This window comes from Hyperoodon ampullatus (genome assembly GCF_949752795.1).
Source record: "Hyperoodon ampullatus genome assembly, chromosome: 7".
Lineage (NCBI taxonomy): Eukaryota > Metazoa > Chordata > Mammalia > Artiodactyla > Ziphiidae > Hyperoodon > Hyperoodon ampullatus.
This window is the reverse complement of record NC_136920.1, coordinates 89856522-90143954: the sequence shown is the minus strand read 5'-3', so window position 1 is coordinate 90143954 and position 287433 is coordinate 89856522. Positions and strand designations below refer to the sequence as shown.

The following is a 287433-nucleotide window of genomic DNA, read 5'->3' as shown; positions in this document are numbered from 1 at the left end:
CACTGTGCCATTTAGGGAGTGGTCTGTGGGAAGAGGAGAAGCAGCATCCCTTTGGGGAGGATTCAGGTTGGGCTCAGCCTAGAAAGTCTCTATCCAGGCTGCTCACCCACTCCCAGCTCCACCAACCTGACTTAGCATCTCTGGGCCTGGTGGGACGACTTGGCAAAGACCAGTCCCCCGCACAGAGCTGTCATGGCTGCAGCCTAGGGAGAGGATGTGTTAGCAGCCAAATACTCTAGGGTCCTTCTGGAAACAGAGTTCGACTCCTCCACCTGTGTTGGCAGGGAGGAAGGGGTCCTCAGGGCCTCACCAGATGGGGTGGTCACTCCCTCCCCGCTCCCTCCAAAGCCTTGGAATCTTTAGGCAGACAGCAACACGTGGCGTTGGGCTAGTTCCCAGCTAAGTGGGTGGGGTAAGGACAGGGGCTAGAAATTCCTGAAGACTCAGTCTTCTGGGGAACAAACAAATCTCCTTCCTCTTGGGTCTTCTCGACAGCTGCTGAGCTGCAGAATTTATCGAAGGCCTTCACGCTTTGTGACAGACTGCCAGGGCTTCTGCATCTGCCTTCTTTGGTTTCTAATTTGCCCGGGATTCTGCCCCCAAGAGGGGACAAGTGACTTGGAAGCCAGGAGGGCCCCACAGAGCCCTGTGGCCTGTCAGCAGGGCTTGGCTTGAAAAGCCCCTGCCGAGGGCCACCCAGGGGGCTGCTCCCAGCTCCAAGTACCTGCCGGGGATGTGAAACATGCCCTGGGATTAATGGGAACCATATGGGCAGGACAACCCCTCCACCTGGCCTCCACCAGAGAATGCTCAGATTTCTGGCATTGTGGTGAAGCTTTTCTAAGGATTTCTCTAATACTGTTTTTTTTTTTTGCTCCAGGCCATATGCCCAGGAACAGAAGCTGGGAGTCCTGGTGCTTTCTGTCCAAATGTAAAGATGAGGAGGTTAGGAAGGACCTTTGAGGTCACCCAGTGCAATGGTCTCCACCCAGGCTGCCCCTTAGAATCACCGGGGAGCTTTTTAAAACGACCTGGGCCTGAGCCTTACCCCAGACCACTATATAAAAACCTCTAGGGAAGGATTCCAGGTGTTGTTTTATTTTAAAAGCTCTCCAGATGTTCTAATGTGCTGCTCAGGTTGGGAACCGATGAGCTTTCCCTTTGCAGAGGAGGAAAATGAGGCCCAGATTGAGGTAGCCAGCAGCCCGCGGTCCCCCGGTCGGGACTGGTTACTCTGCCTCCAGTCCCAGCCGGGTGTGTGTTCTACCAGGCCACGAGGAGCCCTATTCTGTGTCCCCGTAATCCCTCGGCCCCCAGAATCTCTACTGAAGTTGGCTGTAGCCATTTTCCTTCTGTCTTGCCTGTGTCCCTCCCCTCCTGGGAACAGGGCATCAGTGCATCTCCTCCAGGAAGCTGATCACCCGAGCTCCTCTGGCCTGTCAGAATATGGACCATCCAAAGCCTTGCTACTCAAAGTGTGGCCTGAGGACCAGCATCACCAGTGTCATCTGGGAGGTTGTTAGAAATGCCTCCGCCAGTCTCAGCTCCCAGCCCAGACCCACTGAATCTGCATTTTATGGAGATCCCCAGGTGATTCATGAGAATCATAAAGGTGGAGAAGCGCTGGTGTTTGTTCTTTAACAGGCATCCTCTATCAGTCATTTGAGATTTTTGTCTCAACAAAGTTGCCTTCTTCTTGAGAAAGGGGACCATGGCTATTGTCTCACACAGAACATGGAACACATAGCACAGTACCAGGCACACAGCAGGTGCTTTTTACCTTTTTGCTGACCCGAAACAATCTCTCCCAGTGGCCCAGGGTGTGAACATCTCAGGAGAATGGACACGGATTTGGGAATGCTCAGCTCTTCAAGCCATGTCCATAGCCACCAGGGGCCCTGTTGACCAGGGAAGTCATCACAGCTGCCAGCTGGGAGACCCCCGCAGTGGAGCAAGCCCACGCCAGGGAAGCAGGGAAGGAAAGACCATCTCCTCTTCGCCAGCTTTCTGCCCACCTCGGCCACCAGCCCACCATGTGATCTGGGCAGATACCACAACTTGGTCCTTCAGCTTCCTTTTCTCTGAAACGGGGGTGATAATATCTGTCCCACACACCTGCTGGGGTCACCTCGAATTTAGGGCACCTGGTAGGCAGCCAGTAAATACTTTGATTGAGAATTAAGTGAGATAATGGGCATGCAAGCCCTTTGCTTCCTCCGATCTTAGTTACGTATAAGGCCACTTTCTTATTCTTCCCTTTCCCATCTTCTGGGTGAGCAAACTGAGACTCCATTCTCAGCTCCGAGCTTTGGGTTCTGGGTCAGATTTGAGCAGAAACTTTTGCCCGTGGTGCTGCAGTCGGAGGCTCTGTGGGAGAAGGGGGTACTCATAAAGAAACAAAACAAGGGTCACCCCAGCCAGAGCACGGAGTTCGCCTGACCAGGTCCTAATGGGAGAGGAGATGAAGGTGGGATGGAAGACTAAGACCTTAAATCACTTTAAAAAATTGCTGCTTACCACTAGCGTGCCATGCGGTGCTCATTAAATGTGTCAGCACCTTCACCGGAGGCCTGTGCCGTCTGGAGGCTTTATCCTTTGCCCAATAACCATTAATCAGCCCACAGCAGCAGTACAAGCCCTGCGAGGGCTGGGTCTTGCCTGGCAACCACAATCTGTCCCTATTTCATCTAAAAAATAAAATGGGACTCCCCTGGTGGTGCAGTGGTTAAGAAATCTGCCTGCCAATGCAGGGGGCATGGGTTCGAGCCCTGGTCTGGGAAGATCCCACATGCCACGGACCAAGCCCGTGCGCCACAACTACTGAGCCTGCGCTCTAAAGCCTGTGAGCCACAACTACTGAAGCCCGTGTGCCTACAGCCCGTGCTCCGCAACAAGAGAAGCCACCGCAGTGAGAAGCCTGCGCACCGCAAAGAAAAGTAGCCCCTGCTCGCCACAACTAGGGAAAGCCCGCACGCACCAACGAAGACCCAATGCAGCCAAAAATAAACAAAATAAATAAATTTATTTTAAAAATAAATAAATAAAATAAAATAAAATAAAATGGATAGGATGTTGTGTTTCTCCCCCACCCCTTGATGAAAAATTAACCAGCTGTGCCGTGCAAATGAATCCCTAAAGGGGAATGAGGCCTCTGATGTGAGCTGGGCTGGGTTCTGGGAGCTCCAAAAATCCTCCTGGTCGTTCATTCTCCGGCCCCTGCATCCCCAGCAGAGCAGGGGATGTGAGCAGCGCGGACAGGTGTGCAGCGTGCTAATCGCCCCTGCCGCAGGCAGCTGTGCCAGCAACTGGTGGAGCCAAGAAGGCCCCGATCTGGTTTCTGATATGATGGAAGTCCTTGTGTGCTTTGGGGGACGTGGAGTTGCTTGAAGCTCACTGCTTGTTTACCCTGGTCTCCTTCTACTCTTCTGTGGGCTTCCTGCTGACCGAGGCTGAGCATTATTTGCATGTGAACCCCAGTACCTACTAGAGTCTGTCACTTAGCAGTGATCGGAATAAATGAATGAATACATGAGTGAGGGCTTGGCTGTGAGCCAAGGGTCTGCTCCACAGGCGCACTCAGTCCTGGGATATCATCCATTCATCTGCTCACTCAGTCAGTAAACATTCCTCGGGCAGTATGGTTACAAAGAGCATGCAGTTCATTCATTTATTTACTTTCATTCATTCATTCATTCAGCAAACACTAGGCACCAGACCTTGTTTGTCCTAGGGATGCACAGATAAAATGCTCCTTCTCTGCCCCCAACATGCTCACAGGACGATGGAGGAGACACATCAGTAAGCTGAAAACATCAGTGAGTGTGTGATGACAGCCTTGACAGTGAATTTCTGAGGTGCCGAGAAGCCCGGAGGAGGGTACCCAGCTCCACCAAGGAGATGGGGGCTTCACTGGGGGTGGTAACACCTGAGCCGAGCCTAGAAGGGCACACAGGAGTTAACCAGGCAGCACCGCTGGGAGAAGGTGTCTCTGAGAGGGAGCGGAGCTGGACCCAGGACCCAGGACTAAGACCCAAGACCCCGGCCCGGCACTGGCAGCTGGTACAGCAGGAAGAGTCAGGTGCACTCAGGTCAGGTGTTGGCATCTCTCTGGGCCTCACTTTCTCAATGTAGAGCAGGAGGCAGGTGGGACCCTAAGATTCCCTGCCCCCGACACTGGCGGGTTACAGTGGGCCCTCCCCTAGGAACTGGCTGGGCACCCGGGGTGTGGCTTGGAGGGCCAGGCTGACCAGGCGCTGCTCTGAAGCCTCGCAGCTCTGTACTCTTCTCCTTCTTCTCACCCTGGCCAGGCCTGAGAGGACTGTGCGGTCACCTAGGACCGAGGTACTCAGAACGCCACCTCCTAGAGCAGGCCCGAGTCATCCTCCCATGTCTTAGGCTAGCCACTGTGAAAACCAATATGGCAGTTCCTCAAAAAGCTCAACGTAGAGTGGCTACATGTCCCAGCAATCCCACTTCTAGGGGATTGGCCACTGAGAGTCTTAACACAGTTTGTAGACCCATATTCACAGCAGCGTTATTCACAATGACCAGAAGGTGGAAGCAACCCAGTGGCCATCAACAGATGAATGTGCAAACAAGATGCAACATGTACATACAGGGTACAGGGGAATAGTATTCAGCCACAGAAACGAAGTTCTGATTCTGCTACAACATGGATGAACCTTGAAATCATTATGCCAAGTGAAAAAAGCCAGACACAAAAGGACAAACGTTAAATGAATCCAATTTTATGAATTATCTAGAATAGGCAAATTTGTAAAGGCAGAAAGCAGATTAGAGGTGACCAGGGGCTGAGGGGTCATGGGGCTGGGGAGTTATTGCTTAAAAAACAGTACAGAGTTTCTGTCTGGAATGATGGAAAAGTATTGGTAACAGATACTGGTGATGGTTGCACAACAGTGTGAATATAATTAATGCCACTGAATTGTACATCTAAAACTGGCTAATATTTTATGTTGTATATGTGACCACAATTTTTAAAAGAGAATCCTAGGCTGGCTTTTGCAGAAGGCTAACCAATCAATACTTGATCTGATAGCTCCTCTCCAGCCCGCCTCCCCGGCAGGCTTTTCTCCCCCCTAGGATTTCTCTCAGCATTGCATTCTGCCAGGCTGGTGTGTTTCATTTTTGTTTTTATTTCCTACATCTGCATCTGCTACTGCCAGAATCTATTATTGCTCTCCGGGGCTCTGTGCCCCTGACAGCGATTATTTGTACATGTAAATCAGAGAGCCCGGGACAAAGCTTTAATGACAGTCTCTTTGGTGGAGGCGGTGGCGATTGCATGAGATGAGTGAGTGCCAACTCCCACCAGGTCCTCTTTGGTGCGTGTTCAGGAATGGGTGGGGGTGAGAGGCTGACCCCAGCTGGTTCAGTTTCAAGGAACCCTTTCTGGTAGTAACGTTCATTCTGGATCCTGCGGGCACTGCCGGGGTATCCTCCCAAGGCACGCTTCATTTTCGAATCCCCAGATCCTTCTACAAGGCTGGGCACGTAGTAGCCCTCAGTTTAAGACCGTTGGGACTTAGAGCATCTAGTCGTGCTGGGAAGGTGGCTTCCATCCCTGACGCTGGCTTCAGTCACCCCTTCCTTTCCTCCTTCCCTTCTATCTGTCAGTGACTTTGCAGTCCCAGAAGGCAGGCAGGGGGTTCTCTCAGACCTAAGTCCAGGCGACTTTATACCGAAGAAGTGCTTGCCCTGAAAGAGAGGAAATGCAGCAGGTCGAGACTGAGGACAGTTATCAACTCTTGATGTGCGTGTGAACTGTGGAAGCAGGGAAGAGGTCCAGGCTGAACCAGAACCCAGAGAGCGGGGCAAACCGAGGGTGTTACCAGGCTTGCTTTGGGGACGGGGGGGCAGTCACCGTGGACCACCTAAGCTATTTACAGGCCAACACCGAAGGGAACAAGCAAGGTGCAGAGCAGCAGTGTAGAGCACCCTGCTATTTACGTCAAAAAGGTACATGTTGGCGTGTGCACAGAACACACCTGGGAGGGAGGCGTAAAAATTGTGACAGTAGGGCTTCCCTGGTGGCGCAGTGGTTGAGAGTCCGCCTACCGACGCAGGGGACACGGGTTTGTGCCCCGGTCCGGGAAGATCCACATGCCGTGGAGCGGCTGGGTCCGTGAGCCTTGGCCGCTGAGCCTGCGCGTCCGGAGCCTGTGCTCCGCAACGGGAGAGGCCACAACAGTGAGAGGCCCGCGTACCGCAAAAAAAAAAAAAAAATTGTGACAGTAATTTCCTCTGGCCGTGGGGTGGCAGAACCGGGATCCAGGGTCAGAAGTAGGAGAAATACTTAGCTTTTCAAACTTAACATTTTATGCTGCTTAAATTCGTTACCTTCTTTGCCATATGCTTTTGAGTGCCTAATTACAAAAACAAATTTTAATTTTTTTTTAGGCCAGCGCCATGTGTTGTAAGTGGGCAGGTGGCTATCGGGGCAAGTGAAGGGAATGTTGCTGTCCCTCCCTGTGTGTCCTCATTGTGAGCGCTCTTCCGGGGAGGGTGGAGAGGGGCCGTCTGTCCCTGGGGAGCTCACCCAGGTGTTAGGTGTTCCTTGAATTTCTTTCTGGGGAAGATAAATTCCTTTTTCAAAAGTTCATTTTGTAAGATACATGCACCCCAATGTTCATTGCAGCACTATTTACAGTAGCCAGATCATGGAAGCAATCTAAATACCCATCAATAGATGAATGGATAAAGAAGATGTGGTACATATATACAACGGAATATTACTCAGCCATAAAAAGGAACAAAATTGGGTCATCTGTTGAGACATGGATGGATCTAGAGACTGTCATACAGAGTGAAATAAGTCAGAAAGAGAAAAACAAATATCGTATATTAACATATGTATGTGGAACCTAGAAAAATGGTACAGGTGAACCAGTTTGCAGGGCAGAAGTTGAGACACAGATGTAGAGAACAAATGTATGGACACCAAAGGGGGAAAGCCGCAGGGGGGTGGGGACGGTGGTGTGCTGAATTGGGTGATTGGGATTGACATGTATACACTGATGTGTATAAAACTGATGACTAATAAGAACCTGCTGTATAAAAAAATAAATAAAATAAAATTTAAAAAAAGAAGAAATCTATAGACAAAGACATCGAGACCTGTTGGGTTCCCAGCAGATTCTTAATCTTAAAATAAACATAGTTCTAATAATAATAAACCATAGAAAAATACCGAAAATGTTTCATTTTATGAAGTCAGAATAACAGTACCAAATCTAATAGTATGTAGCACACAAAACACCATAAACCAATTTCACTTAGAAGTTATACGTAAAAATTCAAAGGAAAAAAGAATCAAATCAGACAGTAGAGTCTAGCCACAAAAAAAAAAAAAAAAAAAAAAGTTCATTTTGTTGCTCTTTGTCCAGCCTCGTGGAGGAGCACCTCCGGCCTTGTGTCTGAAAGACCCTGCCTCTCACCCTGTGGGGCCTTTTGTCTTCTGCAAACCTTTTCTCTTTAAATTTTGGGAAGAATCAGGCCTTACCAATGATCAGCCTCATGTGGAAGTTAGTTTTTGTCAGAGTAGTTTTACTACACACACACGCACGCATGCACACATACACACATTCACACAATACACACACGCACACACATGCACACCCGCACGCACATACACACACACATGCACACACATACATACACACACATACACACATATACTCATATACACACACATACACACACATACATACACATACACACACATACACACATGCACACACACACATACACACACATATACACACTATCCCTGGGGAAATACAACATCTCCCTTCTCCCTCTAACCTTCTTACTGAAATGTCTTCAAAATGGCTGAGGATATTACTGTTAATCTCATTTCCCCAGACATTGATAGAGGGAGGAAAAAACTCAGAATGTTACAGAATATTTTGAGCAGTGGAAACTGTTTGTTAAGGGAGGAAATTGTCTCCTGAGCTGAACTCTGTAGTTCACTGCCATTAATGTTGTAATAATATTTTTCTTAAATAACAAAGCTTCCTAACATTACTATCCCACTTAACTTGTCATTTCAGACAATAATTCCCATGTTAATTGGAGGAAATTAAGACGTTAAACTGAAATACATATGATTCTTGCTTGAAGTTGTTTTGAATATCCCTGTTAAGGAACTAGTTGTTATTGTATTTTGATTATTTTCATTTCCACAAATATTTATGGACCATCTCCTTTGGGCCCTAACAGAACTGTGGGATATTCAGAAGTCTGAGATAAGCGCCCTCCCCCTCATATGAGCTGACTGTCACCTTGGAGACATTCTCTACCCAGGTGGCCAGAGGAGAAGTCCAGAAAAGAACCAATGTAGGCATGAAAAGGAAGGAGAAATCCGAGCTGAGTAGAGAGGCTGGGAGATGTGGAACTGGATGGAGAAAGAGCCTGGGGAGCTGGGCCACCAGGATGAAGGATAAAGGGGAGGGGAAAGGGTGGGTGGAGAGGTGGCATGGCCAGGCACTGTGAGTGAGCAGGGAAACAAGAACCCACCCTCCTCATGGAAAGATTAGTGCTTGTCTAGGACACAGTGTGGTTAGGGTGGAAAAGGTGTGAGCTTTAAAGTAAAAAGGCCTGAGCACCAATCCTGCGTCTGCTACTCACCAGCTCTGTGGCTTCCAGGATGTCTCTCTTACTAAGAATACATTTCTTCATCCGCAAGTGAATACGGTGAGGGAATATCATGCAAGGCTGTCGTGAGATTCCATGAGCACATGAGTGGAGTCGCTGACTTCTTCCACCACCTGCCGCAGGTGGAGTACTGGGGCCCAGTAAGAGGTAGGAGGGAGCTGTGATTACAGGGAGAAGTGAACACCAGGCTGAGGAACTGGAGCTCTGTCTTGCCAGGCATGAGAGCCCAGAGAAGTGGAATAGTAAGGGTCATGCTTTAGTTGGATCCATCAGGTAGTGGCCTCTGGGAGAACTGACCAGGCAGGGAAGCTAGAAGCAGGGCCACAATATTGCAGGAATTCAGTCATGGGATATAAGGGCACGTCTCCGAGAACATAGGGATGGGGCTTAATGACTTAATGGATAAAAGGATGGGTGGAGGAACAAGACAATGATGAATCTAGGCCTTGGAGCCAGAGTGTTGGGACAACCATGATGCCCCTGGCAGAAAGGAGCAAGGCTGCATGAAAAACTGATGGAAGGTGGGCACTGAGCACAGCTTGGCATGGGGTGACAACCGGACCTCCAAAGGAAACATCCAGCTGAGAGGAAAGTCCTAGGGGGAGTGGTCAGCTCTAGAGGGAGATTTGAGAGTCGATCCCTCTTATGGATCATGCACAGGTGTGCACGCACACGTGTGCGTGTGCTTGTGTATGCATGCGTGTGTGTGTGTGCAAACATTCGTGTGTGCATGAGCATGTGTGTGCCCCTCTCGGAGCCAGAGAGTATTGTGAAGGTTCGGAGTGGCCTTTGGTGGACACCCGTGTTCACAGTGAACTGGAGCAGCGGGGGAGGGGCCGCACTGAATAGGGTGGATCGTGGGGTCAGACGGGACACCGAGTTAAAAGGAAATGAGGTCAAGGCAAGGTCACTGGATTCCGTGCGAAGGTGGCTTTCAAAGAGTGCAGTTTCAGAGCCTAAGCCAACACAATTGCCCCCCTTCCTGGCCAGCCATAACCTTTCTTGTCTGGGCTGTGCTAGCATTTGGCTTCATTTGGTTTATTCTTTCATAGATTGCTGTGTCCTGTTCCACGTGTAATTCTCGCCCTGCCCGATGTGTGCACGAGCATTTTGAGAACGTGCTTTTGCTGTCTCCACCTCTGCACACCTAGCATGTGGGAGGCACCTTCTCCACCCACTGCAGGACGAATCCGTGCTCCCAGGTGCTCAGGAAAGCTACCTTGAGGTCATCCTGGCCCCTCTCTTTCTCTCACGCTCGACATCCACGAATTCAGAAACCTCGTCGGGCCAACCTTGCTTGTCACCACCGTGCCCACCCTGGTCCGAGTCTCCATTGTCTCTTGCCTGGATTATAGTAAAAGCCTCCTAACCCATTGCCCTGCTTCTCCACCCTTTTCCTTTTCAGTCTGTTGTCAACCCCTCAGCCAGGAACTCCATCTAAAATGATAGGCAGATCCCACCCCCCTGCTGCTCAGAGGCCTCCAACGGCTTCCCATTCTGTTCAGAATGAAAATCCTAGTGTTGCCCAGCCCTACCTGACCAGGTTCCTGCCAGCTGTGCCACGTCTCCCGGCATGCTCTGCTCCAGCCACGCTGGCCTCTTCGCTCTTCCTCCAGTCCCCCCTCCCTCCTCGAACACTGTTTGGCTGCTTCCAGTCTCTGCTGTGCTGTCATCTAACCAATGAGGTTTCCTGACCACCTCATAGAAAAGAGCAACCCCCTCCCCGACTCCAGATACCCCATCCTTTTTATTCTGCCTTCTTTTTCTCCGGGGCTCTTATGTCCGTCTGGAATACTATGCGTTTGCTTGTTTATTTATTATCTATCTCACCCAATTAGAAGTGTATTCTGTGAAGATAGGGAGTTTGTTTTCCTTATTGCTGTGAACCCAGTGCCTAGAACAGCCCCTGGCACATAGCAGGTGATGAATAAATATGAGCTGAATGAAAGAGAAGGGAAACTAACATTTGCAGGGTGCTTACCATGTACTGAGCTGTGTCTTAAAGCACTTTCACTGATATCGTTTACTCCTTGCAACTCCTTGCAGAGTACTATTATTCCCATTATATAGATGAGAAAATAGATAAATACAGATAGAAATCAACATTTATTATTTAAACTGAGGATTCAGAATAGAGGCAGAGAGCAGGGTAGAGGGAATGAGGAGATCATTTGACTTTAATTTGCTCTCATTCATTCATCCATAAAATATTGAAGAAGCACCTAAGTATGTCAGGTCCTCTGCCAGTTTCTGGGGATCTGAAATGGAATAGAAAACTATTCTCAGTGTCCAGCCTGGTGGTGGAAACAGCCGTTTAAACAAAAACTTACTGCAATGTGGTAAATGCTGTAAGAGAGGTAGAAACTCATCATTCAGAAAGCATGGGCAGGAAAATGGTTCATCTGGAGAAGTCAGAGAAGGCTCCCTGGAGAAGGTGACGTTGGAGGTGAATCTCTGTGAATGAGTGCTATGCATTCAAGAAAACTGGCTATTCCTGGAAGGATTCAGGCCAAGCTCTTGAACCTGGCATGTGAGGGCATAGCCCAGCTTCCACCCGCCTCACCAGCCTTGTCTCCTACGCAAAGTTCTTATTAGTTCCTGCATCACGATGCTATTTCCTACACTTGCAAATGCCACTTCCTCTGTCTGGAACACCCTCCTACCCACCCCTCAGTGTCACCTCCGCCCCAGGATGGACCTGTGCCCTTCTTTGAGCCCCGTATTACTCTCCGGATAGACGAGATCATTGTCACACTTGTGTCTTCCGAACCAGAACCCCTCTGAGGACAAACAGTCTTAAACACGTTGTTCTTGCTACTGTGTGACACTATGGGACCTTTCACAGGGTGGACATTCAACATATGATTTTTTTTTTTTTTTTTGGTCGAGCTGCGCGGCTTGGGGGATCGTAGTTCCCTGAACGTGGATGGAACCTGTGCCCCCTGCAGGGGAAATACAGAGTCCTAATGACTGAACTGCCAAGGAATTCCCTCAACATATGATTTTTGGACTGAGCTGAGCCTGGGCTAGAAGGGAAAAGTGGGCTTTTGAGGCTTGGGAAGACCCACGTGAATGAGGGCAGCTGGGGAGCAGCGGCTGAGCAGGCCTGGTGGAATGAGCTGCAGAGAGTGAGGTCAGGTTCCTCAGGAGGTGGCGTCAGGGAAACAGGAGCTCCTGGGTTGTGGAGTGTGGATGGAGCACGCAAAGGGCCCTGCCCAGGGCACCCTTCCAGCTGCCTGTGAAGAAAAGCCAAGCCTGCTGAGAGACAGAAGCCTTGGGGGCCATCTGTGCACATGAGGGTCTGGCTGAAGACCCACGTGGGGTGCCTTGGAGCCAGTGGATTGGTCACAGGGCTGCGGGAATGTTACTTCCTGCTCGCTGCACACCTGGGTTGCTGACCCCTCAGCTTGGCCACCTACCTGAGTGGCGGGAACTTTCTAAAACTGGAATGAAGCACAGAAGCAGTAGCTGGGGGGGCTCTGGGGTGGATAAGAGCAGAATCAGTGCCTCCTTCCTGTGCTCCTACAGTTCTGGGGGCATTTAGCCTTGGCTGTGTGCATGAAGGTCTCCCAAGCACCCAGTTCTGAGCTCCTGAGAGGGCAGCTGTTAGCACAGCATCAGGTACCGAGTAAACACTTGGAATGAATAAAGGAGTGAATGCATGCATGAATGAATAAATGCATGAATGCAAGCTAAGCTGCAGGGCTAAGTCAGAAGTGGGCAAACCTGGCGCTCAGATTGGGGCTCCTGACCTTCAACTTATTCCCTGGGTCGCCCCATTCTTCCCTTTTCTCAGTCCTTACCTGACGGCTGATTATCATGTCAGAAGTCCAAGAAACACCTGTCAGGTTTCCCCAGGTCAGGTTCTAATCCCAGCTACAGTCTGAGTGGGTAAGTCGAGTTGCTTACCTCCCTCCCTGGGTGTGGGATGGGGATCAGTTACTGAGCCCCTCAGCTGCCTCCCTGGGGAAGTGGAGAACTGACCACTTGGCCCAGGGGCAGGGCAGCGTGGTGGAGGGCAAGTGTGCTTGACTAGGAGTCAGCACTGGTGGATTTGAATCCTGGCAGCACCACTTACTCATGACCTTGGGCAAGCTATTTAGCATCTCTGAGCCTCAACATATTTATCTATTAAATGGGGTTAATTATGTCTGCCACATTTATTTCCAAGGATCTCTGGGGAGATGAAAGTCTCTGTAAGTGTTTCACAAATAGCACTGGTAGAAGTCTGAGGCTATTGTCCTGAGGGTCTCCTTCTCACCCCCCACCCCCCAATCTCGAGAGAGCAAGAGTGAGGAGCCTCGGAGAGGGGGGCAGTGCTGGTCCCCTCGCGTCCTCCTGCCTGCTGTCCTCCCGGCTTTCCTGAGCTCAGGCTCTGGGCCAGAAGTGACCTTGATGCTCCCTCGAAGCCGCAGAGCAAACCCAGAGGGACCCAGAGCAGCCTGGTCTCTTCCTGGGTCTCTATTTGTTTCTGAGACTCCATCCCCCGCCTTCCCCTCAAGGCTGTGCTGGGGTTGCGAGAGGTGGGCCTTGCCTGGGAGACGGAGGACTCTCCTTCTCTGTAAGTGACTGATGCTCAGTCATCCCTGGGCTGACTGTCCAGGGCCAGGGTCACTGTCCTCTGCTTTTTGTCCTGAACTCTCTCCAGGGGAGGGAGAGAAAGAAGCCTGCAACTGCGCTTTGAAGCTGTCGTGTGGCTTGGGGGCATGTGGGGATAAGAAGGGGGCAGAAAGGAGTGGCTCCCACCCTGATTTTGGAATCGCGTCTTTGGAACAAAGCTGGCCAAGGCTAGGGCTGGAGATTTCTCTATTCTCACGCCCCATGAGCCCTCTTTGGGTCACTCCCTATCAGACTGATAATAATAAAAATAAAATAATAATAGCAGCAAGAGGTTTTTGAACACTATGTACTAGGCACTGTGCTAAACACTTTGCATGTGTATCCTATTCAGTCCTATCTAGGGGATTATTAGTATCATCCCCATCTTACACATGCGGTCACTGAGGCACAGAGGGTCCCCCAGCTGGCAGTAGCAGAACCAAGATTCAAACCCCGGCATTTAGAATTACATGGAAAAGAGGGGAAGGTCCAATAATGTAGCAGAGCTGCCTTTGGGTGCTCAGTGTGCTTGAGGGTGGCTGGCTGGAGTGCGGGTGAGTGAGTGTGTGTGTGTGTGTCTATGTGTGTATGTGGTTAAAAGAGAGAGAGGTATGTGCAGGAGGGGGGAGGGGAGTTGTAGTGCCCGCTGATGTCAGGTATTATTTGTCCTGACAGAACATACCCAGGTCCAAACAGGCAGAGTCCCACATTTCGTCTCTGTGGGGAAACCTGAAAACAAAGCCTCCAGACTCAGGGAAAGCTTCCTGGGATCTGAACACATGCCTGGCACATGGCGGGCATTTAATATTTGTTCGGTGACTCAAAGGATGGATGGACCCCCAAAAATAAATTTCTGACCTAGGGGTCGGAAGATGAGATTTCAAGTTCTAGCAGATGTGGCGTGTGGCCCTGGGCAAGTCTTGTCCTCTCTCTAGTCTCCGGGCCCCCTTCTCCGGGAAATGAAGGTGCTGGTAATAGATGCTTATTTCAGCCCCAGGCTGAAACACGCTGCACAAGTGGAGAATCTGAGCTCAAAGGCATCAGCTTGCTCTGCTCACCTCCAGGGCCCTGGCCTGGCTCTGGCTCAGGAAGCTTTTGTTTGGAGTCAGATCAGATGCTGCCAGTCCGCTGGGGGGACTGGGAAAGGACTGCAGGCAGTGTGGACAGAGGCCAGAGAGAAAATGTCTCAGCTCATCCCCGACACCTCAGGGGTGCAAGAGTCTCCAGCCCATATCCCCTGGGGAGAGGGGCCACCAGGCCGTCCTTCCCCTTGGATTGATCAGACAAAAGGTCCTAAACTCTCACTGCCTAAGACCCTTGGGAAAGGACAGGGCGCCCAGAGCGGGACTGACTTCTGCATGCAGGAAGGAATGTGGCATCCGATTTCACTTCCCACAGCTGCCAGCATAAAGTCGATATTTTTTTTGTGGTGCAGACAGTAAAGAGAGAATACAGTGTTGAATTGTTTGGCATTATCAAGGATTTCAGCTCCCCAGGACTTCTGCATAAAGAGATGGAAATAGAGCTGTCGGAGCCAAGAAAAACATAGAAGTATATGAATTTATTACATATTATCTTTCCTCCTTCCAAACAGCCCTGGAAATGTCAAAAGATCATCTATTGTTTCATTGTTGATAAAAAAAAAAAAAACAGTTTGGGTTTGGTGGGCTGTGGGCTTGGGCATGAGGCTGAAAGTAGGAGAGGAAGACACAAATGTTTCTCCAGGGCAAGCTTCAGGAGGCCCAGCCATCTTTCTAATTCTTCCTTTCTGGGTGTGAGTTTCACAGATCTATTTAGGCCAGGGCAAGCATGTGACTGCACAGTTGCTCGCTTGTAAATGTGTAAGTGCCTACTGTGTGCAAGGTTCTGTGCGTGGTCCTGCTGGAGATCCCTGGGTCAAGCTCATCGCTGCAAGGGGTTCAGGGCCTGGTGCTGACTGTGCACTGTGTGGTCATGGTATCTCCGACACAACTAGCTGTCTGCCCGGAGAATCCAGAGAGGGGCTGGCTGTGCCACGTGGAGGAGATCCAGGAAGGCTTCTCAGAGAAGGTGACATCCGAGCTGGACCTTGAAGGATGGGTAGGCTTTCTTCTGGCACAGGAGGGGAGCAAAGGCATTGCTGGCAAAGAGGAGAAAGCATGATGACACAAGCTGAAAGGCCGCACTCAGCCATCAGATCTAGAAGTTGGGCCTGAGGGCAGGGAGTACCCGAGCCAACTCTCCGGCCCTGAGCTGGCCCAGCCCCTGGCAACCCACTGAGTAACTGAGGCCTTGTCTGATTCCAGATCTGCTTTTCTCACTCTCCTCTGATGCTGACATGGGTGTAATTCTCCACCTGTGACGCTCCCACTGACCACCCCGCCCCACTGCCTTCAGCAGGCTGGCCTGGCAGCTGGGCTCGGGGCCCTCTGGGGAGGAAGCTGGCCCCTGGCTTACCTCCTAGCTGCCCTCCTCAGGCTAGAGAGAAGCTGACTGTTGAGGAGCTCTTGGCCACCCCATGTACCGGGGGTACCACAGGGCCAAGGGGATTGGGTCAGGCCCTCCAGGGTCAAGACTGTCAAGGCTCCCAGTGCCAGGAGCCTTCAATCTCGTGTACAGATGGTGCCTGTTGAGAAAGCAGGGCAGACAGATAGGCCGGGAGCCTCCACGGCTTCTCCTCTTCTGGCCGGACACCCCCTCAACGGCAGGCTCGGTATCCCGTCCTCCCTGCCCTCTGCACCACTCTTTTCCCAGGAGGTCACAGATGTCAGGGGATTTCTGAGTCGTGAGAAACCTTGGGGACCCAGAAGCCTCTGGAGCAGTGTGGTTGTTCAGCTCCAACCTGAACCCCCAGCTCAAACCCTGGCTTCCCAGCCCACAAGATGCTCCTTTCACAGCTGGTCAGCTCTTCCTTTTGTTAACCTAAAGCCTTCCTCCTAAACAAGGAGATATGTTGAGAGGCCGCTTGCTCAGAGGTCTGGCCTCTGTCAGCTCCAGGCTCTAGAAGGGACACAGGCTGAGTGGGCCCAAGCCTCTGCTTGGTTTCCCCAGCACCTCATCTCAGTGCTGCTATGCTGGGTGCAAAGAACCAGGCAGAAGATTCCTTTCATACAGATGGCTGTGTCTCCGCATCTTCCAAAACCTTAACCCCCAAGTAGGTAAGAGAAACCCCAAGCCCGGGAGAAAAGCATAACCTCAATCCCGTACTTCTGAATTCTGCTTTTCAGTTTTCATATTCTTCTTGCGCTTCTTTCTCTTGTTACCCTCAAACTACCCTGAGGGGTAAACAGAGCAAGCATTGCATTACTCTCACTTTTATAGATGAGCAAACGGGGGTCCAGACCAAGTGACATGGCTGAGCTCATAGAGCTCGTTTGTGGAGAGCTGGCACTGGGCCCCCCATCTCCAAGCTTCTGTTCACAGCCCAGACACCCCGCCACGTCCCCAGGCAGGCCCCAGGCCCGGGAAGGATGCAGGTGCAGCGGTGGGCCCTTCCCTGCCCAGAGCCAGCGCTGATCTGGACCTGTGGGCAGTGCGACGCCACGCCTGGCCTCGGCCTCCTCCACCCCGAATCAGAAGTCCAGCGTCAGGGCCTCTAAGATTCCTCGAATCCTCAGGGCTCCTGCTTTATGAGAAAACTGCCACTTAAACATTTCTCTTTCTGCTTTGGGGAAACGTTGACAGAAATGGAGGGCAGAGCTGAATCAGCATCGCAGCGCCGTGGGCGGAATTGAGTGTCCGTGTAGGGACAGGCGCTAGGAAGATGACACAGAAAAAGACCCCATCTATGCCCCTTACCACTGGAGCACAAGGAGGCTGGTGGGCGAGAGCAAGCACAGGGGTGTTTACGGTAACGTGTCCACTGCCTAACCCACTACCCGCCCTTCATCCCCGCTCCCTTCCTGCTGCCCCAAGACAGACGTGTGCTGCCTGTCTGAACTAGCAGCTTAATACAGACCAATCCCCATAGGCTTCTTGAAGAATGCAGGGAGGTTGCCAGGCTCTGGAAATGGCAAGGAGCACGGCTGGAGGGGACCCTCCACACACATAGGGAGCTTGGCAGCCTGATGGATCCAGAAAATGGTTCTGGGCCTCCATGGGGAAGGCTACTCAGGTGGGGCTGCTCAGAAGTAGCTTTGCTTGGGTAGAGACCGAGAAGAGCTGATAATGCCCTGGACTGCAGCCCCAGCCCCAGCTCCAGCTCCAGGGACCTGTCTCACCCAGCTCTGGCCCTGAAAGGAAGATGTTCTGTTCCCCTTCCCTGGAAACCCCCTCAATTACAGGAAGCTGAGTGTTATCTTAAGGTCTGTAAACGGCCTGCCTGCTTTTCCAGCTGGAGCTGTTCATTCAGAACAATTAGCACACAGTTTAGAGCTGGAATGGAACATATGGCAGGGGGTCCCCAGGAGCGAGCGTGTGGCAGCCCGAGAAGGAGGCAAGCGGCCTGGGGAGGGGCGTGGGGGTGGAGTTGGAAAGGGGGTGCTCCAGGCAGGTACACCTGCTCTCTGTGTTGGAGGGAACAGAAGTGTGGGCTTGTGCAGACGCCTTCTGCATCCCAGGTCGTGAGTGCATCCAATGTCCCTTAAACTGACATTTTACGTCAAGAGACTTGAGAAGCCCCAGAAGCCTGGGGAGCATCCTCCTCTGAGGAGCTTTAGGGCAGATGCCCAGGGTCTGTCCTGGGGTGAGGGTGGGAATCCTGCGGAGCTCGTATTTACCCAGACACCCTTTGACGTTCGTTCGTTCCCTAAACAGTGACGGGGACCTACTCTGTGCCAAGAACCATCCTAGGCATTAGAGAGACATCTGTGAAGAAGACAAACTAAGATCCCTCCCCTCGTGGAGTTTTCACTCAGACACGGCACAGCGGTCAACTGCTGAGCAGGTTAGAAGGCAGGTTAGCCTTCCCAGCCGACACAGTCAGCCCCGTGACGGCCTTTTTACATGCAAGGAAACGAAAAGTCAGAGTTTGTGAAAACCTGTTCAAGTTCTCTGAGCTAGGAAGTGGTGAGGTCTGGATTTAAACCCATCTGGCCCAATGCCTGTGGCACTCACCTTGCCTCAGAGACAGACAAGACGCCCCAGCCCATACAGGCAACCTCCAGGTGGTCTGCGAGGCCACAGAATCACCGACTCCTGCGCAGGGAGATGTACAAATTGCTCGGGCCCTCAGCCTTTCCCGGAGGAAGGGTAGCTCCTGGAGATTTAGTGTCCTACCTAAGGTCACATCCGGTCACACTGTCGTAGAACAGGAGCCTGGAGGTTCTTTCTATGGAACCATGACAACTTGTCAGGTCTTCGCAGCAAGCCCGCAGCTGTGCTCTTAACAAGAGCCAGCCTCCCGCGACTCCAGAGACCATGCACTGCCCGCCAGGCCCACCTGCCCCGCCTGTCCCAGGTCAGAGGGACCCACGGGCTGGACGGGGCTGACTCATGGAGCCTCCCTCGGGCCGGGATGTGGCACCACCGGGGAGGGGGCCACCGAGCAGCGTGGCCACGCCACCCCCAGCCTGAGTTTCACTGTGCTCGAAGGAATGGCTGTAAACAGACATCTTGCCGGGTCAGGAGCTAAACAGCACTCTGTCTGGAAGAAAAATGGCAGTAACAGCATCGGGGGCAACTGCGAAGGTGAAAGGGAGGGGAGAGAAGAGGCAAACTGACCATAATACGGTGTTTATGAGACTTAAATTGGAGCCCAGGGCAGGTAAAGAACAGAGCTATAAATCCAGCCTCCTGAAAGAATATTCTGGAGGTAGGAGACACAAGCTCACTTACAATATGTCTGAGATGAGAACCTAAGATCGTTATTTTTGAGTAAGGATATAAAATGCTAAACAGTGCCTTTATTAGTGCTTTCTAAAAGCCGGGTGTACAATACTGCCATTCCCAAGGTTGGGTTTTTCCTTTTTTGTCTTTTAATGGCAGAAGTTAAAATCTCCTTAAGCCATTAGCCATCCGTCCCCAAGGTGAGCCCCCAAAGCGGTTCTGCCAGGGACCCCCTCCCCTTACCCAGGGGGCAGGATGGCCGCCCCGCTAAGCCTTGCACACCCCTCCCCAGCCCTCCCTCGGCCCCCACTAGCTCCTAGTGCCCGCCTGGCAGCAGGTGGCTGAAAAGGCTGAGAAGTTTTATGGGTCTGCCCCAGTAGACCCTGTCTCCCACCATTTGCAAGTTTGGCCGGTTGCTTCCCACTCACAGATACCTAATGCTGAAGATACTCGTCCACTGGAGCACTGCAGGCAGGCCTGCCCCGGGGTGAGTGGCGCTCACTAGCTCAGCCCGGGGTGCTCTCAAGTGGCATTTCTTCTCCCCGAGCCGGCTCTCTTCCTTCCTTCCTTCCCGCTCTTCCTTTCTTTCTTTCTTTCTTCCTTCCTTCCTTCCTTTCCGTTTCTTTTCTTTCTTTTTTTCTTTTCTCTCCATCAAAGGCTGATGCTACCAGAGAAAAAAGTTCATAAAAATGTTATGTCCACCATAAAAGCCCTAATGTGGCATTCTGCATGATCCATGCATTAACATTAACATTTCCCAGACAGTTATTGTGAGATAATGGTCCCAGCCATAATTCAGCGGCAACGTTCCTTCGAGCAAATGTTATGGAGGAATAAATGACTTGCCGAGTGTGCTGCTGCAATGGGGTGGGGAGAGGTGAGCGGCTTGAAAATGCAGACTCTGGATCTTGGAGACCCCAGCACGGCTGTGGAGGGGGCTGGGGCTTATTCTAGGTCTGACCACAGACTCTCTATGGACCCTGAGGCCAGGCCCTCGACATTCTGTCTCTGTTTCACACAAATCCCATGTTTCTTCTCAGTGCTATATTGGGAGAATTGGCCAAGAAAAAGGATTCAAGGCATCAGGCCCACAGGCAGGGCTGAGAGGGTGATGAGTGGCTTTGGTATCTTGACCCTCAGCATCCTCCTCCCCATCACTCCCCCTGTGGTCCCAGCACACTTCACCCTCACCTCTGGTACAGCACTTATCGCCTTGGATTTTCATTACAGTAAGTCCCCTACGTACAAACCTCCACGTTGTGAACTTTCAAAGATGTGAACATGCGTTCCATCGACATCAGGCGTGAGTGACATTGCAGCTTGCCCTCCGCCTCCTATTGCTGATGATCCTTCAGCTCTACCGTCTCCCACCTCCTCTCCCTCCTCCAGTCAGTAACTCTTCTTGACTGTTCACTCGATGCCAGCCCCTGGATGCCAGCTGTTGTACTGGACTACTGTACTTTTCAAGGTACTGTACTGTAAGATTAAAAGTGTTTATTTTATTTTTTGTGTTTGTTTTTTATGTATTATTTGTGCAAAAGGTATTATAAACCTCTTACAGTACAGTACCACATAGCCGATTGTTCGTTGGGTACCTAGGCTAACTTTGTTGGACTTACGAACAAATTGGACTTATGAATGCACTCTCAGAACGGAACTCGTTCGTGTGTAGGGGACTTACTGTATTTGTTTACATGGCTGTGTCCCCTGCTATAACCGTGCCCTCCATATGAGCAGCAGACAGACCTTAGTCTTTTTGGTGACCTAGCACAAAGCAGATGTTCATTACGTGTTGGTTGAAAGTGAGGATGCATGGATGGATGGATGGATGATGGATAGATGGGTGGATGGATAGTTGGATGAGTGACAGCAACAGAAAAAGATCCAGAAATGAAAGCAGACCAAAAGATGAACAGGATTTGACCTTAGGGATAAAGGGGGAAATACCTAAAACAACCTTTATTGAACAAAATCATAAGGGTGTGGGCTTGAATGGAACTTAGGGATCTGCCTCTGTGCTCATTTTACTTTTCGGGAACATGATACCTAGAGAGCTGGGGTCGAGGCCAGGACTAGAACTGTGGACACAAGTTCAATGCTCTACCAGCTACCATCTTGCTGCTGACATGCAGGCTAATAATATGCAAAAGAACTTTTTTCTACTCTCAAGGAGTTGCTTCCCAGTGGAGGGGACACATTAGGCACAAAATCAACTTACCACAATTCATGAGGACTGCTGCAGTGGGAAACGTCTTCAACTGGGAGACTAAAAGTCACGACAAAGGATATGGGCCTTGGAGGATGAACAGAACCAGAAAAGGCAAACTGGCAGGGGAGGGAGACCATTTGAGAAGAGGGAACAGTGTGGGCAAAGGCACAGAGATGGCTGGAAATAAGAATCCCTCACAGATACTTAATTTGTATCAGCGGGTGTTGAGTGCACGATCCTGGGAGACCACTTGGCTCTTGGGTTGAACTTCCTTAGACCGTGTGCCCCTTTACGGCTCCTTGCTACTCCTCCTGACAAGTTATCAGCTTGTGGTGACACTCTTGGCCACGTGGCCAGCTCTCTGGCTTGTGCCTGGCTGGGCCTTGCCAGCTCCACTGGCCCTCCCAGCTCCAGGGATGGCAGCCACATCCTGGTCTTCTTTCCTACCTCTGCCCAGTCCTGCTCAGGCCCCAGGGGAAGATTCATCAGGAGCCACCTTCCTCCCAGAAGTGTTAGGAGGGGGGGATCTCTGTGAGAAGCACAAGGGAACATGTGGGCACTTTTCCAAATGCCACATGTCATGACCACTATGATCTCTCCCAAGAAGAGTTGCCCAGAATGCGGGACCAGATTTATTATACCGGCGAAGGAAATGGGGACCTCTACAATGCATTCGAAGGACCCTGGGGGGGCTTGGCCCCCATCAGAAGCATCTTCCTCACTCAGGGGTCTCATCATGTCCTAGAGCTGGCAGGGGCCTTGGAGGTCGACTGGTTCAACCTGCTGAGCTGTGAAGGCATCTCCAGTAGCAGACTTTCGTTCTCTTCCTAATAAGTCCTGGTGAGGGCACCTCTTCCTGCTGGGGCAGCTCTCACTGGTAGAACTCCCTCACATGAAGGGGAATTTGTCTCTATCACTTCCACCTTTCTGTCCCAGTTCTGCTCTCCAGGCGTGCAGTGTAAGACCAATGCCTCCTCTGCAGAGCAGCTCTTTAAACACTGAAGACAATACGCACGTCCCTCCCTAAGTCTTCTGTTCTGTGGGTATATACCTTTCTGCAGCGTCCTAGCCTTCCTCCCCAGATGCACTCCAGATGATCTGTGCTCCTCTTCAGAAGCAAACACAATCCTCCAGAGTAGTCTGAGCCATTGCCTCCTTCACCTGGACTTGTAGGAATGCAGCCTCCGATTGCAGTTACCTTTTTTTTTTTTTAATTTATTTAATTTTTTTTTGGCGGTGTTGGGTCTTCGTTGCTGTGTGGGCTTTCTCTAGTTGCGGCGAGCGGGGGCTACTCTTTTTTTTTTTTTTTTTGCGATACGCGGGCCTCTCACTGTTGTGGCCTCTCCCGTTGCGGAGCACAGGCTCCAGACGTGCAGGCTCAGCAGCCATGGCTCACGGGCCCAGCCACTCCCCGGCATGTGGGATCTTCCCGGACCAGGGCACGAACCCATGTCCCCTGCATCGGCAGGCGGACTCTCAACCACTGTGCCACCAGGGAAGCCCGGGGGCTACTCTTTGTTGCGGTGCGCGGGCTTCTCATTGCTTTGGCTTCTCTTGTTGCGGAGCACGGGCTCTAGACGCGCGGGCTTCAGTAGTTGTGGCACGTGGGCTCAGTAGTTGTGGCTCGCGGGCTCTAGAATGCAGGCTCAGTAGTTGTGGCGCACGGGCTTAGCTGCTCCGCGGCATGTGGGATCTTCCCGGACCAGGGCTCGAACCTGTGTCCCCTGCATTGGCAGGCGAATTCTTAACCACTGTGCCACCAGGGAAGCCTGCAATTACCTTTTTGTTGTTTTGGGCAGCCACATCATAACACTGGTACCTATTGAATTTTCAGTCAAACGTCCCTATTTTTTCATATGTGATGCGTTTAAGCTCCATCTCTCTCACTTATAGTCTGCATTTCACTCTAACAGTATAAATGTATACTTCTCTCTAGTCGACATCATCGCCTTGCTTTCAGCCTGTGTTTCTTGCCTCACGAGCTCTTTCTCAATCTTAATTCTGTCTTTAAACACAGTAAGTATCCCTTCAGTGAGTGGAATGATAAGCACACCTTCTATAATGTTATGCAAACTGTTGGTAACAATGCTGAACAGCCCAAGCTGTTTATTTCAATGTGAAAGACCTCCCTCCACACTGATATCAGCTAATCAATACTAACTGGGGACAATCACAGCCCAGCTAAAAGTTCACCTACCACTCTTCCCATCCAGCTTACTCTTTTTAATTGAAATATAGTTGACAATATGCTGAAGGATATCATGGAAGATGTTGTTGCATATCTTACTGAAATCAAGATACTTCTCAGAATTTCTTTATCTACCAACCTAGGAATTCTATGGATTTTTAAGGGCAGTAGAGTTAGTTTGACATGACTGGTTTTTAATGAAGCTATTCTGGTTTTTGGTCACCACTTCTTTCTTTCATAAATAATCCAATTTAGAATTTTTGTTAGCAATTAATATCAAACCTACTATCATGTAGCTCCCAGAATCTGATGTTTACCACTTTACGAAAATACAACTTTTGCATGTTTCCACCTCTAAAAACGATTTCTTTTCATCAGTTCATAAACAGCTAACAGTGGTTCTCCAATCCTATCTTGAACTATCTTGAAGTTCTTTCTGTACTCTAAGATGTGATTTGCTGGTGTCCGCAGCCTTGATTTTATTTAAAGCTATAAGAGGCTCATTTACCATCTCCTCACCTATCGCAAACTTGAAACCTTTATAAATCATTTTTCTAGTTTGACGATCGTTGTCCTTGAAGAAAACAAAGCAAAGTGGGAGTTAAATCATTTACTTTCCTTCTGTCATCTGTAACCTCCTAAGTCTGACCCGGGCTGTAGCTGTCTCCATCCCTTATTTTTGTCTCTTTCTGTTTTGCTTCAAGTATTGCTTTTTAAGAGAGAAGAGAGGGAGAGTATGTGGCGGGGTTGGGGGGGCACTATAGCCCCTTGAGGGCAGAGACCATGGGTCTTACTCACCTTTGTACCTGGTGCTGGGATGCAGCACGAGCTGTCCATGGTTGCACACCATTTCTTTACCTTCTCTGCCTGAGTTTCTTCACGCACTTGATAACGCCTCAAAGGCAGCACAGGAAAAGCAGACACACCCGCTGAGTCCTGGCCATGCCCCTACCAGCTGCGTGGTATGGAGTGTGCTGCTTGACCCTGGAGTCTGTGCTGTCTTGTTTGGTAGCCACCAGACACACGTGTCTATTTAAATTAAAATTAAATTAAATTACAAATTCAGTTACTCAGTCGCACCAGCCACAATCCAAGTGCTTACTAGCCATGTGGTGTCTACGGTCCTGGATGCTGCAAACAGAGGACACCTCACTGCAGAGAGTTCCGTTGTGCAGTCCATAGGGCATCACCTCACATGGTTGGCAAGGGTCAACTAGATCACGTGCGTAAATGTGGGCGCCACGGCTGGCACACCGGAAACTTCAGTAAACATCGGCGGTGCAGTGGTTAGGACTCCGCGCTTCCACTGCAGTGGGCACGGGTTCGATCCCTTGCTGGGGAACTAAGATCCCACATGCCGCTGTTGGTATTCATAATGAACTGGGAGACAGAGCCCAGGGCGCAGAGCCACACGTTCCTGGGGCCAAGACGACAGTCCCTGTCCTTGGGGAGAATGAACAGTCGCGTTGGGGAGAGCTGAAGGGCCTCAACGTGCATTTTGAGAATCTGGGGTTGATGTGAGAGGCAGCTCCTCGGGAACCTCCAGAGAGAGGCGTTTGGAGAACTTCGGATGATCTCGGGAAAACAGAGGGGTGGTGCCCACTGTGACATCACTTCCTTGTGGATCTGGGGGTGGGTCTAGCTCTGGGTCCTGGGCTGCAGCAGATGGGCTGGGACCTGGGGGTGGGAGGGGAGTGGGAATCCTGGCTTAGAAGTCCATCTGTGTTGTAATAGCGGGAAAGGCACAGAGCTGGCGTCCAGATGGCCCGGCGATGTCTCTTCCTGAGCACATGCTGCGTCTCTGCAGGCTTTTGCCCCTCTTTTGTGCCCTGCATGTCTGGGGCCAAGTGGCCAGGTCCATTAATGACCTGCAGTCAGCAGGGAGAGGGGGCAGGTTGTTGCAGGAGGCAGTGATGCGGGGAGGCTCCGTCACAGAAAGCCTCACCTTCCATCCCTGCGCTGGGAACCAGCCTGGACCAGAAGGCAGAGATTTCCTGATGAGGATGCCCCTTGGTCCCCCAGCCCAGCGGACAGCCCCAGCTGAGGGCCTCGGATGGAACAGACGGATGGACGGTGGCTTATCCCTGATGAGCTGCCTCCCTGGAGGGAAAAGCAAAATATTCACTTTGGCTGGGCAGGGGAAGACGGGGAGGGGATTCCGGTGCAGTGAGAAAGCCCCAGGCCGCGGGGCTCTGGCCTGGGCATGCACTCTCACAGATCCTCCGTGTGGCCACAGAGTCACGCCCCTCTGGTCGGCTCTCTGACGAAGGGGCTGGACGGGTCATCTCGAAGTCCCGTCCAGCCCTCTGATCTACCACAGTGTGTGGAGGTGGTGGGGGGAGGGTGTGAGTGGGCTGCAACCTGCTCAGAGATCAGAGGCTCTGTCTTCTCATCGAGCGTCTCTCTGCAGCCCTCCCGTCCCACCACCTCCCTCCCGTCCTCCCTAGGAGGATGGATCGAGGCAGTGTGGAGAAATCCGAATAACTAATCAGAGCCCTCATTAACCCCCTGCAAGGATGCTCAAACATTCACTTTGCTGTTTGTGAAGCAGAAAGAAAACCCCTCTCCCTACATTAAAATTGATGCCTTATTAATCCCTGTGCTCCCGACCTGGGGGCCTGCTCGCCCCATCCTGCCTGAGGCCCAGCAGCTCCGTCGCTACCCTGGGCCACTTGCACTTTCTATTATTTATTGGCCCAGCGCAGAGATGCCTCTCTTCACAGGAGCGGGCTTGGTGCCAGCTCAGAGGCAGCTGCTTTGTTTTCTCCTTGGCGGGGCTGGACCCCACCCTAGGGTGCAGTTGCCAGGCTGCCGCAAGGCTGCTGTGATGGGTTGGGTGAGTGAACGGCGGTGTGGACGTGTCTTTCTCCGGCCTGAGAGGGCACGGTGAGCCGCTCTGCTCTTCAGATGAGCCAGCCCAGGGAGCGAGCGGCAGCCTCTTAGTCCAGTGGGGGGCTGGGCTGTGAAGACCTGAGCTTTTGCCTGGCCCTTTCTGCACACCTGGGCCCACAGTGCCCCATGGCCTCCCTGGCACTACCCCACACCAGGCCTTAAAGCTGTTCTCTGGCCCTCCACCCAGGCAGGCAGACCGCATTGCCCACCCTCCACGTCAGAACAGAAACCCACAAATAGGGGTCACGTGCTGGACCTTGAACCAGGAGCTCTGGGGGATCCAAAGCCATTCGAGGCGCAGTCCCTACCCTCAGGGAGATTGACATGCCCACACGCACAAAGGATCCTGGTGAAGGGAGGGAGGGAGGAAGGAGGAGACCTGAGCAGTGGAAAAGACTCCTCTGGGTTCTCTGAGCCTAAGATGCTGTGGAGGAAATAAGACCTGCTAGGAGACCCTCATTCCTTCCTTCTGCTTGGTACTGGCTCAGGCCTCTTACTGGCTGCGGATCTGCCCTGTGAGGGTCTGTCCACATCTCTTGCCTGTCTTGACCTATGAGCTCACAGCCAGTGTCTAGCCCTGGGTAAACTCTGTTTTGTGGCCCTCTGTATAATAGGTCCCTAAAGACAGCTTTGTGAGGAGAAGGAGGAAGAGCTGAAAGTGGAGAATGAGAAGAGAGAGGAATTTAACCCCCAGCTCTTATTTCCAACCACTTTAATTTCCGACATTGAGCGATGGCCAGAGGTCACCTTCCTGATCTTTGACTCAGGCTGGTGAGGATGATCATTCAACCGATACCTGCAAGTGCTGCTGTGTGTTAGGGATTCAAGGTGGGCCGAGCAAACCTGGGTCCCTGCCCACATGGCGCTTATAGCTTAGTGGAGAAAACAGGCATTACCCAACTCATCACAAATGAATATATAATTATAAACCAAGTTAAGTGCTCAAATTGAATCCTGAAATGCAATATACAAAGGAGGCCTCCCTGGTCTGAGTGGTCAGTGTAGCTCCCCTGAGGAAGTGGCTCTGGCTGAGATGTGAAAGTAAAGCAGACTTACTAGTCAAAGGTGGATGAGGAAAAAGCATCTTCCAGGAGGATGGGATGGCTGTGCAAAGGCCCTGTGGTGGGAAGAAGCATGTCCTCTTCGAGGGACCCGTGCCTGGGTGGCTGGAAGGCTAAGAGCCAACTAGATGAAGCAGAAGAGCTGGACAGGGCCAGACCACCCTGACCTTCTAGGCCAAGGTAATGATTTTGGTCTTGATCTCAAGAGGAATGGGAAGCCAACAACTGTTTGAAACCAGGGAGAAGAGGGGGAGGGGGTAGAATGGAATTTTCACTTCAAAGAGGTCTCCCGGCCGTTTAGTAGAGAACAGATGGTGAGCATCTATATGTTCAATGGGTCATCTTATTCCCTTGCTCTTTGTTTCCTATCTCCCACTTGGGTGAGCTGAAGTCTGTAGAATGTGCTGGAGCTTTATGAAGGGAGATGTATATCTAATTTCTGATCATCCAGCATTCAGCCTCAGTTCAGAACCTGCCAAAATAAACTATCACCCTTGAAGTGGGGCCTCTCCTTTCCTAACTTGCAGAGACTCAGGCAGTTGTGACCACTCTGACCATTGCAAGTCCCCCTGAGAGGTGTCAGGAGGGGAAGCAACCTCCATGAGCTGCAAGCACCTCCTCCCCATTTGGCTAATGGCTCCTCTGTCTGGGTTATTCCAGCTGCTGCTCCTACAGAAACTGCTTTTGTTTAGGACAGAGCCCTTCCTTCTTTTATTTCAATGAACATTGATTGATCTTAGCCTATACATAAGGATACTCTGAGGGTCAAACCCCACACTGCTCTTGCCCTGGAGCATCCTGCCTATTGTGGGAGCCGGGTACGTGAACAGTCGCCCCATAGGAGGCAGAAGGAACTAAGCACCAAGGGTAGAGCCACCGGATGACCCGGTCTGCCTGGGATGGTCTCAGCTGAAGCCTGTAGTGTCTGTGTAATTATTAATCTCCTCCCCTCTCAAAACTGTTCGAGTTTGGGTGGTACCTTATGTGGTCACCCTAACAGTGGGCCATGGCTGTACAGAAGTGCGCGCCATTCTTTGCAGGAATTCAGAAGACATCCCGGGGTGAATAACGTTTCACCTGAGCCCTTGAAGGATGAGCCGTATTTCAGCTACTAGAGCAGGGAAATGGAGCATGTCGGTCCTGGAGAGCAAAACCAGCGGCAGGCCTAGCGGAGGGTGTGAGGAGTGTCTGTGCAGGAGAGGATGTGCACAGCTTACCTGCAATCTAGACCAGCTCAGCAAACTTTTTATGGAATGTTTTAGACAGTACATATTTCAGGTTTTATGTTGTGTTGCAGCTACTCAGCTCTGCCACTGTTGTGGAAAGCAGCCACAACATAGGCCATAGTGAAGGAAGGGTGGGGCCGTGTGCCAATAAAACTTTATTTACAAAAACAGGCAGCCTTGGGATTTGACTTGGGTATCATTTGCCAGCCCCTGACCTAGAGGTTGTGAAGGAGAGTTATGAGACATAGGCCTGGAATGTTCGGTAGGGGCCATATCTTGAGAGGTCTCAAATCCCTGACTTATTTATGGTCATCTAAGGTCCTAGGGTTTGGAGGGCACTGGAGAGAAGCAGGGAGCAGTGAAGAAAGCAGACTGGCTGGGGCCCGGTGCCTCCCTTTGAAGCAGGTCTGTGGAGCTGGAGTGCTGATGTGCCCGGACACTGGCCGCCTCCTGTAGAACCTTCCCTTTTGTTCTGGACATGCGCCCCCCCAACCCCACTCCCTATCCTCAGGGGGCTCATACTCTCTTGGGCAGACACTGTGACAAGGTGCTACCCTCTCCTTTCCCAGGGAGCAAAGGCAATTAGAGACCGTCCTCCCCTCCCCTTCCGACTGCACTGGGCTACTGGTCAGGGTCTCATCCCGGCAGGGCCCAGGGGCTGCCCAGCAGCTCCGCCCCCAGAACTCCCGATGGATGGACTCCGGTGGCTTCTCGGTTTAATTATCACGGCGGACCCTTGGCTGCAGAGCTGGAAGAGGGAGCAGTTAGCCATCTGCCACCACCCATGTGTCCCCCAAGCCCACCTTTCCTGTGACTATCCCTAAAGAACAACTGGAGATCTCCTCCCATGTTGCAGAAGGTCCAGCCTCCCAGGAGTCCCAGAGAGGAAGGCTGTTTAGGTTCTCCTGCTCTTGTCTTGCTTCAGGGTCCTGCCAGGGAGCAACTGCCCCCCTTCCTGCCTCCATCCTGGGCGTGCGGCCTCCTTGGCCCTCCCTGCCCAACTCTCCCCGCTGTGGGTGGGGCCCCTTCTCTTTCTTTCCCATAACAAAGCTGCTGCGTGGGCACATTTTTACTACTGTGGTGGCTAGGCCTGCCAGGCTCACTCACCCCAGCCATAACATTTAAGGGGGCACCCCAAAACTCAGCAATCAAGAGAAATAATATTTTAATGCAGTATTTTTTAGACATGAAAATTAATGACAAAAATGCATGATAAACAAAACATCAACATTTTAAACGCTGGGAGGGTCAGTATTACTGATTCTTCCTTTCTCATTGAATTCTGGTCTGTCTAGTCTGGGCACAGTTACGGGTCCTGTTTTCATCCCCATTACTGACGTTTGGGGTGCCCCCTAAAACTCTGTGGCCAAGGCAAGTGCCACTGGTCCCAGCCCCAGGAGATGCCAGAGGGGGGTATGGCTCTAGGACAGGGAGCAGAACACGTTAAACTTGACATAGGAGATAACGAGATAGGTCTTCAAATCCCTCTCCTATCCCCGCAGAAGGAATTTCTCACTGTCTGTTTTCTCCTACACAGACTGGCCTGCCCCCATTTTACCTGTTCTCCCAACCAACACCTTCTTTCTTCTCCCTTCTGCTCTGAGTTTTATGCTTCTCCATCTTCGTAAGACTCTGGCCTAGATTCGCGAGGAAGTTAGTGGGGGAACTTTCAAGTCCTCATACTCTGCTTCCTTTCATTTACCTTTTCTCCTTTGCCCTTATTATCTGACCCTGTATATTTTCCTTACTATCTTGTTATTGTGTGTCCACTGCTCCCATCTCCACCCAGACCAGAATGTAAACCCATTGAATGCTGAGATTTTTATCTTTTTTTTAACAATTGTGAACAGTTCCTGGCACATAGCAGACACTCAATAAACATTTTTTTGAATGAGTGGATAACAACTGAGTTCCCTTTTCTTTCATCTTTCCCCTCCCAGAGTAGGCCTGGCCTCCTCTTTAATAGCCAGAAGACGTTAAATCTTTTTCCTAAATGAAAGAGCATCTGCCCTTGGCCTCCACCCTATGCCATGCAAAAAGGCAGCAGAAGCTTTGAAATCACAGTTATTATTATACTTAACAAGTCCAACCTAGAGAATAGAAACAAATATTTTCCAGAGCAAACTTAAGCGTTTCCAAGGTATGCTGTACATTTTTTCCCTTTTAATAGGAAGTAATGTCCAAGGGAAGATTTGAATTTCATGTAATCTGAATGAATACTGATTCTTTTTGTGACCTTGGCCAAGACACTTTAAGTCTCAGTTTTGATTATTCCATCTGTAAAATGTGTATGTTGATTCCAGTACTACCACCTTTACAAAGTTACTGTCAAGGTCAAGCAAAATGTTAACGGCTGTGGCTGGACATGCTTTGGGATGTATAACCATTGTGCGTACGTATAGGTGTGCAAAGTCTAGTTAGCACCTGGCCAAGGCAGAGAAAGGGGTCTCCTAATGAGACCACAGCAGAAGTGAGCATCCAGTCCTAACCTTCATACTTTACAGATGGAGGAACTGAGGCCCAGGCGGTGATGTGCCCAGGGTCACACCCTGAGCTCATACAGGAGGGTTATGGACAGAAGCCAAGTGTCTGGCTCCCAGTGCGGTTCCTGGCCTCTCTGAGTTTCTCAGTTGCTGATCCCACAAGAACAGGGATCCTGGGTGCTGCTCTCAGCTCTCAGCCATGGGTCAAAATCACCGTGGCTGGAGGGGAATTCCTGACTTTCAGGTATCCTTTCGAATCCCAGCCCTTCACAGGCAGCCTAGGGAGGAAGATATTTTAAATAAAACCCCTTTCCCATCCTTGCCATATCTGAGATTCATTTCTGAGAGACATCTGAATGAGAATTTTACAGACCTTTCATTTCCTGGCCTTGTTCTGGTTCCTTTGCTGTCTTCCAGGTGCTGGTTATGACTGAAACCTCGGTGAGGCAGGCGGTGTGAATCCGGAGTGGGGAACTTGTGCCTGGGGCGCAGGTCATCCGGTTGGCAGCCTCTCCAGATGCAGTGTGATCATATCGGGAGGGAACAGGGCCCTGAGAAGGGCAGGGAGGCACGGAGAGATTAATTTCTTCAATGTCATGCTTCCTGTGCGTTCCTTAATGACTGAAATTTACACGTGTGGGGGAACATCGCAATTTCCCTGGAAGACATGAGGGGAAGTCACAGTCATCAGGCTGCTTTGCAAGTGGGCGTGTACACAGGGCTCTGAACTGACCACAGTAGCAATCTTTTGGTGTTTTACGAGGTGTGTGGCCATGGTCGTGACCGAGAACTGGAATTTATGCCTTTGCTTGTCTGTAACAGTGTCTCTGGGGTTTTGTGTGTGTGTGTGTGTGTGTGTGTGTGTGTGTGTGTGTGTGTGTGTGTGTGTGTGTTGTCATCACTTCTGTCTTTGTGACCATGTATAGATCAATGTATGTTTCTTTAAAAAAATTGTTTCTCATTTCCCGCATAAATTACTCCATGTAAAAGGCCATCTGGAGCTCAGTTCCTAGCATCCTTTTTCAATAAAGCAATATTATCACAGCCTAGTCCCAAAACTGGTCCCAGGAGAGACTTTTCCTAGATTCTTTGTCAAACGAAATGTCACCGACTCACCAAATGATGAGAAGAAGAATTCTTCTTGTTTATTTCCCAAGTGAGGCAGAGCAGGCGCAGCTCAGCCTCTTCGTATCGCCTCCCTGGCTGGGAAGCAGGTGGGCAGGTGGGCAGGGGAGCGGAGGAGGCCACCCTTGAACTCTGCCTTTTCACTTCACACCTTAACCAGCTTTATGACTTTGGGCAAGTCGCTTTTCTAACCTCAGTTCCCCCCTTGTTTTTTTTTTTTTTTTTTGTGGTACGCAGGCCTCTCACTGTTGTGGCCTCTCCTGCTGCGGAGCACAGGCTCCGGATGCGCAGGCTCAGCGGCCATGGCTCACGGGCCCAGCCACTCCGCGGCATGTGGGATCTTCCCGGACCGGGGCACGAACCCGCGTCCCCTGCATCGGCAGGCGGACTCTCAACCACTGCGCCACCAGGGAAGCCCAGTTCCCCCTTTTAAAAGTAGGACTAGGGACTTCCCTGGTGGTCCAGTGGTTGGGACTTCACACTTCCATGGCAGCAGGCTCGGGTTCAATCCCTGGTCGGGGAACTAAGATCCCGAATGCTGCACGGTGTGGCCAAAAAGTATTAAAAACAAAAAAAGAGGAAGAAGAAGAAGGAGTAAGACTAATAACACCTCCTTTATAAGGCTGTGGCAAGGATTAATAAAAAGCCAGGCAATAGAATTCTTTGTAAGAGACATTAGCATGTTGCGTGCCATACATTCCACATCTCCTCTGCTGAACGGATACAAGTATTTACTCCTTTCTTCAACCGATATTTATTGAACACCTAATATGTACAAAATGCACATTAAGCTCTAAACACAGTCAGTTTAGGATGATCTGATCTAGTGGGGAAGGCAAAGAGATAATCACAGTTTCGCAGGATAAGTGCTAAGAGAATTGTGCATAGGATGCTCTAAGCTGCTGGAAACATCCTGTGGCAGTGGAGGATGGGGTAGGCCTCAGGGAGACTGATTAGGAGGCTGTTGCTGAGCTGAGGTGTGGCAGAGGAGACAGAAAGGAGGAAAATGTAGCTCACTCTGCCTGGGGGCAAAAAAGAATGATTAGCTTGTATCCTGATGCACTGACCTTCTCCTGCTTCTGGATTGGGAAGGCTGTCCTAGAACCCAGGGTCTTGCAGCAGCCCGGTCGGGTGAGGGAGCAGGGGCTTCGAAGCTGGAGGGTCTGACCGCTGGGGAAAGGAATGGCGGGGAACAGCCGGGGAAGGACTGAGCCCAGCTGAGGGGAAGGAGGGGTGGACAGGCAGGGCTTTGCAGAGATGTTCAAAGGGCTTCTGACAGGGCTGATGGTTTCCCCAAGGAAGTTAATCCAGCTGGAAAAGTTAAGCAACTTTAAATTGGGGGCTGGTCTTAGTTGAATTTAAAGGGACACTTGCTTTCCATGACGGATTCCCTATCACCAGGCTTTAATTTGTGTCCCGTCAAATTCTGCCCAGGTCTCTTGACTGCTCTTGGCCTTCCTGCTCATCTGTTCATTTCTCTCATTTAATAAACACACATGGAGCCTGATGCTAGGCCAGAGCTGGAAGCATAAAGGTGAGGATCTCCTTGCTCAGGAAGCTCAGAGCTGAATGGGAGGGACACCTATAGGAATACATAATAATAATTTGGTGAGATACAGCCTGAAGTTCATGGCTAAGCACTTCGGACTTTATCTTATAAGACAGCGGTCCCCAACCTTTTTGTCACCAGGGACCGGTTTCGTGGAAGACAATTTTTCCATGGACTGGGGTGCAGGGGGGATGGTTCAGGCGGTAATGGGAGTGATGGGGAGCGACGGAGAGCGATGGGGAGCGAGGGGGAGTGATGGGGAAGTGATGGGGAGCGAGGGGGAGCGAGGGGGAGCAATGGGGAAGTGATGGGGAGCGAGGGGGAGCGACGGGGAGCGAGGGGGAGCGACGGGGAGCGACGGGGAAGCGACGGGGGAGCGAGGGGGAGCGATGGGGAAGCGAGGGGGAGCGACGGGGAGCGAGGGGGAGCGAGGGGGAGCGACGGGGAGCGAGGGGGAGCGATGGGGAAGCGATGGGGAGCGACGGGGAGCGAGGGGGAGCGACGGGGAGCGACGGGGAGCGAGGGGGAGCGAGGGGGAGCAAGGAGGGAGCGATGGGGAGCGAGGGGGAGCGACGGGGAGCGAGGGGGAGCGAGGGGGAGCGAGGGGGAGCGAGGGGGAGCGAGGGGGAAGCGATGGGGAGCGACGGGGAGCGAGGGGGAGCGAGGGGGAGCGAGGGGGAGCGACGGGGAGCGAGGGGGAGCGAGGGGGAGCGAGGGGGAGCAAGGAGGGAGCGATGGGGAGCGATGGGGAGCGAGGGGGAGCGAGGGGGAGCGACGGGGAGCGAGGGGGAGCGAGGGGGAGCGAGGGTGAGCGAGGGGGAGCGACGGGGAGCGAGGGGGAGCGAGGGGGAGCGACGGGGAGCGAGGGGGAGCGAGGGGGAGCGACGGGGAGCGAGGGGGAGCGAGGGGGAGCGACGGGGAGCGAGGGGGAGCGAGGGGGAGCGAGGGGGAGCGAGGGGGAGCGATGGGGAAGCGATGGGGAGCGAGGGGGAGCGAGGGGGAGCGAGGGGGAGCAAGGAGGGAGCGATGGGGAGCGAGGGGGAGCGAGGGGGAGCGACGGGGAGCGAGGGGGAGCGACGGGGAGCGAGGGGGAGCGAGGGGGAGCGACGGGGAGCGAGGGGGAGCGAGGGGGAGCGACGGGGAGCGAGGGGGAGCAAGGAGGGAGCGAGGGGGAGCGACGGGGAGCGACAGGGAGCTGCGGATGAAGCTTTGCTTGCTCGCCTGCCGCTCACCTCCTGCTGTGTGGCCCGGTTCCTAACAGGCTGTGGACTGGTATCGGTTGGGGACCCCTATTATAAGAGAGACGTTCCCAGTTATCAGGGGAGCAGAAAGGAGGGAATGACTTGCCTTGTGCGGGGTAGGGCAGTATTGAGAGAAAACTTTACAGAGCTGACTCTTGAAGGATGAGTATGATTTTGCCAAACAAGATCTAAACAAACTATTCTTACTGTCATTGTCTTAACAATGATAGTCACCATTTATTACAGGCTTTGTCTGTGTCAGTGCTGAGTCCTTTATTATCCGCTGAGCACATCCTATGTCTCATGTAATACCACTAAATCCCTATAAACACCCTGTGAGTTGGGTGGTCACACAGCTAGGAAGAGGGGATCTAAGATTTGAATCCAGGGTTGTCTGACTTCAAAGTTTTTCCCACTGTACTATGTCTTCCACATTCACTTATTAATATTAGTGTAAGAGGCATATGAAATAACCCATGGTTTGGTCAAATCTTTCAATTCAGAGACACACTGAAGTATAGAGAATGGTAATGCCTTTGACAATGAGTAATAATGACTAAATAGGCAAAGCCTAGCTGAACTGGTCAAGCATTGATCTGGGTTAGTATTTTCCAGTAGTGGTTGCTCTTCATGTGACAAGACTAATCCTGTCGATGATCTACATGGGCACACTACTAACCTCGGTAAATATGGAGGCATAAGAGAAACTGAAGACACCAGTCTTGTCTTCAAACACTTATGATGCCATTGAGGAGATTTAGACTAACACGGAAGGCAGAAGTTCACAAAACTGAGTAAGATTCAGGGCCAATCAATCATAGGATGGGGGAGCAAGAATTTGACTTCATTCCACTGCAGAAGTTCAGAGAAAGGTAGGACTTGAGGGTTGGTTAGGACCTGGGTAGCAGAGAAGAAGTGGGGGCACAAGGCCCACCAGGGGGGCATGATGGCCTGAGCAAGGGCGGCAGAGGACCCAGACATGGTGTGGGCTGGGTTGTGAGACAGGGCAGCCTAGCACGGCTGGAGAAAAGGCTCAGGTTTGAAAGACCAGGGGATTAAGTAAGAGAGTTAGGTTGAGGCTGATTACGAAGGACAAAAAAGGAGGCTAAGAAATTTGGATTTTGTCTCTGTGGGCCTTGGCAAGTCATTACAGACTTTTGAGCAGGAGAGAAACAGTATAAACAAGCCTGTAAACTATTTTAGCCTCCAAGGAGGCCCTCTCTTCCTAGAGGATTGGAATCTGGCCTCTTTGAGATGGGTCTCATTGCTCTGGTGAAATCTGAGGCTTTTGCTGGGACAATTGAGTTCAATTAGCTGATCAAGAGCAGTCAGAGAACAGGGTCACATTGTCAGGTCCGGCCTCTTGCTTTACAGACAGCAATGACGAAGATTGATGATGATGGCAGTGGACCAGAATTCAGAGGTGAAGGGTTTTGTGCAACATCACAGAGCAAACCTGTGGCAGAGCTGGAACCAGCCACCCCAGCAGGGAGGTGGGAAGAGCCTATATCCTTGGGGAAATGCCTGAGGGTCCTGGGAGGCAAACCACACATCCATCGCTGCACTTATGCAAGAATAGGGCCTGGGAGGGTCTCCAGAGTGAGGATGGACTCTTTCAAGGTTCTGTGGCCAATGAGGACAAAGACTTTGATGTTTTTTGCTCCTGGGATGGATACCAGGCTGGGGCAACTCCCCCAAAGTGGCCAGGGGGCAGGCCTTTGGTTTGGGCCTCTGGCCAGAGATTCCAGAGGCTCATTCCTCAGTGCTGTCCTATTCATCTGCAAAGTGTAAGTCAGGTTGGCTAAACAAGCAGAGGTGTTCTCTAGGGAAGCCTGCCCACCCATCAGAGGTCAGAGGGTGCCCCAGTAAAATGACCTTGAGGAGGCAGGGAAGGGCCTGATCAGAGCTAAAGAGCAGAGGTGGGAACACTCCATTTCTTGGGGATCTTGTGGGGACAGAGCGACTTTATCTTCAAGATGAAGGTCCTGCTTCCTCCTTTGTCCCTGAAGCATCTAGGCTATCGGTCACACAGGGCCCACGTCTTCCCATGCATCTCTCTCCCTGTCTCTCTGTCCACCTCCCTGCCTGTCCAGCTGCTTGTTAATTGGGCCCCAGCCCAGCCTCAAGCTTAGGGCAGCGGTGTCACAGGCTGCCTGCCAGCCTCTGTATGGCCACAAAACAGAGGGGGCTGGGTTTTCTCTGGCAAGATCTAAAAAGGCGCATTCAGGACCCTCCTTGGGGCAAGGTGGGCGAGCGTGGGGGAGGGTGGCCGTGACCGTGGGCAGTCTCCTTGTCCCCCAGCCCAGACTGTCTTTCATTCTCCCCAGGGCCTTCTGTCCTGTGAGTTGCCTTCGTTATGCTCAGAGGAATAGCTGGCCGTGACAGAAAGAGATTACAGGCTATATTTCTGCCTTGGAGCTTTCTCCAGGCTGGTGGGAACCAGGCAGTTGTCAGTTCTGGGAAAGGGGAAATGTATGTAGATTGCAGCCCTGAAGCGGTGCCCTGCGCAGGGCACACTGGCATTGCCGGGACCATCCTTCCTCTCTTGACTGCGTATTTATTGGTCTCTGAGTGGCGGGGGGGAGGTCGGCTTCTCTCCCCTAAACGGGTGTGATTTCCCTCTGAGGTGCTGCACTCCTCAGTGCCATCTAAGGGTGAGGGCAGGGGGCAGAGGTACAGCTGGAGCAGAAAGGCAGACAGAACAGCAGGCACTGCAGCAGGTCATGGGGACGGAGCTCCGGCCCCCTCAGCTCGAGAAAGGACACAGTTAGAAGGAGGGGCTGCAGGACACAGCAGGCAGGCAGGGCTGCCTCCTTCCACAGCCCTGACCTGGGCCCTGTCCCCCGCCCCTGGCACCGTGGGCTTTGGCAGAGGAGGGGTGGTAGGGCCAACAGCCAGAAGCAGCGTTGTCACACGTGACAGGGTACAGTTATGTCCCTATCATTAGACCGTGAGCACCTCAAAGGCAGGGAGAGCTTGTGTGTGTGTGTGTTTTTCATCTTTGCATGCCCAGGCCCCAGCACATGGTAGGTTCTTAACACATGGAGTCTAAATTGAAGCAATTTGCATCTGCCCAGAAGAAGGGAGGAGGGAATAGTAAAAAGCTACCCAAGAACAGAGCTGTCATCTGCCAAAATAAGTCTCAGACACCCGGGACACGAAGCTCGGCAGAGGCCCCAGGAGTGGCCCACCCCAGAGCTGAGGGCACATCACCTCTGCCTCGTCCTTCGGGAAGCCCAGCATTTACTTAGCACTTATACTGCAGCCTCTCCCTTTGGATTGTAAGAAATATAAGAGCAAAGAGAAGTGGGGAGGTTGGAAGAGTGAAATGTCTGGAGTCAGAAGACATGCTGCTCGCTGGCTGTTTTCTTAGGCAAGCCCGGTGCTTGACTTTCCTAAGCCTTGTTATCAACCTCGATAAAACGGGGTCAATTACCTGGCAGGGAAAAAGGCATCTCTCATAAACTGCAGATGCGATGTAAATCGGTGTGACCTTCTGCAAGTACTTTGTTAAAATTCTTTAAAATGAATAGACCTTTGGATTTGGCAACGCCATATCTAGAAACTTATCCTAAAACAATGATCAAGTCTGGAGCAAAGCTCAGCTACAAGAATGAGCATTATTTGTTTATAACAGCAAAAACTGGAAATAATCTAAACAACAAATAATAGACATTTATAACTGTAGTACATCCGTAAATGGAATGCCACATAGTCACTAGGATTATAGTGTATATTTCCCTTATATGCAAAGGTATTTATGGTATGTTGCTAAATATAAAATGCTGCTTCCGGAGCAAACAGAATGATACTGTTTTGAAGAAAGAAGAGTTTTACTCTGCATATTATCTGTGGTTATCTTTGTATAGTAGGATCACAACTAACTTGAAAATTTCTGGGAATTCCCTGGCGGTCCAGTGGTTAGGACTAGGCGCTTTCACTGCCAGGGCCCGGGTTCAATCCCTCATCAGGGAACTAAGATCCAGCAAGCCACACCACGTAGCCAAAAAAAAAAAAAAATTTTTTTTCTCCCTCTTCTTTATTTTGTGCAATAAACATATATATTTTTGTAAAAGTAATAAAAATTATTATATTGAAATATCGCCCTCTAAAGATTGTTTTAAGAGTTAAAGAAGTATGAAAGTACTTTGTAAACTAAAAAATGATGCAGATAGAAGACAGGGACTCTGCCCAAGAGGAGCCTCCAGTTTGGAAAGAGACAAGAGATCTGTAAGATAACCATAGCATGAGACGGAACGTGGAGAGAGCTTTCACAGGATGACAGACAGGGTGCTACTTGGAAACACAGAGGAGGTAAAATTACATCTGGCTGTAGAGGCAAAAGCCAGAATGTTCAGGTTGAACACTGAAGAATGGTGAGGGCAGGGCTTCCCTGGTGGCGCAGTGGTTGAGAATATGCCTGCCAATGCGGGGGACACCAGTTCGAGCCCTGGTCCGGGAAGATCCCACATGCCGCAGAGCAACTAGGCCCGTGAGCCACAACTACTGAGCCTGTGCGTCTGGAGCCTGTGCTCCGCAACAAGAAAGGCCGCGATAGTGAGAGGCCCGCGCACTGCGATGAAGAGTGGCCCCCGCTTGCCGCAACTAGAGAAAGCCCTCGCACAGAAACAAAGACCCAACACAGCCAAAAATAAATAAATAAATAAATAAATAAGTTTAAAAAAAAAAAAAAAAAAAAAAAAAAAAAAAAAGAATGGTGAGGGTCTTGCCTGGTAGACATGTAGAATTGTGCCAGTGAGAGCGGTGGGAGGTTATGGGGCAGGTCTGGGGCTGCGTTTGGATGGAGGGAAGAGAGCCTATGGGTAAAGGGTAGAAGCTGTGCCCTGAAGGCAGTTAGGACAGTGCCGGGTCAGACTGAGCACCCATAGGTGCCTGTAAGGAGGGAGTCCCTGAAAATTCTGGAGTAGGAGGTGACAGCTGTGCACCCATCCTGAGCACTGTCTGGCACGCACAAGGCCCTGGGTGGATGCAGGGTGAAGCCGGCTGACTGGGAAGCTCAGTCTGGGGGCGGCTAACAAGCTGGAGGGGCTTGGCCGGCGTCGCCAGGGATGACAGCCCTCTCTAGGTGTGTCCCAGGGAGTGAAAAGGCGGAAGACCACCTTCCGCCTGGACTGGACTGGAAAGGGCGGGAGGTGGGGACGTGATGGGGGAGGGAGTGAGGTGGGCTCGGGGAGGGAGGAAGCGGACTCTCCCTCAGGTTTGCTGCCTGGGGCGGGCAGAGAACAGGGAGGCACTCACAGAAGTCACAGGCAAGGCCAGTGGAGAAGGAGCAGGCTGTTGCGGGAGTACCTTGGTGCTCACAGCATCCTCTCCGGGCAATGGCCAGGGGGGCCTGAGCCTCCTGCCGCTTTGAATGTGTCTCATATCCGTCATCTCCTCTTGGAGGAGGAACCTGGGCCCAGGGTGGTGAAGGGGGTTTTGTTTCAACCCAGAGAGATTTTGTTCATGGAAATTCATGAACTGCCCTGCCTGCTCTTGGAGCCCCTCTCAGCTCATCCCATCTCCGGGCTCCCCCACTTCCTCTGCCCTGCGGCCAGGAATTCACACACTCAGGATCCTGGATGTTGTGTCTCTGCCACCTTTGCCTCCCAGCAGTGCAGGTGTGTGCGCCCGGGAAGCGGGAAGGTCTTGTTCAAGCAAATGTCTGAATTTCCATTTCCCACTGCAGCTCCCAGCCTGGCCACTGTTTAGCTCGTCCAGTTGCCATGTCACTAATTACATTCTTTACTGAGGTGCGAGTTGTTTTTACAGGGAGACTAAGATGGTGTTAACTAGGAAGGAATTGTGAATGTTGAAGATGCATTTACCTCTGGTTGTAGGGCTGGGGCTCTGGGCTGGAGGTACTCCCTGGGGCAGCCCTGCAAACGCAACCCAGGTATCAGCAGCCCCCCTCCACCCCCATCCCACGACCCCGTCATCCTGGCCCCAAGCACACAGCCTCATTGGAGTCAAATTAGCAACTCGATCCAGAAGGAGAAATTGACATGTTTGGGAAGTGTCAGGCCAGACCTTATACCGGCGCTGACCACTAACCTCACTTCTGGATACCTTGGTCCATTTCAAATATTGAGAAACAAAATTACTCCCCTTTAATCGAAAAGTAAATAGTTCAGTCATGCAGCTGAAGCCCCCTTTAGGCCAAGGCTGTTTTCCACGGCTTTGGGTCCACCACCCTCCTGACCGTTCCTCCCTCCCCGCACCCCATCAGTGTCCGGACTCCCAGCCGAAGCCTCCCTCACCCCTGGGAAAGCATCTGAAACTCATCCACACACCTGAGCAGGTGGCAACTGCTGCCCTTTCTCTGAGTTCCCTACACTTTAAAGCAAGAAGCCAGCTGTGGCTTCCCGGGACCCAGGATCACTCAGGGACCTGCCCACCCTTGCGGGAGAGGGAGCTGCCTGTGTGCCTGGTGCCAGGAGACCAGACGGCGACCACAGGGCACTTCCCGCCGAGACAAGGGTTAGGCTCTAACACAGCTCCGGTGGGTCTGAGCAGCCAGTGAGGAGAGGGGCGTGGTAGGAATTCTGTAGAGCACAAGGAGTATCCTTTACCACCAGCCTGGGAGAAGCGGGGCACAGAGCGCGTCCCCTCGCTCCCTGCGCCTCGAGCCTCCCCTCCTGAGCGCTGCTCTGCCCTTTCTCCCAGGTGCACTGGCTCCAGCCAACAAGGAAGAATTGCTGGCCCAGCTGGAAGTGAGAAGAGGGGAGTGAGTCTCCTGAGGGCCATCCCAGAGGCCACCGGGATCACCCCAACAGTAAGAAACATTTCTCCGTCCTTTAACACAAAGTTAAACCCTCCAGGCAGGTTATCTTTTCTTCCGAAGACCTCGAGAACCAGCCCATAGCATTAGCTGACAGCGCACATACGACCTCAGAAAGCACAGCGCTGTGTTGTTTCTGCTCGGCTGCTGGAGGATGGGGTGAGGGCTATGCCTCGTCCCTGTATACCTCTCTTTTCTTCTATGTATTCCATGAACGATAAACTGTTGTTGCTACATATGGATGGGCTATTGCTTACGCACATGACGACAACGATGACGACGATGGTAACACTTGTACAACCCTCTGGAGCAAGTGTTATCACCAGGGGGTGTTTGTAAAAAACTCAGTTCCTGGACCTCACACCAGAGATCCTGATTTGTGAGTCCAGGTTTAGACCGAGAATCTGTACCCCAAGTGTTTTTCATGAACACGGAGGAAACTGTATCCCAAGTATGTGTGATGAACTATGAGAAATAGTTCCTTAGAGTGTATAAAGCATTTTGAATAGAGAATCTCACTTAATCCTCTTATCAGATAGGGTTTTTTAAATCCCCTTAAGTAACGTCATGATCTCACAGACCTAAGTATCAGTATAGGCAGGGATTTAGAAATCCAGTTATCCAAAACAAGCCTTTTTTCTCTTCAGTATACCATGATAAGGGCTGGATCTGTTATGGTGAGATGGGGCCCCAGCTCCAAAGGACCCTACCCGGGATTTTATAAGTTTCCCTGATGTCTTAGGGCCACCATGACCTTCTAGTTCCCCGGTCTTCGTTTGGGGGGGGGCAGTAATCATTGCCAAATTCCTCACAAAAGCTGGTTTCTCTCAAGAGAAGGAGAGGGACAGAGGCAGGTAGTTAGGAAAGCCATGGATATTGAAGAGGACCACCTGTCTGACAGTGGCAGATCTGGCCAGACATGACCATCTGCTTCCTGTGCCCTCTGGCTGTTTGGGGAGCTCTGTTTTAGGTGTGTTACTGGGTGGGGAGCACGCTGGGGCTCCTAGAGGTGAAAGCCAGAGAAGAGGGCATATCCCAGGGGTCAGGGCTTCCCCCCAAGTGTGGGTGGAGTGATGCCCACTTGGGGGACATTCTTTTCAACGATCTTCAGAGCCTGTGCACACAGTGATGTGGAAAGGAATTCACTGCAGACAGTGGCTGTGGTGAGGGCTTGGCGGAGATGGGGTGGATGGTAAAAGAGAAAAAGGAGGTTAAGGGTTAGAGACTCCTGGTGAAACAGCGTGGACAGGTGTTGTTGCCCAAGTCCAGTTATTTCTCTGGGCCTGGCAAGAGCTTCCTCCTGCCGAAGTACCTATTCCAGAGGTAGTTCAATAGGCAGAGTCCTGTTTCTCTCCAGGCTGATGCTGCGGATGCTGGAGTCTAGATGCCTGGGAGAATGGAGGTTCCCCCGGCCCTCCCTACGTGGAGGAGAATATGTAGAATCTGGGGAAGGATGGACGTGGGTTGACGGACTGCTAAGTCCTGCTGTGGGTTGTGTCTTTCCATAGAATGGAAGACTTCTATGGATGAGATGGAGGCAACCTCAAACATCACCCTGATCTTCCCCCTCACTCCCCAGCACACACACACACACACACACACACAGACCACTGAGCCATCTTGCCAAGGGAGTGCCAGTCTGATCTGTTCCGGGGACTCAGTACAGTTGACACTGTTGCTTGGGTGGGTACAATCGACAAGGACAATTTTTGCAGCTAAGCTGGAAGTGTGGCAATCAGGGAGCCGCCAGCTGTCTCACTTAAATTCTTAGCTCTCTCGCTCTCTTTTTTTAAAATCATTTTGCTTACATAATCCACCCCCTTTTTATTTTCTAATTCTCTCCTTGCAAAGCTGGCACCAGAGGGGAAAGGCTGGGGTGGAGTGGGTAGCAATTACACATCAGTTTGGGGAGCATTTACATTTTGCAATTACAATTTAAAAATAAGCCTCGTTAATGATCTCCACGTGTCAACGACAACCCCGAACTGACATACATACTCTCCTGGGCCTGCCTGCCTCCCCCCTGAAGTCAGAGGCTCAATGGGGGTGGAGGTGCCTAGGGAGATGGGACAGCATCTGAAGGGGGGCGAGAGCGATGAGGGTGCCCTTGGGGTTGGCGGAGGGCAAGGACAGAGCTGAGCGCCAGAGACCAAGGATCCAGGCGTCCGGCTTCTCTCCTCCCACCCCGTGCTCGTGGTCCGTCCCAGCCCATCTCCCTCCACGCCCGACATAGCAGGCTCCGTGTCCTCGGAGGCGACGTCAGGGCTCGGAGCTGGGAGAAGTCGAGCCCCAATCCTGTTCCCCTCCGAGGTGGGCATTTTCAGGGTCCTGTTGGGCCAGTAAACCCTAGTCCCCCAGAGCCAGCAGATGTGCTTGGATATTCTTGGATTGGGTAGAGGGGCTGAGTCCATACGCAGGATTCTGGAAGGAAAAAGGATTAGCTGTATCCCGGTTTGGGAAAGACACTTGTCACATCAATTGGTTACCATATATTTATCGACGCCCTCTGATTCCTTGAGCAGGGACTTTGGAACAGACCAGCCCAGGCTCAGATTCTAGCTCTGCCATTTGCTGGCTGTGGGATTTGGGGCAAGTTACATGACTTAAGTTTTCTAACCGTCACTGTCTTGATAACTGGGATAATCACGTTTACCTCACAGGGCTTGTGTGAGGGTGAAAGGCTGTAACTGCTGGACGGCACCTCACGTGAGTCTGGCACCTGGTGGACGCTCAGGAAACCTCAGCTCCGCTCCCAGCCCCTCCCCAGTGTGCTCCCTCCTGCCCACAGTGAAGCTGCTTCTTTCCAGCTTCCGTGACACTAAGGAAGGATGATCCAGTCCAAGCCATCTGCTCCCTGAGCAGCTCCTGAAGTGGACCCCAGCCCTACACACCCCTGCCACCTCTCGGTGGGCTTCTCTGCGGGGCCCTGGCATCAGGCCTCCACTCCAGCCTTCAGCATCTCACAGGCTCCCTTCCTGCCTCTGGCTCTTAGCAAGCCCTCTTCTGGGCGCTAATTCAATGGAGCGACCTTCCATCAGGCCCCACGTATGTTTATCTGTGAGTGAGGGAGGTGGACCAGAGCTCTGTGAGGTGCCTTTTAGCCTCGGCATCTGTAATTTTCAGATTTTCCTTCCCCACTTGGCTTTCCCCCCACCAGTTACTTGTGTGTGAAGCTTTCCTCTCCTGGGCAGCTTCATACAGGCCAGTCTTTGGACTGATGACTTGTAGTCAAGAACGTGCATTCGTGACTTGAAACATACAGAAAACAGCTCTCCCCTAGGACAGAAAGAGATCTGCATCTTGCAATAATCTGAGTGAGGGAGACGATCCAGAAGCGGGCCACTTGGTGTAGGGCAGAGGACACAGAGAGGGGCTGCAGATGGGGGTTCCTTGAGGACAGGGACTGCATCTTATTGGTTTGTGTGTTTAGTTGAACACAGTTAAATATTATGTTTTCAATACTGTTCTAAAAACTTGCTTTGTTAACCTAGGCTATATAACGGAGAGTTTTCCAGGTCAAAATAAATAGATCTACTCCATTATTTTTGACTGCTGCATAGTATTCTAAAAAGCCTCCCTTCTTTCCCACACCTCTACCCACTAGGTTCACCATCCAAAGTCAACCCCTGACGAACAGTTTCTGATTTAGCTGATTTTGTGGCCGGTTATTATGTCATATAATATGCGTCAGTCCTTCTTTTTTTTTATAATATATTTCATTTTATTTATTAATTTTTTTGGCCGCTCCACACGGCACATGGGATCTTAGTTCCCCGTCCAGGGATCGAACCCTCTCCCTCTGCAGTGGAAGCACAGAGTCTTAACCACTGGACCACCAGGGAAGTCCCTCAGTCCCTCTTTTTTAATGTATGTGTTTATTTATGAACTCCCCCCTGTGGAAGCTGGGGAGATGAGCACATGTTCTTCTCCTTCCAATTTGTATTAGTTTGATCACACTATATTTGATATTATTTATTTTTAGTCTATAGTATTACATATAATACAATGCATATATAGTACATAGTGTTATACTATTTAGTATAATCGACTCTAGGTTGATTATAAGGTGGAAATGTTATTCAGCCACAAAACTACATCGTGTGATTTGACCACAGAAAAGGGAATGGAATCTTGTCATCACCACTTGACTGTGGCCTGGAATCTCCTGGGCCCCCAGGTTGACAGCCACCCCTCATTCCCTCCAGCTGCCTTCCCTCCCATTGGGCTGCTGCTCTATCTTGTTTTCTGTGGTCTTCTTCCTCCGACTTCTTTGTTTTGCCGGAATACCACCTCTAGTTATTTTTATATTGATGGGAGGGAAGTAAACTCTGAGTCTTCATGTGTCCAAAATGGACTTTATCTTGTCTTCGACCTTGACTGATAGAACACAGATCAGGTCCCAAGTTCAACACCTTTTTCTCATAGATCTTGATGGTGCTACTCCACCACCTTCTTATTTCCAGTCTTGCAGTGAGAATCTACTTTTAGCTTTCTTTTCTTTTTAAAGTTCTGAAATTTCACCACTACGTGCTGAGGCTTGAGATTTTTTTGTTTGCTCCTTTTTTATTTCTCTTCCTTAGCCCTTGGGATCCCTTTAAATCTGAAGTCACCTATCTTGCTTCATTTCATATCTTTATTTATTCCACTCAGTTGTCTCTGTTTTCTTCTTCTGGAATGTCCACTGCCCAGCGCAGAGCCTGGCACGTAGTAGGTGCTCAGTAAATGACTATTGGGTTCTGGTTAGGACGCCGGCTCAACTTGCTGCATGGACTTGGATGGGATCTCTCCTCTGTATGGGGCAGCGGTCAGACCCGTGATGCTCCGCCAGCCCTCCGGCAATCTGCTCTGGAGCCTTGGGTCCAACACTGCTCCTGGGCTTGGGGAAGAAGCTAAGAATGAGGAGTGAGGGGAAAGCTGAGGTCGAGCTGTAGGGCAGCCATAGCGGCCAGCCTCCCAAGACAGTTCCCTGAAACCTCAAATTTCTTCAGCATCCCCTGAATGTCCCCCCTGGGGACCTCTCTCCTTGACCTTCCAGATCATTCTTACATGGGCCTTTTTCCCTCTTCATCTCCCTCTGCCCATCTTCTCTACTCTCCACCTTCTCAGCTCACATGCACACACAGCTCCTGTTCCATGAAATGATCCCTCACCATGGCAAGGGCCTCATTAGGTGAGATCCTTTTTTTCACTTTTATGAATTCCAGAACAAAGAGACAGCAGACTTCTCGTCCCAATGCTGCAGAGCAGATGCTCTGACCTGAGACAGCCAGGCCCTAAAAAAGAGATCAGAGAGGCCTGCTGTTAGCAGGGATCTGCCTCAGCCTGAGACCACCTGTGCCCTTGGGGAGGCACCTTGGACAAGAATTCCCATTTATTCTTCCTCCCCTCCCCCAGAGATGGGCTCTGGGAGCAGATGCCTCATGTGCAGCTCCCCTGCCTACCCAGATCCATCTGCTCTGGACAGAATCTCTAGATCTGGGAGTTGAGATGCTGCACTCCTTCTCCCTGAACCGGCCAGATACTGGAAGACCCAGATCAACAAGCGCTCAGATCCCAGAAGGTCATTCTCTGTTCTAAGTCAGAGCACCCTCATTGGTCCCCCAGGGCCAGAGTCCACTGTGTGAAATTGTCTCCTCCCCACTGCACCCCCCTCCTGTCCTTGTCCTGCCCTGAGAGTTGGGGTCTGTCTTACTGGCACAAGTAGAGGCACAATCTTGAACTTCAAGTCCACAAAGATTCTATACTGAAGGCAGGACTCTTTCTTTCCACTGAGACCATGATGAGAGGGAATGGGTTCTCACTGCAAAGGGCAGAATTAAGGTTTGATGCGCGTGATAATTTTCAGACAAGCTGCTAGTACTCAGAGGTTCTGCGCTAATCTGAAACACTTCTCCTTGGTTGAGTGCAGTGGAAAGGGCCAGCATATGACTAAGTTTTCCCTGTTAGAAACCCGAGAACTATAGACCCTTTTCCAAGGCTGGAGGTTGAAGGGGATAGAGCTTGGCAGGGGACAGCCAGAAGCCAGTGGGAGGTAGAACACAGCTCTGGTCCTCGCTCTGGTCCTCTGCACTTCCGTTTAATTGCTTCCTGCTTCGGAGAGTGTGGGTAAAAACCCCACTACTGGCCTGCGAAGATGTCTTTACTGGTTGCCCTTTCAGAATGCTGCCTGGAACCTCTGGGCTGAGAGAGGAAGGAAGTGACTCTGAAAAGAAGGTTTGCAGGAAAGGGCTTCTGCAGAGGGATAAAGTCAGGACCCAGGTAAATATGACAAGGACTGGATGCTCCCTAAGGATGGGGTGCCCGCAACCTGAAAAAAAGCCAGTGCTGACCAATTGGACAGGCTTTCCAAAGATAGAGCCAGGTGCCCCTTAACCTGTGAGTCACGGCGTATTTCTCTCCAGAACAGGGACTTCTTTTCAGCTGTGGGTGGTCCCCGGAAAACCATGGGTGGGGTGGGGAGAAAAGGCCAAGCAGAGACAGTCACAGGGAGCCGGCTGACTGCATGCCCCCTTCCACGCGGCCCCGCCCCACCTGGGCCGCAGCTCGGGAAGGAGACACTGCCTGAATCCCAGCCAGTGTGAGTCAGAGGCCTGGCCCGGAGCTGCCTGTGGCGTGTGGTGTCAGGGCACAGACAGCCCCGCCTCCACCCAGCTCCAGCTCCAGCGTCCTGCTCCCACAGCTGAGACACTTGATCAAATTCCCCATTACACACTGCCTTTTTTTTTTTTTTTTTTTTGCTGTACGTGGGCCTCTCACTGCTGTGGCCTCTCCCGTTGCGGAGCACAGGCTCCGGACGTGCAGGCTCAGCGGCCATGGCTCATGGGCCCAGCCGCTCCGCAGCATGTGGGATCTTCCCGGACTGGGGCACGAACCCGTGTCCCCTGCATCGGCAGGCGGACTCTCAACCACTGCGCCACCAGGGAAGCCCTACACACTGCCTTTTACATGCAGTCTTCAACCATGTGTTCCATCATTTCACGTTCGTTCTCGAATTTTGTTCTTTCCCTTCATAATTGAACCCACAGTCCAGTGAGTCCACGATGGAAGCTCAGACCTGCCTCTCTCAGCGATGATGGAAGCATCCCTGTCTTGGTTGCAGCGAGTTTATGAGGCCCTGACTTCTTATCGCTGCTATCAGCACTTTGTTTTCCATCTTCCACTCATTTTTATGCAATAATAAGAGCAAATGCAATACAGTATTTAAATAAATTTGCACACACCCTGCTGTCCAAAGAAGACAGGGCTGAAGGAAATGCACGGTGGCTGTTAGGAGGCCTCACCATCTGCAGGCACAAAGTGCGTGCTCGTTAGTGAGGTACAAAAGCCCGAATTTGGCAAACGGGGGACGTTTAGGTGTGTCGATACAATGCGACTCTTGGAAATTCGGGGCATGTAGAAGTGACGGACAGGGACTTCCCTGGTGGCGCAGTGCTTGGGACTCCACGCTCCCAGTGCGGGGGGGCCCGGGATCGATTCCTGGTCGAGGGGCTGGATCCCACATGTGTGCTGCAACTGGGAGTTCGAATGCCACAGCTGAGGAGCCCGCGGGCTGCAACTGGGGGGCCAGCGAGGCGCAACCAAATAAATAAATATTAAAAAAAAAAAGCAGTGAGGAGCAGCCCATGTTGGGTGTCCTGACTGCAGATGGTAGTATTTCCACAGTCAGCCTTGTCCTTCTCCTGCTGCATTTCCAGGGCTCTGCCCCTCCGCTGGTGTTCCCCACCTCCGCCCCAAGACCTCTAGGTTAACCGTTTAGACTCTGAAATCAGGCCATGTGTCACATTTGGAAACTCTCAATGTCTCCAAGCCTCAGTGTTCCCATCCTTGAAAGGAGACAACAATCACACCTACACCATATGGTTGTTGGGAAAAATAAACAAGGTTATCTGTGAAAGAAGCTTAGCATAATGCCTGGTGCATGGTGAGGGCTCAGTAAATGGCAGTCGTTAATAATTCTGGGTATCATCTCGCCCTGAGCAAAACTGGCTCCAGGGAAACAAACTCATTCTCACTGAGGTGTAAGTGATTGCTGGGGCTTAAAGATTTATCCGTCCCAGATTTGTTTGTTTTGATATTTTAACAGTAAACCAAAGACATCTAATTGTAATTGTATATCTATCCAGGCTCTGTAAGGAGGTAGACCTTGTGAAATCATATTGCACAGACTTTTTTCCCCCAGAATGAAATGCAAGGCAAAGCCATGATCTTGTCTGCTGGGGAGCAGAGGGTTCCACGGGCAAGATGGGACGTGGCCGGGAAGTAGTTTTTCCATAACATAGAAACACGCATCGTGCTAAATCGTGCTACGTGCCCTCCTTCTGCCCAGCAGCAGGGCTCCCAGTGAGAGCACGGTCCAGGAGAGGAAAGTAAAGAAGACTTCGTGGAGGGCTTCCCTGGTGGCGCAGTGGTTGAGAGTCCGCCTGCCGATGCAGGGGACATGGGTTCGTGCCCCGGTCCGGGAAGATCCCACCTGCCGCGGAGCGGCTGGGCCCGTGAGCCATGGCCGCTGAGCCTGCGCGTCCGGAGCCTGTGCTCCTCAATGGGAGAGGCCGCAACAGTGAGAGGCCCGCATACCGCAAAAAAAAAAAAAAAAAAAAAAAAAAAAGAAGGCTTCGTGGAGTAGGCTTCTGAGCAAAGTTTTGATGAAGGAAAGGGTGCAGTAGTGTAATATACAGGGCCTTGCCAGCAGAGAAGCACAGCAAGAGGCGTGGAGGAAACATTTCGCAGGAGGTAGACAGGGCTTGCCTGCTCAGCTGGGGCTTGGGTGGTGATGCCCAGGAATGGACTCGCTGCCCGGCATCACCACCTCTCAGTGGCAGCCTCCATCCTCCCCTTCTCCCCCTCCCCACCGGGGCTGCCTTTCTGAGGGGTCAGGAACACAGAGCCAGCGTGCCTGCTCTCGTTCCAAACAGCAGTGAGGACCAAGGGTTGAAGCAGCCCAGCTGGCGTCCTTTCGTCCCACAAGTTGACCTCATTACTGTGGACTCTACCTGGTCCCCCTACCTTTTTCTCACGAGCTCACCTGGGTCCCCACAGAGACCCAGGGGGAGGACAGCTGTTGGCTGAGTCAGGGAGTATCAGGGATGAGTGGCTTTTCAATGATAAACTGAGCCCAAAGGGCCACTTTGCTTCCACAGCCCTGATTCTTGACCTTTTTTTTTTTTTTTTCTGGAGGCAATTTAAAAAAATGGAACCAGATATCATCCAGCCAGAGGACGTGGTGCAGTCCTTCTCAGAGAGAAAAGGGGCCTGGCTGACCCTTTTAGCATCCTCTGCTTCCAGGAGAATCTGAGAGCATTGGGGGTGACACACCCGATAGGCACCAGGGTCCCTTACCTCTGTGGACTCCCCCCCGACCCAGACCCCTCCCTCCCCTTCTTGGTCCCTCACTTCTCCTGCTCTCCTTCCTCTTCCTGGCCTGGCGCCCAGGGAGTGGCAGCCTCCAAGGCAACTGCCTCCAAGAAGAGAAAGACTGATGGGAGGGAGCAGGCAGGTGGGGCAGCAGAAGCAGAAGCTCTCCTTCCAACTGGGGTCCCCAGCGTCTGAGCTGTTTGTCTGTCTCTGTTGTATTGCGAGCCTCAGGGACCCAGCCCAAGTTGTTTTCTCAGCTCAGTTGCCGTCAGCTCTCGACAAATAATAATAAACCTGGGAATCAGGTTTGTCGAGGGGGATTTCAGTCCCTGGGTTCATTTTTAGATTTGTTTCTCTACACATGTGTGCAGACACGGAGCACGTGACGGGGCCCCAGGGGAGAAGCCCGGGGCTCCCAGCTGCCCTGGCAATCCACTTGCACCGCTCCCACGGCAGAGCTGCAGGGCCCTCCTCTGCCCCGGACCACTAGGGCTGCCTGGATGTTTGAAAGAGAAGAAAAATAACTGAATGAAAGGCCTCAAGCTCTCTCCTTTCTCTGTTCCTCCCCACCTCTCCCACTCATACTGTTTGGATAGAGATGAAGGGGGCTGGAGATGAAAAAGAGAGGGCAGAGTCCTATCTCCAGGTTCGAGAGTTGCCTGAGGGATGGGCGGGAAGCTGGTCATGGGAGTGGGGAGAGGCTTCAGTGACTGGAACCAGCGATGGCCTCCCGACCCCCATTCTTGGGATGCAGTGACAGGGGAGGGGGTTCCTGGAAAGGGAAAATACGTTCTAAGTCGAGCATCACTGGCCAAAGCAGAACCCAACTGTGGGTGAGTGTGAAATTTAGGACCAGACTGATGGTGCCTCTGGGGCAGAGTAGCACTTGCTTTAAGGCAGATTTGAGGTGACCGTTAGAGGTCATTGCTGTCATCCCCCTGCCTCCCAGCAGGAGAGGCTGCAAACCACTTCTCTGTGAGAAGAATGCAGGGCTGTGCTTACCCTTATAGCTAGCATGCTTTTTTTTTCTCCCTTTCTGTTTTTTTGTTTTATTTTGTTTAAAGGAACCAAAGGGGGAAAAATTGCCAAGTTGTAAAGTGCTTAAAGAGGAGATGAGAATCTTCATCAGAATGCTAAAAGCTGGGGAGGGAGAGTAATGTGAAAACTCTTGCCTGCTATTTATGGGATTGATTCTCAGATCAAGAAGAAGCAAGCAGTCAGATGAAAGGAATTATTGTTAAGCTCCTCGGTAGGAAGATCTAATGGACAATTGCCGCTATCAGGGGGAATTAAATTGCTGTTTCAGTTTGTAAAATATATCAGTGGCTTTTTGAAGCCAGAAAAGGTGTGACAGCCAAGGCAGGGAGGAAAGCGGGAGACTCTGTCACTTTCTGGTCTTCGTGTGAGAAGCAAGAGCAGGCAGGAGAGATGCCAGGGCCAGAGTGAGGGCTGCTATCCTAACTCTGACCCTGGTCCATTATTTTTTTATTATTATTATTATTTTTTTGCGGTACGCGGGCTTCTCACTGTTGTGGCCTCTCCCGTTGCGGAGCACAGGCTCCGGACGCGCAGGCTCAGCGGCCATGGCTCACGGGCCCAGCCGCTCCGCAGCATGTGGGATCTTCCCGGACCGGGGCATGAACCCGCATCCCCTGCATCGGCAGGCGGACTCCCAACCACTGCGCCACCAGGGAAGCCCCTGGTCCATTATTTTTTTGAAGCCAAAATGAAAACGAGCTGCACTGGGGGAGTAAAGGAGAGAAAGCTACAGCCCTGACTCTGGGCCCTGATGTGCCGGGGGGCCCCCATGAATCAGAGGCAGTGGGCCAGGACGGGGCTTCTCCCTGGGAAACCCAGTCAGGGGTGTGGAGGGTGACTGACATGGGTCTGAGATTCCCAACAGCTCCACCCCACGCAGGGAATGTCACCATGAAGCTCCCCCCACTACACTGTGGACACACTGGGATCCAAGGTGGAGTATAATCCCCTTCCTCCCAGAACTGGGTCTCCCAGTGAGCTCATCCCCAGGTCCGTGAGCGCATAAATGACCCCGTTGACCCGCCCCCACGGGGGATATATTGTTATGCCAGATAAAGAGCAAAGAGCAAAATGGCCTTGGGCACGGGGAGGGGGAGGAGGGGGAGGCCCTTGGACAGGCTGAGGAGGGGGCCTCGCTGCTGGGGCGGTTCACAGTCGGCTCCCACCCCTTCCAAAGACCACGTGGTGGCTCAGGGCTGAAGGAGGAGAGAGGTGGGGAGAGAGGGCGATTTCCCATCTCGCAGGGAGGCGGAAGCCGGCAGACCTGGTCAAACTCATGCTGGCCCCTGCTGGCTCCTCTGTTTCCTAGAGACCAGCGCCATCACGAGAGGGCGTGACCTGGACCACCTCCCAAGTGGGCTTCTCAGAAAAGTAGTGAAGCACAATCAGAGCAGAGGGCTGTGGGTGGCCAAGGGGCCTGAGTCACCTACTGTCTTGGTTGTCATCTCTGCTGCTTCTCGAGTCAGCAGAGAATTATTTCCCGCTGAGAGTTCCAAGCAGGAACCGGAGGGGCACCAGGGAAGTGGCCCTTCTGACTGGGACGTTCTGTCAGGACTTGGGCTCTGTGCCTGGTGCAGTGGCCCCCGGAACCCGGGTAATGGGGGAGGTGTGACCTCTTAGCCAGCCAGCCTGCAGCACAGCGAGTGAGCCGGGGATCTGATCCTGAGTGCAAATCCTGCTCAGCTCTTCCCCACCGTCCTTCCTTCAGTGTAGACACAGTTACCCTCCTGGCTCCCACGCCCCTACTGTAAGCCTGGGCTTTTCAGACTAGAGGATTCTCTTTGCCCCCAACACCCCGAGGTCAGAAAGATGGGGCGGGGGAACAGCATCCGCTAGGCCACGGCATTCCTGTCACCTCGGGCCCTGAGCTTCCACCCAGCTCCCAGAACACTTGCGGTGAAAAGGCCCAGGTCCAGCGCTTGCTGTGCTGTGAGGGCGTGGCTCCTGGGGGGCTGGCCCTTTCCCATTCCACAGGACCCTTCACTTCTCCCTCACTTTGAAACACTTCCACCAGACCTCCTCACATTTTGAAGCTTCCCACCCACAGGTGTGTACCCTCTCTCTCCCCTCCATCCTCCCCTCCATCCCCACACTGGCCTCGCCCTTGTCACTTCGATACTGACTCCACGCACCAAGTCTCAGAGACCATCGAGTTCCTTTAGCCACTCAGCTCTCAGCTGCGGTTTCTAACCCTTACTGGGTTTTGGGAAGAGACCTGGCGTGTGTGTGTGCGTGTGTGTGTGTGTGTGTGCGCGCGCGTGCGTGTGTGCGCACGCCTGCGTTTCTTTGGATAAATCCACAGAGTCACATGAAATCAGTGACAGGTTGACACCGTTATTTCAAGATTCATCGCTCTGAGTTGCCAGCAGAGGAGCCGTAGCCAACTCCTTCCCACCACCAACACTTTTTTTTTTCCAGGCATAATTTATAGCAGTGGGGTGAATTTGTTTCCAAAAGATGAATATCACACTATCAGCAACAGCTGCCTCTCGTTCTTATTTGTTTTTAAATTTGACTCAAAGTCCAATCCTCTGTACACATCCGAAGCTGTAAATCCTAAAGCGACTGATTACATGATTTAGTAAACAGGTTATATTATATAATGCAATTAAAGCGGGGCTCCGCGGCGCCACCTACAGGCAGCTTCTGAGAAGGGAGCTGGGCCAGAGACTCATTTTGGACCAGGCTCTCCGCGGAAGGAAAATAAACGGCATTGCGCCAGACTTGAGGCGGCTGCTCCGGGGGAGAAGCTGAAGCCAGCCAGGTTACTAATGCAGCTTTTTGGTCCCTCCTGCTGAGTTCACGGTGTTATTTCAGCCTCCTGCAAATCTGTCTAGACGTCAGAACCCAGGCCTGGGCAGCTGCTCAGAGGGGCGGACCTGGGGTTGGGGGAGGGGGTGGTAGCCACCTGGGGGCTCCTGGGCTGGGGGTACTCGGAGGAGGGCTCCTGGCTCTCTTGGCCTCAGGGGCCTCCTTCCCTCACTCTCAAATGAGGGAGCCTTTGGAGTGGAGCTTCAGATATTTCCATTCTACTCAGCAGAGCTTGTGTTCAGTGCTAACCATGGGCAAAGACTTTCAGAATATTCTGGTGAATTCCCTCATTTTGCAGACCTAGAGAGAAAGTGACTTGTGCAGGTCGCACAGAGAAATGGCAGAGCTGCCTGTGGAATCCAGACTTTTTTGACCCTAAGCGCAGGCTCTGTCTGATCATGGGAGTTTACAGATGAGGCCCAGACTTCCACAGCCTCTTCTTGCAGCAAGGGAAGGCAAATGATAAAATACTGCTAGTGTGTGTCCAGAAGGGCTCCTAGGGGGCCTCACTGCTGCCTCTTAACTGCCCTGATGTGGAAGAAAGAAGGGAAGGAGGGAGGGAGGGAGGGAAGGAAGGAGAGCAGACCCAGTGCTCCTTCCCCGACTCCTCTGCCCTGACTTACAGCACTCTTCAGATGAATTAGGCTCTGGGCCCTCAAGGATTCTAACTTCTCCAAAGAGGCTCTGTAAGAGTGGGAAACATTTTTGAAAACCTATCCAGGAGAGGAGAGGAGACTTACTTCCCGGGGCTAAGAGAGAAACTGGACCAGAAGCGGGGTGTGGAGAGGGGGAGGGGAAGGGAGGGGTGGATGAAGAAAACGAGACCATCAGAGTGCAAGAGGGTGGAAACGTCCCCCCACCCTATCCTGTGCCAGCCACCCGCCCAGTCTCCAGGCGATGGGCTGGGACAGTGCGGAGCCACAGGGAAGTTGGTCCCTTCATCCCCTCTCCTACCTCAGGCCCTACAGTGGAGGCTCAGCCAGGGTCAGGGAGCAAGAACAGATGCTGTGGGGCTGGCTGGTCCAAGAGTTCCCAATTAGACTTTGTTTCTCATCCGTAAGGCCCTGAGCCCCCAACCCGGCACCCCAGCCCAATTACTTCGGGGCACCGTTAACCCCTGGGTGCCCCAGGCCGTTAATGGAATGTTAATTGGTCTAATGGGTTTCATGTCAACAAGTCCTAATGAGCTCCTTCCTAACGAGCTTGGATCTTTTTTCTAAGCCTGTTTGTCAACACGCTGGCATTTGGGCTCCAGGTGGGGGGCCTCACCTGGCTGGGGAGCTGGAGTTGAGGAAACAAGAGGGAGTGGGTGCTCCCGGGGTGCCCCTCCCCTCTTCCTGAGGGGTGTCCTTCAGGCCCCCTCAGCCACCACCAGACTGTGCACACTGCCTTCCTCGGCTCCTAAGCTCTGGAAAATGGCAGTTTTAGCTCCTTTTGAAGATAATGTCAGTGACAAATTACTTTTTCTTTGATATCATTCTGGGGTTGAGTGTTGCATTAGGGTTTTGGTTTTTTTTTTTTTTCCCTCCTAGCTGCCATATAAGAAAGGTTTTCAACGTTAAAAACAATCTTTTGACGTGGGAAATTTCTCGGTGGTAAATCATTCCTCGTGTGTCCTCCATTTGCGTCTTGGCTGTGCTCCCTCCAGTGCCCTGGTGTCTGGTGACACAGGGCTGGGGCCCCTGGACAGGGCGGAGCAGCCTCCGGCCGCAGACAAATGCTCGGAGGCCCTGGACAGGCCTGCTGTGCCCTCCACGCTCCCAAAGAAAGCGCAAACACGGCAGGTTTCCCCAGAGGCCCGGGTGCCCAGCGATGGCTCAAGGAGTTCCCCGCATCCCAGCTGTGGAGCCTCAGCTCAGAGAAGTCAGATTCCCACGCTCCTCTCGGGGATGGTCCCACGTGGACCCTCAGCCCCCCAAGCCCAGCTGGAGGGAGGAAGGAGCGCATGTGCGGGTGAGGGGGCGTGTGAAGAAAAGGGCGAGCTTCCGGAGATGGGCACGGCGTCTCCCCCAGCATCAGGTTACCAGACGCTTCTGGGCCTGAGCAAGCAGGGAAGGAAACTTAAGCCCCTGATGAAAAGGCCTCCTGTTTTCTTGCAGGAGAAGCCCCCAGAGGGCAATGGGGCAGTGGCCTAGTGGCCTGTGGTGACCCCACAGGGGAAGAGGGGGAGGGGCCAGGGCCATCTGGGTCCTCAGAAAATCGTTCCCGTGGCCTCTGGCCCCTGCTCCACAGTCCAGCAGGCTGCAGACTGACAAATCTCTTCTCAGCCTGGACGGTGGTTGTTTCTGGGTGCAGACTACTCTTAGCCATCTCTCTTTACCCCCAGGTAGGGCAGCTATCCAGCTGTTGCAAGTATTTCTAGGGACAGAGACTCTAAAACGACCCTACCTCCCATTGATTGGACAGTGAACAAAAGAATGCAGCCTAAAGAGTCCTCTTTTTACCCCACATCCTCCTCATTAAGCTTCCTGTGCTTTGCCTTCGTGAATGACTTTCTCATCCGTGGAATGAGGTACCAAAAGACCCAAACCCAAGGTGGAAGGGAACCAGTTGCCCCTAAAAGGGGAGAAAATCTGCCTCCAGACTCTGCCCCCAGGCTCCCCCTTCTGGAGGCTGCTGGCACTGCAGCCCCTCAGAAGTTCGCTTTTTCCGGCCAAGGAGCATCTAAGATTGATGCTCCCCGGAAGGGATCCTGCCTCAGTACCCGTAGGCCTCATCCAAAGTTACCTCATCTACCAGAGTCACAGGAAAGGCTGAGCCTAGCACACCCCTGAAATACCCCTTTTTCCTTTATTCCCTCCGAGTCCAAAAGAGAGAGATTCCACGCCCAATTTAATATCTCAGAAGTCTTCATTCTGGAAGTTCTTTCTGATGTCTCAAGGAGTCTATATCCTCTTCCCTCCCCCCCGAACCCTCTTCACTCCGCTCTTTCCTTCCTTGGGTGTTTTCCACCTCCCAGACAAGACCCAGCCATGAAAATAGGCAGTGGTTCCCCGCCTGTGGAGTTTGGCTTCCCCAGGGCTCCCTTCCGAGCCTCTTTGCAGAAGAAAGCCTGGATCTCGGTACCTAGTGTGTGTGAGACGGGGTGACCCTGGGTGCTTCTGCTGCAAAGACGTCCTGGCGGCCCATCTTCTGAAGTGAGGCCAGGGTGGGCGAGGTAGGGGTAGCGGTGGGGCAAAGAGGAATTACCTGCAGTCTCGGCGTTTCAGCACAGGAAAAGGCGTCCCCCCTGTGCCTTCTCCATGGAAACCTCTGTTCACTTTCTTCTCTCCCGCTGGACCATCACCTCCCTCCCTGGGGGGAAGGCCTTGCCTCCTCTCATCTGTCTCCCCACCCCAGCACAGTTCTTAAACATTCGTTGAGTGAATGTCTGGATTTCCAGTGCTTTCACATGTGCACTTCAGGTCAAAGCACACCTGGTACTTCGGAGACTTGGGTCAGCCAGAGCTGATCTGTCCACCTTTTCCTGAAAAAGAACCAACACAAGACACACACACACACACTCCACATAGGGTCCTGGAGACCCTCCCTTTGACTCCCTCAAACTCCCACAGAATTCAGGTATGTGAACATTTTGGAAGACCCTGGGGAGGGTGTGGTGGGAGGACATCAGGTGGGAAGAGGACGGAGCCCCAAGGTGCCCAGGGAGAGGAAGGAAGGAGAGGGATGGTCTGACTGTCATACTCTCAAATGTTGCCCGCTCATCAGCACCCTCCTGTATCAGGCAATTAGCCGTGGTTTCCAGCTCTAAATATTTCAGGGCATCTCCTGCAGCTAAACAGCTCTCTCAGCATTCTGTTTCCTTGGGTGGCACTGCCAGGCTGTCTCCACTTACGCACCACCTTGCGATTCAAGAAGAGACCTTGAGGCCAATGGGGGCAGCTCGCTTACGGGTGATGGGGTGGGGTGGGGGTTGGTACAGTAGAGCAGACGGAACGGGGAGTCTGGAGAGCTTGGGTCCATCCCGGCTTCCCCGGCACTCCCCTCCCCCCCAAACACACACACTTCTCTCCTCTTGGCCTCTGTCTCCGCCTCTGTAAGAGGACCATTTGCTTCGGGCGGCTCTTCTGGCCCCATGTGTGGTTGAACTCTGGGTTGAACCAAGGCCAAGGAAAGTCTTCCAAGAGAATGTGCAGGCACGTCTGTGTGGCCGTGGTCCCTGTTCCCGACCTCCTTCCCTTCCTGGAACACCTCCCGGTGGTCGCCCTAGGGTACTTGCTCCACCCTCGAGTCTGAGGAGGAACCAGCGCCCCCACGTCCCTCTCCACCACTAGGGGGCGTCGTGAGCACACCTGGGGGGTTAGTGTGGTGCTGGCAGACCCTGGGGACAGGGAGGGGGGATCTGGAACCGTGAGGGCTGAGGCTTCCGCCCCGAGGGTGCAGGTGGCGGCTCCGGGAGGCCTGGGGAAGGGAAAGCACCCTTGACCGTGGGGTGCCCTCATGGCCGCCAACCCCCCTGAGCTGCCACCAGCCAAGTCCCGCCACCCCCCCAGGCCAGAGCTGGTACTGAACAAAGCAGGGGTGCGGGTGCACAGGTTGTTTTACATGTGATGTGAATAGTGTTTCTTGCAAGTCAGCGGAGCGCAGCAAGCCTCACCCCACCCAGGCTTCTCCCCTTAACTCTCGTTCGTCCCCCACAAAGGGCTTCCAGCCCTTGCTGTATCCAGTCAGTCCTGGTGGCCCAGCCTGGGAGCACGTCCAGCCGCTGGTCCCTGGGGCTCCCTGCGCTCAGCTATTAACGGTGCGGCCCCGTTTCTCCCGCCACAGATCCTCCATGTGAATCCATCCCATGATGCAACATGCCTCCCCAGCCCCCGCTCTGACGATGATGGCCACGCAGAATGTCCCTCCCCCTCCCTACCAGGACAGCCCACAGGTGAGTGCGACTGACCGCCGGGAGGGGTGTGGTGGCCTTCCGGGGGCGGAGGGCAGGGCCAGGCCTCCCTCAGCTCTTCCCCTGCCCGGCCTGGGGCGCCTCTCTGAGAGAGCCTGGCGAAGCCAGACCCCTGAAGGGAGTCACGCACTTGGCAAAGCCCTGGGTTCAGATCCCACCTGAGGAGCCGTCACCGGCATGGAGGACCGTGGCACCCCAGGGTGCACCTAGTCATGGTCCTGTGCCACCCACTCCCACCCCCGCTCACTGCTCAGAGCAGACGTCAGACAGACACACTGAACCCCTCACTCGGGGAGACCCAGGTACAGGTAAATCAAGTCTGCCTCTGAGCGTTTGGGGAAAACTCTTGATCAGAGGTTTCCTCTGCCAGATCGCCCTCGTCACTGGTCTCTGCCTGCCTATTGGAGGAATCTCCCTTCTCTTCAGGACTCTGTCAGCTTCTATCCAGAAAAAGGCCAGGACTGTTTCTCTACACTCTCCCATCCTTTCCTTGGGTTCCCAGTTTCCATCCCTCAGCTCAGACACGGCAGACCCCGCCCGAGCTCTTCCGAGACTCCCAGGCTGGCTGCACCTCCTGCAGGCCACCCTGTCTTCCTGTTCTCTCCTCTCCTCCTCTGGAAGCCTGGCCCAGCTTCTGTGGGTCGCTCTCTGGAAGTCCTTGAGACCGGTCACTTCTGATCTTTGGTCCCACGTGCGTGCCTTCCCTCCACGCTTGGTTCTTTGGGACTCAGAGCTCATCCTGAGTCTGTGCGTTCACAGAAGCCTCCACCTTCGCACTTCCCTATTTTCTCAATTATTATTAATTGAGGACCTATAATGTGAAATGTAGCCAGCTAGAATATTCCTTGATTCATTTCACAAATGTGCAGTGAGCCCCTACTGTGTGCCAGGCCGTCATTCTCATTCTTTCTCCATCGCCGGTCTTCGCCCTGCTCTGCTATCCCTCACTCTTTAGGGTTTCAGACACAGCCCTTCTCCTGACAACAGGGAAGCTCTGTGCCGTATGGAAAGGACACGAAGACGCAGACCCAGGGTGCATCACTTTAGGTCCTGTGGCCCTGACCCCCGCGGCCTGGTGTGAGCATACGGTGCTGCCCTATCCATCCCGTTATCCACCCGTGAAATGACCGCTTTATGGGGTGCCCGGCACGCGGACCCCCACTGCCTCCGACCCCTGTATAAGTGCAGAAGCACTGACCTTTGAGCACATGTCCTTTTGTCCCACCCCCGACCCCGCTCCCACGTTTCAACTCCGTGCTCCTTCCTGGGCCCTCCCCACCCTGACCTCAGCTTCAGCAGACCCTCTGTTCACGTCAGGAGCTCTCCACAAACGACGTTGGGTTGGACTTGGCATTTGTACAGTTCCTCTGTTTGAAAGCTTCCAGGTGTGCAGCTGTGTCAGGGCCTTGCCCTCTGTAATCAGCACCAAGTCGGCTGGGACCAGTGGAGACCTAGGAACGTAAGGGCCATAATGGGGGACAAGCACCATCCTTGCTCAGTGGACCAGACCCATCTGTCTGCTCACGCAGTGTTGGGGAACCTGGGATATTGATGAAGAGGCTGGAACATCAGCTCCAGTTCTTCTGCAGCTGGATGCTGCTCCCCGAGCTCCACAGTGGGACTGGGGGATGGCAACCGGGACACTGCCTGTGTTTAGCAGGTGGTAGGTGCCAAGGCCCACACTCCCATCCCCAAGGCTCAGGGACAGACCAGGGTAGGGCCAAGAGGTCAGAGAGCACTGGATTGGCACAGCTGGTGGCGGCTGCCTCTCTGCCTCCGGCCCCACCCCCTGTTTTGCCTTCCTGGACAGCTGGGAGAAGTTTGGGGTTGGTGGGCATTAGCAGGAGAGCTGCAGCGAGGGCCTGTGTTGTCCAAAAATGCTGATCCGGGTGCAGTGAAGTAGAGAAACCTAATTTAACTCTCAGCGTACAGCTGAGGAGTCATCCATCCCAGCTGCCGAGGGAGGTGGGGAGGTGGGATTGCAGCCCTAAGGCGCTCAGCACCCCCGGAAGCCACCACTGAGGTGCTCTAGCCTTTTGGGGGAGGAAGGAAGGCTCCAGTCCCCCATCCAAGACCTCAGAGCAGAAGCCCAACGCAGGGGCTGTCCCAAGGCTCTCTTCCCTGAGGAGCCACCAGAACCTCCCCATCGAAAATACTCACATATACAGCCAAGGAATAATTTGTTCCAGGGATGCCACACATCTCCCTGTAACCCCAGCGGTCCAGGAATGAAGTCTCAGTGTCCATGGTAAAGTGACCAGGCCAAGGCCTGGGGTCTTTATGGCCTCGGCTAGTCCGCTAAGCTGTGGCTAGATTCCCATGGGCCTTCCTTGAGCCAAACTGGTTCCCAAGGAAACTGACCAGGATGGGGGGGGATCATGGGGAGAACTGAGGGCATGGACGGGATGGGCGGGGCGGAGGACGTGGGAGAGGTCTGCAGGGCAGAGTCTTCTGACTCACGGGGAAGGGCTGTTCTCTCCAGAGTGCTAGACTTGGAGGCCAGCTGGCTTTCGGGGCACCCTTCTCCCCACTCTTCAGGGCTTCTAGGAGTGGCTGCCACATGGGAATGTCTTCCGTGCGAGTTTTCTTCTGGGGAACTTGCTCTTCCTCCTGCCTTCCTCCCTTTGTGCTGTCAGAGGCTGAGCCCCGCTTCTCAGGCGAAGCTCATCGTCCTGGCGAATCAGCTGCTCTTTGACACTCAGTGTTCTCAGGAAAGCGGGGCCCAGTAGGAGTGTGGGCCAGGCACACAGGGGAATCACTTCGTAAACAGGGCTCTCTGGAGGGGATCCCCCGCTTCCTCTTCATTCCTTCAGGTCTAATCTCATTACTTTTGGACCCAGTATGACTTGCTTCATCAAGGTCTGGACTGCTGAGCACATCTCTTTATCACCTCCTCAGAAACCCAGTTTCTGCCACGGGTAGAAATGGACAGTCTCTGCTACAAAGTCCCCAAAATGAAAAAGGAAGGGAGAAGCAGGGCCCTTCCTCTGAGACCCATGCAGTCGTTTTAATAATGTTCCCGTTGTGCTAAGGGCTAGCAATACCGAGCATAATCTATTCAAATGCACAGGAGAATCTCACTTTGGAAAATTAGGAATCTGCATTAAAAAATTCCCAAGCCCCGGACCTTCTTTATAATAAATTAGAATTTTTTTTCAAGGCAAGTTCTTAACTTGGCAATTTCATTTTTGAAGTTTGGGGAATAAAGTTATTAAAAATGAAGGAGGCTTTTTCTTCTTCCCATTTTAGTCCAGAAGCATTAATGGTTAGGGCCCCGTGCTATTTGGGCACAAGCCAAGTGGTATGACAGCTAAGCAGCTTCTGGCCCCTCAGTTCTGTTCCAGTCCGTCCCTGGGGACACTCCATGATTACTTGTAAGGATGTCACTCTGTGTTTATTGTACACTAAAGGCAGATCGTAAGTTTAGAAAATACAGAAGCAACAACCCACTGGAGTCCTTCCTGTGGCCTGCTTCCTCCTTCCGGTGGCTCCCTGTTAAATACTATCAGTCACAGCGCCCTCTGCTGTCCACCTCCTGTACCTCAATTCCGGCATGATGCACCTGAGTCCTTGATCCAGACCCTCACTTTATGCCCCAAGAGGTAGGGCAAGTCGCGGGGACTATGGGAATTCTACGATGATAGTTTAATGAAAACATTGTCTCCAGGGAGACCTGGATATGAGCTAGGCGTGTGGTCCCTCCATTCAGTGCCTACATCACTCTTCCGTTCCTCTGCCTCTCTGCCTCAGCCTGGCCATCGGTCACCTGGATTTTCCCAATCCCTCCTCTCACCTCCCCAGCACCTCCCCTGATCCTGATGGGATCCTCTGCTATTGTCCCCCCCTCCCGGCAAGGGCCAGTCCAGTCTCCCTCCCAGAATTTTCGTGGTAACACCACCCCCCTCTCACGTCGTCCATGCACTCTCTCCACGTCTGAAATGTCATTCAGGTTCTCCCATTTCCTGTAACACTCCATGGGCAACACCACCCACCAAACAGAGTTCTCCCTCTGTAGCTCCACCAGCAATTTTAGGAAACTGTTAGGTTTACTGGAGAAGGCAGCTTCCCTACCCTCACCTTAAACACCCCCCTCCGCACAACATGCACAAACTGCTATCAGTAACCTCCCCCTACTCTTCCACACACACAGACACATACCTGCTGTTCCACAAATACCTTTGCCCTTGGCTTATAGGCAAGACAAACATTTTATCTGGTCTCTACGTGTATGTATTCAGCGCTTAGTGTTCCTCTGTCTGCGTGTCCCCAGCATGTTGGCCGCGTGAGCATTTGACTAGAAAGCAGAAATCCTAGTGGGATCCAGTCTGAGCCACTAGGCACAGCCCCCTGTGAATGTGGGCACTCAGTTCGCAGTTTGGATTAGGAACCAACTGCTAGGCAAGTAGCTGGGTGCTTACATAGCATGGCTTAATGATAGGTGATATTAAAAGGGTTCTGGCAATTCACCAAGGATGCAGCCTCCTTATTGACCAGAGGGAGGCAAGAAAGGCAAAACTCTCAGTCCAGGACCAGTATGGGAAGCTCACTTCAGAAGGAAGTCAAGCACTTGCTTGGGACCCTCCGTCCCCCTGCATCCTCCTGCACCCCTCAGAGCCAGGAGGACGGTGTTCAGGACCGCAGGACGCTGTGCTTGGAGATACCCATCTTGTACCAGGAAGGCTAAGGCTGGGCCAGCTGTATCGGGGGGAGGTCAGACCCGTCTCTCTTGCCCTCTGAGTACCTTCTTTCCCTCCCTGTCCCGGCATCATTCCCCCTCTGCACGGAGCCAGGGGAGCAGACATCTGGGGAAGCTGGATGGGCTTTGATCAGTTATTAGGATCCCCATGCTGGTTTCATTAACCGGAGGGGGAGGGGGAGGGGGAGGGGAGGGGGCTGGGGCCCCTGGCTGTGAATCCCGCCCCCCTTTCCAGGCCATGCAGCTGGGACGGGCAGAAGCGGGTTCAGATGTTTTCACACTTTACATTCCTCTCATCCCTTTAAGGGCTGGAGCCCCCTGCCTCGCAGGGCCTCCTGCTCAGCTGCTGGTGAGACGCATTGGCTCTGCAGCAATAGAGTTAATTCCACAGCTTTGAGAGTCCCCCTAAGCCTTTTCTGTGGCTGTGATTGACGGCTCCCTCTGCCCCTGGGGCCAACACCCCAGGGACGCTATGGGTGACCTGCCTTCCCTCACTTTGACTCATCAAAACGGACTCTTCTCTTTCTTTTTTATTTTCTGCTGGGCCTTTCTTCTCTCTGTGCACAGTGACCTCTCTCTCTGGCCTGCTTGGGCCACCCATGTGTTTAAACTGGACGTGTCCCTCAACTCCAGCTCACTCCAGACCTGGATTCTTCGGCGTGGCAAAGGCAAAAATAGCCTTTGGGTCTGACTGTGGGGCCTTATGCCTCATTTAGGAGACAGTGGACTAGGAACAGGACTTTGCTAGAAGAAACACTCGCTCTCATGGCCTTGTTTAGGGTTTTTATTTGATGAACTTCCTACCTGAATTCTTATATTTACCAAAAAAAACCACAGACATTTTACTGTCTATCTTCTTGCCTCCAAGCAGGATGAGTGCTTTAAACAGCTACAAAAATAGTTAATGGCCCAAGTAGACAAAGCTTAAAATAAATCAGGAACAGGTGATCCATCAGCAGCAGGCCTAGGGAGCTGGAACCCGCTTTGCCCCCCTTTCCGGTTGATCTCCTAGGAGATCTGGTGCCTGCGTAGCCGGGCAGGAGGGGGATGGGTGAGCACGGCCCTCGGTGCGGTGCGTGTTGTCTTTGGAGTCTGTGGTCTGGAGGAGGAAGCGTGGGCTGACTCAACTCAGTGCGGTAGAAATTCAGGAATCCAGGCCTATCCCACTGCACTGCTGATGAATTATACAAATTTGGACAAGTAATTACAGCACTACTTCTTTCATTCACTCAGCCATTTCGTAAACATCAGGTGCTTTCTGTGGGTCTTGCAGACCCTGTGCCACGTGCCGGGGACACAGAATTAATAGTTCCCGCCCTAAGGGAGCTTATTTGGGGCCATTCTGCATCGGTAAAATGGGAATCACTTCTGCCCTCCCTGCCTCACCGGGTTGTTGAGAGTGTGGGTATGAAAAGTACAATGGTGTTTTCCAGCTTTCTTTCACCCATGACCCTGACATTGATTTTTTCACTCTATCTTCTGTACGTCTCCAGTAGCCAAGATTGGATTGAACTTTAATTACTGTCCTTTGTATTGGGAACACAATAGGCATATCAAGTATGTTTCTAGCTGTAAACACACTCCCTTACACGCTTACACAAACATACTGGAACTCACTGGTGTGGGACTATTATACAAGCGAGGGGTCCTCCAGAGATGGATGGGAAAGATGGGGGGCAGACCGTGCCCAGGAAAGTGCACGAAGCTGGGAGGTGAAAGACTTGGATCCCAGTCCACAGCCTTCGTCCCTTTAGCCACGGGTCAGCAACCCCCAGAAGTGCAGGCAGGGCGGCAAACATTTTCAAGCCTCATTTTGTAAACCACCGCCTACAAACCCTTTTAAGTTAATTGATTGCTTAAGACCCCCATTTTACACCACGAAGTAACTTTCCTGTGGTTTGTTCTATCTGGTCGGTCCTGGGATGAGAATGTAGGTGACCCGGGCCTGCTGTTCCAGGAGCTCTTTCAGCGAAATCGGGCCGCCCGTCTCTGCCTCCAGCCCTTCCTGTCCCTGGGCTGACTGGGTTGGGGGGTGTTTGGAGGAGCCATGGTTGACTCCTCTCCATTCTGGGTCCCTGAGCCTTTTAACACACCACTCTCTCATTTCCTCATCCAGTCGTTCATTCAGTCATTTAACAAACGTGCTGGGACCCCATGGGAGCCAGGCATGATGACGGGAGCTGGGAATCCAGTCCACTCAGGGAGACAGACAAATGAGGGCCCGAAGTGTTACGGGGTTTAAGGTTTGACTCACAGGCAGATAAGGCAGGGGTCCAGGCTATCTGGGCGGGAGGTGTGGAGGATTGGGAAAGGCTTCCTGGGAGAGCTGATGCTCCCTCCAGCTGAGTCTTGAAAGAGGGGTAGGTTTGCATGTGATGGGGGTTTTGGGGGGGGCAGGGTGGGGGGAGGCAGGGACAGGTCCTGCTGAGGCAGCCCCGGATGCAAAGGCATAAAGATGTAAAGCATCGGGCGGGTTCAGGCACCCACACGCAGGAGGGTCTGCTGGGGTGCAGGCAAGGGTTGGGGTGCTATACCAGAGACAAGGCTGAGCCCGTGAGCAGGTCCCGGCCTGTGGTGCCCTGTGGGCTGTGCCCTCCCCCAAAAACCATCCGTTGTGGCCCCCACCTGTTCAGGCCAAACCTGATATTTACTAAATAGCTTCAAACCCTGACCTCATCCCAGGTCCTTGGACTCTGTCCTGGTTGCGAGGAAACCAGATCTGGCCCTACTGGCTTGCCCTGGCCCTGCAGGGAGCGTCAGCCCCCCGGCAGGCCCAGCCCAGCCCAGCCCTGTTGGAGCCTCAGCGGCCCCTAGTGGGCTGGGCCTCTGCAGCCCCCCACGTTCTCAGAACACAAGGCTTCCCTGGCCTGGTGGGCCGGCTCTAGGGATGGGCAACCCGCACCCTGCCAGGTCATAAGAGGGGGTGTCCCCTTAGGAGGGGTGTCTGTGCTGAGTCATGCTGGCAAGGTGCAGACCTAGGTTGCCCAGGGTTTGCAGAAAGGACCCGTGGGAGGTGCATGGATGTACGCATCGTAAAGAGCAGGGCTGCTGCAGGGGGACAGGTGTACGCAGGGGGACATGGGAGGTGTAGGTGCCAGAGTGTCTGGGGCCGGGTGTGGACAGGCAGTGGGGTTTGGATTCAGAGGACAGGGCTAGCAAAAAGAAGCATTAAAAATGCTTAGAAACCAAGACTCACTGAGCCTCCAGGGTGCGCAATAATGTACCCTCACATATAGTCACTGTAGGCCTGGCAAGAGGTATTATTAGCTCCATTTTTACCTGAGAGGGAAACTGAGGCTCAGAGGAACTGAACCATTTGTCCGAGGTGACATCGCTAGCGATGGGTAATGTCTCCTTCCACGATACCACGGCCCCTCTCCCTATGCCGGGGCCCACGCCTCGCCCACTTCTCTGGGTGCTTATGGGAGAGAGGGTTCCTTCAGCAGGGTCAGGACTCCCAGGGCAGCGCAGGTAGTGGAAGCAAAAGTGGCCAACTGGAGTGTGGGCCGCAGGCTGCTGGCTGCAGGGATTATGTTAACGGTACCCACCATAGCTGAGTACCTATGAAGGCCCGCTGCTCTGCATACAGTATCTCATTTAATGCGAACTACCCTGCACCTTATGTATGACTACTCCCAATGTATAGATGAGGACCCTGGATCAGAAAGATTGACCAGCTCTGGGCTGGATGCCCACCACTCCCAATAAATATGCGGTCGGGGACTGTGACTTCTCTGTTGTGGCCTGAGGCATGCAGGGTCAAGAAGGTCAATCTGCAGCTGAAAAGGTATCAATGGATGGGAAGGCCCACCCACGCCACACCAGTCATCCGTGCATCCCGTAGGTGCTGTGGACACTCTGTCTCAGACTCTGGGGCTGCAACTGGGGCTACAACAGATGTGGTCCCTGCCCTCCAGGATCCCACAATCTAGTGGGGGGAGAGGCAAGTGGGCAGATGTGGCTGAATGGTGTCCTCAGGGCCTGGAAGCCCAGAGCAGAGGGCCCTGACCCGTAGCTGATGCTCAGCCACATCCACTGAAGGAGACAGCCATCCTCACGACAGTGGTGAGAGGTTGGGAGCGTCAGTGCCATTTCACAGATGAGCAAACTGAAACCCGGAAAGGCAAGGTTGCATGTCCAAGGTCGGCTAGCAGCGAGTGGCAAAGGCGGGAATCCGTTCTATCTGATGCCAGTGTCTCGTGCACACTCCCTCCCTGGGGCGCTAGAAAGACCCTGGCAGTGTCCCCCATCTGAGCCACCTGCTCCCACCTCCCAGGAGCAGAAGGGAGGAGCTCTCCGTGGCAGCTGGCGGAAGGCGGCCGCTGCAGGTCCGTGCGCCCTGAAGCTTGAAGCCCTGCGCGGTCAGGGAGGTGAACACAGTAGCACTGAGCCACCGTCAATTAACAAACCACCCTGCTCTTCCTACTTGGGTTCCACCGGAAGCACCGTTTCTGGCACGGCCAGTGTTTGGGGAGCTGATCTGTGAGGTCTGTTGGGGGCTGGGGAGATGGGGGCTGGCAACAGGATGGGTGGGCTGGAGGGAGACCCAGAGCGTGATGCTGGGGAGTGACACTCCATCTGACGCCAGCGCCCTTCCTCTCCTGCCCCTTTCCACCCAGGGGAAAAGTCTTCCTATTCTCCTCTTCAAAGAAAAGTTAATTAAATACGATCACTCCCGCAGTGTGATTTAGTCAGAAAGCCCTTGGTTCCGGTCTCAACCTCGGCAGAAACTGTCTGTGGTCTCCAGCAATTTCTCTGCTGCAGTGGCTGCTGTTTTCTTATGTGTAAAATGGGAGTGCCCCCAACCCATTGCACGGGATCCCTGTTGGACGTGAACCCCCAGGGAGAGACTTCATTAGCTTGTTGGAACACAACATGCCACTCTCCCCTACAGCTGGGAAAGGGCAATCCTTAGCAGGGAGGAAAGCATCCGTGGGGCATTCCAGTGTCAGCGAGGGCGACTAGGTAGGCAGGTGAGCACCTTGTAAACCACACCACACAGCATCCCCTGCTCATATTCATGGCCAGACTAGACCGTCGGAGAGGCTGGATCTCTCAGCCCCTGCAGGGCATCAGAAACTTTCATCTCAAGGTGTCACAAACTGAGAATCTGGACAGGGCCCTTCTGCTCCCAGCTGAATGCAGGGCTGGTTCCAGCTGGATGATAGAGAAGAGCCCAGTAGTTAGAGCACCTATGGGAGGCAGGAGGACGGCAAGGACCCTGTGTAGGTTCTGGACCCAGCACCGCAGCTCCCAGCGGGCAGGCCCTCCCGGGGAATGCTGCCACCCTTCCCCACCTGCTAGTCATCATCCTGTTCTCTTAATCAAGCCTCACAGCCTGCCTGGGTAGGATGTCCAGTGCCGTCCTTGGAGGAAGGCTCCGGGTCTGGGACCAGCTGTGGGCACACCGACTGGCCTCATAGAGTGTAGTTTCTTCATGTGCCAGATCGAGGAGAATAGGAGAAAGTTACTTGGAGAGAAACTCTGACACTAGTGGTGTGCTGATAAATGTTTAACAACCAGCTCTCTGGTTGGGGGTTAGAAAGAGGACTTGATTTGCAGCATTTGACAGTTTCTGTGGTGTAATTACTCCCACTATGGTCAGCTTCAAGCTACCGATATCATATCAACCGGCTTGCAAAATTCCTGAAAATTTCTCAGTTGGCTTTCCTAGGCCAGAGCAAGGGATCTCTGCCCTCCGTCTGTCCAGCCTCTCCCCCCGCTTCTATTCTTTAGGCCAAGAACCTTCCCCCCAAACCTCACCACCCGACACCCTCATCCCCCCGCTCCCGGGCCCTGGGACAGCTGCGGGCCTCTCCGAGCTCCAGTTCTTGAGAAATGGGTGTCTCTGGCTAGAAGAAGAAATCTATTTGAAGATAAACATTCTCCAAACCTGGAGGAAATGCAGAGTTTGCTGAATTGGCCCCCAGGAGCTAAATAAATTTGAATCATCGTCCTCCTCAGGCCAGCTCTGCTCACTGCCCCCCTGTCCCGGCTCTCTGAGCCCCAATAACAGCCTCTCAGTTGGGGCCTCTTGGGATGCTGACAAGTGACTGCCTTTTTTTTTTTTTTAACATCTTTATTGGAGTATAACTGCTTCACAATGGTGTGTTAGTTTCTGCTTTATAACAAAGTGAACCAGTCATACATATACATATGTTCCCATATCTCTTCCCTCTTGTGTCTCCCTCCCTCCCACCCTCCCTATCCCACCCCTCTAGGTGGTCACAAAGCACCGAGCTGATCTCCCTGTGCTATGCGGCTGCTTCCCACTAACTATTTATTTTACATTTGGTAGTGTATATATGTCCACGCCACTCTCTCACTTTGTCACAGCTTACCCTTCCCCCTCCCCATATCCTCAAGTCCATTCTCTAGTAGGTCTGTGTCTTTATTCTCATCTTACCCCTAGGTTCTTCATGACCTTTTTTTTTGTTTCTTAGATTCCATATATATGTGTTAGCATACGGTATTTGTCTTTCTCTTTCTGACTTACTTCACTCTGTATGACAGACTGTACACTTTCCTCTGGGCCCCAGCCAGGCTTTTGGCCACACCTTCCCCCAAAGTCCTGCCTAGAAAGGGGAGGTGAGAGGAAAAGGAGCCCCTCCCCTCAGTCCTCCCACTCCTAGAAGCTCATCTGTATAGAAACCCCTTGTGGATTCCTTCAAGGACACAAGGAAATTCACCCTTAGTGGACTGATCAGAGCAGAGCACACCAGCCTACCCTGTATTTTACCCTTAAACGAGCCATGCACGTAGCTGTGCATTGCTTTATGAAAGATGCACGTGCTGGAAATCTCGTATTGAAGAACTACAACCACCCCTCCATATGGGGAGTTTCCAAAGCACTTTTACACACCGTACGTCATCTAATCTGAGCCCCACACCAACCCTGGGGGTGGGCAGTGGTCATGAAAGTACCCTCACGGCGTCCGAGCCTGTCACTGTTAGAAGGGACTTCAGATGTCACCTACGCCAGCCCACCCAGCTAGAGAGCGTCCATCGCCTCCGCAGGAGTCTCTGCTTGGTCCCTGCACCAGTGAAAACTCACCACTTCCGGGAGGCAGCCCATCTCAGCCTTGGAGAGCTCAGAGGCTTGGAAACTGACTATTTGGGTTGAGCCCAAATCTGTCTCTGCATTTTACAGATTTAATGCATCGGTTGTAGTTTGACGCTTTAGGGCATACAGAACAGAACTGACACAATCTAATCCCTCATTCATATATTCAAAGGGTGCTCTCACATCCCTCCATCTCCCTCCCATCCCCCAGATCTTTCTTAACATTGCAGATTCCTGCAAATATTCCTCAGAATCCCTTGAGCAGCTTGGTCCACTCTCCTCTGAGTGTACTTTCCTGCACCTGTCTCAGCTTAGTAGGTGGGGCTGGAAGCTCTGTGTGAGCTCTGCCTCTGCTGATGGGTCCTCACAGAGCATCAGTTTGGGGTTTTTGTTTGTTTGACAGACACAGTACACCGTGGACATACTGAGCCTTCCATCAACTAAAACGTGCTGCTAAACGATGTCTCTCCTCTTCTACACTTATATTATCGATTTTTTTTTTTTTGGCCGAAGTGTTGGAAGTGTTAAATTCCAACTTATTAGACAAGAATTAATCTTATTAGACTTAGCACGCTGCCAAAATCTGTGAAGATCGTTTGGATCCTGGTTTCATGTCACCCAAAAGTTTGTTGAGCATTTCTTCAGACATCCTCTAAATCACTGATAAAAAATATTGAAGAAGAGAGTTGAGGAGAAAGCAGGTGGCATCTCCTAGAAGCCCTCCTCCCTCTTACATCTCTCCTTTAATTTTCTTCCTTTGGGTGTAGCTTCCTAACCCACACAATTGTCCACCAGACCACGTCGCTCCATGTTTTCCACGAGGATATCATGGGAGGCACCTTGCTGAGGTCCTTTACACCATGTAAATGAAAATGTCTACCATTTTCCTGATCTGCCAGTTCAGTAGTCATGTTAAACCCAGAACTGGGCTCCATCATAGCAGGCATTCATCCTAGTCACCCCAGTGCCTAGTACATGGTGGCGACTTGAGAAGTATTGGGAAAAATAATCAGTTGCATTGGTGAATGAAAGAAACTAGCCCAGGTCAATGTGAAGATGAGAAGTATACTTAGTTTGTCTGATTCCACCTTATTTCTGTATTTTGAAAATTAGAACAGCATTTGTTTCTACTTTCTTCCTTATAGTACCTCTTTAATACTCATGAATCCTAAAAGGGCACCAGTTTGCTTACTGATGAAAAGGAGGAACTTAGGGAAGTTGAGGGATTTGCTCAAAGTCAAAAAGCTATTAACAGGAGACAGTAAGAGTCAAGCATGGTACCTTCCTGGCCTCCAGGTACCATGATGCTCTGTCTAGCACTGAGTTTGGGAAAGTTCCCCCAGCTCAGCTAACAGTGACAAGGATATTTCTTCCTAACAAAAAATGCTGGGGATATAGTATATTTCTTTTATAGTCTCAATTTTATTTACCATCCATCACTCGTTAATTCATTCATTTAACAAATATTTGTTGAGCATTGACTAGTGCCAGGCTATTCTAGACCCTAGGAACACAACTGTTAACCAGCCCTCTTTGAGCTTACATTTGAGTTGGAGGTGGGAGAGAAAATAACTTAGCAAGCAGATATATAGTATCTGGTCATGATAAGGGCTATGAAATATATAGTCATAATAAGGGCTGTGAAATAAGGCAGAGTAAGGGGATAGCAGGGGCAGAGGGACTCTATTTTACTGTGAAGATGTGGCCCGTGAACAGAGATCTAATGAAGAAAATGAGACAGCAAGTGTTTTGTGCTGGTATTCGTGGAAGGACAGTACTCTTCCTTCCAGAAAGCAGGGACCTAGATGATATGATAAACTTTCCAGCTGTAAAATATACGATTCTTTCAAGGTGTGTTCACTTGTTTATTCCCTCATTCATTTTCTAAGCAAACACTAAGCATCCAGTCTGTGTCAGTTGGGTGCCGGGGATGAAGGTGTGAACAATGTATTAGCTCGGGAGGTAGACAAGGGTGTCAAGTCCAAGAACACAGTGGGTGAGACCTGTCAGGCTGTGTGGGCCGGTTGGAGGAAAGCAATAGTTGAGGCATGTCACCCCACGTGACATTTCAGGGATCCATTTAAGGAAAATAAAATATAAAAGCATTAAGTTCTGTTACGATGGTTACCCAAAATGTAAAAGCCATTTAACCATTTCTTTAAATGAAATCTTATACGGAAAGTCCAATGTAGAATATATTTTTAAAAGGGGCTCTGATGGGCACAAACTTGGGGCCCCCGGGGCACCTTCAAAAACATGTAACATAGGAGGAGAACTACTACCCTAAATATTTGTTACGGCTAAGAACAGAAATCTGTTCATTGTCCACTACAGCCTGCTTATCTTCAAGGGCCCAGGTAAACCAAATTTGCAGAACACTGAGTTGTCAGTCAAAACCATTAGAAGTTACCTCTGGCTTGTGTTAAATGGGATAAACCGCTGCCCAGCTGAGAACTGACTCAGCTGTTTTTTTCCTGTTCTCCAAAGTCATCAAATCAAACCTAACACTGCCCAGTACAGCCCAAGGGACTCATAAGCACAATTTAAAGGGTTCATCATTCTGTTTTTTTCTGCTTCTGGCCAGAGGCCACCACCTTAATTTGCATTAAGAACCATCACTTTTATTTTATTTTTTTACATCTTTACTGGAGTATAATTGCTTTACAATGTTGTGTTAGTTTCTGCTGTACAACAAAGTGAACCAGCTGAATGTATACATACATCCCCATATCCCCTCCCTCTCGAGCCTCCCTCCCACCCTCCCCATCTAGGCCCCTAGCCCCTCTAGGTCGCTTTTAAAGTGAGCTCACTTCCGCACCACCTGATTTTGGATGGTCCTAAATCGTTCCCCAGAATTTTCTCATTTGAGGAAACACCAGCTTTCTTCCCACTGCAGCATATGTGCAAATGGACGCTCATTATACCCTCACATTTCTCTCATACACGTTCTCTTATCACCCCACAGGACGAGGTGGACCTCACAGTTCCAGCCGGGGAACCAGCGGTCCTGGCCCTACTAACCCACGCCTCCTCTCTGTCTCTGCAGATGACGGCGACCGCTCAGGCCCCCTCTAAGGCCCAGGCTGTCCACATCTCCGCACCCTCGGCTGCTGCCAGCACACCTGTGCCCAGTGCCCCCATCGACCCCCAGGCCCAGCTGGAGGCTGACAAGCGAGCTGTGTACAGGTAGGAGACACTTCAGCCGGGCTGCGTGCAGGAGCCCCCAAGCGGCCTCAGGCCTAGCTCAGCCATGAGAGATGTGAGTGCAGGCCAGCAGGTGGGCTCATGGAAGCCAGTAGCCAGGGCCAGGTCCCTTCTCTATGAAGTCACTCCAGAGAGCCCTCAGCTGGCCATGCAGGGGTTGGCTCCCACTTCCTGGAATTGTCCAGGGAGGGAGATGAGGCCTGGGCTGTGTCTTCCAGGAGGGCCTCTTCTTCAGCCCAGCTGGGGAGATGAGGCCTGACGAGCATCAGAGCCCGCCACTCAGCAAACGGGCAGCTGCCTCAGGAGTGTCCTGGCCCACGTGCCCCATCGTCGCCCTCATTCCAGCCCTTGCCGTCCAGGACTCTGTTGTGAGCAAAGCTTTAGTACGCCTGGAAACCACCGGGAGTGCTCGTCAGAACACATGTATCTGGCCTCCGTGCTCCGAAATGCTAAATCAGTAGGTCAAGCTGTAGGAGGGTATGAATGTTTAACAAGCATTCCAGGCGACTGTAATGCAGCTGGTGCTTGGACCACACTGTGATTCATGGTAGTCTTTGGTTTTTAGCAATAGAGGTTGTACACGACTGTGTAGGTTCTGGCTCCCTCCCCAAGATGGGCAGTTTGCTGAGAGCAGGTGGCTGGTCTCGTTTTACTCTGCGTCAGCCCCTTGTACCCAGGGCTGGGCCCTGAATGTAGCAGAGGGTGGGAAGGGCTCAGGGAAATTCCAGTCTGTCTTGTGTACGTTGTTGGGGTGAAGAAACGGTCCTCTGAGGGCAGACCTGAGCGAGGTCTCAGCAGGGGTTTCGGTCATCCTTTATCCATGGGGAGCCCACATCACTAAGAAAAGATGCCCAAGTCAGGGCTCAGTCTTGAGGTTGGACCCTTGCTCACGTTCACTCGTGTGACCACATACATTCGCGTGCATCAGCAGCGGGGCTGACCCCTGGCTGAGCGGGCGCTGCAGCGGGCGCTGACTCCTGTCACACGTGGACTGGCCCACCCAGCCCCGCCCATGACAGTGGCTTTATGGCAATGGTGGTAATTATTGCCGTCATGATCATTATCACTGGCATTACTTTTAGTTACTCAGATGAGCTGAATGCCTCTAATGCCAACAGTTGAGAGTCCAAAGCAGTGGGCCCCGGTCCCTAGATCCCGACACAAGGTCCTTCCCAGGCCTGGATAACACAGCTCCCGGGCCCCAGCCTGCCCAGCGCACAGGCCAAGCCCAGCTCCTGTGGGTAGAGACCTCTGCCTTGGGCCCCAAAGAATGCCAGGATCTGGTCACAGGACCTGTCAGAGACCCTGAGGAGGACCCCAGCTCCCCTGCTCCCAGCACGGGACCTACACTCCTGTCCTTCCTTCACACTTGCCTTGAGCCCTTGCTATTACTACGTGGAGGCATTGCGCTGGGCTCCGGGGGAAAGAGGTAAATCATAAAGGTTATGCATGGGCTCTTCCCTGCCTCTCGAGGAACGGAGACATAATGCAAACAAGAAACCAACACAGAGTGGTCAGAGCTTTGACAGAGAAGGCTTCACGGGGGAGGCAGTAGAGTTTGATCTTCAAGGCTGAGTAAGAGAGCCCAGCAGGAGGAGACATGGGTGGGGGGCAGGGTCTTCCGGCAGAGGAGAGCCTGGTGTGTTCCCAGGACGGCCAGTGGCCAGAGCAGCTGGGCGTGGGAAGATGAGGCTGCACAGGGCCTGTAGCCTCCCCTTGTGCCTGGTGGGGGAACAGAAGCAGGGAGCGAGAGTGGCCTGGCCTCTGAAAACTGCCCCGTGGTCTGATGACTTTGGGTACAGTCATCACACCCCCTTTAAATCCCTGCTGCTCCAAGTGCGGTCCATGGGCCAGAAGCATCGCGTCACCTGGGAGCTCATTGGAGATGCAGAATCTCAGGCCCCACTCGACCTGAGGATTCCTGATCTGCACTTTGACAAGATCCTAGGTGATTCATATTCGCACTGGAGACGGATCCCAGACACCTTCTCGGCCCCCCGGGGGCAGGGACCTGTAGTGAGCACAGATCTTAGTCTAGAAAGACCCCAAAGTAGTGGCCTAACATGAAGTTTCTGGAAACCTAGGCTTGAGCCCTACCTCCTCCTTGTACTCGTCTCTCTGAGCGTTGGTTTCAGGACACAACCTAATCAGCGGTTCGGCAAGAATTACGAGACAGCCCATGTCAGCACCTGGCTCCATGTCTGGCACAAAGCAGACCATTCCCTTGTTCCCACCAATGGGCCCCACGTGCTCCATAGCCCTTCCCAAGATCCCAGGCTCAGACCCCCCCCAGGCCCAGCCAGGAGGTGGGCCGCCTCCCCAAGGGAGCTGTCCACCATGATGTCACCTGAAGTACAAAGGCCCAGATCTTCCCTCAGCTGACATGCCTCACCTCCACACCTGAGATTCACCCTCTCCCACGGGGCTGCCACCTCACAGCCCATGGCATTTGAGCAAATTATCTCTGCAGCTGTCTGACCATGAAGAAGAAATCCCAGGCTGGAAGCCACCAACAGTCCAGCCAAACAAGGCTGCCCGGCATCTCAGGACGACGGAGCAGAGGGACATCAGCACCCTTGCCCAGTTCTTTCTTCTGCAGCCCTGCTTGCCCCAGGGCCCCCAGGGTGTCTCCCATGACCACCGCTCTCCCATTAACGCCAGCTGCCCTCTCCACCGCCCTTGCGGGCTGAGGGGAGGCACTCCACCTCCCATAGGGTCGGGTCATTCTAAGTAGATTTGCCCGCCTGGAGGCGGCCTGGCTGCTCAAAGCACATCAGGCAGTTGGCATTTCACGTCCATAAATGTAAGCAGCCCCTCTCCGTGGAGATTAGTGCCCCGTGCTGACTTTTGGGTGTCCCCGCCGAGGCCCCTCCCTGAACTACTTCGAAGAACGAAGGTGGGGGAGGCCCCTCCCTGGCCAGGCCCGCAGGGCGGCAGCCGGCAGTGTGACAAGAGGGAGGGAGCCTCCCGGTGCCCTGAGGTTTTATTTGTGTAGGAGGATGTGTTGATGAAATGTATTGGTTCCTTCTGATGTGGAAACTCTGCATGGGGGGTGGGAGGACAGGGGGGACGGGAGGCAGAGTCCGTCTTTAACTGGATCATACCAGAGCATCATCTGGGCTAATCAGCAAGGCAGCCGGGAGCTCCCGCTCAGATTAATGATTGCAGTCTAATCCGAGCAGACCCCATGATTGGATGCGCATCGTGGGTAATTGTGTTTGTGGCCCAGGGGCAATGCTGAGAGGGGTCTGCCGAGGGGAGGCCCCATGGAGCGGGGACCACAGGCTTGGACCCAGCTCAGATCCTCCTTCCCCAGGTGCACCTCACCCCTGGGGTTTTCCCCCCAAGAAGTTAAAATTTAGCTTGGACCACACCTCCCCACCTCTCCACCGGTGGGCTGTGGGCTGGACGGTGTTAGGTGGCCGGGAGCTTGGAGGTTAGGTTGCCAGCAGCACAGAGACGGGGCCAAGAGGGTGAGGTTGATCCAGCTTTCACTATCCCTCCTCCCCTCCAGTCTCCGTCGTTCCCCTTTGAAGTGAGTGGGTTCCCATGGAAACCGCGATGTCCTGGGGAGCAGAACAGTGGCAGGAGCTGGGCCTGGCCAGGTGCAGTGGGGGAGGAGGGGGCTCTGCTGAGACGGCTCCGCCCATGCTGGGTTCCGCCCCTGAGGCTGAAATACTGTCTGGGGACCCAGGAAATGGCCCGCCGGGCGCTGCAGAAGTTACCTGTTAGTGACAGGAAGTGCTGGCCTGGAGGCAGGATCAGCTAGAAAAGGGTGGGGACAGCTGCGCTTTGCTTCTCCAGGAAAAATGCCAGAGAATTGAGCTGCGAATCAGGTGCGGAGGGTGAGGTGACTGCAGGACCCTGTGTCTCTCCTTTGTGGCGTTAACTCACAATTGAACGGATTGTGTTAATATTAGTTCTGTTTCCACCGCTAGATCGTTACCTCCATGAAGTCAGGGTCTACGCGTTTTCATTGATTTATCCCCAGCGCCTTACACAATACCTTAGACCCAGCAGCTTGGATGAGCATGTACTAAATCAGGGCCTGTTGAGCGGATTCCTTAAATAGGCGAGGCAGGACCCGTCCATATTCCATGGTTCCAGGCTGGTGTGCTGGCTAACTGGCTCTGGGGGGAGAAGGGAGGGGAGAGCCCTCATGTAGCATCTGTCATTTCCGTGGTGTAACTGCATCCACCATGGCCCGTTTCAAGCTACCCGTGTGCTGCTGAACAGAGGTGGGAAGAGGTGCACACGGTTGGCTCTCTCCACCCTCAAGCACAAACCCCTGCAGGTAGCTGAGTTACAGGTGCCCAGTTTTACCAGCACTTTTATAACCGACTCTGTGGAATGCTTTAATTCATAGCATTAGCCACAATTCTACACTCCTGGGCCCTCACTGACCTGTCTGGCCCACTCCCCGGTTCTAAATTTGAAATGTTCCCGCTTAACGAATTAACGCTTAGAACTTGGCCCAGAATAAGTGCTATGTAAGTGTTTGCAGTTGTGATTTCTCACCCGAACCCCAAGGCAGTGAATTTTCTCCTTCCTAGATTCTACCCAGCGCCGTCCAACTCTTAACATCTGCTTGAGCAAAGCCTCGAGGCCTCCACATTCTCCAGGTAGATTCCAAGGCTTCCCTGTTTCATCCGTTAATGAGTTCCTTCCCAGCAGCTCCAGAAACCCCACATCAAACCAGTCTTTAGTTTCTCAGCTGTCAGAGTCTCGGCCTTTCCGTGTAGTGTTTGTAATTCTTCCTGTCAGTCTCATCTCTCTGTAAACCGCACTCAGAACTTCTGCCCATGTGGGACACAGCCCTAGACAGTTCAAGCTGAAGTCCACTTCTAGTTCAACGAAAGCGGTGCACATTGCTAATGCCTTGTTTATAATACATTTGCCCCTGTTGCATTCAGACTGGATCCCTCTAGAATCCGCACTTGTTTAGGGAAAGATCAGAACGGGGCAGTGGGCAATGTTCAGATCGCTCCCTTGAGACTATCCCTTTAAAGGTCACTGAAGTTCGGGCTCAGTCCTAATGGTCCAATAGCTAGAGGGACAAAGGCCATAGAGCAGCTGTACTGAGCTGTGGGACAAGGTCTAAAAATAGATGTGGTGATAACCAGCTTGGTCACCTTGGGAAAGTTAGTCCCTCTGAATCTGTTTTCTCAACTGTAAAAAAGGAAATAGTCATAGCTAGACTAAAATGAGATGATATATGATAATATCTAACACACAGATCAGTGTTTGCTGCCTGGGGTGGGATGGGATGGGGGTGTTTTAAACAAAGGGGCCAGCATGGTCCCCGTGGCCTTTTCAGCATGTGAGGCATCTGGTGCATTCAGGGAGGTGAAATTCAGGCTGCAGAATAGGGCCTGTGGACCTCGATCGCCTGGGTTTCCATTCTGGGTCCGCCACTGGGCACTAAACCTTTCTGGGCCTCTGTTTCCTCATCTGTAAAATAGGACTGAAAATAGTGCCATCTCTTCATTAGGTTGGTCATGAGGATTAAATGAGATAATACCATGAAGTGCTGGATAAAGAATCTGGCATGTGGAGAGGACTCTGCAGCCGTTAGCTGCTATGAGATGTTTGGGGGAATGGAAACAGGGGTTGGTCGGGCTAGAAGGTAAATGCTGAGATGCGATCCAGCAAGAGGCAACACAGGAAAGGGCTCCCAGCTGAGTGGCCCTGCACTGCGGTTCAATTAAACATTTACTGAGCTCTGCTACGCGCAAGCATCGTGTCAAGTTCCAAGAAGGGTTCTGAATTAAAAAGAATCAGTCCAGGGAGTGGCAAGAAGACAGGCATAGGAAGTAGCTATAATATAAAACTGGCACATCTTATGGGCTCAAAAAACTATATGTGGGATTGACTGCAAGGCCTCTGGCCCACAGTGCAGTGTAGGAGATTAGCACTGCTTTTCCCAAGGGAGGTGAAGCCCAAGGGAAATGATAGCCAAGCGGCCTCTCCTGGGGCCGGGCTGGTGAATGGGGAGGCGGGAGCCCCCTGGGCTTGGGGCTGGGCAGAAGGGGCTGGCTGCTGTGTGACTGTCTTCTTTAGCAGCTGCCTGGCCAGGACCCTGGGAACTGGCACTTCCTAATGAATTGTCTTTGAGGGAACTCTTCCACCTTGTGACCAAGGGGTGTTCTGTCTCCAGGGAGCTGACCCCGGGGCTTAACCCTGTGCCTTCCCTGGCATAGAGCTTGGTCATTGCTGGGATGTGCTGGGCGAGGTGGCCTGAGAAGGGTGTGGGAGAAGTTTAGCCATTCCAAGCAGAAGAGTCAGGACCATGCTTCTGGACTAGGTGCTGGGAGCAGATGTTTCAGGCTGCATTCTGAGCTGGGTTTTATGGGCTGGGGCTCCAGCAGACACTCCTTGCGTTTGGAAGCAGTTGGATTGACTGACATCTGAGAAAACATAACTGTAGCTGTTGACTGCAGTCAGGGGAGCGATCCTGCTGGAGCCTTAATCTGAAAGTCAAACCGTGCTCAATTCTCCCCGGCACCAGGCAAAGCCTGTTCCCTGCCTTTCCTGCCGGCATCTCGAAGGCCCCCGCCCTGGACCCAGCCTCTGCACATGCCGCTGGCAGGCCCAGAGGCTGCGGCTGCCTGGCCCAGAGAGCAGGCGTGTTCAGAGGCAGCGGGTCCTGATGCTTCCACAGCTCACCACCTGGCCGAGGCAGAGCTGAGAAGTCCAGGTACCCCGCTAAGACAAGGCACACGGATAAGAGATCCAGGAGCCTGGAATCCCAATGACTTTTATCCTCACAAGGTTATGTTAGGATTAAAGGAGATAACCAGTGCTAACAGCTGACAGTGCTTGGCACAGACAAGGCTGACAATGAATGGTGACCACAGTTGTGAGGAGTTACTGCGACAAGTACTAGACTGGATCGGTCCCCCTTACTAGAGGGAAGACACCAGCCATTGGGCCTCCCGCTGGTGCGAATGGGAGGGGGGGCGTCCGGTGGGAGGGGCGGGGAGCCAGCAAGCTGGGCCTTTGAGGGTTCAAGTGGCCCATGGCTTCTCCCCAGGGCTGGACTAAGCCAGTCTAGCCCTTCTAAGCCCCACTCTCTGCTTTTCCCAAGCACTGGACCATTTTGTGGTCAAGTGGAAAGAACATAAGACTAAGACTTCAGCCTGAGTTCCGATTCTATCACTGAGCAACTCATGTAACCTCTTTAGATAAGCTTTCCCACAGAGTAGGCATAAGATGAGAAAATGAGAGATCTATAAAAACGTCAAAGCCTTCTCCAACACACAGAAGTATTATTATGAGAGAACGTTCTTTTGGAAACCTGTTTGGTGAGGTAGAGACTGTCTTGTGCTGCACGGGTCCTGATGCTCAAAGGGTAAACGTGGCAGTCAGTTCTGTGACCCCAGGACACATAGGACTCAAGGCCAGTAGAGAAAAAAAGGGGGAGGAGGATGAAGTGATTCTAATAATGGTTCAAAAACAGTACCTGGGAAAGGGGGAAGAACACAAAATTTGGAGTCTGGATACCCAGGTTTAAATCTCAACTCAGTCACTTATTAGCCTGATGTAATTATTTAACCACATGGCCCCTCAGTTTGCTAATCAGTAAAATGGGAATAATAAAAATATTGGGTGTTTCAATGCAATAAGCACATGAAATGTAAGTTACAAAGTGCCACCAAATGTGTGTGGGTGTGTCACTGTCATTTTGCCATGACAAAATGGATGGAGCTCCCCTTCCCACACCAAACCTTCCCCCCGTGCTTTCTTGTTGGGGACTGGCTGGCTCTCTGGTGACTTGGATAGAAACTGCCTCTCACTAGCTGCCTAAGTGCAGGAAAGATACTTCTATTTTCTCTTCCTGAGTTACCTCCCCTTAAAATGAAGAGGCTGATCATGAAAAAGACAGGAGATAAGTGATAGTAAAGACGTGGAGAAGAGGGAACTCTTGTGCACTGTTGTTGGGATTGTATATTGGTGCAGCCACTCTAGAATACAGTATGGAGGATCCTTAAAAAATTAAAAATAGAACTATCCTACGATCCAGCAGTCCCACTTTGGGGATCCAAAGGAAATGAAAACACTAACTCGAAAAGACATCTGCACCCCCATGTTCATAGCAGAATTATTTATAATAGCCAAGGCACAGAAACAACCTAAATGTCCACTGATGGATGAATGGATAAAGAAGTTGTGGCATATATATACAGTGTGATATTATTCAGACATTAAAAAAAAACAAACAAGGAAATCCTGCCATTTCTGACAACATGGAGGGACCTTAAAATCACTATGCTAAGTAAAATACATCATAGAGGAAGACAAATCCTGTAGGATCTCACTTATACGTGGAATCTAAAAAAAAACTTAGAGCAAAAGAGATTGGATTTGTGGTTATCAGAGGTGAAGGGTAGAAGGAGGGGGTCACGGAGGAGGGCAGTCAAAAGGTACAAACTTCCAGTTATACAAGAAATACGTACTAGGGATGTAATGTACAACGTGATGACTGTAGCTAACACTGCTCTATCATATATAGGTAAGTTAAGACAGTAAATACTAAGAGTTCTCATCACAAGGAGAAAAATTTTCTTTTCCTTTTTCTCTTTTATCTGAGAAGATGGATGTTAGCTGAACCTATTGTGGTAATCATTTCATAGTATATATAAATCAAACCATCATGCTACATGCCTTAAACTTATACAGTGATGCATGTCAATTATTTCTTAGTAAAACTGGGGAGAAAATGAAGGGGCTGGAGATGAGATCCTACCAGGTCTCAAGTTTTAGGTTCTTTATATTCTCGCCCTTGTAGACCAGCCTTAACAACCAGTTTGTTGAGATTTCACATTTATTACTTTTTTTTTAATGTGCCAGGAGGGAAGGGTGTGAGTGTGTGTGTGTGTGTGTGTGTGTGTGTGTGTGTGAAGGATTGGGGACAAAGCAGACTGTGGCCTCCCCTGAGCCCCACACTCACCAGGGATGGACCTGTCCGCCCACCTGGGGGAGGAGAGCTGGTTGGAGCCCAGGAACCCAGAAGATGCAATTCCAATTTAGCAACAAGAAGAAGTCCTCTCCAAGGCAACCCAGGCGAACACACCGCCCACTGGGCAGGACTAAAAATACACCCGCATGGTTTCAACGTCACACCTGAAGTAAAAATACATCCAACCAGGAGTGGCTGGCTTGGTCTCCCCCACCCCACTCTGCTGTCTCCATCTGGTGCCTTTGAGGGGAGGAGAGGAGGGCTGGCCAAGCGCTTCCTTCACATTCACTCCTCTGCCCCTGAGACCCTGCCAGCCCTCACCCCACACACCCAGCAGAGCCCAGAGGAGACGGGGCCCTTTGTAGTAACTGTGGCTAGAAGCTGCCAGATGGCTGTAGCTGACCTGGGTACCACAGGGGAGTGGATTCCGGGCCCGAAAGAACTTTAGGCTTGTGTCTCAGAATCTCCACTTGCTGTCAGTGCTCGCTTCGTTCATTCATTTGTCCCCATTCATTGATCCTCCAAATATTTATTCATCTTCTGCTCTGTGCCAGGCACTGTGCTGGGAATTCAGAGGTTAGACGAGTTCGTGGACCAGAGAAGCTCCCCATGTAGTGAGGAAGACAGATCTGTGCACAAACAACTGTAGCCAATAGAATTTAATAATTGTCCTATGGGAAATAAAAATAAATTCTTACTGGCAGTGTTTTTTGGTTTCAAAAATGGGGTTCCGAGTTCCAGTAAGTTGTACTTTGCTTCTCCTCCTCCTCCTCTTTCTGTGCCTCTATTTGAATTGGCATGTGGGCTTGTTTCCCTGCCAAATGAGTCGGTAGAGATGGGATTATACGTTTATTGGAGCGGATAGTGTCGATGTTGCTCTGAATAAAAAAAGGTGCCCCCATGCCATTCCAGGGAAATGGAACAAGCGTTAATTGACAGCTTACTAAGTGCCAGACACTCTACATGTTCCTTCATATAATTCTTAACAATAACCTCTGTGGTAGGTGGCATTATCCCTATTTTATAAAAGAGGAAACTGAGGCTCAGAGAAATTCAGTAACTTGCCCCAGAGTCACACAATTAATTATCTGTCTCCAAAGTCTATCCTTGGGGGGTGGTGAAGGTGCAAGGAGCCCGGGGCCACCTGCTGTCTGTTCAACTACCATGTTCTCCACTGAGTCTATCCAGGAGAAGCACTGACAAGTAAGCTGAGACCATACTGTGAAGCACCGTGGGTGTGCTCTGATGATGCTGACTCTATTTTATCAGCATCCAGGAGAGATTTCACTGGAGTTCTCAGAATGACTCCTTGCAATGGGCCTTCTGGCCATGAAAAGATGCCCAGGAAAGGGACAGGAGTCGTCCTGAAAGGTGCCTCCAGGGTATCGTCTCTGATTCTGTGATCTCAGTGACCTGACCTGGGGCACTAGAAATAAAGGGTAGGGTTTCCAGGGTGGTGGGCCTTTGACAACTTGAGGCCTCCGCTGTGTGTGTCCGTGGAGACCAGGTTGGGTCGCTGCTTGCCCCCTTCACCCCCACCTCACTGGCCAGTGGCTAATGTCCTCTGCAGAGGTCTGACCCTGACCAGGCTCTGGTCCCACTGCCTCATCACCAAAAACCTCCATCCAGAAATTTTCCTTTCCTACTATACATTCCCTCCTCTGGACCGTCCACTCTCATCCCAGCTAGGAAAGGCCAAAGGCTCTGACACCCCACCCCGTCCCCATCGGAGGAAGCAGCCAAGCCTCAGGTGGTTGTGAGTGCTGACACTGGCCTGTGAAGGGAGGTACAGGACAGGCCTGGGGGCTCCAAGGTCAGTCACAGGGAGAGGCGGTGGACAGCCAGGCAGGCTGCCACACACTTGGCTGGACCCATAATTGAGGTCTGCAGTTCTGGCCAAGGTCACAAAGGGAAGGATGGCTGAGAGGCTCAGAAGTGACAGAGTGGCATGACTGTGAATCACAAGGTTTATCACCCAGAAAGGGAGCTCAACACTAATGTCCCCCACTGCGTGTGACTGTCATCGCCACCCCCCAACCCCAGTCTGTGGGGCTCTGTTTCTCTCTGCATATCTGTTCCCTGTTTCTTGTGTTCTTTGCATTATAGCCTCTCTGAAGCGCTATTTTTAAAAAAAGGTTTTTTTTAATTGAAGTATAGTTGATTTACAATGTTGTGTTAGTTTCAGGTGTACAGCACAGTGATTAAGTTTTATATATATATATGTTTATATATATATATAAGTTTTATATATTCTTTTTCAGATTATTTTCCTTATAGGTTATTACAAAATATTGAGTATAGTTCCCTATGCTGTACTGTAGGTCCTTGTTTGTTATCTGTTGAAGCTCTATATTTTGGCATCCTTTCTTTTTCCTATCTCTGCTTCTCTGTTTATGGCCCTATGAGCAGAAAGAAATGTTTTTCTTAACCCAGGTTGTCCAAGGAGGAACGAAGGGAAACAGAACAAAGTCCACTTGTCTTCTTTTGAGTCCTTTTAGCAAAAGGAAATGAGCTTCAGCCTTATAGGGGAACTTGCAGTTAGATACGAGTGTAAAAATTACCAAGGAAGTTATGGTCTCCATCCCAAGAGGTCTTCGAAAATGTTAGGGAAACCTATTGGGCCATCTGTAGTAAGAACATCTGTCTTGAAAGAGGGAGGAGTAAAATGGAAGGCGCTGAAGCTCGCCTGCCTGAGGATGCTCTCAGAAGCCTCACCAGAAATATGTGTGTGGGTGGGGGGATGAGGGGGGCCCAGATCGCTTTGCCCTCGAGAAAATCTGGGGCTTCAGCGAGGGGTCTCAGCCTCGCTGCTGCTGGAGAGAGGGTGACATTCAACTCTGCAAAGGGCTTCAGCCAAAATCCTGCCCTGTTTAGGCCCAGGCTCTTTGGGGTGCTCCCAGAGGCAGCCCTACGCACCCTGGCCCCAGACTGGGCATTTTAGGCCTGAGAATTTGGCTGATGCAGAAAACAACGAAGGCAGAAATGTCAGAAGTAATTAAACCAAATGATAGCTTAAACCCCTGTAGAAATCAACACATCCGGTTTAATCACTTTCTTAAGCTAGCACAAGACTGCAATTCTGTGGAGAGGGGTTCTTTATTTCTCGGGATCGTTAACAAGAACTGCATATCTTGAGCTTGCTTTTGGTTCAGATGCTCCTGGGGAGAGGTGATGAGGGTGGGGCTGGGGGTGGGGACTCCGAAAAGAAAACAAGATATAATAAAATCTTATTTGAGGTCCTCTCTCGTCCCCCGCTCCTGGCACTGTCCGCACTCGGGGCAGCCCGCCCTCCCAGCAGCCAGGCAGAGGCACAGTGCTGAATGTGATAAATGAGGCCATTAGAGAAATTCATTTCTCTTTATTAGTCTGTGTCAGATCCTTTCTATTAGTGGCTGGAAATGACCTCTCTTCTGCAGTAAAATGTCATGCCAGTTCACTCCTTTTATTTGTTCTGCACCAACGAGGCTCAAACTCTCCCTGAATTAGTGCAGTGAGATTTATTTTCTCCAAATTTTGAACGGCTTATGAGAGATTGGGGGGGAAAGTGGCAGGGGGGTCGGTGGTGGGATGAACTGGGAGATTGGGATTGACATATATACCCTAAGATGTATAAAATAGATAACTAATAACCTGCTATATAAAAAAATAAATTAAATAAAATTCAAAAAAATAAAAATAAAAAAAAGAGAGAGATTGGGCTGGAGGGGGCGGCCAGGTAGGAGGCGACACAGGGAAAAGCATGGAGAAAGGTCGGGGAGGGAGAAGGCAAGCTCTTCTGGAGGTCAGACCTCCTCGGCTCTCTGGAAATAAAGGCTAATGGCCATCTTTCACATCTCGTTCATCATCGTCCAGGCACTGGGGACTTAGTTTCCACGTTTCTGCTTCCAGCCTCTGAAGGGTACTGGTCCACGGTGGGAGAGATCTGGACAGTGGGAAGAGGAACTCCTTAAAACTCATTTTCTAGTTGGACAGACTGAAGCTCAGGGAAGGTCAAGAATGACAGGACCAGTATCCCACGCATGACCTAAATCCCCCTTCCGATCCCCTGCCTGGCTCAGACAAGGGCATTCATGTCCCGGGAGGGTTAAGTGCCCAGCCCTCCTGGTCCCTGCCCTAGTCACCCCACCCCACCCAGGCCCGCAGTGGAGGCTGCTGGAAAGGACTCCTTGAAGGTGGCTTCCAGCCTCTTCCCCAGTCTTATGGGGTGATGTTGGAGGATAGCTTAAAATATAGGTCAACGCTTAGGCAGGTGTAGGATGGGCAACTGGGGAAGGGGCTGGGAACTGGGCCAGGAACAGCCTTAAAGATGGCCATAGCATCACTGTAGCCACAGAACCCAGCTGAGTCACTGGGAAACTGAGCCTGTTTCTCAGGGGTGGTACAGAGCATCTCAGCAGTCCCCACACTTAAGGTATCAGGTAGCGGTCAGGGTGGTGGAGAGATGCAGGTGGATAGAGCACGGGAGCCACAGGCAGCCCTACCAACCCTGGCTGTGGTTCATATGAAAAGCTGTGGGTGAGCGCAGATGTCATCCGAACTCCTGGGCTCAGGGATCCAGAGATCAGGGTGGGTGGAACCAGAGGCAGGAGGCTGGGGAGGATGGGGTATGAAGGGAGGATTTTGGAACTGATAGTGCAGCTCAGGCAGGGAGGGGCTGGGGAGAGGGGCCATGGCAGCAACCAGGAGGCCTGTTCTGTGCTCCATGGGTCCTTGCTTAACTTGGGGGAGAGGATGTAAAGCACGTTTTCTTCTACTGAGAGATGGCAGAAGCCATAGAAAACACCCGCAGATATGCCCTCGTCACACACACACACACACACACACACACACACACACACACACACACACGGGAGATCTGACACCTGCAGGGGGGAGGTTTATAAAATGGACCAATGCTAGAGCTCTGCCTGGAAGGTTCACGCTGTCCCCAGTGGAGGGGACAGTGCCTCCACCCCCAGTTCCCCAAAGCCCAGCTCTGTGTGAGACCTCGGATCTGACTGCTGCTCACCTCTTCGACTTCATCCCCCTCCGTTCGCCTACCTTGCTCCAGCCACAAGCACCTGGATTTTGTTCCAGAAACATGCCAAGCTCATTTCTCTCTGAAGTGCTTTGCGTTTTCCCCTGCTTGGCATGCCCCTCCCTCAGACCTTTGCCTGACTGCCTCCTCGTCCTTCCAGGCTTAACTCAAATGTCACCTCCTCAGAGGGGCCCTCCCTGATCACTCTCCTCCCTGCAGAGGCCAGGACAGTGGCAGACGAGCTCACCCTCTCCCCCCAGCCCAACTCCAGGGCTGGTAGCTGGGAGACACAGTCACCGGCAGCTCCCTCCTCACCACCCCACATGCCACGCACGCTGTGTACACAAAACACGTGATGCTCACACACTCATTGCATACAGATAACACGTAGCCCTGCACACACACTGCATACAATAGAGGGCATAGGCACCCTGTATTCACAGCACACAAACTCTGCACCCCAGCTCCATGCACACAACCCATATGTGCATAGTACAGCAGAGACGTAACACCGTGTGTGCACACGCAATAAAAACACCTAGGACAACCCACTTACACAACGCTCACACTTGCTCTCATTGACAGCCTACATTCAACCCAGGTGCACACATGTGCACCGGCACACCCACACACCATCAGCAGCTGCCCACCCTGCCTCCAGCCGGTGAGGAAGGAACGTGCAGTGACCGCGGCCGCCGTGGGGATGGGGCAGGGGCTGCGCCCCCCACCACCTGGCACGATGCTGCGGATTATTAGTTCCTGGTAATTTAGTGCCCTTGTACAGAGTCGATTTGTGCCTTTCACTCCTAATTGATCTAGTGGCTGTTTAAATGGCAGCAGGCATCTGTTGAGAGTAGGAAGGTTCATAAGGCGCAATAATTCATAACACCGTCTGGAATTTGCCTTTCACGTCCCTCAGCTAAACCACTGCAGGTCTCTGCTTAAATCACAGCCATGAAGGCTTCCTTTGGTATTCCACTCAGGGCCAGGAGAATCTTGCATTAAACTGGGATCAGGTTAGATTAGACTATAATATGCTGCGGTATTAGTGGCTGCAAATGAAGACTTATACTGGAGTTTAACCCCTTCACCTGGTTTTCTCTTTGTCTTCAGCGGATGGCTGAGCGAACCCATTGTTTTCCCACCAGCTTCCTGAGGGGGCCGAATAGCTCTTCTAGCAATTTGGGGCTGCAGATGGGCTACCCTCAGATATTGACCCTTTTTTCCTCCAAACTGTGACCCAGCCTGCAGCCTTGGAGCCCAGCTATTTACGCATCAGCTCCCAAAACAAGGGTCAGGGAGACAGTGTCTAGAGACAGCTTTGCCAAGACACGCAGCTCATCGGTGGCGGGAGTTCATCTCCCCTCAGCCCCCGCTGCCCCCAAGCTTGAGTAGAATGACCAGTAGGTATAGGTTTGAGTGTGGATGGGTCTCAGCACCTTCTGCCTTTCTGCCCAGAATTATTAGAATCCCAGGATGGGACAGGCTCACAGGGGTCCCCCATCAGCCTACAAACACTATGTAGGCTGAATGTTCAGTCCTTCTCGGCATGTTTAATCATAGCGTGCTAGAGGGAAGAAGCATGATCTGTTTTCATTTTCAGGACTTACTGTGCTTTCCAATATGGTAGCCACTAGCCACATGTTGCTATCTAAATTAAAATTAGTTAAAATTAGACAAAATAAAAAATTCAGTGTCCTAGACACAAGAGCCATATTTAATTTATTTTTTTAATAGATCTTTATTGCAGTGTAATTGCTTCACAATACTGAGTTGGTTTCTGTTGTACAACAAAGTGAATCAGCCATATGCATGCATATATCCCCATATCCCCTCCCTCTTGAGCCTCCCTCCCACCCTCCCTATCCCACCCCTCTAGGTCGTCGCAAAGCACTGAGCTGATCTCCCTGTGCTATGCTGCTGCTTCCCACTAGCTGTCTGTTTTACATTTGGTAGCGTATATATGTCGATGCTACTCTCACATCGCCCCAGCTTTGCCCTCCCCCACCATGTCTTCAAGTCCATTCTCTATGTCTGCGTCTTTATTCCTGCCCTGCCACTAGGGTCATCAGTACCATTGTTTTTTTTTTTTTTTTTTTTAGATTCCATATGTTTGCGTTAGCATATGGTATTTGTTTTTCTCTTTCTGACTTACTTCACTCTGTATGATAGACTCTAGGTCCATCCACCATGGAGGTTCCTTAAAAAACTAAAAATAGAATTACCGTATGACCCAGCAATTCCACTACTGGGCATATACACTGAGAAAACCATAATTCAAAAACAGCCATATTTTAAATGTCCATTGGCCTCATGAAGTTAGTGGCTACCATATTGGACAGCAGAGATTGTAGAATGTCTTCATCACCTCAAGAAGTTCTGTTGGGCAGTGCTGCCTACAACATCCCCATCGGCAGAAGCCTGGGGACCAGACCCAACATACATACTTTCTCCTCTCCCAGCTCACAGAGCTTACTCAAAAAGAAAGGAGCTAGATGTTGTGGTTCCAGGGCACTGAGGTGAGCAACCAGAGAGGGATGTGCCGTTGCTTTTTGGGAACCATGGTGAGAGGGAATGGGGCTCCAGAGTCCAGTGTCAATACCCATGTAAACACATGTGCACGTGCTGGGTGTGAAGACATAGCTGTTCACTCATGCTGCAGAGAAATGAGAACGAGATGCACTTATATATGCAAATAGGGTCACACACCTAACATATATATATTTAACAAAGATTTATTAGGATCCACATGCTGCTGCTAGACTCTGGGAAGACAGTGAGGAATAAGGTGGGCTTGCTTCTTGCCCTCATGTAGCTGAGAGTCTAGTGAGGAAGGCAGGTGGTAAAGCAAACAACCCAGGGAGTCGTTGGCATAGGTTGAGGGGAGGGGCAGTCAGGGAACCTTCCCAGGTGGGTGATGTCGAAGCCAAGACCCATAGAGTAGCCAGGTAAGCACTTCAGCTTACATCCATCCATCATAGAACCGTCACACACATGTGCACACTCACACTCACATATTCATCATTCACTGGTTCATTGTCAGTCACCGGATATTTATGAAGTGCCTGCTGTCAGCATCAGGGCAAGATCCTAAGGATACAATGATCATTGAGACAAAGACAGTCTTGGAGGAAAACACTGGACAAATAATGATGCAAATAATTATTTAATTACAGTTGTGCTAAGTGTGTGATGATAGAAACGTGTAGGGAGGTGTTACATGTGTGACTGGGGTGTCTGACCTAAACTGAGTCTGCCAACAGATGCAGGACAGGTGGAGACTTCTGCCCACCACGTGTGACGAGTACTCAGGTCCACACCACTCCACGTACACTTGCAAACACACAGGTGCTGCCCTCGGCTGGCTCCACTCAGCCAAGGGCGGGTGTGTGACCAACCACGAATGTTCACATCCAGGACTTTTCTGGACACTTCCCATATTTCCTTCCCAGATTGACATTGAGCCAGAAATGGACACCTACTTCTGTGAAGGGTTATACCCAGCATCCCTCATCAAATATCTGTGCAATTTCTCTGGACAAAGAGAAAAGTTAGGCCCCTGGTGGGGAGGAACAGAAGCCTCTGAGGCCCCAGGAATCAGGAGACTGAATTCTCTGTGCCAGGGTGTGAAATGCTGCCGTCTAGGCTGACCATGGGGACTGGGGCCTTTCTCAGGGAGTGGGACCCTGGGAGAAGAAGTGACGGCAATGTGGGAAGGGACCCTGGTGGCTTCTGAGCCCCGACGGCAGCAAGTCTCTGAGTGCGCATGTGTGAGCTCTTGATGTCCCCGCAGGCACCCTCTTTTCCCGCTCCTGACGCTGCTGTTTGAGAAATGTGAACAGGCCACGCAGGGCTCGGAGTGCATCACCTCCGCCAGCTTTGACGTGGACATCGAGAACTTTGTCCACCAGCAAGAGCAGGAGCACAAACCCTTCTTCAGCGACGACCCAGAACTGGACAACCTGGTAAAGACCCTGCAACCCCACCCTGGCTAGGCTCTCCCTACCTTCTGATGCCCTAGAAGCGACCCTTTCATTCATGCATTCAACAAAGAAATTTGCGTGCCCCCTGTGGGCAGGCACTAGGTGTACCCTTCCAGCGTCTGAGAACCTTAAACCAAGAGTTGCATGCAAAGGTGTTGCTGCCAAAGCTCTCCCCTCCTCCGCCGCTGCGAGACCAGCATCACCTACAACCCCCTTGCAGTGCAGACGGGAGGAAAGGAGGGTCATAGCGCCCAGAATATCTGATGTAGCTGTTCCAAGAGCTAGAGTCCTGGCCCGCTGGTAAATCTGTCTTGGGCTGCCCAGAGAGGAGCTGATAGCCATGTGCTACAGTGTGCAGGGTGGGGATGACAGGCACAGTCAAGCAGATCAGTGGATAGGAAGACCCGAGACATAGTCACACTGAGAAGATCAGCAGATGTCCTGCCCATTTAGGGGGATGCAGTAGATCAGGCTCCCAAACCTAGCTTGTCATCCACATCATCACTACAGCTTTCAAAAGCACACGGTCCTGGGTCCCACCACCTGGAAACCGTGATTCAGTAAGTTTGGTGGGACCTGTGAAGGTACATTTTTAAAGGTTTCCCAGACAGCCGCAATCTTCAATAAGGCTTGGTAACCGCTAGATTAGATGATACCTGAAAGTCTCATCTATCCCTGGGAATCCTGTTGAGAAAGAGAGCTGGAGAGAGGCTGCTCTGTTTGTTCATCATGACAGCGGTCATCCTGGGATTATTAACCCCAATTCTTGATTTTTCTGTGGGTGGATTACCCAGATGATGCACGGTGAATTTGGAAACTCTGAAAAACTCTCTTCCACAAATTGATTGATTATAGCACTGACCTCTTGCAGTCAGAGTTTAGTTAGTACCTACTCCCCAAAGGGAAACAGAATTAGAAAAGCAAATGTGACTCCAAAAAGGAAGGAAGAAAAACACACATACACAGCGCACCGGCAGAACAGATTTAAATGACTTGGGTATTATTCTGTGTTGTGAATTATCCACCCCACTGCTTCCCTCAAGAGTTGATTATGCTACTTTATGGAGGCCAGAAGAGCTACTAGGAGAGCCCCCCAGCCTGGCCTGGAAATTTGTGAAGTACTATGATGCGTTTAGAGGACAGAGGATAAGCACCTGACCGGGGTCAGGAGCCTTAGTGCAGGTTTCTGGGAGCCGCAAATCCACCTCTGCTTGTGCCTGGCCCTCCCTCTCCCCTGGCTGGGATTGAGCAGACATCCTTCCTGGGAGCCCAGACCACTGTCTCTCAGGTCCCCTAGGAGAGCTGTCCCCGTGCAGGTTCTCCAGTTGGTCCAGCAGTAAGTGCAGGCTGGCCTGGCCCTGCCCTGCTGTTCGGTTGCTCAGGATCTCAGAACCGCAATTGTGAATCAGGTCTTTAGAAGCTACACCCGCAGCAGCCGTGGAACCAGGAAGTGAGGCAGCCGTTTCTGCAGGAGCGGGAATGGGCACCCCTCTCCCTTGACCCCAAAAGAAACTGAGGCGTAAATTGGTAGGAAATACCTAAAATAGGCTGAGTAATATGAAAGAATGTAAACCTTCAGAGGTAGGAGTCCTGGGGAAACAAACCTCACAGACCTTGCCCACTACCACCTGCCAGGTGAGCTATAGAAGACGCCCCAAGGACAGCCTCTTATTCTAGCACAGCCTGGAAAATACCAAAAAGTGTGGCCGCCTCCCTGTTCTCCCCTGGTCCACACTACCTGGGTCTCTCAGAGTTCTGTTCACTCAAAGATTCAGATTTCTTCATTAATCCAACAAAACTTGGTTAGTGTCTGCTACGTGCCACGCCTGACCTAGGCACGCGGATGTTGTAGGAGCTGCCCCAATGGCCCCAGACCCCCAGTGCTCCTTGGGTCTCTATCTCAGGGGACTGGGCTGGGAGTGGTCCACTGGTGGAGCAGGCCTTGGGCAGCCCACCTCCTCATGTGGACCTGATTTACCCAGAGCAGTTAGCCACAGTCAATGACTGAAGGATGGATCGATTATTTAAATGGAGACCATTGAAGGAGCCAAGGACCTCAGCCCAGCTACACAGCTTACCCTCTGGGTGACTTTGATGACAACTCCTTTGAAGCTCAGTTTCCTCACCTATAGAGCCAATACGCCTGTCTCCTGTGACAGTCATAAAATAGTCACGAGATGGCTTGTGGAACTAAATGCATGGCATCCAGAAGGTTAAGGTCAAATGCATTATCACTAAAGCCAGGCATTCCAGCCACCTCACCTCACCTCCAGGCCATCAGAGAGACTGTGTAGCCGGAAGCCTGAAACTTTACAGGGGGTTGGGGGAGGGTGTCAGGCAGCGCCCTTTGCCACCCCACTTGTAGTCCTGTGTCGGGAGGGGAGAGATGAAGAGGCCCATCACAGGAGCCATCATTAGAACAAGAATCATGCAGCCAGCACAGCCGAGATGCACATAATTAGAAATTAGAAAAAGGTCAGATCACGTCATTATCAGCTCAATCAGCTGCCGAGTGCCACAGCCGGTTAATTTGGCATCTGTATTTTTTACAACCCCACACACGTAGCCCAACGGACTGTAACTCTTTATCCGGACAGATATACTGCGCAGAGGAGCAGGGACATAAAATGAGACCCCAAGCAAATGAGCTGAGATAATTGAGAGATTTATTTTATATATATGTGTGTGTGTCAGGGCGGCTTTCCTTTGTCCTTGAATGTTGACTTTCACAGATGGGACTGTCGGGAGGACGCTAGGATCCCCCGAACTCTGTCCTGCGCTGGGCGCTCGGGTCCTGCCTCCTCCCCAGCTCCCCCAGGCCCACCACGGGCACGCGGGTCCTCCCCCTCCAGCTGGTCCCCTCCTCTCGTCCATGCAAATCTCTGTGTTTACCTGCCCCGCTCCACGGTCTCTTAGATGAGTTCCCTTGGGCACTGCTTACTAAGCTCTGCCAGAGCTGCTCAGAGACCAGAGAAGTTCCCAGAGTATAGGTTTCTGAGGGAACCTCCCTTCCTGGTTAGCCAGCTGCCCGAAAAGAAACTTAGAATCACAGAACACTGGTAGGGAAACCACAAGTGTGGAAAGCAGCACGCCCATTTTATAGATGGGGACACTGGAGTCTGGAGAAAGAAAGGCAGTGACTTGTCAGCATCCAGGTCTGCTGGCTCCTTGCACGCCATCACCCACCTCTCTGCTTCCCGGGGGTAACAGAGGCCTCATTTATACAGAGTGCCACCAGCATCTCTTCCCCTGGTGCCCACGCTCTCTGACCCTCTCCACCTCCCCATTTCAGTGCCATGCGGGTGGCTTTCCACCCCCATGGTGGCTAAGCTGGAATGCTCCCCCGGGGATACCCTCACTCCAATTCCCACATCCACCCAGCGTTCACCAGGCCTCTGGTACCTGGCCCTCGGATCCCCTGCTTGGGCCCAGCAGCCTCTGACTGGCAGTTGGTTCAGTCTGTAAAATTTGCAAGTTCCCCAAACCCCTTTGAAAGGTAAAAGCTTTTTGTTTTATAAAATCTGATTTACGGGCCCCCAGTGCAGGATCGAGGTTTTATATATTATGCAAGATTTCAAACCGAAGCTGTAAAACGTACGGTTTCAGTTTCATGCATGGAATTTTTCTATGTGTGACTTTTTTAGCACTTATGGGGCACGTTTTAATGAGACCCTGGTGTGGCTTAAGGGACAGATTATAGCTGCCTGACCGCAAAGCCAGCTCCAAAATGGGGCCCCTCAGGCCCCTGGGCCCACTCTGAAGAGGCAGGGCCAGAGGCCAGAAGCTTTGAATAAGGAGGCCAGGCAGAGCCCTGGGCCCACCGAGCCCGCGGGCGGCCCCCTTCAGACAGCCATTCCCTTCAGCCTCCCGCCCACACTCTCTTCGCCTCGATGGGAGCAGAGAAATCCCACAAGACACCAGAACAGGGAAAGGAAATAATAATCAAAGCCAGTAATAATTAACATTTATAGTGCACTTACTGGGTGCCAGGTGCCGTTCTGAACACTTCACCTGTATTATCTTATTTAATCCTCTCCTCAGACCCACAAGGCACAGATGATTATTATCCTCGTTTTAAGATGAGGAGATTGAGACACGAGGTGAAATCACCAGCTCAAGACCACACAGCACATACGCGGGTCAAATACAGGCGTGGAGCCCGGGCCCACACTCAGCAGTGACGCAGCCCTAGAGCCAGTCTTTTCTTAGTGCTTCCTCTGCACTTGTCTTTAGTTCTTTTCTGGCCAGATCTCATTTCGTTCTCAGTACAACTCTGAGGGGATTGCTGCCGCTATCCTATTTTACAGATGGGGACACTAAAGTACAGAGATCACGTGAATTGTCCAGAGCGTCCAAGTAAGTGGAGGACCCCAGACCTAGCCTCCAAAACCCGCTGTTCTCTAGCACCCAGCTCTGCTATTTAATGCTCACCATAGCCCTATGAGAGGGTTATCATTATACCCATTTTACAGAAGGGGGAATCCAAGACCGAGAACCCATAGTCAATAAGTTACAGAGCTGGGGTTTGCACCAGGTGGGTGTAACTCCTGAAGCCCACCTCTTTCCCTGAACCACAATGCTTCTCCAAACTCTGGGGACGTGGGAAAGGAAGTGCCACATTGTGACTTGAAAGCATTTGACTTGTCCTGAGTGGTGGCCTCCCTAAGCAGTCTTCACGCTCTGGACTTCACCTTTCTTCCATGTCCCAGGCCTTGTTCCAGTGACCCCACCCTTCCAACTGCTCAGGCCAGATCCGGCTGGTCTGATCTGGTCTGGAAAAATTCCTGAATAGATTTTAGCTTTGGCTGCCCTAGTGACATGCAGGAAATGTCAGAGCACTTCAAGGAATGTCTGTTTCCCAATTTCTTCATCCGTAAATGAGGGAGAATATTCCAGCTTCCCAAATTGCAGGAGAAGGAGAGGGTAAACGGAATCTGCCCTCCAGGGCAAAGCTACCTCCCTCCCTAATTGCTGCCTGGAATCTCGCTGGTTACCTAATCTCTGAGCCTTGATCTCCTCATCTCTAGCAGAGTGATAGCAGTGCCTGTGTGTCCCCATGTTTCTGAGACTCAAATGAGGTGATGGAGAGAGAAGCATTTTGCAAATTGTAAAGTGCTACGTATATACATGTTTTGAAAGGCAAGGACATTACTATCAAATGAAGAGGCCGCAATCCTACAAGAGAGGCCACTTTTCAGAAAAGTACTTGATGGTGGGGGGGAGGGGCGTGTTGGCGTAAAGAATCCACATATAACACACAGCTCCTGTGTGCCCAGGACATATGTGTACATGATCTTATTCAGTGTTCACCACAACTCTACAGTGTAAGTATTACCTATCAGCTTACATTTTACAGATGAAGTTAAATGACTTGTCCAAAAATACCCGGGCAGGAAATAGTAGATTCAGGATATCATGCCATGCGACTTCCCAGAAAATGAGAGACCGCGGTCCTGCGGGCTTTCCTGAGACTTGTGAGGTTCGTGCGCTGTGAGATGAGACTGAAATGCAAGGGTGCATCTTGTTTTGCTTTTGTGAAGCCCTCTGCTCAGAAGAAGAGGGCTGTTTTTATATTTTGAAAGAGAAGGGAGGGAGAGAAGCTGAAAGATGAAGCAAAACTGAGAGAAAAGGAATGAAGGATCCACTCCTCACATTTGATGACGATATTAAATGGAATTGTTATCGCACTGGAAGATTTGGAATAACTTTTTACATGACACTGATCACTTAGGAAAAATAGTTTAATATGTCAGAGTTTTATTCTGATTTAGAGGCAAAAACCCAAAATTGCATAAAAATAAGATAGAGGATGATTTACTAAACATAAATATAGAAGAAAAAACTGAGGATGATTATTCTTCCACTATCTGAAAATGGAACAGCAATAGAAGAGCCAACAGGATATTAGAAATCATTAAAAGAGGTTGCAAAAGTTTATATGCATTTGATTCCCTGTGGTTTATAAAGCACTTTCACATTATTATCTCTTTTAGCCGTTATCAAATCTTGTGAGACAGGGATGAGGAAAACTGAGGCTCAGGGAAGTCGTGGAATTAGCCCAATGTCACCCAGTTTGTAAACAGTAGGTCTGGACTCAAATCCAAGCTGTCTGATGGTAAATCCCACAGGCTTTGCGCCAGGCCAGGCAGCTGCCCCACATTAATGGCATTGCCCATTTTTTCCTCTAATACTGAATAGGTCCTACATATGCATTGCCTTGGAATACCATTATGATTTACTCTATGTTCTTAAATCTTTAAACCAAGTCTATTACCTCATAAAAAAGTAATCCTTCACCTGTGCTTTATTAGACCAAAATGTAGGTCCACTTTTGGCCACCATGCACCAAATCTGATTTAAACACATTGCATGCGTATTTCATTTGAGCAAAGCTATTTTGGGTAGATTTTACTTTTTATTTTGTTCTACTTAATTGTATTTTCCAATTCTTTTTACCTAATAAGGATTTATTGGCTATAAATAGATAGGTGCACTTTTCTGTGTGTATGGATGTGTATGTGTGTGTATTCACGAAAAGATTTTAAAATGAATAAATAAAATGTTGATTGAAAATGAAGGATAGTCCAGTAAAGGAAAGCTCAGAGAAAGAAGAAAGAAGCAATGAAAGGAAGGAAGGAAGGGAGGGAAAAAGAAGAAAGGTTTAAGGAATTAGGATTATTTTGTCTGGGGAAGACAAAGCTAACTGGGCAACTTATTTAAGTCAGAGGTCTTGTCCAGTGTTTGGCATATAATGAGACTCAATATTTGTTGAATGTATCACATTAAATTAAGGGAGCTTGTATTGATGGAAGCCCTGGATGTTCTCGGTGCCTACAGAAGGCTGAGTCAGCACTTTATATTAAGGCAGCAGAGATTGCAGTAAATGTTTGGAAGAACTCAGCAGATTGAGAGAACATGGAGGTGGTGTGAGGTGGTAAGAGAGCCTCAGGAGAGAAGATGCAGCCATATGTCCGGGAGGGTTTGGACCATCCGGTCACCTAGAGACTGGCCTAGATCATCTCACGTGGTCCCTTCCAGGACCATCAGAAGTCCCTGTAATGTTCAGAGAATCAGAAAACAGAAGGCACCTGACAGTCCAGCCCCCTCTTTTTACACATGGGGAAGCACGGTGAGGTACTCTGGCTCCTGTGGGCCAGGCCAGAGCAGCCGAATGCGGGAACATTGCCAGGGAGGGATCTGGAAATCCTAAACTTTAGTTTCCTGGATGCCCCGACTTCCTGTCACTAAGCCACTTTCTCCCTAAACCATGCACCCTATCAACTGCCATTTTCTCTGTGTAAATCCTGAGACCCCTAGTTGCCGGTGAAGCAACACAGGCAACCTGGCTTCATGTCCCAGCTCTGTCACTTACCGACTGTGTGACGTTAAGCCAGTAAACTTCTACCTCTGGCCTTCATTGCCTTCAACTGTAAAATATGGGCAATAATGGTACCTACTTGCAGAGGTGGTTATGTGTAATCAATCAGGCGTGTGATGGGTTTAACACAGTCCCTGAGACGTAGTAAGAGTAAGAAATGTTTGGGTATTGTTATCCATCGATCAGTCAATGAGTATTTATTAAACACCATATACTGTCAAGTAGAAAATTTAGGCAAGAGCAAATAATTTATTCAGTGCCCGACTCCATCTTTTGGTCCAAATAATCCAGACTAAAGTCACTCTTCTCCTCTTTGCCTGGGATGGCACAGTCTCCTTTAGTCTCAGCCCCACGGAGGGGGCATCCCCTGAGGACAAGGCCCTGTGACTGAGCCCTGCTTGAAAACACACAATTGTTGGTTTCTGTCTTTGAGTGACACTTAGTCTAATTCAGTACTCAGAGCCTTTAATTAGTGAAGCACAATCCCTACCCATCAGACAATCCAAATGCCAACCTGGGGGCGCCTCAGTTGCTCTCCACTTGAAATGCAGATGAAGCTCAGAGCGGGTGTGGCCCTGGCTTCTAGCCACGCAGCACGACACACCTGATAGGATTCTCTGGGAGCGATGCCCATCCTTGTTTTCCTGGGCATCAAAATGCTGGCCAAAAGCTAAGAGGGATGCTTATATATTGCTTATGTCAACATAAATGGTCTCCAAGGCGAGCCCCACTTTTTTAATTTTTACTTTGTGTTTTGATAGAACTGTAGATTCACATGCAGTTGTAAGAATTAATACAGAGAAGTCCTGATCCCCTTCTTGCATGACTAGAGTACAGTTTGACAACCAGGAAATGACAATGGTATGATCCACCAACCTTATTCAGATTTCACCAGTTTTACATGCAGCCGTGTGTGTGTGTGTGTGTGTGTGTGTGTGTGTGTGTACTTCTGTGCCATTTTATCATATGTGTAGATTCATGGAAACACTATGGTAGTCAAGTTACAGAGCAGTTCCTCCCTCTCTCCCCCACCACATCCCTTGGCAACCACTAATCTGTTCTCCATCTCTAAAATTTAGTCATTTCAAGAATGTTATATAAATGGCATCATACACTATGTAACCTTCTGAGACTGGCTTTTTCTTTTCTGCTCAGCATAATTCCCTTTAAATCCATCCAAGTAGCTGAGTGTATCAGTAGTTTGTTTCTTTTTATTGCCTAGTACTATTTCGTGATATGGATGTACCATAGTTTCTTTATCCATTCACCTGTTGACTTGTATTTTGGTTGTTTCCAGTTTGGGGCTATTAGAATAAGGTTGTTTGGAATATTCACATACAGGTTTTGGGTGAGAAGATGTTTTTATTTTTCTGGGATAAATGCCCAAGAGTGCAATTGCTGAGCTGCATGGTATATTCAGTTTCATAAGAAACTGTTCTGCTGTTTTTCAGAGTGGCTGGACCATTTTTCATACCCACCAGCAACATATGAGTGGTCCCATTTCTAATTCCTTGCCAGCATCTGGTGTTACCTCTATTTTTAATGTTAACCATTCTGATAGGTGTGTAGTGATATCTCATTGTCATTTTAATTTGCATTTCCCTGATGGCTAATGACATTGAACATCTTTTCATATGCTTATTTGCCATGTATATATATACTCTTCAGTGAAATGTCTGATGTTGTCTTTTGCCCAAGTTCTAATTGGATTGCTTGTCATTTCACTGGCTAGTTTTGAGAGCTCTTTATATATTCTAGACATAAGTCCTTTGTCAGATATGTGGTTTGCAGATATTTTCTCCCAGTCTGTAGTTTATCTTTACATCTTCTTCACAGGGTCTTTTGAAGAGCAAACATTTTACATTTTGATGAGGTCCAATTCATCAAGTTTTCCTTTTCTGGGTCATGTTTTTGGTGTCAAGTCTAAGACCTCTTTGCCTAGCCCTAGGTCCTGATGATTTTCTCCTGGGTTTTTTTTTTTTTTACTAAAAATTTTATAGCTGTATGTCTTACATTTCAGTCTTTGATCCATTTGAGTTAATTTTTGTATAAGATGTGAGATTTAAATCAAGGTTCACTGTTTTGCTTGTGGATATCCAATTGCTCCAACACCTTTTTTGAAAAGCAATTTGGCCATATTTATCATGAGCCAAAAGTATGTCCATAGCTTTTTTTCTGTCACTTCTGGGACCTTGTCCTAAGGAAATAATGCAGAAACACGAATAAGCTATAAGGTTGGAAGATAAGTCACTGTAACATGTTTTTTAATAAAATTAAAAAATTGGAATTAACCTAAATGCCCAACCATAAGGAATTGGCTAAGTGTGGCACACACATGGAATGATATGCAGCAATTTAAAATGTATTTACTCAATAACTTTCACCCGTTCAACAAATACTCAGTATCCACTTGTGTTAGGAACGAGGATAATGGGGTGAGCAAATTAGCCACCACCCCTCTCTTCTAGAAGCTTGCAGTCTAGAAGGGAGAATAGAGGAAACATTCCTGCCACTTAGAAAAATACATCTGGTAAACTAAGGGGAAAAACAGGAAGGAAAATTGTATATACAAGGTGATTGAAGCTATGTTGAAATACACGCATGCGAAAAAGAACAAAAAAAATCGTCATTCTTTTTAGGGTGATTAGATCAAGGGCAGTCTTTTTCATCCTCTGTTTTCCATACCTGCCATAGCACCTTCTTTTTATAATAATAACAACGATAAAGGGAGAAGCCTCGATTGAGAAATAGCTTCTTGCCTTGAAAAGGTTAGGAACATCCACTTGAAGAGGCGGCAGACACACATAACAAAGGGTACGGAAAAGGCCACCGCAGACAGTTGGGTGTCCCAGCATCCAGCTAAGTCATGCTGGATGATGCAGTCAGTCAACATGTATTGATGGGGTGTCTGCTAGGTGACTGGCATCACATGAGGTGCTCAGAATACGTGTTTAAGGATAGCCAGTCCCTGACCTCTTGGGGCTCTTGCAAAGAGCTCTGATCTCGGTCTTCCTCGTGCCTGTTCAAGGCCTCACACTTTGCAGCTCACGCCTTCCCTCAGTTGCTCCTCTCCACAAAACTGTGCAGTTGTCAGGGAGCGCATAATGGTCCCCATCTGTCAGACAATGAGGCGCAGAGAGCTTAAGGACTTGGCCAAGGCCACACAGACTGTAAATGGCAGGCAGGGGGCTTGAGACCTGGTCTTCTAACCTCTAAGGACAGTGCTGTTCTCAGAATACCACACCTGCCTCAAGAACAGCAGTGATAACAGTGAACTCAAAGCAAGGAAACAATCGGCAGCTACCCACAAGGAGAATTTAAATCCTGCGGGTGGAAGCGTACGTCCCTAGGGCGAGCATGGGCTCCTCTCTGTCCGTGTGCTTGGGACTTGGTGGGGGTCAAGGAAGTGAGGGGACTGGGATCCAGGCACCTGGGCTCACCTCTCCTCCCCCTCCACAGATGGTGAAGGCAATCCAGGTCCTGAGAATCCACCTGCTGGAGCTGGAGAAAGTCAATGAACTCTGCAAGGACTTTTGTAACCGTTACATCACCTGCCTCAAAACCAAGATGCACAGTGATAACCTGCTCAGGAATGACCTCGGGGGGCCCTACTCCCCCAACCAGCCCTCCATAAACCTTCACTCACAGGTAACACACAGGGCTGGGTCCTGTCTCCTAGCCAGGCTCCTAAGCGAGGTGTCAGAACGTCTGAAGGTCCCATGGAGACCTAGGAAAATGGTTTAGACTCACTGTATCCTTTCACCATGAGGTGAAAGGATCCTCTGATCCACTCCTCCTGCTCTTTTCAGGCAGCTCAGTCCCTTTTTCACCCAGAGCTCAGCATGCCAGGGCATCAGTATTCCCTAGAAGATGACCAGATCTGAGAGGGACAATGTCCAAAGTGATTCCTGGCTTCCTGGTCCAAGATATCCCAAAAAAATGAGCACGAGAGTTAAGGAGATGGAGAGCTTTGCAGGAGGATGAGGCGGGGATGGAGCTGGGAGTGGACCCAGACATCCCAGCCTCACAGGCTTCTCAAGGGGGCTGGGGCTTGATGAGCTCTCTGTGTTTTGGGAAGCAGAGTGTGGGGAAAGTGGGCCTTCCCTGAATCCTGCCCACCTAATAGGAGACAACAGCTTCTCACGGGACAGCTTTCCCCCGATCATTCTCTAGTTGCTCACCCCTGCCCTGGCACGTCTGTCTCACCGTGGTCCAGGGCCACTGTGTAAGTCACCTAAAGTCACCCATCACAAGATTCACCTGCCACCTTCATCCTGGGAACTGGGAACTGTGGAAATGGCAGAGAATGGGCTCTCTCTCCAGGAAAGAATATTTTCCCAAAACCTATATACTAAGAAAGCTTCCTGGTGATACCTTCCCAACTCACTGGTGTCTATGTAAGCCCTAGACTCACCACTTTCTTCTTCTCCCACTGAGCTCTTGAGTCCAGGACAGACACATGGAGGGTCCCCCAGGAGGTTTGCACTAGCCTCTGCCCACGAGACAATCAGGCTTGGGGATACTGGTAAACTTTCTAAGAATGCTTGGTGAGAGGTGCTGGAAAGAACGCCAGAGAAAAGTGGTGCCATTTTTATCCTTAAGTTTTAAGGATCGATACGTATAATCTGTCTCTATAGGTTGGTGGAGGCAGGGGAAAGGACATGGTGACCCCTAGAAGGCCAGCCATGCCTTGTACATTTTGATAGCAGGAATCACATCTCACATCGAACCCACCCCAGTGGGGTCTCTGTGGGACTCGGTAGTGAGTACTGTATGGGACGCGAGGCCGGAAGTTTACTTCCTCTTCCCATTGCTTGAAATCACCAAATCACTTTATTACAGATCCAAACTCAGCCGCCCAGGCTTCTGCTTGCTAATATTCTCTTGAAATAGACTCATTCCTTCAGAGTCTTATTGTACTTTCCCTTATGATCAAAATTAGCAAAAAACTTGCATAAAAGAGGACAGTAATTGCTCAACGAGCATCTCGTTTGTAATTTATTAGTTTCTATTATTGTGGGTTACCATGGCGATGCTGCGCAGCCCCGGTGATGGGAGAGATGCAAGATAGGAGCCAAGGAGGCTGTGGGGCCTCACCAAATGGAGATGCACATTTTTATCAGTAATTTTCATGAAAATAATAAGTGAGGAGTTAATGAGATGGAAAGCCATCCTGTGGCTATTGTGAATTTGTTTTAAGTGTTGATCTAATTAGAATGCATCGGTCAGGAAAAGTAATGAGGATTTAGTGCCTCACAGAGATGTGAGGATCATATCAGAAAATTAGCACAAGTCTTTGGAAATAATCAGGTCCTTGGAGAGGCACTGGGTTTCCCCTCCTGGGCCCTCCAACCCCAGCTCGAGCTCTGGCATCGGGGGTGTACCAGGGCAGTGGGAGAAGAAAGGAGGGCCCGAGGGCTTTGCAGCCACAGTGGCCCCCTCAGGCTTGGGGTCCCCGGGCCGACACCTTCGTGTGCAGAAAGCAGGGTCACTGGAGACGCGGGTTAGCGGAGAAGGATAGCGTGGGCTCTGGGTGAGCCAGGCCTCGGAGATGCTATCTGCAAAACTCAGTCCTCCTGGGGAATCCCTGCATTCAGTGCCTCTGAGCTTAGAGGAAAGAGGAAGGAACTTTGATTCCTATCACTGTAAGCATCGCATCTGTGCCTGACAGTGAAGCTGGCCCTGGGGTGACCACTGCAGAAAGGCCTCTGATCCGCTTAGAAAGAGGAACTCAGACAATCAGACAAAAACAAAGACACCAAGAAAGAGAGGAGAAGACACTTAGCGAGGTGGTCCCATTTGCTGCTTCTCAGATTTGTCTCTTCATTTCCTCTCGCCCCACCTACTTGTTCAGGCTTCAGTGGGCAAATAAGGTAATTACACACGAGCTGCTGTCATAGCTTCCTAACCTGCTCTTCTGTTTCCTCTGGCTACCTCGAAGCCCCCCGTGCCCCCCCCACAAATTCACATATGCACACCTCTTAGCCTTCTGCTGCTAGCTTTATCTTCTAAAGCTCCATTCAAGCCATTCTCCTGCTTGAAAACCCCAATTGCCCCCCAGAGTTTTCACATCCTTTCACTTGACATTTGATGCCCTCGTAGGTCACTATTCTTCCACGCCTGTATGTTTGGGTGAGGACTGCACACCTCTGCAGGACCAAACCCAGCCTCTTCCCCAACGGCAATAATAACGCTGCTCTCTCCATGGAGGCCTCCCTGACACCCCACCCCAAAGCATGGACTTTTCTTTCTCTCAACTAACTCCTGGGCACAGTGGGCCATTTATATGGTAAATATCCCATGTGACTTTACGTTTTCCTCTCCTGGTGAATGCTAGGCAGCCAGTAAATATCTGTTGAAAGAAGTCATATGATGAGAAAGATAGAGAGAAATCAAGGGAAGCAAGAGGAAGGCAAAGGAGGAAAGGGGAAGTAGGGAGAAAGACAAAGGGAAAGAAAGACAAATATCAGTGGTCACGTTTGAGAGGGAGGTACGGAGAGGCTGAAGAACTAGAGGAAAAGAACAACAGAGACAAAGAGACACAGACCGAGGAAGCGGAGAGTGAGGCTGGAGACAGGCAGAGGCAGAAAGGAGTTGGAAAGAGAGATGGCGGCCGTCATGGGGGGAGGGGGAAGGGTGGGGTCAGTGCAGCGTCCCAGGTGTGTGTCCGTGAGAAGGTGAGCAGGATGTGCCCTGCGCTGCCCCGTCCACATCCCCAGGTCAGGCTCCCATCTGTGCCTCGCCAAGGTGGGCGCGGGCTGGCCTGGGCCTTCCCAGGAAGGAGAGACCCTCGGGGCCAAGAGACTCAGTGCAGGAGGCAGGCCTGCCTGGGGTCCGGGCGTGGGAGCCAGCTCGGCAGAGGAGAGAGGAGGAGCGTGTGTGTGTGCGTGTGCGTGTGTGTCTGTGCACACATTCGTCATGGTTCGACCTTAATCCCCCCAGCCTGAAATAGCCGCGCCAAGCGCCAGCCTGGCCTGGGGAGGGGTGTCTCCCCTCTGGAACAGGATCCTCAGGATCAACATTCCAGCCGCCTGCCAGCTTTGTTGCAAACTGCTGGCTCATGGTTTTGCCTGTGTGCTAATCATTCAGCCTTGTGTTGCAGAGTGGGAGATGTTTTTTTATTCAAATGGGTCCCCTTCTCTCAGATGCCATACTGTGTCCCCATCCAGCTCTGTGAGGTCCGGGCATACCCTCCGCTTGGCCTCCCGTTTCTGTGTGTGAGCTTTCTGCTAGCGGGTGGAAGGGGGTTCGGAGCGGGGGAGACTGCTTTCAGCAAGCAGGAAAGCTAAACCGGGGTTTCCAAGGACTTGGGCCACAGCCTGTCCTTTCCCCTCGGGAGGAGGCCACCCTGCCCTGCCTGCACCTAATGACACCCAGGATTCTTACTCGGCAGAAGCCAGGCTTCCTGTGGGGGCAGATCCTCAGTGAAGAAGCCCTTCCTTGATGGCACCAAATAAACCATTCCACTGGAGAGACCCTCATGCCCGCCCCCCTCAAGCATTAGTTTGACCTGAAATCCATCCCTCTTTCCCCGTGGAGATTAAACCTCAGCTCTGTTCCAGTGCAAATCAGGCGGAGCCACAGTTCTCATTCATTTGCCCGGAGCCACAGTTCTCATTCATTTGCCGAGCATTTAGGGGAAGCTTACTGTATGCACCCTGCTAGATCCTGGGAGAACACAGGGAATTGTCCATGATGACTGCCCAATCTCAGTGGGAGGGAGCTTGAGTCACACCCAAGGATCTAGATAAATTATGTGAGCACAGAGTGCTCAGGGACATGGGGGCCCTGAGGAAGGGCAGGAAGGCAGCCGCCGGAAGGGGTCTGGATTGAGCAAAGCACGTGTATGGCCTGAGGTTGCCCAGTCACCACTCAGCATCCTTCTTCCTCCCAAGGGAAAGCCCAGGCCCCAGCCTGCACGCCCTCATGGCCAGGGTCTGTTCCTGCCCAGAGACAGGACGAGCAAACCTCTGTAAGGATCAGATAGGCCAGCAGGAGGACTTTCAAATCCTATTGTGATTGGAGAAGCTGTAGATTCATTGGCCTTGGGAGGACTTCCTAGAGGAGGGGGCATTTCAGGCAAGCTTGGGGGAGTGGAGGGTGGTTAGCAGACTACCTGGGAGCTCTCAGTGTGAATGTTCCCAGGGTAGAGAGAAATCTGGAGAAGGTAAGGAACAGAGAGAGCCTTTCACAGTCCCTGCAGAGAAGGGGCCGGGGTATGGGGGGAACATCACTCACTCATGCCATGTGCATCTGTTCAAGGACCTACTGAGCTTGCTGGGTTCCAAGGGCATGAAAACCACTGTGACCCAATCTCTAACTGCGAATGTAATGATGGAGTATCTTGCAGCCAAATTTGTGGGACGTTATGCTTTGAGTCTGATCACCACAGCCAATTGCCAAAGACTTTAAAGGCAGTGGAGAATGTAGGCGATGGGGTAAGGATTGGAGATGCGCTGGAGACAAATGAACCGACTGGCCACCTCTTGAGCTGCTCAAGGAAGAACTGGCAGAGAAAGGGGAGAACGTCCACGTTTATTGAGCTCCCTGGTCCCAAGCACTCTGTGTACCAGGAGCTTGACATAGATTATCTTGCTTATGCCTCACAACCAGCCTGCAAGGTGCACATTATTTTCTCCATTTTACACCCAAGGAAAGGGAAGCTCAGAGCAGTTAAGTCACTGGTACAAGGTCACACACCTAATAAGCAGCAGAGTCAGGGATGAGTCTATTTTCATTTACTAGATCCTTTTACTTTTTCTGTGACACGTAGGAAGGAGAACCAAGGGTCCTGGGCCCTGGGTGGGGAGGCATGACCCTACCTAGCTGTAGATCAGGGATTCAGAGACCAGCGAGTAAGAAACCAATTGCTGGAAAGCAAGAATTTGGATTTGCTAATAGATTGAAAGTAGGGAAAGGAGAGGCCACAGAGTAAGCCTGTGGTTCTGAGATTCCGGGCTCAGCCGACCAGATGTAACTCTGCAGCTGTGCTACTCTCCAGAAAAACAGGAAGGGCACTAATCAGTACATCCTCACCTGGGGAAGGGGAAACTTACCTATTGACCCACAGAGTTTGCATTTTCAACATTAGCCGGAGGCCAAGGGGGTGGGAAGCCAGCACCTCAGCCCAGCCCCTGGAAGTTCTGCCCCGTGGCCGAGCTGGGGGTGGTGACCCACCCTGCAAGGTCACTGCTGAGATGAAAAGGGGACACCCCCAGACCCAAGTGACAGGAAGCTGAGTTCCGGGAGTTCCACTGCCTTCCTCCTTTATGGGCGTTAAGGCTGTCCCTTCTGGGTTCCTAGCCCCCTGGCCTCCGTTCAGGGGCCAGGACCCCAAGGGGGCGGCCCTGCCAGGCTCAGAAACCTGAGCGGCTCCCTCTTTCTGAGGGAATGTCCCTTAAGAGCTGCAGCAGCTGCTGTTCCCTTGAGACGAAAGCTCCCAACTGCAGTGGAACAGGAACAGGATTAGGTGGCTTGTTTACATGTGCTTGGCTTCCCCGGGTTTGGGAAATCAGCTTTTCCCAGCCTGAGACAGCACGCTGGCTCTGCCAGAACTGGAGGGACGTGGCCAAGAACACGGTGTCTGGGGACAGCGGCAACGTCCCTGCCCCCCAAAGGAACACGCTCACCCCGTTCCAGGCTGAAGCCCACTCAGGCCACCCATCTACTGAGCGTCTATCCTGCACCCAACGCCGTGCCAGGCAGTTTGGGGGAATTCAAAGAAAGACCCCTCTTTCCCTCAAAAACCCTGCAACCAAGCAGGGGGAGGTGACACGCGCATGAGAGGGAACCCTTGTGCTGCCTGCCCAGCATATCAGGCTGTCAGGGAGCATTAAAGGAGTCAGGAGGATGGGCCGAGGGCTTGCCCGGGTGGGTCAAGACAAGCTCTCCAGCAGACCAGCTCCCCACCCCCAGTCTAGGCAAGTTAGCAACAAATCCGTCCTCCTGGGAGGCTTGGGAGGCTTTGGGGAGGATGGGCTGGGCTGGTGGATCAGCAGAGACCCCTAGTGGCCTGGCGGGGGATGGCAGACAGCCGGGGCGCCCACTCCCGCTGCCCCCCACTCCCTCCACCCACTCACAGTACATCCCAGGGAATGGCGTTGGTTTTTCTAAAATCCCCAACTGGAAGGGCCTTCGCAAGGTCATCCAGTTCACTCTCCTGTTTCACAGGCATCCTAGTACAATAAAAATTACAGCTCTTTCAAAATAACTTAAAGGAAAACTTTTCTAATCAGTCCTTTCCTTCACGCCTTCATTTCTTCTCACCACCGTGGTTTCTTCCAGGAGTTTCTTCCTTGAGTGGAAATTAAGTCTTCCCACGCAGCATAAGCCCTTTCGCTATTAACAGTGAAGAAAGATGGCTCGAGGGGCTGACACAGCTCCTCCTGGGCTGACATCAGACCATCGTGTCAGAGTCCACAGTCATTGCCAGTTCATTTGTTCCCTGCCGTCTCCACCCTCCGCTTCCAAAAGTAACTGCAGAGCCTTTCACTTTTTCTTAGTAAGGGCTTCCTTTTGAACAAGTCATCTTTTTTTTTTGTTCCAAAAATGAAATGTGGAGTAAAACTCACCCAGTGACCACTGTGGTTCAGAAAGAATGAGTGATGACCCCAGGACGCGAGGGCCTGGAAGCTGCCCACGGGTGGCGTCCAGGAGTGCAAGCTCTCAGCCATCCTAAAGCTGCTCCCCTGCCTCGCTGTGCCCCTCCCGAGAGGCTCTTGGCCTCTCTTTGTCTCTGGGGAACAGCACACAAGGAACAAGAGTGGGATGAGGTCTGTGGAGGCCAGCTCGTTGATTTCCATCTGACTTCTTGGTCACCTGGTCCATGCCCTAAAAGACGTCATTGCTGGGGAACTCTAAGTTTTCAGCTTTTTGGCCCATTTCCTACTGGAAAGTAAGAGACTGCATGCTCCCCAGCCCGATGGAACGGCTCCACCAGAAGAGCCAGGAAAGTGTCCATGATTCCCAGCCTTCTGGCAGTTTCCAGAGGCTTGCGGACACCACTCATAGCAAAGAATTCCTGGACTGGATAACCAGCTTTCAGCCCCTGGTTCCTGGACAACTCAAGCAGGGATGTGAGTCTCCGGATGTTGAAATGTCACTGAAACTACCAAATGTGCTTCTAGCCTCTTCATGAGGCCAAGGAGCCTGGCAGGAAACAGCTCTGTGTGAGTCTAGGCAGAGCACCATCTACCTGGTTTGGAGTCTGTTGAGACCCAGGAGGAAGCTGTAGAGAAGACAATAACACTGTGTGCTTAGCCAACATCTTCTCCCCAGGGGGCTCCCACTGCCGCTGTAGTAGATCCTTCCTCAGAAAAGACCGGTACACGGTCTCCAGAGACGCAGCCCCATTGTCTCCGCAGAGACATGGTTCTAGCAGGCTGGAAACTAAGGCGTGACCAGAAATAGTTGCAAAGTCAAGTCACGGAGCTCGTCTGGGACAGAGACCGCAGCTTCGACTTCTGGGGCTTGGCCTTGGCCCAGGAACACCGAAGGCAGGGAGGCAGGAACGAAGGGGCATGTGTCAAGGCGTGACCACCACTGCTAGGCGTGCAGCCTCGGATGAACCTCTGCTGTTGCTAAGTAAGGAACCCACGAGGCCCTACGTGTCTAGGACAGGCTTTAAACCCTGGTTGTGCCATTCCCTAGTGGCGTGACCTTAGCCAAAGGAAGTGGGAAATGATTTATTGGGTGCCTAAATGTGCCAGACACTGTGCTTACCTTGGAGCCTGGCTGTCTGACTCCAAAGCTCATCTCTCCATGGGAGCATCGGTGCTCCACTTGGAGCCAGAAGACCTGGGTTCGAGGCAGAGCTATGTGACTCAAGAAGGTCACTTCCATTCTCTGGACTTCAATTCCTCTTCAGGCAAATAGAATAATCTCTCCTCTGCTGACCCCATAGGTAGTGGTGAGATTAAAATGAAATAGCACAGTGAAAGAATGCTCTCTGATATTCAGTGTGTATGATAAATAGGTAGTTTTCAGACCCATCTGATCTTTGGGACCACGTGAGGGAGGTTTTTAAAAAACACAGATTGCTGATGGTCTAATTCAATGGTCCTAAGAATCTGTGTCTTAAAAAACACCCCAGTGGGGACTTCCCTGGTGGTCCAGTGGTAAAGAATCCGCTTTGCAATGCAGGGGACACGGGTTCGATCCCTGGGCAGGGAACTAAGATCCCACGTGCCTCGGGGCAACTAAGCCTGTACGCCGTAAGTATTGAGCTTGCGCGCCTCAACTAGAGAGCCCACGTGCCACAAACTACAGAGCCCACACGCCCTGGAGCCCGCACTCCACAACTAGAGAGAAGCCACCTCAGTGAAGAGCTCGCGCGCTGCAACGAAAGATCCCGCATGCATCAACTAAGACCCGATGTAGCCAATAAGAAATAAAAACAAAAGAACACAAAACAAAAAACCACCCCAGTTCTCAGGCAGATTTGTGAAACAGCTCATATTTACAAATGTAAGAGATGAATATCATTTCCCCTGACGTCAGGGATGCCAAGTTTTTGCTTCCTTTCTTTGTCCCAGCTAAGATGGGGCCAGCCCAGGCCCTGCCCACGGTCTCTACCCATGAAGTTCTCCGTCCCATTCCTTTACTAATGTAACTTTGCCTCTTAGCACCTCCCAGCAAAGACCCAGAGTAGGAGGAGAGGGTAGGAAAGAGAAGGGTCTGAGCCAATGTATAAATTGCCTTTAGTTACCCAAACTGGGGAAGCTGGCATGGAGGCTAGCCAAGCCACAAGTCTGAGAACCAGCCAGAGTTTGCATAAGCGGGTGAAGTATCCAGGTGATAGCTCACCCTTTTGCCACTGGCTAGGAAAAATATGTTGGTTGAATCCCAAGACATATATCTTATATTTATTTTACTGGCTTTGCTTGTGTTTTTCTAACCTTGCTGGATATTTTTTCTGAGGGGCAGGGGGTGGGGTTGGGGGAGAAAGTCTGGGACAACTTTTCACGTTTGAAATTTCCAAATATCCTTATTCAATGACAAGCACTGTGGCATGGGTGATTCCAAACCAGAGATTGTTGAAAAGTCACTGCCATTAGTTTTAGGGTGAGTGGCATGGAGTGGATCCCCCGCCCCCCATTAAATTTACCTTCCACGTTTGCCTCAGCCTCACGTCATCTCAGTATTGCTTTACACCCTGGGAGAATGGTTGGCTGGGAGTTTGGGACAAGGGGAGCTCAAGCTTGGAGCAGACTCACAGCTGAAGAGTCAGGCTTTGAGGATTCCCGGGTGTCAGCACCGAGCCAGACACATCTTATAAGTGAGGAGACTGAGGCATGAGGTGCTAATTCCCAATCCACCTTCATTCCTTGGGTGCCCACGCTGTCTCTGTACTTCCAGGTTTGGGCTGTTTTTATCTGCTCACTTGCCTTCAACAGCTATTGAACCCACAGGAGCACCTTGCAGCCCAGGTCTTGGCACAGGGTGTGGGTCCAGTGTTGGTGGAGAATGGAGGACTGTGTTCTAGCCCTGTTGCTGCTACCCAGCTGGGGGACCGTGGGCAAGTCGCTTGGATGTCTAAGCCTCAGTTCCTTATTTGTACCTCAGGGAGCTGAAATACTCAGATTGTAAGGGCCCTTCCAGTCTCTAGGCTCCTGCAGGTCAGACTCAGCGTTACCCCGGAGCTGTACAAATGAGAAGGCCAAGAGTTCTGCTCAAAGAATAAACCTCGCTGGTGGGGAGGCCCTCACCGATCCCAGAAAGGAAAAGTCGAGGCAGGAGCCGCTCCCTCCCTTCCCCAAGGTCACAGCTGCAGAGGTGAGCCGAGTATGGGCGCGAGGCCTCCTCCCAGGAGCCAGATGGGAGGCCCGGGCGTGGAGGAGGAGAAGCCAGACTCCCGCCCCGCTGCTGCATATTTATAGCCCTGAGCCGGACAGTACGGGAGGGTAGAAGAGGCAGCTCCGAGGAGATGCCAAGGGGGGTTAAGCAGCTGAATCGAATGAGATGAGACGCGTAAGTCAGTACCGACTGCCTCTTTCTGTGAGAGGCTTGGCCAGCTTCCCGGGTGCCAGGGTCTGGGAGGTGACGCGCCCTGGCTGTCCCCTGGCCTTTGATGCTTCTCCTTTGTCTGTCGCTCCCTGTGTGCCGTCACTGGCTCCGGGTTTCCTCCAAGTACACGTTTCTCCTCACTCCACACTCTAGACCTTCCTGCAGCCCGAAGGCCCAAGCTCCTCTGGTCCTAAAACGAAAGCTAGGAAGCCAGGGGCCTCCTTTTCCCCCTATTTGCTTGGCCGTTTTCCTGCCTAATTCCTTCCAGCTGGCCTTTTGGGCAGGTTACCTGGTTCAAGCCCTGTTTTTACATGTGGGCCTGTGGTCGGGGGCACCGGAGGCTGGGCGCTAAGCGACCCTGGTGGGTCTCCTCGGGCTCCGGGCACTACACCTCGTTCGCGCCTGCCTTGCTGTCTCCAGATGAAGCCTGGAGACCCCGACCTCTCATACCCAATTGCTTCCTCACAAACCCTCCCGAGCAGAGCGGAGCGCCCCGCCGCCAAGCAGGGAGGCCTTGCTGCCCTTGTTGGAGACCCACGGCCGAGCCTCCCTCCCGTCCCTCTACATCAAGTCTAAGCGGTCCTAGCCCAGCTCTTAGGTGGCAATGCTGAAGGTACCGGGGGGAAAATGGTTTTCTTAGCTGCTTTGGATTGTCTGGGGGAAACGGGCAGGCAGTGACAGTGTGGGGCGGAGGGGACCTCCGTGGTGGGCTCTGTGTTGGGGGCCAAGGGAGAGGAAGCAGCCGATGAAATGTGCCCGAGGCTGGCTGAGGGGAGGCTCATGTGAGATTCCTGGAAGACAGGTTATGAAGAGGCCAGGCGGCTATTTTTTATTATTATTTAGCAAATATTTTAGCAGCCGTGATGTGTCAGGCCCTAAACTACGTGCTAAGGATACAAAGAGAACATGTCGGAGGCCACTTTGTGTGGATCTTGGTGTAATAAGTGCTGCGATACAGGTACAGGGAAGCGAGGCCCTGGGGTGGGAGTGGGGCATCTGGAGACAACTGAGTGCGAAGGATGAGGAGGTTCCGAGCAGGTGAAGCCGTGGCCTCGGGTTGGAATCACCTGGGGAGCTTTCAACACCCGCCCACGGCCAAAAGCCCTGGCCACACCCCTGACCAATTAAATTAGAATCACCGGGGATGGAACCTAGCTACCGATACTGGAACTTGCAAAGTGAAGCCAAGGTGGGGACCACTGGTTTCTGGGATAATTTATGTCTCAGGTTTGCAGGGGAACGGAATGGCTAAATGCTTGACTATTGTTGGTTGGTTTTTTTTCAGACTGAGCCTTCTTCTTCACACTTTCTAGGGAGCATGAGAATTGCTTTCTGGATTTGGGTCTGGGAGGAGCAGGAAAAGGGAGGAGGGAAGGCAGGAAGGGGGAGGGGAGAGGAGAAATTTGGGGCTGTGGCACCTAAGCTCTTAGTGGCATTGTCACAAACCACGCCTCCCTTACTGCCAGGACCTCCTGCAGAATTCCCCCAGTTCCATGTCTGGAGTCTCCAATAATCCCCAGGGGATTGTGGTCCCAGCCTCAGCGCTCCAGCAGGGCAACATCGCCATGACAACTGTCAACTCACAAGTGGTGTCAGGTCTGTGCAGCGGATTGTGGGGAACACCCCTGGGAGGAGGCCGGGTGGCCCTGAGGGAATTCCAGGGTTGGGGGGCAGGGCCCTGAACAAAACGTCCTAGGAAATGGGAGAGGCGCCCCCTGCCGAGGGAGGGGCTTCCAGCTGCGTTTCTTCTTCTTCTTTTTTTTTTTTTGCGGTACGCGGGCCTCTCACTGCTGTGGCCTCTCCCGTTGCGGAGCACAGGCTCCGGACGCGCAGGCGCAGCGGCCATGGCTCACGGGCCCAGCCGCTCCGCGGCATGTGGGATCTTCCTGGACCGGGGCACGAACCCGTGTCCCCTTCATCGGCAGACGGACTCTCAACCATTGCGCCCAGGGAAGCCCCTAGCAGCTGCGTTTCTTGACTAAAGTGTTCTGTAAGCTTATAGATGGTTAGCAAGACCTGATGATGGTGGTTTGGAACAAATTTGGGTCAAAGTCTCATAAGCCCGTCAGAGACCCTTCCGCCAAACACACAGAGAGACTCTATTCTCTGGACCCCATCCCCATCCCACCCCTCCTCCACAGGGGCTGAATGCCTCCGGAGTAGAGGGTGTTTACACGTGAGTGCCAAGGGCATTGGGAACCCTGCTTGCCCTCACTCCTACCCACCCCTATGGCAGGGGATTCCAAAAGTGGTTGTCTCCTCAGGTGGAGCCTTATACCAGCCGGTTACCATGGTAACCTCCCAGGGTCAGGTGGTCACCCAAGCAATCCCCCAGGGAGCCATCCAGATCCAGAACACACAGGTGAGTGTGTGTGTACAGTGTAGGTGTGTGCATATGTGCATGGGTTTGGGGGAGGGCAACCGTAACGCCTTACTGCCTGCTCGGCACTTTACACCAGGATCTCCTTACATCCTCATTAGTCCTCTAAGGGGTATCATTACCCCCACTTGACAGAAAAGAAGGTGGGTGTTGGAAAGGTTTTATCAACTGGGATTTTGCTGCCTCTCGGGGTTACAGCGAGGGATCCTGCACTTCCTATTCCTGGTCTGCACTCGGAGCCACTCTGTAGCTCAGTGGGGTAGCGCATACACAAGGGGGCCAGGGTGGGAGTGAGAAGATCTGAAGTCAGAGGCCCGAGGTCTGACATTAACTCTGCCATCTCAGATAAGTCACCTAACTTCTCTGAGCCTCTGAGTTTTTATCCATAGACGAGGGATTAACACCAGCTGCACACTAGCCCCACCAGCCTACAGAGCTGATGTGAGGGCTGACCATGGTAATGGATAGGAAAGCGCTGTGCAGACTCTACTGTACCCCAGGAATGCTAATAACTGTGGGATGGTGTACGGCAAATCTCTCTCTCCTGTGCCCTTTGCATGACCCCGTTTCCTCTGTCTCCTCTCTCATCCCCTCTCCTCCCTCTTCACCGCCTTCCCTTTTCCCATCCTCTGAGAGGCTGGCGCTGGGTGACAGGAAAGGTAACCTCCCCCGGGCCCTCAGAATGAGTTGGGAAAGGGGATTGGCAGCGAGAGGCTGCCGTCTCTATGGCAACAGGTCCCTAGCCGCTGGCCCGCCAGGCTGCTGATGCTGATTTTTTCTCCACGTGCCCTGAAGGTTAACCTTGACCTCACCTCCCTCCTGGACAATGAGGATAAGAAGTCCAAGAACAAACGAGGAGTCTTGCCCAAGCATGCCACCAATATAATGCGTTCTTGGCTCTTCCAGCATCTCATGGTGAGTGAGTGTGTGTGTGTTGGGGTGTGGAGTTGCAGCGTGGGGTATGAAGAAGCCCTTGGGCACCAGACCATCATCCCTAGATCTGCAGAGGGTGTGGCCTCAAAGAGAGGCCCTCTGATAGGGATACCATCGTCCAGAGGCCACGGCAGAGGGAGGCTTAAATGGGACCTACAGCTGGGAGTTCCAGTGCTTGCGGCTGCCGCCTCAAAAAAGTGTGACATCGATGAGGGAATGGGGACAGACACATTCTGGAGAGAATGCAGTACTGGGCAAGTGGACAGGGTGGTTTCAGGGACAGGGTGAGATTCCGTGGGAGCCGGGGCTGTGCTTACTGGTTCAGAACCTCCTCCCGCGGTCAACCATGCTCACCCCTGCCCTCTCCCGTGGAAGAAAATGCTGATTCTCCATCAGGACTCTTCTGCTTCCCGAGTCCTCAGTGCGGGGAGAAGCAGAGGGTGTGCGTCCGTTTCCCTCTGATCAGGGCAGCCAGAGGAGGCACAGACTGGGGAGCCGTGGCTGAGCCCACCCCTGGGAGGAGCCGCCCAGGCAGAAATCCTGGCCTCACGTAACCAGCCGAGCTCAGAAAGGCAGAGCAGTTGCTTTCATGAGCCTCTTTCGTAAAATGATGGCTCAGCCTCAGATTTAAGTATAATGTTTATAAAGCACCTGCCCTGTGCACCTACCATGACGGTAGCTGTGTTTGTGTGCAGTGTAAGTTGCAGCAGACAGGCCTTGAATATCAGGAGTGACTTCAACACTGCAACCTCCTAGTATCATTCAAGGGCTGGAGCAATGAAGAAAGCCAGTGACTCTGTCTGGGCTGAGTGTGTGTGTGTGTGTCTGTGTCTGGGGTGGGGAGGTAGATTCTTTGAGCACAGGCGGGCTCCCAGTGGACTGCAAGCTCTTGGCCTGGCATGAGTAATAGACACACAGACAGAAGACAAATACCAAGCTTGGGGCTGTAGATATATTGGTGGGAAAAGTGTGGGGAAGAATCAGCAGTTAGGGGGACTCTTTCTTCAGAGACGAGGAGAGAAAGCCAGCGGATCGTGGGAACTAATTAATCAGTCAATCATCAGCCCTTTATTTGAAATGGAAGTGCCTCCAAGAGCCAGGGCGCCCAGGCCCAGGTGGTCCTAGGATCTGGGGATCTTAGGATCTCCTGCCCCCCGGCAGATGGCCAGAACTGCTCTGAGGTGCTGGATGTGGCCTGAGCTCTGCGCCCCCCACCGGTATGTACACCCTCCCCGCCAACTCTGGGGAATGAGGACTCGGGGCCGCCCCAGCGTTTGCTGAGGAAGCACATCTTGAAGGCACCACCTTGGGAGCAAACAATAACCAAATTTGGAGAGAAAGCGCTGGAAGGCTGAGGCTTAAAGCCAGGAGAGGAGGTTGGAGAGACTCCCGGAGCCTAGTGATGAAGCCAGGCCCAGCCTTGGCTTCTTGCTCTGACTCAGTATCTGGAGCTCGTGGTGGGGATGCCCAGGTCTCCTGCCTGTTCTCTCTTCCATGTTGTTAGAGAGCCAGAGGGCTCAGATGGACTTGGTGGCCCTGAGAGCCCAGTGTCTGTGCGAAGCTCCCAGCCCCAGCGCCGGGAAGAGGGCCTCTGTAGGGGAGGTTCTGTCTCTGTGCACTGAGCTGTAACACCCAAGTTGGGGGCACCCAGGCTACCTCCCCGGCCATGGACCTAGAGGAGGCCATGTGTTACATTGTGTTGCTGTGTAACTGTAGGGCTGTGGGTTTGGTGGAAAGCTCATGGGCTTTTGAGGCAACCAAACCCAGCTTCACATCTAGGCTTTCCCTCTTCTTCTGTGATCTGGCCACACTCACCGCTTGTGGCGATCATGACGGAGCAGTGAAATGAGTGCAAAGACCCTAGCACACTGGGTCTTATTAAATGTTCGTTCCCTCGCTTCTCTTCCTTTCCCTACCCCCATCCTGTGCATGTTTGAAGACTGATGTGAACACACCTACAGCCTTACTTCTGAGGGGAGAAAAGGCAAGTATAGGAGGGAGAGGAGCCTGATGTCCAGGCCAGTGCCCCTCGCCTGACTCCTGTCACTTCCGGTGCCTCCCGAACCCGATGGCAACTCACCCCTGAGTTAAGTCTTCAGCCTGAGACGGAGGGTCACACTCTCCATCCCTCCTCTGACCTTGGACTCAGTTCATGTCCTGCCTCTCGCCCTGCCCTTTGCCTCCCTCCTGCTGAGCCCCCTCAAAGGCTCAGGGTCTTTCCCTTCCACTCCATGGCCACCTCCAGCCGGACGTGGGAAGGCAGAGGAAAGTAGAGGCAGGGAAGAGAGGGTGTAGCGGCTGAGCACAAAGCAGAGGGGAAAGAAGGAGCCAGGTCAGAGCTGCAGAAGGGACCCGGAACGATGGCGGGGACTTGCTGAACTGTCTGAGTGAGGCTGTAGCCCGCCCCCGGCCCGCTGCAGCTTAGAGTGCACGCAGTGTGGATACTGTTGATAAAGCACTTGACATTGGCTAGTCCTCCCCCACTTAATGCCTTCCCCACAGAGGCCATGGAGAGAGGACAAGAGAGTGACCCGTGGGCCTTTAAAGTCTGAACTCAGAACTTCTGGAAGAGGGGGAGGAAGAAGATGGGGAGAAGTCCAGGCTCTAGGGACTTAGCATGACTCAGTTGTCCCCTGCAGGCCAAGGCTGGCTCCCCAGATACAGATGGGCACACAATTCCCCTAAACCCCAGCTCAGGAAAAAGCCTGTGAAGGCTCTTGGTAACAGGGCACAGTGGAAAGAAGACAGGCTTTCAAGCCAGACAGACAGGAATATGAATTGAGGCCCTTCTACTAGCTGGGCAATCACTTTATTTCTTTGAAAAAGGAGATAATACCCATTTTCCATGGTTGAGAAAACTAAATGAGATAACTTATGTAAAGAGCCATGCCTGATACACAATCACACTCAAGAAATGTGAACTTTCTAGAACAGCAGACCAAGAGCAAGTTTTTGAGGCCAAGGCCCAACATCTGTGAAAGTTATTTAGAGGTGGATGGCTGATCTGTTGTTCTGATCTGTAATACCTCCTGATTCTCCCATCATCTGACCCTAAGAATACATTGACTAATACTGTTACTTACCTGTTCTGTGTGTATATGTGTGTGTGTCGAATCTACATGTTGTATATCTCTGACTCAGCTGTATATTGTTTAAGAATAGAGATCATACATGATACCTCTTCTCTGGGCCCCAAAGCATTGTTTCCCAAAGTGGGTACCTTTACAGGATGTTATAGGTGTTGCTCCCAAGAAAGGGTACCCTGATGAAACAGATTTGAGAAAATCTGGTTATATGAAGTTTAGCTTATTTCTTTACCCTTAGTATACTAGAGGGGCATCGTCAATTTGCAAGAGGGGGCATGGCTTGAAGCTTTTCCCCAATATTTGATCACTCTGAGTCACTCTTGTTTTCATTGTTGCTCTGAGGAACAAGTCTGAGACTGTAGTTCTTGGAGAACCCCACTCTGTGGCAACGTTGTATTAGGCATATAGTAGCTGTTCAGTCTTAGAAAAGGTATGAAAAAGGGCAGATCTCAATATCAGTGATGTTCTCATATCCAGTGCAGGGGAGACAACTAATTTGTTGATTGTTTAATTGGAAAAGTTGATTGAAGGAAGAAACAACCATTAAAAAGATACATTTTATTTTTTTAATTTATTTTATTGAAGTAGAGTTGATTTACAATGTTGTGTTAATTTCTGCTGTACAGCAAAGTGACTCAGTTATACATATATATGTTTACATTCTTTTTCATATTCTTTTCCATTATGGTTTATCACAGGATATTGAATATAGTTCCCTGTGCTGTACAGTATGACCTTGTTGTTTATCCATCCTATATATACTAGTTTACATCTGCTAACCCCAAACTCCCAATCCTTCCCTCCCCCACTCCCATCCCCCTTGGCAACCACAAGTCTGTTCTCTGCATCTGTGAGTCTGTTTCTGTTTCACAGATATATACATTTGCGTCATATTTTAGATTCCACATACAAGTGATATCATATGGTATTTGTCTTTCTCTTTCTGACTTACTTCACTTAGTATGATAATTTCTAGGTCCGTCCATGTTGCTGCAAATGGCATTATTTCAGCCTTTTTTATGGCTGAGTAGTATTCCATTTTGTGTGTGTGTGTGTGTGTGTGTGTGTGTGTGTGTGTATACCACATCTTCTTTATCCATTTATCTGCCGATGGACATTTAGATTGTGTCCGTGTCTTGGCTATTGTGAATAGTGCTGCTATGAACATAGGGGTACATGTAAGATACATTTTATTTTGATTTAAAAGACATACATAATATATTTGTTTGCTAATGTTTTGATATAAGGACAAGGTCATTTTCTGATTAAAGTTTGTCATTTTACTTGCACAAACTTCTCCTATAAGATCTATAAATTTCATCTTTATTTAAAATGGAATAAGAACTTTGGCTTTTGGGAAGTAATCTGTCTGCAGGATATTTCTAGATTTTTATTGTGTATCCCAGTCTCTTATACTTGTCCTTGTCTCACCTGATCTCACTTTTAAGCAAATTTGAGTCTGGAGTCTTTCCAAAGCACTCCACTTAGTTTTCTTAGCAACAACTCTTGCTTTTTGCACTCGTATTTTATTGGTTTACAGAATAAAGTTACATAATTACAGTAACACGCATAACTGGCATAAACTAGTCAACACAAACACTGCTGACTTTCTGACAAGCACATAAATTGGCTAATGAACATTCTACAAAGTAATCTATTCATCTCAAGCCTTCAGGATACTGTAGACAGCAGTTCTAATGGTTGATAGCAGAAAGGCAGAGCGTGGTATAATCTGCAGACTTGTTTAATAGAGATCGGTTATTAGAACTTCTATTGTAGATGCTGGTTTTCCTGTTTTCTTCTTTCCCTCGGGCAGAAGTTAGTATTCTTTGATTCCTTTTGCCCTGTGTCCGAGGCTTCTTGTCATTTCCACTGTTCTGGGGCACTGGCAGCTATAGAAATGTATTCAGATGACAGTGTGCTCCTGAAATGGAGGCTAAACCCCGGAGCCTTTTTGCTGTTAGGCTGAAGTGAGACTGGGATGGTTTCATCCATCAGTTCCTTGCTTCTGGGTCCCTGAAGAATCCAGTGAGCTTTTCTTGCTACTGCATTTTGGCTGAAAGCAGCTAAACTCCTGCTGGAAGCAATCATTCCATTACAAATCCATGGAGGAGAGAGGGAGGGGCGCAGCCCAACCCCCGCTTCTGCCCTCATCCCCTCTTGTCCAGATCCCAGCCTCCCCCTGTCCTGCCTGGGTGATTCTGCTTATTTCCGTCAAAAATGTGACTGTTCTCTGTGCTGCTGTTACCCAAGCACAGGAGCAAGTTTACAGAGTACTTTCTGAGGGTGGGGGGAGCCTAGAGAAGAAACCAAGCCCCAGCGGTCCTGCCACCATCAAAGGAGCCCCTCCTCCCTTAGCTACTTCCGTGCGTCGGGTGCGGGCCAAGCATCTTCCTGCATCATCTCATTTCACCCGCCCAGCCAGCGGGTGAAATGATCCTCATTTTACCAATAACAAAACTAGGCTCCATGAAGGTAACGCATTCCCCAAGGTCCCGCAGGATTTGAACCCAGGTCTGTGTGGCTTGAGCCTCTAATGTCTCACCCACTAGGCTGTTACTGCCTCTGCACTGACGCAAGAAACCACAGCATCTCTCGGTTCCCATGCAAAGTCTAGGTAAAGCAAAGGGGGGACCCCGACCCTCAGCTGAGGCCCAGAGCCCCGTCCTGGGACAGCTGCAGGATTTTCATAGCCTGGCCCTAGTTTTAGATACAGTGAGGCTGTCTTACTATCTCATCCCTCCTCTTCCTTCCATATCCATCACATCCACAAGCCTGGCACACATCCAGCCAGGGTCACAGTTACACTTTGCTTGCAGCCATCTCACCCCTGCCCCACAGAGCTGAGGACCTTGCTCCAGGGCCCTCGTATAAACTTGGCTATAGTCACAAAAGCTGAGTGCACAAAAACACCAGGGGCCTTCTCTGTTTGATTCTTTTGGTATTGAAATATAACTCACATGCCATAACATTCACTCTTTTTAACTGTACAATTCAGAGGTTTCAAGTATATTTACAAAGCTCTGCAATCATCACCACTATCTCATTCCAGAATATTTCATCACCCTGGAAAGAAACCCTGTACCCATTAGCTGTCACTCCCCTGCCTCTAGAAGCCAGTGATCTACTTTCTGTCTCGATGGGTTTGCTTCTTTTGGATAATTCACATGAGTGAAATTGTATGATGTGGAGTCTTTTGTGACTGACTTCTTTCATCTAGCATGATGTGTTCAGGGTTCATCCATATCGTACCATATAGCAGTGCTTCATTCCTGTGTATGACGGAACAGTATCCCATTGTGTAGATAGACCACATTTTGTTTATCCGTTCATCAGTTTATGGACATGTGGGTTGTTTCAACTTTTGGGTCTTGAGTGATGCTGCTACACATATTCGTGTACACCCCACGATTCTGAGCCCGTCCTTATCTTTGAGATTCCTTGTCAGATTGCCAGCTCTCCTCACCCACAGGGCTAGAGCCTCACATGCTGGGCTCATCCCTGCTGGAAGAAACAGGGTTGCTGCACACCCAGGTACAGTGTGTGCCCTGCACACAGGCTCCCAGCCAAGGAAGGCTTGTGGAGGTGGGATCCAGTTGGTTGCCTCTGCGCCTTGGTGTTGCCCTCAGTCACTCAGCAAACATTCTTGCCCCCTTCCCCGTGCCTAGCATTGTGTTAAGCTCTGAAGGAAGCATGCATCTATCCCTGTCGGAGACCCATGTACAGGCTTCATCGACTGCTGACTTAGAACAGTGGTGGCTCTTACAACAGAGAGAGACAGTCTATGGAAAGGGCATGGAACTCGGAGGCAGGATCTAGATTTGAGTCTCACTGACCCCTCTACGTAGCCAGCAGACCTGCGGTGAATTGTTTAACCTCATTAAGCCTCAGTTTCCTCTGCTGTAAAATGGGAATCATGATACCCAGCTAGAATAAGATGATGGATGTGAAGGTACTTTGTCCTGATACAGACACAGCTGCTGCTACAAATACCCCCAGTCTCCCTCCAGGAATCCCCACAATCTGCCCTGCCTTGGAAAACGCTGAGAGAAACCTTGACACTTCTAGGGAATCTGTGGAGGAAAGTAAGAAATCTTGAAAAGCAGAAAATGGCCTAGGGAGACTGAACCATTCTTGTTCCAGAATATCTTGTCTGCTACTTTTTCCTTTAACTTCATCACCTTATCTGAAATCTCACTCATCAGAGACCCACTTAAAATTATCCAATCCTTGTCAAAATACCTACAACGAGACCCTGAGGCATCACTCCTTCACAGCTTAGGTATGAATTAGTCCAAAAGCTTGGTTTTCTACACCCACTCAGCTAAGATCACTTTCATGGGAAGAGTGCCAGTGCTTATTATTGGTAGAAGATGAAGATTAGAACATTTTTAAACACAGCATTTTGAGGAGGTAAGCCAGACTGGGGTGCCAGAGGAAAGGTTCCTAGCAATTGTCTTCAACCTCTTCTAGGTCCTTGACCCTTTTGAGAATCTGATGAAAGCTGTATCTCCATCATCATGAACATAGTTGCAGGGGATTTGACTGTGAAGCCCTAGAGGCCAGAGGCCTCCAATTCAGGAAGCTGACTGTAGGATAACATGAAGACCCGGGGATTTGTGAGAGGGGTCCTGGGAAGAGTCAACAAGGCACCAAAAAGGGAGAAGCTGACAAAGTCTGTGCTCTCCCGTCTCAGCGTTTACCCAGGTTTATTTCTGTTCCCTGAAAGTAGAGGAAGATCTCTTGTTTGTTCTTCCTGAATCCCGGGGACTTCTCTCCACCAGAACACAGATCTTTAACTGTCCACTAGCACCTAAGCTTCAGGTAGGAGACATGATTTCGTCACTCAAAGGGCTGATAAATTAATCGGGAGAATAAATCATACACATACTACGAGCGGTCAATCCGTGATGTAATCAAGTGCTGTTACACAAACACACACGCAAGGGGTTGGGGAATAGACGACTCAATAGAGGTGAGGGGGCTTGCCCATCTTGCTGGTCAGACACGTCCAGCATAGTGTGTCCAGGACTGAGCATCAGATATCAAAAGGTCCTTCAACAAGTCGTGTCCAGAGAAGGGCAGCCAGGATGGGGAAATGTCTGTTCAAATGACTGCGACAGGAAACGTGTCACGTGATGAATGGTTAAAGGCTGGGGATGTTTGGTCTGTAGAAAAGATTAGTTCCTTTAGGGCAGCCTGGTACAGTAGAAGGAACAAGGCTTTGGAGGCAGACAGACCTGAGATTGAGCCGTGCTCCATTTTTTACCGACTATATGACCTAGAGCGGGTCAATTAACTTCGCTGATGTCAATTTCCTCTTCATAAAATGGAGATAATAATACCTACCTATGGTGAAGATCAACAATATGTTAAAAAGCACAGTAGCTGACAGAGGTGGAATGGATGTGGTTAAAGATACAGGGGGTGTGGGTCCCAGCTCTGCCAAGTACCCCCCATATAACCTGGGGCCAGTGTTTAATGCCTCTGGGCTCAGTTTTCTCATGTACCCCCTCCCCGTCCCCTTCCTCCACAAATATGCTTGAAACAATCAGTTGTGGGAATAGCACTGTTAAAACGCAGGCAGCCTGATACAAGCTGGAATTCCCCCACCCTCTCCTACCCACCTTCACACCCACAAACACACACAAAGGGAATGGTGACAAGTACCAGTTACCCTCTAGGGTCCTATGATCATTCAGCGAAGACATACTTAATGCTCGGCAGGGGCCAGGCATTTTCCTCGGCACCAATGAGGTGGGGATGAAAAGAGAGGTGTGGACCCTTTTCTCAAACATTGCAGCCTGTCTGGTTGGGGTAAAAAACAACAGATCATCCTTGTAGTGTGTGGAATCCTGGGTAGGGTGAGGGCTCAGAGCTCATGGCGGGGACCTAAGGGGTTGGGGGCAGGTTAAGAAGGACCAATCTTGCTGCCATGAGAAGGATGGATTGAAGAAGAAGCCAGAGGGAGGGAGAGTGGTTTTGTAATTGCAGGAGGGTGAAGAACTGGAAGGCAGTAGATTTTTACAATGAGACACTATACGGCAATGAACATGAATGTGATTGTTACATAGAACAGCCATAAGTGGATCTCACACCATGCTGTGGAGTGAAATACTACATGCTATATGATTCCATTTATATAGAGTCCAAAACCAGGCAAAACTAAGCCATAATGGTTAAGGATGTAACATAGATAGTAAAACTATAAGGAAAAGCAAAAAAAATAATTACCATAAACAGGTTACCTTTGGGGAGGATATCTTTGGAGGTAGGTGATTGGGAGGGGACAGAAAAGGGGCTGCCGTGGTGCTGGTAGAATTCTGTTTTTTGACCTGGCGTGTGGTCACGTGGGTGTTTGTGATACTATACCAAGCTATGCATTTCAGTTCTTTGTGCTTTTCTGTGTGTGCACAGTTATAAGTGGGGAGGGGAGTTGAAAAGAGAGAGAAATGGAAGAGTGGGACATATAAGCAAGGGCAGCTACAGCAGGGAGGGTCCTTGGGTGACTTGTGTGCCCCTCTCCATCCCAAACTGCTCTAGCATCTCTGAAGTCAGGGTGTGCCCTGCATCTTCGATGTGATGAAATGTGCTTGTTTCAGGGCCCCTCACCATCCTGGCTGCCTCCCTCCAGCTGGTCTATGGCCCTTCTAGAGCAGCGGCCACACTATCAAGCTGTGGCCGCGGCAGATCACGTGCCCACAGTTGCTCAGGAGTGAGAAGGGAAGGAGGGTGTGGTTGACCCCAGTGCAGGAAAGTGGGAAAGCCAGCTCCAGGGCCTGCTCCAGCGGCAGCTCCGACTCACACCTGCAGGCTGCTGCTTCCCATGTGCTGTGTCCCTCTGGGACGTGGCCAGCCTCCTGCGGGTCTTCCTGGCTAGGAGGTGGGTGCATCATCTTGGGTGGGCTTTGAGTGAAAGACGTGGCCAGGGGCCCATGGACCAGCCTGGCTGAGCTGCTTTCAGACCCAGGACCCTAGGGGGAAACCCATAGTTCAAACTGAGAGATGCCTTCAGCTTCAATTTAGCCCAGAAGAGACTTGAGTTACAGGGAAAAGGGAGGTGTCAGGGAAAGAGTTTGGTTAGACGTCAGAGGAGCTTCCCGATGCCAACTGTGGTGCTGTGAAACGCCTACTCAGTATAAATCCTGCAATTCCCTTCCCCAGAGACTAAATATTCAACGATACCGTGTCTGGGAGGCTTCACCATGTGGTGCAGAGTGAGTCAGTGCAGCACATGTGCTTTGCCTGCATCATTCATTCAATCATCCCCAAAGTCCAAGGAGTAGTCACGATCTTCTTATTTCTATTTTAAGCCCAGGAAACTGAGGATGGCATACATCAAACAATAAATTGCCAAGGTCACATGGCTGGTTAAGCGTTGGGTGCAGGACTTGACCTCTGCAAAGGCCGTGCTCTTAACTACCAGGCAGCACTGCCCAGCCACCTGAGGCTCCCTGCTGGCCCTGAAAAGGAGCTGTAATTTTCTGGTCCATTCTCCGTCTCTTCTAGAGGGCTGCTGTCTGTGCCCTTCCCTCCCAACTCCAGAGGAGTTTCTCCAAATTGCGATCAGAGAGCAGCTGCCACAGCCTGATGGCTCGCCACCATCTCGCTGGATTCCTCTTCCTGTCCCTGGCCTCGAGCCGTCCCGTTTGTGCTAAAAGTAGCGCTGACCAAATCGAGGGCTGTCCAGGGGCCAGGACTATTTTGACTCTGTCCTCAGAAATCATCTGGTGTGAGGCGTAGACAAGCTGGAGGCGTGGACAAGCTAGACTGCTCGCATGAGCACCCAGACATGGTGCCAGGAATGTTCTGGCGACACACCTGTCCCCAAGGCCGTGCCAGATGCTGCCACTCACCCCATGGCCTCCACCGCATGCCTCACGAGACACTGGTCCCAGGAGCGACGGGTGGTGGGACTTGCCCCCCAGGAGGTTAAGGGCTTTTTATCTCTACCATAAGAGAACAACCAGCCAGTTTCAGGGACCCTGCTTCTCCTCCCTCTCCATTAATTGGGAGCACATTAATCTGTGGATTGATGACATCCACTCAGAATGGCAGCCCGCACCAGAAGCCTCCTTAGAGACAGCAAACATTATCTGGGTGAGGCTGAAGCATTTCCTTCTCTGGAGGTTTTTAATGATGGACGAGATTTGCATCTGACTGACTGGACTATAAGTCCCAGTGCAAAGCCCCTGTCTGGAAGGCCCAGGTCCTCCTTTACTGGGATGGCTTGGCCATTCTTCAAAATCCAGTTGAAGTCCCTCCTCCCTAGGGAGGGCTCCCCTGACTTCTCTTACCACCCGATGGGTACTTACACACTACTTTTCTTTTTTTTTTCTCCAGAATCTGAGCTCTTTACTAAAACAGTTTACAGACTGCAGTGCTGAAGACACACTACTTTTTTTTTTTTTTTTAAAGATGCTGAGGGTAGGAGTTTATTAATTAATTTATTTATTTTTGCTGTGTTGGGTCTTCGTTTCTGTGCAAGGGCTTTCTCTAGTTGTGGCGAGCGGGGGCCACTCTTCATTGCGGTGCGCAGGCCTCTCACTATCGCGGCCTCTCGTTGTGGAGCACAGGCTCCAGATGCACAAGCTCAGTAGTTGTGGCTCACGGGCCTAGTTGCTCCGTGGCATGTGGGATCCTCCCAGACCAGGGCTTGAACCCATGTCCCCTGCATTAGCAGGCAGATTCTCAACCACTGCGCCACCAGGGAAGCCCCCACACTACTTTTTAATAGAGGCTTTTTCCTTTGCCTGTAGCCTTTCCCTCTAAGCTGTGAGCTCTATGGCCGGGTATCGTTCACTTGTGGGCACCTCCGAGGTAGCAGCTTCCCAGCATTTGTGGTTGATGAACCAGCACAGTTGGCAAGGCTCAGGGAACAAGTCAGCCATCTCCTTCTTGTGTTGGTTCACTCATCTGTTTCATACACGAACACTGAATATCCACTCTGCCTGTTACTGGTCTGGACACTGGAGATACAGTGTCTAATAAGACTGGGTCCCTGCCTGAGAGCAACTCCCAGGATAGGGGGAGATATCTATCACCATATAGTGGGCTAAAGGCAATTATTCAAGTGCAGCAGTGACTAACTTTGCCCCGGGGAGCTGGGGGGAAAGGCCTCTCAGGGGACTTGACCTGTGAAAGGTCTTTGCAGAAGCTCAGAAACGAACGCAGTGGAAAAGTGGGAGAAAGAGCATTCCAGCAGAGGGAACAGCATGTGCAAAGGCATGGAGGTATGAAGGGCCTAGTGGGGCCCGGGAAGCACAAAAGGTTACTATATTTTTGCTGTGTTCTCAGACCGGTTGCCACGGATGACAGGGAGGCTGCTCGGCTCCTTATCAGGGCCGCTGAGCTTGGAGCTCCACGGGGCAGGGGAGGAGGGCTCAGCCACCACCCCTCCCCAGAGGGTGTCAGATGCATGGAGCCCCTGGGAGGCTACAGTCTCCTCCCCACCTCCCTTAGCTCCTTCCCAGTTAGATGAAATTGGCTCCTGTGACACCGACGCGCTTTCCTTCTTGTTAGAATCTTAATATTATATGGATCACGAGTCCCGGCTGCCCTGGTGTTGTGGTCAGGGTCAGAGGTGTGAATTAAAACAACACATGACCCTGATTGCTTCAGTCAAGGGACACTGAGGACACCGAAGAGGTTCCTTTCCTTTGTCACTGATAATGAGAGTTCTGTGGAGGTTGTTGATCTCAAGCTCATCCCTTAGAGAGCTTTAAGCACCTTGCCAACATTGCCCAATAATAGTATGAAGAGCGATCTCTTATCGAGCACTTTAGAAGTGTAATTTCTTTTAATCATTAGATGACTTTATGATGTGGGGTTAAGTGATGTGCCTGCGATCTCACAGCTCTTCATGACAGAGCCAGAATCTGAGTCCCGGTCTTCAGGACTCTGGAAAGCCCAAGTACCACTATCTCATACCACCTCAATAAGGGGATGGTTCCGACCTGAGGACAGCTTGGCCCTCTACCGAGAGCTCCCGAACCTCCCTTAGCTGCCAGGGCAAGGCTCTGACCCCTTCAGACGCTCATCACACCTATATTGCAAGCCTGCTGGGTGCCAGGTGTTATGCAGAAGCCTGGGAAAGACACACAGACACATAGACCCAGACATCATGGGGCTCACCACCCAGCAGGATCCAGAAGGTCCCCTAACCCCCTGCCACCCCAAACTTTCCCAGTCTTTAATGTGACCTATTCCGCCTCCCTAGCGCTTTGGCCAACACCCACTTCTCCTAAGCTTCTTCGGTGCTTGTTACCCAAACCCCAGCACCTACCGCCTGGTTTCTGCTTTCGTTTGCTTGGCAGCCATTTGTACTTCAGGTGCATGTGGCGGGTGCTGGGGATACATGAATAAGAGCTGGTCTCTGCCCTCATGAAGCATGATCCGAGAGAGAGACAAACGTGTAATCAGTGCAGGACTGAAGGCCCTGCCCCACGTCCTCCCTCACCCCCACAAAGACGCTGACTCCGTCTCACAAAGTGGCAGCATGAAGTGATGGGGGGAGCCCGGACCAACGTCAGAACTGAGCTCTGAGCTGATGCCGCCATCTGGGGGACAGTGGAGATAGTCCTTCAGTTTCTTCACCTAACCTGCCTCTTACCAAGTGTTACCGATGTGCTTTATTAAGTGAAATTAAGTGCATGAAAGCATGTCATAGGCTACCAAGTATTCCACAAGTCGTAGTTATCATTATATTTATCTTCTGTCTCCTCGGATGCCTGCATGAATCTGCACACGTAGTAGATATTCAGTAAATGTCAGTTAGTTTAAATTAAATGGATTCGTTCACCCGTTTACCACCTTCTGAGAGTCCTGTGGGCTTTTGAGGCCATTGTCAATCCTAATATTGATAATGCCTGACCTGCCTGTTTGGGGGTGGACCAAGTGAGAATGTGACACTGCTTTGGAAGCCATCAGTATTGAACTGTACCGACCCTTGGGAAACCACTTGGCCCTCCACCATGGGGGGCTGGGCTCAGGGCAGGTGGCCCTCCTCAGGCACAGAGCAGCCTCCCTCCAAGCCCTTGGCCATTCTTTCTGGGGAACATTACACTTTCCCCTTTTTGGGCTTCCAAACCAATGGGGCTACCTGGCCTGCGATGCTGCCTGTGTTGTGGGCATGGTCTCTAGGGGGACCAGGCCACCACGTGCCCACCCCTCACTAGCCCTTCACCTCTCATTTCAGCACCCCTACCCCACGGAGGATGAGAAGAGGCAGATTGCGGCCCAGACAAACCTCACCCTCCTGCAAGTGAATAACTGGTGAGTTAGTATCGTCTGCCCAGAGGCTCTCAGACCCAGGGACCACTTGCTGCGCAGGGGAACGCATAGCAGGGGAAAGAGGCTAGAGTGCCCAGCCTGGCCCCAGTCTCAACCTGGCGACCGTGCCAGCCATCGCATGTGGGCTGGAAGCAGATATCCGGAATCAACACCTATAGCTTCATCTGCAGCTTCTCAGCGCCCTCTCCTGGGAAACTGTGTCAGGAACATCATGGGGAGCTTCTTGCCTTCTTGCAGAAAACCCAGCCCCACCTGCACTACGGACACACAGGGGTGCCTGCATGCCACGACCCGAGGCCACCAGTGGTCATCTGGTCTACTCACCACCCATGTAAAAAGAGCTCGGGCTGAAACACTCTGCAGGGCTGGGAGCAGGAAGCATAGGGAGGAGGGGCAGTTCTCCCCCCACAGGGCTCCCGTGCCCCCTCCTCTGGGGCCGGCTGGGGTGTCATAGAAATCTCAGAGGGAAAGTTCTGGCTGGATAGGAGCAGACCCTTGGCCCTCTGCAGAGAGGTCAGGTCAGAGGTTAGTGCCTTTGACTGGGGGGCTCTTCCTTCCTCTGTTCAGTCCTGACCGGTCTGGAGCAGAGATTCCTGACCCTTCTCACGCATTCGTCCCACCCTGGTTTGTGGTCAGCAAGCCCCCTGGTGACGTCACAAGCTCCTCGGTGCCCACGGCTCATCACAGCTGTGCTTCCACACCCTAGACCAGACCCCGGTCTGTTCCGTACAGGGACCAGCTTCTCAGAGTCTGGAAGCGGCATAGCGCTCTCTGCAAACACATGCACACGTGTGCATACACATGTGCACACACACGCATACATGTGCATACATACACACACGTGCACACACCCACACACGTGCACACACCCACACACAGACACACGTACCTGCGCACACATGCCGCCCCTCCCCCCACGGTGGTGACTTACCCGTCTCCATCTTACTCCTGGGCAGGTTCATCAACGCCCGGAGGCGCATCCTGCAGCCCATGCTTGACGCCAGCAACCCCGACCCTGCCCCCAAAGCCAAGAAAATCAAGTCGCAGCACCGGCCCACCCAAAGATTCTGGCCCAACTCCATTGCTGCTGGGGTGCTGCAGCAGCAGGGTGGTGCCCCGGGGACAAACCCCGATGGTAAGAGCTGGGGCTGAGGGTACTGTGGACGGGGGCGGGGGGCTGGTTGGGACGGGCCCCTGGAGCTCCTATGCGCGCAGCTGTGCACAGAGTCAGGGGCTGATCGTCTACACGCTTGAGTGGCCGTGTCAGCTCTGTCACGATAGGTATCCCTACCCGATCCCCATCAAACGATGTATGTCAGCCTGAAAGAAGGGGATTTTTTTTTTTTTTTTGCGTACATTTTAACAAGCCAAAAGCAATCTCACAAAGACAAGTGGGAGTCAGTTGGTGGTCATCTGAGTCAGTGGCTCCTCAGCAGAGTCCCCCCTCCTCAGTCCCACACCCACCTGAAGTTCCTCAGCACCAGTCAGTGTCTGCACAGCTCCCCAGGAGCCAGGGCCATCTATAAATACCGAAGCAGGCAGCTGGCTTGTGAACGGAGGCCAGGAAGATCTTTGTTTTCCCAGCTTCTCCATCACACCCTCCATATACACTTTTCTAATTGCCGGTCGCCTGGTGCACAATGAATAATTCAATGAGCCACGAGCCAGACAACGTTTTATAGCTTAGCATGTGAAGCTAGCTCTGTGTGGGAAGTGGAGTGGAGGTGCACACGTGTGCAGGCGTACCTTCATGTATACGTGCATTTATATGACTGGGTACCAGTTCTGTGTGGTGGGCAATAGTCTTATGAGGTAGAGTAGAAATCAACAGATTTCGAGCTTGACCAACCAGGGACAGAATCCCAGCTATATCATGCCTGACTGTGTCATTTTGAGCTAATGACAACTGTCTGAGACTGTTTCATCCTCTTTAGGATGGGGATGATAATACCTACTTACAGAATTCTTCGAAAGGCAACAGTGTTTGACCTACTTACAAGATGCTCAGGAAGTGGTACCCAGGAGTGCTGCTGCTTGGGATGGGGCAGGGAGTGGCTGACAGGGGAAACAGACAGGAGACTTCACGCCAGGGGACTGTCCAGTGTAGGAGCTCACCACTGAAGCCACTGGGTTTCCTGGGCCTGACCCTTGCCTTCTTCTCTCACGTAGGTTCCATCAACCTGGACAACCTGCAGTCCCTGTCCTCAGACAATGCCACCATGGCCATGCAGCAGGCTATGATGGCCGCACACGACGACTCACTGGATGGGACAGAGGAAGAGGATGAGGATGAGATGGAAGAGGAAGAGGAGGAGGAGCTGGAGGATGAGGCCGACGAGCTGCAGACGACGAATGTCAGCGACCTGGGCTTGGAACACAGTGACTCCCTGGAGTAGTCGGGCAGCCCAGGTGGCACTGATCACCGAGCAGGAGGGTCGTCAGGAGGGCTTCAGGGTGGGGGGGAGGAGACACGGGCAGGCAGCACCGAGGAAGTTGGACCCTGGCTTCCCAAAATCAGTAGCTGGAGGAAATGCAGAGGAAACACCTGTTCCTTCCCAACCACCAAGCTTCAACCGGTACCCTGGCCCCACTTCCCTAGAGCTGCAGAGGACTCCGTTTGGCGGGGCCAGTCGAGCAGCCTGGACAGAAAGGCAGGAGTGAGATCTGGACTCACCAAATCCCTGAGGACAGATGGCACCACCCCCCCCGCCACCGCCCCCAAGCCCCCGCCACTGAAGGACTTGAGTTGTTTACAAGCCCTGCGCTGTGAGGTGGATCAGTGCTGTTCACAGAGTGAGCCTTTGCCAGGGAGCAGAGTTAGGAGGAAAGGGAGAGACAAAGGGGGTCTGCGTTCCACCTCCAGAGGGTTGTCAGCTCCTCTGAGAGACATTCAAGGGCAGGAGGGAGCCTCAACGTATAATCCATGGCTGGAGGAGGGGGACGGCCTGAGGCGTCACATCCGGCAGACCAGGGTGGGACCTGGACTTCTAGAGCTCCTCTCAGCCCTCCAAGGCCCTGTCTCTGGGCACAAGCAGCCGTGGACTTGGGAGAGAGGGATGGGAGCCACCGGAGCTGCCTTCTCTCTCTCCTGGAAATCAGTGGTGAGCTGGTGGGCTCATTTATAGGAGGTTAAGCAGAGTCCCTTCACCTGGGTTGGCTCCAGGACCCAAGGAGAACCTGGGCTAGGAGCCATATCAAGGTGACTTTGGGGACCACAGCTATCCCCAGTGGTCACAGAACTCGGCTCCTGTAACAACAGGACAGCGGTGTCTTATCCCAGATGTTCCAGCCCTCGGATGGAGCTCCCCAGACGTTCCACCCCCTCCAGGGGCCATCAGAGAGGGTGGAGCAAGGTTAGCTTGGAATCTGTCCACCCTTCCTGTCCCTCACTGCTGTCCCCCTGCTCCCAGGCCGGCTCCACCAGCCTTCATCCTCGTCTTCACTCTATCCTGCAGAGGAGGCAGAAGAAACATTGGAAAGAAGCATCCAGCCCAGTGGGAAGCCAGGGGTTGGAGAAGGTGCTACACCCCTCTTCCCATCAATATCCAAAGTGTGGAGGAGGTGCCCCACCCCCCGCCTCACTGTTCTACATGCCGTCACTTACACAGCACTGGAGGAACGGGGGCTCCACCACGAGGAGGAGTCTTCCCACCATCTGCCCAACACACGCCCTCCCACCCCAACATCCAGTCCCCCGGGGTTGGCTCCCCATCCTCCCGTTCCCTCCCACCCCTATGGCTGTGAATGACGGGACTGATCACACGTGTGTTTTCCATTGAAGTTAATTTAATGGACCTGCAGCTTCATTTGTCAGTTGTGCGTTGGCCGTCTCCGTCAGTGGCAGCATGTGAGCGGCTGCCTGGCTCAACTCGAGGGCCCCCGCGGGGCCCCCTGAGGAGGAGCAAGAGGATGGTGGCTTTCCTGAGGTCTCCCTGAAATGAATGTATTTCTTCCCCCAAAAGAGCTGATATTTAATGTTTTAATAGGAATTTTTGAGAAACAAATAACCTTATTTATAATCTGGGTGATCCAATCATTTTTTACTCCCTTTTGATGCCATAGGTAGAGGAAAGTCTAGCTTTTTTGGCGTGAGACTTTTGCAACGTGAAGTGGGATAAAATACATTTCCTGTTCTGGTTCATTTTTCTTGTTCACACGCACACACACCCTTCCACTTATCACTTTGGACAGGCATCCCACCCCAGCACAGGCACACCTGCACACACGTGCCCACACATCCTCCTCCCAGCCCCCTCCACCTGCCTAATTAATGTTATGCAACCTCTTCTGATGTATCCACCAAACCAGTACTGAATGTGGCCGAGTTTTCAGTAAACCTTATTACCTACCATAATTCTGGCACGCGATTCTCTTTTTCTGTGATTAGGGGTTAGGGGGACCCTGGACCAGAGAAAATTTGGAGGCCTCAGCATACTCCTTGTTGACCTGAATACCCATGAAAGGACCAAGGAAGAAGGCTTTCTGGGTGTCCTCAGTTTACCTGTCTGGGGAGGAAGACGGCCAAGTTCAGTACACTCTGCGCAGACGTGTCTGCTCCAAGACAAAGAGGTGGAGGAGGGAAGACAGGAGGAGGCTCTGCACTGCCCTCTCCTGGCAGGCTGCCCCCATAGCAGGGGAGCTCTTCCACCACACTCTACCCTCAAAGCCCCTTGCTTTTCTGACCTCCATCCAAGCTGGGGCCACCACTGCCCCTCCCCCAGCCCTCACATGCCCTGTCCCTCAGGTGAAAGGTCCCGGGAATCAGGAAGGAGAGGCAGTCTTGACTGCCACATTGAATCCAGGAGCTGTGTCCAGAGGGTAGCCTGCCCTTTGAACCCCATAATTCAGCACTCTATTCCCTAGGGCGGGAAGAAATTTAGAGGCAGCTATCTCCCCAACTAAGTGAGAGGCAGTCTTTTGTGTTACTTTCAACCTAGAGGTTTCCTTATCTGGGCCCTGTACTGGGGTATCGGTTTAGAAGCAGAAGTGGGGGGTTCCTTATTCCCGTTCAAAAAGGCTGCAGAGTTTACACTTACCCGTGGACACCCTCTGGCCAGGCTGAAGATGGGAATGGGAGTGATTCCACAGGCAAAACGGGCCTCCACGCAGCGTGGATAGCGGTCCCCTGGGTCACCGCCCTCCCAGAGCCCAGCCCCCAGTCACACCTGGAGATTCTGCAAACACAGCAGAGACACCGCCTCTGGGCAGTGAAAAAAGTCTCAAGAGCCACAGGATGATGATACCTAGAACCTCACCTTCCAGAGCCAGGAAGACAGCTTTCAAAGCAGTGATTTCCAAGGAACACAGTCTTAAAAGATATGCTATCAAAAAAAAAAAAAAATTCCACAGCCCAATTAGTCTAGGATGAACTGCATATTATATTTTGACAGAGGAGTTTCATGATGTGCATTAGTATATTAAAGCCTCTGAGAAGTCCTGCAGGAAAGAAACCTGTCTCTGTTTAACATGGTCCCCAAATGTATTTTTATCTTTTTTTTCAAGTAATGTCTATTCAATTATACTAGTTACACACAAAACACATTTTAGGAAACACTACTCTCAGAAATTACAGTGGCCTACCCCAGCCTCTCCCACCCCTTCCTAAGTGTTTCTCTCAAGTTCCACCATCTTTTACACAATGCTTTTAACTAAAAAGTGGTTTCCTAAATCATTTGAGATGTGGGTGGTTGTATTTTGAGAAGGCAGCAAGCTCTGTCTGTGCATGACCCCAATCCTATCCAACCCACGGAGAAGATGTGCCACAATCCACGCGGAAGTAAGAGAGATGGGACAATGCGGGGGTGGGGGTGGGGGTGGGGGAGAGTTCCTTTACCCCCAAATGGAGCTGTGGTATCAGGGCCCTGGGAAATGTTCAGACTAACTTTTAGCCCCAGCCCTGAGCCCATCAGGGATGAACTGATTGGAGATTCCTGCTCAGGGAAGTTCACGACCAGAGCTCAACTTCCTCGACCATGGGACCTCTCTGCTGCCTCAGCATACTGAGGCAGCAGTATGAGGGCAGTGACTGTCACACTGCAGCCGGCACGGACTCATTCATTCATGTATTAACCGAGCGCCGACTCTGTCCCAAGCAGTTCTGGATACTGAGGATATAACTGTGATCAACAAAGACATAGTTCTTGCCTTCAGGGAATTCACATTCTGGGGGAAGATTGAGACTGCAGTGAGCTCCTAACATCCCTGTAATGGATGAGTTATGATTGCATCCTAGGACAATGACCTCAAACTTGATCATTCAGAGTTGTAAACAGGAGGCACTCAGGTCAAATTCAGCTCACGGTCATGTTTTGTTTGGACCACATATTGTTTTGTAAAATTTGGGGGCCAACATTTAAGTCAGAAGGTTGCACATAAAAGTTCAGATTCCTGGGGCTTCCCTAGTGGTGCAGTGGTTGGGAGTCCGCCTGCCGATGCAGGGGACGCGGGTTCGTGCCCCGGCCCGGGAGGATCCCACGTGCCATGGAGCGGCTGGGCCCGTGGGCCATGGCCGCTAAGCCTGCGCGTCCGGAGCCTGTGCTCCGCAATGGGAGAGGCCACAGCAGTGAGAGGCCCGCGTACCGCAAAAAAAAAAAAAAAAAAAAATCAGATTTCTGGTTTCTCTTCAAAAATCGGGCAATCAGGCAACTTGGGACCTATATTCCCACCCGGCTACAGCTGAATGTAGTTGAGTCACTGCGGGCCCCGATGATGTGGCCTCCAGGTTGTCGTGACAATGGCAACTCATGTGATCCCCCAACCGGAAGGCTGAGGGTCATTTATTATTGGGCTGCCAGTCCTTGGTTGGCTCATTGACTAATTATGCTTCCTCCTCCCTTTTATTCAATTCCTTTTTTTGCCTTTCCCTCCAATATTTGAGTGGTTTTTTTAAAAAAGAAAAATATATCTCTATACCCATTGCTCCATCCAGAGTGATGGTGGCACATCACTGGTAGTGCATGGTTAAGAATCCCCTGCCGGGCTTCCCTGGTGGCACAGTGGTTGAGAGTCCGCCTGCCGATGCAAGGGACACGGGTTCGTGCCCCGGTCCGGGAAGATCCCATGTGCTGCAGAGCGGCTAGGCCTGTGAGCCATGGCTGCTGAGCCTGCGCGTCTGGAGCCTGTGCTCCGCAACGGCAGAGGTGACAACAGTGAGAGGCCCGCGTACCGCAAAAAAAAAAAAAAAAAAAAAGAATCCACCTGTCAATGCAGGGGACATGGATTCGAGCCCTAGTCCGGGAAGATCCCACATGCCACGGAGCGGCTAGGCCCGTGCACCACAACTACTGAGCCCGCGAGCCACAACTACTGAGCCTGTGCACCTAGAGCCTGTGCTCCGCAAGAGAACCCACCGCAACGAGAAGCCCATGCACCGCAACAAGGAGTAGCCCCCGCTCACCGCAGCTAGAGAAAGCCCGCATGCAGCAACGAAGACCCAATGCAGCCAAAAATAAATAAAAGTAAATTTATAAAAATAAAACAATGGTCCCTTTAAAAAAAAGGGGGGGGGCTCTGCCTTTGAAAAAAATTGGGGAGAATATATTTGTGGAAGTGAAGAATCTCCCACCTTTAATTGCAAAGGTACCTGCGTCTGACATCCAGATACCTTCACTCATATGTTGCCTGCCTACCTGGCCTTCAGAGGCGATCATGAGCCTTGGGGCATAAAAACCACCAGGTTGCTTGTTATATATGATTAGGTTCCACGACTAGATTCTTCCCAGGTTCTGATCAAGATGCTAAAGACTTTGAGGAACATCGCTCTCAGAAAATAGTTTTCAGATGCCTTTTAGAAGTTCCTTGTTTTACAGCTGCTCTCCTTAACTTCCTTTTGCTAAATACACTACAACTCCCTGAGCCAGTTAATCATTCAGTGAGTATCCACAGGTGCCTACTATGTGCCTGGCATCGTATAGGGGACAGAGGATAATTTAACTTTGCAGAGCAGCCCAGGCCAAAGGTCACGGGGGACTGGCAGAAAGAATGCCAAGAGCATCATACTCCACGCACTTCTTCCTTCCTTTCTTTCTTTTTGGCTGTGCTGGGTCTTCGTTGCTGTGCGTGGGCTTTCTCTAGTTGTGGTGAGCGGGGGTGGCTCTTCATTGTGGTGCGCAGGCTTCTCATTGCGGTGGCTTCTCTTGTTGTGGAGCACGGGCTCTAGGCATACGGGCTTCAGTAGTTGTGGCTTGCGGGCTCTAGAGCGCAGGCCCAGCAGTTGTAGTTGTGGTGCATGGGCTTAGTTGCTCCGCAGCATGTGGGATCTTCCCAGACCAGGGCTCAAACCCGTGTCCCCTGCATTGGCAGGCGGATTCTTAACCACTGTGCCACCAGGGAAGTCCTCCATGCATTTCTAAGGTAGCATCTTATTTCCATCCCACATACCAGGCAGATTTTATGATACCACTTTCAAGTGTACCCTATACTTTTATATTTCTCAGCCTCTCTCTGGGCCAATCTCATTTAGCCCCTTTGCAAATTAAATGCATCTCATTAAACCAAAACCATTTAGGACAATGCCCTTCAGGTGTGTGTGTCTTAGTACATCTTTCATTTTAAGACAAGTGTTTGATTTATTTTTCATCTCATTACACTCTTTAAAATTATGTGCATCTCATTACATTCGGTGCACTGAGACGACTTATTTCAGGTGTAGACATTACACCCAGTATTACCAGGCAAGAATTTTTTTTCATTTCATTACAAGCCTGACAATTTATGTACATCTCATTACAATCAGCCATTTAAGACAATTCCCTTCAGTTGTGTATATCTCATTATACTTTTTCATTTTCAGATTTTTTTCATCTTATTACACCCAAACATTATCCAGAGAACTCACTTCAGGTGTGCAGATCTCCCACCCACCTGCTCTTTTGTGAATTTCTGGGTGGTTCTTCCCCCCACAGTACTGCAACATTTTATGATATCAGACTCATGTAAGGCCAGCTCTGCCCACCTGCGGGCCTCCCGTGACTCCTTTGCAGGGAAAGAAAGAGCACTGGCTTCCCCTGGATTTGACTGAGACTCTGCCAATACTTCCCCTCACACACAGGGACCATCTAAATTCACTTCCTCACCTGCACAGCGAGGGTGTGAGAGGGGAGGGTCTTTAAGTTCCCCTTTGGTGGATCTTCTATGAAACTCAGTCCCGCGGAGGACAGTGCAGCGGATCCCCAGCTTCTCCTGGGGATGCCACTCCTCCCTGCGGACGGCCCCAGCCCTGCTGGAGAAGCTGAGGCCACATCACTGCCCAGGCCCCCAGCAACTAGCCTGCTCCTGCTGCCCCTTTGCCTGCACGGCGCTGTGTCTGCACGTGGGGTCACATTTTGGAAGGAGATGAAATAACCTAGCTCTCTTGTGACGAAATCCCCCCAGCACCTCCATGCCCAGGGGCATCTTCGCCTCTCTCCCAACTCCCACCTCAGGAGTTCTCTGCAGGAGGCACCTCAGAATTGCTGAGCAGGCTTTTGGAGGTGCAGGCACCCAAATTCCATTCTCAATCTGCTAGAGCAGACTCTCCAAGGGTGGGGCTGAGGTCGTGCATTTTGAATAGCACCCCGGAGATGCTGAACCACTGCTTCACCCAAGCCTGATTGCAGAAAAAGCTCCGCGGTGAGTCGCTCTGAGCCGAAAGGGCCTTGTTGCCCTCCGTACCGCCCCCTCCAGCGGTCTTTGCACACGACAAGGATCCCAGGCTAGAGTGAAAACACTGTTTCTCAGTCCTGGAAAGGGCACCAAGGGTCAGTAAACCCAACTTGCCCACTCCCTGTGGGAACCCCATCCACAGCGCATTGTAAATTGTCACCCACCTTTGCCGTCCACGTCCAGCCACGGGAGCCCGGGGCGCCGCCGCGTTACATAGATTCACCGGATGCCGCCAACCTCCACCCCTCGAGCTGAGAGCTGCCCTCTGGCGGCGGGTGGAGGAAGCAGTGGTCTTCGAGGCTTACTTCCTCTGCGGGATATCTGCAGTGCCTTTCTCCAACCTCTTGAATTTATCCTCATGACCCCACCTGATCGGATCACGTGCTAATCCTACAGCACGTGAGGGTTCTCTGACTGCGTCTGGGGTGGCCTGTGTGCTTCCTCTTCTGTCCTACCTGTCTCCTTGCCAGTGAAAATAGACTCTTTTCTCTAAGTGCAAAAATAAATGTGACTTTTCACCGTCCCTCCTCCACCACCCACCTTGAACGAACCTGCTGAGAAATCAGAACATGACCCAGCTCTGCCTTTTGGCTTTGTTGCCTTGTGCAGGAGAACCCAGAGGCCACTGGTCCTAGAATCAGATGGGCCACCACTAAGCAGGATTTAGGGAGCCTACAGGGGGGTGGTGGTGAGGCTAATTTGAGGGAAACAGGCCACACCCTACCTTGTTTTGGTTTTGTTTTCAGGTGTTCCTGGTGCCTTCTGGATTGAAAAAATGATGAGGCTCAAGAGGCCACAGGGCCCAGTCCTTTCTCTATGTTCCTGGAAGTTTACCAGCAACAATAAAAGTCACAATTTATTGAGCACTTAGCATATATGCTAGATACTGTAAATGATTCAAAAAAACCCTGGGAGAATTACTGGCATTATTATTAATATTAATATCCCATTTCTAAAATAAGGAAAAAGAGAAATTAAATAATTTTCTCAAAAATTATTTAGCGAACAGGTAGTAGGGCTGGGATTTGAACCCAAGCCTCAAACCTATGCTCCTTCTATGAGGTAATTTGCCTCCTGAGCTTTGGCTTGATCAGGGCTGGCCTTCAAGGTCAATGGAAGAGACTCCCCTCTTCCCTGAAATCCTCGGAGGTGCCTGCATCCCTGCCCCTGCCTTTGCTTTCCTCCTGTAAGTTTCCCAGATGAAACAGCCTTCACAGACGTGGGATCCAAACCTTAGCTGCTTCTCCCGAAGCAGAGCATCTACCCAGTAGCCCACCAGCTCCAGCTGGAACCATTTACATTTGGGGGGGAGGGGCAGGACCTAAGTCCTTGAGAAATTGCTTTGCGTACTTTTCTAGGAGCTGCGCTGCGGCAGGGGGTTGGGGAGATAGTGTTGGAGGAGAGGCCGCTGTTGACTATCAACAGACGGGGACCAAGAAGCAGGCAACTGGCAGGTCCGTTGCGCCGTTGATGATGGCTGCTCAGATGTGTCGTAGAGATGGATGCGAGAGGTCAGGAACTGCTGAGTCCGAGTAATCCGTCAGTGATGACAACAGACATCCAAGCCTCCCTCACTTCCAGCCTGTGTAGGTGATTCCTTCCCTCCTGTTCAGAGGGCAAGGCCAGGTTCTTGGGTTTTTTAGGCTCAACTGTTGACAGTAAAACCAGGTTGAAAGATGGAAGGACAAAGAGAAGGGAGCTCACCTCTGGGAGAGAGAGCAGAGAATGGGGCCCAGACGAAGTGGGGGAGGCCACTGAGAGCAGAGGGCAGGCCCGGGGCCCCGGGCGTTGTCAGATCAGGAACACTTTAACGGGAAAAACAAAATGGTCTGTTCAAAGGAGGAGGAGAGGAGAGAAAAGTGGAAATACACTGGCCTAGAATGCAGACACCTGGCCTTTCATTAACTCGCTTCATTTTCCTGTTCTCTGACAGATGGGGAGTGGAAGAGAGAATGAAGAGGGGGATACAGGATAGAGGAAGGGGAGAGAGGGAGGGAGGGAGGGGAAGAGAGAGAGAAAGAGAAAGAGAGAGAGAGAGAGAGGAGCTAGATGTGCGCGTCTCTCTGGGGTTTGTCAGACAAAGCTATTATCAAAATGCCAACCAGCTCCTGCCTGGCCAATTTGCATATTCCATGCTGTGCTCTTTGAAGCAGGATGAATATGCATGAGGGCTTGGGCAGGGGGTGGGGGGTGGAGCTGCGAGGCTGTGGGCTAAGGTGGCCCATTGTTCTTTTAAAAGAAAGGCAGTAATACGAAGCCAAGCACCTTCCCGGTAAGCAGAGTGGCCTCTGCATCCCCTCTCTCATGAAGGGAGGAGGAGAGCAAAGCTCAGGCTCAGACAGAAATCCTAAGGAGTCTCCTCTCATCCTCCCAAGGAAATAAATAATCAGGCGCCATCAAGAACGTGAGTGTCTCTTCTCCAAGAGCTGCATCTAATTACTCTCCCCTCCACGCATACTAATCGTGGACGCTGGCCCGGGTGTCACCTCTCCGGGCTCCCTCCGATTCATGCTTCTGCTGAAGGAGGGCTGGGCCCCTGGGGTGCCCCCTGCTCCTGGCCTTCGGTGACACCGGAAGCGCTCTTTGTGACGGGGCTGCTGGGGGAGTCCCTAGGACACAGTGATGCTCAAAGCCCATGGAACGGACTCATCACGTCTGTTAGGACTGGGTTCATCATTCATACTAAAACACCCACTGGATTGCACCTTATGATTTTCCCCGTCTCTTCCCTGACCTCTAGCTGAAGATAGTTATAGTGCAGATATTATTCCAGTGCAAAAGGTTTACTTCATTTTAAAACTCCAACTTATCCCATAAAACTTAGTAGCCCAACATCCTTCCCTTTGGGTTTTTTAAAATGTGTTTATTTATTTAGTTAGTTTTGCCTGCACTGGGTCTTTTTTGCAGCGCGCGGGCTTTTCTCTAGTTGCGGAGAGCGGGGGCTACACTTTGTTGCAGAGCATGGGCTCTAGGCACACAGGCTTCAGTAGTTGTGGCTCGCGGGCTCTGTAGTTGTGGCGCACGGGCTTAGCTGCTCCACGGCATGTAGGATCTTCCTGGACCAGGGCTTGAACCCGTGTCCCTTGCGTTGGCAGGCGGATTCTTAACCACTGTGCCACCAGGGAAGTCCCTTTCTTTAAAAATTAATTAGTTAATTAATTAATTAATTAACTAATTAATTAATTTTCCTTTGGGTTTTCTTTCTGAGATACCACATTTGTCTCCCGTCTTGAAGCAGAGATACAAGGAAAGGGAATGTGGGGACATAGGATAGTCTGTCTCAATTCTACACAACCAAAGGCTGGCATCAGGCCCTACAGTGGCATTTCCTCACCAAGACTGGATCAGATTAAGCTTCGCAAACCCACATGGAGGCCTTTAATTGATACAGATGCACCTCAGTAAAGGAGCCTGCTGGCCGGACTAAGTCCTACCTGCCCAGGAGGGTGCCCTGCAGGCCTTGGCTCCCCGGTGGCCCTAGCTGAGTGCCTACTCAAGTCCCTAGGTCGACTTGAGCTTTGCCATCGGGACTGACTAGAGTTTGAAGTATCCATCCACCCTGGGACTCTTCCTGGACGTCACAACAGTCCTGAGGGATGAGGACCAGGGGGTGGGGGAAGACAGTGAGGTCACCTGTTAATCACACCATCCTTGCTTTCTGAGGGTTCAGTCTCCAAGAGTCAGGGCTCCAGCTTTGTACTGAAAGCTTAGCAAAGCGTCTCCAAACATAACACAAACACCAATTGCCTGGAAATCTCGTTAAAATGCAGCTTCCAACGGTGGGGCGGGGGGTTGCTGGGTGCTGGGCCTGAGTTTTGCGTTTCTAACAAGTTTCTACACGTTGTCACTGCTGCTGGTCTGGGCCCCTCATGTTGAGTAGCAAGGACAGAGGAAAGGGCAATGCAAAAACCACGAGACACTGATTTACTATCCCCCTCAGCTCCTGATGTGGACAACAGGAGAGAAACAGCAGCCGCTGCTCCCACCCCCCCGTCCTGCTAGACTCACCTCCTCCCAGATGGAGCGTCTCCTTGACACCTGAGGTTTATTTTTAACTGCCAGCAGCTTTGATTAGCTTGTCTCTGCTGCTTCAGACACCTGCTGGCAGGATAAATTGGGGGAAAGGAGTGGCTGACCCAGATCTGACAAATCCAAGGCAGGAAGGAAGGCTCTTGGGAATTCACTGCTCCCCCCCACCCACCCCATAGCTGGCAAAGTGTGAATCGTGCTAAGGACCTCACCCTGCCAGTGGCCCTTTGCCCCTTGGCCGTGGCACCAAAGAATGCAGAGCTGCAGGTGCCCCTTTTTGTCAAAACTCTGGTACTTAGGTCCACATGCTGACCCCTGAGGATTTGCACGGGTACCTTGTGGTGTTTCCACCTTCCTATAGCGGCCGGGGCTCTGTCCACACAGAAGTCCTGCTCTGTGTAGATGCCTGAGTTTGAGCTGCAGGCACTGGGGTAGTTTTCCCCCGCCTCACCCCCAGGGAAGACTGCTACTGCTCTGCGGCACCGCTCCTAGAAAAGCAGAGGCCCAGGAGGTGAGAGGCAGGTCAACAAGGATGCCTTCTACTGTCACCTGTGTCGATCTGTGGCCTTCTGTGGAGTTGCCAGTGTGGTGAAGCACGGCTTTCCGTGTGGCACACAAACACCAAACTCCTAAGAAGGGGTGGAGATCTAACTGGATAAGAGGCCGAGGTGCCAGTCTGACTCCATTACTTTGAGCATCTCTGCTTCTTGGTCTCCGCATCCTTCTATCAGGGCAATGCTACTACCTACATAGGGCTGCTGAGATGCAAGATGGTTTGTAGAGGTGATAAAGCTAGTGGCAGGTGCATAGCAAGTACTTGATAAAAGTTTTGTTTTAAGACAGGACTCTGGGAATCTGCAGAGTTAATATCATTCAAGCCAGAAGATGGAAGCCAAAACAGTTCAGGTCGTGGTGAAATCGAGCCCCCTCTGGATACGAGGACAGCTTTCACCTGCTGGCCCAAAGAGGCTGGCAACTGCCTGTCACCAATGCCGGGGACAGCACATGGGAGTCGAGGGCTGCAGGGAGGGCAAGGAGGGTACGCACGGACAGAGGATACCAGGGGTCGGTGGGCGCAGTCAGGAAAGCAGCCGGGACCCCCACGCTGGGAGAACCCAGTGGAGCTGATGCCCTCCAGCACCCGGGCCTGCAGGAGTCAACCCGGCCATCCCAACAGGAGGCACCACAGCTGCCCAGCTGCTCCCCACCGAGCTTCACTTGCCATGCGCTAACTTCACAATCTCCTCTCGAACCAGTAGCTCCTCCAACTCAGCGTGCGGCTCACTGTAAAGCTGTCAAGCAGTTAGATCTTAGGCGTCTGCAGATGGCCTCCTCCTTCCGTCTGTACAACTGCAGACACACCACAGGGCATGGCATGCACCCCCCACACGGCCCAGCCCTAAACTCCGTGTTGGCTGCCACGGGCCACGAGCATCATGTGGTTGCAGCTACACATCCTTTCTCTGGAGGTTTGTACCAGAGGGCCGAGGGACACCACACACCAAAGCACATGAAGAATATTAATTAAATGAAGGTTTATTTCAAAATTAGTCTTAGGGTGGAAGCTGTTTTTGAGGGCTGGAGCCAGACTACACCATGAGTGGCGACAGCGGTCTACCTCCCTCCAACACAGGCAGAGAGGAGGTGACGTCAGCAGCCCTGCCCCTCGGTCATGCATCCAATGGTTACTAGGACTAGAAGCCAACAGCAAAGGACCCCGCGCATTTGCTCATGTTTAATCCAGGTTAAGCTATACACGTTTAAATACACGGCGGAGGCTACGTGGTGTCATGCAGTCCCTGCAGTGGGATGACTCTTGCTCAGTGACCTCCGCAGCAAGGCTGCTCCCAAGGGCAAGGTTAGGTCGGACAGAGCACTGGAAAGAGAAGAGGAGAGAAGGGATGTCAAAGCAAGTGTGTGGCCACACCTGCCAGCCCGGGGTGTCCGTGGCCGAGAGCGGTCACGCCAGCCTCTCACCAGCGTCCTGAGCAGAGAACTGCCCCCTGAGAACCAGGGAAGGATGGTGATCACGTGTCTTCCTTCCAGAAGGAGGAAGAGCCAGGGACAGGCGGTTGTTCAGTGTAATGATTAACTGCATGGTCTCTGCTGCCCGTCTGCTTGGGTTCACGTCCTGGGTCTGGCTGTTACTAATTCTATGACCTTCGGGAAATAACTTCTCCTACCTGTGCTTGTTTCTTCATGTATACAGTAGACTGTGCCTCTGCCTACCCCACAGGGTTGCTCAGAGGCAAATAGAAAGTGCTCAGTAAATGTTAACTAGTTTTATAAATTCACTGACATTTCAGTGGATCGTGAGGGGTAAAGTCTAGCTCTCGGGCTCCCAGACTTATAGAACCCATTTCTACACACCTCCTTTGAGAAATGGGATACTCTTTTAAAACCTTTAAGAGTCAGAAGTTCTTCCCAATGTTTAGCCTAAATTCATCCTGCAGAAATTTAAGATTAATCTTTCTGAGCCTTATGGAAACAATACAGCTGAGAGGTTCTAAACTGAAGTCCACAAGCCTTTGGAAGCTGCGCCCAAAGTTGTGCCTGTGGAGCAAAACCTAATGAAAAAAAGAATCTGGACAATGAATGACCATTGATGGAGAGTGTTACAGAGTCAATGTTTGTGTCCCCCCAAGAATTCATGTTGAAGCCCTAACCCCCAGTGCAGCTGTCTTTGGAGATGGAGACTCTAAGGAGGGAGGGTTAAATGAAGTCATATGGGTGGGGCTCTGATCTGCTGGGATTAGTGTCCTTGTAAGAAGAAGCACCAGAGTGCTCTGGCACTCCCCTCACACACACAGAAGAAAGGCCCTGTGAGAACATAGCGAGAAGGTAGCTGTTTACAAGCCAAGAAGAGAGCCCTCACTAGAAACCCACTTTACTGGCCCCTTGATCCTGGACTTCTACTCTCCAGAACTGTGAGAAAATAAATTTCTGTTGTTTAAGCCACCTGGTGGTCTTCTGTTTTAGCAGCCTGAGCAGACTAATACAGATATTAATATCGCCCAAAGAAAGACAACCAGGTAACAGGTGTCTTTTAATGGAAGTTTACAACCATTGATAACCAAAAACTTATCAAAAATTTTGCAGACAATTGTACACTGAGTTCTCTGGCCTTGCCTGGTCTGTTCTGGTGTGGACGATCTGAATGTGATCAGTCCTCCAGCTCTACTGGGCAACAGGAAATACAAAAGGTTGAAGAACGTATTAAATGAAACCGTGAGGACGCAACTACCGAGGAAAAGCCGGAATGAGGAAATGCTATGGGGCAAATAACCTGGTTTCTCTAAGAAATAAAATTCAAAGAATGAGAGAGAGGAGGGAAAGGGGAACCTATATATATTAAAAGAGATTTAAGAGATACATTATGCAATTGTAATGTATGGACTTTCTTTGGATCCTGATTCAAACAAATAACCTGAAAAAATTTTATAGGAAAATCAGGGAAACCTGAACACTGGTTGGGTAATCAAAGATACGTTTTTTTTTTTTTTTTTTTGGCCATGCCATGTGGCATGCGGGATCTTAGTTCGACCAGGGATAGAACCTGAGCCCCCTGCAGTGGAGGTGTGGAATCTTAACCACTGGACGGCCAGTGAAGTCCCTCAAAGATACTTTTACATTTTTTATTTTTCTAGTTGTGATCATGATATCGTGGTTATATTTTAGGAATGTACACTGAAATACTCATGGATGAAAAATATATATAATGGTTGGTACTTGCTTCAAAAAAACATGGAAGAGAGAAGTGATATAAATGAAAACTAGATTGGCCAGGAGTTAATAATTGTTAAAGCTGGATGTTAAGTACATGGTAGTTCATCATACTGTTCACTCTACTTTTATATATATTAAAAACTTCCATAATAAAAGATGAAACAAAAAAGTTATGAAAGGATGTAGCTAATCATGACTCTAGTTTGCTGCCTTTCAAGTAGTTGAAACTGTTAAAGGTATCCTCTGGCTTTATTTTTGCCAACTAAATAGCCCAAACCACAGAGAACTTTCACAATAAGTCTTTTGTTGGTTTGGCTGCTTTTTGTGTGGAATCACTCTGGTGACTTGGGGGTGATGGAATCTCCTCCTCAGGCCTCCTAGCAACATCCAAAGGCAAGGGCCTCCTCACAATTGTCCACTGAGTTCCCTGACCCTGCCCGATCTGGCCTGGCGTGGATGCCCTGGGAGGGCTGCAGTGCGGGGTTCCATGTGTCCAGCAGGAGTCCTAGGGGAGGGGGCCCTAGAGGATGTTCTGCTCCCAGAGGCCTGGGCCTCTCTTACCTTTTAAAATGTAGTCCGTCAGCAAAGTGGGCACCTTCTCATTATCCTCCTTCATGGCAAAGAGAACTGGAGAAGGAAAGAGAAAGGAGCTAAGATGCATCAGGGCATAGAGCTCACCTCTGGGGCCAGACAACCCACCAACCCAAAGTGAGCGAGAAAGAGTCAAGGAAACAAGACATTCATTGAGTACTGAGCAAAGTCTAGAAGCCTCTGGCAAGAGTCAGCATTCAACCTGCTGGGGCGGGGAGGGGGCTGGTGGGAAATCCATCAAAAGAGTCAGGGGGGCCCTATGGATGAGGTGACTTCTCTTTTAACCTTTACTTTTTGTGTGTGTGCTCATCTATAATTTCCACATCACCTCCTAAGTATGTATCTTTAATGATCATAAAAATAAACAAAACAATTTAAAAAAGGAATCAGCTTTCGGATGCAATCCAAATGTTAATAATAACAGCTGTCACATCACCGAACCACCGATAAATCTGTCTTTAAAGACATTCTATTCATATAAACAGATATTATTAGCAAAGTTCTCACCTCCAGTTTATTAACAGCAAACGAATTTAATTTCACAAATATTTTCTGCTCTATGCCCAGTACAGCGCTAGAATTTGTGGAAATGCAAGAGTATTAGTGACCCTCAAGGAGCTTACAGACTTCTTGTTGAAACAGGATATGACCTACACATGAAGCAAACAATAGGGAAGTGAATAAAGCTTAAAGGCTTTTTATAAAAGTTTTTAAAACAGATTTTTCTGTTATTAAACTAGGAAGCATCTTCTCATATTCATGATTCATGTTGTGGAAGTCAGCTTTGTAGAAAATCCTTCAAGAAAATACCTGGACCTTGCTTATACTATCAAAAAATGAGGGCAGGGGTGGGTTATCCAACAATAGAGTTATTCATCAATAGATGCCTTAAGTAAACTATGGTGTATATGGTATATACGCAGTCTCATACAGCTTCATGAGAAATGAGAGCGATCTGTATATACAAGACATACTTATGAATGAAGAAAGAAGGCTGCAGAACTTTATGTATTAATTTTAAATGAGTAAATAATAAATGCTAATATTCATAGAAAAATCTGGAAGAATGTGCATGAAACCGTAAAAAGCCGATACCTCAGAGTGTGAGAGCCTGGGGGATGTTCCCTTCTATGTGATATCTCTACAGTGTCCAGCTTTTTTCCATGAACATGTATTACTTTTGGCAAGTGGAAAAAACACTAAAGATCAGCTGGCCCTGATAGCTGGGGTCAGTAGGCAACCATTACAATGGAGGGACCCCCCAGTCCATTCCTAGGTCCTGTTTTCCATTGATTACCTTGCCTAGTTGCAAGTCAGGGTCATGGAACTTGATTCCAAAGTTCAGGAGTGGGTGAGGAACAGAGCCTGATGGTGGCATGAGTCCGTGGCCAACTCCAGAAAAAGACTGGACCTCAGGCCATCCAGGCAATGGTTTCTTTTATTTCTTCTGTATTTTTAGACATGGATTCGTTTCAATGTAATAGGCTGAAAATACTTTGCAAATGAGCATGAGCAGACTAAATGCTGCCCACCAAGAAGATAGGCATAAAAATACAATAATTGCACTCAGTCAATATGTGACTAAGGTGATCTCCAAAATCCAAAATTTATATAAATTGCCCAGTCCCCAGAGCCAGTCTTTGGCCTACATTCTTGACTCAGGAGTCGGGGAAAGAGGAGGTGTGATTCACAAACCCATACAAGGATGTGCCCAAAAAGAGAGCTTTCATAATCTACAAGAGAATTGGTATTCAGGAAAGTTGGCAGTTTTTTTTTTAAAGGGATAAAATATTGGAATGTCGTATGTCCATATGACAGAAGAGAGAGCCATAAAAAGGATGTTAGGGGCTTCCCTGGTGGCGCAGTGGTTGAGAGTCCGCCTGCTGATGCAGGGGACACAGGTTCATGTCCCGGTCCGGGAAGATCCCACATGCCGTGGAGCGGCTGGGCCTGTGAGCCATGGCCGCTGGGCCTGCGTGTCCGGAGCCTGTGCTCCGCAACGGGAGAGACCACAACAGTGAGAGGCCCGTGTACCACAAAAAACAAAACAAAACAAAACAAAAAAACCCAGGATGTTAACCAAATGTTAACTGATGTGACTGAAATCATGATATGAAATTTTATAGCCAGTATAATCCCAACCATATGGAAAAGGCATAAAATACTATGGCTGAAAAACACCATACAGTAACCACAGTGAAGGGGACAAGAAGTTACTTATTTTCTTTTGTTCACATTCCTATGTTTCCAGAGTATTCTAAATGACGGATATACTCTAGCCCTAATTTTTAAAATGAACTTGAAATGTGTAAGCAAACCCAGTGTTTCTTAATTAAAATGAAAGGATTTCACACTGAATTCCTGAATAGATATCTGTAATACAGTTATAGCTCTTCCTTTTTTTAAAAAGAGCATGATAGAAAAAAAATAAAGAGCATGATAGAGTACTCTACATATATGAACCTTCATAATTTGTCCAAATTATTTTCCAAATGCTTACTCCTTGTGAAAATACAAACACCTACATATGTCAGCTCGTTTGTATCTGCTTCCGTTAAAAAAAAAATCTCTGTGCATATGTATGCAAATAAAGGCTCTCCAAATGAGTTTAGAGGAAGCCGATGCACTTTGAATTTAAAATTCCAGATTCTCAAGGCCGCAGTATCTATTGATGTAGGCAAGATTTCCGTTTACCAGAACCTCCTGCTTTAGTTCTCCAAAATGATAAAAATGAAACCGTTTGGGCACCTTTAGCACTGGGCCCAGGAGGTACCTATCTTCCTCAGCCAAACAGCTGAAGCTCCTCTTCCCATTCCCTAGCGTGTCAAATAGCCCTGCAGGGGTCCATTCCCGCCGAGGCAGCAGCACAGCAACCGACTGCGGACTGCGCAGCCCGGTTAGTGTGTCACTCAATGCAGTGCACGGTTGCCAGGGAGATGGCCGGTCTCGTGATTCACTGAGCCCGTCCCCACATCTCAGCCTAGGATTTTTCTCTTCCTAAAAGAATCAAGCTGACGCTGAGGGCTGACACCACGTGCCCCCCGGCCCTTTGGGGGTTGTAGTGTTTAATGTCTATAAAGAGATTTTGCCTACAAAAGGCTCTTGATCACAGGCTGTTTTCTCCCATAGCTCAGAATGTTTCTTAATATTACTTGACACTAGAGTCAGAGTGGAAGAGAGGAAGCAGTCATTGCCTGGAAGGAAAACCAGACTCTATTCTCTCTAATCAGCCTTACCCCACCCAAGAAACCTTGCTTCTCACTAAATACAGCCAGACCCTTAGAAGGAGCTCCCTGCTTTGGGGACACGAGCCAACCTCAAGCTGCAGAAGAGAGAAAGGGCAAGGCAGAGAGTGCACAGCCTTGAGACCTGTGGATGAACCACAGAGAGCCCCTGCACACCACTACCACACTGCCACCGCTCCAGCCTCTTCCACCAGCTCCTTTTCTCTGGCAAGTCTCTTCCCTTACAGGAACCGGGAAAAGACGAGGCAGCTCTGGGTAGCGCTGCAGAACTCTTTAATTAGACCCCGTGCCAGGGTCGTGATGCAACGGTGTGGAGCACATTTTGACCCATAGAAACTGCTCTGGGGACACCTCTGGACTGAGATACCATGGGTGCAACTCACAGGGTGGGAGGGAGAGAAATAAGCCCCTGGTCTTGCTGCGAATGGGAGGAACTCACTGTTGGTCAGCATCTGGAGATCTTCCACCGACGGGGGCGAGGCCTTCTTCTCGTAAGGGATGACTGTATTCAGGTACTAGAAGACAAGCAGGATGCACAGCATGAGAGACAGAAGCCCGCCCCCCGGGGGCTGAGATAATGGTTGACAGCTTGCATGGGGATTGGGCTTTTCTCTAAAAAACACGCTTCCGTGGAATTTGACGCTCTCGACAACACCCACGATGGTGTGCGCACCATCGTTTCAGGACTTTTCCCCCATTTTTGGAAAATGTCTCTTTAAAAGTAAGACTTTACCATATTAGCCAGGAAAAATGTCCCTCCACTCCAACGGATATATTCTTCTGACACTAGAAACTTTTTGATTATTTAGGAATCCTGGTGAGCTTTTTCTCCTCCAGGCTGAAAGCAGACAACATTCTAAGGGGCAGGGGCTGGGGGGGGGTGATATCTTCTTATCTTCTTCAGTGCAACTTGAGAATGAATGGTTTCTCTTCTGTCAAAATGACATGAGAAAACCTCAACCCCGCCCTGGGTCTGGGATGTTGGGTTTGCTCCCTCTGCTGGAGATGAGGTGCTCCTACAACAAAATCATCTTAGGGTCCAGTGGGATATCAAAGAACACCGGCCAGAGAGACCTGGAAGGTTCTGAGGGAGCCTGGGCTCGTGAGTGAGAAGAGCTCTAGACCGGGAGGCCTGTGTTTCAGTCCTGGCCCTGCCACTAGCAGCGTGGCCTTGGGGAAACACCTAATCTCTCTGGGCCTTAGTTCTCACTGCTGTGAACTCAGGGGAGTGAGTCAGATGTTCCTAAAATCTCTTCCCAGGCTGTAGTTACAGAATTCTAACACTTAGGATTCAGCTACAAATATGCCTAAAACATACACAGTTTTTGTGCACAATCTCAAAGGTGTCTATTGACACACTGGCCTTCTCTGTTAGACTATGCATTGCATGAGGGCAGGACCAGGGTTTACTCATCTCTGTACTGCCCTAAGCAACAGAGCCTAGCACATGGCAGGCACCTGAGAGCCAGAAATGCAAGCCACTTCTCAGGTGAGAAGTGATTGACTAAATGGAGCTAAACAGGAGACCCCGCGGCACAGCTTACAGTCAACAGGGCAACTGAAGTGAAGAGGCAGTCTTGGTGGGATTGGCTCACCTGGTGGCCCAGTGTGGCAGAGGTAATGAAGCTCTTGGATGGGATCTTTCATGAAGTGGATTCCCCTTTAATGCATTTTGTTCTGAAAACAACTGAACTCATAGGTCTACAAGTAGTGTTGAGTTTTAAGTTTTATCCAGGCCCTCTATTATTAAAGCTCAAAAAACTTTGCCTTTAAGAAAACACTTTCTGTTCCTCCTTAGAATGGAAGAAATTGTTAGGACATTTCCCCCTGCAACCTGCCCCAGTGAGGGGATAATTCTAGTGAAGCACCATCCCCTGCTCTGTTGGAGAGACCAAGTTGCAAGAATCTGGGAAGGAAGCTGGGAGCAGGGAGATGGGGTGTACCTGCTTGTCAGGTCCTGAGGGGCCAAAGGTCTGGCGGATGCCGCTCTGCAGGATGTTGGAGATGCCTTCCATGCTGAAGCGCTGGGAAGGTGGGAGAGCGAGACTCAGAAGGGCAAGTGCTCCCTGCTCATATTCATCGCCCCGGGACGCCTGGGTCCTCCCTAAGCTACCTGGACCCGTCAGCTTCCATACTGTCCCAGATCCGGGCCCCAGTTCTGCGACTAGAAAGCAAAGGTAAGACCTGGGCTAAGACACAGGCCAAAATTTCAGCCTGAGCTTTGCAAGAAGCAATAGCAGAGTCTCAAAGACTCTTATCTGAGTAAGTGCCTCAGGCGACGAGACCCCCCCTGCACTCCTGGGTTTCCTCATTTCAGCCTCCATTGTGTAAATAGAAAAATAAAGCAGCAGAGGGAAACCTCGACAGATGAGGATGAAAATGTCTCAGGGAAGAAAACAAAATGCCCAGCCATTGGGAAGGGCAGGTGTAAAACGACTGTCATCTGGAAAGCTTTTTCCAAAATGCATATGCCCGGGCCCAATTCAGTAGGTCTGCGGGAGAGCCCAGGAAAAGATATTTTGAAAAAGCTCCAGGCTTCCCTGGTGGCGCAGTGGTTGAGAGTCCGCCTGCCGATGCAGGGGACACGGGTTCGTGCCCCGGTCCGGGAAGATCCCACATGCCGCGGAGTGGCTGGGCCCGTGAGCCATGGCCACTGCGCCTGCGCGTTCGGAGCCTGTGCTCTGCAACGGGAGAGACCACAACAGTGAGAGGCCCGCGTACCGCAAAAAAAAAAAAAAAGAAAAAGCTCCTTAGCTGATTCAGCTGAGCTTCCCTGATGGAGAACCACTGGTTAGAAGAATCTGGTCAATATCACAAGGCATCATAATGTTCCATCCTGAAACACCCTATGGACGTCCTAAAGAGATGAGTCAGCACCCTAAGCTGTGCTGGTAGCAGGCTTGTCCCAGGGCACAACTCCTTTCAATCCTAAATGCTTTCACCTCACTTTTTCAGATCTAGCCTAAGAGAGCACACGCCACAGTCACTTATTTTCCAGTGTTACATCCTGTCTCCTCCAGTTAGACCGGGAGTCCTCTAGGGCAGCAGAGGGCACGGGTGGGCTCTTCTCCCTCTCGTGGCTCTGCTGTCTGCCAGGGTGTCCCTGCTCATTGTCACAGCTTAGGACAGGTCTGTCTGGGGCCACGGCAGGGCTGGTCCCGGGACCTGCAACGGGGAGCTCGCAGGCGTGGGTGCGCTCGGTCCTCGCGCCAGGCTGTCCTCTTACCTTGAGGGGCATCTGGCTTCCCTTCTCTATCCGGCTGCTCTGCAAGCTCAGCCCTTTCTCTTTCCGCCTCTTCTTCATCAGTTCCCGCTGCTCCTTCTGCTTGTTCTGCACCTCGATGAGCACCGTGATGAAGGAGTTCTTCACTTCCTTCTCGAACTCCAGCTCGTCCCGGCGGGCCAGCTGCTGCACCAGCTCCTCTGAAAAGTCTCGGATGGCGCCCTCCACCTGGTCCAGCAGCTCTGTCAGCTCAGATCCAGACATGTGCCTCAGTCCTGCAGGGGAAGACCATCCTGCAGGGTCACTGCATCAAGCCCAGCCCACTGGAGAGGCTCCCGGGTCCCTGGCCGCCTGACAGGTCAGGAGGAGACCCCCTGGCCCCAGACAATTCCTCAAAGGGCCACAACAGACCTTCACAATTTAGGGGCGTGCCAGCAGGGAGAGCCAGTTATCGACTGCGGAAGAGAACATCATCTCAGGGAAACAAAGGAGGGAGGAAAAACAGCCCCCAAGGACTATGGACTCTGTGGACTCTGTCCCCAAAAACGTGTGTGGGCAGACGTGTGGTTTTTGATCCCTTGTTCCATCTCCCTATTTTTCCTCTGTCTCTGTAATATTCCTCATGTGAAATGGGTCAAGAATTGGGGTGAAAAAACATGATGAAGGGGTTTGGCATCCGTGCTGAGGAGAAATAGAGAGGTGGTGTTTATTCCCCAAACCTGATCAAGACACAGCCGACAGCAAAATAAGCAGAGTGATCTGAGGCCTTCTTTACACCTACTGTCCTGTGTCGCAGTGCACGTGCCCAAAAATACGTGAAACATGTAAAGATGGGCAACATGTACAGAAAAATGAAGTCTGGCTTGTTGGTACCGAGTCGTCTGCTACTGTCAGAGAAAAGGAAAGGGAACCTGGGAAAACAGGACACAGATCACTTTGTTTTAAACTCTTGTCCCCTAAGACTTCTTCACCTAAAGTAGATTCGGGAGCATATTTTTGAAAGTGCCCCTTCCTAGTGGCATCTTTCGTTTCTACATCAGAATCCATTTTCCTTTCCCTTTCCGCTCCTGCTCTGCCGGGGTATTTGCTGACTTAGATCAACCTTCCCCTCTAATTTCACTCTTTGGAGCTGTCCTCCCCCTTCTGTTTTTGCCATTTCACTCCGCATTTCAGCTGCTTTCCCGAGTCTTTTGCTGAGCAGTTCTATGTGTGGGACCTTTGTGTGCCGGAGAATGGCCTGATTGGAGCAGCTGTGAATGCAACACCAGGGCCAAATCCACTCCATCCCTCCCAGCGGATTCCTTCTGCTGCTATCGCCCTGCCTCTGCTCTTCAGAACCACAGGGTTTTACTTAGAGGGTGCAGTTCTTCAGATCACACCTCTATTTTCACCACTATTCTAGTCCATACTTGGACCTTTATACCCTGACCAGCCCACCTTCCCTCTCCATCGTTTATAAGTCCCGTCACCCCCATTCGGATCCACTCCCAGGGAACATGTCCCCTCCGGCCGCCTGGTCACCACTATCCCCGCAGATGGATGAATTTTATACTCAGTTTTGCCACTGCTGTTACATCTTTTAATTTCACGCTTCATCCACCTCTTTCTTTGCAGGACCATAATTACCACAAACCTGTGTCAGAGAGTTAATACGATACACAGATTAAGAGTGTGGACTCTGCAGTTAACCTGCCTAGTTTCAAATTTTGACTCCACCCCTTAAGACTTGAATGTGGCACAGGGGCAAATATGCATTAAAAATAAAAGGCTTAACAAACACATGAAAGGGTGCTCAACATCACTAATCATTAGAGAAATGAAAATCAAAACTACAATGAGGTATCACCTCACACAGGTCAGAATGGCCATCATCAAAAAATGTATAAACAATAAATGCTGGAGAGGGTGTGGAGAAAAGGGAACGCTCGGGCTTCCCTGGTGGTGCAGTGGTTTAGAATCCACCTGCCAATGCAGGGGACATGGGTTCGAGCCCTGGTCCGGGAAGATCCCACATGCTGCGGAGCAACTAAGCCCGTGTGCCACAACTACTGAGACTGCACTCTAGAGCCCACGAGCCACAACTACTGAAGCTCATGCACCTAGAGCCCGTGCTCCACAACAAGAGAAGCCACCGCAATGAGAAGCCCACGTACCACAACGAAGAGTAGCCCCTGCTCGCCACAACTAGAGAAAGCCCACGTGCAGCAACGAAGACCCAACGCAGCCAAAAATAAATAAATAAATAAAATAATTTTAAAAAAAGAAAAGGGAACCCTCTTGCAGTGTTTGTGGGAATGTAAATTGATACAGCCACTATGGAGAACGGTATGGAGGTTCCTTAAAAAACTACAAATAGAACTACCATAGGACCCAGCAATCCCACTACTGGGCATATACCCTGGGAAAATCATAATTCAAAAGGAGTCATGTACCACAATGTTCACTGCAGCTCTATTTACAATAGCTGGGACATGTAAGCAACCTAAGTGTCCATTGACAGATGACTGGATAAAGAAGATGTGGCACATATATACAATGGAATATTACTCAGCCATAAAAAGAAATGAAATTGAGTTATTTGTAGTGAGGTGGATGGACCTAGAGTCTGTCATACAGAGTGAAGTAAGTCAGAAAGAGAAAAAAACAAATACCGTATGCTAACACATATATATGGAATCTAAAAAAAAAAAAAAAAGGTTCTGAAGAACCTAGGGACAGGACAGGAATAAAGACGCAGACATAGAGAATGGACTTGAGAACACGGGGAGGGGGAAGGGTAAGCTGGGACAAAGTGAGAGAGTGGCATGGACATATATACACTACACTACCAAATGTAAAATAGATAGCTAGTGGGAAGCAGCCGCATAGCACAGGGAGATCAGCTCGGTGCTTTGTGACCGCCTAGAAGGGTGGGATAGGATGGGTGGGAGGGAGACGCAAGAGGGAAGAGATATGGGGATATACGTATATGCATAGCTGATTCACTTCGTTATACAGCAGAAACTAACACACCATTGTAAAGCAATTATACTCCAATAAAGATGTTTAAAAAATAAAATAAAATAAGAGGCTTGATTCTCCCTGTTGAAAATAAGGGAAGAGACTTCCCCTCTTCCTCACCTCCCTTTTTTTTTTTTTTTTTTTTGCGGTACGCGGGCCTCTCCCTGTTGTGGCCTCTCCTGTTGCGGAGCACAGGCTCCGGACGAGCAGGCCCAGCGGCCATGGCTCACGGGCCCAGCCGCTCCACGGCATGTGGGATCTTCCCGGACCGGGGCACGAACCCGTGTCCCCTGCATCGGCAGGCGGACTCTCAACCACTGCGCCACCAGGGAAGCCCCCCTCACCTCCCTTTTTCTTTCAGAATCTCTCTCTCTCTGTCCTTTTCAAATATATGTGCATCATTTAAATGGCTAAATAAGCCACTGGCCAGTCTCAGGACTCAGATGTGCTTCCTCAAGGACCTGGGAGCCACTGCTTTGAAAAGTCATCCCCAAGAAAGAAAACAGGGGCCTAACTTGTCACCTGACTCTAAATTGCAAAATTGTAATGGGTTGTGTCCAGTTGGCCACAGACACGGGTTAGATTTGTTTCCGGTTTTGCAATCCCTTTAGTGGGTTGACTGTGACATGCATCAATTCAATAATGAAATTGTTTTCATTTTCTCAGAAAGAAAACCTCTACTTCTGTGAAGAGGTTTTCTGGGTGGGGAGGAGATTTTATTTCTTAATTATATTTCTGCAACAGTGGCCTCGAAACAAGTCACTTACCCTCTTGGAAACTCAGTTAGCTCAATCCTAATGGGGTTGGCATGGGCGTGAAATGAGATTATGCATAGAAAGTTTTAGAACAGTGCCTGGCCCTCCAAAGCTCTCCAAAAATACGAGCTATTATTATCATTACCATTTGTAGGTTTTTTCATTGATTTCATGGTAGCATCATTGTGAATAGTGGGTTCAGATTTCCTCTACTTGTTATGCTTTAATCTTGTTCTTTGGTTTGTTTTACCGTTGTGTTCATTTTTAAAAATTTTTTATTGGATTATAGTTGATTTACAATGTTGTGTTAGTTTCAGGTGTACAGCAAAATGAATCAGTTATACATATACATATATCCACTATTTTTTTTTTTTTTTTTTAGATTTTCCCACATAGGCCATTACAGAGTACTGAGTAGAGTTCCTTGTGCTGTACAGCAGGTCGTTTTACCATTTTAATCTTGCTTCCTCCCCCAGCAATGCTAACTTCTCTCCTGATGTCCAGTAAGAAAGGTATTGCCAACTCCCTAGATCCGAGGTTCTGTTAGTGGCGTGTGAAGCATGTGCCCTGCCTGGCAGAGTTGAGTTGGTCCTCCGTGAGCCCGCCCCCAGGACTCTCACCTTCGTAGGACCAGTTGTTGTTGAAGGTCTGGGTCAAGGCCTGCATCTCCTGCAGGAGGACCAAGTCCGCCTGGGAGGAGGTTTCTCCCCCATCCTCCTCTTCTAGAACCTCCTCTTCCTCCTCAGGGTCTGGGGAGTTCTGCATCATTTCCTCAATCTCCTCAATCACCTGGAGAAGGTACACAAGGGAGTGCTCACTCTTCTCTGCTGCAGGGACATCCCAGCTTGAATTCTGATCAGGGAAGGATGTTCCTAATTTGCTGTCTGTAAAATTCCTAAAGCAATATTGTTACTTAATAAATATTGAATAATAATAAAACTAGATCTGACCAAAGGCTTACAAACACTCTTCCTTTGATATAAAGTCCTCTTTAATGTCAAACCTCTTCTAAGAACACCATTGAGATGAGTGTTTTATTGGAAATAAACTGCTCTTTCAGGAAATGAAGCAGAGATTCCTGGAAGGGAACATTTACTTCAATTTGCTGAGCACTTTCTTTCTAAGTGGGAAGACATTTTATCTACCCAACTCAAACACAAAATCCAGTCCATTCATTGTGATGATGCTTAAGACCGGAAAAAAAGTGTTCCTAGGATAACTCAAAATGGGGAGTTGCTTTTTTACATAGAGGAAAACAGCTCTTCCTCCAGAATTCACCTGGACAGGAACTAAAGCTGCCAAACAAAAGTGGAAATAAAGATAATGACATAATAAAAGGACAGGTAGGTTCTGGAGAGCAGAAAATCGATAAGAAACCCAGCTGTAATCTAGACTCTTGTAGGGGACAGCTCCTAGAAGAGAGAGTAAAATTAGATAACTGCCAAGAGGAATAAGGCTGAACTACTTTGTACATTAATTGTTTACACATAAAGAAAATGGAATAAGCAAAGACCACTTCTGAAAGGAGCCATCCATGAGTCTGGTCAGAATAGTGCATCTATATATTTGTCTGTTCTCGATGCTGTGATGGGCTCCATCTCCAAGGCCAACTGGTCTTTGAAGTGGGTTCCTGTATGTTAGGCTGGATCAAAGATAAAGGCACTTGGGTCCCCTCCTTTGGAATAATTTCTATTTTATTCCCAAGCTTTCCCATCTCCGCTCACAAATTTAAGGGATACTTCGTTTTTGACTACTGCAAGCCGTTCATGCAACACGAGCAAACTACACGACCCCCCTTTAGAATTTTATGGCTGAGCTTCTCTTTCAGAGTCATTATCATTGAACTTGTGTCACTGAATTGTATTTCCCCCCAAATTCACAAGGTAACTGCTAGCCCCTATTCTTTTTAATCTGGTTCCCTTTAATCTCTTGATCCTTATCTGTTTATAGCCCACCTTTTTACCACAAATATGAAAGAGTTCCTTTTACTGAAAAGCACTTTCTGGAACCAAAAGCTCCTAGTGGAGCTTTTTCAGAACCACTCTGTGAAAACACCTGAAAGGTGCCTGCTCAAAGCAAGTGCCCATAAATAGTTGTTGATTCAAAGGTTGAATAAAGAATCCAGAGACTCAGGAGTATTTTCCCTAAGTAACAAATTATTAAAACCCAAATATAAGCAACTCAATAAAATGTGAAACTTTAGATCTTTTTTTAAAAAAACAAGTGTTTCTAATACTTCTTTTGGAAGGCCCAACGTTTTCAGTGTTCTATGAAATATGAGAAAATGTCCATCACTTGGAAGTCTCTTCTGCCATTTCTATTCTTGTGAGAACAGCTATTTGGGACCCTTGTTTAAGTGTCTTGACTCCAAGCACAATGAGCTGCAATAAAGACACTTAGCAGGAAATGAAGGCAGTAAACGCTGAGCCCATCTCTGGCTGTTATCAGACATGGACCACATCCAACACACGTCAGGAATTACATCCCTAATTACAGCAGGTGTGTAAACTGAGGCTTAAAGAGACATGAAATTTACCAAAGACACAGCCACCACAAGACCATACATTTTTCTACTGCCTGAAAGGGATGTGGCAGGTATGTATTCAGACTTTTTCTCTATCAAAGGAACTAAAAGTCCCAAGAACCAAGACAGAGAGAGAGAGAGAGAGAGAGAGATTCGTACCTGATCTGCTGTGAGCAGAGGCTCCTCACTGATTCCAGAATAATGTTCACTCTTCTCATTGAACTCTTCCTCTCCTTTCTCATGGATCTGAAAGAAGTGTGGGATGGGGGATGGAATTCTGATTGACCATCAGCAGAACTAGGATTCTCTCCAGTCTCTAGAATAGATGACACTGACAGAGGCCGCTCCGGCCATCCCCTGTGTAAAGAGAAAATCTGAAGAGGTGTGCAGAGTTTCATCCAATTCCAAGCATACCCTGTCCACACAGCATGCATCACTGGGTCCAGCTTAGAAAAAGACAATAAGGCATGTGTGGCCGGCACCATTCTGACCCACGGGGAGCAGCACTGTTCTTTAACCGACAGACAGGTCATCTTTACATGAACAAGGAACCTTCTTGAGGTGAGGAACAATGGCAACCACCTCCTGCAGCAAAGGCACACTTGTTTATATAAGGAATTTCAATCTGGGGATCCGTTTCCAGAGTTTATTTTATTAGGCATTTTAAGGGGTGGGCTGTTCCAGTGCAAATAATCATGTTTTTAAAATGTGATGAAATGTCATCGTGTCATTGGAATCTAGGCATGGTGTCATAGCTGATGAAGGATGTACCGAAGCTCCATTGGACACGCCAACAGAACAACCTAAGCACACAAACCAAAGGACAAACTCAACAGCCACAGCAAATACTGAAACATTTGCCACATGTCTCCAAATTTCCATCACCCCAAGTAAGGTTCTGAAAGCTCACAACCATTGAGATTCTAGATGTTGAAGTCCAGCAAGGTATTCACAGCATATCTGACTCTACTGCCCATGTCCCAAGCAGCCATAGCCTGGTATTGATGTTCAAAACCTGCACAGGATAAGCCCCTAAACCACTGAACAAGCTGTCTGTGTCCAGGAGTCTCCTTTGAAAGTCATCCAGGGTCTGGCAAGAAGTGCCTCCAGGAAACCTTTCTGCAGACACCTCTCATCCAGGAATCAATTTCACTTGCGCAACAACAGCTGGCATGCTGATCTCCCACTTTCCTGGGGATTACACTTTTCCTGTTCTAATTAGCACCCCCAGGAAACACCCCAGTTCCAATCCAAGCAATCATGTCAGAGGGAGTCCATCCTCAGAAACTTCTCCCCTCTTCCTTGAACTCCACCTTGGCAGGTACCCCCAACAAAAAACATCACCTTCCATCTACATGTGCTTAAAACTAGGACTATGTCATAAAGAAAAAATCAAATATATCTCAAAGGCCCTCTGCTCTCAACCTGGATAAGGGATAGGACAGGGAGGTAATGGGACTATTTGAGGGGTTTTGTGCCAGATGGTGACATCTATTTCTGCTGTCGAACCCATATGCTCCTCTCTCCGCCAAGTCCACCACCTGTGGTACCCGCCTGCTTTCTGCAGCTCCCCACTGTGCAGAAGGAAACTCCTGTAGCCACGGTTTGTTCACAACTACTCTCACATGGCAGAACTTTCTTAGGGCTGGAAAGTCCTGTGGTAGAAGTGAGGATCATGCTGGGAAACAAAGTTTTCCTTTCTGTTTGGATTTTTTTTTTTTTCCGGTACACGGGCCTCTCACTGCTGTGACCTCTCCCGTTGCGGAGCACAGGCTCCGGACGCGCAGGCTCAGCGGCCATGGCTCACGGGCCCAGCCGCTCCACGGCATGTGGGATCTTCCCGGACTGGGGCACGAACCCGTGTTCCCTGCACTGGCAGGCGGACTCTCAACCACTGCGCCACCAGGAAAGCCCTGGATTATTTTTTATAAGCATCTGACAGAAGTGTTAGTCTATAACCAGAATTTTTTTCATAATAATTTGATTTTTTAAATGGAATATTTACATTTTCTGAGATGTGGCCAATTTTAGCAAGTTTACCTCACTGGCTGTTAATACTGCATCTTTCAACTACACCACCCCCCTTCCCAAGGTCCTCCCTCTGAGCTCCTGGTGAAGGCAGGGGAGAGCTTTTAGGCATAGACCCTTCTTGCTATTCAGACAGTAGGGAAGCCAGGTAGCGACATGGATGATTCCTAGTTAGAGCCTTCTCTCCCCTCTGGTACAAAGCCTGCTGGTCTGATTTTTCAGGCGTGGGTAAAACGAGATTTGAAAATGAATTATAAGCTTGTGAAAGTTACCATGAGTTCGTAGTATCGTGGGAGCTATACCTAACCCATATGTTCTCAGATCTCAGAAGTCTGCCGCTACAAAATGAAATAAAATAAAAGGAGACACATGCGCAAAGTCCTCCGGAGAAAGCCCTGGCCCCTTCCCTCTTCCCCACGTGGATCTCTGCCATCCTCTGCTTTCACTGCGCCTGCCCTGTCCCTCTCCTTTTCTCCTCACTCTGTAGCTTTTGTTCTGGTTCCCTCATCTTCCTCACCCTCTCTAAGCCTGGTCCCATGTTTTGTCTCTATCTAGTGGACTCTGTTCTGCTCCCGTCACTTCTCAACAAGCCCTCTTTTCCTTTCAATGCTGTTTACAGACTCCCTCCCTTCCCTCTGTTCCCAGGACAGCATCTTGTACAGAGTGTGGAAAGCTGGTGAGAAAGATTTTGGAAAATGACAGCATTTACGTATATTGATAACAGTATTCATCATATATATTCATACACATATGTATATGGACGAGTGTATGAATACTCTTATTCTTAATATATGACACATGCAGAGAAACTACTGCAGGGAGTTCTTTAGCCTCTTGTGTGGAAACGAGAAGTCTGTCAAATTGGGGCTGAATTTCTCTGTAGACTAAATCTTCAAGTTGTCTCCATATTATTGAAGTGAACTATGGCTCTTCCAAGAAAAAAACTCATTCTTCCGAGTGACTTCTTCCCAGAATTGAGAATAGAAGACCAAGATCCAGAAATGAGCCTAGCCATACTATTCAGCAAGCTGTTTCCTCCTCCTGCTTTCAGTAAAGGGTGTGCCTTTAGGGCTGTAACTTGGTCACTTAAAGCTTAAAAATAAATGCAGAGAATCTTCCCTGGAGACTAAGAGAGTGCTAAATCTAGGTGCACAGGAGTCTGAGTGAGAATTAAAATTCCATCAAGTTCTTGTGTCCAATAATGACTATTAACCAGTGTTGTTTGTTAAAGCATTCCAGATGATTCCATTCACAGGAAAGGGAATTTCTACTGCACAATATTTCCCTCCCCTTACCACGATTGTTTCACATGGGTGGTTGCCTTCTTGACCAAATTTAAGAGATAAAGATACATTTTCACCTCCAGCCAAAAAGTAAAAGAAAGAGAAAAAAATCACCAATATGTACCCAGCCCAAGGAAAGGGCAACTTAACCCATCTGTGTGGCTTAAGTCAGTGCTTCCATATCCCCAAAGGTAGATGCACCAGAACACAGCAAACAGCACGTGGCAACAAATATTTGTTGAAAGAAGGAATGAAAAGGAGAGGACTGAATGGAAGTACTATCACCTCCTATATTCAGCCCCACCTCCACAGATAAATGAGCTGCTTATTCACCTGGGAAACAGAAGGATGTAACTTACTGTCCTAGACTCCCATTTCCTCTTGTCTAAAAGAACCACCATCTGCTATCAATTAAAGTTACAGGGATAAAAGACAGCATCTTTTACATCACAGTCAGGAACATAATAGGTTCATTAACTGAAAAACCCAATTAAAAGTGGAGAATTGTGAATAATAATAATCATATATACATACATAGCTCGAGCATATTATTTTGACCTAAAAACATAAATGTACACTTACTCATTCACCAAGCTCCTAACGTAAGGCCAAGGCCTTTTCTTCCATGATGGGCCTCCGAGTAGAATTTCATGTAGTCTTTCTTGCATCATCCACATTACAACACAAATTTTGTTTCCTGTTTCTGTTTTTGTAATAGTAGAAGGAAGGTATGTGGGAGATTGAGCACACACAGTTATCTCCCGAAACTCTGCTAAAGTGAGAGTAAAGGGATCAAAAGAGAATATCCCACAGGGACAAAGAGAACTGGAGAAAAGACAACAGCAAAAGAGATGCTAGAGGGCTTCCCTGGTGGCGCAGTGGTTGAGAGTCCGCCTGCCGATGCAGGGGACACGGGTTCGTGCCCCAGTCCGGGAAAATCCCACATGCCGCGGAGCGGCTGGGTCCGTGAGTCATGGCCACTGAGCCGGTGCATCCCGGAGCCTGTGCTCCGCAACGGGAGAGGCCACAACGGTGAGAGGCCCGCGTACCACAAAAAAAAAAAAAAAAAAAAAAAGAGATACTAGAGAGCAGATGCCAACCTAACATCCACTAAAAAAAAAGGTACAGCTATACAAAGAGGTATAACTAAAAATCCAAAGGTAGAAATAAAATGGAATACCAAAAAGTATTTGATTGACCCAAAAGAAGGTGAAACAGAGGAACAATAACAACAAAAAACCCAGATGGAACAAATAGAAATGCAAGATGGTACACCTAAACACAAACTAGTAATGTTATGTTAAATGTTAATGAACTAAATGCTATGCAAATGAACTAAACACAATAAATTAAAAAGCACAGATTATCATTGTCAGACTGAATATAAAAGACCCGACTACATGCAATCTATAAAAGACACATTTTAAAGACACAGAAAGATGAAAAGTAAAAGGACTGAAAAAATGTATACCTAACAGCATAAGAAAGCTGTTGTGGTAAATTCATATCAGACAAAGCAGATTTCAAAACAAGGAGTATTACCAGAGATAAAGAAGGATATTTCATAATGATAAAAGGGTCAATCAGGAAGACATAACAATAATAAAAGTGTATGCAGTTAATAACAGAGCTTCAAAATATATAAAACAAAAACTAACAGAACTGAAGAAAGAAATAGACAAATTCACGGTAATAACTGGAAATTTTTAACACTCTTGTCTTGATAATTGATAAAATAAACAGACAAAAAATCAGAATATAAAGAATCCAACCATACTATAAACCACCTTAATCTAGTTGACCTTTTTAGAACATCACAACTAACAATTGCAGAATATACATTCTTCTCAGTGACACATAGTACATTCACTAAGATACAACATATGCTAGGTCATATATCAGTCCCAATATGTTTTAAAAGATTTAATTTGTACAGATTTTGTTCTCTGACAAAATTAAATGAGAAATCTATGACAAAACATCTATAAACATTCTTCTAAATAACCCATAGGCCAAAAAAGAAAGAGGAAACTGGAAAATATTTTGAACTGAATGATAATGAAAACATACCACATCAAAATTGTGGGATTCAGTTAAGGCAATGCTTAAAAGAAATTTTATTGTTTTAAGATGCTTACGTTATTACTATGGACTAGATGTTTGTGTCCTCCCAAAATTCATGTTGAAATCCTAACCCCCAATGCAATGGTATAAGGAGACCTTGGGGAGGTGCTGGGGAGGGTGGAACCCTCATCAGTGGGAGTGTATTCTTATACAAGAGGCTCCACAGAGCTCCTCTGTACCATGTGTGCTGTGAGGACATAGCCAGAAGTTGACAGTCTGAAAGCTGGAAGAGTCCCTTTACCAGAATCAACCATGCTGGCACCCTGATCGTGGATATCCAGCCTCCATAACTGTGAAAAGTAAATTTCTGTGGTTTATAAGCCACCCAGTCTGTCATATTTTGTTATAGCAGCCCAAATGGACTAAGATCATTTTTTTAAAAGTTTAAAATATGACCTATGCTTCCACTTCAGAAGCTTAAAAAATAAAGGGTGAAGTAAAACCCTATTTTAAATACAAAGAAGGATACAATCAAGTTAAGGGAAGAAATCAACAAACTAGAAAATGAAAAAACACAGAGGAAAAAAAAAGTGGTTTTCTAGAAAGATTAATAAAAGTGATAAACCCATAAACAGACCGATGAGAAGGGGGTGAGGGAGAGGGACAGAAGGAGAGAGAAAACACAAATCAACAATAACAGTAATAAAAAAGGGAACATCACTATAGATCTTACTACATTAAAAGAATGAGAGAATGTCATAAACAACTTTGTGGTCAATACCATGACTTAGATTAAATGAATAAATTCCTTAAAAAACACACTTTACCAAAATCATCTCAGGAAGACGTGGAACATCTAAATACCCCAATATCTATTAAAGGAATTGAATCTGTAATCAAAAACTTTCACGGAGAAAACCCCCGGTCCAGATGGTTTCATTGGTGTAGTCAATCACACATTTAAGGAAGAAATAATACCAATATAACACAAACTCTTTCAGAAAATAGAAGAAGAAAAATTCCCAATTCACCTTATGACATTACAAGAAAAGAAAATTGAAAAGAAAGATTCCTCATGAACATAGATGCAAAAATCCTTAATAAAATATAAACAAATCAAATCCCACATTATGTGAAAAGGATATCTATCACAACTAAGTTGGATTTATCTTAAAAATGAAAGGTTGGTTTAATATTTGAAAATCAATTAGTGTAATTCATCACATTAACATTGATCTACATACATAAATTGTTCTATAGATTTAATACAATCACAGTTGAATGTCCAGCAAGTTTCTTTGTACAAATTGATCAGGTGATTCCAAAATTTATACAGAAATGCAAAGGACCTAAAATAGCCAAAGCAACTTTGAAAAAACAGAACAAAGTTGAAAGACTTATGCTTTATGTCAAGACATTATTATAAAGCTACAGTAATAATATAGCATAATATTGGCATTAAGATAGACACATATATCAGTGAAACAGAACAGAGAATTCAGAAATATATCCACACATTTAGGTCAACTGATTTTCAACAAAGGTGCCAAGACAATTCAATATGGAAAGGATATTTCCAGTGAATTGTACTAGAACAATTGGATAGCCATACACATGAACCCTGACCTTAACCTCACACCATATACAGAAACTAACGTGAAGTGGATCATAAACTATATAAAAGCTAAAACTACAAAACTTCTAGAAGACTTAAGAAAAAAATCTTAGTGACCCTGGGCTTGGCAATTTCTTAAGTACTACATAAGAAGCACAAACTATTAAACACAACTGAATAAACTGGACTTCATCACATTAAAAAAACATTTGCTCTTCAAATGTACTGTTAATAAAGTTAAAAGGCAATCCATAGACAAGAAGAAAATATTTGTAAAACATACAACAGAAAAAGGACTATATCTAGAATATATGTGTTAAAATAATTAAACAAAGAGGCTATTAGACTGGGATGACTTGAACGCTTCAGGAGTCTCCTAAGCAAACAAAAACCTCTAATGCCTCAAGGTTAAGAACTCAAACCAAAGGACAGCTACTCACAAACAGCCACCCAGGCTTTTCCAGATAACACAACCACTCAAGCTACAGCCAATCAGATAATTTCCTTCCTTTGCTTCCATCTCCTCTGTAAAAGTCCTTCCTCTAATTCCTGTCGATGGAGCACTTCTACCCACTTTGGGTTTGGCATTGTCTGAGTCGAACAGATTTTTGCTCAGGTAAACTCTCAGAAATTTAATATGCCTCATTTTATATTTTAACATGAGGAACTCCAATGACTCAATACTAAGAACACAAAGAGCCCACTAAGAAAATGGGCAAAAGATCTGAACAGGCACTTCACCAAAGAAGATGCATGGGTTGTGAATAAGCACATGAAAAAATGCTTAACATCATTTGTTACCAGGAAAATGCAAATTTAAGTAACATACTACTATATACCCACTCAAATGACTAAAATCAAAAAGGCCGTCCATTCCAAGAGTTGATGAGGATGGGGAATAATCGGAGCTCTCAAACTGGAAAACAGTTTGGCAGTTTCTTAAAAAGTGAAACAGACACTTACAATATGACTCAGACATTCCACTCATAGGTTTTTACCCAAGAGAAACAGAGACCTATCCACAAAAAGACTTATATAAGAATGCTCATAGTAGCTTCATTTGCAATATTCAAAAACTGGAAAAAATCCAAATGTCCATCAACAGGTGAATGAATAAGCAAATTATAGTATATCCATATAATGGAACACTACTCAGCAATAAAAAGGAATGTATGGGCTTCCCTGGTGGCGCAGCGGTTGAGAGTCCGCCTGCCGATGCAAGGGACACGGGTTCGTGCCCCGGTCCGGGAAGATCCCACATGCCACGGAGCGGCTGGGCCCGTGAGCCATGGCCGCTGAGCCTGCGTGTCCGGAGCCTGTGCTCCGCAACGGGAGAGACCACAACAGTGAGAGGCCTGCATACCGCAAAAAAAAAAAAAAAAAAAAAAAAGGAATGTATGTAGATACATGCAATAAAATAGATGAATATGTAGATAATTATATTGAGTTTTAAAAAACAGACCAAAAAAAGAGTACATGCTGCGTGATTCCACCTATACAAAATTCTAGAAAATGCAAACTAATCTATGATGACAACAGCTAGTTGCCTGAAGATTGGGGGGTGAAAGGGAAGAGTGATGGACATGCAGACATGCTCGCTATCTTGATTGTGGTGATGGTTTCACAGATGTATACATATGTCAAAACCTATCAAACTGCACTCTTTAACATATGTTGTTTATTGTATGCCAATTATCCTTCAGTAAAGCTATGATTAAAAAGGAAAAGAATAATATACCATGACCAAGTTGCCTTTAATCTCAAGAATGCAAGGTTGATTTAACATTTGAAACTCAATTCATGTAATTCATTACATTGACATAATAAAGGAGAAAACCATATAATCATCTCAATAGAGGCAGAAAATAGAAATAATTCATCTTCAGAGAAATAACAAGAAACCATGCCACAATTTAAAGTCATGAGCTTCCAGGTCAAAAGGGCCCATGGATTATAATTCATTTGAATGAAAAATAAAGCTCACTCTAAGGCACATTACTGTAAAAGAAATGAGAAAGGAAAAAGAGAATATTCTGAAAGCTTCTAGAGAGAACCAAAAGAGAGTCACATATAAAAGACAAAGAATCAGAATGGATTCTAAATGGGGCTTCTCAATCATCACTGAAAGCTGGAGGAAAAGAGAATGATGCCTTTGCAATTCTGAGTAAATATTCACTTGCAGCCTAAAATAACTCTATCAAGTCAAATTCTCAATCAAGTGTATGACGGGAGAATAAAGACACTCTCATCTATTCTAACAAATATATTCCTCTCTACCCTTTCTCAAGAATATACTGAATTTTTTTCACCAAAACAAGGGAACATAACCAGAAAAATAAAAACATGGCAGTCAGAGGACAGGAGAGAGAGACATGAAGATTTCCCAGGACAGCAGCTGTGCACCAGATCTAGAGTACAACCAGATTAGTTTATAGCAGAAAGATGGAGGCTACTAGTTTGGATTTTTTTTTTGATTGAATTGAAAGACTATCTGATTTTTTTAAAACATATTATGAGATGTAGAGTTCACTCAGAGTTTGGGGTTGAACTAATGATAAATATACAGGAAACTAAGCAAGTGAAAAAACAAGGCAATTCTTCGCTCCAGGTTAAATAAGAAGTTGTACAAGAGGGAAATATTCTTATAGAACACTACATGATTCAGCAAGAAATAGTATTTACACAGTTACCCTAGTGTGTACTTGTAATATTGATTTAATTGGTGACAAGGGGGAAGGCCAAATGTGAGTATTTGAGGCGATGCCAAAGACTTAAATCTTATCTTCCATAATGGATAACAGCCAAAATTATTCATTTTAGATAATCAAAGAAGTAGTAACATAAATGTGCTATTTAGAAAATTCTAAGTACCCGCCAAAAGAAACAGCTATAAGAAGTCGAAGTGGTTGCCTCCATGGAGCCGGGAAAGATAAGTCAGAGACTGCTGTTTATATTTTTTGTTGTCTCGCATTATTTTAAAAGTATTATTTGACTTTTAAAATTACATACATGTGTTACTTTGATTTTATAAAAGCAAAAATGACTGTCTTTGCATTCATAACCCTACAGTTTCCATAACATTTCATTACATTAGTTACAGTCACAAGGACAAGCATGAACAGGTTTGGGAACAAACACAATGGATTCTTGGCAATGAACTAAGTGGAAGAAGAGATAAGACTTCCCAGAGAGAAGCCTACCAGTCGTGTGCATGCCGCATGCCAAGGGCGTTCGGTTGGCATATTTTACAGAAGGAATACAGAGCCCTGGTTATATAGCAAGTCGTTTAAACTGATGTCAGTGAAAAGAGCTTCTACTGTAATGAATCCAGATAATAAAGGAAGCTAAAATAAAACAACCTTAATCCATCCACTTTTGCTACGCCGTCCATTTCCCGTGGGTCAGATGGAGAAAATTCTACAAGGAGGAGAGCTCAAGATCATCCTTCTCAGGGTCATTCAGTTTGCCCTGAAATATTAACCCTCTTGAGGGAAATCTGCAAATGAGGATAAATTAAAGTCCTTTTGAAGGGTAGGCTATCTTATATATACTTTGGCTTAATCCACAAAATGAGTTGGAAAGGTGGCCAAGGAGATAACAAAGCAAAATCTGCCTTTTGCACCATGACGGACCTGATTTCATTTCAGTAACTAGGTTTATTCCATTATTGCCTATCTTCTCCTTTGCATTTTGGGCAAGTACTAAACACTATCCATATAAGTACCGCAAAAGAAAAAAAGTGCTCGGGAGTTCAAAACAGGACCTGAGACATCCCACATCCATGCTAAGTAGGGTTGTAGCAAATCTCTTTGTTTCGAAGTCTATTCTTGAGGTTTTAAGTATTTTGGATGGCTAATTATTAGAAGAATTAAAAAGGATATTCAGCCACCTTTTCAACAAATCGGCCGATTGCTGATCTCTTTGCTGTGCTATTTTGGCCAATGATCTGCAGAAATGTTGCCCAGTAAGGGAAATCTGGTTCTCGCTCTTCCTTGGCCTCAATCCTGGAGCACCTAGGAAGATCAGATCCACCTCCCACCCTCATTTGCTGTGCGCACAGGATTGTGACAGCCCTTCCTGATAAGAAATTGTCAAATTTCCTTTATAACTGAAACTAGAAGACTAAGCAAGGTAGAAACGGGCTTTTAGCAAGGACAGAGCCCTTACGTGATTTAGCTTTCTATATGTATATTCAGCTAGGAGGGGCAATTTGGATATTCTGAAAGGTCACGTTCCATAACCTATGCAAGTCAACTCAAAATAAGTATTCTCTTTACTTTTTCAGAAGTCCGTAGGCTACTTTCCTCTTTGGCATCAGTAACCACAGACCGTGACTCAGGTCCAGCCATATAAGTGCCTGTTTAATGAGCTTCATAAAGAATTCCTCCCAGTTGCATGGTCACCTCACTATTATCTGGGTCCCCACTCTGGCCATTAGCCAGGCCCTGAGCTTGTCACAAGTCTGTCAACAGTTTTTGATGGGACTGAACTGTCCCTCTTAGATGGGAAACTCTGATTTTTTTTTTAACCATTATTCGAACGCAAAAAAAGCCCATTATATTCATTCTCCTCTCTTACTTCAGATCACCTTATTTTGCGTGTTGTAGGCCGATGATGAGCAACAGAAGTGATCTGCATTTACAGTCTTTACAATCATTCCAATCACCTCATATACCCTGGATGTCCCCCTTCATCTTATTTTTCACTTCCTCCACAACTCTTACTTTCCCAGCAATGATGCTGAGCTTCATTACATAATGGGGAAGACTGTTGCATTACTGAATGTTTTTCTAACTGGAATCCACAGCTTCTCAAGCCCTGCTAAGCTGGGGGCCCCAGAGAGGTACCTCAGTTTCAGAGCTGTTGCCATTCAGAGCCTCCACGTTTGGGTCCCTCCAGTCTTCTGAGAGTGAAGGGATGTAATTGTCTGTCAGAGCATCCCAAACCCTGTAAACAAAGAGAAGCTCTCATTAGCACACATCTGTGGCCTGGCCTGGCCTGGAGGAAGGAAGAGCTGGGCCAGGGGAGGAGAGAGGCTTCTGTGTGTGCCAGGCTGAGATCATCTGCCTTCCAGCATGCAGGAGCGAAGTAGCTTAAAAACTGAATTTCAGGCATTACCAGGAGAGAAGGAGCCAAGAGAATGGACCCTGGCCAGGAGCTTCAGTGCCAAAGGTGTTTGCTTAAGAGAAGAGGAATTTCTCACCATTGAAAACCAATGGTAGCGTCTACAAGTAAAACACCTCTGGCAACAGATAAACTGCCCCTGAAACTAAATCTGCCCCTCAACCAAATGGCTCCTGTCTCACGAACTTAAGAAATGTCCATGTTTCCTTTCTTATGGGCAGAGAAGAATGAGAAAAAGGGGAGGGAGGAAGAGAGAGATTGATCTGGGCAGATTTTCTGGCTGAATCTCATTAAGATCAGGGTCATTGTCTAGTTTATATATACAGCTGGCCCTTGAACAACGCGAGTTTAAACTGTGAGCATCCACTTACATGTGGATTTCTTTCCTCATAAATATTGTAGTACCAATATTTTCATTTTACAGTTCTTCACTTTAACTAAGTGTGGAGGAAAGTTTGTGTTCGATTAGAGATCACAATATATGGACTCAAAAGAAGTAGTGTTTGAGTCCTTCTTCTATTCAAATTGTTTCAGCTTATTGCCCTTGTGGTTTACTAATTCCTTTGTTTTTGAGGCAGAAACAGCAGGAAATGGATTTTTCGACTACCCAGGGGGTCAGCGCCCTTAATCCCCCATGCTGTTCAAGGGTTAACTGTATTTCAGTTTCAGATGCCTGCAATCTAAAAGGTCAAGAATTAACTCCTTGACATCTAATGTAGGTAAGGGGATGATGCCAATGCTATTAAAAGTTACTTATTACCCAAAATGTTCTAGGGATCCCAGGGTGGCACAATCCTGTCCTCTAGCAATGTAGAGTCTAAGTGTGCCCTGTCTCTATCATGGAGACTCCAAAGAAAATATATGAAAGGAACCAATAAATACACCACTGTCTACACAATTAGTTTTTAGTGGGGGAAGATGGGGTTCCCTTTATTACATTTCTTTTTTAAAGTTCTGATAGGTACATTATAAGAAAGGTTATTCGACAATTCTTTTTGCTTAACTCACTTATTTCAGAAAGATTTTCTTGGGGAAAAAATGGGGAGGGGTTTGGGGAAAATCCTGAAGTCACAAACTCTCAAACACAGGAAAATGAATAAATTAGTCGACACCAAGAGATTAATGTAAATCAGTAAACCAAGCTCCTAAAATAATGAATGCCATCCATGGAAGCCAGCGGCACTTGAGTTAATATTAGGTAGTGAAATAATGAGGGCTCAGTGCAATCTCCTTCAGGTGCGTGTGCACATCAAACATGAATGATACCTGTGAAACAAGGTAAAAGAAGGTACAATTTATTTAGATATACTAATATAAGGAAATGGTCATTTAAAACTAAGCAACTATGTACACATACGGATCAAATCCAAAACATGACAAAGTATGGTGTAAGATGCTGAAAAGATAAGTGCATATTTTATATATATAGCAAGATGTGTATATATATATATATGTGTATATGTATATACATATACATATATATATATATATCAGAGCACAGACACTTTAAATCAATGAAATCAATGAAAATAAAATGGGGGAGGGGAGTGTTCTTAACATATATAAAATCTGGAATGACATATGACATATGGGTATATAATCAAGGAGATTTTCCTAGCGTGCAATGCACACAATTTGGTGATAAAAAAAAGCAACTCAAGAAAACACAATATAATGGCACTGCTTTGGTTATCCACTTATTCATTTTTTGTAGTACAATTACAAGAAGGCACTTGGAGAGACCTCATCAAGTGTTCATTCAACATCTCTTCAGCAGGATTTCAGTCTACGCCTTAAACATGGGTGATAATCCAGTTTCCATCAAGCACTATTAGAGCTTCATTAATCCAGCCTAATTCTAAATCCAAGTCTCATTAGCGTTCTAAAGCCAAGAGGCAAATATGATTTGCTGTCTCCAAAAGTCCCAGCTCCACACCCACTAGGAAGGTGAGCAGTCAAGTCCTCCGTGCATCACTGCATTACACTCTCTGCGTCGAGAATGAACAACACGCATGCAGGCACTGACCTTCGGGTCTGACCCTGCAGCCAGCGCCTGGAGAAATAAAATTCAGCAAAGCCCAAAACAGGCAGGAGCCTTTTGTACCTCTCCTAGATAGGATGGAAGCTGGGACCCTGAACGGACCAGCACACTTTCCAATAACCTTGAAACTATTTATATCCTTAAAGTGACAACTGGAGACTGCCTCAAATCATTTAGGGTGGCAACTTTTCTCACCTGAGCCTTCACTGACATACTCTGGATTTTATCTTCTAATTCTAGACTTTTAGTGACAATTCCCTAAACCTTTATCTCCTCGGGATATCAAGCCATCCTTTTTCTGTTTCAAGTTTTCTTCTTGCTTTCTGATGGACATGCTTTTTATCCTTTGAGGTTCATAAGCAACCTTTAATAGAACGACTCTCATCTCTTTGTCATCACTTGCACACCCGTCCCGTATTCATTCAGTGCCCATTTAACAATAATAACCATAGCAGCCAACCTTACTGAGCATTTACTATGCATAAGCCAGGTACTATCCTAAACTCTCTGTGGATTCATTCATTCATTCCTCACAACTCTATAAGGCACATACTGAGAAAAAAAACCCTGAAACATAGAGAGGCTAATTAACTCATCTAGATTCACACAGCCAGTAATGACAGAGGTTGGAGTTGAACCCAGGCAATACAGCTACAGAGCATATATTCCTACCCACTTAACTATTCCAATTCTTTATGAACTTTACGATGGGCATGGGCATCAGAACAATATGCCAAGTTCCAAATCACAACCTAGAACAGCAGTTCAGCAGCCGGCTCTGCGTGAAAAGTCTATAACTGCATTATTCTGGACCTGGTGCTTTCATCAATCTATGAAAGGAGAAATGGCAAGGTCAGCAAGGGTACACGCCTGCTTTCTGTCTAGATCTCCAGCCCGGGGAAGGTTAAATGGATGGCAAAGGCAGGCACGGGAACGAAGAACGGCGGTGGGAGGGAAAAACACAAAGCTTTCTGTGAGGGAGAGAATGGGACGGACTTTTCTCCCCAGAGAGGTCATCCATCTTATCCTAAGCAGGGTTCTTGGGAAGAGATATATTCCCTGTTAGAGGCATCCTGGGTGGACTGTAAAACTCCACTTCCTGAGAAGCATCCTGCTATTTACTCTTATCTCGGGGAAAGGAGACTTTGAAAGCTACCCACTATATCTTTCATCAAAGAACTATAAGATTAAACAGGCTCCCTCCATTCTTGTCATTACTCTGCCATGGCACCTGAGATCCAATTTGCTCCCTCAGTCCCTGTAATAACAGAAAAGCCTTTTCATGTGCATATTTTATATCATGGGCTTAGATGCCTATAGAAATGGCTGTGACTATCTTTCACCATGGAGGGCTAGGGATTTGGAAAAGGATGCTAGCAGAGGATGAGCAAACCAAACAGAACAGGTTGGACGAGACACGTATCCAGAAATCTGGGCCTGGAACTGGCAACATAGCTATCAAGGCTACATCAATCCTCACACACACACACACACCCCTATATACCTATTCCTGACAATATGGTAGACAGCTTATAGTGCTTGTTAGAATTCCAACTTGGGAACATTTCCCTTAAGCCCCTCTAGGCTGGCTACTGCCCTTGTCCAGTTTTATTTGTGTCAAGTCAGGCCAATAACCACACTTAGATGTGTGTTAACATGAGTATACGTTTGCTGTTAATACTTAGGAATTATGAATTATTAACACATCAATGACTTTGGACAACTTTTTAGATTCTTTCAAATGCTTCAGTAGAATCCATACTACCTCTGCCTTCCACATGGGGAAACTGAACCTCTGAGAAGAGAATTAACTTTCTTAAAAATCACAGGCATCTGTCGACTTTCCCTATCTGATTATTTGGGATTCACTTCTCTTCGACTTAAAGCATGGCTGACTCCAGGGTGTTTATTTATCATGCAAACTTGATTTTTAACATGACCTTTAATCCAGTAATTCTACCGGAAGGACAGGACTGTCAGTGTTCTCACATGTTTGGCCCCTCTGTCTCCAGGGTCCTTGTAAGACAGGGACCCCGGTGAAGTAGGAAGTGGGGTGAGGGCTGACAATTCCCACTCTGTAGGCCTCCAGGTCGGATCTCTTATGACAAAGGAAAGGGTGTTCCTACATATGCAAAGAAGAGATTCTGGAATATTTTCTAAATTTAGAAACAAGAAATACATATTGATACATATTGACTCTCTTTTAATGCCTAGGACTTCCATGCCCTGACAAATCAGAGAAGAGCTGATATCTCAGCCAATTCCCTCTAAGCCACATAGTTCCAAATGAAAACTAAAGAAGTCAAAACTTCAAAGGGAATCACTGACCCTGCTTTCTGATTCGTGCTATCTTTCAGGAGGTTAGTCTGACCAAGAATTTCATAGTTTTTGTTTGAAGCCTCTATTGTGTAGTTCTAACCCACCCAAAACACTTTCCACTCATTGGTGGGTGAAATCTCTAACTACTAAACCTAAGCAGGTTTATTAGAACACCAGAGCTGGGCTCAGGAGACTATTAACTGCGTTGGATATTAACTTATCTTTTTCCTTTACCTCATCATAATTTTACAGTTGAAATAGCTTGATAGGTGTCTCTAAAACAAAGTGTGTAATTTAATTCAAATTTTTATTTTAAGTTGTAAAGCTTTAGATACGTGGAATGCCTAGAAAGCACTGTGTTATGATTTCTCTTCCCAGATTCTTCCCACCACACTATCCCCAAATCATATTTTACCTCTAAGGAGTTATTCAACCTTCGGTTTTTTAGCTGAGGCAGTCAATGAGGCAGGCAAGTCAGAAAAATCAGGATGACTAATAATCCCATGTGATGGTAATTAACATTGAGTGGCCTCTGCTAATGTGCTAGGAAAGAGTAAGAACCTGCTTGCTGGGCCTCTGTCCTTAATGAGGCAAAGGGGTGGTTTAGACAGGGGAGAAATGATTCGTTGGAAGCAAAAGGAATTTTCCAAGCACAGCCTGGGTGAGGTGAGAAATTAGGTTATTGGCAAGTCCTTAGCCCTGCTTCATCAAGATTGAGCTTGGGAGGTTCCAAAGATGAGGACCCACGCAGTCAACTAGAGTTAAGTGACAAGCCCAAGGTCACACAGCGAGTTAGTGAGAGTATGAAAATCACAATTCATCGTGTTTCTAGTCCATTGCCTGGTGCAATGAAGTAGATAACAGTAAAAGCTACTCTGTATAATAAAGCCCCAGAGCCATTCTTTTTTGACCTCGAGGAGTTGAGCAAATTATAAAAGGCTCAGAATCTAAAAGAATCAATTTGAAACTTAAGATTGAATTGAAACACGTAGCCCACAGTTATAGTACTGGTCACCAGAGTGAAATGTTCTCTGTGATCATGCCTTCAGGCTAGCATTAATTAAAAAGAAAAGAAGGAAGTGGCGTGGGCCTAGAAATACATTACATGCACCTACGAGGCTAGCTATTATTGCTCATCCAGGTCATTCAATATTCACTCTAAAAATATTATTTGATCACTTACTACACACCATGTGCTGAATCAGACAGTGGAGAGATAATAATGAATAAGACAGATATACAACCCTTGTATTCACAGAGATACAGTCTCAGTAGTCATCAAATAAGCAACTATCTGCCCAATACAATCAGGTTCAATCCTGTGGGACAAACCTCTTCCCCCACTTACTCATGGGCAACTTTTCCCACCCAAGTCCATAAAAAGAGAAACCAAAAGTACAGTTGCTCCAAACTTCCACTGTCAACTACTTGACATTTCGTGTGTGATCCCTAAAGAACAGTTGATGCATATTTTATCCCTGTGGGGAATTTACGCCTATTTTTACTAAATGCCCCAAACACCTTTCTTTAATTTATATGACAAATCACCCCCTTCTTCTCTTTTCTAGTCCCTCCTTGAACAGCACTTTTCTCAAATTCCTTTTCTTGACTTCTGTTAAGACCCTGGAAGGTGGCTAGTAAGTGACACAGGGAATCTGCATACTCAAAAGCCACTTCACCTGGTTATCACCTTTATTGTGTCCAGGGTAATTCCCTGTTCTCTTGGTTCAATGTGTATGCTTTCTTATTTGGACATATCTTAACATTTGTAGATAATTTTTCCAGTCCTGAGGGGTTATAAACAATTTGGAGATTTTCACAATCCTGGTGTTTTGTAAAGCAAATTGTTCCAGTGACATATATTCCTCTGTCACAGTTAATTAAATTTTTTTCTGGTCCTTATTTCTAATATCTGGGTGGGTTACCATGGATATAAAGAAAGCTGAAGATAGACAGACCCCCAAATGTACCATGCTCCTGAAATTCAATTTTGCATCTAGGAAAACCCATTTCCTAAAAATCCTTCATTCCTTTGTGGTTTCAACTTAAGAAAGCTCTATGAGTAACTGTAAAGGGATATAACTGAACAACGTCAGCAGTTACCAGGGCACTCCCTCACAGAGAAAAATACAAGTAATATGCCATGAACCCAAGGACAGAAACTCGTTCTATGGCAAGGAGCCCCAGATTCCAGGACTCTAATCTGAGGCAAGAGAGGGCAATTAAGACAGCTTACTCCTCATCCTGCAGGGTCTCCTCCTCCTCTTGGATCTGGAACTGGTTCTTTACGGGAGCTAGGTTCTCGGTCTTGGCGTTGTAGTTCCGAAAGCAGACATTGAGCTTCTCATCAAATTCATTCACCAGGTCCTCCATGGACTTGAAGCTGATTATTTCAGAAGAAAAATTCTCAAGCTCAGAGAGGGAGGGGTCCTCTAGATGGTGGGGAGATGAGCCGTAGAAACACTGTGGCTTCTCTTCTGGGTCCTCCGAGCAGCTGGGCCGAAGGTCCTCAAATTCTTCATCCAAACTCACCAGTGGGGCCTCCATTCTTGCACAGCAATAGGACAACGGCAATGTTCAGGATTCGTTTATCTAGAAGAATTAAACATGGTAACGTGAGTTTGGACTGGACTTTTGTGCCAACTCTGTTGAGGAACCATAATCACTTATTCCATAACTCTCATCCCTCTAAAAACAAAACTTCCACTTTACTGGTCCATCGCTTCCGTACTTCCTCACTATTATACCCTTAAGGAGTTCAAATATCATTGTTAGTGTGAATAATGCTAACCCAATTAGCATACATTTTGGAGGCACACCTGCTTCCAATTCCCTGCTCCAAAAAACAAAGCCTAATGGTTAAGCATGCAGTTTCTGGACCAGACTGCCTAGGTTTGCATCCTGCTCTGCCCCTTACCAGCTGCGACTTTAGCAGTAACTTAACTTCTCTGTGCTCCCTTTTATTCTTCTCAGGACAGAAATAATAACAGGACCTATCTCAAAGGACTGTCCTAAGGGTTAAGGGAGTAAACACTGGTAAATGCTTAGAACAGTGCCTGGAAGATAATAAACGTCTAGGTTGTTCAGTTTATGTTCTCTATTATTATTATTATTACTATTACGATAGGTCCACAACCCTAACCATGTGCTCTCAAAACTGGAAGTTTGGGCTTCCCTGGTGGCACAGTGGTTAGGAATCCATCTGCCAACGCAGGGGACGCGGGTTCGAGCCCTGGTCCGGGAGGATCCTATGTGCCACGGAGCAGCTGGGCCCGTGTGCCACAACTGCTGAGCCTGTGCTCTAGAGCCTGCGAGCCACAACTACTGAGCCCACGCGCCACAACTACTGAGGCCCCCACGCCTAGAGACCGTGCTCTGCAACACGAAGCCACCGCAATGAGAAGCCCGTGCACCACGATGAGGAGCGGCCCCCGCTCACCGCAACTAGAGAGAGCCCATGCGCAGCAACGAAAAACCAACACAGCCAGAGATAAATAAATAAAATAAAATAATTTTTTTTCTTTATTTTTATTTTTTTTGCTTTATAACAAATTTAATCAGTTATACATATACATATGTTCCCATATCCCCTCCCTTTTGCATCTCCCTCCCACCCTCCCTATCCCACCCCTCAAGGCAGTCACAAAGCACCGAGCTGATCTCCCTGTGCTATGCGGCTGCTTCCCACTAGCTATCTACCTTACGTTTGGTAGTGTATATATGTCCATGCCGCTCTTTCACTTTGTCACAGCTTACCCTTCCCCCTCCCCATATCCTCAAGTCCATTCTCTAGTAGGTCTGCGTCTTTATTCCTGTCTTACCCCTATGTTCTTCATGACATTTTTTTTCTTAAATTCCATATATATGTGTCAGCATACAGTATTTGTCTTTCTCTTTCTGACTTACTTCACTCTGTATGACAGACTCTAGGTCCATTCACCTCATTACAAATAGCTCAGTTTCGTTTCTTTTTATGGCTGAGTAATATTCCATTGTATATATGTGCCACATCTTCTTTACCCATTCATCCGATGATGGACACTTAGGTTGTTTCCAACCTAAGTGGTTTTTTTTTTAAAAAAACCAAAAAACCTGTAAGGTTTTCATAAATTATTTGGTGGTAAAACCTGCCCTGACCTAAACACGTTTGGCAACTAAACCTGATCTACATGAATATACAGCTGTTCATGGTTTTAATTTATCCCATTTAGTGTGTTTTGCTGCAGAAATTTTAATTTTTTTAAATTATAGAGATTGCTGCCCCAGGCCCCGGGGGATGATATGCAGAATATGCACTCTATTATTGCCTTCCAAAATCTGAGATAATCTAAATTCTGAAACATGCCTGGCCCCAAGGGTTTTGGATAGGGCTTCATGGACCTGGATATTATTACTCTCATCAATAAATGATAGACTAATTGAACACTAATACAGACTTTCAAACAAGCACCTGAGTTTCTCCCAGACACACAGCATATGTCTGAAACTAGAAGAATGGATTAAATGACCTAGTACCCTGTAAGAGATAAGACCCAGAGACTCATGTGCTCCAAAGCCCAGACTCCACAACCACCTTGGGCACTACACCCTGGAAGGCTGTACACGCTCCTCCCTTCATTTCCCAACAGCTCCGGGTCCTCAACATACACTGCCTTTCACTGTGATTTAACCATCTGTGTGTACATCCAAGCCCTTCCCCAATTTTAATTTAAATTCCTCGAGGGCAGAGACGTCCTCTGGATACCCTCCATGGTTTCTAGCACACACTGCCTGCGGCGAGGCAATCAATCAATGTGTGCTCACTGACAAATGATCTTCTGTCCACCCCCCACAGTTTTCATTTTCCATTGCAGGCAGCACAAGCATTATTGTCTATCATACCCTTCTCTACCCTGGAACACGGCAAGGCAACCAAACTTTTCCCTCCTATCTGCGTGATGACTGATCCAGATAGATGCTTAAATTGGAATCACTACCTCAAGAGGACCAAACAGACAGCAAAAACCACGGCTTCTGCCCCAGGACTGCCATTCTCCACCTCTACCTACAAAACTAAAACTCTAAATAAGCGAGGCAGAGGGTATGCCAGGTGAGGACCCGGACAGTTCTTACTGGGATTTTACTGGGATTAAGTCAGTTACCACCACATCTCATCAAAACATATGCTGAGTATTTACAGTTTGCAAAGGCAACATAACAGGACCTTGGAATACAAAAAGATATAAAAGCAGTATTATGACAGCTTGGAAAGAACACAGGCTCAAGAGCCAACAGACCTGCCAAAGCCTGGCTGAGTGACAAGCGTTGTGGGTCCTGATTTCCTCGTTTGTTAAAATGAAGGTGTTGGTATAGAGTTAATGCCTCTGAAAGTTAATTTTAATAACATATTAACTTAATACTTTTAATTGATATATTTTAATAGTATAGTTTATTTAATCTAATATATACAAAATATTGCCATTGCAAAATGTAATCCATATTTTTAAATATTAATGAGACATTTTATATTCTTTTTTCATACTAAGTCTTTGAAATGTATATTTTACATTCACAGTATGTCTCCATGTGGATCAGCCACATTTCAAGTGTCCAATATCCACGTATGGCTAGTGGCTACCATTTTGGACAATCCAGCTATTAAGCAATATACACACAACTAATTGCCAGCTAGAGGTTCTTCACCTATGGTCGACAGACCCCTAAGGGCTCTTTGAATATAACCATATTTTATTTTATGCACTTAAAAGCATATTCAGAGAAAGATCCCGAAGGTTTCTCTACATTGTTAAAGTGGCCCATAGCACAAAAAAGATTAGGAACCCCCGAGTGCCAAAAAAGTGAGTTTAGAAAATATCACTGAGTGCAATCGAGAGTAAGGAAGGTTTTACAGACAAGGGATTTGTATTGAGAGAGGAAGGGCTCTGATGGTTAATGCCGGGCCCCAGGTTCCAATCCTGTTCCTATTACTTCCTAGCTATGAGACATTGGACAAATTATAAGCCTCTCTGACTCAGCTTCCTCATCCATAAAATGGGGTTTAAATAGCACTTATATTGGAGGTTATTTGGTGGAGTAAATGAGATAATCTTTGAAGTGCTAAGCACAATGTGTGGAATACATGAAGTATCCGGTAAATGTCAACAATATTAGGAAAACGAGGCTAACTTAGTTACGTGGAAATGTGGCGTGAGAGTGCTTCGAGGAAGAGAAAAACTATCCTTGCCATGATATTCCATGTGTGATGCTTCAAAATGCTTATCAAATGAGAGAACTACTGCTGAATGAATGTTACCATCTTTTTTTACTAAGGCACCCCTGCTATTTTCAATTCATGTGGTCAAAGCCATTCAGATCACTGGTTCCATTTCAGAGAGACATGAAAGCTAACCAGCTGGTATCCCAGATAGTACACTTCCTTTAAATCTGTACTCTTCCTGGAGGGGACAAGGGAGCTGGTGTGAGAAGGTGATATCAAGGAGGGTGCTGATTTGAAACAGCACAATCTATACCATTAACCAGTAACAGGAGGGCGAGCCGAGTGGAACCTAGGGCTATGATTGAGTTTTGAGCGTTGGCAACAAAGAAGATTATCCTGAAAGCACCTATCCTCAGCCCAGGCTCTAGAGAAAATAGATTCACCTAGAAGAGTATAAAAGAAGAAATGGATGTCACAGCTCTAAAGTTCAGAAATGTGATCATTTGAACAATCTGCAATATAGCCTGATTTCTTTTCATCAACTACTCACTACCCAGGAGCCAAGAAGCTCCGCATGAACGACCAGGTGGGGAGGAAGCTAAAACTGAGAGCCTGCATTGAAAATCAAAGTCACTTGACACCCAAACTGAGCCCAGAATTTGTAGAAAGAGCCCAGGCTGTGGCAGAGGAGGTGAGAGCCAGGCATCTGACTGGCCCCACCAAGGCCTCAAGGAGGGGTCTCTGGGTTAGAGCTGGCAGTCCTTCTTAAATGGTTCCCCTTCTCTCCTTCTTTTGCTCTTCTCTCTTGGTGGGGTAACTTTGCCCCCCAAATGAGATGTCCTACTCTTGCATCCTGGCAAGCTTGCCCCTGTCTTCAGTCACAGCTCATTTCAGAAGCTTCCTTCCCTTAAAAGCTAGGGATAATTCAATTGAGAGCTTATCCTCTTTCTTTATACTTCCAAAATCAATTTTAAAAAAATACATGAAGAATGGCAGAGAGAAGGAACCATAGGAGGGTGGTCTTGTCTTTTTCTCTTTATCATAGAACAAGAGTGCAGGACTATAGTTTGCTTATGTCCTATAATCTATTCCATTTATTTTGGTTCCCAATAGATGGTGTAATTTGGAAAAGAAAGGACGGCTCAGAACTTAACAGAGACCCAGTAGGAAACACACGGTTAGCCTCTCTTGCAGCACAATGATGCATAGTAGCTGCAGCTCGGGGCTGCAGCACCGTCTCCCAGTGCCTGCTTTGCTGAGCGGAGCAGCAGAGATTTCACCATGCCTCCCCCTGCTGGGCCTCTGCACCTCCACACAGGCCCCATTCCATCTCTCCTTCTTCCCACTACTTGCCCTACAGCCCAGTTGATTCTATGCCCACCCCACCCCCCATAGCATCCCTAAAGCTGCCCTCCACTGACCCACCTTCGGTTTCCCACTGCTCCTCAGCAAAGCCCAGTCAGTGTACATGTTCGTGCCAAGCGGCACATTTTGACGGAAAGAGAGTATTTCACTGCATGGAAGTCAGCAACCCCTTTGTGGTTCCGCTTCCCCCTTCCCCCTCCTCCTGCTGCTCCGTTCACCCTCATCTCACATCCCCCTCCCCCAGTCTGTTGGGGTAAAGAAAGGCTCCTCCAAGCAGCACAATGCCTGGAGCTCCAAGAAAGCCGGGGGCATCCCGCGCAGGCCGCACGCATACTCCAACGGCCACGGCCCTTTCAGCCAAACAAGACCGGACATGGGAGCGGAGCGGGTCGGGAGGTGTCGCGGCGAGTAGGGCAGGGATAGGGAAGAGAGAAGAAGAGAGGGCTGTGATGTACCCCCTGGGGGCTCCGTCAGATGCGCTCCCAGCCCCAGAGGCCCTGGGCCCACAGGAGGGCAGCGTGCCCCACCACCATCACACCCGTCCTTTCTCCGACCTGTTCGCGGTAAAACAATCGCTCCGCCAGCGTCTGCGGCAGCTGCCAGCGGTTCTGACACTGCAGGAATGCACGGTCCCTAGGGAGAGGCTCGGCGTCCCAGGGAGGGGCACGGGCGGGGTGCGGGGTCAGGTTCTTAGAGGCATAGATGATTCTGGGGCGTTGAAGGGAGCCGGACCAGATAACGGTCCTGGGAGGAGGTACCGACCCACTGCTCCAGCACCATCGGGCTGCGTTCCCTGCCTCCCCCAGTCCCCAAGCCGCGCTGCCTCTACACACACACACACACACACACACACACACACACACACACACACACACACACACACACACGCCTGGCTGGGGGGCCGAGGCTCCGATGATGCTTGAAGTGCCCATCATCCGGTATCTCCCGGCGCCGGGCGCTGTGCCCCGCTGCTCTCCCGTGAAGGGCTGGGCAGGAGGGCGACGGCCTCCGGGCTCTTCCTTTCCGATTCCGGGGTGGGACCGTCCTGGGTGCGGAGCTTCGGCGCCCCCAGACCTGCCGGCCGGAGCATCCCAAGTCGCGGGGCCTCCTTCCCCACCCCCGTCCACCCCCACTCACGGCAGTGGGTCGGTCTGGATTAAGGTCGCCCCCCGCGACTGCACCTGTGCGGGTCCCGGAGGAGGGAGGTGGATCGCGGGGCTCAGCTGGACACCCCCATCCACTGGCCGCGGGGAGCGGCCGGAGCGCAGCTCAGCGACAGCGGCACAGCCGCGAGCTAGCGAGCGCTCCCCTCGCAGCTCCGCCGGCGCCCGGCTCCGCTCCCTCCTCCCCCCACCCCGCCCCCTCCGCCCCCTCCCCCCCTTCCCCGCGCTCGTGCCCGGGCTCCAGGGGCCGCGCCCGCGCCGGGCACCCGCCCAACGGGCACGCGCAGGACCCGGACGTCATCTTCTCGTTAACATTCCTAGCCCTACTTGGTGCATGTGGCCTGCCTTTATTAATATTTATGAATTACTATTTCTCCCCCTTTAGCATTGGCCTTTCTGCTTCCCTCATGAATATTCAGAAGCTCAAGATGTGCGCTTGCAATAACTCCCAGTGTGGATTTCTCACAGGGAGGGCCTGACACTGTAGCTTCTCCATAAAAGCGTAGGCGGGTGGCCGAGTGGATGGGCAGGCGGATGCCCGCAGACACACTCAAAGACCTCCCTGGACTTTCTGGCCTCCTCCTTCTATTCTGCTGGGGGCTGGGGTGAGCAAGTGAAAGGACGCCTGCCACGCTGAACCGGGTTCAGACCTCGAGTCAAAATTAATAAACGCTTTTACCTCCCAAAGACGCAGGGTGGGGCTGGCTTCAGGCCGAGAGAGCGGCGAACGTTTCCACTATCCATCTACAGAACTTTTTCATGAATCCCAGACTGAAACTCTGTACCAGTTAAACATTAATTCCCCATTCCTTCTTCTCTGCAGACCCTGGTAACCACCATTTTACTTTCCATCTCAATGAATTTGACTATTCTAAGTATCTCTTGTAAGTGGAATCACACAGTATTTATCCTTTTGTGTCTGGCTTATTTTACTTAGCGTAATGCTTTCAGGGTTCATCCATGTTGCAGCGTGTGGCAGATTTCCATTTCTATTTAAAGGCTGAGTGATATTCTGTTGTATGTATATAACACATTCTCTCTATCCTTTCTTCCTTCTATGGACATTTGGGTTTTTTCTACCTTTTGGCTATTGTGAATAATGATGCTGTGAATGCAGAGGTATGAATTCCAGGCAACATTTTAAAAAAAACAGTATTCTATGACGTGTGCTAGAAGCTGGGGGGGGCGCGGCGGGGAGGGTAAAAATTGAAGGCAGGCAAGCCTGCCTTCAATAGGTGCAGAGTTTAGTGCATTGATTTCCAAACTGTGCTACTTGGAACCTGTAGGGGGTTGAATAGTGTCTCCCCCCAAATGTATATCCACCCAGAACCTCAGAAGGTGACCTTTTTTGGAAACAAGGTCTTTGCAGATGTAGTTAGTTAAGAAGCGGCCATACTGGATTAGGGTGGTCCTAAATCCAATAACTGATGTCTCCATAAGTAGAGAGGACACAGAGCAACAGGAAAGAAGCTACATGATGAAGGAGGCAGAGACTGGAGTGACATAACTACAAACCAAGGTACACCAAAGATTGCCTGGAACCACCAGAACCCAGAAGAGGAAAGGAAGAATTCTTCCCTAGAGCCTTCAGGGGGAGCATGGCCCTGCTGACATCTTGATTTTGGACTTCTAGTCTCCAGAACCATGAAACTATAAATTTCTCTTGTTTTAATCCAGCCAGTTTGTGATTATTTATTACAGCAGCCATAGGAAACTAATATAGATTTTGGTAGTGAAACTGAGCAGGACCCTGTGGGACTCCTGGGCACAGAAACCTTTCCATGTCCCCCATTTCTTGCTTGTAGGGAATAGACTCCAGCTTCCATGACCTTCCCTGAGTTCCAAAGGGCAGATTCAAACAGTTGCTAATCAGGGAAGGGAGGGGATGCAGAGATAAGGGAGGAACAGCCAAGAAACAATAGTGCAGCCTTGGGGCAGGGTCCTGGTTCCATCTCAAGGGATACACATAACAATATTTTTAAGCTCTTTATAGAACTAAAACCCCCAAGAAATGGAAGATGTCAGTATTCTTCATTCCAGAGAAGAACACCTGAGGCCAGATTAAAGGAACCAAAGAAGCTCATCAAGAGATTACCTGAGACCAGATTAAAGGAGTGCAGGCCCTGCACACACCCTGATCTTATCGGTAACCCCACCCTTGAACCACTGCTATAAAACTCCTCAGCAAATCCTCCTGGGTTGAGACACACAGTTTTTCAGGGCAGGAGCCCGCTGTGTCCCTCTTTGCCTGGCAAAGCAACAAAGCTATTCTTTTCTTCTTCACCCAAAACTCTGTCTCTGGGATTTGATATGGCACTGGTGCACAGTAGTGGGGTGCTGCTGTAACAAATTTTTCTTTTTTTTAAAAAAGGAGGGAGTGTTTGTTTATTTGTTTGTTTGTTTATTTATTTATTTAAATTTATTTATTTTTGGCTGCACTGGGTCTTTGTTGCTGTGCGTGGGCTTTCTCTAGTTGTGGCGAGCAGGGGCTACTCTTTGTTGTGGTGCATGGGCTTCTCATTGCAGTGTCTTCTCTTGTTGTGGAGCACAGGCTCTAGGCACGTGGGCTTCACTAGTTGTGGCACGCAGGCTCAGTAGTTGTGGTGCACGGGCTTAGTTTCCCTGCGGCATGTGGGATCTTCCCAGACCAGGGCTCGAACACGTGTCCCTGTATTGGCAGGCAGATTCTTAACCACTGCACCACCAGGGAAGCCCTATAACAAATACTTTAAAATGTGGAAATGGCTTTGGAATTTGGAAAGAGATTGAGGCTGGAAGAATTTTGAGGCACATGACAGAAAAAGCCTAGGTTGTCTTGAAGACATTGTTGGTAGAAATATGGGTTAAAGGTGATTCTGGCAAAGACTCAGAAGAAAAGAAGAGTTATCAAGAAAGCTTCTATCACCATAGAACGTATACATATTGTCATGAACAGAATGTTGTTAGAAATATGACTCTTAAGGGCTTCCCTGGTGGCGCAGTGGTTGAGAGTCTGCCTGCCGATGCAGGGGACATGGGTTCGTGCCCCGGTCCGGGAAGATCCCACATGCCACGGAGCGGCTGGGCCCGTGAGCCATGGCCGCTGGGCCTGCGTGTCTGGAGCCTGTGCTACGCAGCGGGAGAGGCCACAACAGTGAGAGGCCCGCGTACCGAAAAAAAAAAAAAAAGAAATATAGCTCTTAAAGGTGCTTCTTGTAATTATGGTCTCAGATGGAAATGAGGAACATGTTGTTAGGAACTGGACAACAGGTAATCTGGTTAAAAAGTGGCAGGAAGCTTGTCTGAAATGTCTTTTGCTGTTGGGTGGCAAGTAGATTTGTAAGCAATGAACTTAGAGATTTAGCTAAGGAGATTTTTTAAATGTGGAGGATGTGGCCTGGTTTCTCCCTGCTGCTTATGGTAAAATTCAGTGAGGAATGATGGCCTGGACGCCCTTCACTCCTAAGCAGCAAATTGCATGTAAGGTTTCTGAGAATTTTATACCAACAGAAACACTGCCAGCCTGTAGTAAAAGATACAGAGATGGGACACAGTAAAGGAAGACTGTTAGACTTCTGAAATTTCACGTGCAGGAAACAGGCTGATAGAGGTATTCCACTGCAAATGTTATCATTGAAGAAAAAGGAAGAATGACTCTGAGGGCAGGGCCACTGCCCCAGTCCAAGAGGATGGAGCTTTGAGCCATGAAGTATTATTCTCAGTCCTTGAAACCTCATGGAACTTGCCCTGCTGGGTTTTGAGCTTGCTTTGGACTAGTAATCTCTTTTCGTCTTCCATTTTCTCCCTTTCTGAGTGGGAATATCTATCCTATGTCTGTCTTACCAGTTTTGGAAGCAGATCAGTTTCACAGGTTCACAAAGGGAGAGGAATTTTGCCCCAGTATATATAATACCCAGAGCCTCACCCATATCTGATTTAGATGATGAGTTTGGAACTTCTTGATAAGATTTAGAGTTAATGTTGGAATGGGTTAAGACTTGGGGATATTGGGATGGAATGAATGTATTTTGCACCAGGGGTGGACATGAATGTTGGGAGACCAAAGGGCAGACTCTAGTGGGTGAGATAGTGTCCCCCCAGAATTCATGTCTACCCATCTCTTAGTGAGTTTGAGCTGCCATAACAAAGAATCAATACAACAGACTGGTTGGCTTATAAACAACAAACATTTGTTTCTCAGTTATAAAGGCTGGAAGTCCCAGATCATGGTGCCAGCATGGTAGGGTTCTGGTAAAGGCCCTCTTCCAGGTTGCAGACTGCCCACTTCTCACCGGGTTCTCACATAGTGGAAGCAGCTTGGGGATCTCTCTAGGGCCACTTTTATAAAGGTGAATTCCATTCACGAAGGGTTCTACCTCATTCATGAGGTTGCCTAAAGGTCACACCCCCTAATACCATCACATTGGGCATTAGGTTTTCAACATGTGAATTTGGGGAGGACACAAGCATTCAGACCATAGCAACCCCAAACTTTAGAATGTGACCTTATTTGGAAATGGGGTCTTTGCAGAAATAATTAGCTAAGAGGAAATCATATGAATTCAGGTGGGCCTGAAATCCAATGATTTGGTGTCATTGCTAAGGCAGTCTTAAGAAACAAATCCAGAACCCTAGAAGAATTAAATAATTCAACATTCAACATATATTAATGCTTCCTGTGTGCAATCCATGTAAAGCTTTGGCATAGGACCTAGTGTATGGAAGTGCTTGATAAGGGCTGCTTGTGTGTTGTTGTTAAGAGTTTCAAGAATCTTCCTTAGAACTGACAGGTAGAGTTATTCCCACCTCCCCACTTCTCCAATAGGAGTAAGTCCAATTTTATTTTATACGTGCTCAGAGTTCCTAGAGCTTTAAAAGTTTCTAAATAAATGACACTCCCCGTGGACAAAGGTGTTTTAAAGAAGCTATAAAGTGTTTTAAACAAAGCTCTATGATTGTTATGTGATAGTGGCGACTAGAGCAGGGGGTTTGCCCAAAAGGTCACCTAACTTAGACCAGGGCTTCCTCAAGCCTGGCACTGTTGTATTTTGGGCTAGGGGATTGCCATTGGGGGCTGTCCTGTATGCCGTAGGCATCCCTGGCCACTAGATGCCAGTAGCAACCCCCGAGTTGTAACAACCAAAAATGTCTCCAGATGACCTGTAGGGCTGAAAAAAATCGCAAAATCGCCCCAGCTGAGAACCACTACCTTACATGTAAATCTTTAAGGAGTGAGTGAACATTCTGCTAGGATGGGGCTGCATTTCCTACAGAGCGAATTAGCAGGACTAAAGCTTGGATATGTGAAAAGCCACACACATGCCTTTCAAGTAAAAAAAATGAAGACTGGGTTATAAGGTACAAACCACTGGTTGTTGGCAGTACAGGTAAACAATCACTCCTAGAATTACACTGATAACATGGCTTATTTTAGTTCCTGAACTGAACTTATCTACTTGATAGAATCAAAGTATCTTAGAGTATATAGAGCATTTAAAGGTCATCTAGTCTAAACACCCACCTGATGCAGAAACCAATATCCTTCCTAGATTATGTTACACACAGCTTCAACTTAGAGGCCTCTCATGATGAGAAACTTGACATCACAGGGCTGCCCATTCCATTTTTTAAAAATGACTTTCAAGGCTAGAAATGACTTTTTAAGTTTAGAAATTCAGTGATAACATGATATGTATTGTGCTCATCCTGTTTTATCTTCCTTAAAAGGATCCTTCTCGAAGAAGCCAGTTTTCCATGAAATTCTGGAAATGAACTGCTGAATCTTTACTGAAAACCTACTTCAATCACAGCCCAGCAAATAAAGGTGAGCTCATACCTCCTAACATTGTAAGACTACTTGATTTTTCACTGGTAGTTCTTGAACACCAACATTCAATTCAAACCTATATTCATCTCAGTCCTCAAGCTCCAGGGTTGATTAAACTCCCTGATTAGCTTCCAGAAGGGAAATGGGATATTCCCCAAGATTCAAGTTCCATTCATAGCCATCTAGTCAGCAGGTAACTACTCCCTACCACAAAGCACATGCATCGAGAACAAGACCACATTACTTTCAAAAACAATAAGCAGTATTACAAAAATTGACAATAAATCACCCCCAAGAACAATTATAAATTCCAGAATAGTCACCTCTGTTTTCTGATGAAAAATGACAAAATACATGAGCTACTGGCAAATAAAGAATGAGATCTCTTAAGACAGTGGAAATTCCATAAGTGTAAATGTGGTGACAATTTTTTTTCTATATAGGAAAAGAATTGAAGATTTCAAGAAAGGAGAACCACAGATTTTACCAGGAAAAGGAAAATGAGGTTCCCCAGTGTGGGGGAAGCTTTTAGATCTACAGTGGTCAAAAAAGAAAGGTCGTTAATCTTCCTTACTTGGTGGCTGCCAAGCGATTCATCAGCGCAGATCAGCATGTGTCCTGGGTGAATAGGGAGAGAATAGGCCTATTGTTGTCACCTACTCACAATAGGAAACAGAGCCTAGAAGGAGTGTCATGAGGGTAGACCACTCATGACATGGTTCAGCTCCACCAGCGCACTTTTAGGTTAACTTTTGGTTCTTTAAGAGAGACCCTCCCCAGTCCAAGCAGGGACATCATTTGTATAAACCCCAGAAGACTGACCTCCACCCCCCTAATCTCAGGAAATCTCTGTTTTCTGCTATCTCCAGGATTCCCTGGTATTCAGAGATGATTCAGAAACAAACTTGAGGGAATAAAAATGACAAAAAAAAAATTGCCATTTCACTGCACCAGTCTAGCCATGTAAAAATCACTTCACCAGCAAACCCTCAGAGCCCAGCGTGCTCTGCAAATCTTGCTCTAGGCCACAGCTGTCTTCTCTAAGGCATGACTCTAGGTCACAAAGCATTTTCAACCCTGTGAAAATGATGAGCAAAAAACTCACCTCTTCCCCAAAGTCTCTTTTCAACAGTTGGTCTTTTTCACAAAGTCATTGTAGCCAGGATTCAAATAAGCCAGTCTCTACTAGTCATCATGTCCTACAAGATTAGAGATTAACTACACTGAACACCAAGAGGTATGCTGGGCTGGTGATGGGCAAGATTGCTCCCTTTGAAATACATGGACTAAAAAATATCCTGCGAGATCCTTGACATGGCATGGCATTGAGACTGAGCTTTGTAGAGCTGTGAAAGGAAAAATTCATTGTTGGATATTGATCAGATTCCTGGAACGTGTGAGAAGAAGTTGATGAGGCCAAGTACTAACTGTTGTCTTAGAAACACACAAAGCAATTGGACATAGAATGAATGTAAAACCAGAAGTTTTGAGAGGCTTGGCAATCTATGATCGTTCAAAAATCTGCTGATTATTTTTAGATTTGCATATTCAGACAAATCCAGCTTCTTTACGAGGTAAGAATTTGTTCGTTGAGTATAATGATTGGACATGGATAAAATGCAAAATATATAAATCAGAGGAATCTCAGTCATTGCCTATTAGAAAAGAAAGATCACTCCCAAATCTGATAATGGCAACTCTTTGCAGCTAAAAAAAAAGGAATAGAAATTGTTCTCAAATCCTTCAGGAAACCCTTGTTTAGAACAATATTTGTTTTATTGTTTATTTATTGTTTATTTATTATTTATTGTAAAAAATATTTATTTATTTCCCAAATATTGGGAAAATATTTGCTCCCTGTTAAGTAATCTAGTTCTCTACCACTACTTGGACGATCTAAGAAGAATTCTCAGTTTAGTGTTTCACATAATTGTGTGATTATGGCTGATCTGATTAACCAGACCACGTTAAAGGAGAGGAAAACTAAAGGGAAGGGACCCAATTTAGTTTACATTGGGAAAAGCTCCATAAACTAGGAGTTCAGAGTTTGGGATTTCAGTGTCAAGTTTACTGTTAGTGAGCTTTGTGACTTAGGGAAAATTATTTAGGTTTTCTGAACCTCAGTTTCCTCTTTTATAATATAAAGGGCTTCTAATAAAATCCTTTCCTGCTCTTAAATTTAATAAATCTAAAATCTATATTTCTTAAGTTATTTTTTAAATTAATTTTTATTGTAGTATAGTTGATTTACAATGTTGTGTTAGTTTCAGGTGTACAGCAAAGCGAATCAGCTATACATATACATATTTCTACTTTTTCAGATTCTTTTCCCATATAGGCCATTACAGAGTATTGAGTAGAGTTCCCTGTGCTATACCATAAGTTCTTATTACTTATCTATTTTATATATAGTAGTGTGTTTGTGTCAAACCCAGTCTCCCAATTTATCCCTCCCATACTTCCGTCTTAAAATCTATATTTTCTTTCAAACACCAATCGCAACACTTGTTTAAATTGACCCCAAACTCACTGAGGGATCTTGGAGTGTCTTTAAATACCCATGTCTTTGTTTCTCCATGTGTAGACTCCTAGGTGTTTCATAGAGATATTGTAAGAAAGAAAGATGACACAACACTTAGTTGTACAAAACCAAAGGGACTAGGAAGCATCCAAAAGGATCCTCAAAAAAAAAACAAAAAAACAAACAAACAAAAAAAACCAGGGAGAGAGCAAAGTAAATTAAATCTACAAATTAACTCCAAATTCCATTTTATTCTGAGATTTCCTATAACCAAACCTCAGTTGCTACCCAGTCATAAAACTGATTTACATTCATTGGATGGTCTTTAATTTCCCCTTCTAAGATTACCAGATTTTCCAAGGAAAGATATGGGACACCTAGTTAAATTTGAATGTCAGATAAACAATGGATTAAAAAAAAAAACTGTCATGAATATTGCATAGAATAGACATACTAAAAAATTAATCATTGCTTATCTGACATTCAAATTTAACTGGGCACTCTGTATCTCCATATTTTTTTCTGAGAACCCTGTATCTATCCTTGCTTTGGTAAAGGTAGGCAATTCCTAAATGGTGCTGTGTGTGTGATAATTTATGGACTTGTATACTTTTTGAATGGATAGCTTATCTCAATAAAGTTTAAAACAATGTTTCTAAATGATATTTTAATTGTCCTTGAATAATAAGTCTGGCTTACATATCATTGTCCCTCTCTGCCTCTCCCCTTTCCACACTTCAAGAATATCTTTTGTGGGGGGAAACATCCTTTGTGAGCATTTCAGCTGCCATAGATGGAAATACGTATGAGATCGACTAGGCTGTTCTATGGGGAGAGATGAGAGTAAGAGTAAGGAGGGGAGTAAGAGTAAAGGAAAGTACAGTCTGGGGGAAATTTTAAAAGAAATAATCATGTCAACCTGTTTTTCATATTGACCTTTATCTGATCATATGTAGGCCATGGGGCTTGATAAACCATAAACTAAAACTTGATAAGTGCATACACACAAAAACTTGTACCTGAATGTTCATAGCAGCTTTATTCATAATAGCCAAAAAAGTGGAAACAACCCAAATGCTCATTGACAGATGAAGGCATAAAGAACATACAGGGGAATATTATTCAGCCATAAAAAGGAAGAGAGTACTGATACATGTTACAACGTGGATGAACATTGAAGACATTTAGTTCAGTGAAAGAAGTCAGACATGAAAAGTCACAAATTGCATGCTTCCATTTATATTAAATGTCCAGAATAGTAAACCCATAGAGAAAGAAAGCAGATTAGTGGTTGCCAGGGGTTGTGAGGAGGGGGGGATGGAGAGTGTCTGCTAATGCGTGTGTAGTTTCTTTAGTTTCTTTTGAGGTGATCAAAATGTACTAAAATCAGATGATGCTGATGGTTGCACAACTCTGTGATTATACAACAATCCATGGAATTGTACACTTTAAAAGGGTGACTTTTATGATATATGATTATATCTCAATAAAGCTTTTTTAAAATAAATAAATTTATTTATTTATTTATTTATTTATTTATTTTATTTATTTATTTATCTTGCTGCTTTGGGTCTTCGTTGCTGCGTGCAGGCTTCCTCTAGTTGCGTGGAGTGGGGGCTACTCTTCATTGTGGAGCACAGGCTCTAGGTGTGCAGGCAGGCTTCAGTAGTTGTGGCGGGTGGGCTTCAGTAGTTGTGGCGCACGGGCTTAGTTGCTCCGCGGCATGTGGGATCTTCCCGGGCCAGGGCTCAAACTCGTGCCCCTAGCATTGGCAGGTGGATTCTTAACCACTGCTCCACCAGGGAAGTCCAAAGTTGTTTTTTTTTAAAGTCAATGTATTAAAAAAAAAAAAATTTGTCAAATCTCAGTTGATGCTACAGAACCAGCCAAACAGAGCCATTCCTAAAGAGCCAGCAAAGTAATGAGTAGCTATTATTTGTGTGCCTATCATGCAATGAGCTTTGATTACTATTACTGTTTATTAAAGTTTTTAATTTCATTTCATTTTTGCAATGGCCCTATAGAGTATTATTATCCTCTGTCTTAGGAAAAGAGGAAATGGACTCTAGGAGATTAATTTGTTTGAGGCTTCTACAGGTAAGTAAGGGGCAGGGCAGCATCTGACTCCACAGCCCAGGATAGCCCAGTTCACACCTGTCCGTGATAGAAACCCAGAAACCCAGGGATTCTAGCTCAGCCTAGAAACAGGACCGTCAGGGCGCTGCCAGCTTCCTTGCTGCTCACTCCTTCCTCTGCAGTAGAAGTACTTTCTCCCTAGTGGATCTTGTTTTGTTTTTGTTTTTACTACATTCTCAGCCTTCCTCAACCTTATTGCATAGATTTGTTTCCTGCTTTAGATACTGCTTGGAAATTTCCTCACCCCTAGACATCTCTAACGAAAGCTGCTTGGACTCTCAGAGCCCAACAAAAGCTCCACATGGTATTTTGCCTGCAATCAAAACTTAATGTCAGTTCAAAATGAGGTACATACAGTTGATTTCATTTATATAAACCTCTGGAAAATGCTTACTAATGTATAGTGCAGAAAGAAGATCAGTGGTTGCCTGGGGGAGGGTGTAAGGTGGAGAGGTGAAAGAGGGAGGGAGGACAAAGGGCATTAATAAACTTTTGGGGATAATCTATATGTTTGTTTCCTTGATTTCTGTGATAGTTTCATTGGTATACACATAGGTCATAGCTTATGAAAATGTACACTTTAAATACATTCATTTTATCATATGTAAATTATACTGCATCAAAGCTGTTTAAATTAAAACTTTAACAACAAAGAACAAACACAAAAAACCTTAAGGTCAGAATATGCTCTCATGTTATGAGATGCTTCACTCTGTGTCTCCCAGTCCCCATCCCCAGACTCTCCTGCTTCTGCTGAGCCATGCCATAGGACAGAAAAGGTCAGTAGATTTAGGGCCTGGTGTCCAGTCTGGCTTATAGCCCTTCCCCAAGCCCTTCCTGAACTGGACTATGGAGTGAGGTTTAAACTCATCAGAGGCTTCTCCTTGGGGCCATCTACAGAGCTGGGCATCTTTCCTCCTCCTTTTCTTTCCTCAGCAGGAAGGAAGCCTGCTTACCCACTCCCTTCGTCCATAGAACTACCTCCCACCACTCCCATCCCTCCTCCCCTTGCTTCCTTTCCCTCGGGCTGCCAGGTTGCCATGCCAATAAGGTTCCCATGGTTACTAAGAAGAGCTACTGCATTCCCATAGGCAGCACCTACCTAACAAAAGAGAAAAAGAGACCAGTATGGCCCCAAGGGAAAAAAAAAAAAGGCACCGAAGGGGTCTCAGTGCAGGGGATGTTGGAAGACAGATTTGTTTATCTTTGATGTCTACAGGCTGGACCTTGGACCAAATCCTGCTACCTCCACTCAAGTTCTCTCTTCCCTAAACCTAGGGAGAGTGGCGTCTGGCCCTAGTTCAAGTCCATTGTTTTACCTAGTGTGAGGTCCAAATAGACACCACATTGTGAAAATCATGTTAATATGTAAATACAATAATACATTCGGGCTCTTTGTCTAGCTAGGAAAATGGCAAAATACAAAACATGCTCTGCTGTCTCGACCATTGGCTATCTTGTCTGAGAATCTGCTTTTATCCTTACGGTATTCCTCCCTGGGTTGACTATTGTAGGTCACACCAGGTTGGTTTGTTTGGTTTTTATTTAAAACAAAGTTTGTTTTCTCTCAAATATAAAGCAGTGGATTTTAATATAAATTTAAAAATAAAGAAAATAAGAAAAAATCATTCACAGTTCCAAAGTCAAAATATTTATTTCTTCTCTTAAAAATATACAGGTTTGTTGTTGCTGGTTTGTCTAACAGAGTTGTAGAACATCATTTTTGAAATACAATTTAGTTTATTCAGATTTTGCTATGGTGAATTTTCTCTCTGCTTCTATCATTTGTCAAACAAAAAATGGCACTTCCTCAGAAAAACATAGTTAACTTCTGTGCCTGAAAACTGGGTAAATTTCCCTTTGAGAGATAAGAGACTTTTATCTTTGAAGATGGGGAGTTGACACCAAGATGAGTTTCCATAAACAGACCTTACTAAAATAGTCCTTATCCTCCATCATTTCCTCTTATATTTCCTAGTCACTTCCCCAGAATCTATTGTCCCTTGAAGCACAAACTCTCTTTCCTTTGTTAAAGGGTAAACTACCCCCCAAGTGTAAACACTTCTTTGAGTTTTACTTCTTTTTTGTCACCTCCCCTGCACATGAACATTTATAAAAATAAAGTGCCTTGGGACTTCCCTGGTGGTGCAGTGGTTAAGGACCCACCTGTCAATGCAGAGGACATGGGTTCGATCCCTGGACCGGGAAGATCCCACATGCCGCAGAGCAACTAAGCCCATGTGCCACAACTACTGAGCCTGCGTGCTACAACTACTGAAGTCCGTGTGCCTAGAGTTTGTGCTCCACAACAAGAGAAGCCAACGCAATGAGAAGCCCGCGCACCGCAACAAAGAGTAGCCCCCATTCTCCACAACTAGAGAAAGCCCGTGTGTAGCAACGAAGACCAAACACAACCAAAAATAAAAATGAAAAAAAAAATTAAGTACCTTTTCTCCTGTTATTTATTCTTTTGTCAGTTTAATTCTCAGGCTCCAGGCACTGAACTTAAAAGAGTAGAGGAGGGCTTCCCTGGTGGCACAGTGGTTGAGACTCCACCTGCCGAGGCAGGGGACACGGGTTCGTGCCCCGGTCTGGGAAGATCCCACATGCCACGGAGCGGCTGGGCCTGTGAGCCATGGCTGCTGAGCCTGCGCGTCCGGAGCCTGTGCTCCACAACGGGAGAGGCCACAACAGTGAGAGGCCCGTGTACCGCAAAAAAAAAAAAAAAAAAAAAAGTAGAGGAAAAATTTCCTCCCTGACACACCCATGATCATAGCAGAATTATTCATAATAGACAAGGGTAAACAACCCAGTGTCCAACAATGGATGAATAGATAAACAAAATGTAGTGTATACGTACAATGGAATAGGAATCTTATTGAGCCTTGAAAAAAAAAGGAAATTCTGACACATGCTATAACATAGACGAACCTTGAAGACATTGCGTTATGCGAAATAAACAAGTCACAGACAAATTCTGAGGTTTCTAGATTAAATTCACAGAAACAGAAAGCAGGATGGTGGTTGCCAGGGGCTAGGGAGAGGGGGAAATGAGGAGTTGTTTAATGAGTGTAAAGTTTCAGTTTATAAGATGAAAAATTTCTGAATATGGGTTGCACACCAATGTGAATATACTTAACAGTATGGAACTTCACACTTAAAATTGGTTAATATGGTAAATTCTATGTGTGTTTTACCACAATTTAAAAAACACAAAGCAGAGCTTCCCTGGTGGCGCAGGGGTTGAGAGTCCGCCTGCCGATGCAGGGGACACGGGTTCGTGCCCCGGTCCGGGAAGATCCCACATGCCGCGGAGCGGCTGGGCCCGTGAGCCATGGCCGCTGAGCCTGCGTGACCGGAGCCTGTGCTCCGCAACGGGAGAGGCCACAACAGTGAGAGGCCTGCATACCGAACAAAAAAAAAAAAAAAAAAAAAAAGAACTGTCTTGCATTTGTTTCCCTAAAAGCCCTTTTGTCTTTCTTAAAACAAAACAAACCCCAAAACACCAAACCTTTTGTACTTCCCATAGAAGCTCTCTTTCTCTCCTTTCTCCTTCCTCTATTAAATTGATATATAAACCTCTACCCACAGCAGTTCAGAGAGCCTCTTCATCTGAACGGTCCTGTATGCCTATGAATAAGACTTGTTTTCCTTTCTCCTGTTCATCTATTGTTAATTCAAAGTCCCCCATTATTGAACCTAAATTAGTAGAGGGAAAGGTTTTTCTCCCAACAGAGGGGATGGGGAGAGTTGGAGGAAAATGGGGAGTGACTCCTAACAGGTAGAGGGTTTATTTGGGGGGTTAGTGAAAATGTCCTAAAATTGTGATGACGGTTGCACAACTCTGTGAAGTTACTAAAAACCATTGTATTGTACACTTTAAATAGGTGAATTGTATGGTATGGGAATTATATCTCAATAAAGCTGTTTTTAAAAAAGATCCTTTAAATCTCTGCTCTCAATCCTCACCCTGCTTTTTCTACCATTCCTAGTCTGTCATGATTTTTACTCAGTCTTACCCAATCAAGTCCCCAAGTATGGAAAGAATTGCCTTGAACCAAGCTTCGAATTCTCAATAAATTTTGACTTAACCTTTCCCTCTAAGATACTGTGGAAGTTCTGTCCAGGTGGTATTCTCCCTTACTGTCCTAAGCAATAAACTCATCTTTGCCCTGTTGACAGAAGAGGTTGGTTTGGGAGTAAACTTGTGTGTGTGTGTGTGTGTGTGTGTGTGTGTGAGTGTGTGTATGTAAAATATACATGACATAAAATTTGCCATTTTAACCCTTTTTGAGAGTACAGTTCAATGGCATTAAGTACACTCATGTAACTGTTGCAGTGGCACTAAGTACACTCATGTTACTGTTGCAATGGCATTAAGTACACTCACGTTACTGTTTCAGTCATCACCACCGTCCACCTCAACAACATTTTCATCATCCCAAGCTGAAACTTCATAACCATTAAACAATAATTCCCCAGCCTCCCCCTGTCCCCAGCCCCTGGTAACGACTATTGTGCTTTCTGTCTCTATTCTAGGGACCTCATATGAGTAGAATTATACAATATTTATCCTCTTGTGTTGGCTTCTTTCACTTAGCATAATGTTTTCAAGGTTCATCCGTGCAGCACGTGTCAGAATTTCATTCCATACGCCCCTCAGTTCACTCACATTCAAACCTCAAGTCATAATCTTCAGTGTCCTGCCTTCCACTCTATTTCATCCTCCTCTTAATTTCTGAAACACAAATCCGATCTCATTCCTTCTCTGATTCAAATGTCTTAATGTACGAGTCAGGCTATGGCAATTCTTGGCTGAACCCAGCCTTCAGAAGTATTTGATTTGGCCTTCAGTTTTTCCAACATTTAAAAAATCAGGAGATTTCACGTGAAAATCTTGATTTCTGGCCTCGCTTACTGAATTTGATCATCTTGCAACATTTGTTGCATTGCCAAATGGCGACAACCACTTGAACCTGAGTAACAGCCTCCTCCACCCAGTCCATCCTGCTCAGCCTGTCACAGGGTCTGCAAACATCTGACTTTCAAAGCCATGTCTGAACGGTCCCTCTGGGTGTGCAGAAAAAAGACAAGATTAAACTGCCTCCTCAGGCAGCAAGGAGAGGTAAAGGATTAGCTGTCAATTAGTACCAACATGGTGCCATCTTCAAAACAGACCTGGGCAGAAAAAAGAAACAGGCTGAGAGCCATAGCACATCATTTAGGGAATTTAAAATTATGTACATATAATAAAACAATTCACATTTTATAAGAACAAATACAAATAAAATGATACATATCAAACATTTTGGAACATTTATGTAGGAAAGGATAGAGAAAGGAGGAGGAGAATCACCTTTATCACCTTTATTTGTGATAAAGGGGAACATATAAATGAAAAAAAATATATGATATCGCTTAAACATGGAATCTAAAAAAAATGATACAAATGAACTTATGTACAAAACAGAAATAGACCCACAGACATAGAAAACAAACTTATGGTTACTAAAGGGGAAAGGTGGAGGAGAGATAAATCAGGAGTTTGGGATTAACATATACACACTACTATATATAAAATAGGTAAACAACAAGAACCTACTATATAGCACAGGAAACTATACTCACTATTTTGTAATAACCTATAAAGGAAAGAATCTGAAAAAGTATGTATACATATAACTGAATCATTTTGCTGTACACCTGAAACTAACACATTATAAATCAACTATACTTCAATTACAAACAAACAAACAAACAAAACAAGCAAGGCCATGCCCAGACCGATGATGACACATAAACTAAGTTCAATGAACTCATTCAGTTATAACTGATATCCAAAAAAAATTGTGTGTGTGTATATATATATATATATATATATACACACACACCTGTGTATCTTAACATCTGTGTCAGGACTGGGTCTTAGGCAGATGTTTGATAAATTATTTGGTATTGTGACCATCTTGAACCAGAAGTCTCCTCTTCAATTTCAGGAGACAGTATAGAACAATGGTTAAATGTATAAACTTTGGAGTAACATGGATCTGTGTTTGGACGGGTCCTGCCCCTTATTATCTGCCTGTCCTTGGGCAATTACTTAACCTCTGTAAATCTCAGTTCCTTATCTGTTAGCTGAGGGAGAAACAATTGATAACAACACTTATATAGAGTTGGCTGAGGTTTACGTTAAATAATATACAAGCCCAGTTTCTGCCACGTAGGAAGCCCTCAATGAATAGCAGTTATGGTGATCAATAATTTATTTGAATATTTTAGTTCAAGTGAATAAAGTAAGGCTTCTACTATTTTATTTGCAAATCACTGCCTGATAGGACATTATAATGTATTATTCATAATGCCTTTCAGTGTCTAAAATATATTTTCACTGGTTTATTTGTGCAGGGGATCTTTGCCAACTGAATTTGGGCTCCTTCTAACTATCTATCTACAGACCATGTGGCCAAGACTCCTAGAATACCTGCTTCCAGCGATGGCAAAAGAGGCAGCTAGCAAAATCTTACTGATGTACAATTTACAATGCATTTTCTCATTAAATGCATGCATTTAATTGAGGTGTTTAGGCCTTTTACATTTAATGTGATTAGTGATATGACTGGACTTAAATCTAATATCTTGTTGTTTTCTATTTGTCCCATCTGTCTCTCTCCCCTTTTTCTCTTTCTCTTTTTTTTTTTTTTTTTTGGATTAACTATATTTTATGATTCTATCTTATTTCCCTTTTTGGCTTATTAACTATAGCTCTTCGATTTGTTATTTTACTGGTTGTTTTAGGGTTTATAGCTTACATCGTTAACTGATTACAGTTCAGCCTACAAGTAATATTATATTTGTGTATATGATAAGAACCTTAAAACAGTATTCTTTCATTACTCTTTTCCTGGACTTTATATACTATTGTTGTCATTCGTTTTACTTCTACATATGTTATAAACCTCCAATATATTATTATGTTTGCTCTTAACATCCCATTGTTTTTCAGAGATCTAGGAAATAAGAAAAAACTGTTTTATACGCACATATTTACCTTTCTTAGATCTCTTCATTCTTTGCGTGAACATGGGTTTCCATCTGCTGTGATATTCCTTTTTCCTAAAAAACTTCCATTAATATTTCTTGTGGGGTCCAGTGGCTAGGACTCTGAGCTTTCACTGCCATAAGCCTGGGTTCCATCCCTGATGGGGGAACTAAGATCCCACATGCCCGGAGGCCAAAAAACAAAAAACAAAAAATTAAAGTTGCTGCTACATTGTTATATGGCTTTATTTCTGATGAGAAGTTTACTGTCTTTCTTATTTTTGATTCTCCAAACATAATGTTTCTTTTTCATCTCTGACTGGTTTTAAGCAATTTTTAAAATTTTTAGTAAAAAATTTTTTTAGACTTCATCACGCAGCTTGTGGGATATTAGTTCCCTGACCAGGGATCGAACCTGTGCCCCATGCAGTGGAAGTGTGGAGTCCTATCCACTGCACTGCTAGGGAATTTCCCCTAAGCGATTTGATTATGATGTGTCTTGCTGTACTTTTTTTTCCATGTTTCTTCTGATTTAGGTCTTATCTGTGAGTTTATAGTTTTCATCAAATTTGGATGCTTTTCAGCCATTATTTCTTCAAAAAATTTTCATCTCAGACATTGTATTTTAAACCACTAGAAGTTTGATTTGGACCTTTTTGGTATCTTCTTGTGTCAACTTACTCAATTTTTTTCTTTACCTTGTTGAACAGGTAACAGTTACAATAGGTTTTTATGCCTTTATTGACTCACTCCATCCTTTGTGTCATTCATGGATGTTTCTATTGAGCAGTTATTCTCATTATGAATATTTTCCTGCATCTTTGCATGCCTGGTCATTTTTTATTTGAATGTCAAACACTATGAATGTTTCCTTGCTGGGAGTTGACTGTTTTTGGATTAATATACATATTCTTGAGCTTTTTTTCCCTGGGATATAGTTACCTTCCCTGAAACACTTTAGTACTTTCAAGGATGAGGACAGCATTTAAACATTGTCATGGAGGACAAAAAAGGTAGGCTGCTTTGTCAGAGCAGCCTTTAGTAGGAACTAGTTTTTCCCACTACTGAGGCAATATCTTTCCAGGCATTATTATACCCTACATCCTTTAATTATCATGGGTTTTTCCACTGTGGCTGGTGGCAACACGAAGTATTCCTAGTTCTTTGTGAGGTTCTAGGATTATTTCCTCTAAGCCTTTCAGGTGACTCTTCCTCAAACTTGAGTAGTTTCCTCATATGCATGCACTGATCTCTTTCCTAAGTCCGGATTCAATTGCCTACTAAAATATCTCCAGTTGTACATATGGCAGGTACCTGGAACTCAACATATCTAAAACATAATTTATCTTCCTCCATAATTTCTACTTCTCATATAGTTCCAGTTTCAGGGAATGACATTTCTATCCATCAAGTTAGCCAACCTAGGAATATAAGTGCTAGTCTTGAGCCCTTTTTCTCTCTACCTCCTCACCCAATCACCAGGTCCTTAAGTTTCTTCCTTCTTGCTATCTCTCTAAACTGTTTTCTACAGATTCAGGTTTTCATCATTTGTCCCTTGAATAATGGAAACAACCAGCCTCTAGCCTCTACATTCACTACTGCCAATCTCATTCACCTTATATCCATGTGTCTCCTTGCTACGAGAGCGGTCTTTTGTACATACGAATATAATCGTATCATTTTCCTTAAAGTCTCTCAGTAGGTCCTTGCTGCCACCAAGATAGTGTTCAAACTTTATGTGATGACTTAAAGCTATCATTTATCTGCCTATCTCAACTTCCATTAATTTATTCACTTATTCTTTCACAAATTTTTGAGTCCCTATTCCAATGCTAGACCCTGTGCTAGGCATGGGGATATAAAACAGAAGAAAGCAGTGATGGTCTTCCTTAGTCTATTCCCTAGTCTAATGGGGGAGACAGATAATTAAATAAGTGATTACAATTTAGCAGGGTGAATACTTTGATAAGAGAAGTTCGGGGTGTTCCAGGAGCTCAAAGCAGGAGCAGGGAGGTAGTTGGGGAAGGTTTCACAGCCGATATGCTGGATGAGGAGGACTCGCCAGGAGAAAGGTTTATGCGTGGAGAGGATGGAGGAAGGCAGAGGGAATGTCATATGAACACTCAGAAGGAAGAGGAAGTTGGTGTATTTTAGGAATGATGACTGAAAGAGTACAGAGAGACATGTGGTGAAAGAGGTATGCAGACCCAGACACCCACAGCCCTTATAAATCATGATAAAGAGTTTAGACTTTATTCTGTTGGGAATGGGAGCCACTGAAGGCTCTTAGGCAGAAAGAAGAAGAATCAGATTTCGATTTTCTAAAGCTCTATCTGGCTGCTGTGTAGGGAATGGATTAGAGGTAGCTGATTGGAAGCAGGAAGACTTTTCCAATAATTTAGGTGAAAGATGATGGTGGCAGTCGAGATAAAATCGAGGGGGGTGGATTTGAACACATTTTTTAGGGGGTAGAATCAAAACTACTTGGTAATTGATTGGATATGGGAGGTAAAGGAGAGGCAGTCAACTATGACTTCATCATATGCGCAGCCATACTGTCCTTATTTCTGTTCCTGCCACATACTAGCACGTTTTTGCCTTAGGGCTATGTACTTGGCTCCCTCTGCTAACCCCAGACCTTTACAAGGCTGGCTTCTTCTCTGTATTCAAATCTCAACACATTCAAGTCAGCTCCTTCCCTTCAAATAGCCAATGGCAGCCGCCCGGCCAGCTGTTCTCTATGACATTTTCATGCTTGTTTTTAAAAATCACTTATCACTATTACCTTATTTTATTCTATTCTATCTATTTACTTGAATGTAAACTCCATTAAAGCAGACATCTTGTCTGTCTTGCTTGCCACTAAATCCTATTATTTGAAAAGGGTCTGGCAAATAGAGGGCACTCAGTAAATTGGAAGTTTATCTCTTGCCATTTCTCCTCCTATTCTATTCTGGCCATAATGAACAAATTACAGTGCTCTAAATATGCTGGGTAGCTTTGCTTGTGCTTTTTCCTCTGAGTAGAATTCCCTTCCCACCCTTTCTTCTCTTTGCTAATTCCTCATTGTTCCTCAGGACTTCGTTTTTATCACATTGCATTACCTTGTCTGTTTTCCCACTGAAGAGAGGCAAGTTGAGGGCATTAAGTATTCCAAATGTCTAGCCAAGGTAGGTAGATAGAGAACAGGCAGTAGGCGAATGCTTATGTAGATTGCCGGGGAGCTTGTTAGAAATGCAGAGTCTTGGTCCTCACCCCAGATGGACTGAATGAGAATCTGTACCTAGCAAGACTTCCAGGTGATTGGTTTTCACATTAAAATTTGAGGAGTGTTACCTTAGTGGTGATAATACAAAGCCTAAATTTAACTGGGTGGACTTGTGATCCATAACGGAAGGCAGGTATGGTAAAGAAAAAGGCATGGTTCTGGGAATCCGCCAAACTTGGCTGGATTTTTTTTTGATCAGTTACAACACTTAGATGGTTGTTGTGAAATAATAAATAGGAAAGCCCTGGTACATGGTAGATACTTAGGAAACCACAGCATCTCTCTCCCCTGGAAGATTCCAAGGCTAGAAACTAGAATATCTGGCCTCGGATCTGGTATCGTCACCAATTCACTAAATCAAGGAACCATAGAGTTAGAAGGGACCTTCATATAGGTCCCATTTAGCAGCCTTGTGCTATAGAAACTAAGGCTCATAGCTAGACAGGAGATCAAGTTTTCTGAGTTTCATGCTCTGCCACACAGCTTCCTCATTTGTAAAATTAGGAAAATAATGCCTCTCCTAGTTGTTTCACAGATGGCATCTAATCTTTAATAAGTATGCAAGAGCTCTTTAAAAATGCAATGTATAATTATTATTGTTTTTAAAATCTGGACTGTATTATACGTGTTGGGATTTGTAAGATGTCCTTCCATCAAGCAAATTAGAGTAGACTCATATCTACTAAATTCTTCCTAAATCCACGCTTTAAAATATATTTATTTATTTATTTATTTATTTATTTTTGGCTGCATTGGGTTGCCACGCGCAGGCTCTCTAGTTGTGGCAGGGTTCGTTGCCCTGTGGCATGTGAGATCTTAGTTCCCCGAACAGGGACCGAGCCTATGTACCCTGCACTGGAAGGCAGATTCTTAACCACTGGACCACCAGGGAAGTCCCCTAAATTCACACTTTTGAGAAACGATAGAGTTTGGAGGAATTGCTGCTATTGTAATTAATAATTACAATAATCATTTTATCATTAAACCACTTAGCCTCTTTATAATAAGATATCTAAGCCTCAGCAAACTGCTTATTTTAATCAAAATTCCAAAAGAAATAAAAATCTTTTCTATGTAGTTCCTTATAATAAATAGTTGAAGATATTTACTCATATGGGGCAAAAAGGAAGTTTAGGAATGTCTCCTCTTTGTGATGATTTTAATCGTGGAGTAAATCAAGCAATAGATTTATAAGAAAAGGAAACAAGTGGGTATTCATAGATCTGGTCTCAGTGAAAATGAGATTATTGCCAAGGCTAAAATAAATAAGAAAGAGGTCCCGTCTCCAAAGGAGTTTACATTTATAAATCCCAGGTTGGACCTTTTATTTCAGGGCTTCTGCTACTCTGAATGCTTAGTTCTCTTCTCCCATCGTGTTCGTTTCAACTTCGTGACCCTCTTCCTGAAAGAGAAGGTAGTTTCCACAGGCTCAGAGTAGGGGACTCGTCTGTTCTGGAATGGGGCTGGAAGTTGGGCAGGGTAGAAGAGGTCAACGACCCCACCCCCCAGCCCACTGAACTAACTAGAGGAGAGTCAGGAGGTCTGGGTAGTTGTTCTGCCACTGACCTTGAGTAAGTCAGTTGATACCTGGGCTCACACTATGTAAGGTTATACTAAAGAGCTTCCAGTTGTAAAAATCTGATTTTATAGGTGGCCTGAGTGGAGCAGCTCTAAGCACACCTAGAGGTGAAGGAAAATAGGAAGTGGAAAAAAGAGGAAAAAATGGGGAGTGAGAGATATAAGAGGCTGGGAATAGGGGAGAAAAAGGTTATATGTCAGGCTTGATGGTTTGATGCCAAGAAATTGCCGTCCCTGGGGTAGAGACAGACGGACTGCTGAGGACAGCGATGAAAACAGTTTCATTTCTATTTACTTGATCGTTTTAATCTCAGACAACACTTTGCTGTCAGAGAACACGCCTAATACAGCCGAATTGCATGGCAGCTTGACCTATTCTTAGTCATTTTATCCTTAATCGTTAAGTGACCTTGATTTAAACCCATCATTTCTTAGTACCCTTTGGTTACTGAAGTCTCCAACCAAAGGGACCAAGATACTTCTGCATTTTATTGTTCTGCTGTTAGGCTTCATAATAGAAAGACAATCAACCCTGCAGAAGTAAATGGGAGAGAGCAAAGAACACGATACGGCATCAGGAAGTAAGGCATCCCCGGAAGCGGCGCGGGTGGGCCCAGAGGATGGACTGCATTTCCCAGGCTCAGTCGCAACGCGGCCCCGCCCCCTCCGCCGCCGAGGCCCCGCCCCCTCCGCCCAGGCGGCTGGACTCTGCGCCCGCCCTACTTCCCAGCGGCCCCGTGCGGCCCGGGCATGCCCAGTGTGGGCGCAGCGGCCCCGGCCCTGGGAGCGCCCTGGCGGGAGCGGGTGGCCAGGCGCGGAGGGGTGCGGAGGGGCGTGGAGGAGCCGAGCGGGCCAGCGGTGGGCCAGGGGCCGGGCCGGAGCCGGAGCCGCGGGGGCAGAGCTGCCGGGTAGGTGCAGTTCTGCCGAGCCAGGCCCTGGCGCCGCGCAGCCTGCGCGCGCGGCAGGGGCCCCGGTGGCTGGGGCGGCGAGGGCGTGTGAGGGCAGCAGGGCCCGAGCGCGGGGTTGGGAGGTGCGGGCGGGGGCTGCGCGCGGGGACGCCTGGCGGGAAGGTGCTGCGGCGGCGGGGCAGGGCCGGGGCGCGGGACGCAGCCCGCACTCGCGGGCGAGCCTCTGCCCAGGTGCGGCGCGGCTGTGTTTAGCTCCCCGCGTGACGGGATGTGAGCGTGCCCCGCGCCTCGTGCACGGCTGTGGTTGCGGAGGGAGACCAGCTTCCAGTCGGGTTTGCCAAGGAGCTGGGGGGAAACGGGTCCGAAGGGACCTGTGGGCTCTGAGCATCCGGGGAGCCCTGTGGGATGTGAGGATGCTTACCTTTAGTGAAACTGGAGTGGGATGTGACAGCCTCCTGCTTTCCGGACTTGGGTTTCTGGGTTTAGTGACTTAGAAATGAAAGTACAGGACCGTGCCTCAGTAGATGCTTAATAAGTTCTCATGACTGTTTAGGAATTTAATGGCCAGTTGTATTTACAGGTTTACGAGACATTTTGTCCATGGGATGCTCGGGTTAAACAAAAATCCTCATCGCAAAGCTTGAGTAAAAAGCCCCGACTGAGGGTTCAGACACCGGGGTTTTGAAGTTCGCTGTAGCCTTTCACATGCTGTAATCTTGGGCAAGCCATTTAACTTCGGAGATTCAGTTCCTCCGTCTGTGAAATGCTGTGAACCAGATGCATCTCACTTACGTCCACCACAGTTGGAGGGTTCCCTCCGTGTTATACAGTCTCTGATCTCAAATCGTGGCAGGTTGCTTTTCTCCATGCCTGAGCTTTTCGTCAAACCGGATAATATTTCTGGATGTTCCGGATAATTCAAATAGGATTTGCATATAAAATTGAAGTGACTTGTCCTTCACAGGCCACTATTGGTCAGTAGGTAACCTGCCACTTGTTACTTGCAGAAGCCAGTTGTTAATGGCCATGGTTCAGGTAACACAGCTCCTCCCCTTGGATTAGGACCCGCATGCTTCCAGCTGTGTCAGCACCTTGTGAGAAACCCAGACTAAGTAATCGGCTTCCTTAAACTCCCAGACTAGCTCATTCTGTAGTGGGATTATGTTTATGTAGAAGTTAAGTTTTTATTTTCATGTTACTGCACTTTGTACTCAAAACCTATGAAGAATTTTAATACTCTTAATTCATAGATGAGGAAGTAGATGGTTAAAAGTGAATCCATGATAATCTTTAGAAACTAGTGTCCTGTGTATCATCATTGAGCATTAACTATTCACCTGTCACTGAGTATCCTATCACTCAGGTGTTTTTTGTTTGTTTTTAAGTGGGAGCATTAACAAAAGTTTCTTACCCTAGAAACTTCTCTACCTGAATTGAGTGCATCTGTGTAGGATTTGACCCAAGGAGAAGATGGTACATACAGTGTTGTGCAAGTTGCCTTCCCTCTGCTGTATTCCCTGCTCTTCCTGTTCTGGGTGGCAGTAGTCCAGTTGGGTCAATAAGGTACAGTTTGGTGAAGTGGTCATTAGGGAAAGTGTGCTTATGTTTTGAAATTCGAGGTGTATAGAAGCTGCTTGTGAAATTGTCATTATGGTCTATCTCTTAAATTAAGAATACCCTAGATTGGTTTAGTCAGGTTTGAGAATTTTAAAATCCCAAGTCCTTAATTAAATTTTTGAAAATGGGTTTTCCATTAACCTTAGACATTACATGGGAGCATAGTATTTTAAAAATACGTATACACGTGAACTTTCAAGTTATTATTTTATGAAACTAGATTTCTCATTCACCTAAGAAATAAATGAAATGGGAAAGCTGTAGTGTGTTAAAGAATGTTTATACACGTGGACTTAACCTTTTTTTGGCCTAGTTTAAAATTCATTGTTTCCTGCATGCTTGTTAAAATTGTACATATATGTATACATTTAAAGTTGGAAAACAGGGAAGGCATATTTGGGGGTCTTGCTGGGAAATTTCACATCATACTTTGAACTTATCTGTGTGCTGGAGGGCCCTGTGTATGAAGTGCATATTTAGTAATTTTTGTTAGAACTTTCATTTTGGTCCTGTATTTGTATTCAAGTAACATCAAGCACAAATATTGCTTAGGAGGATATTGAAGTGTAATTATCACCCATCTCATGATCTCAAATCTCAAAAGTACTTGGGACGTCTAGGAGGGATAGTTAGGGACATCAAGGCCCAGAGAAGAGATTACTAGTCCATGTAAAAGTGAAAGTGTGGTAAGTGATTTAAAAATTTATTGATTTCAGGTTTTTCAGTAGTTACAGGTATAACCTCACTTAGTTAACTGTACTAGTATCTACCTAAGTGCTAGAATCTACTGCAATCCTATCAGAGAAGTATGTGGAAAACGTCATCGTGTAGAAATGTACATGAAGTAACTTGAAGATAAATATTTTTCCCCGCTTATGCTCCCTCTGTTTCCAGGTGCTTCATGATGAGACATTTGGGGACACTTCTCTCTCCTTTGTGTAGTTGATAGTTTGGGCGGTGAAGAGATGGCTGACAGTGTCAAAACCTTTCTGCAGGACCTTGCCAGGGTGAGTACGTCAAGTCATCTTTTGACCCTTTTGCTGCAGGAACTGACTAGAAAGTCCTTTAGGTATTTTTGAAATTTTTATTTTATTGTTGGGTTCTTCACCTACAAGTTTTCATTCTAATCCACACTACTTGAGGGAGAGGTATTATCCTGCATCTCGCAGAAGCTTGGGAGAACTGTCTAGTGAGTGTCTGTAGTATTGAAACCCTGTTCAGCTTGGCCCCGGACCCTCTTTTTTTTGATAAACTTTATTTATCAATATATATATATTTTTGGCCATGCCGCATGGCTTGTGGGCTCTAGTTCCCCGACCAAGGATTGAACCCGGCCCTTGGCAGTGAGAGCGTGGAGTCCTAACCACTGCACCGCCAGGGAATTCCCTAAACTTTATTTTGGAATAATTTTAGAGTTGCAGGGCTGTACAGAGAACTCCCCTATATCCTTCACCAGGTTCTCCTAATGTTAACATCGTATGTAACCATGGTATATTGTTGAAGACCAAGCAGTGAACATTGGTACAGTGCTATTACCTAAACTACTTTGTCCGGATCTACATTATAGGACCTGTCTTATTCTCCCATTCTACAAGGCGGAGATGATGATGCTCTAGAAAAATGTCCTATAGAGATCTGTTTAGGATGTAGTCACGCACATGATCAGTAGCCTAACATTCCATTATAGTGGCTGTCTGAGGTCTAATGCCCTAGTTGTAGCCCCTGTAGCTCTATTCCCAGGAGCAGGAGAGAGGCCAGTTCTGACGGGGAGTGGGAGTGTTTAAAAGTTTATTATCTTTGAATCAAAGAGGGGGGAATTGAAGGAATATCTTAGAAGGGCCAAACAGGATTCATGTGATCTTCTTTTAATACCTTACATCTTTTTGTGCGATAAAATTTCAACCCTGGATCAGTTATACAACGTGAACTTTGTGTGTCTGTCTGCCCCACTAGACTGTAAGTATCTCAGGAGTGGGGATGCTGTCATCATCCTAGCACATACTAGGCCCTAAGCCATTTGAACTTAACTATCTTAATTTTAAACTGTTTGTAGAAGATTTAGAAGTTAAAAAGCAAAATAAGATTAAACATTGCTCATAGATAAAAGACCAGGTGCATGCTGCCAATTTATGCGCCTATCAGCAGGTACTTCATAAACTTGTCCATTTCTCTGTATCCTGACAGTTTTCGCTAAGATTTGTTTTTGCTCATAACAGTAGGTGAAAATGCCATTCTTAAATCCAGGTTGGCCATTGCTTCCAGAATGCCTTTTTCTGCTGATGCATTTTTTTTTTTTTGGCTGCATGGCATGTGGGACCTTAGTTCCCTGACCAGGGATCGAACCCGCGCCCCCTGCATTGGAAGTGCGGAGTCTTAACCACTGGACCACCAGGGAAGTCCCCTTTTTGCTGCTTCTTGATGAAGTTGAATACCCTAGTCCTTCCCACTCTACTTTGGACATAAATCTGTTGTGGTACTTACTAAACTATAAATTTTTATTTCTTTATTTTTTTCTTTTGGTTTACTTGTGTACTTTTCCTGCTGAGTTATGAGTTTCCTGAGCATTTCCATATGTTGTCTAGCTCATTGAAGATGCTCAATATGGGAGTGGGTGGATGAATGAGTGCAGTCCTTTGAACTGGGTAATAGGCAGTTCTGATGTTTGTAGTAATAACAGTAACCTTTCTGCCATTGGGGCTCTTCCAGTCATTGGCAAGTGCCCCCATCAGTGACTTATAGTCTTAACAACCCTCTTCCTCAGCATACACTGTTTAAAGACATTCTCCTCCAGCTACACTACAATGTTGTTTCTGTCTTACGTGGTGTGCTCTTATCCTACAGCTTTTCACACTTTTACAGTGATTATTTCTTTGTGTCTTCCATTAGCCTTGGTCCAGCCCTGGTCCTTTCTTGAGACCAGTGTTTAATTTACCCTAGTATTGCTAGTTTAGTACAGGATGTAGATCATACTTGTAGACATTAGATTGATATTGGAAGAGTAGAGAGGAAGGCAATAACTTGGCTTTATAGTATCGGTAAGTGTTAGAGGGAGTAGAAAACCACTATTTTGCAACCATGTTATTCAAGATTGGTTTGGGCAAGAATTGTTAATTGATGCTAAATCTAGGGGAGAGGACTTGATGAGCAGGATATTTGCCTGGTCTCAGAAATGTCTGCCCACAGATTACTTATTAGTTGCAAGGAGAAAAATTTGCAGCCATACAGTGGAGCTGGATAACACCTTGACTGAATATGTAAAATTGACATCACCAGCAAGGTGAGACAGACATCACATGCCTCTGGATGTAATACCTGGAAGGGCACACCATCACTTATGTGATATTCCTACCAGAAATATGTAACCTGGGACCTAATCATGAGGACACAAACCTAAATTGAGGGCATCCTGTAAAATAACTGACCTGTATACTTCATAAAGGAAGACACGCTAAGGAGCTGTTCCTGATTAAAGGAGACTGAAGAGAAATGAGAGCTAAATGCAACATGTGATTCTGAACTGATGTCTGATACTTGAGGGGTAAAAATGCTATAGAGGGCATTACTGAGACAAATGGGGAAATTGGAATATGGACTGTAGATTAAACTATTTCAATATTTTTTTTTTTTTTTTTTTTTTTTTTTGTGGTATGCGGGCCTCCCACTGCTGTGGCCTCTCCCGCTGCGGAGCACAGGCTCCGGACGCGCAGGCTCAGCAGCCATGGCTCACGGGCCCAGCCGCTCCGCGGCATATGGGATCCTCCCAGACCGGGGCACGAACCCGTATCCCCTGCATCGGCAGGCGGACTCTCAACCACCGCGCCACCAGGGAGGCCCTATTTCAATATTTAATTTCTTTAATAGATAACTATATATATTTCCTAAGAACAATATTGTTCTTAGGAAATATACACTGGACAATTAAAAGTAAAGGGACATGACACAGCAACCTACTCAAATGATATAAAAAATGTGTATATATATATAAACGAGAATAAATAACAATGTGGCAAAATAGCTGGTGAATCCTGAGAAAGGGTATTAGGGAGTTCTCCGTTCTTGTAGCTCTTCTGTAAATTGGGAATTATTTCAAAATAGAAAAATATCAAGGGTCCCCTAAGCTTTGTAGCAAACTAAGTACCATGATTTCCACTGTTATTTCATCACTTTCCTGTATATAACTTTGGAAAGTCTTCTGATCCAAAATCTTCCCTCTTTAAAAATAATACTCTTGTGTATAGGGAATCAAAGACTCCATCTGGGGAATTTGTACCATCTCAAAGCTAGATGCTCGAATTCAACAAAAGAGAGAGGAGCAGCGTCGAAGAAGGGCAAGCAGTGTCCTGGCTCAGAGGAGAGCCCAGAGTATAGAGAGGAAGCAAGAGAGGTAAGGAGTGGAGGCTGATGTCAGAAAACATCTGGATTCCCTTCTGTGGGCACTTTAGGAAGTGATTAAACTTAGTATAGAATTCAGACACTACATAGTGACTTGGAGTTTCAATACCCCATTATTTGTCTTCTGTACTTTCTCCCCCAAAAAAGTTACAGGTGATTTCCCCCCACTCCCCTCACATTGAATTAAACTGGTGTCTAGCAGTAATCCTTGTTCAAAATGTTGTGGTGTTTAAAAGAAATCAGGATGGTGAATAGAAAACCATAAAAAAATTATTTGGATTGGTGGACACTTCTAGGAGTGCCTGTGTGGATTTTGATAGAAGAACCTCAGACATCCTCTACTAGTCTCCAGTCTTGGATTTTAGAAAAGATAGATTTTTGTGTGTTTGTTTTTTTTAAGAAAAACTGCTTCTCTTGAAATATTTTTAGCCTTTTCTTATTGACATTAGGAGAGAACATTGGGAGAACAATAGGTGCTGGAAAAATAATATGCCAACAAAAGATATTAAAAAGGAGAGCTACTGAATGACACTATGGAAATAGCCTGTATGCCTTTTAAGCTAAATACATGTGGTCTTTTCCAGTGAACCACGTATTGTTAGTAGAATTTTTCAGTGCTGCGCTTGGAATGGTGGAGTATTCTGGGTAAGTTCTTTTTTGTCAAATTCCAGGTGCCTTATAAGCATCTTTTATTCAGGTTATTTTGGTGTTTATGGTTCTCAACTGTCTTCTTGAAACTGAGACAGGTAGCTTTCACCTGCTAATACATGCTTAAGGCCATGACTGAGGATTCTGTGCACCTTCACTCATTTTATTCCCACTCAAGAGAAAACTTGTATGTAAATGTCAGGAATAGATAGCCCTGAATATACACTTTTTTCTTAAATGACTTATTCACAAGTTTTAATGTTAATAGGTAACAATTTCTTGTGACATTGTCTGGACATTTTGGTTAAGAGCAACTGTGGGGGCTCAGAGGGGAAAGAGGTGGGTATGGGCAAGGTTCTCCCTTTGTCTGGTCATAGCAATGTCCTCGAATTGATTACTATTGAAACTCATACCAGAAGGTTGCCTACAGCTGACTGAGAACCAACACAGGCTTAAGTGAAATTTGAGTACTTTGAGGAACAAATAGTTAAGTATTTTCTTGGACTGGAAATTCAGTATAATTCAACTTGTTAATCTAAACATTTCACAGATGTTTTTAGGTGTTAGCTTTAATTAATAAAATATGACTGTGTACTTAGTATATGCCTGTAGTTTGGCGTGACTACTAATTGAAATGTTCTTCTAGTCCCCCAGAAGTTTTACTGTTTTCATAGGCAGTGTCAGGTTTGTACTCCTCAGCTGGAGAATTGGGAAATACAACTGAGTCCAATTTTGGTGCCACTTCAGGGCTCCTAATTTGTAAAAGGCACTTTACATCTGGAAAATAATTACACTGAAACTTGGAACTCCTGTTTTAAAGAAGGGCTTTTAATGTTTACCTTATTTCCTCTCTCCTTTAGTTCAGTCTCCTTTTGTTTTATCGAGTGTTTATTCCCGTGCTTCAGTCAGTAACGGCCCAAATTATTGGTAAGTATGTCCATTGCCGAGGTGGGAGGTGTTTCCCTGTGTCTCCCTCAGTCTGTTGAACACTTCCTCTGTACCTGCAGCTTTAGATGTTTTTAACTCAAATCTCTCAACAACCCTTTGGGTATTGTTACAGATAGCATTTTATAGATGAGGAAATGGAAATTGGTTACCCAGGTTAAACCATTAGTAAGTGGCATAGCTGGGGTTTGAACCGGGGTGGTTTCCTGCATACAGTGTACTGCTGCTCACTGACGTATCAGTCACCACCCGGTAAGCAGGTTTGTCTCAAGGTAGGCAGCACATCTCCGTGGCTACTCTGAATTGGAGTTGTGGCCAGAATTTGGTGTGTCTGTGAAGAATAAGACTCTCTGAAATAGGTGCAGTGATGTGCTGGCAGGAAGCAAAGATGTATGTGTGTGGAGTAGGGGCTGCATATTTGGTCTTCTGGTTTTCCATTTCTCCAGTTAAACTAATAAGCCTTTCCGCCTTCCTTAGGTGATCCGTCACTACATGGGGATGTTTGGTCGTGGCTCGAGTTTTTCCTCACGTCAATTTTCAGTGCTCTTTGGGTGCTCCCCCTGTTTGTGCTTAGCAAAGTTGTGAATGCAATTTGGTTTCAGGTAGGTCCACGGCAGAATGGAGTCTGGGTTTTATGGCATAATGGATCGCCAGGTGGCAGGTTTCAGCCTGCGAAGTTAGTGGCCATGTAGGGAGCGATTTCACCGCCTTAACTTTTCTTGGTCAAGCAGCCAGGGGGTGATCTCTGTGCTCTTGTAAAATGGAATTATCCTCTCAGGTCTCCAGAGCATCTCATGGCCAGATATCCAGGGGCTTTTCTCCCCTGGCAGGTGTCATGGCAGATCAGTGGCCTTAGCTTTGGGGCTGGATATTGAGGCCATTTAATTAATGTTTTGGTGAGCTCCTTTCTCTCTTACAGGATATAGCTGACCTGGCCTTCGAGGTATCAGGGAGGAAGCCTCACCCATTCCCTAGTGTCAGCAAAATAATTGCTGACATGCTCTTCAACCTTTTGCTGCAGGCTCTTTTCCTCCTCCAGGTGAGACTGGCCTTCTGGGCACATGGAGCAGATTAAGAAAAGGAGATTCACTAGAGGGAGCTTCACAGAGATAGGGTGTCACATTTATACTCAACAGATATGTTTATGGGAGGCAATGATTTGTAAATCATTTTTTCACAGAAACTAGAGACTTAAAATCATAAAATGGTAAAGAAACATGAATTTGCCTGCTCCCCCCTGCCACCCTGAGCATTCTTCACTCTCCTGCTATTTAGAAACTTGAGAAGCAACTATCGGGCTATCTAGGTAGAGAGTGATGACTCAGAGTGGCAGGTGAACAGTGTCAGGTCTCTGAAGGTTTGGAATTAAGATTTTCCATACTTGTTCTTCAGGGGATGTTTGTGAGTCTCTTTCCCATCCATCTTGTTGGTCAGCTGGTTAGTCTCCTGCATATGTCACTTCTCTACTCACTATACTGCTTCGAATATCGTTGGTTCAATAAAGGTAAGCCTGTCTAAAGAAACTCAGAACTTGGAGGCCCAATTTGGAAATGGTGCTGCTAAGTAGACTTCTTAAATTCTTGCAGTACTTAGGCCCTTGGCAAACCGTCTTTGGAATGAAGCAGCCTTTTTGGCAAGAGGGGACTTACATTTGGCTCGGGGGGTTAACCCTTAACTTTGTTGCTGGGGAATGTAGCAGTGTAGCATCCTCCTTATGGAGCTTAATGCCACATAGCTCTGACAGCCATAAGGTGGCATAAATGAGCACAAATTATTTTGAATTAGAGAAATTAATTTGACGTTGGTGCATACAGATTATTTTGGGGCGATATTTTGAAAGTCCTTGGCATATTTGGGTGTGGTTGGTTGAAAGGGGTTAATTGATTCCTAGAGGATAGCTGCCTTGTTTTGATTCTTGCTTTGTTCAAGACTAATACTGACAAAGGATTCTGGTGTTGTAATTCAGAATTCACTTAGCCTGCCAGCTTTGAAACTGTGATTGTTCAATTGTAAAAGCTTCGCATAGAAGCTTTATCAGATTTGGACAATTCTTTTATATGCTTCGGTTGTATTCTAAATGGCAGGTCTGTACCTACAACTCAAACCTCAAATAAACTGTCTACCATATTTAGTCATTTGACTAAAAGGAAATATGCAGCCTAATTGTATTGGCTCCTTGTTTTAGGAATTGAAATGCACCAGCGATTGTCAAACATAGAAAGGAATTGGCCTTACTACTTTGGATTTGGTCTGCCCTTGGCTTTCCTCACAGCAATGCAGTCCTCCTACATTGTCAGGTAATTTGACTGTAGGGACTTGAAGGGGACTGGTAAAAGTACTCCGTGTAGGGAACACCTTCTGTATGCCTGGTTCTGTGCTAGGCATTCCGCATTCTTGCTTGGCCATCAGGAGGTCTGTAGGATTTTTTCTCCCTGACAGATAGTCATAGACATTTGTCAGTTAGCATTTTTTGTTTTTTTTCCCCGTTTTGTGGCATACTTAGTTCCCCAACCAGGGATCGAACTTGTGCCCCCAGCAGTGGAAGCACGGAGTCCTAACCACTGGACCGCCAGGGAATTCTCAGCATTAAAATATAGTCTGCATGATCATATATGCCATATTCTTTCTTCTGTTTTGCTTCCTGGAACAATGTTAAACATAGCCAGCGCTTAGAAAAATCCTTTTTTTTTTTTTTTAAAAAGATGTGTTTGATACATGAAGGGTCCATCAAGCCATGATATTTAGCACTGGAGGCAAAGAACTTTGGGCTTCTAATGTCTTCAGAGTCATGGATGTTTTGAAGGTGACTAATTATTTCTTTTCTTTTTTTTTTTTTTAAACAGTGGCTGCCTATTCTCTATCCTCTTTCCTTTATTCATTATCAGCGCCAATGAAGCAAAGACCCCTGGCAAAGCATAGTAAGTATTAGCCAGTATTAGCTAAAATGTGTTAAGTTTTTTTGGTCTAAAGTGTTGGGGCCATAACACGGCAATTATGTGAATGAGACATTTTTGTTAAGGTTTTTAAAAAATAACCTTACATTGCAGGAAACTATTAATATACAGTTCAATGAGAGAAACACTTCTGGGATGTATCCCAAAATTTTCCCCATGCATATGTGCACATATGTGTTTCAGAAATTGCTGCTATTATACATATTCTTAAAATGTAACAGTTCACCGAATAAGGAACTTACACCTGTAGTTGAGCTCATTTTGTAAGAATGGCCAACTTTTTAAAAATAGTGGGCCATGTGTCTGGCTACAGGAGTTTATTGATAATGACAGTAAAACAAAGTATTTTAAAATGAATCTTCAGTAACACTAGCACTCTGAAAGTTTTATCACTTCAGAGAAAAGCCTAATCTTTTGATCAATTTTGGTTAAGTCATTGAGGATACACTTATCAGAAATTTCCAATCTGCTTTGGGTTCTTGCATGTTCTTGCTATCCAGTAAATGCTAAGTGTGTATCTTAACGTAACTAACATTCTCTTGAAGCTCTCCTGAAAATGAAATACACATAGCATATGATATCTTCAGACATAGCTTGAAGCTGGTACCCTAGAAAGGTACTTCTTGAATCAAAATTAATCTAAAATAGAACTTTATTTCCTCTAAGCCCCGACACTGCAAATGGTGACACTACTGCACTCCTGACAGGACCCAGTGCATTCTTTAGTTGCTGCCTGTTTAACCTGTGTGCTAACCTCTGTACTTGCTTGATCAAATTTCTGGTGTCTTGTTTTCCCCTGTATCATTTTAAATTGAAAGTAGTCAAGTAAGTTGTCAAATAATTAAAACAATTTTGCTCAACTGGGGGTGTCTAACAGGTTGGGTCTCTTTTGCCTTTTAGCCTTTTCCAATTGCGCCTCTTCTCCTTGGTGGTTTTCTTAAGCAACAGACTCTTCCACAAGACGGTCTACCTGCAGTCTGCCCTGAGTAGTTCAACTTCTGCAGAGAAGTTCCCCTCACCACACCCATCTCCTGCCAAACTGAAGGCTGCTGAGGGCCACTGAGTCGCCTGCCACCCAGAGGGGATGGGTGGGATTGGAAGGATGCCGCGTCAGCTCTTTTTCTTGTTCACCTCCCTGACCAGGGAAGGCAGGACCCACTCTGCCAAGGGCCCTGTGCATATTCCCTTCTCTCTGAGGAATCGGATTTTTGTCTCTGGTGCACATAAGGCAGAATCGTCCTGACACCAGTATGGATTTTAAACACCGGTGAGTCTGAAAGGACCACAGGTTTTTCTGCAGCTCTTTTCTAGCATTTGCCAGCCCCCGTGCCTGGACTGAGTTGAATACTTTTTCTCCCTGTGCCATTTATCCTCCCACCTCCCCTTCCTGCCTTCCACCGCCCTTGGATGAATGGATTTTTGTAATTCTAGTTGTTGTATTTTGTGGACCTGTTGTTTTGGTTTTTCTGTGAAGCACATATATTGGACGTGGGAAGTAAAGGAGACTCTGCTGCTCCTGGTCACTCCCATTATAGCCATCACTGTCTTGTTTCTTGTAACTCAGGCTAGATTTGGTCTCTTGCTCCACTGCAGAAAAAACAAGCCTGAAGAGATGGGACAGGAGGAAAGACCTCACAGCCAGATCTGCTGGGTTTTGAGGAGTGGTTTTCTTTCTTCCCCTTGAAGGGGAAAAAGCTTTTTTCACTGGTACATTTAAAGCTCCCCCAGCTATAGGGAGGTACCAATTTTGGACAAGTGCCACTGCAACACAGAATGCTCAGAGAACCTGAACTTTTAAACTCTGGAGGTCTGAACTTTATTGTTGGCCACTGCTGGGTCTGTCTGGTATTTCAAAGGAATATTGGGTGCTGCAAATAGGAATTGAAGGGGTAAACGTATTAAACCCATTAAACCTGTGATTGGTTGGTGTTTTCCTGTCATTTTAAAGAGACTAAATATGGGGGGAGGGGCAGGTGTCAAAGCACTTGCACAGTTTTAAGACGTCACAGACGTGAGCTTGTTTCCCACAAATGTGTAATGGTTGAAATTTACAAGTCGTCACTTCAAGAAACATATGCATGGAACCCAGGACTTTGTCTTGGATAATTTGGGAGATTAGTTCTGAAAAATGTTCCCTGAAGAAGTTTGGGTTATGTGATTATAATCATGTTAACATCTTGTGAAAGAATTTGGGATTGAGTTGTTTTAAAGTCTATATGTGCATCTGTCCTGTGTACTCATGAAGGAAGAGAGGGCCTTCTAGACTTCAAGAATTGAACATTCTCATTAGGGAACAGATTAGACATTTGGTTAACAGAAACCTTTACTATGTACAGGACAAAATAAGGATTTAAAAATCGTTGCCAGCAGATGTGAACCAAGTTTGAATACAGAAGGTTTTAAAATAGTGGGTATTTTGGAAGTAGGTGTTTCCAGCTCATGAACAAAAAATTGTAAAAGACAGTTTAAGATTTATTTTCAATATCCCTCTGGTCATTTGACAGTAGTATTGCGGAGAACTACTTTCAGGTTGCCGAGGGGGTGGTTGAAGAAGACCTCAGTATTTCATCAGCTTGCAACTGATCAGCGACTGCCTTACTTAAGATTGGTTGTTGTAGTTTTTAAAATGAGATTAAGATGGCCACATCTTTGCTGCCTGAAATTTGTATTTGTGTCAGCTAAGCTGGTCTTAGAAGGGTGAGGGAAGTTGAGTAGAGGAAGGCAAGTGATATTATCCAGCACTGTGCCTGGCTATAGAAAATGCTTTAAGTCACTGGACGTGAGGAATCTGTAAAGTTTTATTAGTGTAACTGAGAGGCCAGGCCTGTACAAAGGCTAGATTACCAAATGTCTATTGTTGTAGGTATTCCTAATTTCATGAGATGTACACAAAAGCAGTGTAAACTTCTCTTGCCTTTTCACTAGCATATGGGCAGTGAGGGCAGCGATTAGGAAATTGGGATCAAAGGGAGAGTAGGCTCTGTTTTTGCCAAGTTCAGAATGGCAGTTTAAGGCAGATTAATAGTAACTGAAAATAAGGGAGGGCACATCACTACAGACGAAAGTGAGAGCTTGAGTTTCAGTCATACAGCCAGGAGGATCTAAGGAATCATGTTCACAAATCTCTCTTCAGGGACAGACATCACAGCTTGGACAGGTATGTGTGTTGAAAACACGACCCTTTTATCCTATCTAGAGCTGAGTTGTCCATTATAGTAACTCTACAAAGTAAATGCTTTCTAGACCTGAGTATGTTAAGTCCGTTGGAAACTTTTAAATGGACAAATTCATGCACTGACTTGTTCATTGCTCTGCACTTGGTAAGGGGCCAAGAGAAAATATAAGAGAAATTGTGACAAACTGGAATAAACCCAGAAGAGGGCAACTAATGGTTAGGGGTTTGTGAACCACCTTAAAGGATAACATCTGTGGGAATAAAAGGGCAACTATAGTTGTTCACTGTTCATTTTCCACCCACTTACTTTCTGATTATAGAAGTAGTACATTTGTTCAGCTTCTGTGCTCCGTGGTTACCTCTGTGGAGGTTGCTCTGGTAGACGTTACTGGTTCTTCAGTAGTGATGGAAGGCTGTTCAGCAGTCATCTCACCACCCCACTTCTTTGCCCCCACCCTAACATCCCTCCTGTGCTATCGTTCAACCCACAGAAGCTATAAGGAAGCTGACTCCAGGTCAGTGTAAGTTCGGTCTTTTTAACAATGAGAGCCGTACATTCAGTGAAATATTTTGGATAAACCTAAAGCGAGTCCACAGAACCAGTAAAGGATCAAGTGAGGGGAACAGATGACTTAATTATGTAACAGTCATTTGAGCGCCTTCTCTGTCAGGCTCTGCAAGGCACTGGGGATTCAAGGGTGAACCAGAAAGATGATTGCTGTCTTCTTGGACCTAACAATACGGTGTAGGAGACTGAGAAATGATCAAATTCTTAAGAACTATGTGTTCAAATAACTATTATTTTCCATAGGTCTCAAAGTTGGATAAAACATTGGAATTCAGAGAATCTTTGAGTAGGATAAGAGATTATGCCATGTGTTCAGGCTTCCATCCTTGGACTCAATTCTCTGATTTCAAGTTTCAATGTTGTACCTTCAGACCTGTGGGACAGAGTAACCATTTGATCATTTAGTAGTTCTTAACCATGGGTTAACAGCAGCATCATTTCAGGAGCTTTTCTAAGATACACAGTAACCCCACCTGGACCTGGAGGAAATTTAAGTAATTCTAGAAACAAAAGTTAACAAATTCTAATAACTACTTTCATAGAAACTTGGTAAACTATTGCATCCATAAAGTAAGAACAGATTGTGAAAAGGGGACAGAATAGGAAGGTTCTTGGAAATCAAAACAGTTGTGGAAATAAAATGAGATGGCTTATAGAAGTGATGCCGAGGATGCTAAATTAGAGAACTACAACGTAAAATTGAGGAAATTTCTCAGAACAAAGAGCAAAAAGATTGACACGGAAAAAGTTAAGAATCGTGGAGGTATCCAAGAATCAGATCTGACATTTGTTTCAGAAAATGAGAACAGAAGCATGGAGACAATAAAATCAGGAAATTTTCGGGACTTATGATGAAAATTGGACTTTTCATATAGATGGTTTTCACTGCCAAGTGAAAAGCAATGAAAGGAAAAAAAACCCCCCCAAAACCAGATGGGATCTTTATGGAGAAACACCAGGAAAATAGGTTACCTCCAAGAGACTGACTCACATTGCTATTAGACTTCTCAAGAACAACTCTGAGTAATAGAAGATAAAATTGTAATGCCTTGAAAGTATGCTTTTATGTGTGCTTGTCTGTATATGGGATGGGTGGGTCCCAATTTCGTTCTTAGAACTCTAAACCTAGCTATGCTATCAAGGACAAAATAAAGGCATTGTTTGCTTTCCATTAAGCTTTTCTGAAAAAGTTACTTGAAGAATCTATCGAAGTGAAAATTCCAAGAAATAGATGACTAATTGAAACAAACACCCAACCAAACAACATGAAACAGTGGAATCAGAGTCATGAAACAGTGGAATCAGAGTGTACTGAGAAGAAGGCTTGGTAATACAGCTATACAGCATACTTGGAAAGGTGGGTTCTGGGGAGAACATCTTCAAGAAGAAAACGTACTGTTACTCTGGTCTGCTCCAGGTGAGATGAAGACGTGTTTCTTTCGATCAATAATATAAAAGAGGTAAGTAGACACTTCAGGAAAGACCAAAAGCTCCACAGGAATGACAACTCCTACAAAGCAAGCTAAAAATAGCATTATTTTAAGCAACTGATAGGACTGTAAAAAGTTTTTCGGAACCAAATCAAAACTTTTGGTCCAATAAGTCAGGAGGGAGAGAGATTAACTGATACCCTGAATGTTCGTGTATAATCTCTGGGTTTATAATAACTATAATTTCCCCCATGATTTTGCCATCCTGACTTTTACTTATAGATAAGCTTTTCCCTATTAATTGATTAATATTAGAGAATCATCCTAAAAATAGCATTAGATTTTTTAGAAATTGTTATTGGAGTACAGTTGATTCTTGGCTTAGATTTTGAACTTCGTTCTTTAGCAGTATATTTTGACTTCTGAAAAAGTTGACTTAATTGTACCACCTGGAAAGTTAAACATATCCCTTTAAGAAACAGGTTTAGTAATAAAAAAAAAACAAAACGAGAACCTCGATATCTTAAATGTTTTTGAAACAGTATTTTTTTAATGTAAAGGAATCTTTCTAATTTTAATTCCTTTTTTTAAAAATAAAAACTCGTTTTGAAGAAGCATTTGCTTGAAGTTCTGCAGTTCCTTCAGGTTCAGCTTCAGTTTCCTTCTGTTAATTACACTGAACACATTATAAATACAAAACGAAAAAGCAGATCTATTGACTCATCCTGGGGTGAACCTGGTCCTGTAAAATTTGAAAACTACACGTGATTTTGAAGTACTGATTTAATATGCTTTCAGTAAGTTTGGTCGGTTGCATTCAACAGTAGAGTAACCGCGAAGAGAAAGGAGTGCCACTGGCACTAAATTTGAACAGTTGCCGGATGCTCCCATTTTTGTCGGTGTGGCTGTTGCTCACTGAGATGTGTAGGGAGTGGGAGTGCGTGTCCGAGAGGTGATGGAATTGGCTGCTGAAACTTCTCCCCCTTCCGTGCCTTCAAGCAACGTTTCTTGTGTGTGTGAGGAGAGAAGGGGAAGAGAGGCAGTTAGGGCAGCTTTCACTGGCAGGTTACTTACAAAGGGGTGAGCAAAGCACCACCAGGCTGCAAGCTGGTTCCAGGAAGAAGCCTGTCTACGCTTTGGGAGGACCGCCTCTGCGACCGTGGGGGACTCAGCCCGCGGCGTAGATTCTTCCCACCGAACCCCGACGACCCCTTTAGCCCTAGGCATGCTCATTCACGAGGTCAGGGGCTTAAGAAAGGGAAATAAATGCCTTGTGACATTTGCAGGGCTCTCGTCCATCGCAGTTTACCGGAGCAAAGTCAAACGTAGCTCTTGAGCGAACTGTCAGACAAGATCTTGCACAAGATGTAGCGGTCTGGACCGGGAAGCGATTGAGGTTTCATTGAGAATAGGTAGAAAATTCTTCCCACCTCTCCTTTAACCTTATATTAGGCAACATCAATTTCTACCTTTAAAGAAACGAAACTCTCAGAAACGGAGGCGAGCGACCTCAGCACAGCTTTTCGGGATTTGTAGTTTCTGCCCATTCCTTCGCGTAGTTTCCGCTTCCTGTCACGTGACTGTGCTAAACGCGCCACACCTTCCACTCGCGACTCTGCGGCCCGCAGACCGACACGTCACTGCTCGGCCCTCAACCAAACTTCTCCGAGTGTGTTCTTTCCGCGCTCTTGCTCTCACGAGCCGGCCTATCATAGCTCGACGGTTGCATGAAGTCCCGCCTTCCACTGCTAAATGATATCTGTATTGTCCAGTTAAAAAGTGGGAGTGCGGCTTCGTCCACGCCTCCGAGTCTGACAGGCAGTTCCGTCACCCTATCGCTCTCTACAAGTGTCGTATTGGCCCTGAGCCAACCAATGGGGAGCGGCCCGGGAGGCGGACCCGACGCTGCCAGGGTTGGGTGCGCCGCTGAACGGATGGCAGGGGGAGGCGAGCGGATTCCTGAGGAGCCCGGGTCAGGTGAGAAGACCCTAGGATATAACTTGAGGGTTAGGGGCAAGTGCAGTCCAAGGCGCTGGTGGGGCTTTAACGGCGTCGGGCGTGGGCGTGGGCGTGGGCGCGGGCGCGGGCAGAGTCTGGGGCCTTGCAGAGGAGGGGGCGTGGGGCGTGTGGGGGACAACCTGGAATGGAAGGATGGGGGGCGTCTAGGATGGGGCGGGCGCTTAGGCTAGGAGGGCGTGGAAAAGATCGGACCCTGGGACTAGTCCTGGAGGGGATGGCGCTCAGGATGCTGAGGCGGTGGGGTGTCCCGCGCTGGGTGGTGTCCGGGGTGTTGCATTTCGTGAAGATGGGAGACGGAGGGAGGAGGGAAGCGCAGGAGTGAGCAGAAGTGGGGGAGGGTGGGGCTAGCGTGAGAAAGCGTGTGGGCCAGCGGGTGGGCAAGTTGAGCCAGGGTGGGACAGGGGGCCACAGCTTGCCGGCACAGACGAGGTGGAGGACGGATGCCAGGTGCTTTAAGGAAAGTGTCTTTGCCTTTATTTGCTTTAGCGGTATGCGAACACGACCAGAGAGCACAGTGTGGAAACTCCCTTAAGGTCCTGGCCTAAATTACCAGCTCCTTTACTCAGTTTTCAGGTAGAGGTTCTAGTACTCTCATTTCGTCCACTTAGTCTTCTAGGCGTGTGGCTCATATCAGCTCAGCGGTGGTAGTTTTCCTGTTTCAGGCGTGGGAGAAAACAAGTACAAACCTGAGGGATGTGGCTGGATTAGGGACTTCCTGGAGTTAGGTGTTTAGTTTTGATTTCAAGATAAGGTTTTCCTTTGGGATTAGGATTAAATGTAAAACCACCCCTCTGGGACAGTTAATTATGGAAAAGATGCTTGACTTCCCACAGTTGGAGCTAGAAATACATGATTCTTCATGCCTTCCACCCTGTCCAGTGTTATTTTTTTCCGCTCCTTTCCTCTAGTAATAGTGGGAGAAAGATCAGGAAGGATCCGGGTTCCTTTTTTTCCCCTGCAGTCTTGTACAGTGTTGCATATTCTTTATTATCGTATTCTTTGTCACTTAGCCCTTGACCAGTTTATGGTTTAAGAAGGCAGTGCTGTCTTAAACAGAAATAGCTAACCTCCTAATTAGTGCTGATAAATCTTGTCCGCCAAGTGATCACTGTTCTGAATGGTCTACAGCCTGCTTCCCTCAACATTTTATTTTAATATAGTTCCCCCCTCCCCCGGCCCAACCTTTCTTTGCTTTAGTAGGAAAATTTTATTCTCTTTTCCTTCCAGATTATCGTCTGGTTCCATGAGCTGTCTCTGGGATCAGTGGCTTAAATCAGCAGTGTCAATTCCAGGATGCTTTGAGACAGCTGATGGGAAGTGGGTGTAGATCTGAGCAGTAGTTATAGTGTGATGTAAGCGATTGAAAGTGCAGTGATCTATGTGTATCTCCCTCTCTTCCTGAGTGCACGACTGTACCTGCATTAGTGAGTGAGCAGTCATGCTCTCTAGTTGACCCTGCAACCCCACTGGGATTTGGAGCAGAAAATTTGCAGCCAGTCAGTTGAAGCTGAAATTTAGGGCTGTAAACTGTGCTGATTCAGTCATGACTTCTATTTCTCAGCCTTCTGCTTTCACTTCTGTGCTCATTCCCTGCTTTCTTTCATACATCCCTGCCTTTTCTTGAATGCTCTGTTTCTCCATTTAATTATTCTTTTCTCTATTTCCAGTCTTTCCTGTTTTCTTTGCATGTCTTCCTCCAACCCCCTTTTTTCTGTGTTTCTTCTTTACTCCTGTTGTACCACACTGTTGCCAATTGTGCTTATGTGCTTGTTAGCTGTGAGGACTGGGAAACAGAATTATGGTGATAGAGTCTCATTCCTTTTCATCGTTGACTCACAGACCTGACATGCCTACTTACTTGCCAGTTGGTCATAATTCAGGCTTGGCTTGGGTATTAGTATTAGCTCTGACCCTCTCTGGTGTGTGCATTACTCCTGTTTCTGTGTTTCTCTACCACCGTAAAATATGAAACTGAATTAGGTAAATTGAAGGTGTTTAATATCTTATGGTCTTGACTTTTCCATTTTAGCTATTTGAGTGTCATCTGTTGCCACCCATTGATGTCAAGATGACCAAGCTGGGATTTTTACGGTTGTCCTATGAGAAGCAGGACACACTTCTGAAGCTTCTAATTCTGTCAATGGCTGCTGTGTTATGTGAGTGTGCACGTGGACCTCTCTTTCTTCAGATATGGAAAGGAGAAAATCTTGAAAAAATCAACAACGGCTCTCTTAAATGCCTTGTTTTTTTTCCAGCAGATTGCAATGTGTTCTTTTTACTGTTCTCAATCAGTAGAATTTTGTGAAAGCAAAATAAAAGAAACACAAGGATTATAAAAGTTGGGACTAGTGATCATCTGGGAAAGAATGAGAAGCACGCTGTACTAATTCTATTTTCTCTTAGGACTGAAAGAGATACCAGGGACTCTGAGATACTGAATTTTGTAAAAGATACTTGTCTTCTGTGGTTGCCTGCCTTAGTATTTCTGAAAATCTCTCCAGAACTTACTCTGTTTTCTTAGGTTTTTCTAGCTCTTCATGAGTCATAAGTAGTCTTGATTTCCTTACCTCTTAGTTTGCTTCAAACTAAGGTTTGGGGAGGTAACGTTCTGGGGAGGGGAGGTCAACATATATACAAGACGACCATGTAAATTGGGTGCAATATTAGTAGGTGAATGTGTTGTCATAGGCCTTGATAATAAGTAGTTAAATGTGTCCTACTTAAGTGGAAATGTAGGTGTCATTGTCAGGGGAAAGCAACTTCTTTGTTTCTTCTGTGTGGGAGGAATGGATAAATACTTTAATCAGCATCATTTTGTATTTCCTGTGACTTGTGTGCTGGATAATACTGTTATCTCTATAATATTACTACCTACTATTGTTTTTCATGGTACATTACCATTAAAATAATAGTTCTCTGGTTTTTGCAGCGTTCTCTACTCGTCTCTTTGCTGTCCTGAGATTTGAAAGTGTCATCCATGAATTCGATCCGTGAGTACCTTTGCTTGGTCTGGTATTTCCTTTGGGAAGCATTTAGGTTCATGGTTTTCAGATTTACGTTCCAGTGAGCTCTCTGTGATGGGGATGGACTTTCTATACATTTTGGGGGGAAAACTCTCAAGTGTTCCAAAGGAGATAATTGTCTCCTTTTGAAACATTTCTGTTGGAATTTGAAACCAAGCGAGTCTCTCAAACTCTTAAAAAATGAGAGAGGGGTTGCTGGTATGCCTTATCACTTAAGATCTGGCTAAGCTAAGAGAAGCCTGGCTTCTCAGCTTGGTAGACAGTTAATGGTGCAGATTGAGGGAAAGGGGCCTGGGCCTGGTGTGTGTTTGAGGCTCAAAAGAAAAATTATAGGTCATGAACTTGAGATCTGTGACTTTTTTCTGTTTAACAGTGAATATGATAGAAATTGGGCCTATCAGTTAAGTTGTAAGACACTGAGGAAAATTTAAAGCTGTGAGTTGGATTGGAGATTTTATTAGATAAAAAGAGGCATAGGTGGAAAACATTTACTGAGCTTCATTTTGTTCCAAGAACTGTTTTACAGATTATCTATAAATCCTTACAATAACCCTACGAGAAGGAGGTAGTGGTGTCTCCTTTCCACAAATGTGGCTGAGGCTGGCAGAGACCATTCAAGCTTACACAGAGTAAATGGAGGAGCCAGGATTTGAATCTACGTTTGTTTGTTTCTAGACACTGGAGTAACTATATTATATTACCTAACATTAAGGCTTAATTAAAAATTTGGAGAACGAGAATCATAGGTTCTTGAAACATCATTGGTATCTTAAAAATAGCATATTCAGTTTATAGAGCATTGATTCAAGTTTAATACCTGCATGTATTTGCAAATTTGTCGTATTCTTTTGTGTAGATATTTGAAAGCACTTTGGAGGCATACAGATCTTTTCTTTGGGGCCTCCCAAATCAATTTTTTCTGTTTTTTTTTTTCTCTCTCTCATGAATGAGGAAACTTATATCCTTTCGTTTCTTTTTTTTTTTTTTTTTTGCGGTACGCGGGCCTCTCACTGCTGTGGCCCCTCCCGTTGCGGAGCACAGGCTATGGACGTGCAGGCTCAGCGGCCATGGCCCACGGGCCCAGCTGCTCCGCGGCATGTGGGATCTTCCCGGACCGGGGCATGAACCCGCGTCCCCTGCATTGGCAGGCGGACTCTCAACCACTGCGCCACCAGGGAAGCCCATCCTTTTGTTTCTTGATCACCAGTCTGTTAGGGCTTTTTCTCAGACCCTCTAGATGAGCAAACACTGAGATGAGATGGTCAGGGAAAGCAAGAGCATCTGCTCTGTAGTTGTAGAGATGGAAGGGACTGTACAGATCATGTGATTTGACACTTCTTTTTGCAGAGCAGGAAACTGAGACCAGGGTGTGAACCCAGGCCAGACCTTTTCCCACTAACTTGCACTTCCTCTGTCTCACTCTGCCTCTCCTACTGTTAGGTAAAGGACATGATTCTGACACATGTTGACTGCCTTCTACCCTCATCCCTTCTGTCTCCCTGACAGTTACCAAAATAACATTCATCAACAACAACCAGAAGGATAGAGATATCTGCCATCTGCTACTTTACTTACTTCAGCTGCTAAAACTTGACTGACCAACGAGGAAATAGGGTTAGAGGGGTGGGCAGGAAAGATGGTTAGTCATGATTATCTTTAGTGATTAAGCAACTCCCTTTACTTTACTTATTTGTTTATATTTTTATTATTTCCATATATATTTTTGTCTTTTTTATTTCTTTTTAAATGAGAAATTTAAGAAAAGGGGTTACATAGCTTGGACCTAAAGAACTGTGTCCGTATATAACTGTAAGCATTTTATGTCAAGTATTTTTTATGTAGTCTATATTTTTATGCTACCATGGAGGTGGCATTCAGAACTATTTTAGATAACCACATGAGTAGATCTAATTACAAGTTTAAACACTTATTAAGAAGTTTGTGTTATGGAGTAGACTAAAAAATGTTCATCCTGTGTATGGTGTTACACCCACATCTTTAGAGATGCTCATCACCTCAAGTTATCCTTGTCTCCTTGCCTGTGGTATGGAAATATTCTTCTGTGTGTTTTTGTCACTTGAAAAGAGTCAAGTCTATTGGTGTCCACATCTCAGCTGTCCTGTCTTTGGAGTGCTTGAATTTTCTGACTGGGGCTGATGCCTACTACATGCCAGCCTGGTGAAGCATCCTTCTTGAGTGTTTTCTTATAAGGTTAGACTACGGTTGCATTTCCTTATGAGAGAAGCAGTGCTTTAACTGAGACAAGCATGGAGCTAGAAATGAGGAGGCTTATGGTGATGTAAAATGATTTTCATGCTTGAAATACTTTTTGGTACCAAACTGACTTTTATTGGGGTAATGATAAGTTCCTCAGTGGTGTAACCTGAGGAGCAAAAGTCACTGTAAGTTGAGGCAAGTGTTTGGGTATGGAGAGGAGGAGCCCCAATTCATTTCTTTCTCGTTAAAGGTACTTTAATTATCGGACTACCCGGTTCCTGGCTGAGGAGGGATTTTATAAATTCCATAACTGGTTTGATGACCGGGCCTGGTACCCTTTGGGACGAATCATTGGAGGAACAATTTACCCAGGTGAGGGGAACAGGATTTTTTTTCTTCACAGCAGTAAGATATTTTTATATTATGGAACAGTGTCTTTTATTTCTAATATCTTCGTTTTGTGACACTTGTAATTTCACTCTGATTGCAGATTCCTAAAAGTAGATCTTATATAGAAGGGAGAACATGTATGGGAGAGCGGGAATGGGTAGTTTTTCATAAATTCTGGACTTCTGCTTGAATCCATAGGAGAGAAATTTATAGGCCTCCTGCAGTTGCTGTATTAGTATTTCTGGTGGTTTGTCAAAACCTGTGTTATCACTTTATTGATACTTGGATTTTCCCTTTCTCTTTCCCTTAAGGTCTTTGTCTTATTAGGATAACCTATTGGCCTTTCTTCTTCTTGTTACAGGCTTAATGATCACCTCTGCTGCAATCTACCATGTCCTCCATTTTTTCCACATCACCATCGACATTCGGAATGTCTGTGTGTTCCTGGCCCCTCTCTTCTCTTCCTTCACCACCATCGTCACGTACCACCTTACCAAAGAGCTCAAGGTGAAGGATTTGGGGTGACAGGAGGCTTGGGAATGAATGTTGTTGAACCTCTCAAGTTGATGCTAAAGGGTGGGGGACTGAGAGCCTTAGAAGGGCAGAGAGCCAGAGGCTAAAGACAGCTTTTGCTGAGCCGAATTACTGAGTTTACCCCAGCCCCTCCCTAGAATATGTGATTTCTTATCATTAGCAACTGTTTATCCTTATAAGAGAACATATGAAGGTCAAATATAAATTGCTACATATGGGAAAAAAATATTTAAAATGAGGTTTAGATTTTGAATTACCTCACAATCTAAGGGAGAGGAAAAATAACTACAAGAAGCGTTCCAAAGTGGTTAGTTCTTCCTACTGGAAATGGACAGTTAGCAATTATTTGTTAATTTTTTTTTCAAATGTTTATTTAAAAATTCTTAAACCACTTGGCTTTTGTAGTAAACTCCATAATACTGACTCTCTTTTTCTAGGTTTCTGCATTGCTGGCCCTGGCTCCTTGGATGCTATTCTTAGTTTGTGGCTATGGTGTCAGGGAGTTACCTTAGAGGTGATAAACTAGTGGGAGGGCTTGGGAAACTTGAGTTTAATTTGGAAACGTTTTCATCCTTCTCCTTGCTGCCCTTGTTCCAAATTTGACTCTTACGAACAGACAAGTCCTTCCTTTTTTGGAGTGTGGTTTATACTTTGTTGTTCCTCTCTCCTGAGTTCACAGATTGCCTAGGAATATTCCAGCTTTATTATCTAAGCTCCTGGCATCTTTAGTCCAGAGAGATTGTCACCTGTCTTTGTCAGCTTTTTAGCTCAAATACATATGGTCTTCCTTTGATTGTCCTTGAATACCTTGTAGAGGGGTGACTGGTGTTCCTGTGGTGTGCAGATATTGTTACGGGTAGGGACTCATAAGTCTGGGGATACTCCAGCCAAACAGCCCATTCAGGGACAGCATCTGACAGCTTACATGATTTGTCTGTTCTTAGCATGTGTGTACTCAGTTTCAGACTTGCCATCATCGCGGGGAATTGGTTGTGAAGTATGTAGCTTTCTTGTGCTGCAAACATTTCTAGCATTTCTAGCATCACATCTACCGTGGAAAGTGTCAGACTGTTCTCTGGGCCCATTGTAAGCAGAATGGACTAGTGGACCCTCTCTTCTCTTTCATAGATGTATTGGTGTTAACTTCCTGTTACCCCTCTTGTCTTACAGGATGCAGGAGCTGGACTTCTTGCTGCAGCCATGATTGCTGTAGTTCCTGGCTATATCTCCCGATCTGTGGCTGGCTCCTATGATAATGAAGGTAAGACTTAAAGTGCTGAAGAGGATCTGTTCACCTCATTATCCAGTAGAGCTTCATGAAGTGCAGTAGAATCTGAGTTCAAATCTGTTGTTTAGTGATAGCAAAAATGGTGTCTGGCTGAGAAGATTAGAAATGGGCAGGAAGGGACTTCCCTGGCGGTCCAGTGGTTGAGACTTTGCCTTCCAGTGCAGGGGGTGTGGGTTTGATCCCTGGTCGGGAAGTTAGGATCCCACATGCCTCTCGGCCAGGAGAACAAAACATAAAACAGAAGCAATACTGTAACAGATTCAATAGAGACTTTAAAAACAGTCCACATCCAAAAAAAAAAATGGGCAGGAAGAGACCTCAGACAAGTTTATATTCTCTCTCTGTCATTCCCTCTAGAAAGGTAGCTGGTAATTTCCTTATATAAGGCCTTTGGCTCATCTCTGTACTCCTAAAAGTAGAGTTAAGTTTTAGTGTTGGTTGGTACTATTGTTTTAACATTGTAATCATTTGCTTCATTTTCCTAGATGAGAGGAATGGATATTCTTAAAACTATAGTGACTTTTATTGACTTATTTCCAATTCAACCTGTATTTATTGAATGTTATTGGTAAAACAGTGTTAGGTGCTATAAAGATAGTTAATGAATAGGAGTATTGGCTTATAATTAAGGAATTATAGGGATAGATAATGAATAAAATTATGTTAGCCCATAATCTATTAACACAGATTAATGTAGACTATAAAAATAAATAATAATGGGCAGATAGTATTATGGGCCATGAGAGAAGGGTGAACAGAGTACTTTGGGAATGTGGTGAGAGGAGAGATTAATTCAGATTTGGGGATCACGGAAGGCTTTTTGGAAGTAGTTGTATTTGAACTGGGCCCTGAAGTTGGAACTTCGTTAGGCAGATACTAAGGAGAGAGGCAGTCAGGGCATACGGACCAGCCTGTGGTAAGATGTAGAGGCAGGCTGGTGCTTGATAGCACGGGATATCTTTAGGACTGAAACAGCAGGGAATTTAGTGCCTGGAAAGAATAGTAGTAATAATGACTAATACTTACTGAGTGCTTGCTACATGCTAGATACTGTTCTAAGTGCTTTACATGCAATAGTTAAATTTGTCTTCACAATAGTTTTATGAAGTAGATACTATTGTGGACTCTTTTACAGGAAACTGAGACAAAGGGAGGTAGAGTAATTACATTGTTAATGGGTAGTAGGTCTGAGATATGAATCCAGGTAGTTTGTTCCAGAACAGTATTAAATACTCTTCCAGCGTGGCCTTTTACTGAATTTTTGTGTTCCTTCTGCAGGGATTGCCATCTTCTGCATGCTACTCACCTACTACATGTGGATCAAAGCAGTAAAGACTGGTTCCATCTATTGGGCAGCCAAGTGTGCCCTTGCTTATTTCTACATGGTAACTCCTCACTCCCTACTTTCAGGAGTCTCTCTGTGTCTGAATACCTATTGGGATCAACTGATATAAATTGGAAGTAGCTCTTGGGCTTTGAGACCGTGAACTAGAGGCTAAAAGTCTTTATATAGTCTCTTGTGTCCATACAAAGCCTAATCCAAGGCAGGCAGGGATATCCGTTGTATAATAGCAAGATAGAGATAATTTTTTTAATTTTTAAAGGTTTCCAGATACTATATTTCCTGTAGGTATATATTGGTTGGCCAACTCTCTTTGCTGGTGTGTTCCCCTTAAATTTTTCCTTTCCTGACATATATTTTTTTCTGTTCAATCTTGTAAACACCGAGACTTCTTTCCTTAACTGCTTCCACTTGCTCACGTTTCCCTTGAATCCCTAAATCCTCTGTGTGACCTTACCGTAGGGTGTATCCAGATTAATGCTGAGAGGTGGGGTCCTCTTGTTTTGTGATCGTGATGGCAGGAGCCATAGCAAACAGAGGATTGAGTTACAGTAATGGGTGTTAATTTGATTTTCCTACTTAAAGAAGTCAATTATTTAAACTCTTTAAACCACTTGGTGTAAATAAAATTTTTGGTTACTGTAAAGAGATGTTCTTTAAAAAGGTCACAGGTAGGGCTTCCCTGGTGGTGCAGTGGTTGGGAGTCCTCCTGCTGATGCAGGGGACGCGGGTTTGTGCCCCGGTCCGGGAGGATCCCGCGTGCCACGGAGCGGCTGGGCCCGTGAGCCATGGCCGCTGAGCCTGTACGTCCAGAGCCTGTGCTCTGCAACGGGTGAGGCCGCAACAGTGAGAGGCCCGTGTACCCCCCCCCCCAAAAAAAATGGTCACAGGTAACATCCTAAGGTACAGTGGTGGTGATCCAAGGAGGAATGCTCAGACGAACTTTTCTTTTTTATCCTGTCCTAGGTCTCTTCATGGGGAGGTTATGTGTTCTTGATCAACTTGATCCCGCTTCATGTACTGGTGCTGATGCTCACAGGACGTTTCTCCCACCGGATCTATGTGGCCTACTGTACTGTTTACTGCCTGGGCACCATTCTTTCCATGCAGATCTCCTTTGTGGGTTTCCAGGTGAGCCCTAGACCGAGTGGGGTTTTTAGCTTCTTCCACTTTTTGTAAGCAGCTCCAACTAAATTGATTTATCTTGGATTCTGGTGAGGATAGTAAAAGTTATTCACAGGTCTGACCTTGCTAACACTGCTTCTGTTAACTGAAGCAACAGAGTCATTGGTCATTAAAGTCTGCCTCCTGGAGTGTGTTAATATTTGTTCATGAAGTTTGAATTTAATGACTCCTAACTTGGCTTAGGTTTATGGGAGGAGGAGGGATATTTTGGATGAGCTGAGTTAATGTGAGTGATCACAGTTATCTTTTTCAGTCCTTTTTAATGCAAATGACTCCATTTAATAGTAATGACTCCTGAACTTCTTAATCGGGCCTAAGTGAAAGTTCTTTAGCAAGCAAAGCCTGAACCTTTTAACCACATTACCCCACAGGGTTAAGAGACAGCTATTAAGTCAGAGAATAACGTGGTATGTGTGATTTCTCATGTAAAATTTTTATGAAAGTGGAACCCTTATTCAGGTCAGCAAGCTTTTCTTTACTGATCACCTGCTGTATGCAATTTGCTAATACCTGGGAAATGTTAAAAGTAAAAATGTGGTTCTGGTCCTTAAGGAAGTCATAGTCTTGTTGGGAAAGAAGCACATGCTTCTAGAACCACTAGTCTGTGGTCTAGTCGTTCTAGAAATGTAGTTCCTGGACCAGCAGTGTCAGCAGCATCTGGGAACTCATTAGAAATGCAAATTCTGGGGACCTGCCACAGATCTACTGAATCAGAAACTCTGGCGGTGGGGCTCAGCAGTCTGTCTAAACACCCCCCCTTCCTGTCCCCTGCCGTGATTATGATGCCTGGTGGAGTTTGAGACCATTGGTCTAAGTTTTGGAAGAGATCTAAAGTGTGTGGAGTATAGAGGAGAGTGATGGATTTCAGTTTGGTAGATTAGGAGGAAATGGTATTTGCATTGGGCCTTGAATGATCAGAATTTCCGTGAATGCAAATTTTGGGAAAGTGAGAATTGCAATCGAGGCTCAAGAAATAGCCTGAGCAAAGGCCAGAGATGTGATAATGATAGAGTGTGGTACACTTTGGGGGACTCAAAATATTCTTTGGAAAATGAGGCAGGTGAATTAGACCCTCCTCTAGATCGGTCCTAATTCCTTGGTGGCCTTAGAACTCATTGGACCCTTTGGTCTGAAGTTGGTCAGGATAATTCAGGTCCAGGCTGGACCCATTCTTTTCCTAACAGTCTCATATGCTTTCATCTACAGCCCGTCCTTTCGTCAGAGCACATGGCAGCCTTTGGGGTCTTTGGTCTCTGCCAGATCCATGCCTTTGTGGATTATCTACGCAGCAAGTTGAATCCACAGCAATTTGAAGTTCTCTTCCGAAGTGTCATCTCCCTGGTAGGCTTTGTCCTTCTCACCGTGGGAGCTCTCCTCATGCTGACAGGTAGGGAAGGCTTTTAGTATTAAGTGTAAATGGGTATGAACATAGAATAAACTCCAATATGGGTTATTTCCTGGCCACAGAAAGATTCATTCTTTTCCTCCTATTTCTCTTGATTTCAAGCATATAAAGTCCAACTTCTGCACATTCAATCCTCTTGTCAGCCAGTGTCTGGATTCAGCATAGAAAGAAAATCATGTTAGATCAGCTCTACACTTGGTGACAGGACTGTATTTTACCATGCTGATCTTCCTCCTCTTTGTGTGTGTGTGTGTGTGTGTGTGTGTGTGTGTATGTGTGTGTAGGGTGGGAGAAATCCTAACATTGCTTTTGCCCTACAGTGTGGCCTCATCTAATCCCATATGACAGAACTGTGACTGTTTAGTTTGGGTAGCATGCCACGTTTTCCTCCTCTCTTCATCTTCCTCACGTACACTTCTCAGAGTCTGATTTGATTTTGCCCAAGACTCTGTGTATTCAGAGCAGCACTGGAGGACTGAGCGACTTAGCTTATAGCATTGGCTTTGGTTTGACCAAATTTGTCTTAAAACCCTTCTAGGAAGTATCTCTGCCTCCCTTCTCTCTGAGTTTATATACAACCTGACTTTATTCTACTGACTGTGCTGACAAAAGTACTCTCAAGTTTGAAAGAAAGGAAGGAGTGAAATTCTCAAAGTATTGGTGGCATGTAAACAAAAACCTAGTCCTCCTCTGTCTCAGAGAAGCTCATTAAAATGGAAAGTTGTGATTAGTAAGGATCACATGTTATTTTGTTTCAGAAGTAATTGTGAAATATTTGTTGCCTCTTTGCTGCCAGGAAAAATATCTCCCTGGACAGGGCGTTTCTACTCACTGCTGGATCCTTCTTATGCTAAGAACAACATCCCCATCATCGCCTCTGTGTCTGAGCATCAGCCTACGACCTGGTCCTCGTACTATTTCGACCTGCAGCTTCTCGTCTTCATGTTTCCAGGTCTGTCTGCCTTGTTCTGAAGTGGTCTTCTTTCTAAGAATCATCATTTGATTCAAAATAAGTAAAATACCCTCATCCTTGTGCTTTTGCTGTTGTTTTTGTTTTTTGCCTGTTTATCTATGCAGTACAGAGGATGGCTAAGCACATTTTTCTAATATTTGAAGCAGAGTAGAAGTCAGAAGTTGAACAATTGCAGATACTGGCAAGTTGAGTCTCACAGTTTTCTGTTCATTTGTATCATAAGTTACAGTTCAGCCCTAGTTCAAGGTTTTTGAGTGCTTCTAGAATACTCCACCCCTCATCCCTGACTTCTCCCCATTTGTCTTCTTGGCAGTATTGAATTTTGAGAATAGGCATAGCTGACTGTAAAACCTCTTCATCTAACTTATCTTCTGGCCAATTCAGATATGTCTTAGAATTTACCAGTGGTAGAGACTTTACTTTGCTTTTTATTAAAATAACTTTTTTTTCTTATTATGAAAGTAAGTTGTCATTTGTAAAAATATAGACAAATATTTAAAAAAGTAAAATTTCAGGAGTTCTCACCACACACCTGTTGCTACTGTTAACGCTTTGATGTATATTCATCCATTTATTTATTGATTAGAAGTCAGGTGCTAGTTTTTGCTCTGACTTTTAAAATTTCATAATCATGATAATTTGTTATTTAGTATTACTTTAGAGAAGTAATATTTAAGATATATCATTTGTTAGTTTTTTAAGTACAGAGGTGTGTAAAGAGGAAGGCATATGGTCCATAAACTTCCACAGCAGTACTTTAATTGATGTATTTTATTCTATTTTATAAATATTCTGTAATTAACTACATCCTTAATGTTGGACATTTATGTGGTTTCAGATTTTTTGCTGTTTTAAAGAGTGCCGTAGTAACATCTTTGCATGTATCTATGATTGTTTTTTCAGCTTTTCACTTCTTTTTACTTTTACTTTTGTAGTTGGTCTTTATTACTGCTTTAGCAACCTGTCTGATGCCCGGATTTTCATCATCATGTATGGTGTGACCAGCATGTACTTTTCAGCTGTGATGGTGAGGAATGAATGCCTGCAGTCTTAGCGAACCTTTCCACCCCTAGCTCTGAGGGTTTTCTTCGTCCCCCTGCATGGCAGGTTCAGTATTGATGCTGTGCAGGGGCTTCCCTCTGAGCGCTTGAGGGGCTGCGTGGTAAAGCTGCTCACTGTTGTTGATCCTTCCCAGGAATGTATGGGGCGCTCATACATTCTGATTGTGGGGCCCACCTTCCTTGGATTCTTAGCCCTCATGTTAGGGAGAGGTGCTTTGTCACTTGTTGAAGAAATTGACCCTGGATGGGTTCCTTCCCCTCTCTTTCTGGTGTCTTAAAAAGGGAGATGATGTTTTTTTCTTAAAGGCCTGGGTTCTGAGTGCTAGGTTGTTAAAAGAGAGAAGAGAGTTTATATATTGCAGTTAAGTCAGTGCTTCTCACACTTTTTTGATCCCAAACCACAGTTAAGAAATACATTTTATATCATATCATTGCTCAGGGTATACATATATACATGTAGACCTGAAAAACAAACTTAAAAAAAATATATATTCTACTATAGACGTATCAAGTATTTTCTCTTCTATTTTGTTCCATTCCACTGACAAATCATGTTTGTTGAAAACCCCTAAATTGATGTCATCTACTAATAGGTTGAAATCTGTAATTTGTAAAACACTGATTGTGATCTTGCTTCCTGTTTTTTTTAGGTGCGTCTGATGCTAGTGTTGGCGCCTGTTATGTGCATTCTTTCTGGCATTGGAGTCTCTCAGGTGCTGTCCACTTATATGAAGAATTTGGACATAAGTCGACCAGACAAGAAGAACAAGAAACAACAGGATTCTACCTACCCTATTAAGAATGAGGTGAGAATTAAGCAACGCAAAGAACTGGCTTGGGGAACTGCGTGTGTGTGTGTGTGTGTGTGTCTGCATTGGTATTTTGTTTGTTTGAGGGGGAGTAAAGTAGGGCACTGTCACAAGAGGTGTGAGTGAACTCATACAGCCTCTAATTTATTCCGAGTCATCTCATCTATATTACTGACTGTGCGTAAGAAGCTGTTCCGTGTTACGTAAATTTAATTTGGTTTACAACACAGTTCTTCTTCCTTGTCTAGGTGGCAAGTGGCATGATACTCGTCATGGCTTTCTTTCTCATCACCTATACCTTTCATTCAACCTGGGTGACCAGCGAGGCCTACTCTTCTCCGTCCATTGTGCTGTCTGCTCGTGGTGGGGATGGTAGTAGGATCATTTTTGATGACTTCCGAGAAGCATACTATTGGCTTCGTCACAATACTCCAGAGGTGAAGATTTGGGAGGCGTGGGATTGTGCGGTAGGAGGAAGGGAGAGACATTTGATGTTATAGTGAATCAAATAGCTTTTAGATGGGTGGAAAGCTCGGAGAAATTGGAACTATCGAACCTGGTGTTGAATGAGCCTTAAAGGTCAACCTCCATTGAATTCAGGATTTTTTCTGTAAGCGACCTTTACTGGTAATTATCTGCACTCTGCTTGGACACTTGTATTGACAGCATGGTGATTTTATCATGAGGTAGGCCATCCCAATTATAAAAGAAGAAAAATAGTTAATAAATAATGCATATTTATTGTAGAAAAATCGGAAAATAGGAGCAAAGCAAAGAAAAAGGAGACATAAATTTTCCATAAAGGATCACCTAATGATAACCACTTTTAACATTTTGGATTATACCATTTGAGAATCTGAAGTGATTTTCTTTCCAATAGCTACTGGGAATGGCACTTCTGAGTTAGATTCTTACAAGAATTTCTTAATCCTTTTTCGTCCTATCCTGTGCTTTGTTCCCCCTCCCCCACCCCCCTTCTTTTTAGTAACTGATTATTGTGACTTTGTTTTTGGTCATTTATTTAATACGGTTATCTGATGACACCACGCTGTATATTTGGAAATACTGCACAGCCCACTACACCTCCCGCACCATTATGCTTGTTTGTGTAAGATGATCTGAGATGAAAGTATTGGCAATGTTGTGTTGTATAATTTGCGTTGAGATTTCATGATGGTATGTAAATGTAGGACCAGGCACCAAGATGTATTTTCTTGTTGGGCATATGTTATTCTGTGAAGAAACTGATTAATTAGCAATATCTCACTTCCTGTCAGATGCCCGTCCACCTCTCTTGTATTTGATTTTGGAGGCAGTGAGAAGCTTGTTATTTCCATCTCCCATTCTTCTTTCAGGATGCGAAGGTCATGTCATGGTGGGATTATGGCTACCAGATTACAGCTATGGCGAATCGGACTATTTTAGTGGATAACAACACATGGAATAATACCCATATTTCTCGAGTAGGGCAGGTAAGGTGGAGGGGTCATTTGAGTGTTTGATGCACAGGGTCTAGTGGGAAATACTTCTCCATGAGGGATCATATGGCCTGGAATTTTGCGCTGAGAAACGTGTGTGTGTTTTTCTAGGCAATGGCATCCACAGAAGAAAAAGCCTATGAGATCATGAGGGAGCTTGATGTTAGCTATGTGCTGGTCATTTTTGGAGGACTTACTGGGTATTCCTCTGATGGTAATGTACTTGATTCTATTTCTAGCTACAAGGCATAGATTCTAAGAAAACTAGATGAATCTCCTATTTTTCTATCCTTTTACCAATATCTTAATGTATTTTCTTAGTTGGGGAAGTTTCTAAGTATTTGCAACTTGAGGTTTGGTTATTTTGATTTTTTTTTTTTTTTTTGCAACAGGTAGGAAGTAGATATAAAGAATTCTTCTCATGTAGGTATGGCATGCTATAATTGTCTAAAGACCTAGGAGTAGTTCCACAACCAGTGAAAAATAGAGAATATAAGGCTTCTGAAAATGAGCTTTAGAATTAACATTTTTTAGTGGGTTTAAGCCATAGAATCATCTGCCAACTTAAAATGTTTTATATATATATATTTATATGGCATATGTTAACCATGTTCCCTATGATTATTAGCAAAATCGTATGTTTAGAAGAATCATCCAAATATAGTTCTCTGCCTTAAAAAAAACTTAAAAAAATTAAAGCAATACCTGTTTATATTTTAAAATGTTAAATACTTCTGAAGGTTTATAATAAAAAATGGTAGTCCTCTGCCCCTAAACTACCTTATAACATCAGTTCCCAGGAAAATTATTCCTTCAGTTATTTCTTCTAGTACTTATGTACGTATTTCTAAATAATATGTATATCCTGCTATTCATTGATTGATCATTTTAGATACCCTGTATCAACTTCTTATTAAGATAAGGAATTTAGTTCTTTGTATGATCCCCTCCCCCTTTCTGTCTTTCATCTTCTCAGTAGAGTTAATGATCAGTTTTTGGTTAAATCCAGATAAAGTGTTTTCATCATGACTAAGTAAGTATTATTTACTGCTGAGTCAACCTGTACACCATGTTTACATTCTTATCTAGAATAACTTGTTTTCTGCAGTTAATAATTACCTCATATTTCTGTCTTAATTTTCTTTGAATATGTGGTTGCTTCTTAGAGATGTTCAGATTTTAGATTATGTCTGGCTTCTGATACAGACAGACTTAACAAATCCACCTGGATAGTATATGTAACGTGTCAGTATAAAGTAATAAGACTAGTTTCTATGTGTGGTGTGTCTTGTACAAGCAGAGGAAGAATGATGATAGCAGGGATGTGGTCCCATGGACTTGAACTTTCACAAACAATTGTTTCAGCACCATTTGGTTGTGTGTGATTATAGGTTTTTTTCTTGCTAATAATAATAATTTATCCAAATAGTACAGAAAAGTATTTGTGTATGTATGTATGTTTGTGTGCATATGTATTTTTATATATGCAAATGTACACACGTATGTGGTAGAAATGGATAGTTCCCTGAAATCTTTAGTATTCCATGATACGTATATATATCTCACATTTTCTTTATCTGTTCATCTGTCGATAGACTAAGGTTGTTTCCATGTCTTGGCTATTGTGAATAATGCTGCAGTGACTGCTGATATCTCTTTGGGATATTGATTTCATTTCTTCTGGATATATCCCCAGAAGTGGGATTGCAGGATCACATGGTAGTTCTATTTTGAATTTTTTGAGGAACCTCCCTACTCATTCCTGTGGTGTCTGTACCAATTTACATTCCCACCAGCAGTGCACAAGTATTCCCTTTTCTTAATATCCTTACCAGCATGTCTTTTGTCTTTTTGACGAGAGCCATTCTAGCAGGTATGAGGTGATGCCTCACTGTAGTTTTGTGTTTCCTTAATGATTAGTGATGTTGAGCACCTTTTCATTCATGTACCTGTTGGCCATTTGAATCTCTTCTTTGGAAAAATGTCTTTTCAGGTCTTTTGCCCATTTTTAATTGGATTATTTGGGTTTTTTTTTTTGCTATTGAGTTGTATGAGTTCCTTATATATTTTAGATATTAACCCCTTATTTGATATATGGTTTACAGATATTTTCTCCCATTCCATAGGTTGCCTTTTCATTTTGTTGATCATTTCTTTTGCTGTGCACTCTTCGTTCTCAAAGCTTGTCAGCTTTTTGCTTCAGACGTACCTGCCAGGGAGCTATAAAATCAGTACTCTAAGATAGTTGAGTTGATGCTCTGGGGTTTTATTTTTGGTCCTATTTCTGGTTGTGTGGTCTAGGCAAGTCTCTGTGCTTCAGGTTTTCCATTTGAAAGATGGAGGTACGATTGCAGACATTCCATGAGGATAATAATATTATTTCTTGAATACTTACTATGTGACAAACAATATGTAAGGTAACATGCTCTTACTTATAATGTTGTAGCAGCCCTATCGTTGCAGATACTCTCGTTTTTCTAATTCGACATATGAGGAAACTGAAGCACAGAGAGGTTCAGTAACTTGTTCAGGGTCACCCACCTAGAATTGGCAGTGTGGGAATTCAAACCCAGGCAGTTTATCCAGAGTCCAGATCCAGAGTCTGTGTTCTTCACCACTGTGATATTCCCTGGAACCCTTTTTAGTAGGGCAGTAGGAATCTTTTCTTATGGATCAATGATTCACCTTATACTAATCGTCTATTTTCCTAAAGCCTTTGGGGGAGGTACAGGGAGTGACATATTCTAAGAGATAACCTGAGTTGATGGTGCTATCAGTATTTATGGAGCCTGGTAGTGTGTTTGACATAGAAATGTTGACTTCTCATACATGTGCTTTAGAAGTTTGTAACTTTGCAACTGTAGGTCAAGAGGGAGCACATTCTCTCTTCTCTACCTTTTTGGTAAAGCTGCTACTCCCTAGGTCATTCCTGTCCAATGACATGTGGGATCCACCTATGTCATTTAAGATTTTCTATTAGCGGGGCTTCCGTGGTGGCGCAGTGGTTAAGAATCCGCCTGCCAATGCAGGGGACAGGGGTTCGAGCCATAGTCTGGGAAGATCCCACATCCTGTGGAGTAACTAAGCCCATGCGCCACAACTACTGAGCCTGTGCTCTAGAGCCCACGAGCCACAACTTCTGAGCCCATGTGCCACAACTACTGAAGCCCACATGCCTAGAGCCTGTGCTCCGCAGCAAGAGAAGACACTGCAACGAGAAGCCCACGCGTCGCAAGGAAGAGTAGCCCCCGGTCTTCGCAACTAGAGAAAAGCCCACACGCAGCAACGAAGACCCAACATAGCCAAAGATAAATAAATAAAATAAATAAATTTATTAAAAAAAATTTTTTTTTCTATTAGCCGTATCAAAATAAGTAAAGAGAAACAGGGAAAGTGAATTTAATAATTTTATTATACTGAATATATCTAAAACATTAATGTGTAACCAAAATATTTTACCCACTTTTTTTTGTTTTATTTTGGACTAAGTCTTAGAAATCCAGCATGTATTTTATACTTACAGCACATCTTAATTTGGACTAGCCACATATCAAGTGTCAGCAGCTACATGTGGCTAATAGTATATTGGACAGCTTAGCCCTAGCTAATACCTGGGACTAACTTCAGTTATGACTTAAGTCTGGGCCAATAGCATAGGATTTTAGGAGTCTACAGGAAAGTCTATAGGAAAAGCTGTATATTTTGAGGAAAAAAGTTTTGACCATACATTAGCTTTGTTATTTTTATAACTTAGAGTTAAATGGTACTATACTCCGTTAGAAAAGTATTTGGGGGAATTTCCTTAGCCATAGTGACCTTTCATTAGGTGATTTAGCTCCAGCAACCTTTGTGATAATAGCAGTTTTTTCTTTTTCTTTTTTTTCTAGACATCAACAAATTTCTGTGGATGGTCCGGATTGGAGGGAGCACAGATACAGGCAAACATATCAAGGAACACGATTATTATACTCCAACTGGGGAATTCCGTGTGGACCGTGAGGGTTCTCCAGTGCTGCTCAATTGCCTCATGTACAAGATGTGTTACTACCGCTTTGGACAGGTCTACACGGAAGCCAGTGAGTGATTCCTGATAGTGTTAATAACAACGTAACAACAGTAATAGCTAACACGTACAGTGTTTTTTTTTTTTTTGCGGTACGCGGGCCTCTCACTGTTGTGGCCTCTCCCGTTGCGGAGCACAGGCTCCGGACGCGCAGGCTCAGCGGCCATGGCTCATGGGCCCAGCTGCTCCGTGGCATGTGGGATCTTCCCGGACCGGGGCACAAACCCGCGTCCCCTGCATCGGCAGGCGGACTCTCAACCACTGCGCCACCAGGGAAGCCCCATACAGTGTTTTTTATATGCCAGGCACTGCTTTAAGTGCTCTATATCTACTAATTCATTTAATCCTTACAACAATCCAAAAGGTTGATACTAATATTGTTCCCATTTTATATATGAGGAAATTGAGGTACAAGTAGGTTCCTTAACTGCCCAAAGGCACATAACTAGTGCAGAGTCAGGTTAAACTCAGGCAGTCTGGCTTTAGCTTTTATGCTTTTGCCCATTACTTTTTATTGCCTCTCAGTAAACGGTATTGTAGTGGAGAAAGGAATGTGAAAGGGGATAGAGCGAGATAAAGGACTTTACATTTCTTCAGATAAGTTGAAAGTAATTTGATTAAGTCACTCTTTCTGACTTCTTACCTTTCTTAGTTCTGCAGTTTGGACTATTTTTGAATTAGATGCAGGCCTGTGACATCTGATAGGTTCAGAAGGGTTGCTAGTGTATCACAGAGGCCATGGGTGGTAATCCTCAGGAACAGAGGTGCTTGGAAGTCAGCCCTCTGTCTCTTAGAAGAGATGACCTCCATACACTCTGCCAAGCATCATCTCGGAGAGGACGTGAGTTAGGGTAACACTTGATTTGCCCTTACTAACTGATGTCCTTTTCTGCAGGCCCTACTCTCTAAACAAACTGCATGCTAGGGAATAACATTCCAGTGGGATGATTAATCAAGTTGACTTAGTATTTCTGTAGGAAATCAGCACTGTAGAAAGATGTGTGTCTCCATTTTTGTCACTTTCTAGAGCGTCCACTAGGCTATGACCGTGTTCGGAATGCTGAGATTGGGAATAAAGACTTTGAGCTTGATGTCCTGGAGGAAGCATACACCACAGAACACTGGCTGGTCAGGATATACAAGGTGAGCAGATGTAACACTGAGAAAGCAGCTCTGGTGCTTAAAAATGGGGCCACATGTTTATAAAATAAGGATATTTCTAATGTCGAAAAAGTAGCTTGTGACTCACTTAGAATTTTTCTATTTTTATTTTAGATTGTTCTTAGAAAGTAGACACTCCAGTCTTCTGTCATCCTGGAAGTGGTTACAGTGATGTTTTTCCAGTTGGAGCCAGACTTGATCTGTTTTAGTGATTGTCAGTCTTGGGGCGGTGGGGGGAGAGAGAGGGAGGGAGAGAGGGAGAGAAGGAGAGTGTGTGTGTGTTTTCGAACTACATTTTCTTCTCTCCCGCTGAAGAACTTGTGGCATAGAGAGTCACATAGAAGTGTGTTATATCTCTTACGTAAGAAAAGGTTGAGAACTCTTGTTGTATTTGGAAGAGTAGCTAGTCCCACACCAGAGCCAAACCAGGCAGCATAATCCAACATAATCTGTCCCCATCTGGGTGAACCCAGCTCAGTAGAGAAGCTCTCCCATTGTTGACCTGATGATTGTAAATATTAAACTGATACCTTTCTGTTGCAGGTGAAGGACCTGGATAATCGAGGCTTGTCAAGGACATAAATGTTACGTCCGTTCGGCTCTGATCTGCTTCGCACTGAGTGTGTCACATTTAGGGCGCTGAAGATGGTTTAAAAATATGCAGTTTATAAGAACAGAGCGCGATGAGATTAGAATTGTCTGGAGGTTTTGTCCTGGGCAGTATGGGCTGAGCCAAATGGAATGATCTTTATAATTCTGAGCAGGTTACCAAATGAAATGTCATGGCTTTACTTTGGTCAATTAAAGGGGGGAATTTTTTTAAAAATGTGCCTTATTTGTTTTGACTTATAACTGATTTGAGGAAGCCTAAAGTTTGTGCTGGGCTGATAGAAGGACAGAAAACAAACCTCATCTGTGCTCTTAGCTCCCTAAATGAGCCACAGAGGGGCATTCTGTCTTTCTCTCTCCAGTCAGGAGAGCTATCAAGGACTAGCTCAGATCCTACATATATAAACAATTTTGTCATTTCAAAAACTGCAGTACCTAGCACAATGCCTTGCACATAGTGGGTGCTCAGTAAGCTTTTACTGAATGAATAAAAGTTTGTGGGACCAGAGGTGTGCCATTTCTGGGCAGGAAAGGCAGCTGCATTGCCATCATGTCTCTGTTCTCAACATCTCTTGTCCTTAGAGGCTCTTTGACTACAAGCGACAGAAGGTGGCTAGCGAGACCTGATCTCACCAGTATTCTTTGGGACTAGCAAGGTGTTTTTGTTTTTGAGCAGGAGTAAATCCAGTGATACTAAATCAGTAGTTTTGAAGACTTAAGGCAAACAGTGAAATTATTCTCAATGGAGAGGAAGAAACTCCTCCAACATTGTATATAGAACTTGATGGTCAGTAGGTGTTTTTGAATTAGCTGATTTGTAACCATACATATCTATCTGAAATCTAGCTTTTCAGTACTCTCACTTATCCTTTAGCGATTTCCTTTAGCTCATTCACTAAAACTGTTGTGATTATTTAAAGGTAAGCTTCTCTCTCCCTTAGTCTCAGCCTCTTTGTTATTATATACCACTAACAAGCTCCATGATCTGGTTCTGAAGCCCTTGCCAAATTAGCTACAAAAAGCACAGGAATTCCATCTATTTTTTTTATTTTTGCGGTATGCGGGCCTCCCACTGTTGTGGCCTCTCCCGTTGTGGAGCACAGGCTCCGGACGCGCAGGCTCAGTGGCCATGGCTCACGGGCCCAGCTGCTCCGCGGCATGTGGGATCTTCCCAGACCGGGGCACGAACCCGTGTCCCCTGCATCGGCAGGTGGACTCTCAACCACTGCGCCACCAGGGAAGCCCAGGAGTTCCATCTATATTTAATGTCAGGACAAACAGCCTTATGTTCAGTTACAATAGGGTATTTTATGTATTTTAAGACATATGTCAGTGATGTGTATAAACCCTTAGTTATTAAAAAAAAAAATACAAGGTAACTCTTTACTGTTACCTGTTTAAGAAACAGGAGCAATGACATGACTTTCAGATAAGTCAAAATGGTGCTCCTAAAGGTATGCTCAGGTCTACCTGTGTACCCAGGAAGCAGCCTTCCAAGCCAGTTTATGTACCAGGTGCTTCAACTGTGGGTGAGATTTAGATCTGATGTAAGATTTGATTTACTATATGTAAATACATGACTTGATTTATATACAGAATTCCTCCCTAGTGGAAGAGGTTATTCAGAGGTGGGTTTTTTGTTTGTTTGTTTTTTTAACCAATATGAGTAATACCATTTAGAGATCATTAGCGATTTGCCTCTGTAGGAATGGGATAACACTTTATCACTGTAGTTGTTACTCTTATGATTTTAATTTTGTTACTTTCTAGGCTACATGAAGCTATATTTTTTAAAAATTTACTTCTAATTTCCATTGTTACAGTGAACTTAGTGTAAAAGAAAATCAAATAATTCTAAAAAGCGACAACACTGTTTTCCAACCCCCCAGAGGTACCCACTTTCAACTCAGCTGATTCTCATATTACTTACCTCCATATCATTAAATGACTTGGTTTATTTTGCTATGTGTTGGTTTTTCAATTTTAGGTATCATCTGTTGACTTTCTGGTGTGGAAATGGAGGATTTGGTTCTTTTTCACCATCCTCCTATTCCCATGGACACACATATTCTTACCATCTCAAGGCTCTATTATAGTTATGGTTTAGGTTAACTCAGTAGTTTTTACCTTAAGCCTTTTCACAACTAGGCCATGTGGTATATATACTGTTACTACTTTTTTTTTTCTGCGTAACTTTTTTTTGGAGGGAGATTTTTCACTTGTGTTTTGTACTCGTCACTGATTTCTCCCCAGACTCGCCTTCATTTGTGCCAACTTCCTTTTAGTATGTTCAGTTCATTAGGTATTCATTCTTAGAGATGTCTTCTGTTTTGGTATATTCCAGTTTGGATTGGTTTACTCTCTAGGTTTGCTACACACCTCTTGGGTTGGTGTATCCTTTCACTGTTATATTGTGTTAATCCCCTGACTTCTTTCTTGATTTATCACCACTACCTTCCTGAGAAAGTGTGTGGGAGATAAATTTCTTGATATCTTGAGTGTCTGTCATCACACGATTCATAGGTTGGCTAGGTATAGAGTTCCAGGTTGGGATTAACTTTTCCTTAGAATTATTTTTGAAGGCATTGGCCCATTGTTTTCTGTCTTCTGAATGCTGAGAAATGCAATGCTATTCTGATTCTTATTTTTTTTGTATGTGTCCATTCCCTCTCCCTCCCTCCCCAGACCTCTTAGTATCTTCTCTTTGTATGTAATATTTTGAAATTTTCCCAATGATGTGTTCAGAAGCTGGATACTTTAAACTTGGAAAAGTCAGGTTTGGAAAAGTATGGGAAGTATGGAAAAAGCATGGAAGGTCAAGTTCTTTTGTCTGGGAAATTTTCTTGAGTTATTTGTGGATTCCCCCGACTCCCTTTCTTGTTGTGAAAAATAAGTTACTTGGATTTTGGACTTCCTAGATTAGTCTCCCAATATTCTTATATTTAATCCTCTGTTTCCCATCTTTATTCTTCCTTCTGGAGATTTCCTAAACTTTTTTGCTCCTAACCTATCTATTTTGTTTACTTTTTTTCTACTATCATGTATTTTTTTAAATATCCAAGAGCTCTTTGTTTGAATATTCCTTTGTTTGGACATCTTTCATATTAAAGGCCTTTTCAAAGTCTTGCTTGTTTGCTCTTATTAAAGAGTGGGACCCTAAAAAGCTGACTGGAAGGTCTGTTTGGTTTGGGGTGGGGTGGGGCTTATTGAATGTGGGCTTCATTCTCCTGTGATCTGGCTGCGTTGTTACATTATGAAATCCCTGATATTGGTATCTTTAGATCTTTTCTTCTATATAGGTAAGATTCCCTTGAGAAGGCTTTTATGTCCTCTGAAGGATACAAGCCAGGCTGCCAGATTTCTGGGAGTAAAGTGAGGAAAGAAGGCTCACAGGTTCAACCTTCAGTGCATAAACTTAATCCTTTTGGTTTCAGTTAGGTACCTAACCCTTAACTGTGCCTGATGCTCTCCAGTTCAGATAAGCATGTATTTACCCTCTCAAGTCTAGTACCAGCTTCAGGGAGGGGCCGTTCCTTGTATACAAGAGGAGGGAGGGGACCCAAGGATCTATTCGCTTCATACATAGTCTTTCACCCTCTTTTAGCCCCACTTTCACCTCATTCAGTACCTGTTGTCACTAATTCAACTTGAGCCTTTAGGGAGTTCTGTGATGTAAACCAAATTGCTTTTCTGCTTTCCCATTGCTGGCTTTAGGATTCATCTTTCTTTCATCTAAATTACCATTCATCTAAAGACTTTCCACTTTGCAAAAATTTTGTTTTTCATGTTCTGTGTTTGTGGGTTATTGCCTTTTAAACATTTACTATTTTAAAATAGTAAATTTAATATTTCATTATTAATTTATTTTAATATTTACTCTTAAAATTTACTATTTTAGTAAGGTTTCAGAAGGGAACAGGTTTTTGTGAGCATCTATTCTTTAACTGATACTCTGCCTGAGATGTGTATGCCTTATTTTTTTCAGGTTAAGATACCTTTATTCTATCTAGACACAAAGGAACTGTGCCGGTCCAGTCCTCCTCTTCCTTTCTTCATATTCTTTGTTTGCAGCATGCAGTGCAGAAACTAGAGAAAATGGAGTAAACGATCTGGAAAACTTATTATACGAAACCTAAACAGTGATGTCACGGTTAAAAACTTCTCACATAAGCATTTCGAAGTGTTCTGGTCTTGTTTTTTGTCTTTTAAACAAATGTATGCATTTTTGTGTAACATATTTTACACTTATTTTACCAGTATCACAATCAAGAGCTAGTTATGCTTACTGTATGTGGCCCAGTTTTAAGAATTGGAGAATAGATGATCTTGCCTGCGCCTTGAGTTCCCAGTCTAGTTTACTGTTGAGAGGGAGTATCTATTTCAGTTTTTCCACATTGTTTTGTTCTCTAGCCAGTCCCTTTTTCAGAATTTACTTTCGCACCTAAACTGTTTATTCTGCTTTTAAAATTTGCATTGTAAAATGCAGCGTTTTTGCTTCTACCTGACCGTTTCTTACACATTAAAGAGAGAGCAGGTAGAACTAAGCTATGCAGTTGCACTTCCTTCAAAAAGGTTGAGTGGAGGTATTGTTTTGGTGCCTGTTCGGACAAGACACGGTAAAACTGGTTATCCTGACATTACCTCCAGCTACAAAAGAGTAGCTTTCTTCATCCCGATGCCTTCCCACCCCCCCATTACAGTGCAGCCAGTATTTGATGCTTCTCGCTCCCATCACAAAGTTCCTTTCATTCTAAACAGGATCAATGCTCAACAGCTGTCCCTGGCTTCTCGGCTCCAGTTTTATGTGGGCCGCGCTTTAAAGTTACAGAGACAGCACTTAAGGAGTGTGATCCTCGCTACCCTGCCACGCAGCGGGGCGAGGTGCTCGGGGGTCCGGGGCGGCGGCAGCTAGCCCCGCGGTGCTGCTCTCCCCGGGAGCGCGAGGACGGACGGACGGACGGCCGAGGTCACACGCGGGGTCCCACTTCGCGTTTGGGCCCGGAGGTCATTCACACCGATGCACTCGGCAGTTCTTAAACCTCTTCAGCCAGGATCTCGTCCTGGTTTGCAAGTAGCCCAGCCCCGGCCAGCGTGAGCCTGCGGGGATTGCAGGCGCCAGGCCCTGGCCGGCCCAATCTGCAGAGCAGCCGGCCCAGGAATGCGCGCCTCCTTGCTTTCCGGCAAGGGAGCGCGCGTTTGCGACAATGTGACGCCAGCAAGTTTTGGCGGGAAAAGCCCTGCATTTGGATTCCTGTGGTGGCGGGCAAAGGACGGCCTGGTGAGGAAGGGCGGCCGGTAGAGGGGGGAAAAGCGCCTGGAGCCGGCGTTCGGGGGCTACATGATTTAGGAGGAGCACGTTGAGAGAAAGTTCTCAGCGCCGAGCCTTAGAGGATCGGAGAGACTCCTGCGGAGGGGTGGTTTCGGAGGGTGGAGGAGTGGGGTGTCAGGCAGATCCCGTTGTACGGGGACTGGAGAGAAGACTTCCTCTGCTGGCCGAGAGCACCCGAGGTTGGGCCCCAACCGTCCGCGTGTCACCCAGCCCTTCCTTCCGCTTCTTGGGGCAGTTTGGCTCCGCCCCGGGCTCCTCCTGGCCTTGGGCACGGGGCGGGGGTGGGAACTGGGAGTGAGCGGGTCGGGAGGAGCGGCTGCGGTCCTCGTAGCGATTATTTCCTCCTCTACTATCCCGCATCCCCTTACTCTAGCCCGACGCTTCACCTCTCACCCCCTTCCCCTGTCCCCCACCGTAAAGCACTGGTCCCCCAACTCCTCCGCGCCACTGGTACGTTTTCTCGGCCGCCTGGAAGGCGGCGTTTCAGCCTTCGGTTTGCGTGGGAACGGGGCTTGTGAGTTACCAACGAAATGCCAGAGTTTAGAATACTTGCTTGTGCTTTAAAGACTTGGGTAAAATATGGATGAGGTGTAAGGGGAAACCAGGAGCTGTGATTCACCTTGAAGAATCACGGCAAGAGGCGGAGCTCAGTGGCTTTACAGATGATTGAAGCGTGTCCTCATCCACCGTCTTTTCTGGGTTCCTGCTTTTACAGCTGCGGGACTTAGTGGAGTCATGGCAGTGCCCTTTGTGGAAGACTGGGACTTGGTGCAAACCCTGGGAGAAGGTGCCTATGGAGAGTGAGTTTGAGTCCTTTTACCCTGACTTCACACTTGCTTTAGTTTTCTGTCTATTGTCTCCTTTGAGTACAAGTTGGTTGTTTTGGAGAACAGATCTTTGCATTTGAAATCTAAAACTTTGGGGAACTGAAGCTACACAATCTTTTGTAAGGGTTAATTTTTTTCTTCCTTTTAACAACAAAACAAAACAAAAACATTTCTCTTCCTAAAGAGCTAGAGGAGACCTCTGAAGTCAGTTTCTCCTCCCACATACTCCTTCCTGGGGTTCAAACGTAGTGGTTAAATGAGCAAATGAACAGACTCTAGAGTCACGTTACTGGTCATTGTTTTGTGTTCTTAGGCAGGCTTCTTAATGTCCTTGTGTGCCTTTGTAAAATGGCATACCCACAGGTACTTAGAACAGTTACTCTAGACACATATAGTATCGGATTAATAAATGCTAGGTAATGTTATTACAATTAAATGAATAGAGCAAGAATGAAATCCTGCCGTTTGGGACATCATGGATGGACCTAGAGGGTATTATGCTAAGTTTAAATAAGTCAGACAGAGAAAGACAAGCACTGTATGATTTCACTTAATAGGTTGAATCTAAAAAACTAAACAAATGAACAAACAACAAAGAGAAACGGAGTTAGATACAGAGAACAAACAGGTAGTTGCCAGAGGGGAGGATGGTGCTGGGGAGGAGAGAAATACCTGTGGTACAAACTTCCAGTTGCAAAATAAATGAGTCTCCGGTATGAAATGTACAGTGTGGGGAGTATAGTCAAGAACTATGTAATATCTTTGTAAGGTGACATATCCTAACTAGACTTATTGTGGTCATTTTGAAATGTATAGAAATATCGAGTCACTATGTTGTAACAGGAACTAACATAGTGTTGTAGGTCAATTATGCTTCCAAAACAAACAAACAAACTCATAGAAAAAGAGATCAGATATATGGTTACCAGAAGCAGGGTGTGGGGGAGCAGAAGTTGGATATGAAGGCGGTCCAAAGGTACAAACTTCCAGTTAAAAGATAAATAAGTACTAGGGATGTAATGTACAACATGATAAATATAATTATCACTGCTGTATGTTATATATGAAAGTTAAAAGAGTGAATACTAAGAGTTCTCATCACAAGGGAAAATATGTATTTTTTCGATTTTTAAAATTTTGTATCTATATGAAATGATGGTTGTTCACTAAACTTGTGATAATCGTTTCAGTGCCTTATGTCAACTATAGCTCAGTAAAAGTGGAAGAAAAACAAGTTAAATGAATAGAGCATGTGTATATGTGATGTGGCCTAGAATTGCTATTATCCCATTTTAGTTTATTAAGAATTTATTAAATAACTTGGATGTACAGCATAATGACTTCTTTGGAACACTAGCTATCATACTTCACATTTCAGAAAGGAGTAGTATCTGTTGAGAACATGGCAGAAACCATTCCCATGGTTTCTCCTGGGTGGAGAAACTAATAAAATAGTTTTGGATGAGTTATGTTTAACCTTTTGAAGTTTTAAAAGAAATATAATTCAAATGTCTGGAATATTATAACTCTTCCTTTTTCTTTTTAGAGTTCAACTTGCTGTGAATAGAAGAACTGAAGAAGCAGTTGCAGTGAAGATTGTGGACATGAAGCGTGCCATAGACTGTCCAGAAAATATTAAGAAAGAGATTTGTATCAATAAAATGTTAAATCATGAGAATGTAGTGAAATTCTATGGTCACAGGAGAGAAGGCAATATCCAGTATCTATTTCTGGAGTACTGTAGTGGGGGAGAACTTTTTGATAGAATAGGTATGGAAAAGATTGAAGATAATTCTTATGCTAAATAAGTTTTTAAATTTGTTTTTTAATTTTGGGACTGCTGCTTGTTCATTGTCCATTCAGACTTGCTTATGCAATAGTGAAATTGGAGTAAATTTTCTTGTTTTTGCAACTTATGTAAACACTGAATACATATGTAGAGTCATCAAAGAAACTATTTTCCCAAGTTGTATAAGTGATTTGGGTTGGGATTGCTATTTTGTAGAGTTTAAGAATGATAAACTGTGGTCTCATGGTGAAGTATTATAATGTGATGTATTGTATGCATATGCAGAAAAAGTTTTTTTTCTTTGTAGACATTCTAGTCTCATGAAATCATTGCATACATTTACAGATCCAAAATAATAGCCAGTTGTTACATAAGTGAAATTGAGCATTTTCTACGATTGCTTTATATATATTAAGTAAATTCTGTGCTTGCTACTTAAATGTTCTGTGTAGATTCAAAGTCTTGATATTAAAGAACACTAAGAAGTACTTAAAATATATTCTGTGGATCTAAATTTATTATTTAGAGCTATTGTATTAGCAGTTAAAAAGTGATTATTAGAATCTTCAATATCTATCTCAGAAAAGAGTTGAGAATAAAAGAAATCAAAAGTTAATGAGGGAGATAAAAATATAAAAAGATAACTGACAATAGAACATTTCTTAATAAAACTGTATTTCCTGAAGGAACTTCACAGGAATTCATGGTTTTGTAGTAGTGCGAGAAATTATATGAAGTTTAAATTTGTTGTTAAGTATTTAGTGAAATCAACTTAGATTTGTGTAGGCTTCCACTTTGGCAATTACATTTCAGGAGTGGAAAAAATATTGGCATAGCATTTAGAAGAAATTAGGGGAGAATTTGAAAGATATCAAATAAATCATGGTTAGTATAAGCAGGGGCTTTCAAGGTATGGCTTGCATTCTTGATTTGGGTGATAGTTTGTTATTGCTCTGTACTTTTCCCATGATGTTAATTTATTTTTGCCACTTAACACATGGGGAAATGTGAGTTATTAAGTACTATATGTACTAGTGGACTCCAGAATCTTTTCATTGTTAGCATTAGATTCTCTTTGCTAAAGTACAATCACAAATGTTTAACTTTAGAATTAGGAGACTGTGTGGTCGATGACTGATTATATTTACCTGGTGAACTAACTTTCATAATTCTTATAGAGCCAGACATAGGCATGCCTGAACAAGATGCTCAGAGGTTCTTCCATCAACTCATGGCAGGGGTGGTAGGTACAGTTGTCTCTAACTTTTACTTAAAATTTGTCTTAGTGAAGTAAGTTACCCTATTCTGGTATGCTTTCCTCTGCTTCTCTTTTAGGTTTATTTGCATGGTATTGGAATAACTCACAGGGATATTAAGCCAGAAAATCTCCTATTGGATGAAAGGGGTAAGTTTAGCATTTTGTCGCTGCTACCTAATCATTTTAGTACAGCCGTACAAAGGCAGGATCAAGGCTTTCCATTACCGAAATTTCAGGGCAAAAAATATGAAATTGAAATACCCTGGACCTTAGCCTTGACGTATTTGTTCTTTTTAATTTATGACTTGGATAAAGATGCAGGGCTTTTAGTTATATTTTATGGATGTCATAAAAACTGAGAGGGATGGATAGTGTTAGTGTTAGCTTATAGAATCAGGATCAAAAAAAGGTGACAAATATCCACTGCCTATGAGGCAGTGATTTTTGTCTGTTTTGTTTAATGTGTTAGAATAGTGCCTGGCAAATAGTAGGTTTTCAAAAATGTTTACTAGATGAATGAATGTAGCAGACCAGAGAGGTGGGTCAGATTTAACACATACTGGATTGTTACTCAATTCAGTATTTGGATTGAAAAAAACTAACGAAATAAGTACAGTTTAATGGCATGTCTTTGGCAGCAAAGAAGGTTTAAAGACTTACTAGGCAGCAGACTTCATATTAGTCACCCGTGTAATTTGATCATTGGAAAATTAAGGTGATAAGGTGAGAATGAGGAAGGCAGCAGTCCAGCACTTCTCTGGAAGGCCACGGTGGGAATAGTAGGTGTTTGGGACAGTAGTGTGAAAGGCATGTAGACTACTGAAGTACTTTTATAGATGAGTGACCAGAATGATGAAAGGGCTAGAAACTATGTAAAATAAGGCATAATTGAGGACCTCAAGGGAAATTTGCTAATTGTTAAATACAGTTCTTCACAGTATGTGGGTGAAAACTATGTGGAGGCAATTTGGATTAGTACAAGGATGACCCTCATTAATGGATCTGCCCAAAAACTTAATAGGTTGCTTTGTTGTAGGTTTTTTTTTTAATTTAATTAATTTATTTTTGGCTGCATTGGTTCTCCATTGCTGAGCACGGGCTTTCTCTAGTTGCAGCGAGTGGGGGCTACTCTTCATTGTGGTGCACGGGCTTCTCATTGCGGTGGCTTCTCTTGTTGCGGAGCATGGGCTCTAGGCACGTGGGCTTCAGTAGTTGTGGCACGTGGGCTCAGCAGTTGTGGCTCACGGGCTCTAGAGCTCAGGTTCAGTAATTGTGGCGCACGGGCTTAGTTGCTCTGCAGCATGTGGGATCTTCCTGGACCAGGGGTCAAACCCGTGTCCCCTGAATTGGCAGGCGGATTCTTGATCACTGCGCCACCAGGGAAGTCCCTGTAGTAGGTTTTTAACAGGAGATTCAAACACTGGATTATTAATTATCAGGGATATTGTAAAGGGAATTTAAGCATTGCTTGGCTGGTTGGACCAAAGTACTTTTCACATCTTGTCCAACCCTGAGGTTTAGTGTTTCTGGCATTATTGTGCCCCATCATAAGTACCAGTGTATGTTCTCATCAGCCTTGTTCTACCTCTTTCTGAACTCTATAATTGACCTTCATACAAGGGGATAAATTAAGCCAGCTTATATAAATAATGGAGATGTGAGTATGTAATATCTGGAATGTGAAAAAAACTTTGTTCCCAAACTAAAAATACTGTTTTTTTCTCTTTATAAAGATAAAAGTAATCATGAAATAAGATCAAAAGTATAAAAAAGAAAGTAAAAAATCACCAGAAATTCACCAGTCAGTTATAACCAGTGTTAATATTTTGGTTAATATCTTTTAGGTATCTTTTTATTAACCCATCTACTAACCTACCTACTTAAGACCCTTCTTTGGTTATTTAGCCTTCTGCAAGTTGTTCCATAAAGTATGTAGCAAAAGATTAGATATTCAAAAAATTTGGTGTATTGGGAAAAGGAACTGTAGAATGGTCTGTTGATGAATCCCCAGAAATGAGAGCACAAGCTGGGAGACTTCCCTTTGCTTCTATTTTTCATTCTATGTCCATTACTTTTTGAATACTAATAACTTTGATGGTATTATAATCAATTCTTCCCATTCCTCATATACAAATTAAGTCCTTTTTTTATTAAATAGGTTTCAAGCTACATAAAATCTAGAAAGGAAGGATTGCAGTTAGGAAAGGGAAGGATTTATAGGAGGTTTCAAAGGAAATAGAGTGTACTTAAACTAGGTGTTAGGTGAGTGGATGTTGATTATAATGATTTTTCATATCTTGCATATTATATAAATAATCTTTTGTTTCTATTCAATAATAATATATTTTTAAAAAGAAATAGAACATTATCAATATAGTTGAATTCCTCCTCTGTATTCCTTCCAAATGTGTGCCCCTTTCTTTTTCTCAGAAGTAACCACACTCCTCAATTTAAAATTTATTATATACAGTTCTCTAAGTATTATGTCACAGACATAGTGAGACAACAGACTCTAAGGAATACTGTGGTCATCCATTAGTATTTTCAGTGATTACTGCTTATAGGTAACTTGGAACTCTTAATCTCAGTGATTTGTCAAGATTGTGTCATATATAGCTGTTAAAAGGATAATTACAGTAGCTACCTCCCAAGTCATAGAAGTAAACATCAGTGGCTTACATATTATATTGGGTGGATGTAATTGATTTTTAAAGAATCAGTCCCCTGTTTTGGGACATCTAAGTTGTTTCTAGCTTTAAAAAATATAAGGCAGTGATGACTATTCTATAAATTAATGCACAGGCCAATATAAAAATTAGGTCATGTTATAATGAACATTTGTTATGGCACTTGCTGTTTTTTCCATTTATACCTGATTCCATGTCAGTACATATAGATATACCTTGTGTTTTTTTGTTTGTTTTTTGTTACCTACATAATCTCATTGTACATGTGTACTATAAGATTTAATCATTTCTTTATTGATGGACATTTAGGTTATTTACAAACAGTATTATTATGGTACGGATATCCTTATGTTTGTGAATTTGTGGAAGTATTTTTGTGGGTATGGTCCTAGAAGTGGGAATTCCTAGTTCAAAGAGCATGAGTATTTCAAATTTTGGCATCTTTTGCCAGATTGCTTTCTAAAAAGGTTGTACCAGTTGATACCTGATAATAGGGGAGTCTCCCCTATCTCTGAAGACTAGGTTAGATTCCCTTTCTGTAAGATCTTGTAATGTTCTATATTTTCGTAACCTCGACAGCAGTTGTTATTGTTAGTCTTCAGTAATTTATCTACCTACATGGCTAGCACAGTGTCATTCAGTTATGGTAGATATTCACTAAGTGTAGTTAAGTTCTGCCGATAGCTTGTGTGTACTGAAGATGGGAAGTTAGAGTGGAAATTTGCTCTTCTGGTTTGTTTTCTGTACAGAGTTCGTCCTCCTTTTCTAAACTTAGCCACCTTGACAAGAAGTTCTGGTGGTTTGTGGGTCTTTAGTTTCGGTCCAGCCAGCTGGGTTTGTCCGCTGCTGGAAAAGTTGTGCCTAGTATGTTATTGATGCCTCCCTCCTGCCCTCTGCACAACCCGATGAGGGCATAGCTCTCTTTTCAGTGTTTAAGTCTGGAGTGCTCTTTTCTAGAAGGCCCTTTTGACTCCAGGATCTTTCTTTAATCTGGTCCATACTGTTTGTGTATTGACAATATTTGTCTTATTTAATAGAAGCCATGAGGCCTTTTTCTAGTTTTAACTATATGATGATGTCTTTAATTTCTTCTTTTTTAAAATTTCTTTTTGGTCATAACACCAGTGGTTTTCCAATACAACTCAACTCCTTTAAGTATATCTATTTACAAAACATTTTTATCCAGTGCCATCCTCTTTTCCTTTGGTTTAGATAACCTCAAAATCTCTGACTTTGGCTTGGCAACAGTGTTTCGGCATAATAATCGTGAGCGTTTATTGAACAAGATGTGTGGTACTTTACCGTATGTTGCTCCAGAACTTCTAAAGAGAAAAGAATTTCATGCAGAACCAGTTGATGTTTGGTCCTGTGGAATAGTACTTACTGCAATGTTGGCTGGAGGTAAGAGCTATTTATTTATTTATTTATTTTTCTGCGTAATTTTTTTCATCTTTATTGGAGTATTATAATTGCTTTGCAATGTTGTGTATGTTTCTGCTGTACAACAAAGTGAATCAGCTATATGTATCCATATATCCCCATATCCCCTCCCTCTTGAGCCTTCCTCCCACCCTCCCTATCCCACTGCTCTAGGTCATCACAAAGCTGATCTCCCTGTGCTGTGCAGCAGCTTTGAGTTTTTTAATCATGATAAAATTCCTGTCCTTAGGAAAGCCAGGTTTCTTATACCAAAATAAATGAAATGAATCAAGGGGATCCATATTTATGTGATAGTATTTTAATATTAACTTATAACTAAGTTGGAACTTTTAATCCCAAAGGTTTTTAAAAATGAAGTATGTACAGCTGTTAAATGGAATATCACAGTAGCTCTCTCTTTTAAAATTCATGTGAATACTTTTGGCAAAGAGTAAGGCAGGAAGTGGACTATCTATCTTAGAAGTGCCTCTAAAATTTCTTAGAGTTAGCATTCTTAGTTTGGAAACCATATTGAATTAATTTGGAGGAAACTTTTACTGGATTTGTGTCATTGATTATTTTCCCTTAAAATTGTATAATGATTTGAACACTCAGAAAACTGGGACTTGTTTCTTTTTTAGAATTGCCGTGGGACCAGCCTAGTGATAGTTGTCAGGAATATTGTGATTGGAAAGAAAAAAAAACATACCTCAACCCTTGGAAAAAAATCGATTCTGCTCCTCTAGGTAACTGGGTTATTTTGATGTAAAGTACTGATTTCTTGGATAATGAAGCCTAGTGCTGTTTGAATTTTTTTCTTACATTTTTTTTCTTTTTAACTTTTAAATCATTATGTAAATAATCCATGATCTTTATAGATGAAGTAGAAGAATAATAAATTAAAAAATTGTAAAATCCAACCCTATAATCCCAGCACTCAGGAATAGCTTTTTTTTTTTTTTAACATCTTTATTGGAGTATAATTGCTTTACAATGGTGTGTTAGTTTCTGCTTTATAACAAAGTGAATCAGTTATACATATACATATGTTCCCATATCTCTTCCCTCTTGCGTCTCCCTCCCTCCCACGGAATAGCTTCTTTTAATGTTTTGATATGTGCTTCTATATTTTGTAGTAAAAACTATGTATTTTTTATATATGTATATTATTTATAAGTATGTGTGTTTTCACAAAAAATGACATCCCACTATACATGTTATTTTGTAACCAGTTTTTTTTGTGTGTGTTAATGCTTTGTGAACATTTTTTCATGACGATAATTGTAGGTCTACATCACTGTTTTTAAAGACTGTGATGGTATTCTGCTATATGGACATGGCTTACTATACTTATCCAGTTCACCTTTTTAGAGATTCAGGATTTTTTCTAATTTTTCACTGCTGTGAAAGAGATATGATGATCATCCATATAACTTAATCTTTGCACATACCTTTAAATTATTTAATTAAAGTAAAACCCCAGAAGTGGAATTGCAGGGTCAAAGATGTATACAGTTTTTAATTATTATTGTTTACTTTGCCAAATTGTTTTCCGGAAAGTTTGTACCATTTCATCACAGTCTAACTAGTTTACATTTAAACTTTTTTTTTTGGCCATGCTGTGCGGGATGAAGGATCTTAGTTCCCTGACCAGGGATGGAACCCGTGCCCCCTGCAGTGGAAGCGCGGAGTCTTAACCACTAGACTGCCAAGGAAGTCCCTTAAACTTTTTTTTTTTGACTAATCTAATAGGCCTACATATAATAAATGTATTCTGTTTTTTATTTTTATTTTAAATTTAGTACCAATGAAGTTTTATATTCATTGTATATTTATTAGCTTTTAGTCTATTTTTGTGAACGTGTCTATTTTGCTCATTTTTGGTAGGAAGTTTTCTTTTTACTTTATATGAGGTTTTTGAAAAACATTAATGTCATTAGATCTTTGCATTTGTTACAGATATTTTTGACAATTTATCATGTATTTTTATTTTGTTTATACTATTTTGACATGCAGAAGTTTTATATATTTTTTTAAACTTAACTTTTTTTTAAAGTAGTTATTTATTTATTTACTTACTTATTTAGGCTGCACTGGGTCTTAGTTGCGGCATGCTGGCTTCTTAGTTGTGGCATGCGAACTCTTAGTTGTGGCATGCATGCGAGATCTCGTTCTCTGACCGGGGATCAAACCTGGGTTCCCTGTGTTGGGAGCATGGAGTCTTACCCACTGGACCACGAGGGAAGTCCCCAGAAGTTTTATATTTTTATTTATTTAAATCTAGTACCTATCCTTTGTGGTTTCTGACTATATCATCATGTTTGGAAAGGTCTTTTCTACCCTCAGCATTAGAAAAAAATTACCTATGTTTTCATTTATGTTTTTAAGGCTTTATTTTTTTCATTTAAATCTTCGGTCCATTAGAAAATTATTTTGGTGTTGGGAGATGAATGAATTCTTTATCAATATAATTAAGGTACCTTAGGATGATGGTTGCTTTTATTACTGTCTCTTAAAAAGTTATTGGAGGGACTTCCCTGGTGGTCTAGTGGCTAAGACTCTGTGCTCCCAATGCAGGGGGCCTGGGTTCTATCCCTGGTCAGGGAACTAGATCCTACATGCATGCTGCAACTAAGAGTTCACATGCTGCAACTAAAGATCCCGCATGCAGCAGTGAAGATCCCGCATGCAGCAGCAAAGATCCCGTGTGCCGCAACTAAGACCCAGCACAGTCAAATAAATAAATAAATAAATATTTTAAAAAAAGCTATTGGAAAGTAAATTTCCCTTATAAAATTGTGTGAATGAGGACTTAATATGGCATATTGGAACAGTGAAGTTTGGTATTGAAAATGGATAAGAGGGTTTTTTTTTGCTATCTTTGTATAAATATCATCAAGTGAAGAGAAACATTCCCACCTAGCTCTTGTTCTATTTATTTGCAAACAACTGAGAGTCAGCTCTGGGAAGAATATTCAAAGATATAGACAGTAGCAAAGAATGGCTGCATGAAATTAAAGCAAAAATTCAGTAGCTTTATTCTTTCTCTTCCCCAGAAATAATATTTGGACATAAGGAAAGCAATAGAGGATGTGTGTTCTACACCACAAGCTGTAGGCTTTTCTAATCTATTTGAGTCTTTTATAAATGTTGTCTTAATGTTTTGTTTTCAGCTCTGCTGCATAAAATCCTAGTTGAGAATCCGTCAGTAAGGATTACCATCCCAGACATCAAGAAAGATAGATGGTACAACAAACCACTCAAGAAAGGTAATATCCTTAAAATACAAGTATTTTTTTTTCTGTGAAAAAAAGGTACTTGTAAAGTCAGTATAAGTCAACAACACAAAAGAGCTGTGGTCTCTGTCCTCATGAAGATTATAATGTCTAGCACAAAAACCAGAAAGAGAAAAAATAATTTTAAGCTCATTAATAATTATAAAGTGGAAAGTCAGGGTACTACAGCTAAGAATTTGACCAAGTCTTAAGTGACAAAGAACACTTACCTTGCTGAGGAAATCACGTTAAATCTAAGATTTGAAGATTAAAGGGGAGCTAGCTAGAAGAGTAGTAGCAAGATGAGTGGCAGATTCTGAACATGGAAGCAGCATCTGGGATGTCTTGGAGGTTAGAAAGTGGTGCATTTGAGGAACTGGAGAGAAGGCCAGTATGGCATGGACCATGTGTGGCTTGTTCATCATTGCATCACCTGTGCTTAGCATAGTGTGTGGTCCATCATAGGCATTCAGTAAATGTTTGCTGAGAAAATAAGTGAATGGAGAAGGGAGAGAGGGAGAGAGGGAGAGAGGTTTGAGATGAGGTTGGAGAGGTAGATAGCAACCAAACCGTGGAAGACCTTGTAAGCCATGTTAAGGATCTTGGGCTTTAACCGAAGGCTGTTGGGAAAACCTTTTGAGAGACTTTAAGCAAGGAAATGACATGCTTATGTGTTTGGTTTTGAAAGATCTTTCTAGCTACTTTTTTTCACTGTTTTTGATCCTAGATGTGAGAAGATGGTAGGCTGGACTAGGTTAGTGATAGCGGGATTGGAAAGAAGAAGTTGATTCCAGAGAAATTTAAGAACTAAAGTTGATAATACTGGTGACTGTTTATATGTGGAAAATGAAGGAGAGTGAGGAGTCAAAGTATGTCTCCTTTCTGGTTTGAACAGCTGTGTAAACGGTGAAACCATTTACTTGGATGTAGCTCAAAAGGAAAAACATTTGCAGGGAAATTTTATTTGATTTTGGACATTTTATTTGAATTTGAGAAGTTAAGTAAAACCGTCTCTCATAGGAGTGTGTGTGTGTGTGTGTGCACACGTGCGTGTGCGTGCTTGTGTACATGCATGTGTGTAACTCAGGAAACAGGGCTAAGCTGGAGATGTTGATTTAGGTGCTTTCTGTAAATAGATGGTGATTTAAGCTGTGGTAGTAGATTAAACTGAGTATATGAAATCTTAAGGAATGCCAGTGTTTAAGTGATGGGTGGAGGCCAGAGAAACAGAAAAGTAGCCAGAGAGGTTGGACATCAGAAGAATGTGGAGTAAATTTGTCCCGTGGATTCCATGATATGGCAGTTATTCATGATCTTGGCAGGAACAGTTTTGGTGGAGAGTTAAGAATAAACTCTAGGGCTTCCCTGGTGGCACAGTGGTTGAGAGTCTGCCTGCCGATGCAGGGGACACAGGTTCGTGCCCCGGTCCGGGAAGATCCCACATGCCGCGGAGCGGCTGGGCCCGTGAGCCATGGCCGCTGAGCCTGCGCGTCCGGAGCCTGTGCTCTGCAACGGGAGAGGCCACAACGGTGAGAGGCCCGCGTACCGCAAAAAAAAAAAAAAAAAAAAGAAAAAAAAAAAGAATAAACTCTATTGTACAGGGATTCTAGTGTAAAAGAGAGTTAAGCAGAGTGTACACAGCTCAGTAAAGAAGTTTGGCTGAGAGAACAATAGCTAGAGGTGAATGAGGAATTTTTAACTCTTCCCTGAATGTTTCTTTTACCTTTCACCTTATTCTAATTGAAATCCAACTCTCCCCTGAGGACATTGTTTCTTCTCAGGACATTGCTTCTTCTCAGGTGGTAGGTGTTTTCTTTCCTGCACCCTCATACCCTTGGTCTGGGAGTGGAGCAGACATCCTCCTTGTTCTTTCTTCACATTCCTCCGCCCTTCATTTTGAATCCTATTATCAGACTCTACCACCCACTATTCCCTCGTAATAATCACCTTCTGAACCTCAAATTAAAATTCCTGCCACATTGTCACTCTCTCCAACACAGCTCTTGACGTAATTTTTGTCATGGTTCTTGGTAATTTAAATATTCATTTAGATGGTCCTTCCACTGTCATCACCTCATATTTCCTTGATTTTCTCTCCTCTAGCGATCTTGTCTGCAAGCATCCTGCTTGGACCACCAGTATATTTTTTTCTAGTTTCCTCCCTCTAGTACCCTGACTCCAGCAACCCTTTGACCCCACCTGGACTTGCAGTCCATTAATTCTACTACCTTTTCACTATCTTTTATCTGCCCCCTTCTCGGTCCCAAGTTCCATCCGCACTATTTTAAATCTCAAGGTTAGTCACTGTAATGACTTCTTTACATTTATCTTCAACTTCCTTGCCCATTCTCTCTTTTTTAAAAAAATTTATTTATTTTATTGATTTATTTTTGGCTGTGTTGGGTCTTTGTTGCTGCGCACGGGCTTTCTCTAGTTGCAGCGAGTGGAGGCTGCTCTTCATTGAGGTGCGCAGGCTTCTCATTGCAGTGGCTTCTCTTGTTGCGGAGCATGAGCTCTAGGCGTGTGGGCTTCAGTAATTGTGGCACGTGGGCTTAGCAGTTGTGGCTTGTGGGCTCTAGAGCACAGGTTCAGTAGTTGTGGCGCATGGGCTTAGTTGCTTTGCGGCACGTGGGATCTTCCCAGACCAGGGCTTGAACCCGTGTCCCCTGCATTGGCAGATGGATTCTTTTTTTTTTTTTTCTTTTTTTTTTTTTTGCGGTACGCAGGCCTCTCACTGCTGTGGCTTCTCCTGTTGCGGAGCACAGGCTCCGGACGTGCAGGCTCAGTGGCCATGGCTCGCAGGCCTAGCCGCTCCGCGGCATGTGGGATCTTCCCGGACCGGGGCACGAACCCGTGTCCCCTGCATCGGCAGGCGGACTCTCAACCACTGCGCCACCAGGGAAGTCCATTGCCCATTCTCTCTTCATCATACTTACTGAGCAAGTCTACGTAACCTAAGTTTAATCCTGTTTTGTACCCACTCTACACTTATACCTCCGCAGCTGATTGCAGCTGGAGAAGAATATGCAGCACTGTCTGCTTTAAATTCAAGATCACTGATCTCAAGTGGGCCCTTAATCCTTCCAGGCAATCATAATGCATTTCCCCCCTTCTTTCACAATGCTACTGTCCTAAATCACATTTTTATACCTTTCATTTTCTCTTCAACTTCTGATACCTCCTTCTCCATCCTCACTCTCAGTTGGTGGCAATACTTCCTATTTCGCTGGGAAATAGAAGCAGTAACAAAGGAATTCTCACAAACTCCTACCACCATCTCTACCCACCTGATTAACTGCCTCTGTGCTCGTATACTCTGCTTTCTCCCGTTGCTCTGGGTAGATTGCTCCAGATATAAACCAGCCCTTTCTCTTGTGCACTAGACGCAGTTCTCTTTTGCTTACTCAGTCTAGCAATTCTTCTCTGTTTCTGCTTCGTTATTAACTCTTCCCTCTTTACTGGATCTTTCTTACCAGCATAAGAACATGCCGTTTCTCCCATCTTACTTCCTGATAACATAGTAGGCTTAATAAAATATTTGAATGAATGGATTAATAAATAAAAAGGTTGGTTAAACTTAAGCATGTTTAAATGGTTTGGGGGTAGATCCAGTTGAGAGGAAGAAGCTCAAAGTCTAAGAGAGAGGGAATAAAAGAGTATCAAGGTCCCTGAGGAGAAAGGAGGATATGGGCTCAACTACAAGTAGAGGGATGGACATTTGATGGGAGGATGGAAGGGGAGAGGATGGGTAGGAATGCAAGTAAGTTAGCAGATTTGGTAGTGGCAAGTTGAGGGAGTTTCCAGTGACTTTATTTTCTTTGTGAAATGGGAGATGGTGTCATATGCTAAGTAATGAGGTCCTGAAGGGTGGTCTTGGTTAATCTGACAGGAGTATAGAAGTTTTGAAAGAATCATTGTGGAAAGGGAGAGGAAACTGACTAGAGAAATGTAGGACTAACTGTCTGGGTTGAGGATCCAGCTGAGGGTAGTAGCCATGAATTTATAGTAGCATCATATTCTATATAATGATTATTTTAGGTAAAGCTTTTCTAGAGGAGCAAAGAAGATTGGGTAGAGCAGATTCATAATGTTCATTGTCATCATCACAAATTATTTTTTATTTTAAAAAGTTTTGATGCTTTAGCTGGGTCTCTCAGTCTTCATCGAACATTGTTCTGTTACTATACATGGTACCATTAAAATTATGGCCTGCACTTGGAACATACTTACAGGTCAGGATTTATGAAATGTGTAGTTTGTACAATTTGGCAAGTGAGTCCTACTAAGTTCCTAACGGCCACGTTTCTCATAAAATCATGTAGGAAGAGCCACTATTTGTCGTATAAGTATTTTGTGTTAAATAAATGAATTTAGATATGGTTTTACTTCTTCAAGTTGTCAGCTGGGTTAATTAAAAAATATCTGCATAGAAAACTTGAAAGTGTTTTTATTTATGTTTTCTTTTTTAGGGGCAAAGAGGCCCCGAGTCACTTCAGGTGGTGTATCAGAGTCTCCTGGTGGATTCTCTAAGCATATTCAATCGAATTTGGACTTCTCTCCAGTAAACAGTGCTTCTAGGTAAGACTGATTAATAAAAGATCAAGTAGTTGTTGGATATAATAGTCCCCATGAAAAATAATACATGTATATATTGTTTTCTTATGATGAATATAATGTTTTTCAGTGTGAGAATGGTAATGTGATATAAGAAAGGCCTGATGAATTTTATTTAAAATATACTTTTCTCCATATCTTAATGCTGCAGTGAAGAAAATGTGAAGTACTCCAGTTCTCAGCCAGAACCACGGACAGGTCTTTCCTTATGGGACACCAGCCCTTCATACATTGATAAACTGGTACAAGGGATCAGTTTTTCCCAGCCCACATGTCCTGATCATATGCTTCTGAATAGTCAGTTGCTTGGCACCCCAGGATCCTCACAGGTAAGGTTTTTCAAATAAATAATGGCAGCCCTTTATTTTTTATTGTCTTAAAGTCTTTTTTTTTCTTTTAATATATAAATCTAAGAAATATAATATTAAAACTTGATACAGATTTTTTTTGTTTTTTGTTTGTTTTTTTGGCCACATCATGGCACATGGGATCTTAATTCCCCGACCAGGGATAAAACCCATGCCCCCTGCAGTGGAAGCATGGGGTCCTAACCACTGGACCAGCAGGGAATTCCTAGGGGAGACTCTGATGTATAAGAATCTTAAGTCAGAGAAAAAGATTTTCAGACCAAATAGCTATGATATAACTGCTTTTGGTGATAAATCTGATGATTTATTCAGCTTTCCTCTATTTGACATGTAGAACCCCTGGCAGCGCTTGGTCAAAAGAATGACACGATTTTTTACCAAATTGGATGCTGACAAATCTTATCAATGCCTGAAAGAGACTTGTGAGAAATTGGGCTATCAGTGGAAGAAAAGTTGTATGAATCAGGTATGTTTCATTGATTTTCGTTATATTTTTTTCCTGAAGAAAAATTTAAATATTTGAATAAAAAACTATAATTGTCAGTATATTTTAAAAATATACAGTAATTAGTTTAATTTGAAAAAGAAACAGTTGAAACTGAAGAAATTTAAGTAAAATGTTCTTTATCTTAAGAAATAATATATCTTAAAAGACTTCTGTAAGGTTATTAAAGACACTAAGAGACTCAAGTCATTTTCTTTAAAACTATGTACTATACTTAAATTGTAACAGTTGAAAGATGTATCCATGAACAATCCCACATTTCCTCCATCTCCCTGCTCCCATCTACCAGTTTTTGTTGTTTATGTTATTATAGCATTTTTATAACATTGACATTCTAACCTGTCTTTAGGCTTTTCACAAATCTTAATATCATGAAAAACAAAGAGAGGAATATTTTGTATTAAAGGAGACCAAAGAGGCTTGATAAATAATGCCATGCATGATCTTTCATTAGATCGTGGATTTAAAGAAAAAAAAGCTATAAAGGATGTTATTGGAACAGTTGGGGAAATTTGAATATGGGTTTTATATTAGATAATGTTCTTGAATCAGTGTCAGATTTTTGGTGTGATGATAATATTGTGGTTTGTAGGAGAATGTCTTTGCAGGAGGCACATGGTGAAGTGTGTGCCGTTGATAACTTAGTTTAAAAGCTAAAAAAAAAAAGACAATCACATAAAAAAAGTAAACATGCTATCTAGGTTGATGAGGCCAATAAAGGGTTTGTGGTTATTTATTGCACAATTCTTCCAGTTTTTCTGTAGATTTGTAAGCTTTCAAAATTAAAAGTTAGGGGAAAATATTATAGTGCAGAAATCTGAGGCCAGCCTGATTTTCCTCTCACCTGTATAGATAATTCACTCTTTTTTTTTTTTAGGTAGATTTATTGAGATAAAACTCATATACTATAAAAAATTATCACTTTAACCATTTTAAAGTGTACAATTTAGTAGTTTTAAGTATATTCACAAGATTATGCAGCTATCACCATTTAAATATAGAACCTTCCACTGCCCCCCAAATAAACTCCATACCAATTGGCAGTCATTCCTCATACCTTCCTCCCTGGCAACCACTAATATACTTTCTGTGAACTACCTATTCTGGACATTTCATATAAATGGAATTGTATAGTATGTGACCCTTTGCATTTGTCTTCTTTTATTTAACATAATATTTTCAAGGTTAATTCATGTTGTAGCATTTATTAATACTTTATTCCTTTCAATGGGTGAATGATAGTCCATCGTGTGGATAGACTACATTTTGTTTATCCATTTACCCATTGATGGACATCTGGGATATGTCTACTTTTTGGCTAAACTTTTCTCCTTTGTTAATAAGGTATATTACATTAATTGATTTTTGTATTTTGAGCCATCTTGCATTCCTGGGATAAATCCCACTTGATCATGGTGCATAATTCTTTTAGTGTGTTCGATAGATTCAGTTTGCTAGTATTTGTTGAAAGTTTTTTTGTGTTCACAAGGGATTTGATCTGTAGTTTTCTTGTGATGTCTGGCTTTTGTATCAGGGAAATACTGACCTCGTAGCACAAGTTAGGAAGTATTCCCTTCTCTTCTATTTTTTGAAGAATTTAAGAAGGATTGATATTAATTCTTCAAAGGTTTGGTAGAATTCCCAGTGAAGCTATCTGGTCCTGGGCTTTCCTTTGTTGGAAATTTTTTGATTGCTGACTCAATGTCTTCACTTGTTATAGATCTATTTCCTCTTGAGTCATTTGTGGGAGTTTGTGTGTTTCTAGGAGTTTGTCCATTTCATCTTGGTTATCCAATTTGTTGGCATGCCATTTTTTGTAGTATTATAGTCCTTTTAGATTCTGTAAAGTTTGTAGTAACATCCTACTTTTATTCCTGATTTTAGTAATTTGAATCTTTTTTTTCTATTTTTTTTGGTCAGTCTGCTAAAGGTTTGCCAATTTATCTCTCTCTTCTCCTTACTATGTTTATCATTTCCTTCTTTTGGATTTACCTTGCTCTTTTTTTTCCTAGTTTTTTAAGGTGGAAGGCTAAGTTGTTGATTGGATATCATTCTTTTTTAGTGTAAGTGCTTATAGGTATAAATGTATGTCTGGGCACTGCTTTTGCTGCTTTCCATAAGTTTTGATGTTTTCAGTTTTTTTCATATCAAAGTATTTTCTAATTTCCCTTGTGATTTCCTTTTTGGTTATTTAGGTATGCCGTTTCATTTCCACATATTTGTGAATTTTTCAAAATTCTTTCTGTTGTTGGTTTCGAATTGCATTCCAGTGTGGTCAGAGAAGATATTTAGTATTATTTTAATTATCTAAAATTTATTGAGACTTGTTTTGTTGCCTAACATATTGTCTCTACTGGAGAATGTTCCAGGTGTGATTGAGAAGAATGTAGATTCTGTTGTTGTTGGGTGAGGTGTTCTGGGCATATTTGTTAGGTCTAGTTGCATTATAGTGTTGTTCATGTCTTTTATTTCTTTGTTTTTCTTTTTTTAAAATTTATTTTTTAAATTTATTTATTTTTGGCTGTGTTGGGTCTTCGTTGCTGCGCGCAGGCTTTCCCCAGCTGTGGCGAGTGGGGGCTACTCTTTGTTGAAGTGTGCAGGATTCTCATTGTGGTGGCTTCTCTTTTGTGGAGCACGGGCTCTAGGCATGTGGGCTTCAGTAGTTGTGGCATGCGGGTTCAGTAGTTGTGGCTTGTAGGCTCTAGAGCGCAGGCTCAGTAGTTGTGGCGCATGGGCTTAGCTGCTCCGTGGCATGTGGGGTCTTCCCAGACCAGGGCTTGAACCCATGTCGCCTGCATTGGCAGGCAGATTCTTAACCACTGCACCACCAGGAAATCCCTATTTCTTTGTTTATCTTTGTCTAATTTTTATATCCATTATTGAGAGTGGAATGTTGTACTCTTCAGCTGTTATTGCTGAATTCTATTTCTTACTTTAACCCTGTTAGTTTTTGCCTCATAAATTTTGGAGTTTGGATTCTAGATAAATATATGATTATAATTGCTATATCTTCTTGATCATCTTAACATTATATAATGTCCTTATTTGTCTCTTGCAAAAATTTTTGTTACAGTCTTTTGGTAGATGTTAGTATAGCCACTTTAGTTCTGTTTTGATTATAGTTTGCATTGTGTACCCAACAACATGGATTTATAATTATTGCTTTATGTGGCTGTCTTTTTAAATCAGGTAGGGAAAAAATAGGTGTTACAAACAACAAAACTGATTATTATTGTCATTTGTATTTACCTATGTAAATTACCTTTACCAATATTTTTTATTTCTCCATGTGGATTTGAGTTGCTATCTAGCATTCTTTCATTTCAGCCTGAAGGACTTCCTTTACTCTTTCTTTTTTTGGCAGGTCTGGTAGTTTCAAACTCTATCAAACTTTAATTATGAATGTCTTCATTTCTTCATTTATGATGGATAGTTTTGCCAGATACGGACTTCTTGACAGTTTTTTCCTTTTAGCTCTTTGTGTCATTCCACTGCCTTCTGGCTTCCGTGGTTTCTGATGAGAAATCAGCTGTTAATATTATTGAGGATCTCTGTACATGATGTGTCACTTTCTCTTGCTGCTTTCAAGATTCTCTCATTGTCACTGTCTTTCAACAGTTTGAATATGATGTATCTTGGTGTGGATCTCTTTCATTTTATCCTAGTTGAAGTTCATTCAGCTTCCTGGATGGGATTGTTTTTCATCAAATTTGGGAAGTTTTAGGCCATTATTTTTTCAAACGTTTATTCTGCCCCATTCTCTCCTCTCTCTCTGAGACTTACATTGTGCATATTCTGATACACTTGATGATGTCCCACAGGTCTCTTAGACTCTGTTCATTTTTCTTCTTTCTTCTTTCTGTTCTTTAGGAACAGTCTCTACTGACTTCTTTTTTCCTGTGTGGGGGCCATATTTTCTCATTTTTCTGTATGCTTTATCCTTTTTTATTGAAAATTGGACATTTTGAATATTATAATGTGACAACCCTGGAAATAGATTTTCCCCTCTTCCCAGGGTTTGTTATCATTGACAATTGATGTAGTTTTTGATTGTTTAGTGATGTTTCTGATCAAATATTATAGTGTCTGTCTTCTTTGTTGTGTGTGATCTCTGAAATCTTTGTTCTGTTAGCTCAATGGTCAGCTAATGATTAAACATTAAATTCCTGGAACCAAAAGCTAGTTTTTGCAGAGGGGTTCTGTGTGCGTATTGGGGCATGCCGTCAATACCCAGCCAGGCAGTTTACAGCTCTGCGTTAGCCTTCACTTCCTCCTTGTGTGGTGCCCCACGGTCAGCCAGAGGCAGAGCTTAGAGCCTTCTCAGACCTTTCTTGAGCATGTACAGTGCCCTGGGCATAAGTATAGGCTTTACAGTCCCAGGAATATGTGAGAGATTTTCGGAACTCTTATCCCTCAAAAACATCTCACTCCTAAACCTTTCCTTTCAGCCTTTTTAGGTAATCTGTCCCAGCTCTTCTGCATTACCCCAGTAAGCAAGGGTTAAAGCGTTTGCCTGTAGGTACTTTTGACAGATGCTCCCCAGGTGGCAACTTTAACACAAGTCCTGTGTAGTTAGGCAGGCAAAATAAAGAAAAGTGTGTTGAGCAGGTCTTCCAGGAAGGTAGAACAGCTTAAGACAGTTTATGAATGAGGTTTATTCTTGCATTTGTACCTCAACCTGGAATGTGGCTGGTTATTTTCAAGGCTACTACTGAGCTGAGGAGTGGAAGTTGGGAATAAGGTAGTTACAATGTGAGAAAGCTCATCTGTTTTATATGAGTGCCCCTGTGTTGCTGCAAGCTTTTTGTTAGTTTTCAGTGTTCTGAAAAAGTTGATTCTGACAGTTTTTGCCAGATTTTTCATGGCTTTTGTGGAGTTAATGGGCTTTTGAAGTTTCCTAATCTGCCATTTTTAGCAACATTACTCCTCAATTAATTCTTTCTGCCTGAATCTTTGGAGAATTTTCTTTGTCTTTGAAATTTAATAACCTACTTCAGATGTGCTGAGTGTCTTGTGTTTTCCCAGAACATAATGTTGTTCCAGTGTTGCACTGTTGTGGTACACCTGTTTCTTTAATAGTCATTTCTTGAAGTGAGAATTATTAAAAATGTTGTTGTAATTTGGGCTGGGCTCAGCTAGGCAAATCTGCTGATCTTGCTTGGGCTCATTCGTCCAGCTGGAGTTGATGGCTTTTCTGTGGTCCAGGACAGCCTCATCCACGTTTGGGGTCTTGGTGCTGGCTGTTGGCTGGGCCTTTCTTTCCATGTCACTCTTCTAGCCTGAGCTTCTAAAACACTGAAAGTGGAAGTTGAAAGGCCTATCAAGACCTTCACCGTCTTCTGGTTGCTGCTGTAGCTTTTTACCCACAAATCTGGCCTCTCTTTTTCTTTATGTTTTAATAATCTTGTTTTTCCTCAGTCCGTTTTTATTCTCTCTCTCTTTTTCTTTTTTTTTTTTTTCATTTTTTGGCCATGCTGCATGGCAAGTGGGATCTTAGTTCCCCGACCAGGGAACAAACCCAAACCACACCCCCTGCACTGGAATCATGGAGTTTTAACCACTGGACCACCAGGGAAGTCCCCCGTTTTTATTCTCTTCAATTGTTTCTTCTTTCGGTTGTATCTTGGTAAAATACTAAATTTATTTTGTTGCTAAGAGTTCACATAGACTCAGTCCCCGATAACGGAGCTGCGTCCTGTTTACAGGTCGTTCTTGTTGGACACACACATACCCATTGGGAGAGGAAAGTCCTAGAAGGAGTGGGATTTTCAGCTGGCACAGCTCCTATTATAAAAGCACCTCTCAAATTTTTATCCCAGTAGTATCACTGAACTAAGATTATAGTTTTTATTTAGAGTATTTTCTGCCCACACATCTGGTTTGACCTTATTTTTATTGTCTTAGGTTACTGTATCAACAACTGATAGAAGAAACAATAAACTCATTTTCAAAGTGAATTTGGTAGAAATGGATGAGAAGATCTTGGTCGACTTCCGGCTTTCTAAGGTACGTAGAATAGAACACTTTTTAAAAGCAAAAACTTTGTTTTGCTATTTTTAAAGAAGTATTACATGTTCATTTTAGAAATTTTAAAAACACAAAAAAGTATAAAGAAGATAAGAATCAACTAATTTTATCATCCAAAGAGAACACAGGTTTATTTTTGATATTATATTACAATAACCTTACTATTACTTATAATATATCCTCTATGGAATTGCTCTTATGTGTAGATTTTTTTTAAATGGCATTATATTTATAAATATATGGTAACTGTTTTTTTAAATTTAATATTATGAACATCTGTTCTTGTCATTAGCTATTCTAAAACAGTTTTTTCAAATGACATTTTCCTTATTATAAAAATTTTTGTTTTTTGTAGAATGTGTAAATAAATAACAAATAAAAAAATAAAAATAGTCCTAAATTACTTTTGTCCTTAAAATAATTACCCTTAATATTTTGTAACATTCTAAGCTTTTTCTTCATAAAAATTATGATTTGTCCAAATGTTTGCACATTATAATTAATGAACCTTTATCTGTTTGTTACAAGCTACTCTATAATTAATACTCATATACATGGAGTTTTGTTCACATTTCTGATTCTTTCTTTAGAAATTATTGGTTCTGAGGTTACAGTTTTAAAGCCCTTGACGTATAAGACCAAAATAACATTTTCTCTGTTTACCGAAAGATTGTGTGTGGCTCTAAATGAGGTTGGAGGAGTTGGTCACATTCTTTATGTTGGAGATTTGCTGCAGTGCTATTGTCCAGATGCTTGGTATGGAATAAATTAAGATCCTAGTGTAGAGAAACCCTTCTCATAACTGAATCACTGGCTCTGTTGTGGCAAGACTTAAAGCATAGTTGTGTAGCTTATTTTTACTTTATAAACGCCTAGTGCCTATGAAAAACAGTGACATAGGTCCAGAGATACCAACCCTTGAAATAGACAGGATGCCATTGTTTCTGCTCTCTGGGCCCAGGGTGGTGGGAGCAGTGATGGGCCCCAAGTCAAGTCAGAACTATTTATGTAGCCATTTCTTCTACCAAGATACTTTGTATTTGTAAGAGGGCCGGAAGATAACTGTAGCTGGACATATCCATGGATGTTTGTCTCTACTTACCCCTAAAGAAAGTTTGATTTTATGGCATAGTCTCTTTTTCTTGTTTTTTTGACATTAGTTTTGGATATTATTCCTAATATAGGGTGATGGATTGGAATTCAAGAGACACTTCCTGAAGATTAAAGGGAAGCTGAGTGATGTTGTGAGCAGCCAGAAGGTTTGGCTTCCTGCTACATGATAGATCCACTGGCTCTGGGATTCCTGGTGAATATAGTGCTGCTATGTGGACATTATTCTTCCTAGAGAAGATTATCCTATTCTGCAAACTGCAAACAGTAGTCCCTGAAGAGTTGTCTTCCCTCTAGCCAAACAATTTCCAATTCTTTTTGTATGTTCTTCATACAAATAATACCTATATCTTAATTGTAAGTAAAACTTTGGGGAAGGGATAGATAGAATTCACTAGATATTTCTTCATCTGCATTTAGTGTCTGAATTTGAGACCCACGTGGTGGAAACCAAGCTCTGGGGATACGTGAGCTTACCAGCTTTTATACCAACATAATGAAAAATGATACTCTTGTCCCATTTTTACCAAAACCTTAGGTTTCATCCAAAAAGTACATATTTCCTCCACTTTGACTTAATTACATGGATGAATTAGTAAAAACAACCTTGTGATTTTGGGACAGTAGATTTATCAGTCTGTGAAGTGAAGTCAGCTTCAAAAAAATATATCCCCAAAATTTGTACTTATATTTTTAAAAGGGCCTGACCAGGTGTATAAACCTGGTTTTGAATTATAATTATTAATTAAAATTGCAAGTAGATATGTTTTTTCTGGTGTAGGTAATAATATATATGATTGGTCTTTCAAGTAGAAGTTGAGCATAACCTCTAGTGCTTAACTACCTTTACTCAAAATTACTGTTGCACATTTTAAATATTTTTCTATATTATTTTCTACTTTCACAGCTATATTTTAATTCTTTATTACAGAAATAAATTCTATTTTGAAAATGAATAACTAACTCTGTGAACTTATTGGTGACTAAGCTTCTAGGTGATAAGGCATGAAAGAAGTGGGGGAAGATGTAAGGAAGCTATAATGGACATAGATCTGATTCCTGGCTTTTTTTTTTTTTTGCGCGGTACGCGGGCCTTTCACTGTTGTGCCCTCTCCCGTTGTGGAGCACAGGCTCCGGACGCACAGGCCCAGCGGCCATGGCTCATGGGCCCAGCTGCTCCGCGGCATGTGGGATCCTTCCAGACCGGGGCACGAATCTGTGTCCCCTGCATCGGCAGCCGGACTCCCAACCACTGTGCCACCAGTGAAGCCCTCCTGGCTTTTTTTTACCTATTAGTTTTAGTAAGACCTTGTTCTTTCAATAAAATTTATATTAATTTTTGAATGTTAGATTGGGACCCAGTATTCTCTTTTCTTGGTAACTTATAAAAATTAGTCAATTATCTTAGTCTGAAGCCAAGAACAGGGAATTCCCTGGTGGTCCAGTGGTTAGGACTCCACACTTCCACTGCACGGGACATGGGTTTGATCCTTGGTCAGGGAACTAGGATCCCACATGCCGTGTGATGTGGCAAAAAAAAAAGAAAAGGAAGCCAAGGACATGAAATTTTATAGAGTTTATCATATATAGTATATCCTGGTAAATGGTATTACTGCAGTATACCCATAGGAGGAATAAGATTGAACTTATAGGCGGCTCCTAAGAATTGAGCCAGTACATTCTCAAATATGAAAGAAATTTTGTTCCTGAGAATTGTCAGCCAGCCATTAGTAACTCTCAAAAACAAAGTTGTCTCTGGCTTTGACCTATCCCCTGAGCTCCAGACTTTTATAGCCACAGCCTACCTGAAATTTCCCCTTCATTAATAGTCATCTCATGAACAAAACCAACTTTTGATCCCTGTCCTCCAACCTATTCCTCCCTAGCTTCCCCCATCTCAGAAAATGTTATATTCACTCCCTAGTTTTCTTAAGCCAAAACTCTAGAAATCATCCTTGACACGGTTTTCATATTTTGTATTTAATTCAGCAAATGTAATACCTCTAATAGTACCATTCTAATCAAAGCCATTGTTATCTCTCTTTTCATATTTCTTGTCCTTCAGTAGTTCAGAAATGCAGTCAGAATGGTCCTTCTAAGATGTGAATCAAGTATCCTTTCCTGCTGTCAACTCTCATAGCTCTTTGTCACACTTCAAATAAAATTCAGAATATTCTCTACGACCTACGTGGCTTTATGGAATATGTTCTCTTTGGCCTCATCTGCCACTTCTTGCTCATCCCACTCTAGCCACCTTTGGCTTTGCTCTTCTGCTCACAACATAGGTACATTCTCACCTCAAGATTGTTGAGCTGATCGTTTCGTTTGCTCTTCCCTCTGCCAGGAGTACTTACCAAAGTATATGTGTGGCCTGTGCTTCACTTTTAAGTCTTTGCTTAAGTGTCACCTCCTATGCAAAGTCTTTTTCCTGACTTACCTAATATATTACCCCACCTCTGCCACGCTGTCTCCTTTATTTTTCATCGTAGCATTTATTATCTGACATTATGGGGTATTTTTATTTGTTTATCTATTAAATGTCTGTTTCTCCCATTGGAATATGTACTTTATAAGCTCCTTGAGGTCAGGGACCCTATCTGTCTTATTCAGTTCTGCATCCCCAGCACCTAGAACAGTGCCTGGTACATTATAGCATGCAATAAATACTTAACAAAGAAATAGACATTCAGTTTATTTGCTCTACCTTCAAAATATGTCTGGAAGCTGAACACTTCTCTCCATTTTTATTGCTACCCCTCTAATTCAAGCTCCTTCATCTCCTCCCTGAGTTTCTTAATAAAAACGAATGTCTTCCCACTTCCACTCTTCTCATTTCCCACCTGTACTCCCTCACCCCCTACCCCAACATCTTTGCTTTACATAGGTCCTAAGTTATTGTTTTTTCTTTTAGAGGTAAATTGTTCTGTGACACTCCCTTAAAAGCTTCCAATGTCTTCCCACTGCATCAAGATGAAATCTAAGTTCCTTGCTCTGGCTGACCTGGCCCTGCATGGTTCACTCTCTGTGTTCTTTACTCACTGTACTGTAGGCAGAGCAGCCTTCTTTCTGTTCACTGAATATGCCAAGGCTCATTTCCCTTTCAGGACTTTGATATTTATAGCATCCCCAGCCTGGAACCCCTTCCAGTAGTTTGCATAGCAGATTTAGCACTCAAATCTTATCCCAAATGTTTCAGCTACCCCCTAATCACTATCGCATTATCCTATTTTCTTCATAGAACTGATCACTATCTGAAATTATTTGTTTATTGTCTGCCTCTCCCACTAAAATATAAGCTTGGACTTTGTCATTCCTTTTCACCCCTGTATATCCTGTATATAGAGCAGTACCTGGAATATAGTAAGTACTAAATAAATGTGTTGAATAAATGAATGAATGTTGAATAAATGAATGAAGTAGTTAAATATCAGATGAGGAAAATGCCACAGAATATTGTAAGGGGAAGGTGAATGAAGGGTTAGTAAACAAACTTTATCAACTATTGGACTTTTTGTAGAATGGTGGGAAAAGTTCAGTTCAGATTGACTAACTCTGACATTTATAATTATGTGAACACTGGCAGTTACCTCTGTAAAGAGGCTGATCATAGCTACCTTTTAGAGTTGTTTTTTATCTTAAATGTGTTAATGTATATGAAGAGTGTAATATACTGTGTTGCATAAAAAGGTAATCAATAAACATTAGCTGCCATAATTTTTCAGCAGTGTTCATTATGCTATTGGGAGAAGGTATTTACTCCCATTATGAAAAGTAATAGCTGCTTATGAATGAAAATTTGCAGAGTGTGGAAATGTGGGGAGAAGAATTTGTAGCAGCTAAAACTTTGATGAAAAGATCCATTATGCTGTGTGTGTGTGTGTGTGTGTGTTTAGTTTGGTGTGTGCAGTGTGTGTGATTGTGGAGATAAATATAAATACGTAAAATATGTATAGCTTAACAAGCATTTGTAAAGTCAACGTCTGCTTAACCACAATTCAATTGAAGAAAGATCATTTCGAGACACTCAGCAGCCTCCAATGTACCTCTTCCCAATCATAACCTACTCCTTTCCCCTGAAAGTGATCACAAAATTTATTTTTATAGTAATCCTTTTGACTTACTTTAGTTTTCTCAGCTATTTATGAATTTTTAAATGATACAGTTTAGTTTTTCCCTTTTTTCAACTTTTTTTTTTGGGGGGGCGGTGGGTACGCGGGCCTCTCACTGTTGTGGCCTCTCCCGTTGCGGAGCACAGGCCCCGGACGCACAGGCTCAGCGGCCATGGCCCATGGGCCCAGCCGCTCCGTGGCATGTGGGATCCTCCCGGACCGGGGCATGAACCCGTGTCCCCTGCATCGGCAGGCAGACTCTCAACCACTGCGCCACCAGGGAAGCCCCTTTTCAACTTTATATAAATAAAATTGGGCTGTTTGTATTTTTTGTCTGCTGCTTTTACTTTATATTCATGCTATTGTATGTATTGAAGTGGAATTGCTGGGTTTTAGGATATGCATATTTTCCGCTTCAGTAGAATAATGTCAAACTGTTTTCTAAAGTGATTGTACCAACTTATATTGCCATAGGAAAAGAATTTGCCATTGCTAGAAAAACAGTTTGGAATGATCTACTAAAGCATAGGAATTTTCATGGCAGCAGAACATGTTTCTAGGATTCCAAATTTTCACCTACATTTGATGTTGTCAGTGGAATTTTCACAAAGAAGTTGGTGTATAATATCTCAGTGTGTTGTTGATTTGCTTGTTCTTAAGTTTAAATGAGGTTGAGCAACTTACGATGTGCCTGTTCCAGTCTTTTGCTCAGTTTTCTACTGCTTTTTCTTTTTCTTAATGATTTCAGTTCTTTGTATGTTTAGCATACTAGTTCTTTGTTCTGTGTTGCATGTATCCCATTCTGTGGCTTATTGTTTCACACTTCATTTAAGATTGTAGTCTTGTAGTCCAATTAAGACTTTCCTCTGGCTAGTAGCTTTTGTTTCCTATTTAAACACTCATTCCCTACTTCAAGATCATGAAGATTTTCTTGTATGTTATCTTCCAAAAGCTTTATAGTTTTGGCTTTCACCTTTAGATCTACAATCTACCTGAAAATGATTTTTGTGTATAATATTAGATAGAAATCCATTTTTATTTTTCCCCCATATGCCTGTCTAACTTAGCACTGGTTATTGAAAAGATTATCCTTTTTTCATTGCTCTTCATTGATACACATCTAGTGTTCAGATTTCCAATTCTTATTTTTTACAGTATGTTTTGTAACAGGATCCAAATAAAGTCCATACTAACAACTGACTGGTGTCTAGGTTGCTTTTGGTCTGTAAGTCCCCCTTTCATCCTCCCTCTCTCTGATTTTTTTTTTCTCCTTGCAGTTTATTGGTAGAAGAATCCAACTGGTTTACTGTATAATTTTCTTCAGTCTGAATTTGCTGATTGCATCACTGTGATTCAGTTTCTACATGTTTTCATCTGTCTTGTGTGTTTTCTGTAAATACAGACATTCAGAATACTAGTCCTGTGTCAATTATATGTGTTGCATATAAGTATTTAAAATCATAAATGTCCTTCTAAGTATCACTTTATTTCATGCCACAAATTTTCATGTGTTGTATTTTTGTCATCTGGCTCAATTTTTTTTCTAATTTCTTTATGATTTACTTTTTGACTCATGGATTATTTAGAATTATGTTTCTGAGTTTCCAAAGCTTTGGGAATTGTTTTTATTTAAAAACATTTATTGAGATACAATTTATATACCATAAAATTCACCTTTTAAAGCCTTAAGTATCTTTAAGTGTATTTACAAAGTTGTGCAACTATCACCACTATCTAATTCCAGAACATTTTCATCACTCCAGAAAGAAACCTTATATGCATTAATAGTCACTCCCCATTTTTATTTATTTATTTCTTTATTACTTATCTATTTTATACATATTACTGTATATATGTCAACCCAATCTCCCAGTTCATCCCACCACCACCCCGGCTTTCCTCCCTTGGTATTCATACGTTTGTTCTCTATATCTGTGTCTCTATTTCCGCCTTGCAAACCGGTTCATCTGTACCATTTTTCTAGATTCCACATATATGCGTTAATATATGATATTTGTTTTTCTCTTTCTGACTTACTTCATTCTGTATGACAGTCTCTAGGTCCATCCACGTCTCTACAAATGACCCAATTTCATTCCTTTTTATGGCCGGGTAATATTCCATTGTATATATGTACCACATTTTCTTTATCCATTCGTCTGTCAATGGGCATTTAGGTTGCTTCCATGACCTGGCTATTGTAAATAGTGCTGCAATGAACATTGGGGTGCATGTGTCTTTTTGAATTATGGTTTTCTCTGGGTATATGCCCAGTAGTGGGATTGCTGGGTCATATGGTAATTCTATTTTTAGTTTTTTAAGGAACTTCCATACTGTTCTCCATAGTGGCTGTATCAATTTACATTCCCACCAACAGTGCAAGAGGCTTCTCTTTTCTCCACACCCTCTCCAGTATTTGCTGCTTGTAGATTTTCTCATGATGCCCATTTGAATTGGTGTGAGATGATACCTCATTGTAGTTTTGATTTGCATTTCTCTAATAATTAGTGATGTTGAGCAGCTTTTCATGTGCCTCTTGGCCATCTGTATGTCTTCTTTGGAGAAATGTCTATTTAGGTCTTCTGCCCAGTTTTTGATTGGGTTGTTTGTTATTTTAAATATTGAGCTGCATGAGCTGTTTATATATTTTGGAGATTAATCCTTTGTCTGTTGATTTATTTGCAAGTATTTTCTACCATCCTGAGGGTTGTCTTTTAGTCTTGTTTATGGTTTCCTATGCTGTGCAGACGCTTTTGTTTCATTAGGTCCCATTTGTTTATTTTTGTTTGTTTCCATTTCTCTAGGAGGTGGGTCAAATAGGATCTTGCTGTGATTTATGTCATAGTGTATTCTGCCTATGTGTTTCTCTAAGAGTTTTATAGTGTCTGGCCTTACATTTACCTCTTTAATCCGTTTTGAGTTTATTTTTCTGTATGGTGTTAGGGAGTGTTCTAATTTCATTCTTTTACATGTAGCTGTCCAGTTTTCCCAGCACCACTTATTGAAGAGACTGTCTTTTCTCCATTATGTATACTTGCCTCCTTTGTCATAGATTCGTTTACCATAGATGTGTGGGTTTATCTCTGGGCTTTCTATCCTGTTCCATTGATCTGTATTTCTGTTTTTGTGCCAGTACCATATAGTCTTGATTACTGTAGCTTTGTAGTATAGTCTGAAGTCAGGGAGTCTGATTCCTTCAGCTCCTTTTTTTCCCCCTCAAGATTACTTTGGCTATTCGGGGTCTTTGGTGTCTCCATACAAATTTTAAGATTTTTTGTTCTAGTTCCGTAAAAAATGCCATTGGTAATTTGACAGGGATTGCATTGTATCTGTAGATTGCTTTGGGTAGTATAGTAGTCATTTTCACATGGTATGGTAGTCATTTTCACAATATTGATTCTTCCAATCCAAGAACATGGTATATCTCTCCATCTGTTTGTGTCATCTTTGATTTCTTTCATCAGTCTTATAGTTTTCTGAATTCAGGTCTTTTACCTCCTTAGGTAGGTTTATTCCTAGGTATTTTATTCTTTTTGTTGCAATGGTGAATGGGATTGTTTCCTTAATTTCTCTTTCTGAGCTTTCATTGTTAGTGTATAGGAATGCAAGAGATTTTTGTGCTTTAATTTTGTATCCTGCAACTTTACTAAATTCATTGATTGGCTCTCGTAGTTTTCTGGTGGCATCTTTAGATTCCTCTATGTATAGTATCATGTCATCTGCAAACAGTGACAGTTTTACTTCTTCTTTTCCAATTTGTATTCCTTTATTTCTTTTT

General features: G+C 46.3%; 5 protein-coding genes across 11 annotated transcripts; 4 read left to right on the top strand and 1 right to left on the bottom strand.

The window, feature by feature from the left end:
- Positions 1–59764: 59764 nt before the first annotated feature.
- Positions 59765–134260, top strand: PKNOX2 (PBX/knotted 1 homeobox 2; the record flags this gene model as incomplete). Of its 6 annotated transcripts, none has more annotated exons than XM_079708120.1 (10): positions 59765–59851; positions 74675–74814; positions 92602–92773; positions 103629–103817; positions 115652–115769; positions 116438–116535; positions 117349–117468; positions 131770–131846; positions 132821–132999; positions 134034–134260. In XM_079708120.1, the coding sequence occupies 10 exons, from the start codon at positions 59765–59767 to the stop codon at positions 134258–134260; spliced, it is 1407 nt and encodes a 468-aa protein (XP_079564246.1). The 6 variants fall into 6 exon arrangements, with proteins under 6 accessions (XP_079564246.1, XP_079564245.1, XP_079564248.1 ...); XM_079708119.1 differs by having other exon boundaries at positions 115640–115769; XM_079708121.1 differs by lacking the exon at positions 74675–74814 and having other exon boundaries at positions 59817–59851; positions 115640–115769.
- Positions 134261–147093: 12833 nt separating this feature from the next.
- Positions 147094–187850, bottom strand: FEZ1 (fasciculation and elongation protein zeta 1). 2 transcript variants are annotated; one of them, XM_079708027.1, is made up of 10 exons: positions 187816–187850; positions 181310–181665; positions 174437–174536; positions 162759–162845; positions 160696–160864; positions 156324–156595; positions 155041–155121; positions 153537–153612; positions 149823–149888; positions 147094–147411 (listed from the first exon to the last, which is right to left on the bottom strand). In XM_079708027.1, exons 2-10 carry the CDS (start codon positions 181618–181620, stop codon positions 147395–147397), a joined length of 1179 nt encoding a protein of 392 aa, XP_079564153.1. In that variant the 5' UTR covers positions 181621–181665; positions 187816–187850; the 3' UTR covers positions 147094–147394. The 2 variants fall into 2 exon arrangements, with proteins under 2 accessions (XP_079564153.1, XP_079564152.1); XM_079708026.1 differs by having other exon boundaries at positions 187772–187837.
- Positions 187851–212578: 24728 nt separating this feature from the next.
- Positions 212579–223527, top strand: EI24 (EI24 autophagy associated transmembrane protein). Its single transcript, XM_079709064.1, has 11 exons — positions 212579–212615; positions 213564–213676; positions 216908–217053; positions 217646–217706; positions 218570–218636; positions 219132–219256; positions 219574–219693; positions 220047–220158; positions 220840–220951; positions 221498–221572; positions 222509–223527. Exons 2-11 carry the CDS (start codon positions 213635–213637, stop codon positions 222669–222671), a joined length of 1023 nt encoding a protein of 340 aa, XP_079565190.1. The 5' UTR covers positions 212579–212615; positions 213564–213634; the 3' UTR covers positions 222672–223527.
- Positions 223528–230853: 7326 nt separating this feature from the next.
- On the top strand, positions 230854–250779 carry STT3A (STT3 oligosaccharyltransferase complex catalytic subunit A). Its single transcript, XM_079708100.1, has 17 exons — positions 230854–230956; positions 231730–231790; positions 234291–234412; positions 234792–234937; positions 236135–236225; positions 237531–237637; positions 238561–238725; positions 239986–240166; positions 240981–241136; positions 242093–242184; positions 242869–243024; positions 243276–243464; positions 244383–244499; positions 244617–244719; positions 248393–248581; positions 249596–249711; positions 250273–250779. The coding sequence occupies exons 1-17, from the start codon at positions 230869–230871 to the stop codon at positions 250309–250311; spliced, it is 2118 nt and encodes a 705-aa protein (XP_079564226.1). The 5' UTR covers positions 230854–230868; the 3' UTR covers positions 250312–250779.
- A 4828-nt stretch (positions 250780–255607) lies between these two features.
- On the top strand, positions 255608–279716 carry CHEK1 (checkpoint kinase 1; the record flags this gene model as incomplete). Its single annotated transcript, XM_079708900.1, has 13 exons — positions 255608–255616; positions 256383–256467; positions 258041–258264; positions 259462–259526; positions 259619–259688; positions 263441–263629; positions 264289–264393; positions 266821–266916; positions 271392–271500; positions 271688–271865; positions 272239–272370; positions 278314–278415; positions 279621–279716. The coding sequence occupies exons 2-13, from the start codon at positions 256403–256405 to the stop codon at positions 279714–279716; spliced, it is 1431 nt and encodes a 476-aa protein (XP_079565026.1). The 5' UTR covers positions 255608–255616; positions 256383–256402.
- Between the last annotated feature and the right edge of the window lie 7717 nt (positions 279717–287433).

Excerpts from the sequence above, each read along its gene's own strand:
- FEZ1 (XM_079708027.1), bottom strand. The coding sequence starts at position 181,620 with ATGGAGGCCCCACTGGTGAGTTTGGATGAAGAATTTGAGGACCTTCGG. Across the intron at positions 162,846-174,436 it reads GCAACAGCTCTGAAACTGAG|ATCCATGAGAAAGGAGAGGA; the intron begins GTACCTCTCTGG and ends CACTTCTTTCAG. Across the intron at positions 153,613-155,040 it reads CCTCAGGACCTGACAAGCAG|TACCTGAATACAGTCATCCC; the intron begins GTACACCCCATC and ends CTTGTCTTCTAG.
- EI24 (XM_079709064.1), top strand. The coding sequence starts at position 213,635 with ATGGCTGACAGTGTCAAAACCTTTCTGCAGGACCTTGCCAGG. Across the intron at positions 217,707-218,569 it reads GGAATGGTGGAGTATTCTGG|TTCAGTCTCCTTTTGTTTTA; the intron begins GTAAGTTCTTTT and ends TCTCTCCTTTAG. Across the intron at positions 220,159-220,839 it reads ATATCGTTGGTTCAATAAAG|GAATTGAAATGCACCAGCGA; the intron begins GTAAGCCTGTCT and ends TCCTTGTTTTAG.
- STT3A (XM_079708100.1), top strand. The coding sequence starts at position 230,869 with ATGACCAAGCTGGGATTTTTACGGTTGTCCTATGAGAAGCAGGACACA. Across the intron at positions 230,957-231,729 it reads GTCAATGGCTGCTGTGTTAT|CGTTCTCTACTCGTCTCTTT; the intron begins GTGAGTGTGCAC and ends TGGTTTTTGCAG. Across the intron at positions 242,185-242,868 it reads TGTACTTTTCAGCTGTGATG|GTGCGTCTGATGCTAGTGTT; the intron begins GTGAGGAATGAA and ends TGTTTTTTTTAG.